Source organism: Lytechinus pictus, chromosome 17, assembly GCF_037042905.1.
Source record: "Lytechinus pictus isolate F3 Inbred chromosome 17, Lp3.0, whole genome shotgun sequence".
Classification (NCBI taxonomy): Eukaryota; Metazoa; Echinodermata; class Echinoidea; order Temnopleuroida; family Toxopneustidae; genus Lytechinus; species Lytechinus pictus.
The window spans coordinates 16,756,574-17,044,931 of record NC_087261.1 but is presented as its reverse complement, the minus strand read 5'-3'; the positions used below and the strand labels follow the sequence as shown (position 1 = coordinate 17,044,931).

At 36.8% G+C, this 288,358-nt stretch overlaps 7 protein-coding genes, 1 non-coding gene and 1 pseudogene across 9 annotated transcripts; 6 read left to right on the top strand and 3 right to left on the bottom strand.

Annotated features, from left to right (window-relative positions):
- The first annotated feature begins 10,886 nt into the window (after positions 1–10,886).
- On the top strand, positions 10,887–25,584 carry LOC129280197 (ankyrin repeat domain-containing protein 29-like). The gene is made up of 9 exons (XM_064112575.1): positions 10,887–10,892; positions 11,705–11,803; positions 13,499–13,597; positions 14,587–14,685; positions 15,090–15,188; positions 15,851–15,949; positions 20,525–20,620; positions 21,009–21,107; positions 22,459–25,584. The coding sequence occupies exons 1-9, from the start codon at positions 10,887–10,889 to the stop codon at positions 22,546–22,548; spliced, it is 786 nt and encodes a 261-aa protein (XP_063968645.1). The 3' UTR covers positions 22,549–25,584.
- A 1,910-nt stretch (positions 25,585–27,494) lies between these two features.
- On the bottom strand, positions 27,495–30,459 carry LOC129279783 (uncharacterized; annotated as a pseudogene).
- Positions 30,460–57,645: 27,186 nt separating this feature from the next.
- On the top strand, positions 57,646–70,179 carry LOC135157274 (monocarboxylate transporter 12-B-like). Its single transcript, XM_064112322.1, has 5 exons — positions 57,646–58,472; positions 62,004–62,147; positions 62,877–63,236; positions 63,696–64,211; positions 64,730–70,179. Exons 2-5 carry the CDS (start codon positions 62,123–62,125, stop codon positions 64,891–64,893), a joined length of 1,065 nt encoding a protein of 354 aa, XP_063968392.1. The 5' UTR covers positions 57,646–58,472; positions 62,004–62,122; the 3' UTR covers positions 64,894–70,179.
- Positions 70,180–77,982: 7,803 nt separating this feature from the next.
- On the top strand, positions 77,983–91,498 carry LOC129279999 (monocarboxylate transporter 2-like). The gene is made up of 5 exons (XM_054916059.2): positions 77,983–78,268; positions 82,321–82,464; positions 86,435–86,794; positions 87,667–88,182; positions 89,012–91,498. The coding sequence occupies exons 1-5, from the start codon at positions 78,073–78,075 to the stop codon at positions 89,173–89,175; spliced, it is 1,380 nt and encodes a 459-aa protein (XP_054772034.2). The 5' UTR covers positions 77,983–78,072; the 3' UTR covers positions 89,176–91,498.
- Positions 91,499–107,657: 16,159 nt separating this feature from the next.
- Positions 107,658–121,245, bottom strand: LOC129280200 (macrophage mannose receptor 1-like). 2 transcript variants are annotated; one of them, XM_064112470.1, is made up of 8 exons: positions 121,148–121,245; positions 120,532–120,595; positions 115,859–115,943; positions 114,310–114,376; positions 112,686–113,060; positions 111,368–111,769; positions 110,779–110,943; positions 107,658–110,118 (listed from the first exon to the last, which is right to left on the bottom strand). In XM_064112470.1, exons 3-8 carry the CDS (start codon positions 115,895–115,897, stop codon positions 109,877–109,879), a joined length of 1,290 nt encoding a protein of 429 aa, XP_063968540.1. In that variant the 5' UTR covers positions 115,898–115,943; positions 120,532–120,595; positions 121,148–121,245; the 3' UTR covers positions 107,658–109,876. The 2 variants fall into 2 exon arrangements, with proteins under 2 accessions (XP_063968540.1, XP_063968539.1); XM_064112469.1 differs by lacking the exons at positions 120,532–120,595; positions 121,148–121,245 and having other exon boundaries at positions 115,859–116,002.
- On the top strand, positions 118,566–118,638 carry TRNAM-CAU (transfer RNA methionine (anticodon CAU)). Its single transcript has one exon. It is a non-coding gene; the product is annotated as a tRNA-Met (tRNA).
- A 9,671-nt stretch (positions 121,246–130,916) lies between the features above and the next one.
- LOC129280202 (uncharacterized) lies at positions 130,917–144,535 on the top strand. Its single transcript, XM_064112574.1, has 8 exons — positions 130,917–130,989; positions 132,980–133,063; positions 136,072–136,322; positions 137,343–137,424; positions 138,566–138,631; positions 139,059–139,127; positions 139,375–139,465; positions 143,893–144,535. Exons 1-8 carry the CDS (start codon positions 130,917–130,919, stop codon positions 144,164–144,166), a joined length of 990 nt encoding a protein of 329 aa, XP_063968644.1. The 3' UTR covers positions 144,167–144,535.
- A 20,049-nt stretch (positions 144,536–164,584) lies between these two features.
- Positions 164,585–180,441, top strand: LOC129281082 (uncharacterized). The gene is made up of 5 exons (XM_054917071.2): positions 164,585–164,819; positions 167,158–167,245; positions 170,236–170,349; positions 176,287–176,398; positions 177,772–180,441. The coding sequence occupies exons 2-5, from the start codon at positions 167,170–167,172 to the stop codon at positions 178,883–178,885; spliced, it is 1,416 nt and encodes a 471-aa protein (XP_054773046.2). The 5' UTR covers positions 164,585–164,819; positions 167,158–167,169; the 3' UTR covers positions 178,886–180,441.
- Positions 180,442–192,410: 11,969 nt separating this feature from the next.
- Positions 192,411–284,477, bottom strand: LOC129280208 (probable ATP-dependent RNA helicase DDX60). The gene is made up of 41 exons (XM_064111880.1): positions 282,782–284,477; positions 281,562–281,677; positions 280,700–280,764; positions 278,548–278,701; positions 277,097–277,504; positions 276,321–276,410; positions 274,298–274,438; positions 271,386–271,535; positions 270,583–270,751; positions 270,012–270,185; positions 268,410–268,515; positions 263,243–263,358; positions 256,084–256,371; positions 255,367–255,557; positions 248,959–249,010; positions 247,945–248,136; positions 246,198–246,445; positions 241,510–241,677; positions 239,717–239,866; positions 239,233–239,352; positions 238,381–238,476; positions 237,061–237,176; positions 235,798–235,931; positions 232,016–232,170; positions 231,607–231,711; positions 230,752–230,877; positions 227,411–227,598; positions 226,005–226,175; positions 224,736–224,816; positions 220,763–220,856; positions 215,292–215,444; positions 214,194–214,298; positions 212,306–212,506; positions 210,420–210,524; positions 208,447–208,585; positions 200,460–200,581; positions 198,980–199,151; positions 198,122–198,294; positions 196,533–196,690; positions 194,720–194,782; positions 192,411–193,156 (listed from the first exon to the last, which is right to left on the bottom strand). Exons 1-41 carry the CDS (start codon positions 282,921–282,923, stop codon positions 193,042–193,044), a joined length of 6,012 nt encoding a protein of 2,003 aa, XP_063967950.1. The 5' UTR covers positions 282,924–284,477; the 3' UTR covers positions 192,411–193,041.
- Between the last annotated feature and the right edge of the window lie 3,881 nt (positions 284,478–288,358).

Here is a 288,358-nt window from a genome sequence, read left to right as displayed (position 1 = left end):
TTTTTATTGGATTAGCAGTATTATAATGCTTATTCATATTTCGCTCTTATGATAGACTGGGATAGATGTTTTGCATTGTCGTTATTGATGTCATGATTTATTGCAATCTCTGCCCCCCCCCCTCCCTTCACTTCTGACTTCCCTCCTTCCCTTCACTTCTGACTTCCCTCCTTCCCGATCTTTAGCCCGCTCCATCTGCTTCTTTCCTCTGTTCTGTCTCAGCGTTATCGTTACTTGGCATCTTCTCCTGGCGTAGACAGGAAGATATTCCCGTTCGAGACGGCAGTAGGCCATATTTCCGATTCCCTCACTGCTGGATACCCATTCTACGATGACAAATCATGACGTCAGGCGAGTAGACGCAGATCAGTATGACAGTAGCACATTACCTTGTAAGCTACTCCTGCAGGGCAGCTCCCGCGTGTAGTTTAGTCCGCGGGGGTGGGGGTATGGTGCCAACTCTACGTATTTTTGACATAATGACACCTTTATGGAAACACTCTGCGATGGATAGAGCTTGACCCTGATAGCGTACCCATATTATAGCTTGATTCTGGAGAGTCAGCATGGTTTGATTGTGCCTGTGAAAAAAATACAAAAAAAACGGGAACTAATGAAGGCACATGTCTCGGTTATTTACCTAATATTTCTTTTTTTTCTGTTCTTGCTTGCACTGTCCCTGTCGTACTCAAGATGAAATAGGGAAATCAAATCTTGCATTTTAAACACGTTGGTTGGTTGGTTGGTTGATTTTGATACTTGCATGATGTGTAGAATACCTTGTTGTTAATCATCAATAACAACATCTGATTTTTGTTTCATCTGTACATTTGAAAGTAATAAAAATCATTACTCTTGCCACTAAGCCTTTATCAGTTTTCATGTGTATTCGCATGGCTATAAAAAACACGAAAATTATATATTTATATATTGCACGCCGGGTTGGCACTGCAAGTTTCTAAGAGACACTTAGGTTTCAAAACAGGCAGATGAATATCAATCAAGTTGCCATATTGCGTTTCATGGGAAGGATGTGACCGTATGTTTAAACCCTATCAGAGTAATGGTTTCTACAGATCACCCCTAGATCAGACCATTCTCCCTTGACGCTTGGCTCCCCACGCTGCACGCGTTTCAGCTATCCACTGAGCTTTCGTTATATTCATTAACCGTCTTTAGTAGATAGTGACCGATTATACCCGCAAGCTTACAGGTAATTTGCAGCAGCCGCAGTGCATGTAATGATATGACCGATAATCGCTGCAGGCTAGATGCTCATTAATTTAGCGATACATTTCGTAAAGTGATAGTTTCTCAAGATATAAAATGAGTTATGCCGTTGGTGTAGCCCCAAGTACTATGGACAAATTAAAATCTAGAATATGGAAGGGTTTATTTTACATCTATTGAAACTACAATACCACGTTCTTATTAGGATGGGAGTTTTAGAATCCTGATCAAATACTTTACAATTTGGCGTCCCCGTTGTAATATCAAGGAGCTTTCACTTTCCACGAAGGATGCTTCTGAAAACCTTTGTCTACTAAAGACGCCCTAAATTATTGGCAAAGACACTTTATTTACAATAATTACTGTGGGGTGGAATGGGGGCGAGCCCGGGGAGGTGAGGCTTGAAAGCAGTCTAAAGTATGACTTAATATATATGAATAAATAAAATTCAGCATAATAGGCTAAAATTCAAGAGCAAAAGATGAATTACTTGTGAATGTACCTGTATGTGTACACTGCGATCGACTCATCCTACAGGCCAACACCCCTTTCTTCCAACTATTGCAGACGAATTGTCACCTTTTTTATTATGGACCCCTTTTTTAAGGAGAATATTCTCCATATTTCTCCCTTATGTGGACAAGAGGTCTATGAATACAACTTTTTGTTGTTCAATTGCGTAAAATAGGAGCAAAGTTTTAAACTTGGTCAAGACTCTTAAACTAGTGCTATAATAATACAAATGAGGCACTATTGTAAGTAGGAGAGGGTGGACTGGAAAGGGTGGGGGTAACTGTTCGAATGCCAATAAGTTTGTTTTCCCGGTGCAGATTCTCGCTGCCAGCGGTTGTTTAATTTTCTTGGATTCTGCTTCGACCTACCCATTCTCGTTTGTTTAATTCCATCCTACTCCCGTGGGCATTACATTTCGCTCACGCGGTCAAGTATCTATGCAAATACGACTGATCGGACTGAACAAATACTATGATGATTGCACACCGGTGACACGAGATCGAAGGTATGTGGACAGCTTCTTGGTACGGATCTTTTGGTACTTACAGTCGTGTGAATCTCAATTCCGGTCCTTCAGCTTATTTTATTCTTTTCGTTAACTGCCTCGGAGTGTTTCCCTCTTCCTGTCCTTCAGTTCGACTAATTTACGCATCAACCTTTCCCCACACACAAACACGTGCATTGTAATACCTACCCCTCAAACAAAACCCACACATGCGCGCCCACATACACATCGCATCATGTGATATTAGGCCTACGTTAACCTACACGCGGTTTAAAATGGTAATCCAATAGGGAAGCAGTGCTAAAGTCGTGTTCCTTCTCTTCGTTTTATCTATGTGTGTTTGTATGTATCTAAGTATGACTATGTATGTTTTTCAGTAAGTCTTGGAAATGAAATAAAAATGTCGTTGGAGATATCTCATTTTACATGATTTTGGCAAAGGGATATTGACCTGGACATTCGTGTTTCCATGTGTGATGTATTCATTTTTTTTTTTCAAATTTATCATTTATCTGAAGAAATTAAACAATAATTTATTGATACTGCCGTGCTTATTTGTGAAAAGGGAGGGGCTATACCTAGATCAACATCGACAATGGCAATTACCATTACGATGAGTTTATTTATTGGACGGCCGCTCCTGGGGCATGGAAAAATACGTTTGTCTTGTCATTTGCTAATTACTCTTCCTTCATCACCTCCATGGATGGCAAAGAACAACCTTTATTGATTGAACAAGAGGAGCACGAAACGCAGTCCCATAGGCAGTCTGCTATTTGACAGGTCCTTTCCTGTAATTTCATAATGATTTTATCTGATTGGAATGAATGTCGTCGTGGCCTTCCTCATGAAATGAATAGTGCTGGATTGCACTGAATGGGGTTTCGTTCACAACACACTGGACATCAGCTCAAGTACACCCAGCCTTTGTGTAGAGTGAACTGCTACATGTACAGTATGTTCCCAAGAGCCATCCGTATTTGGAATACTCTCTCAAATGCTGCTGTAACTTCAGCCTCTATAGCTGGCTTCCGGGGAGCAACATTGCATATCATTCAGCAAATTTTGCCTCCCCCTCCCCTTAATATGCTGCAAGAGGGACACACACGCACCACCCGCACACTGCACCTAGCACACTATATATAGTGCACCAAGAATACCATCACAGGATCACCATATCACCTGAAGCACTGGCAGCACCAGACCCAGCACAACCCTCTCCAGGACAGCGTGTACGCTTTTGGGGAGAGTACTTCTTCAAGGTTCAAGGAGTGTACTAATGGAAGTAGAGAATAATAGTACATGTTCCATGGTGAAAGTCAGCAAGTTGCAGAAATCATAGTTCCCTGTCCTTATGTTTTATAAGCATGAAACAAAATACCAAGATAAGAAGACAGAGTGAGATGTGGGGTAGAGATAGTTTTTGCCTTTGCTCCATGTGAAGTTCAAGATTAAATAGATATTAATTTAGGTCAATTTGGAAATGGGTGGAAAAAGAACACAGAACACTAATTTGTGCAAGTCTTCCCTGACACCCAATGTATACCATCCTATAGATAGAGTATTTTCCCAGCCTGAAGTCTAAAATCTTCAGGGATGTCACCAAGGCAAAGTCAGGTAATCGGCATTGCTTATTCTTTTAAATCGTTTTATGTGGAATTGGCATGGATGATAGAAGAGTCTATAGTCTTCTGAATGGGGACAGGTTTTTATCTCTCTCTCTCTCTTCCTCCACATCACATTTCTCTCCACACCTTCACTTCATTTTACTCTCTCTTTTTTATATATTATATCTCTCTCCCTTTTTTATGCCACTTTATCTATCATGCCCATTCACCTTTCTTTATCTCTCTTGTTTTATGTTCATCCTTAATACATCTCAGGTTTTATTTCGCTTTTCACCTAATCCAATATTCCACCCACTTATTATTGTATCCTTTAACTTCTTGTCTATTTTGCTTTCTATACTACTTTCACTTCCAAAATGATCAACTTGAACAATTCATACATGTACCCCCAATTTATTTATAATTTTACGTAGTGTTGAAACTATTTCGAATGTTCGAGCAGTAAAGTGAGAGAATCGACAGAACGTATTCATCATGAACGAGAAGACTTGGTTCAATTTATGTCTGTGTTACAGTCATACTGAATGTTTAAAATGGGGGAAAGGGTAGTGATTATTGGTTTGCTTGGGGAGCGACCAGAAAGAGGTAAAGTTGTCTCCCCTGGTAAAGGAAACACCATTCACTTTATTATCATTGTTTTCATCATTAACATACGAAGTGATGTACCTGTAAATCACAAGATTTGGTTAAATCATCAAGAAGGTCAGGAAAGCAGTTTTTGCTTCTCAAATGTAATTCTCAAATTCATCTGTTTGCTATTATATATGGGAAAACGGTCAATCAAGAAAAGCAGTGAACAAAAAAGAAAATGACAGGAGTCATGTGCGACACCCTGCCATCACGTATTAGGTGTAACGTAGCGAAAATAATCGCTAATATCAACAATCATTACTCGTAGACTTCCGTTTACGGCAATAGTAGCAAGGCGTGAAGGTAGACAGCATTTTGTCACGGCCGGAAATAAGATCTAGAGTAGATGTGAAATACTCGCATGTTGGGGAAAGTAATGCTGCGTGACAAAATGTGGTTGATAAAAAAAATCTGGTAATATTCGAATCACTTTTAACGTTCTACTAAATAGTTTTATGAACATGAATTAATTTTGTTATGAAGTCAGGTTAATAAAACTCTTGATGCCATTGTCAGTGGCGCCTGGCAGCAATTTAGTGATAGCAGTCCAATTACCGATAAAGTGTTTCTGGGCCATTCCGTTCGATTCCATCCAATAACTCAAGATTTATCAAAGCCGGCAAAACGGGAAATGAAATGAGAGCTAAAAAGACAATGGATAAATTGGAGGAGGGGAAAGATAATGGTCGAAGAACATACCCTTTATAAGAGCGTATTGATAATCATTGAACACAATTTATCTTCCAAGTAATTCAAATCATGGATATGAAATATTTAACTCTGAGGGAAGAAGGGGAATAGATATCAGAGCGTGGAATGAAGGGGAAAGGGGACAGGTACTAAGAGCGACAGAGAGGGAGATACACGTAAACCCCACCCTCCCACACACACCCCACTTTTACATACACACATTGAGGTCAGGAAGGGGAAAAGAGAACGATATCGGACATATGACATGGCGGAGTGAAAATGAAGCATTGTGGAATATTAATAGATAGATAGATTAGATAGATACTGTAGATAGATAGATAGATAGACAGATATAAAAAAAAACTAGATAGAAAGAAAGAAATATAGATGGCAGAATGATACAGCAATGTGAAAAGGAAGTTCGTGGTATGATTTTAAAACAGAGACGTTAAGATGCTTAAAAGGGAAATGATCATATTCAACAGAGAAACAGAATGATGCATGACCCTCCCTGTGTCTAAATGCCAGATTCCTTCAAGCAATGGATGTGTCTGGAAAATGATGCTGACTTCCCAGACAAAATAATATCATTATTGACTCCGTGTCAAGTAAACGTTAGGAGGAAGGGAGGGTAAAACGGGAAGGGAGATGGGTAACAATACATGGCCGCCCAACGTTGTTGATAGTCAAATAGAGTTGTACGTTGGTGTGGAAGGTAGACTAGGAGAGTAACAGTGGACGTTTGATTGGGAAGGAATCCAAACGAAACAGAGGAAAGACGACACAAAGATAGAGAAATAGAGAGAGCGGGAGAGAGAGACAGAGAAATATACATTCTATACAGCATGAGAGAGGGGTGGATAGAACGCGGGTTGTGATGAAAACGAATAAAGTGGAGCTTGTACTGCCACTACTCTTTTATCCTCTCCTGGTTCATATCACTTGACGATCCGCAATCAATCTGTTCTGCTTATTTTTAGCAAAGGTCTTGCTCACACGTTTTAAATGTACATTTTGTTGTTTTTATTTCGAATTCGAGTTGGTTGAATTGGTTTATATTGGGACACACTCGATATATTCTCTCCTATACATCAATGCTTTATTGCACGCGTTAAGAATCACTCCTAAGTGCTTCTTTTTTATTCAAATTCTAAAGGCAGTGTTGTTGTTATTGCACCTACATGGTCATTCCATATCAGAGTTATCATAAATACAATGAATTATTAGAAACATTCAAATACTGTAATGCTACAATGATAATTTGTTTAGAACATTACAGTAGCATGCTACATTATATTTTTTTGCGATGTTATTGCTGTCTTATTTTTGTGTGCTAAGTAATTGCTCCATGGATGACAATTGCAAATGTTATTTTGAAATGTTAATTTATGATATCGATCTCACTTCTCCACCGTTTGCACAGACAAATTCTACGTGCATATGATTACCGTATCGCGATGAAACATTAATATATATGATAGTTGAATTCGACGAATGTGAAAAAATGCATCATTGTTTTGCGAAGATCTGATATCTGCCAAACAGGCTATATACATGTAATAAAGAAGAGACATGGCACGTTGAAGAAAGGAAATGAAAATACGTTGGGGGTCGTTGAAGTGGGTCACGCGTCACAATGTGGGCCGATAGTAGAGGGTAATTGGCCCCCAGTGTTCTGATTAGTGATGCCTCATTGATGTCTGATTATATAGAGAAAGTATCTAGAGACAGAGGCATACAGGTCGTACTAGCATATAATTTCCAGGTAAAATGTGTAACTATTACATGTATTAGGTCAGTACTAAGTACATTTTGTCATTTTGATATTATTTATTGTTGTATTCTTGTTGTATTATTCTTGTATCAATTATCTTTATTCTCCTATTTGTGGTTCATTTCATGTTATCATATTTTGATTCATTTTGTTTTTTTTTTTCTTCAATTTATTCATTTATGTACAATGTAGTTTGAAAGAATAATAATCTCCTTCTTTGACATATTGCACGTCACTTTTTATAAATGTTTTAATTTGTTTTCATATCAGCTTATCATTATTATCGTTATTATTACTATTATTATGAATAGCATTATTATTAATATTATCATCATCATCATCATCATTTTCATTATCATTGTTATTGTTGTTGTGATTGTTTGAGTGTCTAGGAAGAAAAAAGAGGAGAAATAAGTACAAAATATTAGTTATGCAATTGAAGGAGGTGAAGTAAAGTAAATTGGATGTACTTTATGAGTTTTCAAGTGATGCTGACGAGATATGAGAACATGAATTATATTAGATTCTTCCATCGCCCACTTTTCTCTAGGGGAAAATCTTAAACCGGGACATTCCCTACCGATGAAATAATGCAGAAGAAAATCGTGTATTTCAAAGGGCGTTAATGTTTTTTTCTAAAATGATATGAAGTAGGCTATTGGCCAGGTCACAATACGAATTAACATGTATTTCCACCAGCACCTGCAATATAATTAAATCAATAATGAACTGGCAATTAACATCCATCCCCGTAGACAAGTCTCTTAATTGAAATGGCCAGATATGTATTCCTACTCACGCCTAGGACATTTGAGACATGAGCAATTCGCTGTGTGCCTTGCGGTGAAATGTATAAGGTGTGTTGGGGGGGGGGGCTTTGCAAAATTGACATGTTGAAAAGGGGCCAAATATCTAAACCCAATTGCTGAATAAGATGTTTCTACCAATATAAAATGTAATATTTTAAATTGGTTGTAGTGGTGTTCGTCGTAAAAGTACATCGAATGCGAAGAAGACGTAAGTGAATATCCAGATATCAGTAGCATTAGTAAAATAATAAGAAAATTGATAAAAGATAGTAGTCAAGTAGAAATTGTCTAACAGTGTACATACAATACTGGTATTAAGTTATTTCTCATGATATTTCATTATTAAAGTAGATCAAGAGGAAGATAATTGTTTGTCATTCTCTATATCAATTAATAACAACAAACCCAGGGGACTCGTAAGATGGCGATGCGATCTTCATTTCCATCAACCTCAAAGGTCATCTCCATCATCTTCCCACTCACTAAGCTTATTTTCTGATTAGGGTCAAACTTGGCGTCGCTGATGAAGTAATTATCTCCGCAGATTACGCCATTAAAAATACAGCCGAGTGGGTATCTTCTTATCATACTCAACAGATACAAACATATTTGTTGCCTTGAAATGAAGAGACACGTGGGAGGGGAGATAGGATGTAAGCGGACGGATAGTACTCATTATACTGGTTACAAATAGATTGTTTTCTGGTGTCATATGTTATGTCTTAATAAAACAATGTCGCATTCCATTTGTGTGCCGTACCACACCATTTTTAAGGTGTCTTAAAGCGTTATACAACTGACATCCCTCCAGTACAGCACCTTCAGTAAAGGGGTTGGACAACTATGAACAATTCGAAATCGAACGCTATGAATACAATGAAGGCCATGTTTAGCTCCATCACAAACAATCATAATCCTATATTTTTACTCCCCCCGTATCTCTTTCTGTCTGTTTCTTTTACGTCTACTTCTCTCTCCCCCTATATTTCTTCCACCTAATTTTTATCCTAACTTATCCTAATTCTCAACCTTGTTTCATGGGTAGAAATTCTATAAAGGTCCGATGCGTTACGAGAAGCATGGAAAGATCATACCTGTGTCGTATTGAAGCATATGTTAAGAAACGACGTTGGGTGTATTGATCATCTCGTATTCAAATAGGAGTGAGTCACCGTACTCGAGTTATTTGACTAGCTTTCTGATCGTGACAGATATATGGTCAGTAACCTATGATATACGCAGTGGGCAGGTGCTATCTCACCCAGATATGAAACTATTTGTCTGCGCTAATAGGGGATATTTTCATGATGGAACCCAGAATTCGGCAGAATTGTAGTCTATTCTTCTTTTGAATGCCAAATTATTTTTGTTTCATTCTGGGTATATATTTTTCTGATTAAATTGTATATATTCTGAGACATGTTTTATTACATGATACAACGAAAATTCGATTGCCCGACTGCATTGGTCGTATCCATATCAGAGTTAGGCGTTTCTGTGTTTGTGTAAATGCATTGTGTGTGTGGGTTTGTGGGTGTGTGTTTATGAAATGGGATGCAATTGTGCCAGGGTGCAATTTATGTTTTGGCATTAAGAATAATAGCAGCAGCGATAATGGTAATAGTAGTAGTAGTAGTAGTAGTAGGAGTATGAGTAGTAGTAGTACGAGTAGTAGTAGTACGAGTAGTAGTAGTTGTAGTAGTAGTAGTAGTAGTAGTTGTAGTAGTATAGTAGTAGTAGTAGTAGTAATGGTAGTAGAAGTAGTAGTGGTAGTAGTAGGAGTAGTAGTAGTAGTAGTAGTAGTAGTAGTAATAGTAGGAGTAGTAGTAAGAGTAGTAGTAGTAGTAGTAGTAGTAGTAGAAGTATAGTAGTAATAGTAGTATTAGTAGTAGTAGTAGTAGTAGTAGTAGTATAGTAGTAATAGTAGGAGTAGTAGGAGTAGTAGGAGTAGTAGGAGTAGTAGGAGTAGTAGTAGTAGTAGTAGTAGTAGTGGTAGTAGTAGTAGTAGTAATAGTACGAGAAGTAGTACGAGTAGTAGTAGTTGTAGTAGTAGTAGTAGTAGTAATAGTAGTAGTAGTAGTAGTAGTAATGTAGTAGTAGTAGTAGTAGTAGTATAGTAGTAATAGTAGTAGTAGTAGGAGTAGTAGGAGTAGTAGTAGTAGGAGTAGTAGGAGTAGTAGGAGTAGTAGAAGTGGTGTTTCTACTAATGCAATTATCAATATTATTGTTCATAATTACATCTTGTTTCCTCTGACCAGAATAGTGGGTAGGTTTTCCTTGATATAATTTCCTGTACTAAAAAATTAGGCCTACCAGTTATTCTGAGTTCAACTAATAGCGTTTTATTGCCTCATGCCGCGAATTCTTTACTTTATTTAGATGACTGTCTTTGAAATACCATAGAAGTGAATGCGATGGCAAATCTTACTAAAGTACTGCCCCCAAAACGCTATATAAATCAGGTTTTTGTTTTGCTATTATTAAAGTCTTTACAGACACACAACGCGTGCAAGGGCAAAATTCTAGCAATCTGAAGTAATATTATTTCGCGAAGTGCGATTTTTTTTCACAGAACTAACTCTCGCTTTATTCCTTCATGTTTTATCAACTGGATGTGCAAATGTTTTTACTGGGCTCCGTCTCTGGCTATACATGTTTTGTTGACTGAATAACGGTACGGTGAATGCCGCTATCTAACCAGCACCATGCGTGTTGCGTCGTGTAACCCGTTGACCCCTCGTACCACCTCTTCCAGGCCCCACTCTCTGGAGGCAATAATGTCTTCCCAACATGCACAATGTGTGTGTGTCCTATACTATAGATAGTAGAGGAAGCGACGAGCGTGTTGGAATGTTCGCCAATGATATTTAATATGTGGGAACGTTGCTGATGAGTTTGTCATCATCACCTGCACACATAGACAGGAATGGTTATTACACGATCACGTGATGATAACGATGATCATTCGAGTGCCACCCTGTCATGGTTATGTGTCATTCGCTTGACTGTATTCGATGCTTCATTTTGTCGAAGACATTGCATGTATATTCAATTGGTACACTAAAAAGCGTAAGAAGACATGTACATGTATCTGGAATGATGGGATAATGGGGGTATGATGGATGCTGACAATAATGTAGGCTTACAAAACAAATCCGTTGACTGTTGGAGTGTGCGATAATATTAACCAATTCTTTTTGCGAGGATTGTAGATAAGATAATGATATGCAAAAGCAAGCATTGAAACCAAGTCTCCATTCTTTCTATGAGTAATATAAAGAAGGGAAATGGTGAATAATAATGGCAGTACTTACTGAATCCAGATGTCACGTCTACAGGTCTTCAGACAATCTCCGGTTTATGTTGAAAAAAAAAGAGGAGTGAGGCTACTCTATCATTACCACTCACTATTATGTTGATATGCAAAGGTGATAGTATATACGACATATTTTTCCCCACGCTAAAGTCATTTTCATATTTTTGGGGTTTACTAACAACCATAATAACCCGTTGGAATGATGATGTCACTGTTAATATTTTGTTGTTGTACCCTGTTATAGGCCTAATGCGTCGTCTTTACTCTTACCTCTCAAAGTAATTTTCTTCCCATTTTTATTCAAACTATTAGCACGACTGTTGTCCTTGTTTGATAAAATATGGTTTGGGAACCTATTAAATTATTCATGTATTTCAATTTGTAATCGTTCCAGAATCTCAATAATTCAAATACCACATCAATGCCAACTTGGTTGTGATGTCATAAATTTCCATAATGCTTAATGGCTCCGGAACGGCAACTTTTGCATTAAATTCCGGGTAATATTTTTTTCAAATATGTAAATATATTGAGTAATCTTTATCTGAAAATGTAAAACCACGATGATAAATGTCACCTCTTTTCTATTATCTCTCTCTCTCTCTTTAGGATGGGACTACTCCTTTGATCTTGGCGGCTGCCAATGACCACCTGGAGTGTGTGAATGAGCTTATAAATGAGGGTGCTGACCCTAACGAAAGGAGAACAGTACGTATCCCCAACAATTATATTAATTTGATGTGTTAATAATACCAGTATGAGAAAAACTGAATGGTATACATTGACAAAAATTACATTAAAAATGAACATTCAAATGCTTTTAAAGAAATATCAGACAACGAAACTATGTGAACACGGTGGCGGCGGAGCCGGGGGGCACTTATAAAACATAATATATTTTAGGTTAGAAAAGCACAAATTTGTTGGCTCGCGTTTCGCGCTCGCATCAATTACTGTTTAGTAAGGTTCTCATTCTGTCCTTGGTTACAAAAATGCTTAGAATGTCCAGTTTTCAGGTTAGAATGTCATAATTTTTGGCTCGCATTTTTCATTCACATCAATTATTGTTTAATAAGGTACTCATTTGTTTTTGGTTGCAAAAAGTGCTTAGAACGTCCAGGTTTCAGGTTGAAATGTCACAAATTTTCAGCTCGCGCTGAAATTAATCAGTCACTAAATGCAGTCCTTATCAGGTCCATTTTCTGGTCAGTATGTTAAAAATCTTTGCTCTTTTAGTTAGATACACAACTTTTTCATGATTACAAAAACTGCTTGGAATTTTTTTTCTTACATTGCTTATTAAATGAAATGTACAAAAGTTTGAGCTTGCGATTCGCGCTCACAACATCTCGCAAGGATGCCCTTTTAAAATTACAGCGCCGTAACTGACCAAGAAGCGAGTTTCACAACTTCAGATTTGAAAATCTTTCCACACCACTCGCTCGCTACGCTCGCTCGCGAAATATATTTTTCATCAATCAGAAATCACTTCAAAAAGGCTTTGCTCAACTTAATTACTTCAAAACACACAACTACTTCACGCAGATGATAATCTCATGGTGAAAATATCCGTTTGCACCAAAATGCCAATTTTGACATATAAGTGCCCTTTTTGGCTTTGTCCCCCCCCCCCCCCCCCGGACGAAAATGTGTTCCGCCGCTCCTGTGTGAACATTCAAAAGGGGACTTCAATAAACTGTGACACGTGGTAAGGATGTCCAGTTCTTCAGGAATCTGTAATTTCTAATTGTCTTCTTTTCCCTTCGGTTGGTATTCAAAATTTCGAAGGTACTCTCATTACAAATAAATATTGTTGTTCTGTGTTAATTGAAGAAAATAGAGAAGTTGCACGTACTCAACAACTATTTAGTACGTATATAGATGTAACTTTTTTCTGAAACATAAATATTAATTCACTATTTTGTCCGGTTGATTTACACCTCTACCCTATTTTTATTTATTTGGTTAGATTTATACAGAATACAGATGAGAGAAGATATAAATATGCATTTTAATGGGGATCATCAGACCATGTCTCTCTTTCATGTCTTTTGATGCCGGGCATTTTTTTCACCTATTTTTATACTCCCAATTTAGTTTTCGTTCTTTCCAAATTAATCATTATAATATGTACACTTGTCCAAGTACGTGAATGTCACCAGTGTACTGCGATGCAACAAATTGCCAATAAGATGAACACCTACCATAAAGCAGGGATTTTAATTAGTTATCTGAACAGGTTATATTTATCTTGAAGGCCCTATTGTAATACGTTGGTTAAAATGTTACATTGATTTAGTTTTTCAGTGATGACAGTAGATGAAATATACTAAGGATGATTTCTTTATTATTATCACCTGATTATGGTAAACCATCTGTGTATTTGTTTTTCGTACCTTCCAGACCGGGACCACAGCTCTCTTCTTCGCGGCACAGGGAGGTTTCTTGGAGATTGTCAAAGAACTCATAGAGCAGGGAACACAGATCGACTTACCAAGCGAGGTACATATCAATGACATCAAAACATGTATGACGGTCTGCCTTGGAGAACTAAATTACTATTTTGGCTATTTATTGAGAACGTTCCCTGGCTACTTAATGTTGTTTTGGAGATGGAAGATCACAACAATAGTACAGAATAGTTTCAATTTGATCTTCTTAGCCGTGATAAGGGCAGATGCAAATCCAGCATGAAAGGATGGTGTATAATGATGAGAGCAAGACAGAGCAATATGATTTTGCAATTTTACACACCTGTATCATACTCCCTCAAATGCCCTAACCTCAATGGGGAATGCAGACAAAGCTACGTAATTACTCAATATGATAATAATATGTCCATTTATATAGCACAGTTACTATGTGCATTATACTCAACAGCGCTTTGATACTTGGTATCCTATTATTACCCCGGCTGTAGCTAAGCCGCCATATTAATAGACGCTTAAGCGTTTAAGGAATAAATCCCACTGGGTACCCATTCACCTCACCTGGGTCGAGTGAAGCACAATGTGGATAAATTTATTGCCAAATGAAATTACGCCATGGCTGGGATTCGAACCCACGGCCCTCTGTTTCAAAGTCCAGAGACTAATCCACTGGACCACGACGCTCCACATGGTTATGGTTAAACAGCCACCAAGAATCAAGAATCATTGAATACCACATTATCTCTTCAATGGTTCTATTTAATGGCCTTGGATATTATGGAACCATTTCTACATCCATCGTTCCTCCTGTTGCCACCGGGTTTATTTATCACCTGTGTATCTTGATAGCAGGTTTAAAGACAAACTTCGGTGAAATAATTTGTATAACTGAAAAACAGGATTCTCATCTATTCTCATCAATTTTTTTGTATTTCAATATTATTTTTCTAAATCCGATCACTGTACTGAAATCATAAGAGGTGACGGTCACTCATCTTGTCATCTTCGGCTGTCACTCACGAACCATGTTTTTAATGCTGTTTTAAATATGTTCTGTTCCAGGATGGTGGAACACCGTTGTTTGTCGCATGCCAGTGTAATCATCTCGATGTCGTCAAGGAACTCGTATCACGGGGAGCTGAAATACATAGAACGATGACGGTATGGTGAATTAAAGTTTTGGACTTGAAAGTGGCAATGTGCAGGATTCTTTCCCTAGATTTTGCGTTTTGTTAGGGTCAGACTCCGTTTATTACCTCCCCCCCCCCCCCCCCCCATTTACCTGTATATATTCATTCATGTATTATTTTTTTTCCTTTGTTTGGGGCACAGATTGGTTTTGATAGATGTTCCCAAATGAAAAAAAAAATGAAGTATTTTATAGTATCTCAATTCAAACCAGTGAGATATGTCCCCAGAATGCCTCAATTACGGGCTCACTGTAACATCTTTTGAGACAAAAAATACGTATGTTTTTTATTTAATTGGATGTATATTTTTCTGCTGTTATTATAATGATCAAGACCACGTTGTTATGGTTGTTATTGTTGTGATCTTGTCTATAGGACGGAGCTACCCCTCTTTTCATCGCAGCTCAGAACGGTCATTATAATATGCTGAAATACTTAATAGCACAAGGAGCAAAGGTCGATCAAACGAGAAAGGTAAGATTGAAAGTTTACGGGTCACCCAAGGTCAAGTGAGAACTCGTTGATTGCTAGAAGGGCTGGAGGCATTCCGCTCGAAAACTTTCTTGTAACGAATATAGTGGTATAAAGGATGGATTCCTTTCTCAATCTTTATGTTCTCATTCGAATGATACGAGAACAGGTGAGGGGAGCAAGTACAAATAAAGTGAAAAGAAGAAAAACTGCATCCAACTACATCAGCTACTTATTTTTTTATCTAAACCCAATCTCATTTATCGAACTGCCAAAACTACCCCATCTACGGCGAGTCAGCCAGTCTGAGGAAGCCTGTAGAAACGAGGCGAAAGCTATAAACAAGGTAAAACCAGCATTTAATGTGAAAAGATGAAAACTTATTTTATCATATTTGACTCCCATTTGTCTTTTCCTTGAGCATAAGTGTCTGACGCTGACCGATTACTTGTATCACTTAGACAAGGGTTCCTTTATTTGAAATATTCTTATCAAGATCATGTTCCTGAACTAGGCAATTGTTATCATCATCATTGTTATTTTCTTTCTTTCTAATCCAATTGATTATCGATCAGACTCTGTGATTCTCTAAAATGTAACTCACCTTGCCAAGTCCCTGGATATAAATATGACAAGTTTCACATCCTTTCAATTTCATTTTGCAGGACAAAGCATCGCCGTTATGGATAGCAGCTCAGATGGGACATAGTGAAATCATCAAGGAGCTTCTCTTATCGGGAGCAAAGGTGGATGAAGCAAGGGAGGTAAGACAGGAGTTCGGTGGCCCTTTGGCGCCTCCTGTTGGAGTGATCTCTGTAAATATGAGGAATATCAGGGAATTCGTGGAAACCAAGTTTGGTTTACTCTTAACCACGGTTTATTGATTTTCGATGTCCTTGAATGCCGCAGCCTCTCGTCATTTTGTTGTGTTTACTATCTAAATCGTACATATCACAAGAACCAATTTTCACGTTATTTATTTCTCATTATTAAATGTGTAGATAACAAATTTCTACAGAATGGCAAGGTAAAAAAGGTATCGGTCAAAGTTAATGGAGGAATTAATCCGATCTATGTCTGTACTCATCTTATATGCTGAATTGCCGTAATCTAGTTGGCTTAAATTTTGGTTTGGTGTCCTTTATTTGTCATTCTGTAATTCGATTCAATTTATTTTATGTTTCTAAAGTAACACTATTTTCGCACATTATTTTGTCATTTGTTTGATTTAAGTTTCTTTTTGGTTGTCCCTGTTTTTTGTAATACAAGCGATTGCGAATGAATCATATTAATTGATGGCACGAATTTGTTTTAGTGTGTGTTATAATAAGTTCTTAAAGGGTAGTCAGTGTTTTGGAAGTTTCTTTTTTTTTTTCATTTAAAGTTCATCGTAAACATTCTTATTGAATAGATGACTATTCACTATCAATATCATATTGCATATCCAGATAATTAACATTAATATCATCCTATAATGCAACAACTTGAAATGTTTAACATCAACCTGAATATGGCACAATCAACAAACGTCATAATCATAACGATACCCCTCTTTTCCTCATAATGTCATTGTAAATGTGAATTTCCCCCTTATAAAACAAAACAAAACAAAATAATCATTTTCAATTTGTTCCCAATTTCAATATTTGTGTAATAAAGAAATTCATAAGAGATCCATAAACGATCTCTGAAAAAATATAAAAGGGCAATTACATAGCAAGCTATGAAATTCTAATTGATTTTTTATGTTAATATTTTTTTACTTAACCATGATAACCATGTTTACCATATTTGCTCATCCAATGTGCTTAAGTGTGTAGAATATTGATTCGATAATTCATGCACCATTCCCAATTTGTAACACCAGTCGTAATCCTTAAGGACCTGCTTTTACTGTCCGCTCACATCCATCATGTCCTACTGTTTTTGCTAGTCGTGGTAGTATTTCAGTTCTAATAGGCAAACACATCTTTGTTCTAAGACTAATTTAAACGCTTTGGCCCGTATTCTGATAGCGTGGTTTAACTTAACCCTGGTCTAAGTGTGGTAATAAACTGCCATATTTAAACCTAGGTTTAAGTTTCGTATTCCGATAGCAAGGTTTAAGTTAACCCTGGTCTAAGTGTGGTAATAAATCCTCAAAAAGTTAAACTCGCGCAGGGGGTAGTTTAAGCCTGGTTTAAATCCAACAAATCATGGCCAACAATTTTTTAGAATTTATGCCTATTTTGCATTTCGAGCTACTTCCTCAGTTTTTAACCGATTCTCATGAAATTTGGAACACACATTGGTCTCAAGGTAAGGAGGTGTAAGAATTTTTTTCCCTTTTTAGGAAATTGTGTTGCCATGGTAACAGTATATTATGGTTCAAAATTTTGCCGTTTAAAATACTTCATCAGTTTTCTACCAATTCTCAAGAAAGTTGGCTAAGACATTGGTTTTGAGGTAAAGATATGCAAGACACTTTTTTGCATGTGTCGGAAATTGTGTTGCCATGGTAACGGTATATTATGGCAAAAACTGTATAAATCTTGCTGTTCCAACTACTTCCTCAGTTTTTAATCAATTCTCATGAAATTTGGCACATACATTAGTCTTGATGTGAGGATGTGCAAAACATTTGTTATGTCTTTATTTAAAAAAAATCATGTTGCCATGGTAACAAATCAAATATCAAAAATTAGATGAAAATCTTGTGATTTGAACTACTTAATTTATCAGTTTCCCACTGGTCAATTCTCTTAAAAATTTGGCACATACATTAATGTTGAGGTGAAGATGTCTAAGGCATATTTTTGCCTGTATCAGAAATCGTGTTGCCATGGTAACAACATATTATATAACGAAAATAAGGTGAAAATTTTGTAGTTCGAACTCCTTCATCTTTTTTTCAACTAATAATGCTCATGAAATTTGGCACACACATTTGTCTTGAGTTGAAGATGTGCAAGACATATTTTTGTATGTATCAGAAATCGTGTTGCCATGGTAACAACATATTACGTAATGAAATTAGGTGAAAATCTTGCGGATTGAACTCCTTCATTAGTTTTCAACCGATTCTTATAAAAGTTGGCTCACACATTGGTTTTGAGGTATAGATCTGCAAGACATATATTTGTGTGTGTTGGAAACTTTGTTGCCATGGTAACATCATATTAAATCAATAAATGTGTAAACACATCTCGTGGATTGAACTTCCTCATTTTATGACATAGGCCTATGCTCATGAAATTTAGAACACATAGGTTTTGAGGTAAAATAATCTGCAAGACACATTTTCTCATTCATCAAAATATGTGTTTGTATGGTAACTACACACACCAAAATAAGATTAAGACAATGGTCAATGCTAACTGTTGTTTGGCTACATGGAGAACTACATGTATGATATAGCTGTAGGCTTAGTTCTAGCTTTAAGGGGGTGCTAGACCTTTAGATCTCGAACTACAGTCCCTAGCTTTAGATCTAGGCCTAGATCTAGTAATAATCCAACGTTAGATCTCTAGCCTACTTCCTTTTTCAGGCCTAACGTTAGATGAGTAGATCTACTGTAGACTAGCCTACATTTACTATTTTTCGATTTAGAATCTAAATTGAGAGTCTACAAATCTCTAGATCTAGACCTAGTACATGTAGACCAAGACTGATATAGATCTAGTTCTAGATCTAGATAGGGTCTAACTTTTAGTCTAAGTTATTTAGTCTAGAACTAGGCCAGCGTTAGAGATTCTAGATCATACAGTAAGTCAGTAGACTAGATAGCACAGACTAACGTTAGGCCTAGATCTAAATTCTTACATAAATCTAGGCCTAGTCTAGTCAAGACTAAGCTGTTGTTGGTCTAGGTTTAGGCCTAAACAAGTCCCCAAAAATATTTAATAAATAAAATAAAAACTCTTCAAAGAAACAGATATGGACCTAAAAAAACAGGAGTAGGCCCTAGGAGATGTCAAGGAGTACTATCACTACTAATTCTAGATTTAGCCAGGCCTAGGCCCTAGTTACTTGGCAAGCAATGCATAGCGATAGTCAGATCTAACACTGTGGACAGGAATAACCGTCGTTTCTGTGGATTTATTGAAAAAATTCTGACATTTTACTGTCATATCACATTGCCTTGGTGAGAGAGGCCAACGTAGTCGTAACTGTTAGACTGTCATACTCATCATAGTTCAGCGGAACAATAGTAATAGTATACAGAGACTGAACTTTTTGTCTAAGTCTACAAATCAGATCTATTCTACTAGATTCTAACTAAGACTAAGGTTAGAATATAGATCTATATCTATCCCTGTCCCAAGGCTAAGCCAGCCTAAGTCCTGAATGATGTTCTAGGCCTAGACCAATACTATAAATATGTAGCTTCAGTCTCGGTTGCTCCACTAGACTACGGTTTGCTTCAAGAAAGTAAAAAAAGTCAAAACAGTGTTCAATTCTCCTCCAAACAATTGGGCCTAAGCTCGATCTAACTATAGCCTAGGCCTAATGTTAGACCCAAGACTACTCTCAAAAGTTACAAAAAATTTCCCTTAAAGTTACAATAAAGATGTCGACCTCTTAACTTATTGTTTTAGATCTAGGACTAGAGTAGAGTCTAGACTCTAGTCTAGAGTGGGTGAGGTGAATCTATTCAATTTAGATTTTGACAAACATGAAAAGCAATCAATGGGACTGATACACAAAAAACTATGCAGGTCACTCGGTTTGGGATTGAAATGTTTTAGTAATTAACCAATATAAAGATAATCTTAATGAAAATTTCTTACCATATTTGGGTGATGAATGATTTTCTTTCACTACAATAGTTGTAATTAGTTTCCATAAAATCCAATTTTTTTAGAAAAAACAACTTTAGTGACATTTTTTCAACTTTGTTGCAGTCATCCCTGCAGCAGTAATTTACCAAAAAGGTGCTAGTCTTGGTTAAAAGAGGATTATTATTTCCAAAAAGAATTTTAAACCCGGGTTTAACCCAGGTTTAGTTAAACCTGGCTATCAGAATACCAAAATAATTAAACTACACTTAGACCAGAGGTGAGGTTTAGAGGAGGTTTAGTTAAACCAGGGTTAACTTTAGACTAGGGTTAAGTTAAACCTGCTATCAGAATACGGGCCTTTGGGTTTTTTTCTGATTTTACACGAATGATTTGAACTTATTTTGCCATTTTGCCACGAATGCGCACTTTCACGTTGGCCCTCATGGACACTGCGGGATCGTTAGATCACCACACGATTTGCATACGATATATTTTCACCGAGTTTGCAGTGCTGCACGTATTATGCATGCATTTTGGTTTCACCTGTTCACCATTTTTGCCTCCCAATTATCCAAGCAGGATGGGGCGACCCCGCTTTTCAAGGCAGCGCACAAAGGCTACACAGACTGCGTTAATGACCTGATAATGAAGGGTGCTTCGCTCGGACTACTACAGGTAGGTGTAGAATTCAGATTCCCATGGATATTGTAGAAAGCGTTTTCAATCCAATAAATCTAATATTCCAAACCATAAAGAAATCAACAACAAATCTTTAATGGACACTCGTCACTTCATTTCCTGCTTTTTATTGAACAAGCATATCGGCAGGAAGAACTTCCCCTCTAAAACCCAACGCCTTCCGGTTTTTTGGAATGTTTTCGAGCTGTTTGTTACTTCAACATGTTTGTTTATTTTGTGGTATTTTTTCTCTGTCATTTTTTATTTGGAGTTCTTCATAATTACCTTGTCCTAAATGACACTTGGAACAGAATACCTGATCAATAGACAATGTTTGAACGACTGACTTGATCATACTGTTTCCTTGCCTTGTCTCTGAAAACAGAATGGTGAGACAGCTCTCCACGCAGCGGCACTGTTCGGTCATCTGAAAGTGGTAAAACAACTAATTGAATCCGGGTCAGATGTCACACTAAAGAACAAGGTGAGAACATGAGAGAAATGATCTGTTTATTTCCAATTTGTATATAAATGCCAATTCGTCCAATTGTCAATTCGTCAACTATCATTTGGTTTACCATCAGTTCGTCCACCATCCACGTAGTCTAATTGTAAATTCGTACACTCATCCATTTGTCTATTAACCAGTTCGTCCAATAGCCATTTAGTGCAATTTGAATACAAGTAAGTGTTAATTGTGCAAAATGAATGAAAATAAAATGGATATTAGACAAACTGGTTATGAGACGAAATGGTCATAGATGAAATGCTGATTAGACGTAGTGATGATTGGACCAAATGGTTTTGGACCAAGTAGACGAAATGTTGATGGGCAGAATGGCTTTAGACTAGATTAAAGTAGACCGTGTGGTGAGTGGACGGGTTGCCAATTTACCAAACGATCTCGAAAGCTATGTACTTGAGGTAGACATGATACATGCAAATTAAACTTCAAAATTTCAGTTCAGCTCAGTTTTATCTGAAAGTATAGAAAAATGAGAATGAATTCAAAATACTAAAAGAAATTTGTAACCCATATACATTCAAGTACGGCGACGCAAGTGATACTGTTACAAGATGTTTAATAAGGAAAAAATATCAATGCATGAAGATTACTCATATGCATACCAATTACACATTCAGATTCAGATTTAGATTTATTTCCAGCAGAAATGACATAAATATTGATACAAATAATTTTTCATACATTATAACAAATGATGCAATAACACATGACACATGATGCAATAAGTAGTAACACAACAAATTAATATTCAAAGTTGCTAGCAATATGATTCTAAATGACGTTAATACTGACCTATTTGACTTTCATCCATGAATTGACTTCCATCCATGCCATCCTTATTAATATTATATCTGAAGCTATTTACTGAGTCTTCTGATCTGTCAGGCAGTGACAATTTATATAAGATAATCTATACTTTCATTTCATTTTATCCGTTTCATTTCATTTTTTCTTTCATTCATATCTTTCACACTCATCCATATTATATTTATATTGATCAGTGTAATGATATACCGCCCATCGATTGCTCTGCTAAATATTTCTGTCCACCAAAAACAAAATCATTTTAACTTTCTTTTTTTTAATGGTTTAAACGCACTGTAAGGAGAAATTAGATTGATTTTTTTATTGTTGCAAGTCGCTTGATGGAGTATATTATCATTGAGCAGTTGATCTTACAAGATTCATTTTGAAAAAGAAAATCAATATTTTACACATGCATATCACAAATCACATTGCAGAAACCGATATTCGAGTTTATTTTTGTATTCATTGTCCTTCATTTCTGCCTGCCACTTTGTACTTTCAGGATAACGTCACAGCAGCTGAAATGGCCAAGGACGCTGGATTTGACGTCATCGCTGAGTTCCTCATTAAAAGCGCGGCTTCAAAGTCATAAAAATACGACAAAAGTACCAGTTCGCTCTCTGTGGACTGGAAAGCGGTTCGTGTGCTATAAGCTAGCGTCGAACTCCGATAGTACTAAAAACAGAGACAAAAATGCTGAAGGAACTTGTACTAAGCGTGGGCTGACTGTAGGTCCATGTTTTGATACAGATCTGTGGCTATCTTTCTGAACGCTTTGAATTGACCTTTAGCAACAGACTGCCGTCCACGTGGTTGGTGTTGAAAGATATCTACTAGGATTATGATTGCCTCTGGAACAATGCAAAGGTTGGCTCCTTGATAGTTGCTGGTGCTTATGGAAAATGTGCTTTGTTGTCATTTCAATAATCCAAATGTTTCACGTCGTGACAAGCACGTCCATCGTGAGATATTTTTTGAAGCACGTTGTAGCACCGTCGGAAGTTTTCTCAGTATTATCTCTTTTGATCCACACTGTGTGGCAAACTGCTGTGCTGTTAATTCAAAAATACCTGTAGAAATTTATGACATAATTGTTTGCAAAGGTTTTTCAGAACTGTTGGACAATGATGATTGTTTCTTCTTGGCGTCTAAATATTATGTTCTTTCGTGCAGCCAAGGTCCAATTTTGATGTGATCATGAGTAAATCTTGGTCATCGTGGAGTGAGATATATTGTAGGAGCGACCGAACTCGGTCGCCTGGAGAGGAACAAAATGTGGACATATTTTAAAAGATTGTTCGCTACTTGACAAGATTGACAAATGTGGCGTGAAAGTCATTACACATTATCACGTGTAGTTTATTTAGTTATCCAGTACATCACGTAGAACATGGTTGGCTTGTGCAGTGACTTGAATATCATTCTATCGAGGCTGTTCGAAATTCGTTCATCTAGAAACAAACTTACAATAATTTTCCTTCAGACAATATTCTGAGTATAATGATCGGAGAGGTAATTCAAAATCAAAACGCCATATTGCAGCCAAAGTATCTTTATAGGCCAACGGGTGACAGGCTTAAGCCAAATAGCTGGATACAACGATATAAGTTTTTTTGCACTTTCACTACTTACCAAATGGCTTTACTTATGCTGATTTCGAAACAGTATAGGCTGTTCTCATCGACCAGAATTATCCGAGTCATGCTATGGGAGATATGTTGTGTAATTGCATGCATTTCTACTGTAAACAAAAGAATGTTTTTGCTTTTTCTTTTTATCCCAAGATAAAAAGAGAGTTTCAAAAGTCTTTCAAATAAAACTAATATGCTACATGTATTAATTACTAAAAATAGGGGAATCTAATACTTTTGGAGATAGAGCCTTTGGGAAAATGACGCCAAAATTGTGGAAGAACCAACGTCATGATATAAGATCAATGAGCGCTTGGCCTTTCGGTCAGTACTTTTAAGTCTTTTTGGTGGCCTAAAAAAAAAGGCTCTATTCTTTTTCTTTCAATCGATGGTATTTACCCACTTGCATTAGTTCAAATTAGTTATTTACTAATGCGAACATTATTTTCAAGATTTTAATTTCACCCCACAAACATTAACAAGTGCTACACAGTTTCTAGTTTCTGGAGACCTATTATTTTCACATAATTTCATTTTGCAATCATTTGTGGTGCTATTTCACTTATAGTAACCACGATTTGTAAATACATCTCATCTGGTAATTTCTTTACAAAAAGGCAGAAAGTACTATGTTTGTGGAGTTATGCAACAATACGTTTATTTTCTTTCTTACCTGAAATCATCTCGATGTTGGATTAAAATGTATATAGTATTTATATGATCAATTTTGCGCTCCTTTCAACAAATATAATTGTGTGAGACGTTATGTGGATAAAAAAAGGTTGTTAAGGAAAAGAGTTATGTAAAAAAATATTGAGAACTAAATTTCGATACAGTATATCAAAACGTTATTTGCCTTCGTATGATGTTATCATAACATGTTAAATAACGATATTATGTTTAAAAAACTGATGCTGAATATTTGATTTTGATTTTTTTCATTCTTGAATATAATTTGCAATAATTGTACTCCAAAAATCTTGTTAAGCCTTTCTTGCCCGAAATCTTTTTCTTTTTTTTCCATGTATAGATTTTAGTGAAATCATTGATTATGTACAGCCATGCATTTACTCTCACTTACCAGAAAACATTTACTTGATTTACTTGATAAAAATGTATTCTAATTTATGTGATTTTTCGTTGTTTAAATTGGCCTATTTTTAGATGGATTTTCCTGGTCCTTGAATAAAACGTAGGTTTGATCGTATGTATCTGGTATGTAGGTATATATTGATATATCGAAGCACAATTAATTTGAAAAAGCAATGAAATAGCATTGCATATATTGACGGATTTACGAAATTGTAATAAAGCGTTACATGCCTTTTGTATTTCACCACATTTGTTTGATTCCTGAAGAAATAACTTTATGTGATATTCTGATTCTTTATTTAATCTTGTTTCGGTAACAAGTGTGGATTGTTAGATATGAAAAATGAGGAACATTTTCTTCAAAAGTAGAAGCAAAATTTTGTTTCTATATCTAAAATTAAATGAAATCACTGAAATGTATTGTTGCATATGCGTATGCTATAAAGGTAATTGTGAGCTGCGAGGCTTGCATAATGAGCCTCGATTTGGGGAAAAAGAGTAAACAAAATAAACGTTCTGATTATTAGGTAATTGATAAACTTTCGTCATAGCTAGATGATAAAATACTGAAAGAAATAAAGATAACAATGGCTATAATGATAATGAATATAATAATCACATACAAACTGATGAATTATTCATTCAGAATGTCTTTAGGAATTCCGCTGTTGGTATACGAAATCTTCCAACCATTCTTCTTTTTTTACGTTTAGTTATAAATTAAAATTAAAAAATTGTTTTGTATGTTTACGTATATGTAAAGTTGTATTTGTCTGTTGTAAAATGAAAACGAATCATTTTGCACCGACAACAATAATCACATTTATCATATTTATTATAGTAATGATAATTGTAATTTGGAAATTAAAATGCATCAAAAAAATATTGTTGCGAAAAGCAATTGGATGCTTGTTACATCGTATCATTATTCATTGTGTGTGTATTACGGGATGGAACATTATGGATTACTAAAGCTGATTTCAAAGTTTGGTAAGACTTGAATTTTATATTTAAAAAAATGTTATAGTCATCATTTAGAGATATATAAAAGTAGTTGCAATAAACACTAATTTCATCAGAAAGTCTGTGAACCAGGGTAAATTTTTGCCATATCACCCTAGATCTATATTTGGTACAGTAGCATAAACTGAACTTTGTGAAATCCTGAAATTTAAAGCTGAAAACAATCACACTGAAGATCACCAACACAGATAAGCACATGTGGGACAGTGTATTATTAATAGTATTGCTTGGAAAAAGACCCGACGTTTGGTGACATGTCATGCTAATTTTGCCCATTTATCAGCCTTTTTTTCACCACTCGGGTAGTCGTTTTAGGATTTTGTATGAACTAATTTTGAAATCTTTCCAAAACTGGCATTTATCTTTGAAATTTATGGTTAGTTTTCATGAACCCCAAAAATGTGCATTTGCCATACTAGTATCACCCTAGATCTATATTTGGTAGAGTAGCGTCAACTGAACTTTGTGAATATATCATCGATTTCACATCACAATTTATTTTGATCGGGTGCGCGATATCTGCATATTTTTTTTCGTTTATAAAACCCCTCAAATTTGAGCCCATGAACCAGCAAAGAGAACGATTTTCAGCCTAAGGTGTACCTTATTTCTGATCATTCTGCCAATTCAAATAAGATTAAGAAAATAATGCCCTTATAGCATATCAAGATATATACATCGTTTCCATCTCTAATTAAAAAAAACACCACGTTGCACCTATGAAGAAATACTTAAAAAACATTTACAGTATTTTGAGAGAAGTAAATCCTTCATATTCTTCTAGGATGATAAAATATTGTTACAAATTCGTATATTTAAAGGTAGTGATTTCCAAATGTTAGATCCCACATATTTAATTGATTTATGAGTTAGCACTTCTTAGAGTGAATAAATGGATATCAAACAAACAGATAAATGTCTAATTGGTAGCTATGAATTACAATATTTCAATAGCTATGAATGTCTCAATTGTCAATTCAAAGTAAAATCATTCCAAAATTATAACGGTATAAAGACATTTTTCATTTACTCATTTTCATATAAAAAACTACAACCAAAATATAATGAATAACAGTGTTTTTCAATGTTTTAACAATTCGCCGCAATATGTACATAACACCAATGTATTAATTCATGGCGATACTGGTCAAACTTAAATGTGCCACGCTAGCTTATAACCCCCATGACGCAAAACCAACGGTAACTCTCCCGATATGAATGTTAAGATTTTTATTTTGAAAGGGGACATTCTAAGCTCTAAAACGATTCAAAATGTATCAACAACTTTTCTATTGAATGTTGAACAATGAGACCTTTACCAAATATCAAGGAGAACACAGATTTCAAAGTTCATGTTTCTTTCAAGCATGGCATGTACATGCGCGATCTCACTAAAACTTCCGAGCAGACTCGAAATGATATCTCCTGTATTTCGTTTTTTATTCAACTTTACAGCGTCAAATTTTGACAGTATGAAAAAGAGTGGGTTTTTTCAGATAAGTTTATTATCAAAGTTCTAGTTTTGGAAGACCAAATTTTTGTGTTAGCTATATCCAGAGAATCTACCCTGGCGATGTGATGTTGGTTTTGGGTATCTAGTGAAATATTCATTGACGTGCGAGTGAGACTACTAAGCTACATGTACATAATGGCATAACCATAACCACAACATTAAGCTCTTGAGTCAGAATTCCTTGAAATAAAACGGAAATATTGATAATGAAAACCATGTGATTGCATATCTCGTCAGGTTGATGACGCTTAAAAAGCTTTCGTAAAATGATTGTGCATGTTTGGCGAATGATACTGTTATATTTACCGTTCTCGGTTCCCTATCAGTATCTTAAGCTACATTTACTATTTTTCTAAATGGACTTTGATGTGTTAACGTCGAAATTACTTTTCTTCGGGTTACATCTCATTACCAATATAAGAATAAGAACAACGGCGTCGATGATTGGTAGCATTGTGAATGTAGCGTCGAACGACGAGAAACGGTCTGCAACTAAACCTGTAGGATAATAAACAATAATAGATATATATTTGTTGAATAAAATCAAAGCAACGACTCCTAGTGAGAGAATTTTGGGATTGATTGTGTCCCGAGTGTAGCCTATTTACTAATGTTTTACCTTAGTGTCAATATTCCTGTCCCTTAACATAACTGCCTTTAATTTACTCTGCAGTTTTACACCTTGCCAAATGCTAACGAGTCCTCCCACAATACCTGTTTGGGTACTCGTCAGGTTTGTAGTAGTTTGACCGCTTTATCATTAATATGCTGAAACTGCACCATTGCATTTAGGATGTAGAACTGAAGCATTCCTACCGTTCAATCTTGATGTCCTATCACTTGCCTATCAAGTTTCTATTTTCATGGGGATCGCTCAATATCTTAAAGTCTTCAAAGGCTCACCAGTAAGAAAGAAGTTACGTGAATATGTTGTGAAAAGACGTCAATAGAAGGGGTTTTTGCACAGCGACGCAGAACAAATCCAAGAACAAAAGAAATGTATTTAAAATGTTAGCAAAATAACATTGACTAGCTAGAGGGAGGTCTCTGTCGAAAGTTGGTGAACCGGAACAGCAGTCTCGTCCTAAAGTTTCAGAGCTGACGAAAAACTGCAAAGAGGTTGTTTGTCCAGAATCCAGGACGAAGCTGCTGTTTTGATGCACCAATGTTCGACAAAGACTTCTTGGTTGCTCTTTGTCATGAATGGCATTTGACAATACATTTCCATATTCTTAAAAAACATTCTGCGTGACGGTGCGAAAACTCAGTAATGTCTGATTATGCCACTGTTACCTACCTCTAATATAGCCACCGAGGAACATCCCAACTCCAGAAATGCACCGGCCACCTGAAAAGGCGACGTCAAACCATGGACCTAGTAGGTCCATGGTCAAACTGGCCAGGAGACGCTCTATCCCTCACAATGAGCGTTGTCACCACCACCCTCGCTCCAATGGACATTGCAGAGAAGCATGACGTCACCAAAATGACGTAATAGTTGGCGACAAACACGTCAACGAGGAGAGCGCCGATGTTGAGGATGACAGCAAAGATGTAAACATCGATCGGCTTGAAGAGATGATTAATTGGTAAGGACACCCACACCAAGTCTACTGAAGGTATTCCCAGATGCCGCTGAGAAGGTTAGGATGATTGTATTTACTGACAGAGATTCCTCTTTGCACTACGTGCGGTACGAGAAATTAGTGCCATCCACAGTACACCATATCTAATGCAAACTGCACAGCGAATATCACATTGAATATTGGATCCTTGTAAAAATCAGTTTGTCGCAGCCTGTTGGTGATTCTATGAAGAGCTCCGAGTTTGATATCTTCTGTTTCGGGAAAAGCAGATTGTGATAAACGGGCGGCAATTATTACGACAATTAAAGAACCCTGATAAAAATCCGTTGGGTTTGGAGGCGGCTCCGACGCCGGCTTTGAGGCCGTACCCTAATCGTATGCAATTTGAAGTCGCCTCGAAATCATTACCCCCATGATAAACATGGTTTCAAGCCTGCAATTGTGGGTCTACACATAAGCCAGCTTCGTGCATGCCGTGTTGCCTATTCACGTGACACCAGTCACCTGACTTTTCGTGTAAACAATTTCATCGTTCTTAATTCGGTTTGTTCACTATTTCTTTGTCTACTTGGGGTGGCACACATACCAATTGCAGGAGTAAAGCCTACTTCAGACCACATTGAAAGGTGGGCTCAATCCGAGCCGGCGTTAGTCCGGCTTTCTAAAATGAGGGGGGGGGGGGTGATCCACATAAGTCGAGCCGCCTCCGACGCCTTCATCAGTCCACTTTGAACGTATGTTATCACCACCCTAATTCATGGTATTTAGACATTCAAATAGATTCGCATACTCCGTGGCATGGAGTGGCATACCATCAGCACCTTTAGATGCAGTACACATTCAATACATTTTCCTATATGAAATGCCATTTTCCTTAGCTGCAATCAAGGCAGCCCAAATGCCGTCTTTCAGGTTAGGGTTTGATTCGTTGAGACCAGAATTAAACTGCTTTAGTACAACGGTCAAAATCTGTCTTTGAAAGGAAACCAAAACCTAAGGAGCGAGTCGATATATTGGAGTAAGTGAAATGGGAGGAGCAATTTTAAATTTATTAAATTGATTTGCTAATATGTGTTATCACGGTTTCCTTTAAAATGTTAGACAAGGATTTCAAAAGAAAAAAAAAGCCTGTATAAAATTTTCATTTGTTTTTATTACCATTCAGAACTAATCTGAATTTTTTTTCTAGTTTCATACTTTTTGGTTCTCATGATATTGATTTGGGTGGATAGCAACGATCTTTAGAACGAGATGCAGGTGAGGCCTACCCTATTTATTATCATTATTGCTCTCTTTTTCCCCGACACGGAAATAATGAAAATGCTGATTGGCCTCACCTTCTGAGCTATGACTACTACTCGTTCCCCCTTTTCTTCGTCGAAATCTCCTGTAGATAGTCGTTGGACCGTCTGAACGTCATTTACCTTGGTGATCATCTTAGTTGATTCCATCTGAATTCCAACAGCACATGGGATGACGTGTGCTATGACAGCGCTGATGATGAGCAGTCCTCCTCTCCACCCGAAAGGAGCACGTAGGAAACCAGCCAAGAGAGGGAATAGAACCTTGCCGGCGCCATAACCACTCAAGCCGATGCTGAAACATAGGTTGTAATTCTCTTTTGCCAACCGGTGCAACGCCACAATGCTACTAACCATCAAGGCACTGATCCCAATAACTCGTGTATGAAAAGAAAATAATGCTACATTAAAAATAAATAAAACAAAACAGAAAATTGTAAAGGACTTCTTGATGAATAGGAACAAAATTAGCAAAATAAAATTCAGCGAGTGCCTTTCTCAAAAGAGTTAGCCTGGTTTTACGTCTTGACTCTACAAGGATGGAAGTTGACGACTTGTAGTCTTACTATTCGATTTACATGACATAGATAATGGAAATACAGATACTATATTAAAGAGTGCCACTTTCTTACAGCGGGTTTGAAAAAATCTTCATCATGTCCATTGCACAGCTGGGGTGGCGCATGGTTGACTAGATTAATCAGGAGGGGAAGTAGCGCAGAAAGAATTGCTTTGTTGTGAATATACCGTGACAATTCTTCTCATTCAAATTCTGTCAAGATAATGAGGATTTTGCATTTGGACGTGTTAGAGTATGGCCATGATATAGCCATTTGGAGGCGATGTCAAACTTTTTACTTTATCCCATTTCTTGACAATTAGAATTATCTTTTGTCAACGGCACAAATGATTCCTCATAAAGAATTTGAATTTTTATCGGTGTACACGACATGCCACATTAGCGCGTTTGCACTATTAGAGTAAAGAAGTCCAATCATGTTCAGCATGCGTAAGAGTTAACCTAGCCGAAAATATGACAAAAATCTGTGCATGGCAGATAGTGTGAAGTGCATGGACCTGGCTACGGAGGATTATCTATTGTTACTGGGGATGATGTGACAATGCTCAGCACCCCAGTAACAATAGACTTATCATCCGTGGACAGGTCCCTGGAGAAGTGCCTAGTAAACGAACAAAAGTCAGAAGCTTGTGGCTCATGCGGCATTTTGAGGGCGTCAAAAAAAAACCTACAAAGGATAAAAACAGAGAGTAACAAACTTTGAAATACCTTGCGCCACACTTACATGTCACAAAGGGTCGAAGGTGTACTACGTGACATTTATGCTTAAACTTGAGGTCTTTCATATTGGCATGGCTTTTTTATGAAGACAGCCTTACTGTTGTCGTATTAAGACATAAAATGGGAACGAACAGTGAAAATGTGGCATATTGTTGTGTATTACCAGTCACTGATAGGAAGATGGCCTTTTGAATGCTGTTGGTTGCAGTTGAAAAAAGGCTCACTCCGATGGTTTGGAGACACGATCCACAAATAGCCAACGGACGACGGAGATAATTCCGTCGATAGAGGGCGGCCATTATTGGACCTTTATGAAAGAGAAAGATGAGGCAGGCAAACATGTATAGATATGCAAATTTGTCAACCCTAATGAATAAATAATTAGAATAATAATAATCAAAATAAAAATGATAATTATTATAATAATAATGACTACAATAATATGATAATAATAAAGCAATATTGACTGGCCTCGGGGCGATACGACATATATCGCCCAAACTAGATTTATATCGCCCGAGTCGTAGACGAGGGTGATATCAATTTAGTGAGGGCGATATAAGTCCTTTCGCCCCCAGGCCAGTCGATATTGCTATTATAAACCAAATCAGACATCTAGAGCAAAAATTGTTAAAATTTAGATATTTTAAATTTTTAGAATGAGAATCTAGTTTCTCATGTTGAGCAGACTGGACCTCTGAACTTTACCATTGTGACGTAATTGAAATGACGCGTCCCTGGCCTAGAGACGCAGTATCCAGCGTTGTATCAACTTGATTACCATTATGACGTATAGCACTGGGCGGTTCAAGGGCGCGTACAAAAACGCATAGAATACCTGGATGTTAGCGCTGCCTTTTATTGCCCGCTACATTTCCACGCATTTTCTCATTGGCTTTCCTGAGCGGGCAATAAATTGGGCCCGTGGATAAACAATTGGAATTTTATTGACCGGCCATTTTATCCCAGTCTTACGAAGGCAACAATGTTTCAAAGTTGCCCTGCTCAGATGTCTGATACGGTTAATAATATCAATTATTACCTATACAAGGCATTTGGCAGATGAATAAATGTCATATTTTGCTTGCTACTTTCAATCCAAGACCAACGAGGGGAACATTTGCCATGATGCCCTTCCCGGGCTTTGCCCATAGGAGTCCTGTACAAAATAGAGGGCAATATTGGCCATATTTTTGCTAATGCGCTTGCGCAGTAGGAGCCGATTTTTCTTAATATACAGCTATTAAGTGGACGAAATTCCAAATTGATATCATTTTACTTTACAAACTTATAATGTCTCAAACTTGACAATTCAATTTTCAGAAATTTAGCTTTTTTACTGCATATCGCAGGCTTGGATATACTAATGTATATTGTCACATTTTCAACCCATAAAATGGAAATAAGCCTTAATAAAATGCGAAATTATCTATTATTTTGTCTTTAGAATTTACTACAATCCCTTTATTCTTCAATTTAAGGTCGGTTGATATAGTTTCTGAAAGAATTAAGACTTTTTGCCAAAATTTGTATGTTTTTGGAAAAAAAAATTGCACATGTACTGTTATTGATCAGATTTATTATGAATAGCAGTAATAAATGCACAATCTCAACATTCGATAAGAAAGATGATGTATCAACGAGAATATTGGCATGCTTCATGCCACCATAAGTATCTTCATTTGCTTCAGATAGAAGGAAAATCTGCTGAACGTATTAACCGATTTTGCGCTAAAGTGAGGCCAAAAAGCAACCTCAGTGTGGCAGTCACACCCATGAAAACGATTGCAAAGTGATTAATGGTATGTCATTCAAATAATACAATAGCTTTGATCAGCCTCTCGCATCGATTGTGTTGGTATGACTAACACACCGTAATGTACAGTATGTAATGTGCATGGTAATAGAAATGTATATGATTCAGTAGGATGTAAAGACAAAAAAGGCGTTTCTGTTACATCATAAAGAAATTTATTTAATGAAGTTTCTTGTAAACAGTTATAATATACACTAGCATTGCAGGTAATAGAGATGAAGTTCTGACACATCAATACACAACTGAAAGGAACATGCCAAAGCTACCCCCCACCTTATCTGTATTTTTAATCCATGGCCTGTATTCCAAAATCAGGTTTATTTTCGAACACGGTCTCTTTTCTAAATTTATGAAAAGCCAAAATTTAAAAATTATGTTTATATCTGTTATGTTTACTACTCTGTTCCTTTTTCTTTCATAAGGAAAAAACTCAATTATTATTCTCAGACAATTATGAACAATTTGGGGTCAATATTAATGGAATTGGCTCTCCACAGTGAAAGGTCATTGGGCGAAATTCTGTCGTCAATCAAAAAGTTATCATAGTCGAAAACTATATCATAGTTCAGATGACCGAAGATCTGACATGGTATCTGATGATCGTTAACCAAAACAAAATAAATCACGATCAAAATCAAAAGGTCGAAAGAACTAACCGATCAGCGAAATGGACACAGCACACGATACTTTCACATATTATGATAAGTATCAGTCTAAAGGCAGTCCTTCCAACTTTGCATAATTTCACACAATACAGACAAATGGGCCAAACACAGTTGCAAATTCAGAAGGTACAGTAGCGTTCGCTAACATTGACATAATAGTGGGTTTTCGCCCAGCGTCGTACGACGTAGAACGTACGTGTGCAAAAATCGCCAACTTTCATGGAAACAGAGGCCCGAGCGTTCTTGAGCTCAAATCACGGACGGTTCTTCCGCAAATTAGCGGGCGTCCGCATTAGAACGTAGGATTTGTCAACAGCCGTCAACAGCCAATCAGATCGCTTGTAGAGCGAGCAAGCTGAGCCGATCGATGTAAACACATTCGCCCATCGCGTGCATGCACATGTTGTACTCTACTCTGACTACACTGATAGCTGAAAGCTTCAAAACATGGACTCGAATGCGAGTTTTTCGGTGAGTACCATTTCAATTATACTAAAATCAAGCTAAGTATAATTTCAAAATGTTACAGTAGAAGTTTAAACGAGTATGATTATTGAAATATGATTGAAAAGCCGTTGCATGGCTCGGTCGACGACGCGACTGCAAGACACATGGCACTGCCAGTTGTGTGCACATAGTAGGAACATATACAATGCACATGTTGGCGTGTCAACATTACATGCCAACCATGCCAGCCGGTCGATCCGGCCGCGTTCAGCGATTTGCGAAACTGCTTACAAGCGAGAGTTGAGCGCGACGGACGCACGAACAAAGAGATCGTTCTACGTCGTAGATAGCGTCGTACGACGCTGGGCGAAAACCCACTAATATGCCCACAGAGTCGGTCAACATAAGCTCTACCTAAGAGTTGACTCAATTGCAAGTGCTAACACTGTCACAGTACGTGCCGCCAAAGCAATATAAAGTTCAAAGTGGGAATCATTAGTGAAACAAACACCAGTAAAACGTAGCTTATGGTGATATTCCAATTGAATGTTAAGGTACACTAGACATAAAATGTTACAGTCCAAAATGGTCAACACAGACATTCTATGTAGCAGATGTCAAGGTTTCAGCTACATGTATCCTAGGGTTGTTAGGTTGCACTGGCCTTGGAATTATCACAATTCACTCAATGCACAATTATGACACACCTACACCTAACCCTAAACCTAAACATACACCTATCACAAGTGATAAGGATCTCAAACAAGTATTTTCAGAGCAATTCGATGCTACTTGTAGTTTCAAAAGAAAAGCGATGCTTCATTTCAAGGACATCGCTAAACCTACCATAGACGCACCACGCAAGTGCACGACACTTGAAGGACAAGATCAAGGCTGAACTGGACAAGATGGAGCAGTAAGGAGTCACCAGGAAGATCGAGTACCACACCGATTGGTGCATGACCACTGTTGTGAAGAAAGACGGTTCTATCAGAATTTGTCTTGACCCAAGGATTTTAACAACGCCTTGAAAAGATGCCCACACAAGGTATCAACCTTAGAGGAGGTCCAACCTATCTTTGAAGGACCTCAGTACTTCTCCAAGTTAGACACAAAGGCTGCTTACTGGTCAGTTCACCTGACTGAGGAATGCCATGACCTCACCACATTCCGAACACCATCTGGAATGTCCTGCTTCCAAAGATTACCATTTGGTCTATGCAATAGCCAAGACATCTTCCAGCAGCACATGGATAGGATTGTCCAGAATGTGCCAGGCTGCATATGCATTGCAGATGACATAGCTATTGTACGGAGAACGGAAGAGAAACACGACAAGAATCTGTACTTATTCATGGAGACAGCAAAGCAAGAAGGCTTAGTGTTCAACAGCTCCAAGTGCACAATCAAGAAAGAAGCTATCAACTTCTTTGGCTCCAAGTGCACTAGATCAGATATCTCCCCATATCCTAGCAAGGTAGAAGCCAACACAATACCCAAGTACTATTACCCAAGGACAAAGAGGATGTTCTGAAATGCCTTATATTGTTCAAATACCTAGCAGCATACACTCCTAATTTCTCGGAGAAGTCAGCACCATTTCGATGACTTCTTCACAAGGAAGTACCGTTCATCTGGGACGATGATCATGAACATTCCTTGAACAGCCTGAAATGTGCAGTATCATCAAGTGCATGTCTACAATTCTATGACCCAGAGAAAGAGACAACTGTCGATGTAGATGCATCAATGAAAGATCTAGGAGTATGCCTTCTTCAGGAAGGTAACCTGTTGCGTTTGCATCCAAAGTCTTTAAACTGCACAGTCCAACTACTCAAACATAGAGAGGGAAATCTTAGTCCTAGTGTTTGGTATCAAACGCTTCCATACATATCTGTTCTGGAAGGAATTCACAGTCATAACCAATCACAGACCACTGGACATTATATGGAAAAAAAAACTCTTAGAAGTGCACCACCACATGTACAACGATCGCTTATCAAAGTCCAAGGAAATAGTGTCAAGTCAATTACCGACCTGGAAAAGACATGATTCTTTCCGATACGTTGAGTCGACTTCCTAATCCCAAGGAAGCATGTGATGTACCGCTAGATGTCAGAGTTAAATCCATCTGCTCTGAGGTTAGAGATTCGCATACTATGCGATCGACTTATTACTCTTCGAACAACACAAGAGGACAGAACTTCAGAGAGAAATGGCTAATGATCCAATTCTCAGATCTGTATGGTTAATAGTGACTCAGGGTTGGCCTGAAACAATCCAAGAGTTACCGAAATCCCTTAGGCAGTATTGGTCGTACAGAGATAACAGTACTCTTCAAGGGAAGTCAAGTCATCGTACCGAAGTCACTGAGGAATGATATCCTTAGACAGCTTCACCTAGGACACATGGGAATCGAAAGTACCAGACGACTTGCTCGTGAGACAGTGTTCTTGCCAAACATGAACAAGGACATCGACCAGTTGATAAAGCAGTGTGAAACATGCCAGAAACATCAAGCAAGGCACCAGAAGAAGAGAAGTGGAATATCAAGCACATTAATTCTTCTTGAATAGGCAAGACAAGATGAAGGAAATGCATTATCGACATGCAAGTTCTGATCTACCACCTCTGCATGTAGGACAGCCATTGAGAGTTCTACATCCAAGAGACCATACTTGGATACCAGCTAAAGTATCCAAAGTCTGTGAGGAACCCTGGTCTTATGAGGTATCAAAGCCAAACGAAGGAATCTTGAGAAGGAACAGATCACACGTGAAGGAAATTCCATCCACCATCCCCACTCCAAAGCAGGGCTCGAAATTATAATTGTAATAAATTGTAATAAATTCTACCAACAAAATAATAGATAATTTTGCATTTTTAATATTTAAGGCATATTTTCATTTTCTGGGTTAAAAATGGGACAATATACATTAGTATATACAAGTCTGCGATATGCAGTAAAAAAGCTAAATTTCTGAAAATAGAATTTTCAAGTTTGGGACATTATTAGTTTGTAAAGAAAAATTATAACAATTTGGAATTTCGTCCACCTAATAAATGTATATTTAAAAAAATTCTAAAAATTTTCAAGGCAATTTCTTAATTTTCTTTAGATTTATGGTAAATTTTCATTTTTTTGGAAAAAAATATCAAAATTGCACTTTTCTTATTAAAATCTCAGCCGAATTATATTTTCATCAACGATGGATAGTATGAACTTGTAGAAAACTTAATGTTTGTGTCGGAATCTATGTATGAAAATCCAAATTCCATGAATAGGGCGGCCATTTTGGATGCCATCTTGGATTTGAACCCCATGGGAGAATATTTTGTTTTGGGCACATCAGAATCATTCACTAGACATCTTAATGATTACAAACATGTAGGTTAGAAATATATATCAATAGGGTGCATGGGAGCCCTATCTCTCTTCCCTACTAAAAGGAAGTTCTGCGCGATCAGCAAAATCCTTGAATAAATGTGCATTTGCTCCACAAAGTACGTTGATTTCGATATACCCCATTTCATCAATTTTTCAGATACAACTCTCAATATTCCTTCATGGCTCTTGGCTAATATTGCGGTTTACCACGAGATTGTATTGTTATCAGTATTATTGTTATCCTTATTAATATCACCATCATCAACTTCATCATCATTTTTGTTCAAGCGATATTGTTTTGTGTATATCACAACGTCATCTCTTCGTGCTTACATCCCGGGTCTTCAGGAGTCTTTTTCATAATTATGTCAGATTTAAAATATTTATTGTTGAAACAAAACAAAATCATGACAACCTGCTTTTTTAATCATTCAAAATCCAGCCAAAGTTTCCCATAATTGAGCTGCTGTTTTGAGATTGCCTTTATCAACATTTTCCAGGGTATAAGTCTGGTGTTATGTGCCGAAAATATTTAGGGGCACAGAACAGTACTGGCAAATGTAAAAACAAATCTGAAACTGTGCAAGCGAACGAAGAGAGCGAACCAAAATTAACGTTTTGTTTGCGATAATTTTCTGATAGATTTCGGTATGATATTCAGAAAATGGTATGTTTCACTCCTTTTTCTTTTCTTGCCTTTTCTGCTTTTTTTCATGTTCTATGGTTGTAAAAATCAGGAACATAATATTTGTAAGTATGTATATATTTGTTAACTCGCCTCAAATAATAAATCTGCCAAAGATGGTCACATGAATTATGTTACAAAATAAATAAGGTCACAATCAAGGTACGTAGTGAATGATGTCGCAAACATGTCTGATGTTCTAGGTGACGAGATCCGTCTTCATAAGAAATAAAATTCGTAAAACCCCAGTGTCAGGAAAGGTTCTGAATAAAAATAGTTTGTTTTCGAACGAAGCAATAAATAATATAGCGCTGACACATCTAAACACTAAGCAAATGAACTTCCACGATGTTTTAATCCTACTGCATTCAATTTTTACGTATTTCTTTTTATGTCCTTGACCTCTGATCAATGGACTATTTTCGTTCACTTTTTGTTAAGACAAATACAAGGCCTCGTACAAAGCGCATTCAGTGTTGCAATACTTAATTTATGAAGAAAATCTTATATCACGGTGCTTTCGAGTGATCATAATTAGATTTTTCATTGTTGACTGCAATGTGAAAGAAGATAACAAAAACAAAACTCGGTAATACGTCTAAGTTGCCAACAGAGACAATGTTGCAAGGCGAAGTTATATGTCTTTTCTTTCTTCAAAGAGAGAGAGGAGGGGTTCATGTTCGAGGGCTCTAAAGGTGTGAAGTTTGCCATCATTTTAAAACAAGAAAGAAATGTTTTAGTTGTTTGTCTATTTATTTATATTCATTTATGTATTTATTTGTTTATTTATTCTATATTTATTTATTCATTTATATATTTTTTAATATATTCATTAATTTATTTATTTTATCATTTCTTTGTGTATGCATTTATTTAATTTTCTTTATTCATTTATTCATTTATCTATTTATGTCTTATTTATTTTATACTGCGGGATTGGCCTGTTCAGTTTTGAAAATAAAACTAATTTACACAGGCAGTTAAAGAGAAATTCCAGTATTTGCAGTAAACACGGATTTAATGAGAAAGTCTGTAAAACAAGGCTTAATTGTCAGTATATCATCGAGGATCTAGATCTGGTACAGTTACATAAACTGAACTTTGTGAAATCTTGAAATCTACGCTGAAAAATGTTCACACTGAAGATCACCAACACAGATAGGCACACGTGGGACAGTGTATTATTATTGCTAAAATAAAGACCCGACGGAAGTGACCGAATCCGCGCTTATTTTGCTTATTTCTCAGCAATCACACAATTTCTTCCAGAATCCTTTGGCACATATTTTTTATTCATACAAACAGACACTTAGGTGGTCATTATATTAGATTCTGTAAAAAGTCATTTTTAGATCGTTACCAAAACTGGAATTTATCTTTAAACGAACAATTTATTTGGAAATTTCGTTTCCAAATTACTTCGGACCTGTCTGCCAAAAAAAAAGGAGAGACTCGCTGTATTACAAAGTAATTGCATAATATTGTTGCGAATGTATTTTAATTTCATTGTAGTTATCAATAACTTTGTATTCAGTGATTTTGTATCAATATTTCGCCGTGTATTAGCTGTGCGCACCAGAATCGGTAGACTATAGCTTAGCCGGGGTAATATAGGAGCGCCTTGAATACCTAGAAACGTGGATATGTGCGCTTTACAAATCCTATATTATTATTATTTATTCTACCTAAGCACTTTCCTGTATATAAATATCATGACTATGTATGAATTATTTACGTGTTGGTTCACAGCAACCATGCTTTGCTTCTGTGAACGTGATGAAGAGAGAAAAAATCTTATTATTTTGTTATGACTGTATTCCTTTCAACCATAAACATTTGTATTGGCATACCCGACAATATCTCCTAAATATCTTTTGTGTCTACTCAATTCTGGTTGCAATCATAATGTGTTAACTGAATATTCACTGTGTTATGGAGGTGTACTTTTCCTGATTCAAAAGTGCGGTTTCAATTTGTGATCGTAATTCATAATGGTTAGCTGTTATGAAATAATTTCTTCTCCGAGTTTACCTGTGGTAGTATGTATCTTCCTGTCAGCATCTGGACATGTAGGTATAATAAAGGCAATAGGATTCTACATAAGCGACATCAATATTGATCTGAAAACCACTTCAACTGACATGGGAGTTGCACTTGGTCTCCTGAATACCCTTTTCTTCATACCAAGTAAGAAAGTAAAACATTATTGTTTTTTTAATCATTGAACATTATGTTATGAAATAGAGATTGGGAGTTAAAAAGATCAAATTATTGAAAAAGGAGAAAAATAGAAATAAAAAACAATCGATTTTGATCCAATCGGAATTACAATGCCATGACATTTTATTTCAGTGAAACAGTTTTTTTCATGTCTTCATGAATATTTAATGAGCAAACTGATGATGACGTAGTCTAACGTGTTCTTTTGTATTTTAGTATATGAAATTATGTTTATTGAATTTGTTCTTCCATGAATTCATAAATTGGGTTGACATCTGATTTATAAAATAAATCATATAACATAAGGACAATAGAAATTGGGACTTGAAATCATAAACCCACCTAAGAAATATTCATAACGACTTGCGTATAACTGTTTTCACAGAATATGGCTAACCTTAAAAATTAATCAACTTCTATATTAAATCTTGATACAATTTGTATTATTATGCTTCGTGATTTTTGTCTATTTATTTAGATTTAATTGTTTTCAGCCCGGAGTCTTGCATGAGAAGAAGTGTATTTGAAAACACTTTTTATCCCGTTACTCACGTGAATAATAACATGAAAGTGTTTAACGGTTATGGACCTTTGAATGTGTCTACAAGATCTTAAATTACTGAATTAGAATAGCCAGCGGTGTAACCAAATAACTTCTCCCTAAAAAAAAGGGGTTTTCTACAATCAAGTGAAGAATGTTGATGTGTTTATGTGTGTGTGATGAATGTTTCCTCTAAATTCAATTCAATTCAGTTTGAAAGCCAGCAGTTTTGCTTCAAGCACCTCTGTGCTTACAATAGCTGGCTCCTGTATTTTACCGAATTCACTATATCACATGCTTATGTATGATTTAATTATTAGTCTTTTCTGTATTATTTACAATGTATCTCTCGGCCCCTGACTGTGTTTCCCGTGGTTAAATAACTCACTTTTATGATTATGACTGTCCTGTTCATGTAATTTCAAACAACAAAATAACTAATTCCAATATTCAACAAAATGCTATTGTAACTGAACATAATGAAATGGAACATTGCTCTATCAGTCCAAATTTATCTTCTAAAGCCCCAGTCACATATAGACACGGATCCTCACGGATCAACACGGCAATACCGGCATGATCCGGGGACGTCCGGGATCGTTTTGCCCCGGATTGAGCGTTGATGACTGTAAACACGGCATCTACACGGCATCTTCACACGGATCTACACGGACCATGCCGGCAGAGCACGTCGTCAACACGGACCAACACGTCAGCAACACGGACCTACACGTCAGCAACACGGACCAACACGTCAGCTACACGGACCAACACGTTAGCAACACGGACCAACACGTCAGCTACAAGGACCAACACGTCAGCAACACGGACCTACACGTCACCAACACGGACCAACACGTCAGCTACACGGACCAACACGTCCGCTACACGGACCAACACGTCAGCTCAAGGACTAACACGGCAGCTATATTGACCAGCACGGCAAATTTTGCTCATAATAATGAGCTGATATTAATTTTTTTTCTCATCCTTGTCGCAACATTATATTATGTTGCTTTTAAAAAAGATACCAAAACTTAAAACTTCCTTAACCAGTAAAAACGCTGTTTTTTATACAACACAGTTTACTGTTTTAACAGTAGTTGTTAAGTACTTTAAATCTTGAACGACAAATTTAATTTCGATTTGATTAGATATCACTTTATTGAAATCACAATAAAGGAAAGAAAGTTACAAAGTCAATATAAAACATAATACAAATTAAGATAGGCCCAGGTCATGACGCCTAACTGTCGATGCAGGGCAGTAGTATAAAACTTAATGTACAATTTTGATGTGACAGAAGTTGGGGTAAATAATTTTTAAAAAGAGAAAAAAAATTATACATGCACTAAGTTTACAAATATCAGGTAGGGGCCAATCTCCAAAGCGTAAGAAAATATCCCGAATCGTTTAATCATCTATTAATAAATTAAGCATGTTTGTGTCAACTGTTTAACAACTCCTGAAAAGTTCATAAAGTAAAAAGCGTTGTAAAGATTTGATGGGAAAAAAGAACACGGACTGCCAAGGATACTCCAGGCAGCCACACGGACCTACACGGCAGCTACACAGACCTACACGGCAGCCACACGGACCTACACGGCAGCTACACGGACCAACCCGGATGGTTTTGCCAACCCAGCAGTCTACGGATGACGCCGGATGTTTTTGACAGTCAAAAACTGCCGTGTTGGCCTCCCGGACGTTCAAGGACCAACACGGACCACCCCGGATCTCCAAGGATGCCCAAGGCGCCAACACGGATCTCTCCCCGGACCACCCCGGATCAGATCCGGGATGGTCCGGGGTGGTCCGGGGTCTATATGTGACTGGGGCTTTACGCTCATCTTCACAAGACGATTTGATGTCAGAAGTTACAACGGCTACTGACCGAAGGTTTGACATTTCGAATAATATATTTGCTACTAAATTTCCCAAATCATCGTCAAAAAAGTCTGGAATTAGCATTGCCCATCTTAATGTCAGGACTCTATATCGAAACCTAGATCAAGTGAAAATTCTAGTAAATGAACATAATTTCGATGTCTTGGGACTGAATGAGACCCGATTGTGTGACACGATTGATAACAAACAAATACATATTAATGATAACGTGGTATATAGAAAAGACAGAAATAGACAGGGTGGAGGCGTACTTGTATATATAAATGAAAAACGCCTCGAGCATACATTAAGATCTGATTTAATGTCAAAAGACCTTGAAATGATTGCTGTTAAAGTGAGACAACCAAAGTCTGCTGCGATGATTATACTAGTCTGGTATCGCCAACCTGGCTCTAGCATGTATTTGTTTGATATTATTGAAAATGTGTTATCCAAGTTGGATGATGAATCTAAGGATACTATCCTAATAGGAGACTTAAATTGTGATCTATCAGCTTTCTCTCCCAGCTGCTATTCAAAGAGACTAATTGAATTGTCGAATTGTTATTCCTTACGTCAAATAATTGAGAAACCGACCAGAGTTGATCAAAAGTCTCAAACTCTCATTGATGTTATTTATACTTCCAATACTTCTAAAATAGAAGAGCGTGGCGTTATACGCACCGGGATTAGTGACCATTCATTCGTTTTTGCTTTATTTGGTAAAAGGCGGTTTAATAAATGTCATCATGCGTACAAGGTGTACATGAATTATAAAATATTCAATGGCGACGCATTTCGTGAAGAAGTAGGTAATACTAATTACAACGATGTGTACAGTTCTTCAACGGTTAATGAGTCTGCCAATTATTTTATAAATTCTTTTTCGTTATCATGTATTAAATTTGCCCCATTAAGAAAAAAGAATATAAAAAGGGACAGCCTTCCATGGATAGATGCAGATATTCTGGCAATGATTCGTAAAACAGACAGCATGAATAGAAAAGCAGTTAAAGATAATCAGGATGAAGATTTGAAAGCATATGTGATGCGTCACGTCAAAAGCAGACAGAACTCGATTTTTTCAAACATGATTTTTGTTAAGATTATGATTCTCCATCTCTCAAGCTTTGATTTGGTATATAGCACATGCTAAGGGACAAAGTGTTTGCAGAGAAAATAGTCTTTAAAAAGCTACGAGAGTTCATATTAGTATTTTTACGAGAAAATCGCTTCTGAAGTTTCGCCCGCTTTCAAACTTTTCGTAGCCTTTTTCACATGTTCACGCGGAAACTCATCCTTTAGCAGCCGGCTAGATTTACAATGAAATTGGGTTTTCCTGAATCCTTGAGATCTCTTCTCAAGGAAAATAAGCTTTTGTAAGCGTTTCAACCATTGATTATACGTTTTTTAAGAGAGAAACACAAGCTATTTTATTGGACCGTGAGGAATTTTGCGTGGCTTTTGCCTCGTCTGGTATTGTTTTTCTGTCTATTGTCAGATTGTGTATCGCCGGTCTTTCAGGTGCGATTGTGTGTGGCGTGCATGTTGGATGCCGACTGAACCCTTTTTAGTCTATACCAGTCTCGCCTGTATCGGCCCTATACTACCATGAGTCTAATCCGGGAGTTTAATCTGCCATCTCCTCATTTTTTTTCTTCTCCTTCTTCTCTTCCTTCTTTTTTTCTAGGTTATTATCAATTTCCGGGGCATCTTAAGAACTTTCATCACGTTTATGAGAAGAGTTTAAAACGTAAAATGCCGGGGTAAAATGAATAAAGCGAACTGTGTTTATACCACCGTAAAAACCAACACACAGAGACACAAGCCGTCTTTGTTTTTATTCCGCGTTATTTTTTCTTCCATGAAGGATATTTTCACAGACATTTTTCTTAAAATCATGCAAGAAGTCTGACATCCCCCCACCAATAGACCCCACTTTTTGTTAAGAACGTGTTACGTTTAACTTTGAGTGTTCGTTGTTCTCTTTAAAATTGATTTAAGAAACTCACGATCACTGCCGATCAATCTTTTTAAGGATTTGAAAATCTTTCTTTTGAAAATGCTAAAACTCAAATGAAAATATCGCGATCATGATTAAAAGAAACTTTCTTAATTCTGCATATCCTTGATAATTTCAATGAAATTAATTAATCCTCACATGCAACCGGTGTTTTGAATACGTCTTGTCCTTAATTGGTTATTTCGCAACCCACTACTCGAGCTCAGTATCCATCGCCCACGTCCCCGGCCGTCCCTTCTAGGCCTTTAGAATTCGCATCCCGCTTGTAAACTTTTCTTAAAACCCTTGTAAAAAAGTACCATACAGTACCACGGTATTACTATGGTACATTACTATGGTATTACTATGGTATTACTATGGTACATTATGGTACTTCTGTATTTTCAAATAGTACTTTCCGATTCCGTATGGTACTTCTGTGGTAGTACTATAGTACTAATGAATTTACCATGGATACTATGGTAATACTATGGTAATACCATAGTAATACCATGGTACTGTATGATACTTTCTTACAAGGGAAGGCAGGCTTTTGAGAACAGTAAAAGCGATGTTTTTTTATTTTTATCTATCTTGTTGAACCGCAGGCGGGGAGGCGCAGGGGACGCCTCCCTTTCTTTACCCCGATCTAGCTTTCATAATAAGAAGATTAAAAAACCCAAGCCTTTTGAAGCATTGTTAGGATTATGACTCAATCTGCAATGTACTCATTGAGAAAATTGGCAAAAATGTGGAATTACTTGCGTAAAAAGACTACTGAAAAGTTGATTCACGCATTTGTTTCATCTAGAATTGACTTTTGCAGTTCACTTTTATACGGCTTGCCTGAGAAAGATGTAAGAAAACTCAAAATAGTACAAAACAGCGCAGCCAGACTTATCATGCATGCAAAAGGTCAAGATCCCATAACGCCCTCGTTATCACACTTGCATTGGTTGCCTGTACAGAAGAGAATTGTTTTCAAGATTAAAGCATTATGTCATAAAATATTTGTTACTAAGTCCCCTTTATATTTGTTTGATTTAATTACTGAATATGTTCCACAAAGAAATCTTCGCTATTCTAGCCAGAATGTATTAAGTATACCAATTTCTAAAACATGTTCATTTGGGGATCGTGCTTTTCAATCAGCCGCACCTGTACTCTGGAATAAATTACCGAATCAACTTAGGGCTATTACTTGTACATCTACCTTCCTCAAATCGCTAAAAACATACCTGTTCTCATGTTAAATTGTTGTATTTATGAAATTGTATTATGTTGATTTCGTTCTCATTTAATAGTTATGTTAATGTTTTAAGTAGTTAAGTTACTCTTATAAGACAAATTTACTTGTATGTAAAGCGCAGAGATTCTGTTGAATATTATGCGCTATATAAGCATCTATTATTATTCTCAATATGATTATTATTGTACACAAACTTTGCACCTGGCCCAGGCCGGGAGCATCCGGACCCACATCGCTACATCCTGGATTATCTTCATTGTTTACTATCAAATCTTGTTTTTTTTTGTAGGCATATGCTTGCACCATCAAAAGTAATAATAGGAATCTTGACAGATTGGTTTCTTATTTATTTTTGTAATGATTGTGTTGTTTGCATTTCGTCATGAAGGCCTACTAAAGCCAGACACAGATGCTAACTCGAACATAATTGTTTGTTTTTTATTATGATATTCTATCACAATAACTTTTTATTAAACCACAAGCAAGATTCAATATTGATGCCATGTTTTTTATCAACCATCAGAGAACGCAAGTATGCCTATAACAAATTAAGATTAAGCTTATCAGTCATTATTCTTGAATTGATTAGAAGATATTTCATTTTAATAGCCAGTACTATTGAGATATGGATAAAAAATCAAGCTCCTAATATTTTTTTATATTGTATTTTTTAAAATATCATTCATAATCAACATTTTTACCATTATAGGCCTATCATCACATTATCCCTATAATCATCATTATCATTGTTATTTTATATTTATCATTATTGTTATCATCGTTAGTATTACTGTCATTGTTATTTCCATGATTATTATTTTGTTCATTTATCATGATTATCGTTGGTGATGGATTAAGCCATCATTTTCTTTATTCTTGTTTCATCTCTCTAATGGCTGTCTCTCTAGATAAATGCCAGTTGTGGTAAATATCTCAAAATGAGTTATTACATAATCCAATAAAATGACCATCCAAGTCTGTTCATGAATAAAAAAAAAAATATGTACCAATTAAAGGCTTCTGGAAGAAATTGTGTAACTGCTGAGAAATAAGTAAAATAAGCGCGGATTCGGGCAAATTTGTCGGGTCTTTTCACAGCAATAATTCACTGTCCTACGTGTGATTTTGTGTTAGTAATCTTCAGTGTGATCGTTTTTCAGCTTAAATTTCATGATTTCACAAAGTTTAGTTTATGTAATTGTACCAGAGCTAGACCGAGGATGATATAGTGACAATTAATCTTGGTTTTACAGACTTTCTCATGAAATCAGTGTTCACTTCAAATACTTTCATTTAGCTTTCACATTAATTTCGCTATCGATATCGTTCCTTCAAAAAAACATGAGGAAATTTTGACGGCAAAAGGTTTGAATCATAAACTGTTTGATATACTCATGGTTCTAACCCCCAACATGGGCAGCGGAAGGAGTGGGGATGTTTCAGCCCCAATATTTTCCCCAAACCATGTACAAAATCGTAAAAAGTACCCTTTGTGATTTTTTGCATGGTCGCCCTCCCCCTTCCCACTTTGAAAATTGTTCCGCGGCCCCTGTATGATAAGTTTTCCAAAGGTACAAAATAGTAAACATTTCCAGTCCCCGCTTTCCTCATCTTGAATATAAAGTGATCATGAATTATTCCCGCTACAGTTTTAACCCACTGGCCACCCCTACATCTATATTGGTTAAAGTCCCTTTCACAAATGGTTTTTGCAATCGTTTGCGATTATTTTGGTCACAATATGTTGCGTGCAATATGTTGCACACAATCACAACGATTGTAAGCAGTCGCACCACCATTGTGAAAGGGGCTTCACTTGGATAGCGCAAACGTTGACGTTCGATTTAGTTTCTTTATTTATTCTCTTTAAAACTAATAGATTAGCTGACGTTCACGGACTATCAATATTTTCTAAAGATTTGAAAAGCTTTCTTTTGAAAATGCCATCTCGGAAAAAAAAAACGTTTTAAATAATGAAAAGATCCTGATCATGGCCTATGATAGAGATAATACCTCTTATCAGTGTCTCCTTGATAGTATCCTTTGTAATTTCAAGGAAACTAATCCTCATAAGAAACCGTGTTTTGAATACGCCCGGCCCAGTGCCATTATCGCCATACCTACGCCTTTAGAATTCGCATCCTCTTTGTAAACTTTTCTTAAAAACATGCTTTTGAGAACACTAAAAGCATTGTTTTTTATCTATCTATTTGAAGCTTGGGCGGGGAGGCGAGGGGATGCTTCAATTTCTTTATCCAATCTAGTTCTTATAATTAGAAGAAGAAAAAACCCAAGCCTTTTGAAGTATTATACAAAAACTTTGCACCTGGCGCAGGCCGGGAGCATCCCCATCGCTACATTCTGGATTATCTTCATTGTTTACTATCAAATCTGTCTTTTTTCTACGTAAAGGCCGATGCTTTCACCATCAAAAGTAAAAAAATAATATCTTAACAGATTGGTTTTTTTATTTATTTTTGTAATGATTGCGTTGTTAGCATTTCGTCATGAATAGGCCTACCAAAGCCAGACACAGATGCTAACTCGAACATACTGGTTTTGTTTTTTATTATTATTTTCTATCACAATAACATTAAACCACAAGCAAGATTCAGTATTAATACCATGTTTCTTATCACCCATCAGAGAACGTTATTATGCATATAGCCTAGGCCTATAGCAAAAAAACGCCAAGATTAAGCTTATTAGTTTATGATTCTTAAATTGATTAGAATATATATTTCATTTTAATAGCAAGAACTGTTGAGATATGGAAAAGGCAGTACAAGCTCATATTGATTTTTATATTGTAATTATTGATTTTCTTTTAATTATCATAATCATCATGTTTACGATTATCATCACTATCATCCCTATAATTATAATTGTTATTTTGTATTATCATTATTATTACCATCGTTAGTATTATACTATCATTATCATTGTTGTTACCCTGAATACTATTCATTTTTTAATTTATCATGATTATCGTAGGTGATTGTGATCGATTAAGCAATCGATCTCTTTTTTTCTTGTTTCATCTCTCTATTGGATTTGTTGGTCTCTTTGTTAAAATTTCGCTATAAGCCTGTTCACGGTTGTAAACTGCGCACGAGCAGAAAAAGGTCATTGGAGACAACCATGAAGGTGGCTTTCAAATTCACTGACATAGGCATTTGTGATTTGATGATTATTAATGTATTCCTTTCAAAATATTTATCACATCCAAGCTGAAGAGTAATAAATAGAGCCTTGATAATCACTGGTATTTGACAGTAGCCTAAACAATAGTCAAATGTGCCAAAGGCAGACAATAAAACAGATTTCCAAACTTTATCCCTGATGTACTATTCTAGTCACCTGGGGCCCATTTCATAAAGAGTTGCTATCATAGCAAGTTGCTATCATAGCAACTCTGGTAGAATATCAGCTTTTGCTTGCTATGCTAGCAACTCTGGTAGAATAGCAGCTTTTGCTTGCTATGCTAGCAACTTGCTATGCTAGCAACTTTGCATTTCATAAAAGCACATTAGCTGGAAAGTCAGCTTGACTTTCCAGCTATTTATTTGAATAGTCATGTACGAGGCTGATTAGGGGGAAATTCCCTTTCTCTCCAGTTTTTTGTTTTCAATTCAAGTCATAAGTTTAGGTAGAAAGCACTGGCGGATCCAGGGGGGGGGGGCACAGCCGGCCCGTGCCCCCCCCCCCCCCCCACATTTGAGAAGCAAAATTAGAAGAAAAAAAATTGAAAGAGAATATTATTTTTTTTTTTGCTTATTATTTTTTTCGGGAGCGAAATTATTATTTAGCAGCTGCAAACAGGGTCTGCAGCATAAGACTAGCAGTTGAAGCAGAGTGATGGCTCTATGGCGATAGTTTGCAATTCTAGAAGAGAGTAAGAAGAAAATATCAATTTGTCACAGGATGGCATAGCATTGTTTCTCCATTGTGTAAGTTTTCAGAGAATTGATTTAATTTAGCCCTATGCCAGGGAAAAAATTATTTTAAAAAGGGGGAAAATGTATTATTATTGCCGGTCGAAATTTCACCTTCAACAAAGTTTCTACCGTACAATTTTCATCCCAGTCCCACACTTGACTATTTGTGTCGGTAATGCAAGGTTGTATCAACAACAAGGCAGGCGAAAACAAAATGAGGTTCGTGATTCCGAAAACATAATGATTTACAAACCTTATTTCGTTTTCAGACTAACGAACCATTGGCATTGGAACATCGAACCTTATTTCGTTTTCAGATTATCGAGCCTTCGGAATAACGCCACAAATGTTCGGATTAACGAACCCTTCTACGTTTTCGGATTGACGAACCTTCGGAATTACGAAGTGTAACCATTATTAATTATCACAGACATTGCTCTAAATATCCGTTCTCTTGTAAGAGCCCTTTTGGCATGCCTGAGCACAACGTACGCCATTCTTAACAATGAAAAACCCTTTACAGTGTCAACTTGACGCTCCCCTATGACCAGCGTCAAATATTTAACCCTATTTGACGCTCCAGTAACCATACTTGACGCTCCAGTAAAAAGTTGACGCTCCTACTGGAGCGTCAACTTTTTATGAAATGTGCTGCAGCGTCAAATATTAAATTTGACGCTGCAAGTGAAAATTTGACGCTGTTTTGGGACTTGACGCTGACGCTGTACCTTTATGAAATGGGCCCCTGGTCTATACAATGCATTTTGTTCTTACGCAACATCTACATTTGAAAATGATAGTGCTTATCCTATAAAATGAAAAATCACGAAGGTCATTTGAGAAAAGTTGATCATGAGCTAACCGTGAACTGGCTTATTGCTATCGTTCCTTCAAACGACATGAGGAAATTTGACGGCAAGAGGTTTGAATCATAAAGGGTTTGATATAAATGATTTTAATCCCATAAGTTTACAAAATGTACAGTACAGTATACATTTCCAGCCCCCGCTTTCCCTATCTTGAATAAGTGATTATGATTATTCCCGCTACAGTTTTCAGTTCAGTTCAGTTTTTTTTCTCATTTCCAACAAAAATACAAAATTCATACAAGTATCATGACAATAATGCTAAGTAGAATACATGCAATCTATCTTTCAGTTATAAATGTGAAACCAAAATTGATAAAAACTAATTGCAATAAAAAAAAACTATGGTGAATTAATAATATTTCGCTAAAAATGGAGAGGTCCACTTATAAGCTGGATCGTAGACCCTTTGGATAACAATAGTTATTTATAATGAATTACATATAAAATAAATACCTATGACAATGGCCAACAGATAGAACCAGACAAAAGAAACATAAGACATGGGAATACACAGTGAACCAACAGAGAGGGGGAAGAATGATATGATAGATTTTATTTCTTTCGTTGTTCTCTTGAAACTTAATAAATCAACACGCATTCACTGACGATCAATATTTTAAAGGATTTGAGAATCATTCTTTTGAAAATGCCATCTCAAGTTGAACGCTTAACGAAAAAATCCTGATAATGGAGAAAGAAGATTTCTCAATACAGCATATCCTTTGTAATTTCAATGAAATTAATCCTCACTTACAAACCGTGTTTTGAATACGTTTTATCCTTGGCTTTTATTGAGACCCAATACTCGAGCTCAGTATCCATCGCCCACGCCCCCGCCCTTCCCAGTTCTATTATAACCATACTTAGGCCTTTAGAATTCGCATCCCGTTAGTAAACTTTTCTTAACAGGCATGTAATGCTATTGAAAAGCGATGCTTTTGATCTTTTTTAAGCGCGGGCGGGGAGGTGGGGGTTTTATCTGACCTTATAATCCAAATTCAGCACGTTCTCTGTTTTTCCATTTGGAATTTGCCGCCATAATTATAGGTGAACATGCTTATTTTGCTATCCCATCTCTTCAGTTAAAAAAAATAATGGGATATCTGATTTGAGCCAATCAACAATGGCGTACGTTGCTAGGGGCGGAGCTTAGTACAGCGCGAAGATTTGAGCTTGCTGAACGAGCAGAAAAGTTCGAACTGACCGAAAAAAACACTCGCAGAAAAACTGCTTTTTCGACACTTTCCCGTTATCATTTTCGATTGATTTTTTGACAGAGTATACTTGAAACATTAAAGATCAAGTACACTCAAGAAAAATGTTGATTTGAGTAAACAGAGAAAAATCAAACTAGCATAATGCTGAAAATCTCATCCAAATCGGATGTAAAATAAGAAGGTTATGACAATTTAAAGTTTCGCATATTTTTCATAAAACAGTGATTTGTGCATCTCAGTGACATGCAAATGAGACAGTCGATGATGTCCATCAGTCACTATTTCTTTTGTTTTTTATTGTTTGAATTATACAATATTTCATTTTTTTATAGATTTGACAATATAAGGACCAACTTGACTGAACCATATTTTATCAAACAATGCAAATCCCACATGTTCAGGGAGGAATTAATCGTTGTTTCACTTGATAATGACGAGAAATTTAGAATATTTCATATCTCACATAATAAAATACAAAAGAAATAGTGAGTGGATGATGTCATCAGTCTCCTCATTTGCATACCGACCAGGATGTGTGTATAACTGTTTTGTAAAACAAGGCGAAACTTTAAAATGTCATAACTTTCTTATTTTACATCCGATTTTGATGACATTTTCAGTGTTTTGCTTGCTGGATTTTTCTCTTTTTATTCAAGTCAACTTTTTGTTGGGGTGGACTTGTCCTTTAAACATCCCTAAAATGTAAAAATAAAAATTTCGACATTTTTAAAGATTTTTAGCATTTTACCCATTTTCTAAATTTGTTATCGAGCAAGTTCTGTCCGATTTGGACATGACGCGTCACATATAAGAAAATGAGGAAGTTTGTAACAACAAAATTGAAGTACAAGAAAAAGATTTACTTTCAAACAAAACTCGAGACTTCGAAAGACAATGTAGAAGAAACATGGAACAATCTGAATACGCTATTGAATAGAAACAATAAATCAAATGAAATACCGTTTAAAAAATGTGATGATATGGATATTCATGATCCTATTCTGATTGCCGAAAAATTAAATGAACATTTTGTTAATATAGGACCACAGTTACATTCAATTATAGAGCCCACAGTTAATTCCGATCTTACGTATTCTTTCCATTATTTGCCTCAAAATACACGGTTTCATTTCACATTGTACAACGCCTACTTAGCTTGTTGTACGCGAGCAAATGGGAGGCTGAATGTCAAACATTCGTACCGTTGCACAAAAGACGTACCATCCAAAATGTACAGTTGCACGGCTTTAGGAGGTTTTTACATGTTTGCATTCCCTTACCCTCATAGGCGGCTGAAGCAGGGATGACGGGGGGACGTGTCCCCCCTAAATTTTTGGTGGGGGGACGACCCCCCCCCCTTAATTTTTTGTTGATAACCTTTTTTTTGGGGGGGGGCTTGTCAAAAAATTGTGGTCCCCCCTAAGATTTTTGGCTTCCGCCGCCAATGCCCTTCATATTTACATTTTCTCATTCTCTTTCTTAGCCATGCATTTATAGAAATGGTAACGTGAATGCCTTTTCTGGGTGAAATAGCGTTACTCGCTTTGGTTGGGCGATGCACCTAAACCATGTTTAATGCTTTGTTATACGTTTGTCAGAAATGCTCACTGTTTATAGCGTGTTTTTAACCCAGTTTTTAAGTAAACAACTCTCCCAGTACAATTGCAAGACTTAGGAATGTATTTTCTTTACTGCATGCCATTACCTTGTCCATTTTCTCAAATACAATGACGACATTCTCAGGGCACGCATTACAGATAATTATAGTTCAGTTTTGAAAACGTGACTCTGCTTGGTATGGGAATCGTTTGGTATTGGCTGGACGATGCTCATCAATCATGATGCTTTATAATGCTTTATTTATTTATTTATTTGAATTTATTTATACAGGATAAAAACATGATCGGCACAGCTGTTTTACATCATGGTCCTGATACAACAGGTTAAAAAATTGAAAATATGTATATATATAAATTCATCAAATAGATTAAAAATAACAAATACAATTTAACAAAGTAACTAGGGAATTCATAATATAAAACTACAAAATATGATATAGTAATCTAAGAGAATTAAAAGTTAAAACAAAGTATATATCAATAATTCACTAAAAAGAATATGTAGAGATGAGACAAAAATAATATTCAAGAGGTAAGGTAACAATTGATAAAAGAATAAAAATGACATTAGTTAAAAAAGCTAGCTTTATAAACACGTTTAAAAGATTGCAGGGATTGGATATTTTGCGTTGATGTTGGCAAAGAATTCCAGACTTTTATAGCAGCATATTTGGATGAGAGTTTAAAAATGTCCTTATTAGGTTTTGGCAAGACTGCGTTTAGGGAGTTATGATTTCTAGTATTGATACCATGTCTGTCAAAATACATTTCAATTTCATTACACAACCTAGAAGGTGCAAGCCCATAAATGCATTGATATGCTAATATACAAAGAAAATAGTCACGTCTTTTTTCAAAAGGCTGCCACTTTAATTCCTTGAATAGATCGGCGCTACTTACAGAAAAATCGAATTGTTTGGTAATGATCCGGGCTGCTCTTTTTTTAAGTTTATGGATTTAGGTTTCTGTTTTTTTCAGAGCAATTACCCCAAACTGAACAACCATAGTCAACGCATGGTTGTATAGTAGATTTGTACAATGTATTCAACAATTGCTTATTTAGTATAGAACTTAAACGCCTCAGTGCATGTAATTTAAACGATAATAATCTGCAGAGTTGTTTGACATGATTTTCCCACAGAAGATAACAGTCAACTTCAACACCCAAATATCTAACACTGTTTACTTGTTTCAATTCAATTCCATCAAGTTTAACTCTAAGCTCTCCTTTACTTCTTGATTTACGCGAAGAGATTAGCATGACATTAGTCTTTGAAGAATTTATCTGAAGACGGTTTTCAGTATACCAGGCGTTGATACTATTTATACAATTTTGTAAATTTTCTTCAATCTTGTTTAGTGATGGATCAGTACAATAAATAATAACGTCATCAGCAAATATGTTACAAGTCCCCTTAGAAACACTTTGGACTATGTCATTGATAAAAATAAGAAAAAGATCAGGGCCAATGACTCCCCCTTGTGGAATTCCAATATCAAGATCGATCGGTTGAGATTGAAGACCATGACATCGGACAGATTGTCTTCTGTTAGATAAATAACTTTTGAACCATTTGAATTCAACATCAATAATACCATATTTCTTCAATTTAAACAATAATAATTCATGGTTTATACTGTCGAAACATTTTGATATATCAAGGAAACATGCCCCAACCATATCATGATTATTCAATGCATCGTACCAATCATCGATGACGCGATGGAGGCATGTTACCGTAGAATGTGATTTCAAAAACGCAGATTGGTCAATAGAGATAAGTTCATTTGAGATTAAATACTGGTGCAAATTCAATTGGATTATTTTTTCTATTAACTTAGCTATATGACACACGACAGATATTGGTCTGTAATTGGAACACGCATCTTTGGGTCATTTACCTTTTTAGATGGGAGTAACTCTTGAGTATTTCCATTCATCAAAAACGATCCCGTTTCTGAGCGAATAATTAAAGACAGATGTCAAGGATGTTTGTATGAGTGGCGCAGCTATCCGAAGTAATTTCGAATCAAAACCCAGAATATCAAGGTTACTGTTTGTCTCTAAGCCAGATAGTAATTTAAAAACTGTACTGTCTGGTATCGTATCAAAAATACAGTCGAGTACAGTCGGGGTTTCTCCAAATAGGTTTTTTTTTCATGAAAAGAATTTGCAATTTTGCGACCAACATTAGCAAAGTAGTCATTGAATAATTCGGGTGATAGATCATGATGAATAGAGTTACTAAATTTTGAGTTACCGGTTGCCATGTTAATATTCTTCCAGAGCTTACGAGCATTATTCTTAAATTTGTTCGAGATATCATCAAAATAATTTTTTTACTTTCACGGATAGAACTGGTGACTAGATTTCTTGCCTTGCGGTACTCGTCTTTGAAATCATCACTCTTATCAGCTTTACCTTTCAAGTAATCCCTTTGATACATGAGTTCTAAAATATCATTATTTATCCAAGGGTTGAACCTATTTTTTACACGCACCTGTTTCATCGGAGCATGTTTGTCACAAATTGCCAAAAAGGCCTGCTTCCATTCTGACCATACATTTTCATCATGGTCAATCGATTCAGACACACTTCGTTCATTATTATACAATGTGCTACATTTACGAATATCTTCAAGAAATTGGGATTCTTCGAATTTCTTAAAGTCTCTGTACTTGGCCAGTTTATGTAGAGGTTCATCTGGTTTGAGATCAATACATGTAAATATCAAATAATGATCACTAAGGGCAATCTTGGCGACATCGGAAAGTAAATGTTGTTCCGGTATAGTCGTAAAAATTAAGTCAATACATTTTGAGGAGGTTGGAGTGATTCGTGTAGGTTTCGTAACAATTTTGTGACAGAGCAAATAAACTTTCAATAACATATAATGGATTATCAACAAGAGAATCATCGACTTGGTAATCATTGTTAAAATCGCCTAGAATGATAAGTTCTTTATCTTCAGATTCCATATGTTCTAAGAGATTATATAATTCAGAGTAAAATTCAACCGGGTCATCAGGTGGTCTGTAAATACAACAGACAAATAAATCAGTCTTTCTCAAAGACATTTCGACTAACACTGCTTCGATATCAAATTTAGTGACAATATCACTTCTATCTTTGCAATGTAAATGTTCTTTAGCATATAAACAAACTCCACCCCCACGTTTCGATGTTCTATCACGTCTGAAAAGATCGTAATTCTCAGTGAATATTTCCTTGTCGGAAATGTTTTCTTTCAGCCAAGATTCACTAACGCATAGGATATAAACTTTAGCTCAGTAATAAGGTACCTTATTTCATCAATTTTAGGAATCAAGCTTCTGACATTGATGTGTGCGCATTTAAGGCATTTAAAATAATTTAACTGAGAAGCACAATCCTTGTATGCATTTTTACAAGTTATATCATGACACACCGAGTCATTTTTCTAGTTCAAGTTTGTTGACATGACCTTCACGGGTGGTCAAGGACGGTAAATAAGCAGAAGATGGTAGACCCACATTGCATTGCGTCAGACAACGTTCAGTAGGACTTATTATTTGTTCAGTAGTTTTCTTGCCGTATCGAGAGGGTCTTTTTTTGTTGCCCTGAATGAGTCCATCCAATCGCGTGGGAACACCCGATTGTGAGGAGTTCTCTTTGTTATTGTGCGTTGAGTGTAGTGAAAATCCGTTGAACGACCTTCAACTTGTGGCTTGGGTATTTGCTTTCTCAACGAGTTGATGAGATTAGTGGCGAAGATTACAACACCGCGTCTATTTAGGTGAACGCCATCACCGGCGAGATGCATCGAAGGATCAACGTTGTCATTGTCTACGTAGTCAGCCTTCCTCTCATTGGCTAGAAGTTTCAGCTGGCGGTTAGCGCTCTCAACTTTTAAGTAGTCATCTTGTGTCTCATTGTATGATGGAAGATAACGTGATATCCTTCACTGTTGGAGCGATGTTGATGATTTCGTCAATCAATGAGGACATCTTAGCACCTATTTCCAAGGGGTGATCACTCTCAATGTTGTTGGTTCCTACATGGATGATCACGCTATCCGGCATGTTTGATCGAAGAACTGAAGAGGAGTATTCAATAACATCATCAATTTTTGCTCCCGACAAAGTGTGACAATGGATTCTTTGCGTTCGTGACATCTTATGAGGGACAATTTTTTTCAACATCGAATCGCCAATAATTAGGCAGGTTTTTGTCAAGGGCTTATTGACATTGTACCGTTGACTTTGCCTGCGCCTGTATTCATTAATTTGTGATCTTAGTGGTTCCAATGGGCTAGCACAATTCTCAATGGTTTCATGAATGGCAGTATTCGGCAGTTGACTATTGTTTGTAGATTGATCGATCCTCCCTTGTACTGAATGCAACTGGGCTCGGAGGTGGTTTACAGAAGATTCCAAATCCCGGACTCTATTTTCAAGTTGATTAGGTACATCATTGTTATCAGGAGATACCTGTCGAGGTTGACTTAGGACTTCATTGTCCATAGGATTATCGGCTACTTCATGAAGGTGATGTGATTCAGTAATCATGGAGCTAGGTGACACATTAGGGGATTTGTCATTGATATTCAAATTAGAAGTAGCAAGAAGAGGGACATCTTGATCATCAGCCATGTCAGCGCCATTTTGAATCGATATCAAACTATCTTGATCTTCATCATTCAAGTCAGAAATATCATTCTCAGTTGCTACATCTGATCTAATATTCTCACTATTGTTCACTGATGAAATACAATAATGACGGCAAATATTTCTGCTCAAGTTTGGATAGATAGAGTATAACTCATTCACTACATAGTCAATATGATCATCTTTTAGGACTGCTTGATCAAGATGATTTTTCTGAATATGATATAGGGCTGTGCTTATCCCTTGTAAAGTAATGTTTTTGGGCAGTTTGCACCTAAAGTCAGTCGAACCGGAGTTCCATATCCGACATTGGTTTTTGGTTTTGAGAGTTTAGATTTAGCCGTACTCTATAACAGAGTATCATTACAGAGCATAACGGTTATAACCACATATACGAAGGCTTAATGTGGATTGATAACGTACGTTCAAAATCGAGTCAATAATGGTCTTACCAAATATGCAATGTCCAGTTTGCCAATATAGATAGTTAATATCAACATCCAAAATCGCAAATATCCAAGTTTGGCAACATATGACTGATGTAAAGTATAAAAAAAGATGAAATAAACATACATTCACAGAGCAAAGGTAAAAATTCCGTCAACCTCAATCGAAGGGCGCCCTCTAGTAGCTTTAATTGCATGTCTTCGGATTTTTTTTGTTTGTTAAGCAATTTCCCGCGCGTTTAAAAGTATTTTAAGGGCCATCGCCAAACTATACATAAGAATGATCTATTTGAAAGACTTTACATTGTTTTTTATTCAAAACGACAATTACCGCTTCTTCTAAACATGTTTTGAAGGATATAAAAATGTGAACACCTGATCTTGACTGGTATGGTCATTTCTCGGTTTTGGTTGAGCGACAAGTATGTTTTAATTGCATGTTTTTTGGTTGGCACGGGCATTGCTCGGCTTTGGTCCGACAATACTCCTATTATCCAATGCTCAGGCTTTGATGTCCGTTTCAAACTTTTTGAATATATGTTATCTTGTTTGAATGCCATTCACGGTGATTCACCCCGTTCATAATCAAAATAACAACAATACTGAATTATTGAGGAGATTTGTAATGTGAACACTTTACTCTGGTTGGTATTGAGATCGTTCTGTTGGCTTAGTTCTCGTACAGTAATGACCCATGTAGGCTTTTTTTCGGAAATACCGTTAATGCAAATTTCCCACGTGCTTTAAAGAATTTCAACTCTATAGTCTCATTGTCAATCACCAAACTATATTGTCTTGTCTCCATTACTTTACCTTGTTAATATTTTAAATAACATCAATGACTGCTTCTTCTAAGTATATTGAGGGAAACTGTTTTATACGTAAACACCTGACCTTGGTTGGTATGGATATCGTTTGGTTTTGGGTGGCAAAATAATACTCTCAAATATTTTATAATGTCTTTTTTACATGAATTTACTCTGTTCATATTCATAATAACATCATTATCGCTTTTACTAAGCATGAATAGATGTAATATGTTTACACATGACACTGACTGGTATAATTTTGGGCATTGCCTCGATTGGGCGATGCTCCTGTATGAGTGCATGATACTTTGATATATGTTTTCACTTATATGAATTTATTGTTTGCATGCCTTTACCTTGTTCATATTTATAGCAACAATTACGCCTTTTTTATATACACAACAAAAAAAGTAAGTCCCCCCTAAATCAAATTGCTGTAACTTTTGAACGGAATTATTTTGAGATATGATATTTCGTAGGTGATTTTCTACACTCATTAAGCGACCTCTGGAGAAAAATGAGATTGATCGGTTGAGTCATGCATGAGTAATTAAAGATTGAATTAAAAACTACAATTTTTTAAAGTCACAAGAGTCGTTTTTCAGATTGTGCAAATACAAAGCTGGGCAAAAGTTGTTTTTAGGTGAATATTATGGTGTTAATGCTGTTTTACTATCCATCATTTAGCCACTCCACACACAATTTTGATATCATTATGTTCATGGTTGAGTGAGCACAATAATGCAGGGGCCACGGGGGGGGGGGGGCTAAGCCCCCCACTTTTTTCCAAAAGCATGTACAAAAATGTAAAAATGACCATACGATCGTGATTTTTTACAAAGGAGGCTCTAATGAACTTAATAATTTCAGACCGATTTCTATTTTACTGATCTTATCAAAGATCTTAGAAAGAATAGTTTTTAACCAATTGTACAATTACTTTAATTCTAATCATCTCTTGAATGCTTCCCAGTCAGGCTTTAGGGCCCCTTCATTCAACCATGACAACACTGCTTTCAATCACCATGAAATCACGTGAAAACCGATCCGTTCTTTTTCCTTGTACACTCCGTGAGTGGGTGCTCGCGCGCGTGTGTGTGTATGTAGTTGAGATTTTGTTCCCTCTGGTGCCTTTCTTTCACGTCGCCTACTAAAAGACGTATCCCAGCCCCTGAACATCGTATATCGTGGATTCATCACATGGATATAACGCAACGTGTCGACCTAACACCTGTGCGGCCACTGACGGATCAGGACGAAGTTTGCCCCCTTATGAAGAAAATGAAAGTGAACTTTTGGTTAAAACCCTTTTTTTTTGGGGGGGGGGTTGTCAAATTTTTCCTCGGGAAAATGTGCCCCCCTTAAAAAAAAATTATTTTAGATCCGCCCTTGTGTGTATAGTAGAGTAGCAATAAGGTTCATTATTTACACATATTTTCTTTGCTGGGGAACAGCACACTTTTTCGGAAAAAGTCGAAAAAAGGAGCGAAGCAACCGAGCTTTGCATTTTGTAAAGTGAAATAAAAGGACTTTGTGCATACTTTTGATAAGTTTTCATTAGAAAAATGTAACTGCCCACACCCCCTGAGGCCCTGATTATTTAGCAGTTATAAACATGTGGAGCGTTGTGGCCCAGTGGATTAGTCTTCTGACTTTGAAACAGAGGGTCGTGGGTTCGAATCCCAGCCATGGCGTAATATCATTCAGCAAAAAATGTATCCACATTGTGCTGCACTCAACCTTACTGAGGTGAATGGGTACCTGGCAGGAATTTATTCCTTGAAATACCACCGCAATGTAAAAGACTGCGGGGCTAAAGCCAGGTTAATAATATGCAAGTCCTTTGAAAGCGCATAGGGACGTTATTACATAATGTGATATGCGCTATACAAGAACTGCATTATTATTATTATCATTAAACATAATTTTTGGCCCATATTTTTCATCTAGCTTTATGGATCGAAATCTTCTTTGGAGAGGGTTGTTCATAATTTTGTCCTTATTTTCATTCCTGGGAATCTATTTTGTATCATTATCATGAGTAGTAGTATAATAGCAGCAGCAGTATTATCATCATTATTACCATTTTAGTTATTTTTATTCGTTTTTTTTTTCTTTGCTAACCATAACGATCCGTCTTTATCTCTTTTCCAAAGGTCCAATAATTGCCGCCCTCTATCGATATCATTTTCTTCATCGTCCGTTGGTTATATCTGGGGCGTGTCTTCAAACATTAGGAGTGGCGTTCTTGTCATTGGCAACGAGCAAAGCTCAAATGATCATCTTTCTATCAATGACAGGTAATTATCAGAATAGACGTTCCACACTTATTTTAAGACTGCTTCCCATTATCCAACCTCTTACTTTATGTACCACGAATTGCATGGTCCCCATAAGGTTGGTTAAATTGACGGTTGGTCTATTATCACTTGGTCTAATTTTCAGATGGGCTAACAGCATTTGGGCTAACCCCACTTAGTCCAATTTTTATTTGGTCTAACGACCACTTGATCCAATAGCCAAATAGTCTAATGATCCCTCCCAGTGTGAATACTCCTCATGAGACCATATTCAACAGTCTAGTGCGCATGCACGTCAGTGTGAAATATACAACGCGTACAGCAATGAAAGTAAAGCGACGCGCAGCATAGAGCACAAGTTCGCTCAATGACGTCATAATGAACTACACGTAAGTCGCATGTCAACGCCCAATTTGATCTAATGAAGTGATAATAATGCCATAATTTGATATGACTTGTTCAATAAAATGTCTCCCGGTGGAGGGGGATATATGATAATAATTATATTGGATGGCTTTATTTCACGGAATACCAGAAACATGTCTCTCGTTAGGGCCAATATTCCACTCATCTACATGTACGATTCGTGGAATATTTGCCCAAACTCTTCGAATATTTCTGGTATTCCATTCTGAGCCATGCAATATAATATAAATATTAATTTTTTTTTAGAAGTGCCTGTTATGCATATAGAGAATATGTGTTGTTTCAACTTATCATATCAATCAGGTTTTGGAATCTCTACCTTGATGACATGTTGTATTTTGACATTACATCATGTGGCTCAGGAAAACTACAATCTATGTTACGGCCTTGGTTTGAGCGGGTATGGCGCCGGTATGGTCCTTTTGCCAATCGTAGCTGAATTCCTACGTCACCCGTACGGTTGGAGAGGTGGATTGCTCATTATAAGCGCCCTTATAGCGCATACCATCCCATGTGCTGTGGGAATGAGAATGAAATCGGACGAGGGGAGGACGCAGAGAAAAGGTTATAAGCCACTCGAAAGCTCGTCTACAGGACCTTCGGAAATGGACATAAAGGAAGAAGGCGAAGCAACGAAATTTCATGGCTCAGGCCTGTCAGAAGGTGAGGTCGAAGGTCGGAATCTTAAGTAACAGACCCTTGAAGGCTCAGTGAGGCCAGTATTGTTTGATTAAGTTTTGACCCTTCATATTGCACGATTGGTCTTTGTTGAAATGTTATCAAGTTTTTAATTGCAAACATGACAATGGGGCATATTGTGAACGTTAAAGAAAAGGGTGCTACTGATAGGGACTGTAGAGGCCAAACATCGGTTTCCAAAAAGGCTTGACATTTTTAAAATTGGTAACAGGGCTTATACACACACACACACACATCCATATACACCTCCCCCACACACACACATATTTATATATATATATACCAAAGTTTCCAAAGTAGGCAACCTCAATGGCACAGATACCAGCTTGACTGTCTAACCTAAAGCGTGCAGTGTACTTAAACCAATCAGTAAGACGGACGTGTCGTGATTGCTATTTTCCTATCTATCTATATTTTTTTCAGGAGACAGCCGATATCGGCATGGTGATGGCTTTCGTAAGTTCACCAATATCCTTCGTGAATCTGATTTTTACAAGGATCCTGTATTTACCCTAATATTTGGTGTGGATTTCGCATTCTATGTGGTGTACAGTGGTTGGCACTCTTTTCTCGTACCGCATGTTCTGCAAAGAGGAATCTCGGTCCAGAAAACCATAATCTTGACATTCTCAGGAGCAGTAGGGAATACTTTAAGCAGATGTGGTGTAGGTATCATTACAAACCACCAATTCAAGCCGGTTGATGTCTACATCCTCGCTACAATCCTCAACATCGGTGCTTTACTCGTCGATGTGCTTGTAGTCAATTATTACGTCATGTTGGTGACGTCATGTGTCTCTGCCATGTCCGTCGGAGGGAGGGCGGTGGTCACAACGCTTATTGAGAGGGAAAGAGCATCTCCTGACAAATTTGATGTCGTCTTTTCACTCGGAAGATGTATTTCCGGAGGTGGGATGTTTATCGGCGGTTATTTGGGTGGTAAGTTGGAGTTCAAATCTATCAAAGACATTTGACTAAACTATCTATTCATTACTATCAGGTTAGCCCGTTATGTTTAAGTTACAACTATACAATGACCTCCAAAAGAATATTGTGGGTCTAAATTTTTTGATAGGTCTCCAGTTGGTACTATTACCCGTGACTGTGGCGCCATACATTTAAGTTACACGAATCCTGAAATATACCAATGAAATTGATCATGTTGTTTGAATTCTTTGATGCTATCATGTTTACTTTCAAAGAAACAAACCTGTGCACCCTTGATGTTTGGTGGATGAAGGTAGGCCCCTTTAAAAAAAACAGGTTTGATAAATCGATATGATTGTGGTCCAGCTGCCAAAATAAGCACATACGGTAAATGATTAACATACCTGCAAACGTACATTAGGTATGTCATGTCACTCCTTTCATATACGCCCACACTTACAAAACACCCATTAAATTAGCAAAACAACAAATTTAATGTTCATTATTTGTTTTCGTTATTTTATTCCCAGGCTTAGTCGCTGATACTTTTTCTTCATTTAATGCAACGTTCACGATGTTACCGATCATTGACGCTGTTGTTCTCATCCTGATCTTGGCGATGAAATGTAACCCTAAACCTGATGATATTGGCAATTTTAAATTGAGAAATGTGTCCACTCCTGATGACGGATAACAAAGCTTTCCGGAACCTTCAGATTCATCATCGAATCTTTTGTCATGCAACAACGTCTTCATGAACAGGAACACTAATTGAGTTTAATTTGCATTATTCATAAATACTTTTTATTTGCATATAGTCCATTCAGATACATTTTTATTGACATGTTCAGCTATAGTCAGGGATACTTGTTTAAAGATATACATATACTTTTCATGAATTCGTAGACAGGGTTGACTGATTTAAATCATGATTTAAATCGCGATTCAAATCACTATGTTTTTTTTATCACAGATTTAAATCACTTCCATTGAAACGTTCACAAATGATTGGCGTTTTTTTTTTGTGGCAGTTTTATGGGTTTTTTACTCAGAATAGAAAGAATGTATCTGCTTTATATCATTAACTCTTACTCTGCCAGGCCCAATACCCCTCTACTGCCAGGGATATTCGAGGGAATCCTAAATTGACCGAAACGTGAGAAGCAACTGATCTTTACCCGTACGTTGTATAATCAAACCTTCTACAAATGAAATGATGCATGGTTAATTGGCTTTATGGTCGTGTTAATATCTTTCATATTTGCGTTTGGAAAAATGGAGAAAAGATGTAATATTTTACATCGTTTTTTTTTCAATAAGTAAAACCTAGAAAATTATGATTTCATGAACATTTCAAAGAGTAAATACCCTGAGGAATTGTAGAGATACCAAGAAATTAAGAAGATAAAATTAAAGTTCAATGTTTACCCTTTCAAATGACGTATGTATTGATGAAATTGAACAAACAGAAATAACGAAAAATAATGCTCTTTTGAATGAAATACTATTTTGCTATTCAAGTTATTTCCTCTGAAGTACGATAGAGTATGACCTGTTCCAAAAAAGGGCATTGTCGTCGATCAAGTGACCAATCACAGCACAGCTGCGATCCCCACGCAAACACACACAATACTATATTAGAGCCATGTATCTTCAAAGTGCGGCCAACCGTACCCTTTCATTCGTGTAGTCTTCAAAATAAGACTCTGTAATTTGTTTATTCGTAGTGTAACAAACACAGTTATTGCCAGTCAGAAGGAGACAAAATATAAAAGAACTAAAGATGATATTGAAATATAGATAAAGAGGGGTCGGACAGATTCAATAATTACAAGTTTGGGGTATAAAATCCCACAAAATGATATGGGCGTTCATGGCAAAGTGCACAGAAGTAAGAAAAAAAAAGTTTAGTTTTCGTGAATCAAAGAAGAGGGAATGCAGATCAGTTACAAACAAAAAATCAATACAAATTTTCAAAAAGAAAATAGGCCTATTGAATGAATAAATCCTTCATATATATTCAAAATAATGAAAATCATATAAAAAAATCAGGTTGATCTTGCAATGTAGCATATAAGCGGACAACACTTCCCCCTACTCCACTTTCACCATGATCATGATGATTTTTTTATTCATTTATTTAAATCACTTCCATTGAAACATTGTCGTGTTGGGATCGGTAATTATAAGAAGGGAAGCGTAATTAGGAATTTTTGGAGAAAGTTATACAGTTCAAAATCACAAAGTATTTAATCATCAATATTCAGCTACAGTTCGAATTACATAAAGATTCAGATATCATAGGAGACGATGAATATAAAATAATTTAGAAGTATCAAATTGAGATTCGGAGTGAAGTTAAATTAATATTCGATGGACGTCTAAGTCTTGAAATCAGTCAGTCTATATGGATGAGTGTGGGTCTCGTATTCTACTGTATATTCTATATCTCTAATAATCAAGAAGTCTTATGTATATCATTAGTTTTGGGGTGTAAAAATTTAAGGTGGAAGCGATATCTAAACTTGATCTGATTGGTCTACAGGTAACTGTCTATCAAACTTTCTCTGGTATAATGGGTGTGGTGATGCTCTGTGCAAGTGACTGGGGCTGGAAGTGTGAGTCATACTTCTTCCTTGAAGTTAGCTGACGTCACTGAGGGTTGGTCTTTTTGGTCAAGGTTTAGGAGTTAAATGGTATTAAGGGTCTTGGGATTCTTAGATGACATTGGGGGAGTTTGTAAACAAGTGAAGGTAAATGACTGAAAGGATAACAGGTTAATAACAAGTTAAATACATACTACATAACAACATGTCCAAATGCTTGACGTTTTTTGTGTGTGTTTTAGGTTTTTTCTAATTAAAATAGAAGGATTTTCTCAACTTTATATCATCAAAACATAAATAAATCCTCTATATCTACTAAAAAACAATTGACATCATGTCAATAAAATCGGGTTGATCTTGCAATGTAGCCTATAAGCGGCCGGATAAGCGGTTAACAATAGCCCCCTACTCCACTTTTTATCAGTGGACTTACAACATTTTCCCCATGAAATTCTTCTTTGTTGATAGCAAAATAGATTTCCCTTATCTTTATGTCACATTGTTTCTTAGACAGCATTTTTTTTTAATATGAGAGATAAAAATCGTTGTTGGCAGTTCTTCTTTTTTCATCATTCACATTAACTGCTTTTGCCATGTCATACGAAGATGAATATTTTCAATTTGCAAACTGATAAAAGAAAAAATTACACTACATTAAGTAGCAATCACTATCTTAAGCTATGTCAGATTGAAAAAAGGAAGCTTTGCTGTGGCTTTTATTCTTTGGTTGGAAAGTAACCAAACAACTCATATTGTATCACACATAATTTTTGTAAATAAGGTATTGCTAAATTGAAATGATATATATAATTGTACACCCATAGCAATGGTACTCCAGAACTAAAAAAAATTTAAAAAGGAATTTAAAGAATAAACCCTGAAGTCAAACTATTATTGGCCTTAATTCCAACAGATAATTCAGCCAAGAGGGATTTGAACCAAGGCCACATCAGACTTTCTGTTCAGTTGTGCTTCATTTCGCAGGTACACTGAGAAAGGTTCAATGATGCACAGGAAATGCTCCTGCCAATCTTCACTAAATCATGGCAATAACCATACATAATGGGCACTTTGCCAAAAATGAGCATTCATTTTTATACATTTATCATTGAATGTGTTGAATTGAGTGCAATAATACACAAAATCTGCATTGCCCCTGGTTTTATCCCATAGTTTAAAATTGTATTTTTTACATGTATTTAAAGCTGTAGAACAGCCATTCTCAATTACTTTTTTTGAAGCGCCACATTTCATGTTGAGAATCTGTAATGCTCCACTGTCCATTGCGCAAACCAGCAATGTATCAGCAGAGGGGGTTCAGAGGCCCCTGGTGGGGGTCGAGGGGGCAGAGCCCCCAGACGTTTTGGAATATGAGGCCTTTTAAATTGCCCAGAGGGGCTCTAATTAATATCAACAGAAGAAATACAAATGCCAACAAACTACACAATATCAATATTAAAAGAAAAATAACCAGTGACTTTTTCACAACATACCAATGATACCACTAGTTCAGACTGTTCTGCCCCAGATATATTGGCTGAAGCAAGTGGCGTAATGAGTAAAAAAAAAAATGAGGGGGCTAGATATGGCAGCTTTTTTTGAAGCGCCACATTTCATGTTGAGAATCTGTAATGCTCCACTGTCCATTGCGCAAACCAGCAATGTATCAGCAGAGGGGGTTCAGAGGCCCCTGGTGGGGGTCGAGGGGGCAGAGCCCCCAGACGTTTTGGAATATGAGGCCTTTTAAATTGCCCAGAGGGGCTCTAATTAATATCAACAGAAGAAATACAAATGCCAACAAACTACACAATATCAATATTAAAAGAAAAATAACCAGTGACTTTTTCACAACATACCAATGATACCACTAGTTCAGACTGTTCTGCCCCAGATATATTGGCTGAAGCAAGTGGCGTAATGAGTAAAAAAAAAAATGAGGGGGCTAGATATGGCAGCTGAAGCAAAAATATTGAAATTTGCAATACAAATATCTATATTTTGACATAATATTAAGAAAATAATACAATATTCCACTCTTTCCCTTTCCTTTTCTTTCCCTTTCTCCTTTTTTTTTCTTGGCCATGAAATACTTGGGCCCCCCAATCGCCACCCCCATCTGTACGCCAGTGGTTGAAGCTACGTTCCCCGATTTTGCAAGGGCTGAAAATTAGGCGTTGCACTGCACTAACGCCCCAACTGCCCCTCTCTCTCTATAACTCACGTGCAGTATCATTCATTCAGTTCATGTTAAGCAATAGTGCATGCAGGCAATCACGGCAGACAATGCATCTGAGCATACATTTATTTCACTTTTACAACATCGGATTTTAATCGGCTTCAGAAACATAGTTTATGCTTGTTATGTCCCAAATTCATAATCTTTTATGATCAGGATGTTCTTTGAATATCATATCATTTGATGTTTAACTCTTAACCAAAACGTATACTCTGGAAATGCAAAATTTCTCGCCGTTGAAATAGAAATCCTACAAACGGGGTTTTCAAATCACTTGTGCGGCACAAAAACTTTGTACAGCGTATAGTAGAATAAATAAAAAGGAGAACACCATCGGTCCTCCATAATAGGGGTTATCGAGTGCTAAATTGGACAAAATTTGAGGAAATCAATTAGCAATTAAGTGTCAAGTAAAGAGTTTTTGTTTTCTCTTTGTATTAAAATGATCACCAAAACCTTATTGCCAGGTTACTGGTAGATACATTTTTTCTCCCTTATTTTTGCTTTATTTTTTATACCGGCTCCCAAGCGCCACTCCGCAAGGCTCGGTGCGCCACAAGTGGCGCGCGCGCCACCTATTGAGAACCCCTGCTGTAGAACCTGTGTTCTTATTCTTAGCAAAATGCTAAGAACTGCCAAATACTTATTTCGGGTTTACTGTTCTAAAAGAAAAAAACTTCCAACTTTTTTGCCAATAAGTCACTGCTTTGCAAATCAGTGCTTTAAACAGTCAAAAAGCTCCAAACATGGCCCAAGTAACAAAGGAGGCTTAAACAAACAAAAAGAAATTTAGTTTTCTTTAACAGATGATTTTCAGTCCTTGGAGTGAAAATTAAGAATGTTTCTCTTCGGAGAATGTTACTCTCTGAGTCATGTAATTCTTCCAAAGAAACTGATCCTCATTTCATGTTTGAATAGGAACACTAACTTAGCATTGTTATCTGTATCAAGGCGGTACTTTAACTTGGACCAAACCAGTCAGTAGGAGCTAATACCCTACCCGAGAGGATTCGGAAAACAGCATTTTCATCATGACTTACATATTCTACATAAATTATATTTTAAAATGGATTTAATCATGAAATAGAATAGAAGTAAATGATAATTATAGTTGTGAAATATATGATTTTGAAAATGATTAGAGTGTAAGGATTATATTTTTGGTGTTTCCACTTTGTTTTATAAATTATTGTTTAAGAAAAATACCCAACAAAAAATCTGGTTTGAATAAAACAAAATATGATTTAAATTTGCAAAAATCTATTTTAAATCAAATAAATCTGATTTATTTAAAGGGAAAAAATGCCAGCCCTATTCGTAGATATAGTGGAAAATTGTCCTTTTTCAGATCGGATTATCAAGAATTTTCATCTCTCGCTTCGTGCTTGCATGATATATTTTGGAAGATAAACATTTTTTTCATGATGAAAAATGTGCTGAGAATGCCCAGTTTGCAAAAAAATAGGTAAATGAAAAATTGTATCGCGCTTGACGCATGCATTGTATACTAATATATCTAAACACTATAGAAACTGTAATGTTTATTCCAACTTAATTCATTTGACTTGATGTCTTTATGAAGTGAATATGTATATATATTTATATCACTCTAGATAAAGTATAATTTCAATAGGAAAACACATCGCTGCAAATAGCTCCGTATAGTTTTCTTGTAGCACGGTATATTTTTTCGATTTTCTTTCATGGGCAGTACTGCGCATGCTCATGCTTGATATTTTCTCTCAACGTTAGATTTGATCTAGAATGGTTAAAATCAGTAAGGACTAGGTTCACAAGAGGGATAAAAAAAATATATATCAGGCGGTTCTTTCGATAGCACAGTGGGAATTATTGATCATTGGTTGGACTGGCAATGTAACTATTTCCCCGTCGGGGCTACGCCCCTCGGGACAAAAATAGTAATAGTAATTGCTAGTCCAACCTCTGATAATTAATTCCCACTATACTTTCTCAAAACCTAATATAATTGCATGATATATGGATCACAGGAGAAAGGAAACTTTCAAACTCGGAAGTTAGAAGTGCCGAAAATTGTATGGGTAGATTTTATTCAATCTGTATAATCAGAAAAAGAAATGAAAAAAACATCATAAATATCCTGCAAAATACACTTATTTTGTCAAAAAACATTATTTGTTATATGGTTCGATTAACTGAATGTAAATATCGTCAACATCCATGCCTTGATCTTTATGGCAGCTATTTTATGTATTTAAACTGAATAATATTTATATGCAACACATTATCATAAATTCTTTCTTTGCTGTCATTTAAAATAAATTTGTTCAAACTGAAATCAAGCCTCCATTGACTTATTAATTTTGTATACAGAAACTCTCTTAGAGAAATAATTCCTTTTATCTCAATATCAAATGTATTTTTTTAAAGAATTCATTACCTCTGATGACTCATTACCAATGCTTTTTCATGAGTCTGAAAAGCAGTAAAATATGGCTTATTTTATGTAAATTACCGCCTTATATCATTTGCTCTCAAAAATCGTATCTAATCGATTCTCAACAGTCCTAAATTGTTTTGTCTTTATCAAATCCTGTAATATGAGAACTGATTAGCTACAACTAAAATCACCCTCATGCTTTGCACAAATAAAATAAATGCCAGCTACATCAGCACGGTCATAGTTTATGAATTAATGCAAAAATGTCTATATATTCATTCGGTAACTTTAAGCCATATATATATTAGATAGCCAAGGCAGATAGCCAAGCGCGATTGGTCCAAAGCGCGTCACGTGACATGATCAAAATCAACGTATTTTCCCGGCCAGTCCACCATCGATGAATATATTAACCAGCCGGTCCATTAATATATTTTTCTACCTGTATGGCGCCCTCTTGTGGATTAGATGTTACCAATCACACGGAAATAGCACATGTGGGACTGAAGTAGCGATCGTTTGCAATCGATCAACACTCTTCGGACGTACCGAACCGCGGATCGGTGAGCTGAGTCCGACGACGAGCCTACTACGAGTTAGATGTTATTTGTGTAGACAAGAATAACCGTCATTTCTGAAATTCTGAGGCTTTAATCGCTAGAGGGTATTCATTTGTTTCGCAATCTACTATGGTCAACAAGGAAATTCGTGATCACTCTCGCAAAAAATGTTCACTAGCTTTTTAGAAAATTCGTGATCACTCTCGCAAAAAGTGTTCACTAGCTTACAAGTTCACTTGATAAAGAGTTGCAGCGGCACTCGAAAGCTCGTGAACTTGTAAGCTAGTGAAAACTTTTTGCGAGAGTGATCACGAATTTCCTTGTTGACCATAGTAGATTGCGCGACAAATGAATACCCTCTAGCGATTATTTTAGTCCGCAATAATGAACCTATTTAGTATTATGAGGCTTTATTCAATATTGCTGGATACCGTATTGGTGAGTGGAGCCAATGAATTAACAGTTAGTTTAGCAGATAGAGACTTATGCTTAGCTTATGTGTGGTGATGTCCGATTAGCAATGAGGAATGATTAAATCAGCTTTAGGATGATAAAATTGGGTAGGGCTAAGTAGATTTAGATTTAGGCCTAGGCCAAGATCTAAGTTAGGTCTAACTTTTTAACGTGTTAGATATAGATCTAGGCTACAGTCTAAAAGTTAGAGTAGATCTAGACTAGAATCCAACGTTAAATCTTGCTAACCACAACGTAAGTTAGTGTTAGCAAAACATTCGATCCTAGATCTATTTAGATTTGGTCCTGGACCTGGTTCGACAACAGAAAGATCAGGACCACCACCAACAGTAGTCTGACATAGATCTAACGTTAGATCTAAGTTAGTCATGTTTATCTCATCCCCAATTAGATCTAGATCAGAATATGCACCTGACCATGGCTCAACATGCATTTTCGATCTGCCTTGCCCTTGGGTCCTGGACCTGCACTAGATCTAACACGTTAGGCCTAAACAAACTTGATTTTAATTAGAAAATGGGCATGCAGTGCCTTAGACTAACATTTCTTATACCAGTTCCATCAGTCAATGTGATTATCATACACAACTGATCTACTGCACGCACCGTTGACCTAACTTTAAGTTTAGATTTAACGTTAGATCTATCTTCATCATTCAAGGCTTTCTAATACAACAGATATTGACTGATGGGGTGTGTAAAAAACATTCTTTGGACCACCTAAAGGATTTATAATTTCCATCGGGAAAATATAAATCCGGCGGTCCAAAGAATGTTAATATTACACACAGTGGCGTAACTACGGGGGGCATGGGGGGCACGTGCCCCCCCCCCCCCCCCAACCGGCTGACCCCCCCAAAAAAAACGGGGAAAAGGAGAAAAAGAGGGAAAAGGGAAGAGGAACGTAGTGGGAAAGAATAAGTTTTTATTCATTGTAATGGTATATTATATTATAATCATGTTATGTTATATTACATAGGAAACATTTTTATCATAACTTTATGAAACATAATTTGCTCAGGGCCTATGTCTTCATTGTTCCTGGTACTCGCATTTTCTGTTTAACGAGATATATAAACCTGTTGTACGAAAACCTCCTGTTTTCAAGTCAATATACACCAAATATATATGTATTTTTTATATAGTGACAAATGCCTCTTTATTCATAACTACTTAAAGTGATTGCCCCATTTAAGGTCTAACATTTCCTGTCCGTGATTACGTTCGCATCAGTAGATTGGTGAGATATGTCTCCTCTCCATCAATTCCTAAAATCAGTCCTTAAAATGTCCCCTTTTCAGCTCGCGCTTCGCGCTCGCATCATTTGGTTAGTGAAATACGTACGGTTTCGTGAATTCCTACACACAACCTTATAATGACCCTCTTCAGGTCTGAATTTCCTAAACTTTCAACTCGCGCTTCGCACTTGCAATATATGATTAGTGAGATGCGTATGTTATTTATGATTACAATGACTACAAGTGCTTCATATGTGTTTAAATGTAATTCTAACAAAATCAGCAAGCGCTTGGCACTCGCATTGTATCACTGTGGTGACATATGTATACTATTAAGAGATTCCTAAAATATAGTCCTTAAGATCTCCCTGTTTGGGGTCAATATATACACAAATTTCGGCTCGCGCTTCGCGTTCGCATTGTTTAGCGAGACAAGTACGTATTATGATTACAAAAATTCAATTATAATGTCCCTTTTTAGGTCTGAATATCAAAAATTTTCAGCTCGCGTTTCGCGCTCGCATTATTTGATTACTGATATGCGTATGCTATTAATAATACAATGACTACAAGTGCTTCCTTAAGTCTCTATTAGGTCAGTATACCTGACAACTGAGCGCGCTTCGCGCGCTCACTAAGTGACTCAAATTTTTTGCTGGTGCCCCCCCCCCAATGCCGTGACCTACGGTACGCCACTGATTACACACACCATCAGTCAATATCTGTATACTATGTACAGTGCGTCCCACAAAAAACGAAACCGATATTAATCATAAATACAAATAACAAACTTCAAAAAGAAAACCACGTGCCTTAAATGTTCAATATCTGCTATTTTATTTGATACCTTAATCATAGAAAGATTTGAACGCCTATGTTAGCAATCAAACAAAATATAGCTGTAGCGGATTCATGGCTTGACAGAAAATGATTCGATACATTAACAAAATAGCCCTATCATAACCTTGGAGCGTACGTTTGTAAGTGAAAGGTAACAGATGAAAAGAAGTTCAGCGCGATCAGCAAAATCCTTGAATAAATGTGCATTTGCACCACAAAGTACGTTGATTTCGATATGCCTTATTTCTTCCGTTTTTTAGATACCACATTCTATATTGATTTATGGCTATTGACAGATATCGCGGTTTACCACGCGATTGTATTATTATTATTACTGTTATCATCATCACTTTGTTCAAGCGATATGTCTTTGAGTGTATCACACCGTCATCTCTTTCGTGCGTGAGTGAATACATTTGTTCACATCCCGGGTCTTCGGGGGTCATTTTCATATGTCAGATTGAAAATATTCATTGTTTAAAGAATAAAAATGTCACCTTGCAATTGATAATTCAAAATCCGGCCAAAGTTTACCATAATTTGGCTGCTGTTTAGAGATTGCCTCTATCCACATTTTTTAGGGTATGGGTCTGATGCAATGTGCCGAAAATATCTAGGGGCACAGACTTGGCAAATGAACTACAAATCTGAAACTGTGCATGCGAACAAAGAGAGCGAAACAAAATTGTAACGTTTTGTTTTCGATATTTTTAAAATAGATTTTGATATAATATTCAGAAAATGGTACGATTCACTTTTTTTTCTTTTCATGGTTTTTCTGCTTTCTTCATGTTCTTTGGTTGCAAAAGTCATTGACATAATATCTGTAAGTATGTAGATATATGTTAACTCGCCTCAAATAATGTATCTGCCAAGGACGGTGACATAAATTTTGATGTCACAATATGTAAATAAGGTCACAATCAAGGTGCGCAGTGAATGCTGTCGCAAACATAAATGTTGTTCTAGGTGACGAGACCCGTTCTCGTAAGAAATAAAATTCGTAAAATCCCCAGTGCCAGGAAGGGTTCTGCTAATAAATAGTTCGTTTTTAAATGTAGCAATCTAAATAATATGAATGTGCAACGTTGACACATCTGAACGCTAGGCAATGAACTGCCACAACGGTTTAACCACACTACATTCAATTTTTACGTTTTTTTTCGTCCTTGCCCTCTGATCAATGAACCATTCTCATTCCTTTTATTGTTAAGACGTTCTGTGTTGCAATACTTCATTTATGAAAAATACTTTATATCACGGAGCTTTCGCGTGATCACAATTTGATTTTTCATTGATTACTGCAACTTCGAAAAACGCCTACGCTGCCAAAAGAAACACATATTGCCAGGCGAAGTACTAGATCTTTTTTTTTCTGTCAAAGAGGAGGGGTGGTTTTGACATGTTTGAGGGCTTTAAGGGCGTGAAGTTGGACATCATTTCAAAACAAGAAAAAATACGCATTTTATTTATTTATTTATTTACTTATTTATTCATTTTTTTATTTCTTCATTTTTTTTTTCATATATTTGTTTTTCAAATCTGCTATCCCCCCTGGATATTATACATTGATACATTACTAATAATGATAACAATGGATTTAAGTAACATATCCTTCATCTAGATATAGGTACTGTGGGGGTTTTTCGTGGGGGAACTGAGCATTCGCTTCAAATCTACATTTACGTTAATATCTTAGTATAAAGCAGCAACAACATTTGTTGGTTGTTTTCTGGCGTGAAGTAGGCACACATATCTACAATTTTATAATAAAGAATACTTGATAAATGAAATGGTTTCGAGCAGCTTTGAAAAAATCAAGATAATTTCAGCTCGTGCAAAATGTAGATAGGAGATAGTAATACTTGTCGTTGTGGTGTTATTTTGTTTTATATGCAGAATAACAACATTGGAACCGGAATAATCGAACGCCTCCCTAAAATCTCTACATACAACATTAGACACAGATATGCTATTTTCTGTTATAAATATCATGTTACGTCAGCAAAAAAAAATGTGATCTCGATAATTATTTTCTCTTTCAGAACTCATGAGCATGATAACAGTTGCTCAATATCTTCCAATTACCATCGAGCTATCCAGGAGTTAGTTGTTAGTTCCGTTGTGATATCTGCACTAAAAAGAGCCCTCATATTTAATAACATTTGGTTCATTATTTCTGGGAACTTGCAATCAAGATTGATTTAATTTTTTGTCATATCTGCAATTTGCTCCCTAAAAGTTGCTAAACCTTACTTATCAGAATGTACATTTAATATGTATCAAACTTTGTATTGTGTAGTTCTTAATCATGTTTTAATTTGTTCAGTTTAAACTGATAATGCTCTCCAAAAACAGGCATCATTTCTGTTTTGTTACAATTGGTTATCACATATGCAAGGAAAGGTTTGTGCGGATACTTTATCATGATATTTTACAAATTAAAACAATTGTTATTTTAACATCTAATCAGGATAATATTCTCTTCTAGGAAAAGAAGTTATGTGAACTATTTTTTTTTCTTGAATTGTTGAATTTTCTGACTCTATTTGTTTTTCTAAGGTAGCGAAAATTTAATTTCCAAATTAATCCGGACCTGTCTGACAAAAACTCGCTGTTTTATAAAGTGTATAATATTCTATCAAATGTATTTTAAGTTCCTTGTAGTTATCACTGACTTTGTAATCAGTAACTTTGTATCAATCTTTAGCAATGTATTGTGAGCTTCCACAGAAGCACTTTCCTGTATGAACGACCTTTTTATGCGTTGCACTGTAAAAAAATATTTGGTAAAATTTTAACCAGCACGATGATAATTATGTGTCCAACCAATTTAGGGCAGTATTTTACCCAATGCGGGAAGCATATTGTCCAGTAAGGTTGAAGAAATAGGCAGTAAATACTTAGAATGGGCGAAATTTTCATCACACTGGATAAATAAAAATGCCCAAAAGAAATGACAAATGTTGGTTGGACACATAATTACCTCAATGGAGCATTTTTACCCAATATTTTTTTAGAGTGTGGTTCCCACTATCATTAAATTCACAAAAAACATGCTTTGCTGTTGTGAACATGGTGAAGAGAGAAACAAAATTATAATTTTTTTATATGACTGTATGTTTTGTTCTCAATCACTGACTTTGTATTCAGTGACTTTCTTTAGCCATGTATTAGCTTCTACCGAAGCGCCTTCCTGTATATGACTATAATGTGAGAGCATTTACGCGTTGGTTCACACTATCGTTAAATCCACGACAACCATGCTTTGTTGTTGTGAACATGATGAATAGAGAAAGGTCAAGCTAGATTTACATGACTATATTCCTTTCAACCATAAACTTTTGTATTGCCCATACCCATAAATATCTCCTAAATATCTTTTATGTCTACTCAATTCTGGTTGCAATCGTACTGTTACCTCAATATTCAATGTGTTTAATAGGTTATGTGATTGTACTTTTGCTGAAGTGCAGTTTCAATTTGTGATCGTAATTCATAATGGGTAACTGTTATGAAATAATTTCTTCTCCAAGCTTACCTGTAATAGTATGTATCTTCTTGTCAGCATCTGGACATGTAGGTATAATAAAGGCAATAGGATTCTATATAAGCGACATCAATATTGATCTGAAAACCACACCGACCGACATGGGAGTTGCACTTGGACTTCTGAACACCGTTTTCTTCGTACCAAGTAAGAACTTAAGTTAAACAGTCTTGCTTTTTTCAATTGAACATTATGTAATGAGATGGCATTGCTTCGTCTTCTCAAAACGAACTTTCTTGAATTTACTCTGAAAGATCCTGGAATTTTCCATAAAAATCCTGGAATTCTACAAATGTTCTCCAGTCTTCCGTAAGATATTATACTTCACTTCTATACACATAGACCATCATGAAAACATGAAATATCGGGCCCAGTACCGTAATGAACCAGAAAAAATTGAGGGGCAAAATATGACGTATCGGGCAAAAGAATTGCGAGCAAGCAAAATTTTCACATTTTCATTGCAAAGATACAATTTTGAGATAGATTTAGACATAATACTCAAAAAATGATATCATTCCTGGAAATTATAACTTCCTGGAATGTTTCACTTTCCAAAATGATCTTGGAAAATAGCAAAATTTCCCAAAATTTCTTCCTGGTTTTCGGGTAAAGTGGAATCACTGTGAGATGGGGAGTGAAAATGCCAATTTTTTTTTATTTTACTTAAACGGGTACTCCGGGCTGAAAAAAAAAATGATTTGAAAAATAGGAAAAACAATTGATTTTGATCAAAATCGAACAAGGAATAACAATGCCATGACATTTTATTTCGGTGAAACAGTTTGAGTCATGTCATCATGAATATTCAATGAGCAAACTGATGATGACTTAGTCGAACTTGTTCTTTTGTATTTGAGTATATGAAAATATGTTCATTGATTTTTTTCTTCCAGGAATTCAAAAATTGGGTTGACATCTGATTTACGAAATATCTATGATTCAAGTAATAAAATTGGACAATGAACAATTTGGACTTAAATCATAAGCCCTGAGCCCACCTAATTAATGTTCATGACGACTTGCGAATAACTGTTTTCACATAATATACCTAACCTAAAAAATTCAACAACTTCTATATTAAATTTCAGTACAATTTTCATTATTTTGTTTAGTGAATTTAAGTCTATTTATTTAGATTTAATTATTTTCAGCCCGGAGTCTTGCATTACAAAAAATGTATTTGGAAACACTTTTTTAATTCCGTTACCCACGTTAAGAGTTGAAAAAAAATGAATTGAATTGAATTTAATGAAGAAAAACTGGCAAAAAGGTAAAAAAGGTTGCATTTATGAACAACTGCCAATTATTTTAAAAATAATGTATGAAAAGTCAAGTTAGTCATTTTACCAAAAAGAATAATTTTATTAAGTTCACATTAGTATTGATTTTGATATTTTATGCCATAGATTGTGGTTTTTTTATGGAATTAGAGGGACTCCGTTGTTATTATTGGAAAGGTATTTATTGAATCGTAAGCAATATGTGAGCATTGGCAATAATTAATCAGCATATAGCAATAAACAAATGGGCGTACCTCAGGGAGCTAATCTAGGCCCATTATCATTTTTGTCTCACCTGCATAGCAGAGTGAAACTATAGGCGCTGCTTTTCCGACGGCGACGGCGGCGTCAACACAAAATCTTAACCGAAGGTTAAGTTTTTGAAATGACAGCAACTTAAAAAGTATATAACCTAGTTCATGAAACTTGGCCATAAGTTAATCAAGTATTGCAAAAAAATCCTGCCTGAGTTTCAGGTCACATAATTAAGGTCAAAGGTCATTTAGGGTCAATGAACTTAGACCATGTTGGGGGAATCAACATCAAAATCTTAACCTAAGGTTAAGTTTTTGAAATGTCATCATAACTTAAAAAATGTATAGACCTAGGTCATGATATTTAGACATAGGGTTAATCAAGTAATATTGAACATCCTGCTCGAGTTTCACGTCACATGACTAAGGTCAAAGGTCATTTAGGGTCAATGAACTTTGGCCAAATTGTGGGCATCTGTTGAATCACCATCATAATTTTGAAAGTTTATGGATCTGTTTCATAAAACTTGGACATAAGAGTAATCAAGTATCACTACACATCCGTGCGAGTTTCAGGTCAAATGATTAAGGTCAAAGGTCATTTAGGGTCAATGAACTTTGACCAAACTTGAAGGGAATTTGTTGAATTACCATCATAACTTTGAAAGTTTATGGATCTGATTCATGAAACCTGTACATAAGAGTAACCTAGTATCACTCAACATCTTGTGCGAGTTTCAGGTCACATGACCTTTCATAGTTTATAGATATAGTGTACAAAATGTGGATATAGGGGTAATCAAGTATCACTGACAAGTTTTAGGTCACATGATCAAGGTCAAATGTCAATGAACGTAGCATTGTATCATTATATGAATGATGTTTTTGTGAATAATTATTTTATAGTCAGCACTGCTGCTATATTGAATCGCGTGATGCAGGTGAGACTGCCAGAGGCATTCCACTTTTTATTGTATATAAATGACTTGCCAAGTATTAGCAGTATTTTATCATTTATTCTCTTTACTGACGACACAACAATATTTGTATCTGGTAATGATCCTTTTTAATATTAATATTATATTAAATACTGAAAAAGCTAAAATTCAACGATGGTTTCTTGCCAATAAACTTTTTAGTAATTTCGAAAAAACAATAGGCTTAGCTATTTGGTTGACATTGTTAATTTCACCGAGGTCATCCAAGAGTGTTCTAAAATTAGACTACTAGAAATTGGCAGAATGTTCCTCTTGAAGACAATACTAGAAGCTTCCAAAATAGTGAATACTAGAAGCTTACATAATAGTGAATAGTTTGTATATAAGCTGGCAGTTTCTTCAAGGAGATCATCACATCACTTTACATCAGATCAGAACTTAGAGTTTCGCGCCAGACTTTTTGTGAGAGCATATAGTTTATTTCCACCTGGAATATTTATCTTCTGTGGAATTATTTGCACGCCATCAATGAACTATTTGCAGTTATTTTGGGAGGGGAATTCTCAGTTCTCTTCGAGATCAGCAACCTGTTTTAATGAACGCTTTTCAACCCATGGATTGCTGAAATTGAGTGTTAATCATCATCAACATCGTCTTCACGGACATTTTAACTCGTTGCAGTGACTCTTGTTATTCATCGTGCTTCAACATCAGTTTCATCATCGCCATCATTGTGAACTGTAATTTAAGTGAGAGTGTTTAAACAGTTATGGACCTTTGAATATGCCTACGAGATCTGAAATTACTAAATTAGAATAGCAAGCGGTATGCCAAATAATTACCCCCAAAAAAAGTGGGGGGGGGGGTTCTACGATCAAGTGAAGAAGGTGGATGTTTTTCTGTGTGTGATGAATATTTCCTCTAAATTCAAAGCAATTTGACAGCTAGCAGTTTAGAAAATAAATACGACCCCCCCCCACACACACACACATACGCACACACTATAATCACGTGAAAACATAATTTTTTCTTATTCACTCCGTGAGGGTTTGCTCGCACCTCTGTGTGTGTGTGTGTGTGTGAGTGTGTATGTAGTTGAGATTTTATTTCCCTCCGGTGTGGTTCTTTCACGTCGCCTACTAAAAGCCGTGTCCAAGCCCCCGAAAATCGTGGATTTATCTTGAATCACGTGGGCATAACACATCGTGTCGACCTATTTACACTCGTGCGGCTGCAGGTGGAACTATAGTAGAGTAGCGGTAAGTTGTATTTACATGGCCGTCTGCAGAAATGTTTCGCTTAGGGAACAGCACGTGTAAACTTTTTCGAAAAAAAAGTCGAAAGCGAGGGAGTGAAGCGGCCGAGCTTGTCATTGAGGCGCTTTTGCATTGCATCTTGTAAAGATAAATGAAAGAAAATTGTGCAAAATTATGAATTTTCATTTTGAAAAATGTAAAATTTCTGGGGCCGGGGCAACTGCCCTCAAGCTGCATAAGGCCATGATTATTTAGCAATTATAAACAAAAAATTTTGGCCCAAACTTCTCGTCTACCTTTACAGATGGAAATCTTCTTTGGAAAGGGCTGTTCATAATTTTGTCCTCATTCCCATTGCAGAGAATCTAGTAGTAATAATATCAGCAGCAGTATTATTACTACCATCGTTATTATTATTCGGTTTCTTTTTTCTAACCATTACGATCCGTCTATATCTCTTTTCCAAAGGTCCAATAATTGCCGCCCTCTATCGATATCATTTTCTTCGTCGTCCGTTGGTTATATCTGGGGCGTGTCTTCAAACATTAGGAGTGGCGTTCTTGTCATTGGCAACGAGCAAAGCTCAAATGATCATCTTTCTATCAATGACAGGTAATTATCCGAATAGACGTTCCACACGTATTTTACAGACTGCTTTCCATTATCCAATCTCTTACTTTATGTACCACGAATTGCATGGTCCCGTTAAGTTGCTTATTATGACAGTTGGTCTAATATCACTTGGTCTAATTTTCAGATGGGCTAACAGCATTTGGGGTAATCCCACTAAGTCCAATTTTCATTTGGTCTAATGACCACTTGATCTAATAGCCAATTAGTCTAATGATCACTCCCAGGGTGAATACTCCTCATGAGACCATATTCAACAGTCTAGTGCGCATGCGCATGCATGTCAGTGTGAAACAACGAACGTAGAGGGCAGCAACACACAGCAGTGTTGCTATTACGAAGGTCCACCCGATACGCGCATACAATTGAAGCGGCGCGCACAATATGGTAGGCATGCCAACGAAACCACGAACCGACACAATACACTTAGGGATTACTAGCAAAATAAAGATAAACTAAAAGATTCTGACAACGCTAGATTCAAAATAATAATAGAAAAATATAAACATTCCAATAATTGAATAATAATGTACCTTATTTCAAAATAATTGTTAAATGAAATTATTGTCTTAATCTTTTTTAATCTTCAGTAAATAGGATGAATTATGTCATCAAATAAACCAATCTCCTAATTTCACCCCGATTTTGCCAAGCTCATTTTGTGACCGTTCTTAAGCTCCGCCCCTCACTCAGAGAACCATTATAGTAGATTGTAGTAGAGTTGATTTTTTTCATTTCCTCATTTTCAAATTTTTTGGTATAAAAGCTTTTACATCAAATATCATGTATAAAAATAAAAATCATTTATATTGTATTTTTCCTAAAATATAAGGTGGTATTCTGAGGTCATTTTATCTTTAAAATATTTTATTTTATCTCTTAAAATGAAATTGGTATTCTGAGATGACATTTTATCTCTCAGATAAAATTTAAAATTTTATCTTGCTTATAAATTTTACCTTGCGTATCTATGATGATACGCAACAGAGCAGTGGCTGCGTAGACATACCCATCGCGTATCTGGCCATTGCAACGCGGGTAATGTGCTTGCACCCAAGTTACTTTGAAGAAAAAATAAAATAAACTTAAAAGAGGGTATGGGCTATTTCATCTCCGCGACGTTGATTTCGTCAATATTTCTAGGTGAATTAACTCCAACTGTTGGCATGAAATTTAAGAGAAATGATAGATTCATTGAGAACAACACCTTAAAGTTATTCCTGTACAATCAGGAAGCATTTCATAAGACTTTTCTTGACTAATATTGTCTTTGAAATGATGCTTGAAAAGATGCGATATAGACTTCGAAAATAAGAGATGAGAGTAATGCAATTTTAGTTGAAAAGAAATCTCTGTAAAGACGCGCTAGCGTATAGTGCAAGCGTATTGAAGTCAATAAATTGACGCAATCTCACTCCTTTGCCACACCTCCTTGCGGAATGATTTTCCATTGGTTGAGTGATATGAGAGAGCTATAAAAGTGCGTTTCTAATTGGATATTGAATAAAAAATAGGTGTGTCTTACAGAGATAAAATGAAGATAAAATTGTTCTCAGAATACCAATTATCAAAACAAAGATATGTGAGGTTGATACATTTTTCATCTAAATTTCGCTGCACCACATCAATGCGCCTACACAATCCAGCGCAATGGTGGCTTGAGTGTGTGTGTGTGTGTGTGTATTTGAGTTTTGTCAGACGTGTATCAATCAGATATGATTATTTACGTCTGGGACCGACCTTTAACGTCACCATCCGAAAGACGAGCATGAATATGCCCGGCGCGGCTGGCGTCCTGGTAGGTTTGGCCGGTTTACCGGACGGTGGTATCTGAAATTCTGCATGCATGCTTTCATAAATTGGTGTAAAATTATAGCATGAAAATACTACCTTCGACATAGACCTGCACCCCTTGATAGTTCATAAGTCGATACCCCTCAGAATATACATGGCTCGATACTAAACCGGATAATTTCGGTCTAATGTGAGGTCTAACGATGGACTAGGTCTAGGGCTTGCCTTGGCTTTGCTCGTGTAGTGGCCGTATTCGATCTCTGCCTGATGGATTGCAAAGCTGGGTCGGATTTGTGGATATTACATACTGTATACATATTTTTATGCTCCAATCTATACTATAAGTAAAAATTAAGATTCTAACCTTGAATATTTATCGTTGCTCAACTGCCTTAGTGCCACAACAGTGACAGACCAAGTCCATATCGTTCGAGTCCATATCAAGCTTGGTCGATTCACGTCGAGTATGCGGCCAGCACTGTTGTTCGCGCAGTGCGCGCACATACCCATATGTGACCGCAAAACTTTCGGCGCTGTCAGGATAGAAGATCAGAGTCTTGGCTCTGGTGTTGGCTTGTGTAGTTTTGGTAGGGGCAGCAAAATTAAGCAGAAGAACGGTTAATGCAACGTCATCAGACTATGCATTCTTATTGATTTGCAAACTATAAAAATCATGATTTTTGTCTTACTTTTTTAGCAAAATACATTAAAATTATTAGAATAATATTTAACGTTCTTTATTTAAGTTTTCATTATCCATGAAAAATATTGAAGTTGAACAAACGAAAAAAAAACTCAACTCTACAATCTACCCCAATGGTTCTCTGAGTGAGGGGCGGAGCTTAGAGTGGTCACAAAATCTGAGCGGAGTGGACCTTCCTAAAAACAATACTGATGTGTGTTGCTGCCCTCTACGTTCGTTGGTGTGAAATATACAGCAATGAAAGTAAAAGCGACGCGCAGTGTAGAGCACAAGTACGCTCAATGACGTCATAATGAACTACACGTAAAGGCCACCGCACACCTTACGACCCGACCGGTCGCCGACTGGCTTGCGACTCAGTGAGGGGAGATGAATCGCAAGGCAGTCATAAGCCTCGACACCGCACACCTTGCGATCCGATCTGCGACTCACGCATGCGCTTTTTGCTTTTTGGCATAACAACAAAGAGAATGCGTTTACTACTGCGTATGCGCGTTGTTTATCATATACGCGTCGTGCAACTCTGCTGTCTGATTGGCTGGAATTTGGATTGAGCTTGCGATCCAGTCATAAGGATTCGACATGTCAAATCCTTCCGATTTTCCTTGCGACTTGTCTCTGACCGGTCTGCGACTCTGAAGCTGACATGCGCTGTGACGTCACATCTCCCCTCACTCAGTCGCAAGCCAGTCGGCGACTGGTCGGGTCGTAAGGTGTGCGGTGGCCTTTAGTCGCATGTCAACGCCCAATTTGATCTAATGAAGTGATGATGCCATAATGTGATATTATACAAATAATGCATGCACATGAGTTCATTAGGCGATCTATCCTCACGCGAGTTGAGGCTTTGTTCAATCCATTGCACGAAGCTGAGTGCAATGTGTTGCACACAGTCTCAACGAGAGTGGATAGGTCACATAATGGACGAATGAAGTCATGCATCATTTGGTTTATATCCGCTGTCGTGATTATTGTCATAATTTCAATAGATGAACCTACTTCAAAAGACCGTTGGCCCGTCCGATGGGGAATCTTTTGTACTACAGTGTATTAAAGTGCGTGTATACAGTAACTACCGTCCCGACTTCTTTCTTTCACCATCATCGAGTAGCGATTAGCATGTAAAATCGCATAAATTATCTCACAAAACGGATCTAATGTTGTGCCATGATGTGATAAGTGATATGACTTGTTCAATAAAATGTCTCCTTTGGGGGGTGGGATAGATGAATTATATTGCATGGATTTATTTCACGGAATACCAGTAACACCTATAGTTAGGGCCAATATTCCACTCATCTACATGTACGATTCGTGGAATATTTGCCCAAACTCTTGGAATATTTCTGGTATTCCATTCTGTGCCATGCAATATAATATAAATATTCAATTTTTTAGGAGTGCATGTTATGCATGTAAAGAATATGTGTTGTTTCAACTTTTCATATCAAACAGGTTTTGGAATCGCTACCTTGATTACGTGTTGTATTTTGACATTACATCATGTGGCTCAGGAAAACTACAATCTATGTTACGGCCTTGGTTTGAGCGGGTATGGCGCCGGTATGGTCCTTTTGCCTATTGTAGCTGAATTCCTACGTCACCCGTACGGTTGGAGAGGTGGATTGCTCATTATAAGCGCCCTTATAGCGCATACCATCCCATGTGCTGTGGGAATGAGAATGAAATTCGCCGAAGTGAGTACACAGAGAAACGGTTTTAAGCCAATCGAAAGCTCGTCTACAGGACCTTCGGAAATGGACATAAGGGAAGAAGGCGAAGCAACTAAATGTCATGGCTTAGGCCTGTCAGAAGGTGAGTTCTAAGGTCGGAAGCTTAAGTATAAAACAGATCCGTTGAAGGCTCAGTGGGGCCAGTATTTTTTTATACCGCTCGATTGGTCTATGTTGATATTTTTTTTAAAACGGTAACAGGGCTTACACACATACACACACGCGCACACCTTCACCCACATACACACCCCGCAGAGGGGGGGGGGGCACTTCCATTGACGAGTGGATACCATGCGCCACCAAGTATTTTCCATATTCTGAAAATGCACCCTTTAACAAGTATTGGCGTGTGAAACCCAACCCTTAACAAGTATTGACAACAAAAGGCTACTCTTGGCAAGTATTCCCTGAATTGAACCCCTAAACAAATACAGCGATATTTTAATTGTCATGCCACTGCGTCGCCCGTCGGTTTTACTTCTACCTACCTCATTGGTTAAGTACGGGCCCACCTCCACAAATCCTACTCTGAATACATAGTGTTGACTGATGGGGCAAAAGTACATCCTTTAAAAACATTTTATTTTTTATACCCTCGAAAATTTGACCCTAAACACATAGCTTTCCTAGCGAAGTAGACACTCTTTGTTCATTATTTCACTATACGTGGGTTTTTTTGGTCGCGCAAAGTATCGACTCGTCAATGTAAGTGGCCTTTGTCCCCCCCCCCCCTACCCATATATATATATATAGATATATATATATAGATATATATATATATATATATATAGATATATATATATATATATATATATATATATATATATAACAAAGTGTCCATCGTAGGCAACCTCAATGGCACAGATCGCAACTTGACTGTCTAACGTAAACAGTGCAGATCAGTGAGACGGACGTGTCGTGATTGCTATTTTCCCATCTATATTTTTTTTTCAGGAGACAACCAATATCGGCATGTTGATGGCTTTCGTAGGTTCACCAATATCCTTCGTGAATCTGATTTCTACAAGGATCCTGTATTTACCCTGATATTTGGTGTGGATTTCGCATTCTATATGGTGTACAGTGGTTGGCACTCTTTTCTCGTACCGCATGTTCTGCAAAGAGGAATCTCGGTCCAGAAAACCATTATCTTGACATTCTCAGGAGCAGTAGGGAATACTCTAAGCAGATGTGGTGTAGGTGCCATTACAAACCACCAATTCAAGCCGATTGATGTCTACATCCTCGCTACAATCCTCAACATCGGTGCTTTACTCGTCGATGTGCTTGTAGTCAACTATTACGTTATGTTGGTGACATCATGCATCTCTGCCATGTCCGTCGGAGGGAGGGCGGTGGTCACAACGCTTATTGAGAGGGAAAGAGCATCTCCCGACAAATTCGATGTTATCTATTCACTCGCAAGATGTACTTCCGGAGGTGGGATGTTTCTTGGAGGTTATTTAGGTGGTAAGTGGGAGTTTAAATCCATTAAAGACATTGACTAAAATATCTCTTCATTCCTATCAGGCTAGCAAGCAATGTTTCAGTTGCAACCATACAACGACCCCCAAATCGACTTTATGTCATTGGGAATATCGTAGGCCTAGAAGGTTTGATAGGTCTGCAGTTGGGTACTGTTAACGGTGACTGCGGCGCCATAAATTTAAGATACATGAATCCAAAAATATTCAAAATTGAACATTTTTTTTATTTTCTTATATCCTATCATGGTTACTTTCAAAGAAACAAACTTGTACACCCCTGATGTTTGATGGATGAAGGCAGGTCCCTTTTTTAATGAAAAGCAAGTTTGATAATACCTCGGTCATATTTGCTCTACGGCAAACGGGAAGTTTGAGTACAACAGGAATTAAACAGACAATGGGAGCACCGGGAATGGTGAATACATAGGCCCTAAGCAAATTATGTTTCATAAAGTTATGAAAAATATTTCTTATTTGATATAATATGATGTAATGAATATATTATAACATAGTATAATATACAATAATATTTTCATCCCCACTACGTTTTTCTTTCTTTCTCTTCTTTTACCCGTTATTATTTTGGCCAGCCGATTGGGGGGCACGTGCCCCTCATGCCCCCCGTGGTTACGCCAGCGAATATACCTGCAAACGGACATATGCCCCTCCTTTTATATACGCCCACACCTACAAAACAGCTCTTAAATTAAAAAAAAAGCACACACTCATGCCGTGACGCATTCGTTAAAAACAAGTACATGTAACAATCAACTTTAATGTTCGTTATTCTTTTTTCTTTATTTTACTCCCAGGTTTAGTCGCTGACACTTTTTCTTCGTTCAATGCTACATTCACGATGTTACCGATCATTGACGCCGTTGTTCTTATCCTGATCTTGGTGATGAAATGTAACCCTAAACCTGATGATATTGGCAATTTTCAATTGAGAAATGTGTCCACTCCTGATGATGGATAACAAAGCTTTCCGGAACTTTGAGATTCCTCATCGCAACTCTTCTCCACTAACCATCGCCGCCCATCTACTCAGGACTTATTAGGGCCTACTCGATACTTTACTGCTTCAACTGCTCATTTCCCAAATCCTTTTATAATAATTATCATGGATTAAAATTCCCATTCTTACCCTTCCCTATAATCTGTCAACTTTGTGCTTTATTGTGTTGTAATATGGATCTTTTGGTGCAAGTTCATTTGTTTCTAATGTTCACCTCGCTTACCTCGCTCACTTACAGTTCATTTGAACTTTCCCGGGATTGTTGCCGGTCCAGAAAGTCAACAACCGCTGACGTTATTAATTGAACATGTCAATCAAGATGTACCTGAATGGACCATACACATGTATAGCATTACATGCTCGCATTACTTGTTTGATTAGATACCCATGTCAATGATTGCAAAAAGTGTTATCGGATTATTTTTGGACTTCTCCAAGGCCTTCGATACCATTGATCATAGTATTCTTTTTTATAAACTGCATCATTATGGTGTAAGGGGCAAGGCCTTGGAGTGGTTCAAAAGTTATCTTACAAACAGAAAACAATTTGTCTCATTGAATGGAGTAGAATCTAAAAGCCAACCAGTTAATTGCGGTATTCCTCAAGGGAGTATCCTTGGCCCCCTGATTTATATCATATATGTAAATGATTTTCAATATTCATCTCCACTTTTGTTTTTTATTCTATATGCAGATGATTCAAGTATATTTTTCTCGCATAAAAACCCTCAAATGCTTGTAGAGATTTTTAACACCGAGTTGCAAAGTATTTGTGAATGGATATTTGCCAATAGGCTCTCTCTTAATCTTGATAAAACAAATTTTATGTTATTTAGTAACTCTCTTACAAATTTACCTGACAATATTTTATTGAATGATGTCCAGATCAGTAGGGTAAAATCAACTAAGTTCTTGGGACTTTTTATAGATGACAAAATGACCTGGAAAATTCATACAAACCACATTTGCTCAATTTTATCTAGAAATACTGGTATAATGTACAAACTTAAATCAATGTTTCCACTCCATATTATGCAAATGTTATATTCTACTTTATTACTCCCGTATTTAAACTATGGCATTCTTGCCTGGGGAAATTCTAGTAAGCTTCAACTTGATAAAATTTTGGTTATCCAAAAGAGAGCAATTCGTATAATTTCCAATGCCCATACAGGTCCTCTCTTTTTAGAAAAGGGTGTTTTAAGAGTTTCTGATATTTTCTTTCTGCAGTTGGGTTCTTTCATGTTTCAACTGAATAATAATGACTTGCCTCCGGCACTTAATTATATGTTCATAAAAAACAACCAGTTGCACGACTATCCAACACGCCAAGCATTTTCATTTCATCTTCCAAAAACCAGAACAAAATTTGCCCACAATACTATTATTTATTCAGGTCCCAAATATTGGAATTCTCTCAATATCGATATAAAAAGATCTGTTAGCTTAACTGCATTTAAAAGAAAATTGAAAACGTCTCTTTTGAGACAATATTACTTCTCGTAGAACCCAACTGTACGCTTTAAATATACAATATATATTTACCTATTTGAACTCAATTGTGTATTACTTTTAGGACGGTCGGAGGGTGGATTGGGCACCTGGTAGTCAGGGAAACTCTTTTATCAACCACGTGCCTCTTCGAAGTTTGCTTCCTTTAATACTTTTTCTCACCTAGCAACTATCAAGGTTTTTTTTCTTTCTTTTCCTCGTCTGCCAGGTGCTCCATCCCCTCACTATGTCCGTATGTTTGTCATTGTAAATAAATTACATGTATTAATATCTACAGCTGCAGATACCCTTACAAAGGACCCGTCTACTATCTTCTATTTCATTGGCATACGACCAATTCTGTCAAAATATTTCATGTCATACTTACACGTCGTAATCGTGAACAGCAATATAATAGACGGGTCTTCTCTTCTCTTCTTTCCTTCTTTCTTTCTTTTATGTTTTGCTTTGTCTTTCTTGGTCTTGTCTAGTTACCTGTGTGTCCCTGTTCTTTGTAACGTTCTCCGTTTCCGTCCTTGTCTAGTTTCTGTAACTTTCTCCGAGCTCAGCTCTATTTTTTTTACTATAACTATTTTTAGCTATCAATGATTACACATTAATTATTTGTTAAGGGCCTATCCACAACAAGCTTTTGCTTTACTTTAGGTCCATCCACTTAGATTATGCATTTATATTGTAATTATGCATACTATTTCGGAATGAGTTGTATGTTTTTCTTTGTATTTTGATTGATTTGTGGAAAACAAATGAAATTAAATTAAATTAAATTAAAAAAAGTGTTAATGTCCAGTTTTTAGGTTGCAAAATTAAAGGTTTTGTTGCACTTTTGTACCGAAAGTGATTTGTTTGCTCTGGTTTCAGGTCTAAGTCCCCCCAAAATTCAGGTCATGATTCGCGCTCGCAGCATTATATGGTGAAATCCTCATTACAATTTTCCTTCATGTTGGACAGTGCTGATCCTTTTTGGCTCAATAAATCAAAAGTTTCAGCTCGCGCTTCTCGCTCGCAGTATGTTTATTGTGATACGTAGCCTGACCAAGGAGATATCACCTCACTCCTTGGCCTGATCAACCACAGATGCGGATTTCGAGTTAGTTCGTACTTTGAAAATGTGTAAAAAGTAAAAATATCACAATATTTCAGCTCACGTGCGCGCTTGCATCATTCATTGATACCGTTCCTTTTCATGGTTACAAAAACTGCATAGAATGCCTAATTTTGATTAGATATCCATCGTGTTCATGATTGCAAAAAGTGTTTACAATGTCAGGTTTTAACGTCGCGCTTCGTCCACCCTCTTCATGGTTACTCTAGCTCGCTTGTTTGCTGATTTCTTTATCAAAAACGTGCTTAACCGTCCTTGTCACTGCAAAAAGTCTTTAACAGGTGCTTTTTCAGATCACTTAATTATAACTTTCAGCTCGCACTCGCATGTATTGCTTAGTTATCTACGGATATTATTCATAGTTACAAAAGTGTTTACAATGTCTAAATTTCACATCTTACAATATAGAAAATCAACTCGCGCTTTGCGCTGGCACCAATCGCTTAGTTCTGTGCCCATCCTCTCCATGGTTACATTCCTTTGAATGACCAGTATTCAGTTTTAAATATTCAACTCGCTCGCGCTACTGTGTTCTTTTTCAAAGGTATTGCTTAACCAGTCCAGATTTTCCACTCACGCTTCGCGCTCGCTCTAGTTGATTGGTGAGAAATGTATTCTATTCATGAGTCGCTGTAAAGAGTCATTTTTCAGATCATTTAAATAAAAGTTTCAGTTGATTTGAATAAAAAGTTTCATACAAAAAAGTTATTAGAATGTCAAGTTTTCTGGTCGGAAATAAAAAAAAATCAGCTCGCGCTACGTGCTCGCATTTATTGTTTGGTTAAAACATCCATCCTCTTCATGGTAACAATCGAGTGTTCAGGTAGAATAAAAGAAAAAAAATCAGCTCGCGCTCGCATTTTGAAATTGGTAAGATTTATATTCTACTCATGGATCACTCTTGACAGGTATTTTTGCAGGCCAGTACATTGAAACATTTGAACTCGCGCTTCGCGATCGCATCTACTTGATAATTACAAAAGCTCCTCAAAATGTTCACTTTACAGGTCTAATACATACAATATCCAAAAATTTGAGCTCGCGCTTTGCGCTTGCATGGTAATTAATATTCAGGCCACATGAAATACCTTATCTTGTTTCTAAGAATCAAAATTTATTTAGGACTAACCCCTAAAAAATAAAAAAAATACAGATTTTGGCGGCCGCGACAGGGAAAATGTGTATAAAAAAATTAATTATCCGCCCCGTCCTATTCATGTAAGCTTGACCTGCCATTGGGTATGACGAGAGAAAATGTGACTGAGAATAATGAGGAATTCTACCATGACTCATGGTCGTCGGAGGTCGGCAATCGGTACCAATATTTGTCGGTAATCAGGGCCTCCACCTCCCCCCCCCCCCCGTGAAAAAAGCCTCGCGACGCCTCCGACCTTGACCCAAAGAAATATCAAACCATTAAGTTTGCAATACTTCATCCTCTCCGAATCTTCGGTCGATCTGCTTTCCCTGTCAACCAGCTTTCGCCCCAAAACCGCTCAGTTCTTTGTGATTTGACTAAGGAATCTGTGCGTTGTGAAAAGCGTCTGCGTAGTGTTTTTGCAAAGTCCCTAAGCTCCCAATACTAGTTACTCTAACGTCATTATGCATCAGTTCCAGCTTCTGGTTCCCACGAATTGTAGATTTATTTATTTATTTATTATTCAATTTATTTATTCAACCATCATCAGGTACAAACAATTACATAAATACATACAAATATAACAATAGAATGATGGTTTGGTGACCCCGGAGAAAGCAGAGCTTATAAAAAGGGGCCACCGAGTTAAAATGTACACTGAAAATATACCAAAAAAAATGATAATTACACTAAGTACACCGATGCAACAGCCGGGGAAAAAAGGGGGAGGGGGGACTTTCAATGAGATAGAAACAAATAATTGACTGAAGGTTTTTTAAAAACAGGCTTATAATTTTCTAATAAGTCTCTTGAACCTAGAAAGAGTTGAACTGGATTTTATATCAGAGGGGAGGTTATTCCATAACTTAGTAAAACAAGTTTTAAAGGAATTTAAAGATAATTTATAGTTGATCGAGCTAGGGGTAGATGAATTTGATTGCATTGTCGAGTATAATGAGAGTAGAGTTTTGGACAAAAATGTTATTGAAAAGAGGAGGCAAGATTTTAGCATAAAATTTATACATAAATACGAGGGAATTGAAAGATATCAAGTCCTGTAATGGCATTATGTTCAGTTGAGAAAATAGAGGCGTTGTATGAGTGCGGTAGGGAGCGTTTGAAATAATGCGAACTCCTTTTTTTTGTAAAATACATAGTTTATCTAATTTTGATTTGAAAGTGTAGCCCCAGACAACATTGCAATAGTTCAAATGGGGTAGTAAAATGATATATAAAATAATCAAAATTGATTTGGGAACATAATGTCGTAACTTGGACAGAACACGAAAGCTTCTTGATATCTTTGTACTAATAGAAATAATATGAGATTTCCAAGAGAGATGTTCGTTTAAAATCACACCATGGAATTATATATTGTCAACCCGTGTGATAAGATTACCACCAATGTGAACATCAGGAAGATTAGATGGGACATTCCTTCTTTTGTTCGAAAAATCATATATTTTGTCTTCTCAAGATTAAGGAATAATTTGTTGCAAGCAAACCATTTATTTAATTTATCCAATTCAATATTTGCTAACGATACAAGATGATGTATATTTGTGTGTGATATTGAAACCGTGGTATCGTCAGCAAACAGAGAAAAGTTAAGACTTGGAGAACAAATAATAATGTAATTTATGTAAACAAGAAAAAGAAGTGGGCCTAATACAGATCCTTGTGGAATTCCACATGATACATTACTTAAATGGGATCTGACACCACATATTGATTTCTGTGTGATAAATAACCATTGCAATGGGACCCCTCTGATTCCATAAAATTGTAGTTTTTTTTTTACAAAATGTGGTGATCAATGGTGTCAAAGGCCTTAGATAGGTCCATAAAAACACTTAGGCAGTAATTTCCAGTATCTAGTTTGTCAGATATCACATTGAATAAATTCAGTAGACCGAGATCGGTTGAGAAGTTCTTCCGGAATCCAAACTGCTGGGGTATTAAAATGTTATTGATGGAAAGATATTTGTAAAGTCTACTGTGAACTATTTTTTCTAACAATTTGGAGAAAAAAGGCAATAATGTGATTGGTCTGTAGTTAGTAATGTCATGTTTGTCACCCGCTTTGTAAATTGGAATTACCTCAGCTGTTTTAAGTTTGTCGGGAACAATACCCTGAGAAAGTGATTCATTGAAGATGTGACAGAGAGGATTGATAATAGTGTGAATGCATTCCTTGACAACACGAGCTGCTATTGAATCAGAGCCCGGAGCAACTGACGATTTTATGGAAGAAAAAACATTAAGTATTTCGGTATTCGACGTTGGATAAAAAAAATAGTGATTTGGGTACGTGGTTACATAACTAATCACAAAAATGCGATGAAGAAGTTTGAATTTTTTTCTTGAGTTACCTTTCCAATATTGATAAAATAACTATTGAATACCTCAGCAATAGCCGATTTCTTCAAGATCTTTTCCTGATTGAAATACATATAAGACGGTAAAGTGTTTTTTCTTTTACCTAATAAATTGTTTATCTTCGACCAGGTTTTTTTCATATCACCCCTCACTTTATTAATTAAATTTTCGTAGTAAATCCTTTTGCTTCATCGAATAACACATGTTAATAAATTATTGTATTCAACGTATTTTAATCGAGTCCGAGAGTCTCCATTTTTTATATACCGATAGTATAATCTTTTGGTTTTTTTAATGGATTTCAAAATGCCATGTGTAATCCAGGGTTTGTCGTTTCTTTTCTGTTTAGCTTTTATAAGTGGAAAGGAATACAGGGAGCTGAACTTTTGAATAAATAAGTTATATGACATGTTAATATCTTCATTGCTATAAATAGCACTCCAATTAGTTAAACTTAACTTTTGTTTTAATTTTGAAATATTTTCTCTTGTAATTTTCCGGGTTTTGCTACTGATTGTATGGAAAGGCAGGAATATATTATTACTCAGGCAAAATATTGCAAAATGATCCGAGAGATCCGAATAAATAATACCGCAAGTATTGTTCATGTGGATACAATTGGTGAATACATTATCTATCAGGGTAGCAGAATGTCTTGTTACTCGAGTTGGCTTATTTATACAAGGAAATAATCCTCGGGTAAACATTATATCTAAAAAATCATTTGTTTTGCGATCAATATCATGATTGAGTAAATTCATATTATAATCCCCAACTTTGTATAAATCAGTATTAGAGGGATTTATATCTAATAACAGATTCGTAAGTGTTGCATTAAATGCGTTGATATCTGTATTTGGTACCCTATAGATACAACCAACTAATATTGGTTTACATCTATCTTTTAACTGTATTTCAATGAAAATACTATTACAATGATCACTACTGAGGGATAAATTAGAGCATAGATGGTAATCGACATCATCTCTTATATACAAGGCAACTCCACCGCCTTTTTTGTTAAGTCTGTCAACGTGAATAAGTGAATATCTATAAATATTAAACAAATGAACTGAAGTGTTATTTCGAAACCATGTTTCGGAAATTCCAATAACAGTGAAATTGTAATTCAATGAACTAATGAGTAGTTGCATATCATCGTAATTCCGAATGAGACTTCTTAAGTTTATAGTTTAGTTTAGTTTTTATTCTTTTATTAAAAAATCACACCCGTCAAAACCGATGGCCGGCCTAAAAAGGCATATGAGTGATATATCAAAATATATAACAGTCACATACAATTACAGGACAAATGAAATCATAAGGTGTTCACAGAGTAAACTTAACATTTCAGAAATATATATTTTTTTATAAATGGTGGAAGTCAAATACTATTTCTTGAATATATTATTTCTTTACGAACAGTGAGAATTTCATTTGCATATCTGGCTATTGAGCAGCAGAGTGTATCAGAAGACACTCTGAAAGTTTCATATGATGAAAGATTACACAGCTTAGAACTCCCACCATTGTATAACAGACTGGTCTACCTATCTACCGCCTTTGTTGTAAAATTGTTGTAAAATCGTTGTTTAGAACTTACGACATACCTACTCATATCTTACCCAGGCCAAGAACTCGGAACTCTCACAAGTTACTCTTCATCCATGAATTTGCACGATGTAATGCCCTGAAATTTTCTTGTTTCTTTTCTTTCCCCAGATTCTGGGAATCTATCCCTTCAGAGATCAGAGATAGTAGCCTTGGTGTATCTGTCACTCCTTTCCTTAATGCTCTACGTGAACACTTATTCTCCATGCCTCCAATTGAAAATGCGTTTTAATGAGACATGCAGAGTATTGTTTTCGTCTTGTCTCCGTTTAGACCTCTAATTTCTCTCTCTTTCCCCTTCTTCATTCGTCTTACTTTTCTCTGTTTTTCTCACTCTGTGCAGGCTAAAGGGCCATGTATTTAGCCTTATATTCTTAGCTTAAATATTGTGCCCTTTGTTATGCATTTTGTTAATTACCGTACTGTTATGCAGTTATTTGCTCTTGTACTGTTCATAAAGTTTATTCCTGTATGCTAGTTTATCAACTGTATTCATGGTAGTAGAATTTGCATTTTTGTATGTCATGCTTCGTCTCTTCTATTGCCTCTCTCTCTTTCTTTTCATTCTACCCCAGTTCTCTAAACTCTTTGTTCCCCATCCTCCTTCTCCTCCTCCTCTTCTTTCTCTTCTTCTTTTCATTCTTCTTCTTCTTCTCTCTCCCTCCCCACTTCTCTCTCCACCTCTCTCTGAGTATTGTATACATGCATATGACAATTATTTTAATACTTTATTTTACTGTTGTGTTACTTTGTAGCATGATCATTGTTGTCACGTTCGACTACATGTATATTGCTTATTCTCTGCTTATGTAACATTGAAGTTCTCACAATATATGCAACTCCATCTCCATAGGCTTGACTGATAATAACATAAAGTTGTTTATTTAAATACATTAACACTTCATATTGACTGGATATTATAATTGCACATGGAAACAAACACTCTTTATTATTAAGTTCTTTGTTTTAATAAGTAATGCATCTAAACATATATTGCCATTTTATCTTATTTTATTTTTGTATATTTGTAAACCCCGACTAGTGAGGAGAGCTTTATAACAGAAACTAGTTTTTCTTTTAGTCATCCTCAGGCACTAGTCGGTGGTAATTTATTCCTCTTGTATATATTCTTATTGTCTTTTGCCTGGAAAAATGAATTGTTCGTAAGTGGTTAAATCATTGAACTAAGGGTAAATGTGTGAGATAGTATTGAGTAGTGCCAATCTGTAAATTTCATAGGCAGGACAAATCATAAGACAATGGAACTCATCTTCAATATTATCCGAATTACAAATGATACAGAAACGTTCTTCATGGGGTATATTTTGACGACCAGTTTCAATTGCAATAGGAGCACAACCACATCTAAACAATGCAAGTGCACGTCTATTTGATCTATTTTGGCATTAAATAGTATAGTTTGAAGTGGATAATGATTCCTTAAAGTTACGATATGTTCTAAGTTCGTTTTTTGCATTTACTTTTCTCCTTACATCATCAAAAATACACTTTTTCCATCTATCCTCAATATATACTTTACAAGCATCAGAAACTGACTTTACAAAGTTGTCAGTACTTGCAACATGAGCCAAAGGTTCAATATGAGTACATTGTAATAAAGACAGCCTCATTTCTTACGAAACCCATTCTGCTCTTAAGAATACATTCATTTTCCAAGAAAGTTGTCAGCCTATCCCTCAAAATATCACAGTAAATCTTACATATCACTGACATCAAAGTATACCTCTATAGTTTAGGGGTTCACGTTCATCCAAACCAGTTTTCAGGATAGGATGTATTATTCCTTTTTGCCAAGCTCTGGGCGAAATACCAAACTCAAAACAAAAGGAAAACAGAGTATGCAAAAAATGTATTGTAGAACTATTTTTTATCAGTTCAGCAACCATACCATCAATTCCGACAGCTTCTGAAAATTCGATAGGCAGGTTCAATTTATCACCCCGTGAATCAATGATCTGAGACTTTGATTCAAGACTTGATAATTGTTCTAATATCAGACAGGAATTCATCATAAAAACCAGTACCACAATCTTTAAAAAGAGTGGAGAAGTCTTTTTTCCATTTATCCATAACACTATCAAAATCTTCAGTAATTTCTCCCTCTTCATTTACAATTTCCATAGAAATATTTTGGCACTTCATGTTTTCTTCTGAACCTATTCTACCTATCTCCTTCCAGAATGCACCTGAATCCTTGTTAACCATAGCATCAAGTGCATTAACCTTTTTATATTGAAATGACCTTTTGGCTTGTTTTACGGCTTTATCAAAAATTTTGTGTGCAGATTTATATTCAATAAACTTATTGCTCTTGTACAAAGCCTGCTTACAATTTATCCAGGCTTTTGCTTACTTTTAACTTCCTTCCACAGACATTGCAAGTTCTCATTCCACCAAGCATTAGGGGAGTGAGGGAGACCTTTTTACGATTACCAATATTCCTTTTCTGCAATGTCTGTGGACAGAATTTCGAATAAGTTTTTCAAATTCACTGTAAACCTCGTCTAGATGTTCTTGAGATGTGTCACAATTCAATTTAGTAGCAAGGTCATTAAGTGCATTTACACTTTGATCATCAGACATAAAAGTATCATTTATATCACTAAGATAGTAATTTTAGCTAAATTCTGAGACCTCAATTTAGTATGTTCAACGTAATCAGATTTGTTAGATGTATATTCAAGGTTAGGCTTACTTACAGACCAACACAAAATTGAATGATCAGGGATTGAACCTAATGCAGGGATAGAATATTTGTTAAGAACATCAGCTACTAACAGTACTTTGAAGTCAGAGTATTGGCTGAGATCATGGTAAGGTACTAAACAGTAATCTACTACTGATTTTCCTTTGTAAGACACACAAGTATAATTATCATTTGAAAATCTACCATTTAAACAGCAAACTTTAGAAGTTACGCAAAAGTCCACAAAAGAATTGCCTTGCGAGTTTGTTTCAAAGTCTAGAGTTTTCAGAGGCCTGACCGAGTCTATACCTTCAATAAAATCTGGTGTCTCACCAATTCTAGCATTAAAGTCTCCGCAAAGTTGAATTGAACCCATATCTTTGTATCTATAGACTCCTGATAGTAACTTATAAAAAGAACTCTTCTGCATGGCCTCCTCTACTTGAATTTTCAGGCGGAAGATAACAAACACAAATATAGAATGAATCGTGTATTTGTTTATTTTTCAGATGAATCCACATTATACCATCATACGATTTCTCCACACATTTCAAAGAATAATGTCGAAGAACACGCCGATGAATCAAAAATCCAACTCCACCAGAACCTTTCCTTGCTTTTTTGTGTAGATGTAAACGGTTATGGCCAATCCAGAAATAATCAGGAACATAAATTGCTTGACTTTTAACAAGATGAGTTTCCACTAAGCAAATAATATCAAAATCACACTTTACCAGGTAGACGGGTCAATATACAACTAAAAATACCCATACCCCCGGGGGGGGGGGGGCACTCAGTATATAATGCATAGTGGGTATGTGCCGCGGAGGGGACCCCCATTTTCACACTCAAATTTTCGTTCCGAGGCATAGCATTTTTGTCTTATCGAGACAAAAAACAAAGAAAGCCGCTCCAAGGCATAGCACTTTGTTCTTATCGAGAGAAAAAAAGAAAGAAATCCGCTCCAAAGCTTCGCATATTTTTCGTTACGCCGTTCCGGTCGCATTGATCTGCTGCAATTTTGGTGAAAAGCGGCCGCCGAGCGCTGTCCGACCATCGTCTCTGCGCTAGCGCACCCAGCGGAGGCCGCGTATAGCTGCATCATGCACACATGCCCGTTCCATAGGGGTACATACGCACGTACTCGCACGCTGGCGATCCGTTCCAAGGACCCCCGTTTTCACAAAATTGTAGTTTCGAAGCCCGTTCCGAGGACCCTCCTTTTTACAATAAGCCCGCTCCAAGGCCCCCGTTTTTTGTCTCGCCCGCGGCACACCCCTACCACTTTTTTGGTCGAGTGCCCCCCCCCCCCGGGCCCATACCCGGAACAAATTGCAACAAATAATTTTTCAACGGCTTTTTGTACTATTTGACCTCCGGAATAACATACTAAAAATCTACCAAAATCCGCATACGGGAAAGTGGTTATTTTTAAGATGGCGTCCAAGATGGCCGCCATTCACTGAAAATTGATACAACTGACTCATTATCCACCATAGAATCCTATTTCGACATATTCCATGGTCTAGGGGGTAAGAAATTGTTGATACAGGCTAGAGTGAATTATAAGCCCTCCACTGTACCTGGCAAATCCAAATGGCGCCCAAAATGGCTGCCGTAGGCTGAAAATCCACAATTCATCTAAGTGGCTTTAATTTGGTTTTTATTCAATGGTTTTAAGGGTGAAGTAGTACATTGGAACAAGTAACAAGGACAGCCAGTGGTCTGATGTGTCCAAGAATCCAAGATGGTGTCTAAAAATCCAAGATGGCTTCCAAAAATGGAGCTTCAAATGGCTGTTGATAATTAAAATGGACATACTTAATTCATATCCACCTGGGACATAATGATTTTAGTGTCTAGACCATGTTTTCAATGGTCAAATAAGAATGACAAGGACAGACAGTGGTCCAGTGTGTTAAAAAATACAAGATGGCTTCCAAAAATGGAGTCTAAAGTTGTTTGCTTAATATCCAGAAATATGATTTTTGTGTCTATAATACATTTGGGCATGTTACAAGGAAAGTCAGTGGTCTGGTATGGGCAAATGTCCGCGATGGATTCAACAAAATTATTTCTGAAATGGCTACTAAAACTTAAAGCGGACATAGTTCATTTCATTTTGGCCCGGGAGATATGATTTTGATGTCTAAACCACTGGTTTCAAGGGTCAAATAATATATTAGGATAAGTTACTACATGGTCTGGTATGTCCAAAAATCGAAGATGGCTTCCAAAAATTGATATTTAAAATAGGCTGCTGATACTCAAAGCGGACATAGCTCATTTCATATCGGCCTGGGAGATTATTATGGTGTCTAAGCCACTGGTTTCAAGTGTCAATTAATACATTAGGGCAAGTTACAAGGACAGTCAGTGGCCTGGTATTTCAAAAAATCTATGTTGGCTTCCAAAAATTGATTCTAAATTGACTGCTGTTACTTAAAGCGGACATAGTTTATTTCATATCGGCCTTGGAGATGCGATTTGGTGTCTATACCACTGGTTTCAAGGGTCAAAATAATACATTAGGACAAGTTTTAAGGACATTCAGTGGTCTGGTATTACCAAATATCCAATATGGCTTTAAAAAATGATTCTAAAATGGCTGCTTATAATTAAAAGTGGCATAACTCATTTTATATCCGCCTGTGAGATATGATTTTGGTGTCTAAAATATGATTTCAAGGGTCAAATGATATATTAGGAAAAGTTACAATGACAAGTCAGTGGTCTAGTATGTCAAAAATTCCAAGATGGCTTCCAAAAAGGAGTAAAAAATGTCTGATGTTACTTATAAAAGGACATAGTTTGTTCAATATCTGTCTGGGGAATATGAGTTTGGTGTCTAAACCATTGTTTAAAGGGTCAAGTAATATACTAGGGTAAGTTACATGACCAGACAGTTGTCTGCATGTTAAAAAATCCAAGGTGACTTCAAAATAATGGGGTGTAAATTGACTGTTTTTACTTAAAGGTATACATCGTTTATTAGAAATATACCTTGGAGGTATGATGTTGGTGCATACACTAGAGTTTAAAGGGTCAAGTAATATATTGGGTTAAGTTGAAAGGACTGTCAGGTGCCAGGTATGTCCAAAAATTGAAGATGGCTTTAAAAATTGGGGTTTTAAATGACTGTTGTTACTTAGGGATATTATTTTGGTGTCTACACTAGGTTTTCAAGGGTTAAAAAATATTTTGTGACTGGTTACCATGATATGCAGTTATCCATCTTGCCTTAAAATCTAAGTTTACTTCAAAAAATGTGACTGCTGTTACTTAAAAATGGACATAGTTCAAACAATATCCACCTTTGAGAAATAATCTTGGTGCCTACACTTGAATGCATGGGTATAAGTTATCAAATTGTTTTATGAGTTGTTATAGCACCCATTTTGATGAAATTTTAGAATCCACCAAGGATTTTAAAAACCAAATGTAATACTTACCATCCTTGTTACCTGTCCGAATGTATTATTTGACCCTTCGTACCGCATTGTAGACACCAACATTATTTCTTACAGATAGATATCGTAGAACTCTGACCATTATGAGTGATACGAGTCGATTTAGATGCCTTTTTTGAAAACCTTCTTGGATATTTATGCATCATATCAATGATACCAGTCCAAACGTATCATTTTAACCATGAAACCATAGTGTGGACTCATAAATCACATCTTCTTGGTGGATTTTAAATGAACTATGTCAATTTTTAAAGTAACAGCAGTCATTTTAGACTACAATTTTTGGAAGCAATCTTGGATTTTCGACACAATGGACCACTGACTGTCCTTGTTACTAATTTTCTGACTTTTAAAACCGTGGTATAGACATCAAAATCATAATTCCCTTGACGGATATTACATGAACTATGTCCATTTGTAAATATCAACAGCATTTTTTACTCCATTTTTGGAAGCTATCTTGGATTTTTTAACATACCGGACCACTGACTGTCCTTGTAACTTGTCCCAATGTATTATTCGATACCCTATACTTGTGGGTCCTCCGGGGTCACTTTCCCATCTGCTAGGGGGGGTTCTGGGTTCTTCTATTCTGCACCATTAATGAAGAGTTTGCCATTTCGAAATAAAGCTTTCTTGCCAGCTTTGTACGCTTCAGCTGCTATGGGCTTCAGCTGTTGTTTAGCCATGCGATCTGCAGGTGTCTCATCCTGATTGATGTAAAAAGAGGTCTTTGCATCATGTAGTTTCCGCTTGGAGCGTAAGATCCGATCTCTAACCTCAACTGTAGAGACCTTGAAGATGATAGGTCTTATAGCCCCTTCCTTCATTTCAGCAAGCCTGTGCGCAATCTAGACCTCCGAGTCAATACCGAGGAAGTCTTTCAAGACATTGTTCACGATCACTGAAGGGACCTCGTCTTTCTTCTCAGGGCCAAAATTACAAAGTAACAAGTTGCATCTCCGTGAATATCACTCAAGCTTATTGTTGACAGCTTGAAGGTGGCCAATCTTAGCTACACAGGTAGACATGTCCTTGGACAAAGAGTTAACTGTTTTTTTTTTCAATATCAGTTGTTATAGCAGACCCAAACTCAATTGAGCTTTCCAGCTCTGCTTGTTTGGACTTAAGCTCATGAATGCAGGCTTTCATAGATTCCTGACCAGCTAGTATGGACTTCAACGACTGATGTACGAATTGTTCAAAGTCCGGTTCATCTGTTACAACGCTCGCTGACCGAGACTTCACCTTATCTTTGTTTGTCCCGGCGTTCCCGCTAGCACGGTCTCGCAGTTCCATTGTCCCTTCGCTTTACGCTAACTCAAAATACAGTTAATGGGACTACATATAAAAATACATGCGCGACGAAAAGTTCAAACTAGCAGACCACTTACTCACAAAATATGGCACAGATCTGTCAAAAGTTTCCACACCGTTAGTCCACCTGATCCACAAAAATCCGGGCAACAGATATCCCACTGCTTTCCGATAAAAGTGATATTTATGTCACATTAAATAGGTAAAAAGACATCAAAACGAAAATATGGAAATATTATCTGGAGTAGCCTTGTATATTTGTGCGAAATCATCATAAAATAAAAAATTGCACGATTTACTAGTTACATTGTCATCATTGGAGAGTGTATCCAAAATTACCGGAGAATTGTTGAAATCAGTATATTTGATATTTAGATTGAAAGGGTTAACAGACAAGGCCGTGGAATCTATCATCATCGATACATCTGTCTTGATGAAAGAAGGTGAGAATACATAATAAAAAGGAGTCATCATCTACGTAATGGTTGAAAGGAAATATTTCCGAGTTGCATGGAACACAATATGCGTTGTCTTCAAGAGACTGGACTTTAAAAGAATTACGGCAGAGGAATTTATCGCCCCTCATGAGAAAAAGGATGGAAAGGCTGTTGCAAGAGAGTACAAAGTTACAAAAATACTATGAAGATATATTATAAACAAACAAACTAGAAAAAAAAATATAAGAAACTACAAGTTATCCGATAAAACAAAAATAATAATTTAAAAAAATTCAGAATATGGTATAAAAACTGTCTTGGGAGGGAAATCCACTCTACCAAAACCACAACATAAAATAGTATGCGATTTCAAGCCTGGGTAAATGCAGTGTAATAAGGACCCTGATGTCATCTGAAGTAAGTATACATTCATTTGGTACGATGCCATTCAAGGTGGTAGGTAAGGTTTAGTCTATGATTACAAAAATGCATTCAGATAATAGTTATAATGAGAGTGTTACCAAGTAAGTTACAACGATGCTGGGGAAAAACAGTTCAACCCTTTTTTATAATGTAAGACTTGATAGATTGAGTATTCAAGAATAAAAAGTTTGTATCAAATGAATGACAATGATATTCCAGACACGAGTCTGCAATTGGGATAAATCATTGGTATGTGGTTTTAAAAGAGCTCTCGTGATGTGTGATGTAATAGATAAAAAAGCAACAATATACAACATGCTTTTTACAATGTAGCCTTGCGTGAAGTCGACAGTGCATGCATACATGCATTTCTGTACATCAGTTGACCACTATTGACTATCATGAATATTATGTCAAAAGATTTATGAAAAATATAATGTTGGAGAGAAATTACTTTAAATAATAATAAACACAGCTAAGCAGACAAAACTAAGTTGCTGTGAATAATCACGCAGCTCAATATAGTTATTTTAATTTTTCAAGATGAAGATCTTACCATGTACATATCTATTGTTTAAAATGACTTGGTTTCAAGTACTATCCGGTAGTATGTCACGTGTTTTCGCACTGTGTGTAGTGAGCATATTCTGATTCTTGACTTACAAGCTCAGATTGATACTTCCAGTCCACGTCTAAACACAACTGCGTATATTCCTAGGTTTCTTCAAATTATATAACAGTAGTCAAATAAACTTTTGTCAAATACTCAACACTCTTTAGTTACACTGCTGTCATATTTCCATACGGTGTCTGCCAGTAGCGTACCGTGACCCGGAGGAGACAAAGCATTGGGGGGGCAGAGCATTGTTCACGGACAATGCAGTGCCCCCCCCCCCAATGCTTTGTGTCCTGCGGTTCACGGTACGCTACTGGTGTCTGCACGGTGAGTGTAAAACAGCCATGATTTTTTTTTTTTACAAAAACCACATACAGAAAGCCGGTAGCAAGGATGATTTTTTAAAAATAGCTGTTTTCGACTCGCCGTACGGCCATCGTGTGAAAAACTTTGCATTAGTTCATTAATTATATTTGCATCCGTATGATTTCTTTTGTTCTCTTTTTCTTTCCTGTAATACATATATGTACGCATATCAGAATAAGTCTACTATACTTTTTTTTATTTCCAAGGGGGATCCACACTTTACAAGCTTTGCTTTTTAGTGGATCCCCCTCATTTCCATTTATGTTCTATATTATACTGTTTTTTCTTTTTTTTTTTTTACGAAGTAAGAATGCCCTTCTGTAAAATTGTACTTGATTTGTATTACTTTATATTACTTTGTATTATGTTTTGAATGGAAATGAAATAAAAAGAATTGAAATTGAATCGTATGCGAAATGTGACTGAGCCATTAGTTATGGATGGTCGGATTCTGTTGAGTAGGTAACGATTTTTAGGTGTATTATGAATAAGCAGGAGTCGGGTACACTTTTAAAAACCTTTTTTTTGTGTGAAGTTCTCAGTGTAATATTTAGAGGAAACAAGACCAGAAGCATTATCATCCGCCTTTGCGCCCCTCCCCACACACCGAGGCCATCGTGACGAAATCTGCTTTACACGGAGCTGTGATTGACATGAAATGGCTTAGGCTTGAATTTAGTTTTGTTTATCATTTTCTAGCTTGGGAAAAGAATACAGATCTATTCTCGTCATTTACCCTGTTTTTACCTTAAAAAAAGGTTTTTGTATGTCTTTGTTATCAATCATGATTATTCTTGTATATGTGCATATTTCATTGAAACCTTCGAGGGCCTCTTTTTAAAGTAGACTGTTGGAAATATTCGCTCGCATCCATGACTTCGATAAATTCATGACGGTATTTTCTCTTTTACGTGTTGTTCCTATTTCTTTAGGATTTTCAGAAGTCATATCTGAGCTGTTAGATTGAAAGTATGTGAAAGTAACGCCCTAAATAGAAAATATCCTGTGTGTCATGTGTATTGATATAGATTTTGACAATGGTGTCGAAATTATAGAAGTCCGAATCCGTGCCATGAGGTGCTATTAGTTAGATTTACTACGATCACATTTTAGCTTTCGTCGGCTTTTTTGGAGAAAACGAAAACTTATTTTTGAATAGGTTTGTCGATGAATTAACAGGAAAACAATGTTTTCATTTGCACCAATCCCTATATGGCCGCCATCTTGGGTTTTTGAAAATGGCCGCAGTTAAAGGGGTTTTTTTCTTCAATATCTTGGCTTCTAAATAACCTGTAATAATACTTTTGGCACCTAAACCACCATTCATGTTGACAAGAAATCTAGTGGTATAAAACAATAATTAACCTGCGTTGAGAAGAAATATGATTTTAATTGTATTTTCTGTCTTTTTTAACCAATTACCTGACACAAAACTTACATTAATGTCCAATTATGGGTTGCAAATCATGTCACTTTTCAGTAAGATTTACTTTACACCAGGATGTCGTACACGCTTTCATTAACCATTCAGAGTGTTTTCTGTTCATATGATCAAGTTCAAAGGTCAGTCAGGGTCAATGTCATATGACCATGTCGGGGTATTAAATTTTAGCTAGGCTACTATTTCTAACTTCATCTTAACTTCCAAAAACAAATAATAACCCCTGCTTACTCAAGCGTAGGCACATATAACAATGAAGACACTATATAGGATATAATTATACGCATTCATGATTATTGTTCTTTACAGTCAAGTCGACCATTTTAGAGCTACGCGTATATAATTATGGAGCTTGTATTGTCTCAGCAGGTGTATTGATATCATGATATTTACGACATTAAAACCATACATTTTTAGTAAAAAAACATTTATTTTATTGATATTGCTTGGAGACGAAAGAGTAGGTTTTACTCTATAAGCTAAGTTTAAAGAAGTTCGGGCACAGCAAACCCTTCCCACTCATGGGCTGCCCCAAGTCACCCAGCCCCTGTTTTTGTATTTTGCCCATTTCTTGAATAATTCGCCATTTTGGAGCAGCAACATTGAGGAAACGGGGTTTCTACAATGTAGTAAAGCCACTTTTATTGCTTAAACCACTTGGAGGCGAAAACATAGACTTTCTTCTATCTGCTACATATAAAGAAGTTCTGGCACATCGAAGCCTACCCCCTCAGGGGGTTGCTGAAGTCACCCATCCCCCTGACTGATAAAGTGGAAAGCGGCTTGGTCAATAACCATGCAACACAAAAGTGATAAAGCGTGGAAAATGAAGAGATGGTCTTGAACCACAATATGACAAGTTTTTGAAAATATCAGGTAATATATAGCATACATTTAATGAATTACGTACTGCCTGGCTAGCATTAATTTATAAAGAATATTTTCACAGAGATACATACTTATATTTGCATACAATATAATCCTTAAAGAACAATAAACAAACATTATGTTATGAAAGTTATTCAAATCAATATGAATAAAATAATCTGAATGACGTTTGTGTTATACAATGCGTTTCAGAAAAAAGGTAATCCATCTCTAAAGGGGTGATATTCGAAGCATATTTAGTTTTGTGACATTATTGTGCATTTGTGATAACAAAAACTGCTTGCGATGTTCGATTGTCATGTCTTATTGCATGAAATGTCCATAAATTAAGCTCGCGATTCGCGCTTGCAGTATCTCGCAAGAAATGCCCTTTTAACAGTATATTGAGCGCCATAATTTAAAAAAAAGCGAGTTTCACAAGTTCAGATTATAATCAATTAGAAATCATTTAAAATTTGCTTTGCGCAACTTATTTACTACATAACACACAATTACTTCACCCAGATGGTAATCTTATGGCAAAAATATTCGTTTGCACCAAAATGCAGATTTTGACATATAAGTGCCCTTTTGTGCTTTGCCCCCCCCCCCCCCCTTCAACGAAAATACTTTCCGCCGCTCCTGTCTGATCGCGTTATGATTCAAATATTTTGATGTGGCAAAATTGGCGGATAGAACAATAGTTCTAAAAGAATGCGAGCGAGCGAGATGAGATTTGGGGAAACATATTTTGATACAATGATGTTATATGACTTGATAGTCATAATCATTCTATACTTTTTTGTTACTTAAGATTTATATTTATATTTTATTTCTGACAATTGTAAGCGCTGTGATACTTTTTGTGTATAGCGCATATAAATAACCGTTATTATTGTTATTATTATAAAAGTTAACAATATTCACTCTTCCCCTTTCTATTTTCATCTTTATCTCTTGTTTGTTCTTGCTGAAACTTTTTATTTTACTGGAGACGCACCCAAGCACCTGACACCCTCTCCCACAATTTGTATGCGTGAGACATCTCGATAAACCATACAGTGTAAATTAGAATGTCATTTATGGTCATGCTACCTTAAAAACATTATATTCAGTTATGATCCAGGAAATACTTAATCATGTTAGTTGCCTCAATTAATAAGCTGCATAATAATATATGTAGTAAATAATTTAGAGAAAAAGTGTATACTCTTACGTTGATATTTTAATGAAGGTACAAACTCTTTGCAATAAGATTTTCCCCCAAAAAATGTCATATTATAAAGAGATATGATTTTGCACCTTTGTGGTATTCGACAGTACATGCTTTTCCCAATAAGCATTTATTCTTCTCATCTGCTATGATTGTGAAACAATTGCAGTTGGCATTGCCAAGGCACTCCAAACTGCATTCGGACATGTTCAATACATATAGTGTCAGGATGGCATCCGTAAGTGCTCTGTCATCGGTTCCAAATAAGTTGCCATACATGATTGATGTATTGCGAACTAACACTAGAAAAAACACAGAAAAAACAAGAAATCAATATTACTGGGCAATTACATTAAATGTGTACGTCAGATCCCCTACATGTGGGAACTTCATGAATTTTTCTGTCTCTGTTTTTTTGTTCTTTGACAGTCTGTAATGTTATCAAAGGACCATGAGTTGGTCAGTTTATGAAGTGAGGAAAAACTTGAAGTGAGGCAAAACTTGAGAAAAATCAGGTTGGACATATAAAAAAGGTTGATCATTTTATGGAATTGCTCTACTGCGACATGATTACACTAGCAACATTCTTAATTTGTAATTAACGTAAGGGGTGTTTATTGTTTGCATAGAAAATCTACATTAAAAGACATAATCAGATAATCAAATACATTTGTGTCGCCGAAATGAAGAAATATATATATATATAAACTTGGGAAAAATCAGAATTGAATTGCCCATTCTCAAAATTAGCCTTCTCGAAATTGTGTTGCGTTGATCTTGGGACGCTCGGTAAACTCTTAATATCAAAGGAACAAGTCACGCCCACGAAACCGAATCGAAACCAACAAGTATGCAAGTGGAAATTGCATATACATGTAAGATCTTCTCGGTCTGGTGGCGGTTTCGCCGATGAGGCTAGAACATAACGACAGAATACCCTGTTTGACTGATCCGAAACTTACCGCTCTGTATAAAATGTAAAGTTTTAGTTGGAGTTATCGTCTCAGTTATAATCGTTGCTTCTGATGGTGTTGCTGTTGCTGTTTTGGTTGCTGTACTAGTTGTTGAAGAGAAAGTCCTCGTTGTGTGTGTAGTGGATTCCGAATTTGCCTCACCTACCTCCTGTGCTGCGATTGTATCACAATAATGAAAATAATCAAATGTTCGATAAAAGATCTCACTTCATTCTTTAAACCTCCACCGTGCCCCGCTCTCAACTAATTAATATTGACATTAGGCATATGTACAGTATATTACATCAATAAGGTGTAAAAACTTTGAAAAGTAGACAAATGCTGGCGAACCAAATCATGACAATTATCCGTTGAAAATAAACCTAAAAATTGGGGCAACAAACTTGCCAGAGTTTTTTTCTTTTTACAACAGGCCAAAGGTAATCTATAATCGAGCAAATTTGAACAAATCATACGCCATAGGTATCGACATTTGTAGTTATGTGTTCGGAAAGCCCTACACTGATCGCATATGGTATGCAGACCAATTCACCATTACCATTTTATTCTAACCGTTGTAGTGCATTGCAATACTCACTCTCTTCCTTTTCACAAATGAAATGATGTTCACTGTGACAGTCATCGCCGAGCCAGTGGAAAAGAGGAACCGATTCCATACGGTAACAAACCCCATCACCCGCCAAGGAGGGCGACTTGGAGCCGACGTTATGATACGGTGGTTCAGCAGAACCGTCATCTGCTGATCCCGATCGGGTGAGACCTATCCAGTACTCATTGGACATGTTGTACCCTTCGTGGCTGAGGAGTTCAACGACGCCCTCTTGCTCGGTTTGGGATCCAAGGAACACAAGATGCATCCCGATGTCTTCGCAGTTTGACTTAGCCTTTGAGAATGTGGATGCACTAGGAGAGACATGATAGCAAGACCCGTTGGCTTCGTGGAAGCTCAAACCATCAGTCGTCTTGAATGCATCACAAGCTGCAGAAACATATTGATGGAGAGGAGAAAGTACATACCTCATGTGTTTTCTGTCAATATGTATGTATACCAATATATTGTTTACCGACACTATTTATCAAAATATTAAATGATTATGATCTATTGTAATAATAATCTGAGAAAGGGAAGGTTTTGACATAATATCGTCAGTCAACCTATTGCAAATTCACTGCGCAAAGTGTAAACCTTTGTCACAAACTATTGCTAGAGCTTGGAATTCAATAACTTCAATTACCTATTCTCAGATTTTGATGATTTTTGTCAGTGTTTTGTTTGATGAATTTTTCTTTACCATTTTTTTAAGTATAATTATTTTCAATTTGCAGTATCCCTTTAATAATTAAAGTAATTGAGGTTGTATGAGGACAAGCCACAATCAAAATAATAGTCCTATCCATGTCAATTTTAACAACTTAAGATGGGAAAGCCAGTGTACGCATTACAAGCAGGAAATGTGCAAGAGCAAATCAGTACCTCCATGATTATGGTAGCCCCGTAATATGATCCCCCCCCCTCCAACTTCTTATTTCGATAAGTAAACGACACACCTACCACATGTTCCCCGCAGTTGCTGTTATTTCTCCTATAGCTTTGGGCCAATGCCTTTCAAATTGTGTCCTACCCTTTCTAGACACTTTCAAGACCCCATAATTTTAACACTTCTTTCCTACTGCCTTGCGACCCTTTACGAACGCTACGATTGGCATTTCGTAACTAATGGATAACATTTTCAAACCGTAAACAAAATTACGAGCAATACGATTGCTACAAACTGATCTGACACGATCACTGCGATAACTCTACGATCAAGACCACTGTGTCAATCGTGGCACAAAATTCGTGACAGTGTGAACTGAATGCACACATGAATTCAGTTTAAGAAACCCTCACTCACCTTCTTCCGCTTCACAAATATAATGGTTTGCGTCATTACAATCGTCATCGTACCACTCTGAGCTGTATGGAAGAAACATCCTAAAGCATCTCGCATCTTGGTTGAAAGCACCAAGCTTAACCAAACCAAATTTGTCGTAAGTCAGGGGGGTCCCATCGAGCCAGGTCACGGCAGTTAGCCCTATCCAGTAATCTTTTTCAGGGTATCCACTGTGTTGGATCTTCCCGACCAAGAAATCTTGTTCCTCTTGTGATCCTATTTCTACCATGTGCATTCCGAGGTCGTCGCACGATGATTTCGAGGAGTAGAAGTTGGATGTGTTCCGGGAGAAGCTATAGCAGGAACCTCTGAATTCAAAAAGATCTGCCTCACAAGCTGGAAGATAATCATGTGTAGTGAAACCGTAAAAATATCCATCTTATTATGATTTTTTTTGTGCATGGTCACCCTCCCCCTCCCCCCCCCCCCCCCACTTTCAAAAGCGTTCCGTGATATAATTCCTGTAATATAATTTATCGAAAATGACATACTCTTGAAAGAAAAATTTAACTGATTTTATTTGTTCGGGGATATATCGTTAGATACATCAATCAATACACTCTTCTACAAGACATATTTTTTGTCACCATGTTCCATTTAAGAAATCCATATTAGATGATGATTATATGGGAGAACAGTTTGCATATAACGTCACAGATTACAAAAATACACATTCATATCGTTCTTATTCTTTGGTGGATTATTTATGATCAAAATTTCACCAATATTTCTTTTTTAATTTTACTAAAACCAACTTATCGTCAGGGTGATTTCCCCCTTTAAAATTTCTGCATATTTCTTCGTGTAATTTTTTAAAATTCAGTATCTCATTCCAATTTGGTTTATGAAATATCTTTTCAAATCTTGAAACAGAGGGTCGTGGGTTCGAAGCCAAATCATGGGAGGAATTATTGATTCTCAATGTGCTGAACCCAACCTACATGACCTAGTTGAGTCAAATGGGTACCTGGCAAGAACTTCTTCCTTATTTATAAGTTAAATTCTTCAGCTACATCAGTCTAAAACTTGGGTGAAGGGATCCGAGAGGCTGCATTTGAATAAATGTGACCTGCCACCCAACAATAATTGGCCAAAAATATGTATTGCATTTTTTATTTGTTATTTAGCGGGGAAAATGCACATCAGAAACTGTTGCTTTTCTCTTTATGTAGGGCCTCAATTGTAAAAAAAATCATCAATAATAACCTACTGAAATAATTTATTTGAATGAATTGCAGAAGATATCCAGTTAGAGCTTAAAGAAAGATACAACAAGGTTTGAAGTTCGGGTTCACTCGAGTATGATATGTGCTTACTGGGCACTATCACTGAACCTTATAGCCGCCCACAAAAAATGTTGGAGAAATCTCATAAAAATTGTTTTTATTCAACTTTTCAACAACGAATTCTAACAGAATGAAGAAAAAGTACCATTTTAGACGGATTAATTTTTAATTATTTCTTTTCATTTGTTCTTTGTTGAGACCAAATTATTATTTTAAATTTATTTGGGAATGGCTAGGTACAAATATAAAATAATGAAGATAATGACACAATTAGAACCACCACTTTGGAATATACTTACCAGAAACAATATATAAATTTGTTAGGATCCACAATGCTACAAAAGCAACATAACCTGGAATTTTCATCTGCATTTAAACAAAGGGAAAACAGTTGAATGAGCACAAATTAGTATATTAACATTTGAAACAACCTTGTCCATGATGTTAATCAAGAAAAATCAAAATAATTTATTATGTGTCCAATGAAGATTTGGGTCAGAATTTGCACTCATTTTAGGCACTTTTGTATTAGATTTCTGGGATATAAACAAAGAGGGCTCATGTAATTAACAGTATCGCATGTTTAACTCAACTCGGCCAAGCGATGGACTTGAATCGTACATTCATGGAACAACGGTGGTATTTTATGAATAGTGCTGAAATGCGCCATCCTCCATATGATCTGTACGCTATGTTAAATTGAGCATGTATTTTTTTATTTTTAAATGGAAATAAATACAAACAATATAAACAAACAATTCATAAACTCAAATTTTATGACTATAACAAATCAGGCAATGATCATTGTGACTTTGTCTCAGTAGCAATCTTAGCGTTCACTTTCAAATTAATACTAGTGAGATATGTTTTCCCTTGGAAGATTCGATACAACATTCTGTGCAACTTAATATCATTTATATCTTAAACTCATCTTGCGTAAGGTATTTCCAATTCAAAGTTCACTCCAATTTTAATGAAACGCATCGTATGTAAGATAAAGACTACTTAATAAATAGAAATTGCAAAGGATGATAAGTCATTACATTTTATATTTGGTGATTTTACTTCCACTGATACTAAGAAGCCATTGCAATTTTACATAAGCACTCATATGTCTGAACTCTCTCTCACACATACACTTTCTCTCTCTCTCTATCCCCCTCTCTCTCTCTCTCTGTATTTTCTTTTTGTTTTGAATACTCTTTTTATTCTAATTTCATGAACAAATAGTTACATAACATTTCAATTTAACATTTCAAATCACATATAATACTTTACATATACATTTCATATTTTCACCTTTTTTCACTAACTTATTATAATCATGAATCATATATATCTCAAAAGAAAACAATGAAATCAGCTATTATGTATACACACACACACATATATATATATATATATATATATATATATACATATATACATAGATATCTCCTCTGCATGGTTAAACAACTTATTTCACTAGTGATGCAATATTGCAGTTTCGCACATATTATTGTTATTTTATTTCGACACATAATGTATGAATATTAGTACTGTAAAGCATATAGGCCTACAAATATTTTTTTGTGCATCTGTGCATGTATTTGGGAGTGAGGGTGTGCGATCGCGAGGGTGGTTGTGTCAGTGTGTGGGAATTGTATGTGTCAATGTGTGTGCTTGTTAGCTATGTGGCGCTAAATATTAACTTTACACGATAGAAATTAAATATACCCGTAACAGCTGGTCTTTTACAAAACTGTATTGCCCTGGTTTATTGGGAACGAGGGAGAGAATACATAAGCTCGTACTAGAAAAGATTTAACAAAAGTTTGGTGGTATACAAAATGACACATCTTAACCTACCTTTATACCTAGAAGTTGTGTAATAGCGGTGTTCATCATCTCCACAAAAAATTAAATCAGATCCGATGCATACAAAACAGAAACCCTGCGAAATTAAGAGATATGCATATACGTGGATAGCAGTGCATTATCGAAAGACTTTATGATAGCGATGAAATACAACTTCGCGGTGTTTCCATTGAAAGGCAGCGAAGCTGAAAATAGGGTCATTGGTACTGAATATCGAGAATTGTATTTTTTGTTGAATAACAAAATGATAATAGTAATCCGATTCATCATGCGCTCAATCTAAACAGTAGAATGATGAAGTTTAAAAAGGAGTAAGCAATCAAATATTTTAGTAGACTTGCTACATGTAAATCGGGTTTCGATGTCTTGAGGAAGGCTATCCAACAAACTGGGCATGGTGGAGTATGAATCTTTCCTCTCAACTATGTTTTTAACTTTGAGAATTACAGGGGAACCAGATGTTGATCAGCGTAAAGACAGACCTTTTTAGGAATGTAATAATATGTGACCTGCCACCCCAAAACCAACAATAAATCGACCAATTGAATATTGAGATTTGTATTGAGCTTGAAGATTCATTTCCTAAGCTTCAAAATGATATATAATATCTTAAAATTGACCAACAATAACCATGACAAGGACTTGATTGAATGCAGAAGAAAATTAGCAAGAATTAAAAAAAATAAGGAGAAAACAAGGTTTGAAGTTTGATGTTGACTCAAGCATGAAAATGCATACTGTGTAATCTTAGTGAAACTTCCAAGCAGTCCGAGAAAGTAGTATCCAAGAAACTCATGTATCCTTTTTTTATTCGACTTCTTGACTTCAAATTTTCACAGTATGAAGAAGAAGAATTTTTCTTTCAGATAAAAATATTTTTTATTTTTGGTTTTTGGAGACTAAATTACTATTTTGGCTATTTACAGAGAACCATACCTGGCGACTTATCGGTGGTTTTGGGGTGGTAAGTCACATATATTCTTTTAGTTGTACTGGCCGACAGCCTATCCTTTAAATGCAATGAAAAGCAAGCAATGAACATTGCCCTGAGAAGCGGGGGTCCTGAGGGCGCTGAAGCACCCTCAAGATTTGTCTGGTGTACCGTATGTTATACACCATAGGTACCACCCCATGAAAATCAGGTCGGTATGTAAATATGAAGAAATTTGACCCAGTACCCCTTCTTTGTGTATCGATAACCTTTTCTCTGACCAAAACCACCGTACCAGCACCCCCTCTTTAAAATTCGTTCCCAGGCGAGTTTAAAGTAGGAACAATATGGAAGCGCTTATACTCGATATTTGTAAATAATAAGCTATGGTTCTCTGACCATGTCCATTCACAAAAGATATCACTAATAATTATGAGGTTTCACCGAAGTTTCCACTCCGATTTGCCAAAAAAAACTATATTGTTTGGAATTCTATCGGAATATCTTAAACTTATACATTCGTTGGTTTAAAGGGGAAGTTCACCCTTTCAAAAAAGTTTGTTGTAAAAATAGCCATGATAGCAGGAAAATAATTTGACGAAAATGATGAAGGTTTGAGGAAAATACATCAAAGATTAAGAAAGTTATTAGAATATTAGGTTTTCTATTTGTGACGTCATGTACGGGCAGCTGCATAAAATGCATAAATTCCAATTTTTTAATCTTTCATGATGACTAAATATTTCTTCTTTCAGGAGCGGTTGTGAAATAATTTTCTGTTGATATACTAAAGGTACAATAAAATCCATTAATTTTTTTTCGAGAAAATGACATTTAATTGATGTTTTAAATTCACGATACATGTAAAGCTGCTCACGTGTGGCAAATCCAAAAAAATATTAACTTTTCAAATCTTTGATGGATTTTCCTCAAACCTTTACCAATTGTTATTTTTTCTGTTATTTTTACAATAAACGTTTCGTATGAGAGGTAGAAGTAAGGCACCATTTACATTTGGTCTAAGTTCTTCATGGGATGATCACCTTCTAATCATATGATCTCATCAGGGTGGCGTACGACGATCGTACGATTTTTGTACGGTTCCTATATAATGGTATGGTCTAATAATTGGTTTAGCGCGGAGTTACTTTTTTTTCGAAATCGTAGAATCGTGGGCCTGAAATCGTATGATCAACGCAGTGTCATATTTCGATCAGTGCATAGGTGTCGTACAATGTCCGGGGGGTAAAGAAAAGCATCATATGACCACGGAATAGCGAAATGAAATCCTACGATCAGCAAAAGGTTGTAGTAAGATCAGCACAGGGACATCTATGTACGATCTACGTTTTGTCTGTGTATGGCTTTTCATTTCCCACATAAAAATACACAAAAAGTCGCAGGATACCTTGTAAATAATGTAAACGTTAACAATTTTAGCCCGTAGCCACCTGCGATGATACATCGAAATCGTAGACGAGTTCATCGTAAGAGAGACGTAACAAATGTGGAATGCATACAGTATCAAATTGATATACTGTATATGCATCCTTCACATTTGTTACGTCTCTCTTACGATGGACTCGTCTACGATTTCGATGTGTCATCGCAGGTGGCTACAAGCTAAAATTAATAACGTTTACATAATGGGCCATTGGCCCGCTTAATTAAGATTGCCCTTCGGATGAAACCGAAGGTATTCCAGGATGAATAAAGTATTGATTAAGTTATTAACTAAAGATTAAGCGTTGTATGTAATTTTCAGCGGCCTCGTTAGCGCAGTAGACAGCGCGTCAGTCTCATAATCTGAAGGTCGTGAGTTCGATCCTCACACGGGGCAGGCTGCTTCCTTTTTTTAGAAAATGGAGTTCGTTTCAACAAAGCCAACTAGTGTTACAATTTATTGCAGTGTTATTGTATTATTATACAGCGCTTGGTCGCTTCTGGCAAAATGTATGTTTTAGTTATCAATCATTGTTTGCAATGACGTCAAACCTGCTTACGGTTTTACGGTATATGACCCTTTATGGGAACGATTTGCATATCATGTCTTTTACCTCTAATAAAGGACAAGTGACTTTTACCTCTGAACCCCGTTTTTAGTGTTCTTGTTTTTTTTACTTTGTTACCCCTGATTACTTTATTACTTTACCCATTGAGGGATTAATTATATGCATTCAGACAGCGGCGTACCTAGGATTTTCCAAAAGGGGGGCAAAATTTTTTATGATAGTTCGTCTGCGAAAAAATTTCACAAGCAAAAAAAATATATATATATTAATTTTGCTTCTCAAAAGGGGGGGGGGGAGCACGTTCCCTGGATCAGTTGTGGTCATGAGTTGTATGACATATGACATGTAAAAGATCATCATGATTATTACACTTGACGCCATTTAAATCGAAATTTTACCCTGACAACAAGCATATTGTAAAAATAACAATATATTGATGAGCATTTGAGGAGAATCCATTCAAGAATAGAAGAGTTATTACAATTTTGTTTTATATGTGACGTCATATTCGAGCACCTTTCCATGTATCGTGAATTTTAAAAATCAAAGAATTTTTTTTTTAATGTAAATTTTTTTTTATTGAACCTTCAGTATATCAAGAGACAAATCATTTCACATCCGTTCTTGAAACATTCTATTCATCATAAACCATTTAATATTAATATTCATGCAATTTATATCACAAAACATATGACATCTGCTCGTATGTGACGCCACATATCAAAAACTTTATAAAGATCTAAAGCTTTCTTTATCTTTCATGCATTTTTATGAAACCATCAAACGTATTTTTTATTTTTTTACTGGTATTTTTACAGCAAAATTTTCGTCAGGGAGAAATTACTCACTTTAAACTTCATACCCAAGAAATAGAAAAACTGCATTAGAATATGCAAAATGTGGTTTTCAAAAATCGATTGAAAATTAGATACGGGGTAACAGAACTGAATTCCTTAACTCTAAGTAATACTAAATAAACCATGGTAAGTGAGGTTGATGCAAATTGTCTAGTGGCACTGGCTACTGCCATGACTAGTATTGTTTACCCAGAATATCCGGGATGGATTCAGGATTTACCCACAACAACAAAAATAAAAGATGGGCGTTACCCCCCCCCCCCCCCTTACCCAACCCTTGATTCCACACATGTTGGATACTTGGTTACTTCTAAACACACCTCTCTTGTCCTGCAAACTTTGTACGTGCTAAACGAAAACTCCCTATTAACAATTCGATGATTGGGAAGCTATCTGTCACATCCTGTTGGAATGACGAGCGCCCTCTTATATATATATATATATATATATATAAAAGAAGAGGGCCCTTTGCATAACGTGTATTACAGCGCGTCATGTTCTATGTACACTTGTAAATAATTCAGCATCAACGCAAGACGTAGCTTCCATGTATCTCTTTATTACAAGCTTTCGGCCAATGGGGCCTTCATCAGGCCTATAATGCATTGAAACAAACAGAACAAACCATACAAATAAGGTCGAAATAACAAAGTAAATGTGTAACAAAGGGTACAGAACAGAAGGGTTACACTAAGATAACTAAAATAACAGAAATTAACAACAGAGGGGGTTGAGTACAGAACAGAAGGATTATAGTAAGATAACAAAAAAATAACAACAGAGGGGGTAATGACTTGAACGAGATGGTGGAATACAATAGAAACGATTGGGAAACTTAAGTGTGTGAAAGGACAAGGTATTTACCGGCATTGAAATTAACTTGGGATTCTGTTCATCAGGAGGAGTAGTGAGTCTTGTGTAGGTAATACTGTGAAAAAATGAGGATAATGTTTCAAGTAAAATGATAACTCGTTTCAATATTGTATCTTGTATTTGGGTACATAACTATATTGATCCGTTTACATAGTATTCAAGTAACTGGTGATACAAGTTGTAGTTTGAGACATAAAAGGGTACATTGTCATGCGCGGGGAAATACAGTATATACGTGTAATTTATATTGATGTTTGAGCGGTAAGCAACATAATAAACAAAATAACAGATTAAACATACAGCCATCAGGAGCAAAATAAACATACAGCCATGAGGAGCAAAGAAATTGTAATAATCAATCAAATAATCAGATATAATCAAGTGATCAAGATACTAAAAGCATACCAAACTGTATAGGGGTAAAGAGATGTGGCTATTAAACTATATGAAGTGGCCTGTTGGGGCGGGTGAGACTGTAAATTAAACAATGAAATAGGTCGAAAAGGTATGTAACGGGTTTAATAATTACCAAACATTATTATGCATATATATATGAATATGTATATATTACACAAGATCAGATAAATTCAAATACAAAAGTAGTTACCTATAATTCCAGTGTCAGTGAGAGTGTGTCGACTGGGTGTGCAGGTATGAGGTAAAGTGAGGTGAAGTGAATGCGTGTAAGTATGTGCGTGTGTGTGCGTGTGTGGGGCATGCAATGGGTCATTGGTTCTAATTATCAACATTGATTCCGTTTGGGGTGAGGGTGCGTAGAGTGGTGATCCAGTATGATTCTCGGTGTAAGATGATTGAGCGGTATTTATTGTTAATCTGTTCTATTGCCATGATTGAAACATCGTTTATAGAATGATCAGGGAGGTTAAAGTGGAGGACATAGGGGATGATTTTATTGTTGTGATTGGTGGTGCGGTTGTAGTTGCGGATTTCTGATCTGGTGTTACTGAATCTGGTGTAGAGTGTGTTTTCTGTTTTACCAACGTATTGTTTATGACATTTTTTGCATGTGATGAGGTATATGATCCATTCAGATTTGCAATTGAGTTGTGAATTGATAGGGTATGTTTGGCCGGTGATCGTGCTGGTATATGTTTGATTTTCTGTTGTGTAATTGTGTAACATGCATCTTTTTGATTGGCAGTTGCGGAAGCCGTTGATGCTGTTATTGTTGTCGTTGTCTTTGTGTCTGTTGTGTTTTGGTGTGGGCTGATGGCCTGATGAAGGCCCCATTGGCCGAAAGCTTGTAATAAAGAGATACATGGAAGCTACGTCTTGTGTTGATGCTGAATTATTTACAAGTATATATATATATATATATATATATATATATATATATATGTATAATGAGATGAGGCGAGGCCAACTCCAAATAATGGTGTCCTGCGTCATCTGTTGAGTTGGCCTCGCCTCATCTCATTATGTTTAATATTCACAACTCAACAGCGATTGGTAGAAGTAAACTTATCATCGCACTATATATATATGTATATCTATATTGAGCATGACAACATTACTTGATATTGTCCCGGTCATATCCCAAATTTACATGTTTTTTAAATGAGATGTGGAAGGGGAGAATCTATAAATAGGCCTAATGATCAAACTGATCATCATTATCTCTTATATTCATAAGACATGTAGTCATTTTTTTTTTGGTGGGGGTCCTCCTTTTTTTTATTACTTGAATACCATAGGGGCTAGTCTCACTCTGCTACTCAAATAAAAAAAACTTGTTCAGACTCTACCGTAGTTTGAAAGTTATGATAATAATAATGGTATATTTACCGAGGGTAGCCACTTCAGTTCCGAAAACTGTTCTCCCAGCGGGCCCTGCTAATATTATTACCCGGCTAAGCTAGGCTACGATTCAGGTGCACACAGCTTTTTGAGGAATTATTTCCTACCGGTAGTTATTGCAAGACTTGGCCATTAGTGGAAGAGCCGTGGTGTAGTGGTTCTGACTCTCGCCTTGTAAACAGAGGGTCGTGTGTTCGAATCCCACCGCGGTCTAGCGTCCTTTGGCAAGGCGTTAATCCACACTTTGCCACTCTCGACCCAGGTGCTAAATGGGTACCCGGTAGGATGCGAAAGATATTGTATGTTTGATTTTGCCAGCGCCATAATGAGGCTGCGATGAATGCAAGGAATGCTCCCCAGGGAGTGGATATTGTGCACTTTTCGTGCGGGATTGAAATGAATCCAATGACCGGGGTAATAATATGCTGTAACGCGCTTTGAGCCATTCAGGGAAAAGCGCTTTATAAAAATTGGGTATTATTATTATTATTATTATTATTAATCACCAAAGTGGGTACGTGTGTTATTTAAAGCGGTGATTTACATTAAAGAAAGTTGAATTGAATCCACCAACCAGCCTTATTTTAGAAATAATAATAATACATGAGATTTGTATGGCGCACTTTCCATCTTGATTAGATGCTCAAGGCGCTTCAGAGCAGAACAACAAAAACTATTTACAATACATGTCTGAACGATATGTCAATGTCTATCAAAAAGCACTATTATACAGGTATATTTTCAGGTTGCCCTTGAAGGTGGTCACTGAAGTCTGGGTATCATATATCGCATTATTTTGACCTTTAAGGGGAAATAAATCATACCAATCAATCAACCAATCATTCCGGACATGCATGAACTTCTCTCTCACGCACACACCAGCACAAATGCACAACTTGAGCTTAATTGGCAGGACGAGAACTTTAAAAAGCAATGAAACCGTGTTGAATGAGATGGGAAAATCGGATTGACATGGTTATTTGGACCAGGTCGTCCCCGATTGATGGGTAAAATGCAGAAATGTGTCCCCAGAGGTAGGTCATTGCAAACTTTCTCTCGCAACACATAGTCCAATTTTCTAATGCATGCAAGGGAAGTTATGTGAAAATCCAATTGGTCCCTATACACACTTCCCAAAATTCCAATTATGTAACATATTTGTTTCCTATATGATTTTGTAATTACGGTATCAAAATATTATCTTTATTTACTGTCCATTTCTTTCCATTTACAGAAATCGCATAGTATCACGGTATGCATGGATTCTTATAATAGTAGTTGTCAGGGCATCATATTGGTTTTGAACAAGGTCAATCAAGATTTGATGGAAAAACTTAAAACGTGTTAAAGATTTACAAAGTAATTCACTACGTTTTTGTGACGTCTCAGGTAGATACCTATTTTGTATTGTTGTGTTTATATCAAACATTGTCATTTTAGTCTTGGCTTCCAAAGATTGAGCGTGAATGGCATAATGCGTATCAATATTGAATACACAATCAAATCATTATCTGAGAAAAATTACAATAATATTTACGAAAAAGAAGGAATTTTGTTTTTGTCATTTTGAGCAAAATTCAACAAGCCTACATGTACATGCACCCGGCCTCTTTTTCCGTTCGATTCTTCATTCATTCTGATTTCGTTGACATTATGAATAATGACAGGAATATGCATGTGATTGTAACCTTAAAAAAAATACTGAACCAACGTTTCATTTCAGTGAAACAAAACCGAAATCATCTACCACACTAATAGGATATACTGGGGTATTTCTAATGTTTGCATTTACTAAGGTAAGATAAACAACGCCACTAATATAACAAATGAATGCTGACTTTGAAACCAATAACTCACAAGCTCATGGAAGGAAAATGTGGCATATTAAATAAACACGGAATTAATTTTTTATCATGATATCAGTTCCCAGTTTTCCTTTTCAGCAATTTGTGTGTGGGGGTGTGTTTGTGTGTGCGCGCGATTTTATCAATGAGAATATTATAATACCTATTCTTTATGGGGAACTGGGGTCATTTTTGTATATGTATAATAACCATAAATGAAACTCATTAATGGGACATAGATATTATTAATCCATAAATTCATATCATGAAGTTAACATGTTTCAAAATATGGTTCACTTGAATGATAACCAATGATTCACCGCAGGAATGTATTTGTATATTCCCTTTTCTGCCACAATCCATTTTTTTTTATTTGTAAACCTTCACGCGCCAACGATTTTGACAGTTTTGACTGCAATGGAGCGATCATCCATGTCCCTCAACAACATCAAATTGATACAATGAAAATTATATTACTGACCCCTCAGCCAGAACTCAGTAGTTACTTTATTTAACTATCCACATACTAGTTCGTGTGTTAATATTGTCCAGATAATGAAAATAAGTTAAGCAGTGGCGTCCTTGCATGTGCAAAAAACCCAAATGGTCCAGTGGAATTGCATTGGTCTCTGACCCATCGTTTTGCAGTCACATGTTGTAGGCCCCTAGTGTAATTAAACAGTTTCGCACATCCATGACCTGCCTCGCCCCCCCCCCCCCCCCCTTTCCTTGAAAAAAGAAATCACTGTAGGAAAGTTACTTTTTTAATGGCCAAAGTAATAGTCTGGTCTTTGAAAAAAGTAAAAATTTGAAAATTTTCTTTATCTAAAAGAGTGATCCTTCTTATTCAAACTTAATATTTGTATAGTTGTAAAGCTAAATAGAAGTTGAGAAAATGGTTGTTTTTATGGACTTCCGAAAGTCCCTTCGCGATCGCACAGACAGTCTTCACAATACACATTTTTTTAATGAACTAACAAATTTAATAGTTTCCCGCAATTAGTGACCATCTAGAATAAAATTATTGGAAATGGTTTTTCAACTAATTTGAGTAGGAATGGGTGACAACATTTACCAATAAAAGTTAGGAGGAATACGGGCTGGGAATTTTTTTTTTTTCAAGGTTAAAGGTCAATGACCTTTTAAAATGTACTATAGAATGGTATCTCCCAGATAAAATATTACAGGTTGGTGATCTTGGTGTCAAAATGACCAGATTCTTACAAGAAGATCAAATATATTAAAATCAATTACCTAGAATGCACTTTCACCCATAAAATTCAATGTCAAAGGTCAATGACCTTTTTTACACTATATACTGTATAATGGTATTTCCCAGATGAAATATTACAGGTTGGTGATTTTGGTGTCAAACTGCACAGATTCTTGCAAGAAGAGAAAATATAATAAAATTAAATACATAGAATGCATTTTCACCAATAAGATTCAAGGTCAAAGGTCAATTACCTTTTTGCACTACATATATACTGTATAATGGTATTTCCCAGATGAAATAGTACAAGTTGATGATCTTGGTGTCAAAATGCACAGATTGTTACAAGAACATAAAAAGGCACAAAATAGTCATAGTGAATGATCGAAAACCGTTAAAATCCAAACCCAAAGTTCAAAAGTTAATAAAGATATGTTTATATATACATGCAAAGGCCCCCCCCCTCAAAAAAAATAATAAAACAAAAATTGTCCTTTATGTTCGCATTCATTTGTGAATAACATAAAGAAAGATGGCTATTTGTAATGAAAACCTGAATGTTTGATAATTTCACACTGAAATTAAGATAAATGAAGATGAATGAAGGCCATGCAAAATGTATTTAGGGGTTCGATGTCAATTAACTATTTCAATTACGTCAGGAGAATTTAAGTAATAGGTTAATAATTTGATTGTGGCATGTAGGTATAGTGATTCTGATGTGAAAACTACTGGCTTGTATGGAAAATGAACACACGATTAAAAGTTGAATCCTTGATCAATTATGCTGTCAAAATACAGGTTCAAGTTCGAATTGATATCAAATAACTCTTCTTAATATTGCAATGCGTTGCCAAAAGTTTTTAAAAAATCATGTATACAATTGAAATGGTGAAGTTTACTAAAGTGCATTTAGATATGCATTACATAAATTTAAATCAAGGCACTCATTTTCTTTTCTCTGCAGCAAGAGGTCACTCACATCAAATGTTACAATAAATACTATAAACTACAATTTAATCTGATAATGTATAGGATAGGCCTAACTCTCATGTCACATCAAGCATTGTACGAGAGCATTTTCAAATAGCCAAAGATAATGATGAAGAATCAAAACAGGGCAATCGGCGATGCAGCCTCTGTCTTAGTAAATGACGTTAAGTGTCTAAACTTCAGCAAAGACGAATTCTCGTCCTTGAGAGAAATGAACTCTCATTACAAGCTGCCAGTATCTCGTAAGATGTTGCTGAGATACCTGATACCACATTAATCTGTTAGGAGAAATGCTGCAGGACAAACTATCATATCTGCTCTCCATCCTATATCATCGAAGATGCTATTTCTACTATTACGAGGTACAAGTTTGTACATGGATCATAGATTTACTTCAGAACAAATAAGGCATATGTGAAAGTAACAAGGATAAAACAGCCTACAAGTACACATAGTCGACCTAACTAACTAAACTCCTGCAGCACTACTTTCAGTTCTTGAGAATCAATTTATTGACACAAATCTCACAAGGTACTACTCCAGAAAACCGGTAATATCAGATTTAGATGTCCCTGTTATTGACTGGTACAATATATCCTTTTAGTTAGCAATAAGGAAATCCTGTACTGCTCTAACTAGCTGATGGTAGAGAACCATAGTTTGGCTGTTCTGGATTCTGCAAATCTCTCATGCATGTTTTATGATAACAGGAATTCTATGGGTGATTTCAGTGCTATATAGTTTATGTACTGCTGGTGCATAAAGTCCATAAAGCTTGGTTAGAGAGTTCTCTCTTTGTGACCAGATATTCCGGTCAATAACATATGCAGAAAGTTAATTGTCTTACCGCTACTTTCTCAAGTAAATCATTAGTGACCAATATGTCAAGTAGGGCATTACTCTGCTTGGGCATAAGCACTTGAAAGCCTTCTGACATTTTAAAGTATGGTTACTTTGTTCTGGCCCATTCCATGAAAGCATAACGTTCTGTCAAGGGTTATCAAATGAGGATCTACGTTATCACCGAAATGTTGCTCAGCTTGATTCTAAAGAACTGGAAGTGGTGCTGTAAGAGGATTGTCAGGTCGATGAATGTGTAGGCCTACTTGCAACAACCTGTTGTAGAACAAATTATGATCCATGTACAACTGATACATTTCGGGTGATCAAGGGCGGAGAGCAGATATGATGTTTTGTCCTGCAGCATTAGCTTCTGACAGCTCGTAATTAGAGGTGGTTTCTTTCAAGAAAGGAATTTCATCTTTGATAAAGTTGATATATTCAATGCCAGACACTTACTTCCATTTACTATGACAGAAGCTGCAACTGTAATGATGACCTTCTTTTTATTCTCACCATCATCCCTCTGCTGTTTGGAAATGCTCTCAGATGATGTTAGCTGTGAAATGAGAGTTGGGCCTACCCTATCCATTATCAGACGATTAAGCTGATAGTTTATGGTAGTTATCATAGCATTGGGGTGAGTGACATATTGCCAGAAAGAAAAAGACATGAATACCTTGATTTTATATTCATATGATGCATGAAATGCTGCTACTTAAGATACATGTATACACCCCATTTAGTTTTTTTACTGTTTTTTTTGCAACGCATCACAATGTAAAAAGAAGTTTTATTTGATCTGAATATCGCCATGTCTTTGTATTTTGACAGCATAATTGATCAAGGATTAAACTTTTAATTTTGTGCTCAAATTTCTACGCAGTTTCGTCATTTTTACTCCAGAATCACTATATATCCATGCTACAATCAAGTTATTAACATTTTTACTTGATTTCTACTGATGTCATTGATAGAGTTCATTGACCTCTGACCCCTAAATACATTCTCCATGACCTTCATTAACCTCCATGTTTTCATTACAAATAAGCCATCTTTCTTGGTCTTCCTGTAAGAATATGTGCATTTTGACACCAAGATCACCAACCCGCACCGTTTCACCTCAGAGATACCATTATACAGTATGGTATATACATGTAATGTATAAAAAGGTCATTGACCTTTGACCTTGAACTTTATGGGCGAATGTGCATTCTAGGTACTTAATTTTATTTTAGTTGATCTTCTTGTAAAAATCTGTGCATTTTGACACCAAGATCACCAACCTGCGCCATTTCATCTCAGAGATACCATTATACAGTATGGTATATAATGTAAAAGAAAGGTCATTGACGTTCGAACTTGAATTTTATGGGTGAATGTGCATTCTAGGTACTTAATTTCATTTTAGTTGATCTTCTTGTTAAAAGCTGTGCACGCTGGCACCAAGTTCACTGACCTAAAATATTTCATCTGGGAGATACCATTATACAGTACATTATAAAAAGGTTATTGAACTTTGACCTTGAAAAAAAAACACTTCCCCCACCCCATATTCTCCCTAACTTTTTTTTGGTTAACGTTGACACCCATATTACCTACTCAAATCAATTGGAAAACAATTTCCAATAATTTTATTCCAGATTGGCTAAAATAGGGTCTAATTTTGGGTTACTATAATTATTTTTTTTTCGGTGTTTGAATTTTTGTTGAGTGAAATGATTGGTGTACATGTATATAGATCTGTAAGGTCCGTAGTTGATGCGTGGAGCTATTACTTTTGGATTATGGGTGATGAAGAATGGGAAAAAGATAGTGAAAATGCAGCATACCTTTCTATTGCCAAGCCCACTTTTACACCTGCGCCTATAGCCCACTCTAAGTCACAACAAACAACTATATCAAAGAATTTAATGTTGTGGTCAGTTAATGCTGACGAATCATAATATCACACCGTGGTCCATGATCACGCTATTCGTTTTGTTTGTCAATTAGCGAACTTGTTTGTGTAATACATGTAACTACATGCACAGTCGTATAAAAAGCGGTCATTCAAAGGACAAGTCCACCCCAACAAAAAGTTTATTTAAATAAAAAGAGAAAAATACAACAAACAAAACACAGAAAATTTCATCAAAATCGGATGTAAAATAAGAAAGTTATGACATTTTAAAGTTTCGCTTAATTTCACAAAACAATTATATGCACATCCTGGTCAGTATGCAATTGAGGAGACCGATGACATCATCCACTCACTATTTATTTTGTATTTTATTATATGAAATATGAAATATTCTAATTTTCTCCTCATTGTCAAGTGAAACAACAATAATTCCTCCCTGAACATATGGAATTAGCATTGCTTAATACTATATGGTTCAGTCATGTTGGTCCATATTTTCAAATTTGTAAAAAATGAAATATTGTATAATTCAAACAATAAAAAAAAAATAGTGAGGGACATCATCGACTGTCTCATGTGCATGTCACAGAATTGTGCATATCACTGTTTTTTGAAAAATAAGCGAAACTTTAAAATGTCATAATTTTCTTATTTTACATCTGATTTTGATGAAATTTTTAGCGTTATGCTAGTTTGATTTTCCTCTATTTATTCAAATCAACATTTTCCTGTGGTGGACTTGACCTTTAAGAGGAAACGCTCTTATATTTTGTTTAATCAAGTGCTGGCATATCCTTACTTTTAGTGTACACTTTGTGTGCTTACACTATCGAGAAGCAATAATTCAAAGGAAAATTATGAAAGAACGATTGCAAAATTGCTCCAAAACAAGTACATGATAGTTTTAAAAAATTGCTGGAAAAGGAACACTAGTCCTTAAAAGCCTATGTCCAGCATGATGATCAATGAACAAATTATCTTGGATTAATCTTATAATTTGCAATAACGAAAGAAAGAAAGCTAGAGGGGAGACGGGTGAAGAGCTAAGTACAGGGGGAAAGACGATGAGTAAGGGAAGAAGAAAAAAGAGAAGAATAATTAGAAGAAGAAAAAGAAGAAGAGGAAGAAGACGAAGAAGAAGGGAAAAAGAAGAAGAAGGAGAAGATGAAGAAATACAAGAAGAAGAGGAGGAGGAAGAAGAAAAGCAGAAGCCGTACTAGTAGTAGTAGTAGTTGTAGTAGTAGTAGTAGTAGTAGTAGTAGAAGTAGTAGTAGTAGTACTAAAAGTAAAAGTAGTAGTAAAAATAGAAGAAGAAGAAGGAGATGAAAAATGAAAAAAGAGGACAAAACAAATAGGATAGGGGCAAAATGATTCAAATACGAACAAAACTGAGAAGAAATTAAAGAGAACAACAATTCGAGAAAGATAACCTTTAAGCTTGTTTATTGCTGTGACAGCAGCCTATTCACTGAATTTTGATTGTTTCCTTTTTTCAAACACAATAAAGTATTTATGGAATGCGGGGTAAATAAAATATCCGAAACAAACATTTTCCGCTCGATTGGGGATGTTTTATACGAAAACTTAAAAAATCAAATATTTACAATTAATCGTTTAGTTAATTCACTTTATAAAAATGCGTAAATACGGAAATATTCTACTGCCCCTCTTAAATTGGTAGAATCTACCACATTTTTAGTACAAACTTGGATTTACTTGGACATAATTACTCTAGGTACTACTGATTCGGTATTCCCTATTGAAAATGGAGTTGCTGAATTGGAGGATAGTTGTTTTCGTTTTAGGTTTCTTCAGACTTTCCGCGGCTTCTGGACCTGGTAAATTTATTATATTCTCCATCATATCGCGAGTAATAATTTTAGTTCAAGTAGTTTGATTTTTTTTCAAGGTAATTTGGTTCATGAACAGTACTTCTAAGCGTGCACTCTAAAATATTTTTTTTTTAATGACTAATCTGTTGGTAAGTATGTGTCCGACCGACAAAAATGGTTTTAAAAAATGAATACCACGGTCACATTTGCTCTACGGCGGCCGTACGGCGAGTCGAAAACAGCCGTTTTAACATTTTTGTACCAGCTACATGTAGGTGGTTTGAATTAAAATGAATAAAACGGCTGTTTTCGACTCGCCGTACGGCCGCCGTAGAGCAAATGTGACCAAGGTATTAGTAGTTAGAATGTACCATAATTTAAGTTGTTATTGACCATTTTCATCGGTCAGACACATATCCACCAAGAGACTAGTTAATTTGACTAATCCTTTTTAAGCGTCTATAGACTGACAGTACACCAAATATCTTGTATACGCAATATAATTAGCCCAACTGGAAACTAGGTAAAGAGGTTAATGAACTAGAAGTTTGTAGACGAAAAAGCACAATATGGGAATCGAGTGGGTTTAGACAAAGTGATAAATTTACACTGGCTTAATTGAAATTCAAGCTTTTGATATTTAGATCTAAGTTTAAATCATGAACCAATTAAATATTGTTCACTATAAACCTACAGACGACGAGGATTTTGTTGTTGTTGTTGTCTTTTGTAAACCATTGTAATCATGGAAAAATTGTATTCATTCAAATGTCATTATTGTATCCTTTGACCGATATAGTTTTAGCTTTCATTTATCTCCTTGTCTACCATTTATTTTTCCTCTAAAAACAACTTTTTACAAATTTGGTAAGATTCCACTTAACGGCAGAATACAGATATAGGGTACTTTACACAGTGGATGCCTTTATGTATTTATATACATGTACATATTCGGGGGGGGGGGATGGTTTAATATTATCGACTTAACATGCTTCATCAAGTGTTGCTAAAAAAAAAACAATAAAAAAATGCACGAAGGAAATTAAAATTTATGAACGTGTTAACCAATACCAGAAAAGGTCATGTAGTATCAATTAAGAATAACATGATTGGACAGTTGAATCCCATTGATAGTTTTAGTAAATCTTCCAAAAAGTGCATGTTTCTACCCAAATTCATGAAGGCTATATAACACTAAAAATACGATTTATTTATTGGATGAATTTTCTGATTTTGCATCAATTTTTTTTCGATCCGGTGCCCGATCAAAATAGCATATCTGGGTGTTTTGGGTTCGTCTTTTGAAACCACTTTTTATTTATGGAATGGACTGATAATTCAGGATATGATCTTTGATAATTATTAGCTTACTTACTAATATCCGATAACTGATTTTGTGAAGCAATTGCTCAAAGGCTATTTTAGATATAAAGTGAATCTTTAAAATACCGAGAGTGGGCTTAATATACCGCATTCAAAATTTCAAAAAAGGGGTCAAAACATCAAATTTAAATTCCAATGACTGAAAAACACATTAATTATTCTACTACTGTTAGATGATACTGGAGCATAATTCATTACTGACCCTTTACAAAAACGTAATAGATGGCATTTAAAATGAGAGGTTCGAGGGTCTAGGTGTCATGGATACAACATTAATTGTTCGTATTTTTTATACGTTCCTTTACTTTGCACCCAGTCCAGTGAAAAGGCTATATAAAGTAGAATATTTCTGCATGATTATCCATATGATTTTTGATAGAGAACATTCCCGACAGCAAGAACTTATAAAGCCATACATTACCATTTGGCAACAGCAACATATGTATTTACTTGTATACAGTAAATTTTTGTTTTATTTAATTTCATTTCATTTAAAATAAACATTTATTTTTCACATTTCCTTCATTTTTGTTAACAAGAATTCATATGAAATTAATTACCATATTGTTTATTCGCCACTGGATAACACAAATTAATTCCCCCACTTTTGCAGATTGGTCATGTGACTTTACAGTAGATGACTGTGGAATCATTCAGCTGCAGGGAAATTGGACAGTTGTTGTGTCAAATGGAAATGGTCAGTAGCTTATTCATATCAATATGTAGGTATACCAGTACCAGCACTGAATTAGATTTACAAAGATATATATAAGAAGTGGTGACATTGATGACTTTTAATAAAGTCAACATGTATACGTGTAAATATTATTTCTTCTGTTATATGTCGCTTGGAGGTGTTTGCAACATTTTTATATATACAGCTCATTCAAAGATTCTTGTCATATTTGTTTTCAATTGCACGGCGATCGTGCATTTTTTTTTTAATTGCATGCTTGAGCTCTCTCCCTCAGCGTGTACCACTGAGCATGTGTGTTTACGTACATGCGGGTGTGTGTGTTTTCTCTTTCCCCCCCCCCCCAAAAAAAAAAAAAAAAAAAAAAAAAAAAAAAAAATCACGACCAAGAAAAAAAAAATATTATTTCAAAAAAATATATATCACAAAATTTGATTTTTGTGATAAAGATGTCAAAATTTGTGCTTGCTTGCTCGCTAGCAAGTTTTTTTAAATAAATTTAAATAAATCTACATGTAGCACTCTCAATTTTTTTGGCTCAATCCGCCACTGGTTAATAGATGGAAGTTGCTACTACCATGTTTGGCGTTTAACAATTCAAGGGATAAGGGTGCCGTCGATCTGGCGCTGCACAGTAGCTACCGGTCGCACGATCAATTGGGCAAAAATAATTTTTTGGAGTATTTCTATTTCAGATTTCATTTTGAACAATGAAATATGAATTTTCAATTTTTCATATGTTTCATTATTAACATGATTAAGACGTTAAGACGGAATATTCGAAGTTAGGTTTTTTTTGTAATCATAACATGATGTGTATCTAACTAAACAATGAATGCGAGCTCTAAGAGCGAGTTGAAAAATATTAATATTCAGACCCGAAAAAGGAACATTTAAAAAGACCCTTTTTATGGATTCATAGAGATGATAGGTATCTCATAAATTAAATCGACATAATACGAGGAGTAAGTGCGGGCCTTTTTTTAATACTAAGATCTTAAGACTGAATATTGTAAGCACTTTTTGTAATCATTAACATCATGCATATGTTAACAATTAATGCGAGCGAGAAGCGCGAGCCGAAAATTATTGATATTCAGACCTGAATTTGATGCGTATCTAACTAAGCAATTAATGCTAGCACGAGGCGTGAACTGAAATTTTTGGAAGAGGAAAATTTTAAGGACTAGTAGGATTTCATAAAAAGGATACGTATGCCATCGGCGTAATGCGAGCGCGAATCACGATCTGATTTTTCCTTTAATATATTCTCACCTACAAAAGACCATTTCAATGATTGTTGAAATTGATACAGAGGATTTGTATATCCCTTATCAAATCAGTGCGTGATGAAAGTGTTTGACAATTAATCAATAATTTATTTCAGAACTGTTTGGAAGAATAAATGAAGAGTAACGTATCAAATACAAACCCGCAGCTAGAGATAAAAAATCATATTTGCGTATGAAAAATAAACATTGTAAGGACGGTTAGACTTCTTGAAGAGGAAAAGTATATCACTTGTCACGAATTTTCATCTCCGGGTAGAGATATGAAACATTCATATTCTAAATGTGTTGGAACTGCATTGAATTTACAATAGTAATGGCTTAGGACGGAGGTATTAACCACCTTCAGTGGTATTCCTCTTCTGTCTGCGTCTTTATTCCTTTGCCTTTTCTCTTCATTTTTGTTGTCCTTTTCATTTGGACCCCTTTTTGCCTTTTTTCGCGCCCCCCCCCCCTGAAAGTCGCACTCGAGGCACGTGCCCTCTTGCCCCCCCCCCCCGTAGATACGCAACTGTGTGTGAACCAGTCCCATACACAACAGATACGCAACACCTACGTCACACAATGATTACTATTTTGTGTGTGTTAAAGGTAAATACGAATCCAAATATCTGATTTACGTTCACAATGATTATTTGTTATAAAACCACGACCCGAATAAAGATCTTTGCAAGTCTATTGTGTTTGTTTACTAATTTATATTTTTTGAGGGTGCTGAAAAAAGAGCCTCGACAGTAACTTGTGATTGCAATATGATGCAAATGATTTTTTTTAAAGAGATCAGTCGGAAAAGCGTCTGCCTGTTTAACCAAACAATCAGTCTGAGTTCGAGTCCTCCCGGGCCGGGTGGATGATGAAGCCTGCATGCTGCGTGTTAACGTGCCCATACCCTGTTTCGTAGATGTAGGCTATTTTAGTATGTAACCACAGTGGAAAACACTCATCCCTCAGATAGGACGTTAAATAGAGGTCCCCTGTAGAAGAGAGTCGCCACCCCTGCGCGTGTAATTATTCGCAAAGGTGTAGTGCTCCAAAAGCACACCCCAAATCAGCCTGGTCACATGGATTTAATTAGCTTTCTTGTCTACCGGGCGCAGGCAAAAACTCAAAAAATAAAAATAATAAAATTATCAAAAAAAAGGTTTACCCAATATTGGGTAAAATGGAAACATGCATGTTGGTTGGGTAAAAATATATTTTTTTAAATTTGCAATGTTGCGTTGAAAAAAAAATACCCAGCAAACATGCATGTTCCCTTTCTTTTCAATATTGGGTAAAACTTTACTCAGTGTTTTTAGAGTGCAGTGATAATAATGATGATGATAATAATAATGATAATAATTATGACAATGATAATAATAACATCAACAATAGTAACAATGATAATGTTAATACCAATAATGGTAATAATAATCATAATAAGATCTGGGTGTCTGTGTTTGCGCGTGTTCCTGGTGGGTGCGTATTTGTTAGAGTGTGGGTCAGTGTGAGAAGGTACGTGAGGATGTGTGTGTGTGAGGGTGTGTGTGTGTGAAAGAGAGAGAGAGAGAGAGAAGGTACATTCATGCATGTATGATTGGGTTGTCAAAACCAAACGAATGGTGACCGTAACAACTAGACAACGGTGTGTGTATCATCCAAGTGATGATGATGATGATGGGATGCAGATTGATGTCTCGTAACAATTTTTTTCTTGTATTTTTTCTTCTTCTTTTTTTTCAGATATGATAGACGTAGATGTATCCTCAAGCATGCCTGGTGACGTATTCGCTTTCTCCATACCTTACAACTTCACCTCACCGGTTGGGAATATATCGTTTGATTATTTAATTGCCGGTGTTGATACGGTATTGCTGGTTATGGCCTGCAGGGGTAGGAGTGGGGCTGTAAAAGAAATTCCGGTAAATGGATCAGTGCCCTTGATGGGCTCGATGCTGATCCCTTATTCATGTGCAAGTGTTCAGGATGTACAGGTTTGTATAAAATGCGCGCAAAAGGGCAGGGATGGTTTCGAGACCGGCGGTTTCAAGTTTGATTACAGAATCATAATTAATCTATCCGTTTCATCTTTGCTAAAATTATTATTATAAGCAGTAGTAGTGGTAGTAGTAGTAGTAGTAGTAGTAGTAGTAGTAGTGGTAGTAGTAGTAGTAATAGTAGTAGTAATAGTAGTAGTAGTAGTAGTAGTAGTAGTAGTAGTAGTAGTAGTAGTACTAGTAGTAGTAGTAGTAGTAGTAGTAGTAGTAGTAGTAGTAGTAGTAGTAGTAGTAGTAGTAGTAGTAGTAGTTGTTGTAGTAGTAGTAGTAGTGTAGTAGTAGTAGTAGAAGTAGTATTTTACTCAACTTACTACATCACATGCTTTTTGTATAATTTAATTATTAGATTTTGAAATGTATTCATTTACACCTTTATTATACCTTTATCATTTATATCTCTATTATCATCTTGTTATCATTAGCAGTAGTAGTAGTAGTAGTAGTAGTAGTAGTAGTAGTATTTTACTCAACTTACTACACCACATGCGTTATGTATAATTTGATTATCAGTCTTTAAAATATATTCATTTATATCTTTGTTATAATGTGAACATGTTAATTTGTTTTATAAAAACGAATATGTAGAAATTCCCGCAAAAAATCATCATCATATGAGAAAATTTGAAGAGCAATTTTTTGCATTTGACAATTTTCCATGATATTTTTATCACATAAAGAATATTGTATATTATATTCATTGGGGGCTGGAGGCTATGAACCCCCAGAATTTTCATCGACATTAAAAAAGGGAGACATGAAAGAACAAGAATGGACAGGTTTAAATATTAAATAGTTATCTAAATATTATGTTAAAATACATCACAAAATGACATATGTTTGCATTAATAGGATTTTAAAAAGACAAAATGCTGCTAGATCGCTTCGCCCCCTCGCAGCATTCTTCAAAATTCTTCGACACAAATGCTAGGCAAACCCTTTTTCATTACATTTTTTTAGATAATCTTTAATGCAACACAACAGGATGTCCCACCACTCATCAGACTAGACAACATTGAGATTTATGAATCAACATATACAGGTAAGTCGAGTAGGCGTATTTTACTTGCAATAATATAGAGTACCGGAGCGATGACGTCAGTTGCCATGGTGTCATGGCGGCCTTGGTTCTATACAAATATACCTGCCGAATGTAAGCGTGTGTTTCTAATAGGGAAAAATGGCTGTTATCGGAGTTTGTTCGCTTGTAGCCTATTTTTCAGACGGGCCAAAGTCATTTGCAAATACTAATGTGTACAGACGATCGTCAGCTGCGACTCTGTTTAGAACCAGCCCGCCACGACACCATGGCAACTGACGTTACACTCCGGTACTCTAACCCTAGGTGTTACTGCCTGCTTAAAGCTTCGATAAATGTTCAGTAAAATAAAGGAATAATAAGCAAGATAGTGGCAACAGGGCCCCCTACAGCGTTACTCTTGTCCGTTACGACTGCAAAGAAAGCCTTGTTAATTGGGACGGATAATATTCAAGAAATAGCCAATATTTCCATTCTGCAACGTATATGGTTAATATGTTGTGTTATGAAAAGGTGACTTTTTTTCCTGTTCCAATTGAACCAGGGAGCTTCAGCTCGCGAAGCGGGCCGGAGCCCAGGACTCGTCCGTGTAATAAGAGGCAGACATAATTATACTCTCCAAAATGGGGTCGAATGGGGTCGCAATAGCACTCCAAATAAAAGGGGGAAAACTAAATTATGCACTTACCTCGATTATATGGATGAAGGTCTATCGGGACACAGAATCCTGACTTCGAGGCACAAACTGGACCCTCAAAAAAAGAAAAAATTTTGTCTTGTTCGTTCTCCTTCTGTCAAAATTGAAAACAAAATGGCCGATCGATATTGAGAACGAACGCGACATAGAGGTCTAAGTTTTCCTTTTTTGAAGGTCCAGTTTGTACCTCGAAGTCAGAATTCTGTTTCCCGATAGACCTTCATCCATATAATCGAGGTAAGTGCATAATTTATTTTACCCTTTTATTTGGACTGTTATTGTGACCCCATTCGCCCCCATTTTGGAGAGTATAATTATGTCTGGGCTCCGACTCCGGCCCGCTTCGCAGGCCAGAACTCCCTTGCTGTAGTTCCAATAGCGAAATTGTACTTGCGGAATACGTTAGAAATCTTATCAATAAACATGGTAAATGTTGATATTTCACAGAAATTCCGACAACACCAACAACAACAACAGTTATCGTGACAACGGAATCTACGACTACTGTAACAGGTAAGCGATGAGTGTGGTCACTGGCGGGCGTACATACGGGGGATCGGTGGGCATGGAGTCCCCGAAATTGAAAGAAAAGGGACGATGAAGGTGTCAAATCTGATAATATTTTATGAGTATAACATGAAAACCAATTACAAATATATAACCTTGCAATATAAAAATCTGCTTTCTTAGGAATTAAGGATTTTTTTTTTGCACCATTCCACTTGTCTATAGCCCCCCTCTTTTTTGGGGGACGCATTACGCTACTGAGTGTGGTTCATTTGATCTTGTATGGCGCTGACACGGGTGGACGTTGTTTTTAGCAGTCGTACACATTAAAACGCTGTTTATATTTCTTATACATCGCTGTTTACTATAACTAGCATGGCAGAGAACGATGAAAAAAGTAACCATGACAACGGCATAATTTCTCATTTTCAAGGTACTACCGAGACACCAGTAGTTGAAACGGTCACCGCCCCTACAGGAGAAACAATATCAGCTGATGATGGTTAGTATACAATATAATGTTGCAGATCGGAATTCATCCACTAATTGAATTGAATATGAAAAGAAGTCCAATTTCCTTTTGAGAAAAGCAGAAAGTGAGAGAAATAAACTAAGGGTTTTTTTTTATAGGAATAGAACAAGGTATTATTCCCATGTATTACCATGTAATAGAAGCGACAACGAAGAGTATTGTGTCGGTGGTAGAAAAAAAATAACGTTTTTATTCTTTGCATATATATTTTTTTTAGATTCCTGGCTTATTCCTGTCGTAGCAACTGTTTCTGCATTGTTGGTTATAATCGTCGTAATCTTGATAGTGGTTTTCGCCTATCGCAGAAGGTAGGAAAAAGTCATGCTTCAATGTCGTTTACAGTATCTATATTTGGCAGGTACATAGTGTAGCCCTAATAGTCCAGTCATTTTAACTTTTCACTTGGAACAAATTGCAACAGAATGTATTCCAATGCAGAACATTTCTTTGAGGTCCATAGAAGACCATACTAAAAGTCCCAGAAAATCCGAATAGGGGAAAGTGTTCTAATTTGCATAAACATAATGGTTAGTTTGGGTCATATTCGCTCATTTAGTTTAAGTAGCAGACGACGCCAGTGTATATTATGTACTCAGACCCGATTGCAAATTATATCAATTCCGGACTCGATACTACTATAAACATTGGCCTTCTCAAACTATAGCTATATCATAAATATCAGTAAGCAAAGAATTATACTACAAGAACACTGTTACTATTAACATTAAATGCATAAATTCGATTATGTTTGGACTGTATTAATTGTTTAACATGAAAGGGTCTAGGTACGGAAACTATCATATGCTAGTCACATTAACGTTGTACACCAAATAATGACATTTTCTGCCTGCTCGATTTCTGAGTTCAAAAGAAAAATGAAATGTAGCTATTAGACCTGCCAAATCCTATTATACTAATATTATTTTACCGAAGTCACTCACCCCTTTTCCGTATTTTGCCAATTAATGGGAAAATCTGTCAATTTGGAGCCCCTGAAGAGGAAAGGGGTCGATGCGCTGATAGACGAAACTTCTTTAAGTGGTTTCAAATAATAAAAGTGACTTCACCATATAGCAGATATGCATTTTGCCTTAATGAAGGAGGGGTTCAAAAACTGCGATTTTGTTTTAATAAAGAGGGAAAACAGGCAAAAAGGTGGGGAGACTTCGGGAACCCATGAGGGGATAGGCTTTGCTGAGCCAGCAGTTCTTCATAATATATGTAGCTGATAGAGGAAAATCTACTTTTTTATATCCAAGTGGTTAAGAAACAATGAAAGAGGTTTGCTATAGAGCAGAAACAACATTTTGCCTCAACAGGGGCTCCAATTTGGCAGATTTTTTTCCCTTAAATTATAAATTGATAAGGAGGGGAAATAGGCAAAAAGGGTGGGGAGACTTCGGGAACCCCTGAGGGGGTAGGATTTGCTGAGCCAGCACTTCTTATTATGTAGCTGATAGAGGAAAATCCATTTTTTTTCTTCAAGTGGTTACGAAACAATGAAAGTGGTTTGCTATCAGAAAATATTTTTGCATCAATGAGGGCTCCGAATTAGGAGATTTTTCCATAAATACACTGTTAGAAAATTTATCCTTAAAATAAAAAAAGTTCATGCAGCAGAGTCTCGAGAACACCTGTAATCTTACCAGATTGCGTAATATTACATTATATCATGTAAAATTACAGGAAATTGGTATTTGATGTATGGAACCTTACAAATGTCCTTTGATAAAACGCCCTTTTCCCGTTTTTAAACAGACATGTTCTGTTAAATTGCAGAAAATTCCTCTTGAATTTACAGAATGATTCCGTTATTGCTTTCTGCAAAATCTTCTCTTTTTCTGTAAAATCAGGGTTTTTTTACAGTGAAGGCAAAATATGGAAAAGGGGTGGGTGACTTCGGCAAACCCCTTAGAGGTAGGGTTTGCTGTGCCAGCACTTCTTTGTATGTAGCTGATAGAGGAAAATCTAATTTTGTTATCTCTGAGTGATTAAAAACAATAAAAGTGGTCTACTGCAAAGGGGGAAACGCCTTTTACCTCAATTGGGCTCCAAAATGACGATTTTTTCCAAGAAATGGGCAAAATACGCAAAAGGGGTGGGGTGATTTCGGCAGCCCCCTGAAGGATGTAGGCTTTAATATGCCAGCACTTCTTTATACGAAGCAGATGGAGGAAAGGCTACTTTTTCGTTTCCAAGTGGTTTTAAAACAATGAAAATGGCTTACACTATAGCAAAAACATCTTTTTGCCTCAATGAGGGCTCTGGATTTATAGATTTTTCCATAAATTGGCAAAATATGGAAAAAGGGATGAGTGAGTTTGGCAAACCCGAAGAGGATAGGCTTTGCTGTGCCAGCACTTCTTTATATTTAGCTGGTAGAGGAAAATCTATTTTTTCATCCCCAAGTGCTTACAAAACAATGAAAGTGGTTTATTGCAAAGGGGAAACGCCTTTTGCCTCAATGGGGCTAAAAATGGCGAATTTTCAAAGAAATGGGCAAAATACAAAAAGGGGTTGGTGACTTCGGCAGACCGCTGAGGGGGTAGGATTTGCTGTGCCATCACTTCTGTATATGTAACTGATAGAAAAGAGCCTTCTCTTTTGCCTCCAAGTGATTTCAAGACAATAAAAGTTGTTTTTTCTGTAGCAAAACACCACTTTGACACATTGGGGGCTCCAAAAAGCACGATATCTTAAGTTATCTACGGATAAGGTGGTACATTCGACAGGCTATTGCGGGACTATGTTTTAATGTTATTGAACGTAATTGCATGCAGCATGCAGAGCAATGCATCCTCTAACTTTTCCAGGAGATTTCATTAACATAAAAGTTGCTTTGATATGTAGAAAAAAGCCATTTGCCCACATATCAATTTAAGTAATATACACCTTTCTATCGCTATACACACACTTGTATTAATTTTATGCGAGTTAGTCACACCAACAAAGGCGAGGCAAGACCGATTTAATATATTGTTATCTCTTAAAGGCATGCCAGCGATCGCGTTGTAAAGGTTGTAGTCGATATCAAAAGTGTGACTAAGACACCGATGTTGGTATTGGTGTCACTTATTTGCAATATCGAGTAATACATTCGGATGTATTTGCCCTTAATCTCAGCAAGTTAAGACATTAATACTGTTATGAAGCATATCAATTTTCTCGTTGATATATCCCCTTTCGTATCGAATGCTGATATTTTGCATTAATTGTTTATGCTAATGGTAAAACAGAAAGATATCAACGCAAATGCAAATTTTTGACAGAAAACATGGAAATTTTGGCATAAATTCTCACATTTTTCGAAAAATATCAACCGGACAGTCCCAAAAACGATTGTAGTCGATATATAATATCTTAATCATCGTGAATTGCGTATTCATTTCAAGATTTTCACATTATCTGTGCAAAAAAATATTAAGGATAAGGCATATCAATTAATTTTGGCAGCCATCTTGGATTTATGTAAATTAGATGCTTTTCCCCTATTCGGATAGTTTGGGACTTTTAGTATGTTGTACTAGGGACCTTACATAAATGCATTGTGGTGAAAAAAATTATGTTGCAATTTGTTTCAAGTTTGGTCAAAATTTGGGCTAAAATGACTGGACTATAAATCGGCGATCTGATAACGCTAGGAGAGATTCATGGATCCAGCAAGATGCCTTTGTAGCTTGTTGACCTTCATGTTTTCATTAGTAGCTTGTATCTTCTCGTTGCTTTTATGTTATGTGGCCTGGTCGTATTAGAACATAAGATATCAGGTGGGCCATCGACGAAATCCCTCCTGATATATCACTTCAGAAGCGATTGTTATACAGTGCGTCCCACAGAAAAGGAGACCCGTTTTCAGAGATGATGTCACAATTATTAAAAATGTTTTCACTATAAATTTGATACTCATGGTAAGATTGGAATGTCTTCTCTAATCTGAAACCAACAGTTTAGCAAATCGTTCACGCTTGGCAGATAACGAACAATTAATATTGAGACATATCAGAACTCACGTGTGAATCTGAATCCACTCTCATTTTGAGGGATCAGTGAGAGAATCTTAACAAAGAATACAATCGTCGAATAAGCACGATCGTCGAATCACGAATCAATCTTGTCCAATTTGTCTGCGCAACCTGGTTTTGACATCAAAATATCAAACTCGTCTTGCTCATTAATGGGTGAGGTATTTATCTCATATTACATGTAGGTACCACAGAGGAATAATTGACTTTAACGATTGTGATAATGGAATATCATAATTCATTTGCATTAGAAGAATAAAAACATGGGAATCCCGATTTACTTTTCTCTTCGACGAACTGTGTAGGCTCTTCCGATTTGACTCGATCCCACAGAGAAAAAAGGAAACTGGCGTCATAAGAGAGGAGGGAGAACACGGGGAACAAATCACCTCATAGTGCTTTGTTTTAAGAAATCAGCAGCTACATGAAATTGTGAGATTTTCGTTTCGACGTCGATCTCTTGAAGAATCAATTTAAATGATTCAGAGGACATCTAAAGTTCGAAAAAAAATAAAGTAGAAGAAATAAGAAGACCTTAGAAAATTTAAAGTTCATGCTATCCAGAGAGTTTAGGCTAGATAATTAGTCCAAATCCACACCGGTATACCAACAGCATGTCCTTCATTTCAAGGTCGTATACAAAAAATGTATGTTTTTTTCTGGTTAATCATTCCAGAACATCTCATGTTAATTTTGTCATTGTCACTTCATAGGACGCCCTCTGCGTCTGCTGCAGATGCGTTCAAGGTTCAGAACGGGAATGTGAGCGCTGATTTCGTCGGGAATCCCGTTTATCAGAGTGGTAACGTGACCCCACGAGAGGATGAGGGAGCAAACGAGTCGCTCATCGGGAGCCCGCTCTATGAAAGTTCGATCCATGAAAATAATGACAGCAGAGATACCCTACCAGCGGACCAAGTCCAAAATGATGCTGTTCACTATCAGCAGATTCGGGGCAATGCGCTATATGCTGCTGTAAATAAGTGAGATTCGGGGGCGAATGTACGATCTTGATTGGGAAGCTGCATCGGGGTTCGCGAGGGATCCTCTTCCTATTTCTGTCGCGCTAGATTACAATGTATGAAGGCATTTAACACTCATCAACAGAAGGAGAGTCTTCCAGGACACACCTCAAATGCGCCTGGCCTTGGCCATTATAACCCAACATAAATCTTCTAGATATCTCATGTTTGAAAAGGGCAAACCCACTATTTTATTTTTATAATGCCTTTCTTGGTAGTTTCTGAGGTCAAAATTTCACTTCTTGACATTACACAAATTTTCGTTAAATACACAGGTCTTGTATACATTTCTTTTTCCTTATTTTAACGTTGTTCAATTTTTTGTTGATTGTTCTATTGATCTACGATGTTCAGTTTTTGGTTCTTTGGAACTTTGAATCATTTATCTATGTTTGTGAACCGAATACATATTGAAAAAATTCGTTGAGAAAGTGACCCGGCAAGGCTACAGCTGGATCCTCATGCCTCGCTTCTTCTCCCATCCCCCTTTTTTTGTCTTTGATAGCCAATGCGTAATGATAATCCCTTTTATTGAGATCTGATTGCTAACTCTGGAAAGGTTTTTTTCCGTCTCTGAACTTTTATGAACCAGGAAACGAGCAATTACAAAGTAAATGGATGGAAGTCTAGAAAAAAATAATAACACTGAGAAAACAGACGGCCTAAAAAGGGAAATAGCCTACAGAAGTTGCAATATACCGCATGCATGAAATTCTTAGAATGTCATTTCCGTATTTTACCCAAGTGATATACCAGTGAGTGTTACTACCTGCAAAAGCATAAGGATAGTTTGAGTATTTACATTCAAGTTCGTTTACATACGTGACCAACATCAACAACAAATTGCCGAAAATGAATTTTTAGATTTTATTAAGCATGGAAAGGGAAAGGGCAAATCCTCGCCTTCCTCTATAAACCTAACATGTACATAAGTCATGATAAACTGATTTTTGCATGGATTTGTGTTTATGAAAAATGTAGAGATTTGTGCAATCTAGTTGAAACTTTCAAGCAGTCCGCAAAAATGGTGTAAAAGAAAATCTTGTATCTTGTTTTTATTCTAATTTATAACTTCAAATTTTGCCACTGTAAAGAAGAGGTATTACTCTTTTTACTTTTAGAAGACCAAATTACTATTTGGCTATTTACAGAGAACCTTCCCCATGTTCCCTGGTGACTTTTCGTTGGTTGTGGCTAGTCACATATTTGGCATTGATGTTTGTATTGTAATATAATTTTAGCATAAGTATAGTTTGTGTAAATATTTATCTTATTCATGATATACATGTTTGTTTATAAACGTATTATAGTTGATTTAAATCAAATATTCTCGTTAAAAAAATCATGGGCATTATTTTGGATGAAGAATCAAAGCAAGTAGAGCGTACTTATTTAATAACGAAGGATGATTACTTGTTTAATGGCAACTATTTTGAAAGTCCAAATACGAGCAAGGTGCCCCCCCCCCCCAATTTATACCATGCATTCCTGCATACTGCACTATAATAGAACGCTTAGTGATTGTTGATAAAGTAAGAATGAACTAAGAGTAAGTGTGTTATTACCATTATAAAGGTTGAGGAAATATTAAAGCTTTTCCCAGTTTCTTATATTTCTGTTTTATATTTCTATTTTGTTTTAAGCATACAGTGTAGATAATTATTTGTAAACTCTGCGCTACAGTGGATTTTCCTGGATTTACTAGCTATCGTTCGTTTCACTTATGCCAGTTCGTGCTAGTAAACACATACTGGTAATATTTATATTATTTCGTTCATTGTTTATCATTACTGGCGAATGATTCTTGTATACATTATTAATGGCGGCTCTTCATATTTCATAACTTGTGGCTCTTCTTTGTTTGCACTAGCTTTGACCTCAAAATTGCATTTCCCATTTTGATTGGGGGGGGGCATTTGAAACATTTGTTGAACTATTAAGTGTACTTTTTTCGGAATATTTGTGTGCGTGTTTTCAATATTTCTCTTACGTAGTAAATCAATTCTCTTTAGCATGAGTTATTTATAACAAAGGAGATCTTCATTTTATAAGAAATGTATGACTGATTTTTTATAATGTATATAAATAATATCAAAGTATAAGTATTTCGTCGATTTATTTTGCATGTACATAATTAAGTAATGGAGGTCTAAAGTGTGGTTTTGTGAACGTCACCTGCGACCACATCCCCCACTGGTCATTAGTGATTACAATGACAATAAAATAAAATGCATTTTCAGAAAGTTTACTCTTTCAGTAAAATCAAACGAATCATTCCGTACTCTTCATACGCTGATATGAGAATATTGATTTTACACATCCTGGCGGTATACAAATGAGGGGACTGATGACATCACCCATTCACTATTTAATTTGTATATTATTATATGAAATATGGAATGTTCTACTTTAAATTTGTAATCATCGCCACGTGAAAACAAAGTTTATTCTTCCCTGAAATACCAGTACTTAAACATTGTATGGTTCAGTCAAGTTGATCCTTGCTGCTAAATCTGAAATAAAATGAAATACTGTATAATTTACAAAAAGAAAACAGAAATCGTGACGGGCATCGTGGACTTTCTCATTTGCATACCACCGAGTTATGCATACATCTGTTCTTTGAAAAATAAGCGAAAATTGTAAATGTCATAATTTTCTTGTGTTACATCCGATTTTCAGGAAATTTTCAGCGTCATTTTTGTTTGATTTTCTCTATTGATTCGAATAAAAAAAAATATTGGTGGACTCGACCTTGAAATCGATGGTGTTCAGCACCTATGGGTGTTCATACAACACCTTGTTTGTTAATTATAAACTCTTTGGAGTTATATGTCATTTCTTGGGTGTATTTTTTAAGGTGCCAGGTAAAAATGGCAGAGGTAATAATGGCAGAGGTAAAAATGGCAGAGGTAATAATGGCAGAGGTAAAAATGGCAGAGGTAAAAATGGCAGAGGTAATAATGGCAGACTATGTAAAAATGGCAGAGGTAAAAATAATCATAGGTGTTTCTTTGGTACCATTCTATCGACCTGTTTTAAAGGAGAAGTTCACCCTGACAAATGGTTTACTGTTAAAATAGCAGAAAATATATTGGTGAAGGTTTAAACCCATTATGAATGTTATTTTTTTGTTATCTGTGACGTCATATACAAGCACCTGCCCCGTATTTTATGCACCAAAATGTATACTTCCCAAATTTTTTAATCAGTGGGTTATGATTGCTAAAAAAATATTTCAGGAGCGGATGTGAAATGATTTGTATGTTGATATACTTCAGGTACAATAAAAACCATTTTCATTTTTTTAATGACATTTCATTGATATTTTTTATTACACCATATATGGGGAAAAACTACTCGCAAATGACGTCACCATTATAATATAAAATTCTGATAGCTTCTTAAATTGTTGATGGATTCGCTAAAACCCTCACCAATATTGTTTTTAATCATTCTCTGCTAGTTTCAGAATAAACTTAAGTTTATGTCAGAGTGAATTTCCCCTTTTGTGAATTAAGTACAATACTTGGGATCCAAAGTGTGCTTCAAATTTGAATATCAGAGGAGCGATTTGACATGAGAAGGCCGTTCATGTAAGTCTAGGAAAAAAAAGAAATACCAACTCAAGTGTTATCAGTTTGGTGCAGAAGATCTACAGTGTGATTTTAAAATGTTACCCTTTCGATTAGTTCAACATTATAATTATAATTTTCTTCTCAGAACATTTCTTATTTAATCTACTGTACATGGAGGGGCTTTTTGATTTTTTTTTTGCATGGGGTTTAAGACTGGTCATTTATACCTCTGTCGTTTTACCGCTGTCATTTATACCTCTGCCAGTTTGATCTCTGCCATTTTTATAGCTGCCATTTTTACCTTTGCCATTTTTACCTCTGCCATTATTACCTCTGCCATTTTTACCTCTGCCATTTTTACCTTTGCCATTTTTACCTCTGCCATTTGTACCTCTGCCATTTTTACCTCTGCCATTATTACTTCTGCCATTTTTACCTCTGCCATTTTACATTTGCCATTTTTACCTCTGCCATTTTTACACCGAGCCATTTTTCAATCATATGTCATTAATGTAATTAATTTTCATTTTAGATTGTGTAATGTACATGCACTTCAGTTTGATAACTATAATAATCACCATTTTTACATCCATCTGTTTACACTGATTCATAAAAAAAATGCATGTGACGAAGCTAATTAGCTAGTGGTACCAGAGTTCTAGAAAACTTTCGACTGTCTTTTTTAGAAACAAGTGGTCAGTCCGGCAAATTTGAGGGTATTCATTAAATTTCCACGTTATTTAACGATTTGTAATGCAGGAAACTATTTGATGCAAGAATGGACCTAAAAATGGCACGTATTACATTACAGGAGGGAAAGTGACTTTGGGAAATGAACAATCACCAAACGGAAGTTTGGACTTGATTACTTAAAGGAGGAGTTCACCATTACGATTGATTTGTTCTAATAATAGCTACCAAAAATAGTGACGGTTCAACAAATAAAATATTAGACAATTGGAAAAAGATTATTTTCAAAGATGCATTTGTGAGGTCATATGCCCGCAGCAGCTTCATCACGTGATATTAAATCCCCAGAACTTCTCATTTCTTCAATGGTTCATAATAACGGAAACAATATTCTCATATCAGCGTATGAAGAGTACGGAATTATTCGTTTGATTTTACTGAAAGAGTAAACTTTCTGAAAATGCATTTTATTTTATTGTCATTGTAATCACTAATGACCAGTGGGGGATGTGGTCGCAGGTGACGTTCACAAAAGCACACTTTATACCTCCATTACTTTGTTAACCTTTGATGAATTTCGCGAAATCTTCTCAGATAATTATGTCTCTCTTTAAGTCAGGGTGAACTTCCCCTTTTAAGTGATAGAGAATTAGTGACGAGTTTTATGGCTGTCTCATTATTATCAACACCGTAGTCATACCGGCCAAACCGCTATGTTTATCGGTAAATTGCCAATTCGTCTACTGCCACCTCGTCCACTCACCACATTGTCTACTTTAATGCTATTCCGTCTATTTACATTTTTCGTCTAACAAACATTTGGTCCAATCATCACTTCGTCTAATCACCATTTCGTCTATGACCATTTCGTCTCATAACCAGTTAGTTTAATATCCATTTCATTTCCATTCATTTTGCACAATTTAACACCAAGTCCAATTAGACCAAATGGTATATGGACTAAATGGCCACTGGACCAACTGGTTATTAGACAGAATGGCATTAAGACTAAATGAAAGTAGACCATGTGGTGAGTGGACGAACTGATGGTAGACCAAATGATAGTAGACGAGTTGGCAATTGGACGAATTGGCACTAGACCTATTAGAAATAAACCTGTATATCGACCAAATCATAAAGTATATCACATATTCACTATCGGTTTGGAGTCGGTTTCGTTGGTGTGACTGTTGCGTTAATAGATTTCAATGGAAGGATATACGTCACAGGCCCAACTATCATAATTATTCTATTCTTAAACGCAAATTGTTTACTCTATAGACTCGCATGACATACTTCACTAATAAACTGCTGTCAAAATGAAACACTGCATGAAGAGACAAACATTGACACGTATTTATTTGGTGTATTCATTTGTAAATGGCATATTTACTTCGGATTCATAAAAAAATGGAAAGAAAGAGTAATTGTTTTATTTAGAAATCTTAATATTTGCCGCCTCTCCAGTCTCTCTCTCTCTCTCTCTCTCTCTCCCTCCCTCTCTCCCAATATCGTCCTTTCTCTCCCACTCGACCAAATAAATGATAAAAAGTCAAAGGTGAAGCAGATAATTGAGAGGAAAGAAAAACATTGGTGAGATTTTGAGGAGATCGAGGGGGCAGATAGAGTTGGAAATGAAATCGATGATGATGATGATGACGATGATGATACTAATACCAGGTAACTGAGCAGTGGTGGCATGGGGGAGAGGGTTAGAGGCCATTTGCCCCCCCCCCCGATAGTTTTAATTATGTAAGAGTAAACGCCTTTGCCCCCTTAACATTTTATTTTACCCTCTACCCCCCCCCCCCCCTTTAAAAATCAAACTACCGCCACAAAAATGTTATGATATGGAAAATTTATCCAGGGGGACATGTATGTCTAAGGGATGCCACAAGAAAGAGAAGAGGGGCAACCGTCGAAGATAGAGATTCAAATATAGAAATAATAAATTTCTAGAGTTGAACGTAGAGCCGATGGGCAATGCCAATAGACCTTGTCTGATATGAATATCGAAATTACTTCCCTATAAATACTTGACCTCTAAAAGTGCATTCGTGTTAATTGGGTATTCTATAGTCTGTAAAAAAACGGGAAGTTTCAGTATCACATGTCAATAAACAATACAGAATCACTCTCCAGTTGGTTGAATGCATGTATTTATATTTTGAATGCTCTCTGTTCCAAAGACAACACACTCATAGAGCTCGTGCGATCCCATGCACTATGACGTAGACTTTCAACCAGGAACAGACGGGAATTCGACGGAAAATAAAGCTATCTAGAATTTCCTCTTTTAGTACAATCAAAAACACGTATTTCGTGTACCTAATCATTTTCATGATTCTGGAGGTCCTGAATTCTTAAACGAGAGCAGAATAATTATTAGGTACGTTGATTGTGAGTAATCTGCAGTGGGAGATCCGTCATTGGCGCCTGGTCAGACTATACAGATTGAAATGGAACATTTTACATTGAAATCCATCTTGGTAATAATCGTCACAGGACTTTGCTCAGCACTGGAGCCAGGTATTTTACTTGATAATAACAATCGATTGCTTTAATAGATTCAATGTCCTCTTTCAATAATCATCCACTAATGTCAATCCATAAAATTGTAGTAATTATTGTTTGGAAGGTTAATTAATTAATTAAAATTATAATTTGGTATCACTTCTCTAATTAAGATGAAAGGTCTTTCGGCATTCAAAGTAGCACTATCCATTACTCAGTATGTTGTCATGAAAATGAAGTCACACAAACATTGAGCCATACTGCGAGTCATACAACAAATTTTACACCATACAAATTTAAGAAAAGGATATGCCATGAACATTCAGTTATTATATATGGTCTGAAAGAGTATTTTATACAAAATAATATTATGTACATGTATCATGTGGTATATTTACCCATTTACCTATAAACCCGATGTAGAGTGCTTAGAAACCTCTGGTAACGTACGTAATAAGAGCTATATAAACAAGTTTCATTATTATTATTTTTATATGTTTACGCTGGGATAACCAGGAGGTATTTTTACTACGATGTAAAATTCGATTTGCCCAAAAGTAAGGCATGGCTGCAAAACACAGATGCAAATGATGTATCATAATCCTCAATGAGTTGCCGACAAACGTTATTACTAGTCCCTTTCAGAATTGAACAAAAAAGTGTATATTAAACACTTTTAATTTAAATTATTGAAAGGGTGTTTTGCAATGGATTTTATATAAAATTCTTGTAGGATTATGATTTCGTTGACATATGGATTCATTAAATTGCAGTCTACTTTTCTTTGGCGCAGGTCAATTGAAATTAACAACAAAGACTGTCGACTGATTATTCATGCGTAACCCTATAATACATCAATATGCTATTAAATTATTTCGAAGAAAATACTGTTTGAGGTCATGTGTTTATGGCATATTAATTCTTCCTTAAAACGGTGATTTGAGAGGTGTCTTTTTATTGTTGCTTTAGGGTGGCTGGTTTCATATGAGGTATAAATGATTTGAGTAAAAGCAACCTTGTCGAATACTATACGTTCGTTATCATAGTAACTGTAATTGGCAAATTTCACACCATCTACAACATTATAAGGATAATGTCAGGTTATTTTTTTCTTGTCGCATGAAATCAAATAACGCGTTTTATTACAAATAAGGCATCATAAAATGAAATATCGCATTTTCCTCTTTAATATGAATCTAAAGAAGTATTTTATTGTATCTATTATACATAGATAAGTGATACAACGGTCCAAACAACAAACGGAACATGTTTACAATGATTACAACATAATCATAGCTGAAATTAATATTAAGAACCAAAATAGACTATTGAACATCTAACAAAGAAAGTATAAATGCATTCAGCGAATATATATATATATATTATTAACCATATTAACGAGAACCAATATGACTGTGGAATTATGATCACAGAAGTCATTGTTGTTAGCCTATAAAGAGCTGTGTATTAAAAAAGACAAAGCTATTTGAGGCTGATTTTATGACCCACTGATCTTTACACTTATGAAATTACATAACAGGTTTACTTCAGAATTTTGATCTGGATTTGAAATAGAGCTAATATTAGATTATGGAAAACGTTTTCTTTTACTTTTACTTTTTCCTTAAAAAAATTATTTTATGGATGAACCTTGTAATAACTGCTTATCTATTAGAACCATCTCTTTGTTTGCTGTGTATTTCCTATATCTTATCTTATAGTCTTTCGGATATAGATTTTTTTTGTCTGCTAAAGTAAAAAGCAGTAATCCGAACCATACAAACAGGAATATACGACTACATATATAACTTATTTTCAATTTAACAAAGAAAAATATTATTGGTTTTTAAGCATTTTTAGTTCGATAATCTGAAAGTCATTATTTTTGGTCACTACAGAAAATATCCAAACATAAGTTGTCGGAAGGCTAGAAAAATGTCAAATTTGTGTTACATGAAAAGGTGTAATACAAGTGACCGTAATGTGATTGCTCAGAGTTGTTCCACCTACAAAAAAAAGGAATTGATCACAAAATTCAAATGTCTTATTTAACACTTCGTCATGATTTGCAGGTAATACAAGTGGTAAAGTGATATGATATGATTTGAAATTATTATCAAAAGTAATCGCTCACCTTTTTCATGTCCTTTTTTATTGCTGCTGTCCGATTTTTAGGATGTCATGACAATCACAATATACAGCTTGCAGCATTTCCGTGTGTATTGTTTTAAAGCTTTGGTTATCAAGTTAAAACTTTTTTTTCTGTTTTTATTGGTTTTCATAAAATATTAGTTGCAAACAATATAGGCTGACAATAAGTTCAAGACAATTTAAACACATTGACATTAACAAGCTAAATTATCTCAAATCAACTTAATAATCAGCCACAAACATCCATCCTCACACCATACCACTCACACATACACACACACACACACACGCACGTCTTCCCAATGTTAAAAGCTTGCATAAAGTTTAACTTTCTTCATACTTTCCTACGTTTAAAAAGAGGACCCTCATTACTGCATAACATGTACAAAATAAGTAAAATAATTGAACCAGGATAAATTTCCTTAAAACTGTATGCTCCATTTCTTGAAATGAGCACTCAACTTATTCTTTCTTTTTTATCAAGTTAAAACTTGGCAGAAAGACTCACCCCTGTAAAACTCATAGCATCAAGTCATAAAAGGGGGGCACACAAAACGTAATGCAATTGACCATGCGTTGAATCCAAAGGTTGAATCGCATATCCATGCAGTGATGGAAATTCACAAATGAAAACATGACCTCTAGTCACCTAACCCCAGGTGTCCTAAATTATTTAAATTGAGGTGATATTTTCGTAATTAATACATATTAAAGTTTGAAAGAAAATATCTCCTAAAGTTATTGGTTAGGTGACTTGATATTTACGTACGTTTGAGGTGTATTCTGCAGGCACGGACACTGATTGAAACTGAGATCAACAAGTGGGTCTCCACACCCCTCCCCCCCCCCCCCCCCACAAAGGGCCTTCAGTACACGAGGCATAGGCTCAGGCTTATTAACTCGAGTGAAGGGTTAGCACAGCAGACTGTTTCCAGAAGTGCGTTTCAATTGCTGCATGTGAGGGGGGGGGGTATATAGGAGTGGTTTATTAATCAACTTGCTCCATAAAGGTTTTGGGGGTAAATTCGCAAGGTGGTAACAATGAAAAAAATAATGGACAATAAAGAACAACATAAATTTGGTTTCTATGCAGGCTATTATTCTTTAGCATAATGTGAAAAATTAGCTGCAATGCTCGAACCATCTAATTTTCAGTTAAATCTAGAATTGTGTATTATTATTGAGTGTTGAGACTTATAAGTATATTCTACCTGTTTTCTGTTTGTTTGGCACCCCTCTCTCCCCCTTCCTCTCTCACTCTCTCTCTCTCTCTCTTTCTCTCTTGCTACATAGACTGGTCTTGCTACTTTGGAGATACAAACTGTGGAATTATAGAAGATAGTGGAACCTGGGTCACCAATAGTAGTCAATATCCCGGTAGGTTAAAGATCTTAAATTTATACATGTACCATCTTTTTAGACCCCCTCCTTCATTTTGTTAATCTGCGAAACGGAGTTATTTCTTTCTTTCTCCCTTGACAAATGGCGTTTGTGGAAACACAATTATAATAATAATAATAGTCAGTTCTTGTATAGCGCATAACACAATATGAATAACGTCTCTATATGCGCTTCCAAAGGACTTGGATATTATTACCCTGGCTGTAGCTCAAGCAGCTTTTACGCGCTCGGCATTTCAAGAAATAAATTCCTGCCTCACCAATAAAGAATAATGGCCCATTATACCATGGTTACTGGCACTAAAATAAAAAGAACCATGATGATGTAGATGCGCTTTATGTTACTGTAGACCTATGATGAGCATGTTATCAATTAGTCATATTGTCGCAGGAGCTAATGTCCCGGAACCAATATTTGACATAGAAATGATTTTCCCCAAAATTTCATAACAAGATATATCAAACATAGCAAGACCTAACGGTCATAATAATTATACATCTTGAGATAATCGATGCACGTTTACCATATTTCATATGCATCTCTTTTAACTCTGTGATATTTCGAGGAAAATCCCTATCATGAAAATATAAAGGGTTAAGTGTCACAGTCTATTTAAGATTTAGGATATATCTTGGGTGGAAATTATTCCATATAACATATTTTGCAATATTAACAGGTAAAAAATGCCCTCAATTCGCTTTACATGTATGACACTTTAACTCACATATAGCTTATGAATTTGGGTGTTGACGTTATTGTTTTTGATAGAAGGTAAAAAAGATAAATTAATTTTTGTTGGAATTCTATTTTATATTGGTTTTAATATTGCATGATTTGCCTGTTAAGCTTGGCTCTGTAACAATATATGGGGCCCATAGCGATAATCGTGAACGGCATATGGTACCCATCCAAGTCATATGGCCTCATATTGACGAATATGTGTACCGTATGGGCGTCATATTAATATACCACGTGGGGCATGCACAGCCTACGGGATCTACATTCCCATAAACCAACAATGAGTCGCCCGAAGTGAATGTTTTTCAGATTTTTAGTAAATTTTATACCAGTAAACTTTGCTAATTTGCATAATTCCAAATGGCCGCCATATACCATCTTAAAAAAAATTAACCTTTTAATCTCTTGCCGCAGAATGATGAGGAATGCCTCTTTTTAGGGTGCGTAGAATCAATTTCTACTATCATTTTTGCCATATAAGGTGATCTTTAGGCTAAATACAAGACGGCCGCCAGACGCCCTCTTGAAAAATTAAATCTAAACCCATTACCTCTTTATAGTGGTTTTGGGGTGTGATGATCTATTTCTGTAATTTTTTTGCAATATAAGGTCATCTTTAGGTTAAATGGCGTAATTTCCTTCAGCAAGAAATTTATCCACACTGTGCTGCACTCGACCCAGGTGAGGTGAATGGGTAGCCGGCAGGATTAATTCCTTGAATGCATGAGCGCTGAGAGGCAGCTCGAGCTAAAGCCGGGGTAATAATAATAATAATAACAACGCGCCTCGGAATAGAATATTTCTAGATAGATGGCGCTATATAACTGCCTATCATTATTATTATTAAATTCAAGATGGCCGCCAGGTCGACGCCACCTTGAGAAATTAACTTTTTAACTCTTTGCCCCAGAATGATGATCAATACCTCTTTTGGGGGTTTTGTGGTGTGAAGAATCCATTTCTACAATCATTTTTGCCACATAAGGTGATCTTCAGGCTAAATACAAGATGGCCGCCAGACGCCTTCTTGAAAAATTAAATATATACCCATTACCTCTTTTTAGGGGCTTTGGGGTGTGATGAATTCATTTCTGTATTTTTTTTTTTTGCAATATAAGTTCATCCTCAGGTTAAATCCAAAATTTAGGTCGACGCCATCTTGAGAAATTAACTTTTAAACCCTTTGCCCAGAATGATGATCAATACCTCTTTTTAGGGGTTTTGGGTGTGTAGAATTCATTTATGTTATCAATTTTAGAATATAGGATTATCTTCAGGTCTAATTCAAGATGGCCACCAGATGTCATCTTGGAAACTTGAGCTTTTGAATCACTAATTCCAGAATACTATATAACAGCTCATAATAAGGGGTTTAGGTGGTTTGTAAAATTTATTTCTGTAAGTTTTTTTTTTCTTTTTCAATAGATGGTCTGATGCAGAGTAAATGACCTATAATGTATATTACGATGGCTGACAGGCTCAAGCTCAAAAAATAATTTCTTAAACCACTTTTTGAAGACTGATAAGACCTCTTTGGAAGGGTTTAAGCCACTGGCGTAAATCCGTGTTGATGGGTGGGGGGGATGACTGAAATATTTTGGCATTTTTTTGCAATATGTTTTTAGATATGCAAGGAATTGTCATTGATATGTCCACAGTGGCGTACCGTGGGTCACGGCATTGGGGGGGGGGGGGGCACCAGCAAAATTTTTGAATGACTGAGTGAGTGACCTAATAGAGACATTTTAAGGACAATGTCATTAAACGGATATGTATCTCACTCATCAAATAATGCGAGCGCGAAGCGCGAGCTGAATTTTTTTTATATTCACACCTAAAAAGGGACATTATAATCAAATTTGTGTAATCATGATAGGTACCTGTCTCGCTTAACAATGCGAGCGCGAGTTGAAAACTTAGATAATTCAGACCTGAAGTGGGGCATTCTAAGTTTTATTTGTAGGAATTAACCAGGACCATACGTATTTCATTAACCAAATGATGCGAGCGCGAAGCGCGAGCTGAAAATTTTTGATATTCAGATCAGAAGAAGGGACATTTTAAGGACTGATTTTGGGAATTCATGAAGAGTAGACATATCTCACCAATCCATGAAAAATGCGAACGTAATCACGGACAGGAAATGTTTCATATATACGAAGACCTTAACATGGGGCAATCACTTTTGAGTCATGAAAAAAAAGCATATGTCACTACATAAAACAATGATAACTCAAGTGCTAGGAAATATATTTGGTTTATATTGACTTGAAAACGGGATGTTTTGGTACAACAGGATTATATATTTCGTTAAACAGACAATGCGAGCACCAGGAACAATTGAGACGTAGGCCCTGGGCAAATTATGTTTCATAAAGTTATGATAAAAATGTTTCTTATGTAATGTAACTCAACATAATTATAATATAATATAACATTATAATGAATAATATTTTCTTCTTTCCCACTACGTTTCTCTTCCTTTCTCCCTCTTTTCTCCTTTTCCACCTTTCCCCGTTTTTTTTTTTTTGGTCAGCCGATGGGGGGGGGGGATGTGCCCCCCCCCCCATGTCCCCCGTAGTTACGCCACTGTATTTCCATATGGCAAATACCCCTCCAATATTATTATCTTTTTTACCCCATGATGGTTTAATGGTTTATTAGAGATTACATTCAATTTTTTTTGACATTCCATCTTAATCCCTTCCCAAAGACCCCAACATTGATGAATTGGAAGTATTTCGTTTGGAAATGGTGAACTGGCTCTTTATTTGCATTTTATGATTCAATAATATTATTTTATTTGTTAAGCGGTATTTTTGGAAGATTTTTCACCAATAAAACAATTATCTCTTGTGATTTTTTTTTTCATTTCTTTCGTAAAAAGTGGCCATCCCCCCCTCCTCGAAAAGTGGGGGGGATATATCCCCCCCATCCCCCCCTCCCCCGGGATTTACGCCAGTGGTTTAAGCAGCGGTAAACACGACCCCTTCACTTGTTATTTTTTGGTGTCTCACAATTTGTCGAACATCTGTCGCAAAGTTGTATATTTGAACAGCCTTTGAGCAAAAACATAACATATTTCTAATTTGAACAAGTTCGGGAAGCTAAGTTGATCATTCTTAATCCAACTCGCCCGGGTCCGGGCTGAAAATATTTAAATATTAATACATAGAGTAGAATTCACTGAGCAAAATGCCGAAAATTCATCAAAATCGGATAACAAAAAATTCAGTTATTGAAGTTTAAAGTTTACCAATATTTTGTGAAAACAGTCGTTATCACTATTCATTAGGTGGGCTGATGATGTCACATCTCCACTTTCCGTTTTCTGAATGTTATTACATAAAATCATAATTTTTCATTATTTCATACTTGTGTGAATAATATGTCTCCCTTATAATGAAATATGTTGCAGCAATAAATATCTAATGCACTAAATTAGTTCTCAATCCATTTTTTTTCTAGTTTCGCGGAGGAAGAAATTTAGATAAACCTAATTTCATATAATAAAATACAAAAGAACAAATGGGGATGTGCCATCATCAGCCCACCTAATGCATGTTCATGACGACTGTTTAAAAAAAATATTGCTCAACTTAAAAATTCAATAACTTTGTTAGTTGTTGTCCGATTTTGATGAAATTTTTAACATTTTGCTCAGTGAATTCTACTCTATTTATTAAACTACAAATATTTTTAGCCTGGACCATCCCTAAGGTATTCAGGGACATCCTCATCATCGCGGTCTTCACCATCCTGATCTAAACAAGGCTCCAAACCTCTTCCTCGACATCCTCCATCTCGACACTTTCGTCATTTCGAACTTTGACATTGTGACTGACAGTCTTTGTATTGCAGCATTCCACTTCACCAGAACTGTAGAATGTCGTTCGGGTCAAATGCTCTTTGTGGCATCCACGTATCTCAGTGCTGCATTTCTTACCCTGTGACGTACACTGACAGCGAATTACATTGCTCGGGCGGAGTACCGTCACATTGAGCATGGTTATCCCCTGTCATGCCTGGTGAAATTGTGGAGAAATAAGCTTGAAATGTAAACCTCTTTTAAAATGAAAAAAAAAACTTAGTAAAGAAATAAGGTTGGAGATATCTGAAATGAACTTTTGGTTACAATGGTTTGTTTCATTTTATATCTTTCCATTTGGTTATCAAAGTGCGGTAAAGACACAAACTATCCTTTAGAGATGATAAAATATGAATGGGTTACTCATTGTGACAGCCATTCTCAATTTGAGGGAATTCACAACTCCTCTCTTTCGCTGTATTTGTCTGTAGGTGATTTTGATGGTTAGATTTATGTTGTCTGAAAATATTCAGCCTGTATTTATTTTTATAAACGGAAAAACAAGTATCGAAGACAGGCGCGTATCAAGGATGAAATCATAATTTCGATTTCTTCCTGGGATCCAGGCCTGATTTTGGCACCCCTGTGTACTTTTCGAAAAATGGCGCCCCCACCCCCCTCCCGCCATGAAAACACGGTGCAGGTTCCTTAATTGCATGTTGAAAATTATCTTATTTCATAATCACATGATCCAAAGGTAATTGAATGCTACTTATTTTTCAATGAAATGTTCATGAAAAAAATGTCCATCAAAATAATTTAATACCCCTATTTAAAAATAATAGATGCGAGCGCGAAGCGCGAGCTGAAAAGTTTTGATCTATAATGAATTTTAAAAGGGGCATTTCAAGGATCATTTGAATCTATGAACAGAATAAGTATATCACTGAACAAATAATGCGATGATCTACTGATATAAAAAGTGGAATATATTTGAAGCTCCGTTTAAATTTAGGAACAGGATATCATTGAATCAATCATTAAATGTTGCCCCCCCCCCCCCTCTCCAAGTTTAAGTAAATTTGGCGCCCCCTGTGAAACATGAGTTTGGCACCCCATGGGAGCGTTTTATGAAGTTACTCCAGCAACAGTGCTTCTTTGCCAATCAAGGAAATGTATCAGATCTGACAACTTTTCGGAAACGCTCAGGTCAAATATAACTTTGGCGCCCCCCTAAGTTGAAGGTCAATTTGGTGCCACCGGTCAAACGTCAGTTTGGCGCCCCATTCTCCCTGAGTTAAAGGCAGTTTGGCGCCCCCTTATTTCGGCTCAATATTGCGGCCCCGGTGGAGCATTAATTTGGTGCTACCGGCCCTCCATGTGAAACATGGTTTTGACACCCTACCCCCATGTAAAACACGTCCCCTAAGTTTAAGGTAATTTCGGCGCCCAATCCAACTATTGGCGTTTGTTTATCTTATTACATTATCCATTTAAAAAGAAATAACAGATTATTTTTAAAAAAGGCGGATTGAGGAGCAAAGGGGGAGGGGTAATTTTTTGCGAGACGTGTGAACCTCAGGCGCGGTTTTAGGGGGTAGTGACTGAAGCCCTCCCCCCCCCCCCCAAAAAAAAAAAATAGATATAATCTCCTCAAAAAAAGTTTGAAAATATGACTTTGATCGATAATGCCTCCACGATTTTAGTGAGTATTAATGTCTGATTGATACCAATGAATAGATCATTTAATTTCCTTTAAGATTATACCCTACATTATATGATCTTGGTACACATGGCGGTGCAGTGCCTTGAAATGTCGGGCAATGTCAAAATTCTAAAGTTACAAAATTACACAATATTGAAAGTCACAGTTTTCCTTTTCCGTGGTGTGAGGAGTGAGTTTCTCAGCGGATTCTTTTGTTTTCATGCACCTTAACATCAACATTGACATGGAATCAAACACACCTCTGCAAAAGCGAACACATAACAAATAACAAAGCATGGGTATTTCAAACACGACTCAAACCATGATATCTCACAGAACCATCACTACATAAACCACAACAAAACATCAAAAATGAAGAAGCAGGGGCTTGATTTGAATGGATTTTCATTTCTATTGACACAGACAAAAGAATCATGTTCTCTTAATGACCCTTCATGACTATTTCTGCTCGACTTGCAGCTTTTCAATTCAGACATCATCCAACACTTTTGAATCCTGCTCTTTTCTTGTTGGCATGATCATAACAAGCATGGTATCATTTTAAAGAAAATTGAATGATCTTTCGGAGAATATCAAATATGCATTATGGAAATTTGGGAGTTGGGAGAAATTAATGGCCAAACTCAGATTTCCAAATTTGTCTGAGGGGTTTATATGTAGGTCCTATATGCGTATCTATTTATTTATTCATTATTCATTTATTCATTTATTTATTTATTCATTTATTTATTTATTTATTTATTCATCAAAACATCTTCATACAGGATAACATATTCAGATAAAATACACTGTTCTTAATACAATCCTGCTACATTACAAATATCAAACAACAGTAAAAATGCATATATGTATAGATTTTTTCAGTATTCCATTCATGTTGCCTAGTGCTCTAAAATCAAAGTTTTTACTACTCAAATTCGAAAATTTTCTCGCCCGGTCGCTAAACGCGCCCTCGCAAGAAAGCATCTAAATGCAGAATATATTAATGCTCTCTTGAAGTGCGAGTATAAGACGTCTATGATCCTGCAATAGAGTAGATGCCTTGCATTTTTTCAGACCCTATATACTTTATCCACCACGAATATAACAAAACCAACGCCACAAAATTGAAGTTTTAACTCGAAACATATCCGTGTTTTGTCAAAAGCGCTCCGAGTTTTTGTAATTCTTTAGGATATATATATTTTTGGAAATGGCTCTGTCGCTACATTCTCACCGATTGAGGCTAAACTAATAAAACATATAGTTTAGAGTCAGGAATGTCTCTCCATGGTTTGGGTTGGCGCGAGAGGGGGTAAAGACAATACCCCAACATTTTCGCGCGCCAAATTATATTGCAGAATTTTGCACGTGAAGCACACACAAAAAAAATACAATTATATATTTTTAATGATATTTTTATGTCAAGTTTTATGGTTTAATAGCGCTTTCAGATGTTTTTCAAACATAAAGTTCATAAAGTGCTCCACATGAAAGGTTTTTACTTCAAACATCTCGATGGTCAACGCATTCCCCGTAATACTTTTAAGGGGTCTCATTGGTATTAAAACCCGCTCTCTTGCCATGTTCTATTATACATTTTACGTTCAAAATCTCTAAATTTTGAGAATATACGCCTAGAGAGTAACAACACAAACCCATTTCCTGATAATCAGTCCTACCCCCCCAATGCCCTCATCTACATACACCGATCAGATCCCGAAGCATGTTATAGATGTAAAATTCTCAAGCATTTTGAAATGTGATTTTTTTTTTCGCTCGGTCGCTACGCTCCCTCGCATGATATAAAAAATATTTTTATAAAGAGGAGTGGGATAGCTGCTTGGTCAGTATAAGGATACCCACAATAGGCCATTTTCATTGTATTAGAATAAACCAACCTCGAAAATTTATCAAGCCCACAGAAGCCCCCCCCCCAAAAAAAAAAAAATAATAATAATAATAATAAATAAATGAATAAATAAAATAAAATAAAATAAAAAAATATAGTATAGAACCGCGCCTGGTGTACGTGTGAAGCTACGGATTATGATTGAAATCCCCCCCCCCCCAGGGTGTGGACCATACACGTATGCTTGTTCCTGATTCTAAGAAATGCCCCCTATTGGTAGGGGAAGCCGTGTGAAAATTAATTTTGGAAGGGAAGCTTTCACAGGCTATTCGGGACACTACTTCGATATTTAGCCCGCAAAAAAGTAAAAACTATCCCCTAATTAAAAAAAAAAGTCGGGGAAAAATGCTCCAATACCCCCATTTTCCCTAAAATTTTAACCCCTTTTCCGGAGAAATAGGGAACGAGCATACGTGTATAAATGGGGGGAGGGGGCGGGGACTGAATATGTGCGTGAATTACAGTTCTGTGTTAACTGACTATGCGTTTATCGGCCCCGTGAACTATAAAAAGCGTTCCTTTGGGTTTTTTTAGGGTCGATTGCCCAGGGCTATTTATTCTAGAAGGTCGCATCATTTCACCTAGACTCCGCGGACTATCGGACCAGCGGACCAACGGACCGGCGGACTTACGGACCCGCGGACCATCGGATCTGCGGAACCGTGGACTATCCATGCTATCGGGATGTCCCTGTTTTCTTAAGGGGGTAGTAATTATTATAAACTAACGGATTTATTAACATCTTCGCTTTGTTCCTACAACCAAGCTAGGAAAAATGAATATTAAGAGGCAGAATAAAATAATGTAAGAGCAAAGCGCGAGCTATTTTTTTAATGTATTTTGTATATTCAAATATGAAAACTGAACATTCTCAGCAGTTTTTTTGCAAGGATGAGCAGGATGGTTTTCTAACCAAACAATTTATGAGAGTGCGAAGTGCGAGCTGAATATTTGTAATATTCCTATAAAAAACTTGGACATTCTAAGCAAGTTTGGTAATCATGAACAAAGTGGGTATCTAGCTTAAGATTTGATGGAGCTCGAAGCGCGTCCTGAAAAGTTGTTGATATTCCGACCTAACTTTTGCTCATTCTAAGCACTGCTTGTACTGACAATACTATCTAACCGAACAATTCATTCGATTTTGCAAACAATTAAAGCGGGAGCTAAAAATAGGGGATTATTTATTGGAATTCATTAAGAGGATAGGCCTATATACGTTTCCCACTATTCACAAAATGCGAGCGCGTAGCGCGAGCTGAATTTGTTAAACATATAACGTTTGTAACCATGAACAGGATGTACACACTAGCGTACCTACGGGGGGGGCAGGGGGGGCACTCTGCCCCCCCTGACGAGATTTTGAAGACCTTTTTTTTTTTTTTTTTTTTTTTTTTTGCTTGTCCAATTTTTTCTGGTACGAAAATCTTTATTTTGTATTGATGACCCCTTTTTTTTTTTTTTTTTTTTTTTTTTTTTTTTTTTTTTGCTTGTCCAATTTTTTCTGGTACGAAAATCTTTATTTTGTATTGATGACCCTTTTTTTTTTTTTTTTTTTTTGCTTGTCAAATTTTTGGGCGGCCAATTTTGCCCCCCCTGTGAAAAATCTTAGGTACGCCACTGGATGTACATGTATATCTCGCTTTAACACAAATAATGAAAACTCGAATTCCAAGCAGAAGAATTAGTGGCCTTTCGCCTCCTGCATCCGCCTATGATGGGGATGGTCCAATTTATAAAGTACAGAGTAGGAGCACCACTTAAATAGACTCCAGTGTATGCTTTTTTTTGTTTTCACACACACCGATACTAATAGTTTAACTAGATGTTGATATTTGTTTGTTCCTCCCCCCCCCCCCCCTTCCTTTCACTTTTTATATAGGACAATTAACGTCAACATTCTTCAATGACAGTGTAACGCTTAAATTCTCTCTTCCATTGAATGTTACATCCCCGAATGGGAACATTTCGTTCGTGTACCAAGTTAATGCTCATAGCGTTAGTTGTTTCAGCGTTTCAACCTGCCGAACACAAAGCAAGACAACGGTACATTGTGGAACTATTAACGAGATTACCTTGAAGAAACTTTCTTATTCATGTGACAGAATCATTGATGTAAAGGTTTGTGTTTTCTTTTCTTTTGTTTTGTTTTCAAGAAGATACTATTATTTTTTCTTTATTAAATAATATTAAGGCCATGGTGTGCAACGGCTGCGATGGATAGCCTACATATTTCGAATATGATAAATGAAGCCTGAAAAGTCTATCAATGGAATATATGTAAATGTTCATTCGAGAATGCAGTATTCCCAGATCAAAAAATAGTTTCATATGTAAGCTGTTATATATCCATCCATTTCCTCATTCGACAACGATTTTATACAAATAAACATATGCCAATTAATATGCTGCATGTGTAAACACGTTTTCACATAAATATTAGATAAAGAGGGCAAAACCTTTTTTTGCATGGCAAAACACAAATGGGAGGGTGACAAAAAGTGAATGCAAAGGCAAAAAGAAGGGCATAGAGGCCGCTTATAGGGCATCGAAAAGATGTCCCTTCCTAGTCATGAACTCTGACCGTTAAATAGTAAATGAACAAGAGAAATGATTGACATTTAAACTTCACAGAGTCACTATACTCTTGGTATACCTTATTGTATTGCGCAATGCAGGCGAGAACGTCAGCGGCGTTCTTGACGTTAAAGGGTACTCCAAGCTGAAAATAATATGATTTGAACAGATATTACAGAAATATCAGACAAACAAAACACTGAAAATTTGATCAGGAAATAACAAAGTTTTGAATATTTGCATTATTCCGGTAAAACAGTTCAAGGCTGATATTTAATGATTAATCTGATAATGTCGTATCCCCACTTGTTCTTTTATATTTATAATATGAAATATTTGTTTCTTTTATTTTTCTTCAAGAACCAACAAGATTGGAATGACAACTAATTTAATGCAATATATATTTATTGCTGCAACTTATTTCATTACAAGGGGACATATCAATTACACAGGTATGAAAAATGAAGCAAATTTAATTTCATGTAATATCCAACGAACGTAGAGGGCAGCAACACACAACAGGGTTGCTAGGAAGCTTAGGTCCACTCGATACGCACACAATTTGGTAGGCATGCCAATGAAACCATGAATCGACACAATACACTTAATAGCAAAATAGAGGTAAACTAACAGATTCAGTGGCGTACCGTGGGTCACGGCATTGGGGGGCACCAGCAAAAATTTTGAGTCACTTAGTGAGCGCGCGAAGCACGCTCAGTTGCCAGGTATACTGACCTAATAGAGACATTTTAAGGAAGCTATTGTAGTCATTGTAATCATGAATAACATACGCATCTCGCTAATCAAATAATGCGAGCACGAAGCGAAAGCTTATATTGTTTGATATTCAGACCTAAAATGGGACATTATAATCAAATTTGTGTAATAATGATACGTACCTGTCTCGCTAAACAATGCGAGCGCAAAGCGCGAGCTGAAATTTTTGTATATATTGACCCCAAACGGAGATTTTAGGGACTATATTTTAGGAATCCATTAATATCATACATATCTTACCACAGTCATCTAATGCGAGTGCTAAGCACTTGCTGATTTTGTTAGAATTACATCTGAAAACATGAAGCACTTTTGTAGTCATTGTAATCATGATTATCATACGCATCTCACTAATCAAATATTTCGAAGCGCGAGCTGAAAATTTAGGAAATTCAGACCTGAAGATGGGCATTTTAAGACTTGTTTGTAGGAATTCATGAAGCCATACGTATTTCACTAAATAAATGATGCGAGCGCGAAGCGCGAGTTGAAAATTTTTGATATTCAGATTAGCGAAAGGGATATTTTAAGGACTGATTTAAGGAATTCATGAAGAACAGACGTATATCACCAATTCACTAATGCGATTGTAAGCACGGACAGAAAAATATTAAGACCTTAAAATTGGGCAATAAATTTAAGGAGTCATGAAAAAAGAAGCCTATGTAACTACATAAAACAATAATAACTCGAAGTGCGAGGAAATATATTTGGTGTATATTGACTTGAAAACTGGAGGTTTTAGTACAAGAGGATTAAACAGACAATGCGAGCACCAGGAACAATGAAGACATAGGCCCTGAGCAAATTATGTTTCATAAAGTTATGAAAAAAACGTTTCTTACGGAATGTAACATAATCATAATCATAACTATGATTTACAATAGTTTCTTCATTCCTACTACGTTTCTCTTCCTTTCTCCCTCTTTTTCTCCTTTTCCCCGTTTTTTTTTGCCAGACGATGGGGGGAGGGGGGCACGTGCCCCCCGCCCCCCCCCCCCGCCCCCCGTAGATACGCCAATGCATGGATCTGTTCGAGAATGGTGCTAAAATATGCTGAATATCATATTTTATTATTTTATGCGTTCCCCTTGTTTTTGTGTAGATTCAATTCATCATGGAAAATGGCAGGTCGCCATTCACGCCAGTGGTATCAGTGGACAATATCACAGTATATCAAACACCTTATACAGGTAAGTTACATGTAGTTTTACATCCATTTCTTTAAATGGGTGTGTACTGAAAATATTCATATCTAAATAAATATAGTGAAATTTACCAATAAAAACGCTTAAATCTGAGTCAAATTTTGACATTAACGAAGTTATATGTAAAGTTAATGAATATCAAATTAGTTGCAAATGTCAATCAGTTTTTTTAATTCTTTGAGAAAAACTAATTGAAACATATTTTCATAATGATACAAAACCCCGGGGAGACTCAAATTATAACATGATGCCTATATATGCCCCGCTAAATTAGGGGGTCAGGTGCTCTGGACTAATCTTGGTCTTAAAACGGGCAGGGCCCTGGGAATTATTTTTTGACTGGGGTGCTGATGTCAATTTGACAAGCTCCCCCCCCCAAAAAAAAAAAAAAAAAATCAGAAATTGAGGTCAATTTGTCCCGAGATAATTTGACAAGCAAGCAAAAAAGGGGGTTTCTGTAAAAAAAAAATGAATGTCATTTTGTTTACGTTTCTTCATTTTGTTATACCGTCCACGATTCCTGGGGGTGCTGCCCATGAAAAAAAATACACGCAGCATCCCCATGGAAAATCTTGGGGGTGCTTAAGCACAGGCGCGGATCCATGGAGGGGGGCCGAGGGGCCTTGCCCTCTCCCCCTCGCTAAAAAAATAGGTAAAAAAGGGGAAAGAAAGAGAGAGGAAAAGGGGAAAGAAGAGAAGATAGAGGAAGAGGGAAAAGGAAGAGAAGAAAAAAGAAAGAGGAAGAGTGGGATGGAAGAGAAGAAAAAAGTAAAGATAAAGTTGTCAGCTTGCGCTTCTCTACCGACAGTGATTCGAATGTCCCGCTTTAGGGTCAAAATTCAAGAAATTTCAGCTCGCGCTTCGTGCTCGCATTATAATTGTGAAGATACACAGCTTGTTCAAGAACATATGCAGTATCTGAGTTTCTTCTTTCTATAAAAACGTGTGAAAATGAAAGTTTTTTTAACTCAAGATATCAAAAGTTATCAGTTCCATGCAGTTTTTGTAATTATGAAAAGGAATGGCATTAATTAATGATGCGAGCGCGAAGCGTGGGTTGAACATTTTTGACATTTTTACTTTTTTACGCGTTTTTATATTTGGAACAAACCCAGATTCCGAATTTGTAATTGGACAGGTTGTGTATCTTAATAAACACAATGTGCGCGCAAAGCGCGCGCTAAATTTTTTGATTTACTGCCCCAAAAGGGACCATTTGGAGCCCTGTCCAACATGACAGTAAATCTAAAGATGTGTCCACTTGCGCTTCGCGCTCGGTTTATTTGGTTGGTGAGAAATGTATTATATTCATGAGTTACTGTCAACAGTCTTCAATATGTCCTTTTTCAGATCATTTAATTAACAGTTTAAGTTGATTTGAAAAGGAGTTTCATACAAAGAAACTTTTTAGAATGTTGAGTTTTCTGGTCGGATATCATTTTTTTAAAGCGCTTACATCAGTTGTCTGGTTAATGCATCCATCCCCTTCATGGTTACAATCGATTGTTCACGTCGAATTATATATATATATATATATATATATATATATATATATATATATATATATATATATATATATATATAAATCAGCTTGCACTTGGCGCTCCCATTTTTTAGTTTGTAAGATATGTGTTCTATTCATGGATCACTCTTAACAGGTCTTTTTACAGGCCACTATATTAAAAATTTAATTTCAGCTCGCGCTTCGCACTCGCCTGGATCGTTTAGTTAGATATGCAACTAGATGATGATTACAAAAGCTGTTCAAAATGTTCTCTTTCCAGATCTAAATGTATAAAATATATAAAATTTGAGCTCGCGCTTGCATAGTATTTTCTTTGATATTCAGGCCACATGAAATACCTTATCTTGTTTCAAAGAATTACTGAAATTTAGTTAGGACTAACCCCTAAATAAAATATATATATAAATAAATAAATAAAATTGGACAGCGACGATTGGGAAAATGTGAATGAAAATATTTGTCATCCCATCCTTTTCATGAAAGAAAATGTGACTGAGGATAATGAGGAACTCTACCATGAATCATGGCCGTTGAACGTCGGTAATCAGGCCCCCCCCCCGGGAAAAAGCCTCGCGACGCCCTTGCTTCCTCCAACCCCCCCCCCCCCCTACTGGAAAGTCCTAGCGACGCCCCTGCATGGTTAAGGCACATCCTTTATATATACCATTTAAGTCTTTTTATACCATCGCGAATTGAATCGTAAACACAGATTTCCTACCGAAATATATACAAATTTTTCAGTTTTTTTTTACACCCTTATTATACGTTAATTAAAGAGCGCGCCCAATCTTGAAAAGGAGCAATTTTTTCATGTTTCTTTGGACCCGCATAGTAACCAGTCGCCAGTCGTCAATGGAAGTTCCCCCCCCCCCCGGGCCTTTGAACTTGGTCATGTGACATGGAACTCAGGCAGGTTTGCGCCTAACAGGCTGCTTGAAATGCCATTAATCCAGTGACCGGGTAATAACAATTGTGAAGCACTTTGAACAGTCGTAGATTGATAAAGCGCTATATAAATGCCAATTATTATTATTATTATTATCATGAAACGGTTTTTTTAATGATAATTTATTAGGCATATATTTGTTATTTTGTTTTGGTAAAGTGGAACAAGTTCAGTTCAGTGAATAGTGCTGAACTATGTCAACACTGTATACTTTTTTACTCTTCTGATTGCATGTTCAACTCATTCATGGGCTAATTTCTACAAATTTCCCCCCAGTGAACAATATAAATCATAATATTATTCATTGAACCTTTTTAAGAGGTTATTATGTAAATCGTCAAAAGCTATTTCAGTAGCAACATCATGCATCCCTTGTTTTTTTAATGTTTGTTTAAGAATACTCTAAACTAAAGTGAAGTCTTTTGGTTTATATTTTTAAAAACAGAAAAAGAAATTTTGCTATCCCTCTCCTTTTCTTGTCTTTTTTTCTTGTTTCATGTATAGCTCCATCCGTAACCGCACAATCATCAACTGACCCGTTCACAACTAATACCCATTCCGAAACGCAAGCCATTATAAAGGAAGGGGATACAACAATTATTATACATAATGTAGAAGGTAAAGAACGCGGCCTTCTACACTTCAATAGTTTAAAGGGATGCTCCAGGCTGGAAATATGTATTGCTCAATAAATAAAGTAAAATTCATAGATCAAAATGCTGAAATCTTAATCGGATAACAAATAACTAAGTTATTGAATTTCAAATATTTACATTATTTCGGTGAAACAGTTCTAGGCATGTCTTTATTAATATTCATTGGGTGGGCTGATGATGTCACATCCGCAATTTCCCTTTTCTTATATTATTACATGATATCATAATTATTTCATTTTTTCATAAATGTGTATATGTGTCTCTATTATCATGAAATAAGTTGCAGCAAGAAATAACTAATGCACTTAATCAGTTGTCGGTCCAATTGTTTTAGTTCTTGATAGGAAAATTTTGAATATGCCTAATTTCATGTAATAAAATACAAATAACAAGTGGGGATATGACATCATCAGCCCACCTAGTGAATATTCACGAAGACATGCCTAGAAGTGTTTCATCGGAATAATTCAAACCTTTGAAATTCAATAACTTGCTCTGTGAATTTTACTCTATTTATTGAAATATAATTATCTTCAGCCCGGAGTATCCCGTTAATGGTCATCCCAATCATTTACAAGTACAACTTCAAGATATCCATTCTATGCCTAGGCTGTGTGAGGTTGCGTGTGTATGGTTTTGGATGTGAATATGACATGTAAGTGTGCGTTTGTGTGTGTGTGTGTGTACTTTTTTATATATCTTATTACATTGTTTCACTTTCATATATACCTTCAAAGGTCCACCCGCAAAAGTATCGCCTCTCCATATGGGGAATATTTGAGTTAGAGAAGCATTTTGAGGTTAAAGTTGGAAACCAGTTTATTTCACACAATTTTAATGTGCTGAATCCGATGAGACCGGTTCCCAAGCCGATTTATCATGTTTTGACCTCCTAAATTTCATAAACAACATGGCTACCAAATTAATTGCACGACCATTCAGAATCTTTGTTTTTCCTACAATATTCCTTTAGCATAGGCCTATTCGCTTTCACAGACATGGATACTGCAAAATTCTGCTTACATAATGCGCACCATTCTGGAAATTTATAATTTCTGTTTGTAGCTAATTACTGAAAATTATGCTATAATTTGATAATTTCACCTCAAATGTTTGTTATTTTTTATACAAATAGCATTTGCCTCATTATGAACAATATGGCCCTTAAATATAATATCACAGTAGAATTTTATGTATTTTATTGTTCTTTGAATATTTCCATGCAGTATTTTCTACCATTTGTTTTGTACACGTTTGTTACGAAATATTTACTTATCAATTGCAGACAAATATTAAGCTTCAAAATTTTGTTCAAATAGATTTGTGGATAAATTTTTTTACCACAATTGTAAATGTACTCACACCCACATCTGCATACAAAGTAATATGGTTGCAAGGTGCAGTAGGCATGCTCAATATAAAAGCATGTTGATGCTGATCCTATACTCATTACAATAATCAACTTAAGTCAACCCGTAATAAAAGAGGAGTTTACAACAATTGATAAACTTATATATATTTTTAGATAACAGATAGTAGTAATAATCAAGTAAATCAGAAGTATCAATACATTGTTAACATCCTTGTAGCAAGATTATATTTGATTCAGCTCCATCAGAACTGCAATCATAACATTTAACCAAAGAACAATGTGTAATAAAGGTAAAAAGGTCTTGTATTACCGTACCACTAACTCATTTCTTGGTCAATACTGATTTATTTATTTATTCATTTATTTATTTGACGACGATGTATTTTGCCAGAGTCAACCAGGAAAATGATAACTGAAGACTACTGCTTCTAGCCATTCCTTGGAAGATACTTTGCCAAATGATACTGAATGTACACGTAGAATAGGGAATGATAAAAACATGGAACTTGAAACAGATTAGCTCCATGAAAAAAACATTGGCAAGAACAAGCAGGTTTCTAGCTTAGTCTATGCAGAGCAAATGTTCACACTGCATCATATGATTGAAAAGTGATAGGGATGCCAGATTCCCATTGCAATTGACTTTTTAGATGCGCATTCCATGGCATTAACAGTCTGTCACTGCTGAAGGTGCTCACTTTTTTACGGTCTCCGGTTCGTATACCATGCTCCCTACCATCAATGCAATTTTGAGAATTCATGGTGTTTTGTAATGACAGAAGATGGTTTTAGTGACCCCCCCCCCCCCCCCCCCCCCCATTGGAGTGGCAAAAGAAAAAGGGGAAAAAGAAGGGGAAAAAAGAGAGGGGGAAGAGGAAAATAAGAGGAAGACGATTGAATAAAATAAGGTCAGGGAAAGACTTGGAAGATAAGATTTTTTTTCATGTCACTAATAAAGTTTCCCTCGCGCTTGCGGTAAATATCTAGTTACATACATGTACGCATCTTGTTTAGGATCACAACCATTGGCATTGCCCAGAATGTTCAATTTTCAGGACAAAAGACATGAAATTCCAAAAATTGTAGCTTGCGCATCGCGCTCGCACTATTTAAATAGGATTTATGAGATTATCACAGTTATGTTGTTTTATAAGAATAGAGCTAAGAAGTGACAGTTTAGACTACCCCTTCAAAGAAACATAGACAAACACAAATCAACTTTGAGCGGCCGATCGGGGAAAATATGGGTGAAAAAAATCGCCCCCCCCCCCATTGGCGGAAGCTGGATCCGCCCCTGTAATAGAAGTGCGTCAAGGTTGCACACTTTCGCCAATTTGTTTTGTCATGAGCAATCAGTTTGGTTGTGAAGACGGTAACTGAAAAAAGATCACCCGGCTCTACATTCGAAGAAATTCCCAAACTAGACTTTGATGATGATATCTCAGACTCGCATGTGGCTTATGAGAGCTAAGAAAGCTATCGGATGCTGTTTGGGTGAATGCTGGACAAAAGAATTGGATTGATAGTCACCCCCAGGAACACCAATCATGTCAGGAACCCATCATCTTCTGAAAGATCTCTTCGTTATCTAATAGAAAAAGTTATCCTATGTAGACGTCAACTACATGTTTGAATATTAGAAGTTCGATAAATAGGCAAGGGGACATTACACATGAAACTCACAGCAGTATTGGAAAGGTGCACTCTGGGCATTTAACACCTACGCTCTTAAAAATGTTAGGCTACATACTGTCCACACAAAAACTTTATATGATTCTGGGTAGTTCTAAACCAATAATGTGTGCTTTCGGTGAAAACTATACAGTATTGCTTGAAAACTACCCAGAGTTGAATAAATTTTTATCAGTTGTTGTGTGGACAGTATCTTGCCCATAATTTTAAGAGTGTACACAAAATCCTGTCAAACAGAATGATTCTCTCTTAAGTCTAAAACTTAGGTTTTCTCTACGGATCTGTGACATGAGAATTAGACACATCTCAAGAACAAAAACAAGATGACTTCGATACAACTGCCTTCGCAGAATACTTTATACTAAATGTAATGGCTTAAAACAATTAAAGATGACTTTCATCTATCTGCCCTACCAAACAAGCCATCTAGAGGAGCCCCCAATCGATGAGAACTGACATTGATCACTCAGGACCCCGAAGGGTAAAAGTATACCAAGCTGGAGGAAGCTGGCTGCCTGTAAGTGTTATGAAGCGGCAGTCCTCGAGAAAACAGGTGCAGTGCTGCATTGGTAAAGATTTTTTTGCCTCTATTAGAGGATTTATTCACATCCAAATCATGGGTTACACAGTAAATCACATTCAAATCAAAGGTTACACAATTAATCATAAATCATGAAACATATAAGTATTATTACAGTAATTACAAAATCATATTTAAGTTACATAGATTGTTCTTACACGAATCGTAGCAAGTCCTTGGGCGGTTCATCTTTTTCTTTGGTCTTTGTACTAGCAATGTTGTACATTTCTATCCGTTTTTTTATTTCTTTTATAAATACGTGTTTTTTATTTTTTCCTATCCAAAATAACTTTATATATTGACCAAAATGCAATAGTTACAAAGAGATTTGTTTTACTATCACTTTCAACTTTAAGTAATTGTTTCATGTTTACTTCCACTTTTACATCGTAAACTTCTCGCAAAATAATTTTGATGTATTTAAAAAAGGATTTGTTTAGTTCACAGTCAATAAAAGTATGTATAATATCTTCTTTAACCTTGCATGTTGGACACAAATCGTCTGTTGCAAAATTCCATTTAAACAGGTGACTTCGTACTGGTAAGAGATTATATAATAACTTAAGATTGAACTCTCGTAATTTATTTTCTCTAACTTGAATAAGATTATTTGCAAAATACATTTGCCCAATTTACATCAATATCAAGTTTGTTCTCCCAATGTAAACAGCATTTATTGGTGAAAGTATTTTTGAGGGGAACAGTTCATATATAGTATTACTACTCAGATCACTGATGCATTTCAAACTTTTTCCAATCATTACCTGGGGAACAATAAAACCATGAGGTCAGATAGTGATACCCCTATTATCGCTCAAACTTTTTATCCATATTGCTGGTATTGCCTTTTTTAGTATTGTGTAGTCGAAAATAACAGTATTCTTACTTCTTTTTATATCGATCTTTCTCTGAAAATTATGCATTGGTATGTAACCATTTCTCCCAATAATATCTGTTAAGTAAACTATACCATTGGTAAAGATACTATGTGGAGATAAACATGCAATCCGTTAATGAAGTCCAATGATCAAAATTCGTTGTTAGGGGTACATAGAGTAATTTGTTCGTTGTGGAACTTCATAACACCACAGTCTGGCTTTTTGAAGGTCTACTTTATAGACAAAATGAGACATCATATGGTTTCTATGTGGGTTTATTTAAGTTTTGACAAATTGGGAAAGTTTGACCAGCATAATATAGAAAAACACAGGACTTTTCATTTTCAGCAGGATGTTTTCACTTCATATTGCAAAAGAAAACACATAACTAATCAGATTGCGTTGGGCGGGGAACATTACTACACGAAAGGATATTATATGCAACTGATTGAGGAAAACAATAAAGGATCGGAGAATGACACAGTGTTGTCTTGATTAAGATTTAAGTATTAATAATCTATGAATTGATTTATCTCATTTGTAATTGAAATTGAAGCAATCAATAAACGCCTTCGCTTTTAATACAGACAAGCACATTGCTAAATCACTACCAGTGTGTAGGAAAATGGGAAGGTCTACCTAGCAAACATTTTACTTCGTATCCAGACGCGGGTATGGGTGTGGGTGCATGTTTATATGCCCATGGATATATAGAAATTAAAAGTTGTTTTAGAAAGCGTGATTCAATGATTAAATCATTGATGCTAATTATATTTCTGTGTTTGACAATCAAAACTTTGACGGATCCCTTAACAAAACATGTACAAAACAAATGGTAGAAAATACAAAGAAATACATAAGAAATTCAAAGAACAAAATAAATAAACATCGATTGTGATATAATATCTTAAGGGCCGTGCAATTATTTATATTGATGCAAATGACATTTGTACCAAAAATTATAAACGTCTAAGCTAAAATTTTGAAATTATAGCATAATATTGCAAAATATAATATATTTGCATAATTAATTAACCGCAAACAAAAATAACAAATTTTGCCGAATGGTAAACGTTATGTACATGTTTATGCAGGATTGTGCAGTATTCATGTGTCTGTGAAAGCGAATATTATAAAAGAATACTGTAGAATTGAATCGGCAATTGGCAGCCATTTTGTTTATGCAAATTAGGTGGTCCAACATGAGAAATCGGCTTGGAAACCTGTCTTATCAGATTCAGCACATTAAAATTGTGTGAAACAAGTCCGTTTCCCAAATTTTACCCCAAAATGCCTCTCGAAGTTTATAGAGCCCTCTTTTACCCGAATGGCTCTAGTCTAATATCAAGTGAAAGTCTGAATATCAATCAATTACAGCTCCTTCATCAAATAATAGGCCGATGTGGATTATACCTGTAGCAGCCGGTCTCGGTTCTTGTGTAGCAGTCATTGCAGTTCTGGTTCCTGTCCTATGTTACTGTCGGCAAAGGTAGGCCAATATTTGCACATGTATAAAGAAAATGATGAGTACATGCACATTGATATCACTTCCTTACAGATCATGGATATCTTTGCAGAAAAAAGGCATTATATGAAAACATCAGGACCCCGTCGGAAGTTTTTTTTAGAAGCAATGCTTGCAGGGTAATGCAATTAACATCAATTAAATTATGAAAATATATTTATCAAGACAATAAACAACTCGGTTGCCTCCATGATGGCACATGTTTATGAACTTCAGCACCAAATCTTTCCGACGGAAATAAAATGAATATATAAACATGATTTAACAATAGTGATCAAGACAAGTAACTCTGAATGAGAAAGGAAACGAATATTTAACTTGAGTCTGCACTTCATGTTGTAGCTCAAGTTTGAAGATGGGAATCGAATAGTGCAGTATCATTGGTTACGTTCGTTGCTGTCTCAAGTAGTTTGAATTATTCGATGTACATGTATATAAGAGCTCGGTTGCAAAAGGGGTTAGATCCATTTTTCATCATATTTGATTTTGTCTCAATGTATAGATTTTTAGTTGCTCTATAAGATGATAGCAACAAAAAAGTTCAAATTCCCATTAAAAATTGCACATAAATGGCAAAGGAAAATCACTTTTTTTTCAAAAGGGGTTAGGTCCAATTCAGTTTGGTTGCAAAAGGGGTTAAGGGGTTAGGTCCATATTTTTTTTTAAAGAATATTTTTAAAAAATATGAAGACAGGTAGATTTCTTTTATAACCAATTTTATGTTCACATGGTAGGGATAATGAAAATTTAGTTTCGCATAGGAATATTAAAAAGGGTAATAAAAGCATGATTTTCTTGGAGTGGACCTAACCCCTTTTGCAACCAAACACTTTTAAAGAGCTCGTCAAAAGGGGTTAGGTCTTTCATAAATTGTATTGTTTTCTGTCTCAAAATCTAGATTTTAGTCGCTCTGATGATACCAAAGAAAATTGGAATTCACATTAAAACGTGAATAAAAGTGGCAAAAGAGATTGGATTAATTTCAGTGTGCTTGCAAAAGGGGTTAGGTCCACAATGATTATTTTTGAAAACATAATTATGTAGAAAAACATTGAAGACATGTAGATTTCTATTATACCCAATTTTATGTTCATATGATAGGGTAGTACATCATGACAATTTTGTTTATCATATCTGCATATTGCAATAAGTGAGAATAAAATACATGATTTTTTTTTCTCGGAATGGTCCAAAGTGGACCTAACCCCTATTGCAACCAAACTCTTCATATCTAAAATGAATTCAGTTTTTGTTTTGTCCTTTTTTATCTTAAAGTATACAGTAGTATTTTTATGTATATTTTTTATTTACATTTGAATTACTATTTTCTTATAAAGAAACCGAGCAACCAAAACGAAAGGTAAATTGGTCAACATAAATGGAACCACTCCCCAAGCTGATCCCGAAGTTCGCTATTCATATCCAAATCAACCTTCAGATGTAGTCTATTACGCTGACATTAGAGACGACCTTGATCCAGACGGCCACCAACTTCCAAAATCGACAGCAGCTGCAGATTTTAAAGTTAACAACCCGAACAGCGCCATTAGTTCCAACTTGGTAAAGAACCCTGTATATGACTGTAGTGACCAAATTGCTAAGGTATCTGATCCTTTGATTGCTGAGATCAACGATCCTGTCTATGAGGAAGCTCCTGACAATCCGACACAACGGTCTCTCCAGCTGAATGATCTCGTGGAAAACCCTTTGTACGGAGGACAGGAACATAGATCTGCAGCGGAGCAGCAATCCTTGAAACAACCAGAATCAGCAGACTCGCAAGGTCTCGTAGACAATCCTTTGTATGGGGGACAGGATCAAGGATCCAGAGTGCAGGACTTCTCAGAGCAAGCAGGCTCGGCTGACTCGGATGGAATGGTAGACAACCCTTTGTATGGCGGACAGAGCGACAGATCTGCTAGCCACGCGTCCAACATGCCTAACGTGTTGTCACGATTACCGTCTCCAGATGACCTCAGATCCAATAATTCAGATGCAGAATCCAGTCGCTTTTCTCCAGAACAGGGACTCAGCACTAAGCCGGAATATGCAGCAGTAGACGATCTGATAGGCAACCCTCTATACGGAAGTCAGAATGACAAACCCACCAAAGACGGGGTGACTCTTCAGAACGAATCGCGCGCTGATGAACTCATCGACAATCCTTTGTATGGCGCTCAAAGTAACAAGCCGGATGGCCTGGCGTCAAATATACAAGATTTAGCCCAAACTGAAGAACTCGTAGATAACCCTCTGTACGGCGATGGTTGTGACAGACCTGGCAGACAGGGAGTCACCAGTCAGACAGAAATTGAACCAACAGACGAGCTGATCGACAACCCTCTCTATGGAAGTCAAAATGAAAGTTCCGCCATTGGAATAAGCCGGCAAGAAGGATCTGGTCCATCCGACGAAATGATAGACAATCCTTTGTATGGAGCCAATAGTTAAAGCCATACAATTTTTGTTCAAGGTCACTGAGAATATGAGACTTTGTGGACATCCACGGATATCGCTTTCAAGATATGGTGTTATATCGGTTTGCTTGTAAACAAAATCTACATATTCACCATTGACCTTTATTTATTTTATTTTGAGAGGAAAAAATGACATATACGACTATGTCCATGTTTGCCAATGAAAAACGTGCTGTAATATATAGTTACACATCGAGACCTCTTCAACATTACATAACATTATTTCTTCGATCTCCATTTTGTATATTTTGTTTCTTTAAACAATTCAATCAAGATTCGCTAAAAAAATTATTGAGGGTTTTCCATCCGTCTTCTTTAAAAAACTAACCACTGGTGCATTTTCAACATGCGCGTAACTTAGTTACTAGGACAACTAAAACATTAAACACTTGTAGTTTTATGTATAAGAAGTGTATACTATTCTTTTGATACTTATTACATTTTGCCATGGGCGGAAATCAGTCCCCAAAGGAAGGGGGACCAGGGCCTGGAAAATTTGATAAGCAAAAAAAAGTTTATCACCCAAAATGTAAGGTAACTTTTGTCATTTAGTCCAAAATGCATGTATTATTTCGATTGTGAAGTGATGTATTTTGATCCATCATAAAATACCAAAAATAGTAGGGGGACATTTGATACTATGCCCCCCCCCCCTACTATTTTGGGTATTGATGTTGCTTTGTATTTGAATTGCAAACGTTCCCCCAGGGATTTCCGCCCATGCATTTTGCCTTATCTGTGTATAACGATGTCAATTATATCATTTGCTATCCTGTTAAAACAATCATTTTATTTATTTAAGTGTTGCTATGTATGATAATATTCACTCTGAAAAATACTTTAAAACAATGTGACCACACTCGGGAGAACTGTAGAAAATGACCCCGATGCTGACATTCCGGTACTGCACGGTGGAATGATTTCAAGGCTGAAATTGCATACCTCGCTCTCTAAATGCAAATGTAGATAATGACACACCTGAATGACAAATCAAAATGTATATTTTAAAATAATTATAATTTCTGAATTACTCACAATTTGTTAAAATGAGAGCTTCCCTCTGAGGTCAATCGCACGACTCCTGTACTGTAGGATTAGAACATACTGTAAAATGTAATAAACATTGAAAGTCTTGTGAAGTCCATTTGATCTTTGCAAGCAATTTGTGATAGTTACCTGTACTTGCTTGGTGCTGTTATGTCGCATGAAGCCTGTACAAAAGAATGGCTTTTGTTGATTTCGTATTCGCTTGTAAATACTAGTATAACCGTTTCTGAACAAATTCCTGCATTCTAGGGAAGGAACCATGAAGGGTTTCTTTCACTAGTCTGGCACTATAAAAAAAACTAATCGTATTAAAATCATATATCACTACCTTTATCTTGTGTACCATTATTTTCCTTAAAAAAACTTATTCATGGTCTGAGCGTTATAAAAAAAGGGCCAGTCTTAAAATGTGTCAGCTAGGTGATCAATATTTTCTTACATTACCCCGGTTAAGCTATAGTCTATTGATTCCGGTGCTCACAGCTTCTTGAGGATTTACTTCCTGTCGGTACCCATGTACAGATTAGGGCAACAAGTTGGCAAAATGAAGTAAAGTAAGCCTATAGTATTATGGCTGATCCATAGATTTTGCTTAAAACTTAATTGGTTTTACTTGAAGGAAGTGATTGTCAAGCATGTTTATTTTATACATTCAGCCAATGGGTCAGATGCATTAAAAAGTCGCAATTTCTAGCAAGCCAGTGCTCAAGCAATTACTAAATAAGCAAAGTATCAAACCTAGGCAATTGTCTTATTTCGTAAGCATAAACCATCTGCTCGTGCTTCCGTTTTCTTGCCTTCAACGTGTTCAAGGTAAGAAAAATAGCGACGTCGCGCTGGTGCGAACACGACTCACAGAACAAGGCGGGACTCCGAAGCAAAGGGATTCTTGACATGGCAGTGCGAAATATATACCGCGTCTTTTGTGTAACATTTTCCCCTGTAATGTCGAGATGTCAAACTGTTCCTATAACATGTATAACTTGTTTCTAATGAGTTAATTTACATAGTTGGCATTCATTTAGCACTTACAAGGAGGAAAACATTCCTATTTCAAATGAATAAATATATGATGATGAAACATGAACGTCATGATCAAGCAAGTGTGTGTGTGTGTGTGTGTGTGTATTTGAGTTTTGTCAGACGTGTATCAATCAGATATGATTATTTACGTCTGGGACCGACCTTTAACGTCACCATCCGAAAGACGTGACCGGGGCTCGAACCTTGAACCTCTGCATCAATTTGTAACTTCCCGACAGCTTGGATTACAGGCGCACGCCACAAACGCTCAAGCTTCTGTAACGAACTATGTTTCCGTTTTAATGTCATAGAGAGCTTATAGGGTCTGTAAACGTAGACTATACGGAAATCGTAAGTGTAGACGTTCTGAAATTAGCCAAAATCGCGCATTTTGTGAACATGTTGGAGTTGTCATGAAACCTTTTGATTAATTAATTGTTAGCAAAGCTGCCTAAGCATTATCCAGTTGCTTTATTTGAGAAAGCTGGTTGATTAGCAAAGTTAACTAGGTTATTGTAGTTGTGGTAGTTATTTTTAGTAACTATTTCATCGAAGTGTTAAAAAAGGCATAAATATGAGGAGTCAACTGCAGGAAGTAAGCGTATGTGTTACGGCCCCAACCATAGCGCAAATGCTGCCCTTCATCTCTTGCATCTCATTTTGTTCTGTACACTAATTTATCTTTGAGAAATTAAATTAAAGTTAAAGATCAAACTTTGAACATACACTCTGGACTACGTTCTTGTGAGTACTATAAAGGGACAAATGATTGGTGTATGGAACGAATGCTGGTAATTGAATGGTCGATGGATGTCCGATTGATTGAAATGGGACGAGAGAGGTGACCGATTGCAGTCGACGGATGATCTGACTGGAGGAACCAGAGTCGACGGTTGGTGATGGTTGTTAATCAGTCTTTTCTATAAACCATCAGCAACGGTCATATACTTTGATCAAACGAACGCAACTGACGGTCAGGCACGGTGGCATCCTGACAAGAAAACCGTGTCAGCTGGAAGTTGGATTCGAGGCCGTCACACTACTCTTAAGGAAGTTGAAAAATACCCGAGACGCACAAGCAAAATGTTCACTTTGTGCACACGGTTTTTTTTTTAATTGCTTGGGGGCCAAAGAAGGAGCGTTCACTTCGCAGTCATCGTCAGGAATTCATCCTGCGAATCCTTTTACCTCACTAAAACACTTCTACTACTAGTAATGAATTACGACTCTACCAAGACATCATGGCTACCAATGACCAATCTTTTGAACATCAGCGTCATAAACATAGACCTCATCAGGACCGGACCTGAATATACCTTCTCATTTAAAATTGAAGGTCTCACAGGCACCAAGCAAGATCTTCTGGCTGACCTGTGTGTAAAGAACAATTGTGATATCCTTTCTTTGAAGGAGACGCATGGTGGGCCTACACGTTCCCGTCCACACATCACTGGTTATGACCCTCATCGTGAAATACCCCCATGATCAGTAAGGCTTGTTTGTATGCAATGGGCCGATTTTCCATTAGTCTTCTTCAGATTCAGATAACATTGATTTTATAACCATTGAGCTTATGGGAATTTCCCTCTTCACTCCACTTTTCATCAAGACGTAGATTCCTTCACTCGACTGAATCCCTGGATGGCTCTGCTTATCATCAAAAGATCTCCCTACGGTCTAAACACTTCCAGACTGTGACATGAAAGCTCTCCTATGGACCTATCGCATCACTTCCTCCAGGCAAACCTGACTAGTATGTCTTAATCGCCCCCCTCCTACCAGAGCCATGCACTGCCAAAGATATGGAGTCTTTTAACCCCAAAGCCAGATCTTGTAACCTCCACTGGACAGGTCTTGTCTAATGACCCGAGAAGAAGATTAAGCACTCGCTCAATTATTGTCAAGCAAATGCAAGCAGGCAGTTAGCAATTATTTAATATTAGTAGCCAAAGCATTTGCTCGCAATCGATTGTCCATTATATGCGGATTCAAGCATAAGCCAAGCAAAAGTAATTGCTACTTGTTATGCATCTGACCCAGTGTCTCAGATGGGATTTTTTTTTTGGGGGGAACCAGTGTTCGCTTTCCAGTCCCAGTAGTTACCATTGACATCCTGAAGAAAATGTGCACAACTGACAAGGAAGTTTAATTGGTTGATTTATATGTCACATATAAAGATATAGTAGATAAGAGCAAAATATAAAATATCAAAATACCTTAACAGGATAGCCCATGGAAGCTAAGATGGATTATATACATGTATATAGTGAAATTCTAATGGGGACATTAGTAAGAAACTTATGAGAAAGCACACTTAAACAAAGAAAAAAAAACCCTAATAAACATCTACAAACTACATCAAACTGAGTATAGATAAATTGTAAAACTTTAATAATACACATGGGCGGATCCAGCCTCCGTCAATAGGGGGGGGGGGGGGGCCGAAATTTTTTGTATCCATATTTTCCCAGATCGGCCGCTCAAAGTTGATTTTTGTTTGTGTCTTTGAAGGGGTTGTCCCGGTGGCGTAATAAGCCCAAAAAAATTGAGGGGGCTCGATATGGCGTATCGCGTAAAATTAATAAGTTACGAGTGAGCAAAGCAAGCGAGCAAAATTCGTGATAGATTTTGACATATTTGGAAAATAATATCATATTTCACCCTTATCCCTTTCCTTTTGTCTTTTTTCTTTCTTGATCCTGATTTTTTTTAGGGGGGGGGGGTGCAAAACGCCCATGTCCTAACAATAATTTCTTAGATTTATTCTTATAAACATAAATGTGTAATAATTTAATAAGCCCTATTTAAAAGGTGTGAGCGCGAAGTGCGAGCTAAACAATTTTTGAAATTTCATGTATTTTGTCCTGAAAATTGAACATTCTGGACAATGTTTGTGAACCTAAATAAGATGCGTATGTAACTAGATAATTACTGCGAGCGCGAAGCACGAGCAGAAATTTTTATAATGCGATCTGGTCTTGTCGAAAAGCGACTTGTTAAGGACGTTTTGCAGTTAGCCATTAAGACGATACATATTTCAATGATTAGATAATGCGAGCGCGAAGCGCGACCTGAAAATTTGTTGACGTTCCGGCCTAAAAAACAAACGTTCTATGCACTTGTTGTAATCATGAACGGTATAAGTATATAACCAAACAATTGATGCGAGCGCGAAGCGCGAGCAGAAAAAAATTAGATTTCAAACCTAAAAACGGGACATTCTCTTCGTGTTTTGTAAATCATTAAAATATTTGGGTATAATTTGTTATCTTCCTACATTAATAATGCGAGCGCAAAGCGTGAGCAGAAAATTTTTGATATTCTGATCTGAAACTGGATATACATGTATAAAGGCTCATGATTTAAATAGAGAACAAGCTACGAATCTGAATAAACATGCGTGTGCGTGTTTCAGATTTTGACCTAGAATCTGGGCATTCTGAATACCTCTTTTCATCATGAAAATCAATAAAGCGAGCGCGAAGGGCAAGCTTAAAATATTTGATATTCCGATCTGAAAAAAGGGAAAATTTAAGCTCTTTATTTCAAGCACTTTGTAGGAAAATTGTGAGGTGGATATGAATCACAGTTGAAAAAAGATCTGATGTTTCATTATTATTACTTTGAGTTTTGACATAGGACAGGGACATTCTAAGAACATTATGTCACCATATGAAAATGATGACTATCTTCCTATTTCTCTTCCTAAGCGGGAGATGAAACTTTTTTCGATTTTCCATTCTGAAAAAGGGTCAATTTGATTAATAAATCAATATCTTATTTATTAATCTAATAAGCCTAATGAGAGCGAGGAATCTGTTTATTTACAATGGCCTGAAAACTGGACATTTAAAGCACTTTTGTAATTACGAATAAGATGCATGAGTTAATATATTTTCAACAATCAATGCGAGCGCAAATCGCGAGCCGAATATTGGGATATACATATCAAATCACCGATCAAAATGCGAGCGTGCAGCGCTAGCTCTTACGTTTTGACAATTTGACCTGAATAGGGATATTTGAGAACTTTACGGAATGATACAGGAAAATAATAGGTACCTAACAAGTCAAATTTTGCGAGCGCGCAGCGCGAGCAGAAAATGTTTATATTCAGAAGATATAACAAATTTTTACAGAGCACTTTTTAAAAATCAATTTGTAAATCTAACAAAATAATGAAAGTTCGATTTCCGAGCTGAAATATGTTTTAGATATTGTCTTCAAAATTTGATATTTAAGCTCCTTGTTGAGCAAGATATATAAATCACCTGAAAGGCAATGCGAGCGCGAAGCCCGAGTGAAAATTTTATACTGTATATTGACATGAATTTTTTTTTTTTTAATCATTTTCCAAGTCTTCACCTCATCTTATTTCATTCACTCGTCTTCCTCCTCTAATTTTTGCACTTCTTTTTTCTCCTCTCTTTCCCCTTCTTTTTCTCTTTTTTCTCTCTTTCCCCCTTTTTTCTTTTTTTCCTCCGCCAATAGGGGGGGGGGGGCGGGCCCCTCGGGCCCCCCTGGATCCGCCTATGATACATAAGTACAAACTTTCACGCAATCAGCAAAAGATGAAGAAAATAATTGTAGAACATGTTGATTATATAGATCATACCTCCATATGATACAAGTTCTAATAAAATTAGAAAGAATGGCATTTAAGTTAAGACTTAAGGAGTGGGAACATTTTTTGTTACTGCAATATCTACTAAACATCATTTCTCACACATAAATCATAGGCTTTCTCTTAGAATTTTGTATGTTAATTTCAAACATTACAGACATAGATATCTTAGCAACTGAAAGGTTTATCTCTCACAGATTTAGGTTTATTGTTAATATGCATCATATAACAAACCATATCAACTTTCTTTAAATTGTTTTTCATAAATGTTGCTGATTAATAAATAAAACATCAAACAGAATTTCAGCTGATTGGAAGATATTGCTTAAGTACAGTATATTTTCAAGAGAAAAAATGATGACGATGATGAAAATCCATATTTTGTTTGAAATGAAATCTGAAACAGAAATACTCTGAAAATTCATTTTGTCCAATTAATCTTGGGCCCGGCAGCCACTGTGCAGTGCCAGATTGACGTAGTCTTATCCCTTGAATCATTGAACGCCAACAGGGTAGCAGCAACTCCCATCTTTTGACGTATTTTGGTCTGGCACGGCCAGGGCTTAAACTCCCAACCTCCCGGTTGTGAGACAGACGCTCTTCAAACTGAGCCAACACACCCGTTATTATTATGATAATAATAATATTATTGATGATGATAATAATTGATGACGAAGATGATGATAATGATAAACTATTATTAACCATATCAGACATCTGAGCAGAGCAGCTTCACTACATTATTGCCTGCTTATGACTGTGATCAAATGGTGGGTCAATAAATTTCCAATTGTTTATCCAAGGACCCAAATTATTGCCAGCTCTAGAAAGTCGATGTGAAATTGCATGGAAATATAACGGGCAATAAGGCATGCAGAGCTAACATCAGGGTTTTCAAGTGAACACTACTACTACTACGTCTCCTATTGAACCACGCAGCAACAATATACGTCAAGATGAGACAACGGTGTATACTGCGTCCCCAGGCCAGGATGTGACATTTCAATTACCTCACATTGGTAATGTTCAGAGGCACAGTCTGCTAAACATGACAAAACGGATTCCCGTTCATAGAGGGAGAAACATAAACATTTTCAGGAATTATGCTCCAGATGTCTGATTTGGATAATAATAAAAATGTTGACTTGCAATTTTTCAGGGAACATGAAATATATAGCCCTTGTGTAAAGACTCGGACCAATATGATGCTATTGCGAGCAATAAACTTGACGTTCCCCTCAAGTCAATCAATATTATAGAATTATTATTGATAATGATAATAAATAATTACAAAAACAATATTAATAATGATACTAATACAAAACTTGAAAACAATAATAAAATACATTTATAAAGCAGCCCTTGAGCGCTTTGCAAACAAAGTATTTAAATATTTGTATATTATCCTTCAAGTAGAATTTGTACTACATTTACATGTAAGTGTAAAATACATCTGACACATGATAAAGATTGAAATAAACGAAATGCAACAATCACATAATAGCAGAAACAAATGTATTAGATGCCTATAATACTAAATTACTGATAATTTTTTGAACATTTAACAAATCAAATGTTGAACATTTGTTTCACTTTTGAGAGCTACGCTCCTTTTAAAATCTAAGATTTTATTTCTCTGGCATTTACTAAACCATTGTGATTATGTCATTCCATATGCCGAAGCACTTTTTTTTTCTATTTTACTATATATATATATATATATATATATATATATATATATATATATATATACATACAACGGTCCCCCCCCAAAAAAAAAAAAACCGAGAATTATAGATGATTTATCATGCCTTAATCGCAAATACAATAGACAGATGCCCTATCATTGTAAAGCTTTGGGTCTCCTCTTTCATTTAAAACTTAGATTATTCCTCATTCATGCATGATTGAGCAAAAACAATTTGAAGAAAGGAAACCTAAAGTCACTTGGCGGGCGGTATCTTAGTTTAAAAAAAAAAAAAAAAAAAAATCAAATTTTTGATCTTTAATTTAATGGTCAAGAAATAACAAAGTTCTGGTTATTTGAAAAAAGGCTTGAATTCCAATAATTTCATGATGTGTAGAGGTTTTACAGGATAGCTTTTAGACTTACTCGACACTCCGTTTTGTTGACGATCGGCCATGCAGAAAGTCTTTTGTTAACTTTGGGATAGCTTCGGTGGGAAACCGGTGAAAGCACATATGTTTCATGAAATTATGGAAATACAATCATTGTTTCGAAGAAACATAACTTTCTTATTTCTCAACCATTTTCTGTGATTTTGCTATCAAATTAAAGAGCGCAGATATTGATTTTTTTCGGCATGTGATTTTCTATTTGAAATTTTGATGCCCCCGCGAAACGACTATATGCTATCCTTTCTTGTAATGGTTTTACTCACTCATGCGTGGATGAAATATCTTGTATGTTATACCGGCTGAAAGAAGACATTCTAAGCTTTACAATGATAGGTCATTTGTCTATTGTATTTGTGATTAAGTTATGATAAATCATCGCTAAACCTCGGTTATGTTTGTGGGACGCACTGTATATATATATATATATATAGACCAGTTTTAATTGCACTGTATATATACATGTATATAAGACCAGTTTTAATTTCAAAATTAATACTACTAAAATCCAACAAAAATAACAATCATTTGTTCATGCATGAATTATGAGCAGGTGGTTGTGAGAAATGGTATACAGGTAATGCAGTGGTTCAAGTAGATAAATGAGGTAATAATATGCAATAAAACAGGATTAAATTCATTATCATACATTATCAAATTCATCATTTCATGATGGAATGATAATTCAAAATACATGTACTTGGTGAATGAGATTGCAGCTAGCACTCCCTGAATTAAAGTGTGATCTAGGTGATATTGCCCAAATTGCAAGTTAATATCCTCAAACCTCAATCCTCAAATTTTGGGTGACCATTTCCTTATAAAATTGCACCAAATCTGCCTCAAGATAATTTCAATTTGATACATGTTCATAATGCTGGTGTGTTATATAATAAAGTATCAACCAGTAGCACAGTTCAAAGGGCCCTATTCTGCATTACAGTGTGACAAATATTTTGTTACAGCTCTGATGACAAAGTCTTATAAACATTTCTCTACTCCCAGATGTGTATAATGTATGCATTACTCAATTCATGCATTTTATAATGCCTGCACCAATGTCAGGGGACATTTGGGTTGACCAATTTTTTTTGTAAGATGTTAGTTGACCCATCAGGCTGCTTAGATTCTTGTACCTGTCTTGAGATTACTAACGACCCGCGATGAATGGTCATTAGTCATAATGATTGCTCATAGATTTGCGATGAGGATGGTTTATCACATACATGTACAAAAGATCCATGGGTGGTATTCTGAAACTTACACTGTCATAACTATTGTCATTAATTTTGTCATTTCTCTCCAAGATGTGACACTGCTATGATTGTCACAAATCGGTATTCTGAACATTGTCTTTTCCCTGTCATATCTCTCTAAGTTCCTGCCCATCTTTTCAGAAGCAAACCAATAAAAATCATTGTTAGTTCCCTGTGGGAGCCCTTCTAGCCAATAGGAAGTCCCTGTGGCAGGTATGGGGTATTCCCAATAGAGTAGCTGGCATCGCGCAACTACGCGTATATTGATGTGCTTAATTACAAAGAGAGAGAGACAAGGAGCTATGAAGGATTTTCGAAGGAAAATAGAAAAAGAAGGAAAACAGAGGAAATGGGAAGATTTAATATGTAGGGCCTAACCAATTGTAGCAGGAAAAAAGATGTCATGGATGATGAGTGAAACTAATATCACAATCTAATCTTAATGATATCATTATATCATTGACATTTAGTCGGCAGGGTATCTGAATATTTGGTACTAAAAGATATGACAAAATTTATGACTGCTATCCCCCTGTCATAAATTTTGTCATATCTTTTGCTTGTATAAAAGGATTACGCATATTTTTGCGCGCTAAAGAGAAGAGATAGTTTTTGTGACAAAAGTTATGACATCCACCAGAATACCAATTTTGTCATACACTGTATCTCTGAGAAAAGATAAAATATAGAGAAAAGACAAAGCTCAGAATACTGCCCCAGATCACTATCTTATAAAACAAATGATACTTATCAGTTTGTTCTGGAATTAAAATTTTTACCCTCACTAGTTACCTTTGTCCAAATGCCCTCGGATATGCCTCAGGCGATTTTGAACTGTTCCAAAGGTACCTCTTGAATGTAATTCTTCCCAATATCCTTGATGATAAGTATTATTTGTGTAATAAATATATACAAAGAAAAATAAACAACATAGGCAAGTCAATACTATTGCTGAATTGACGTATTACACAAAACGGATTAAATGATTTGAATTGCACACATAAGTTGCATAAATTATATAATATTCTTAAAAATTGTACGAAAAAATGGGATAAGGTCCCAATATAATAATTAACACAAGCATTACACAGTGGGCCTGAATGTTATCTATATGACCTCACCTTTAATAGGGCAGTTCTATGAAATATAAAAATGAGACCGTCAAGGAATGATTTAACCATTTTCTAGTTTATATGGATGTCCAGATCCATTCATAAAGTGTAACAAGAATGGATAAAAACTGGAGTCTAAGCCCGGGACTTTCGGGTATTTTGGTCTTCGGGTACCCGCCTGAAAAAGACTGGTGGAACAACCCCCATAACACAGTGGCATACATGTAGATAATGTCATCCACTGCCGCAAGCCAATTTATGAATGAAAATATAGTAAGCATGCGCAGAGCAAACCTCCCTTGCCCCATGCAGTATTCCATCAAAACAAGTCTGCAATACTCTTATCACCTCGTACCTACATGTAAATCAACCAATAATTCCACTTTCCTATTTTTTATATGAATTATGAAACGTTTTGGCATTATCCTGGTTTAAGTCACCACTCCATTCACTGCCGTTTATGTCGTCAGTCACAACTTGAGAAACTTGTTGATTTATAGATATTCCGAAGGTAATTGGTGAGATTCAAAATGAGACTTGTGTACTTTTGTGATGAGTTATAATCATGTCTTACACTACGCAATACAAATCATATACATTCACGTTATATTGGTAAGCAATTTCGGGTATCGGGTATTGATTTTTCTACCCAGGTACCCGAGGCTTCCGGGCGGGACCAGAGTACCTGGGTTTTAGTCCCAGCCCTACTGGGGTCGGACTTTAATAAAAAAAAAAAAAAAAAGTTGAATTATTTTACAGCGTTGCTACATACATGTACAGTAGCTATGACAACCATCTGACCTCTCAAAATTATTCCTTTCCAGATAAGTCCTGTACCCAGTAACACAAATGATTGAGACTGATTGCAAATATAAACAAGTGGAATGCCTCTGGCGGTCTCACCTGCATCACGCGATTCAATATAGCAGCAGTGCTGACTTTGAAAAATACTACACAATAATTATTCACAAAAAACACCATTGATATATAATGATACAATACTACGTTCATTGACATTTGACCTTGATCATGTGACCTAAAACTTGTCAGTGATACTTGATTACCCCTATATCCACATTTTATACACTATATCTATAAACTTTGAAAGGTCATGTGACCTAAAACTCGCACAAGATGTTCAGTGATACTTGGTTACTCTTATGTCCAAGTTTCATGAATCAGATCCATAAACTTTCAAAGTTATGATGGTATATCAACAGATACATGTACCCCCCCCCCACATGGCCAAAGTTCATTGACCTTTGATGTTGGTCATGTGACCTGAAATTTGCACAGGATGTTCAGTGATACTTGATTACTCTTATGTCCCAGTTTTATGAACTAGACCAATAAACTTTCTGTAATTCAACAAATACCCCCAACTTGGCCAAAGTTCATTGACCTTACATGACCTTTGACCTTGATCATATTACCTGAAATTCGCACAGGATGTGTAGTGGTACTTGATTACTCTTATGTCCAAGTTTCACGAATCAGATCCATAAACTTTTAAAGTTATGATGGTAACTCAACAAATACCCCCAATTTGGCCAAAGTTCATTGACCCTAAATGACCTTTGACCGTGGTCATGTGACTCAAAACTCAGGCAGGATGTTCAGCAATACTTGAATAACCTTATGTCCAAGTTTCATAAACTAGGTCCATATATTTTCTAAGTTATGATGACATTTCAAAAACTTAACCTTAGGTTAAGATTTTGATGTTGATTCCCCACCATGTTCTAAGTTCATTGACCCTAAATGACCTTTGACCTTGGTCATGTGACTCAAAACTCAGGCAGGATGTTCAGTAATACTTGATTAACCTTATGGCCAAGTTTCATGAACTAGGTCCATATACTTTCTAAGTTATGCTGTCATTTCAAAAACTTAACCTTCGGTTAAGATTTGGTGTTGACGCCGCCGCCATCGGAAAAGCGGCACCTATAGTCTCACTCTGCTTCGCAGGTGAGACAAAAACACTTCTGATTGATGCATTGTCTTATGTCTGAATAAAAAGTAGATGCAACAGTTATTTTGATTGGCTAGTAGTATTGCAAACCTTTATGTTGCAGAGCCAAGGGTAGATTTGGCCTTCAGATTTTAGTGTATGAGGAAGAAATGAGGTCCAAGCTGGGGCCCTTGTGGCACTCCCAACAGCTTTCCTCTCTTCTTTCTTTAAACCCTAAATAGCTTATTAATCAAACTTCTGAAATACTAAGAGTAGAACTTTCCAATATAAAATAAACGCATGAAAAGCTCTGAAAATGAAAATTGCAGAATCTGAAATTTGTATTTTTTACAAACTGGAAGAAGAACCAGAGCATTATATTTACACGTTAACATGCATTTAATTTTTGGGAAGAGTTTTGGAAATAGTGGTTACAAAATTTTACATTAACCTGCAATTAAGATATTTTGTTTGGTATATTAGTTCACAGGTCACACATTAAGTTTCTTTTGAGTCAATGTTTGGTTTTGGGTAAACAAGTGGTATATACATGTAAATGCAAACATTTAAATATCTTACCATCTTTTGATTTGTTCTGGGTTAAGTTCAAACAAATTCATTTTCACCAATAATCAATTGGGTAATACGAATATGCAAATAAGTAAATTTGAAAAGAAATTAAAAACTCTGCATACTTCACTTTTATAATTAATCGGCAACAATTCAAAATTCAAAAAAAATTTAGAAGTTACGTCATTCAGTTATTGAATGATTTTTTTTCCTAGGAAAAGATATCTAGATATGTGCACTTGGCACTTGCTATTTATTTTTTTTCTCTCTCTCTTGCTTTGTCTTTTGGAATGTACATATACTATTTATCGGTTATGTTCTGTTGAAAAAAAGAAATTCACCTCATATGTATATTTTTGCACTTGCAAAAGGCCGTTATAGATGGAGAGGAGGGAGGGTGCCTTGGGACCCTCAAAAGTTACTGGAATCGTACTGATTCCTAAATTTTGCAGTGTATTCTTTCTTAAGCTGTTTGAAAGCAAGCACGACATCATCCTGATGTGGCCCTAGCTCCTCCAAAGCAACACTGGACAGAGACCAAAAAAGAGAGAGAAAAAAAATTAAAAGGGGTACTGACAGTACAATTTTTTAACAAATAAAAGTTAAACCAGACAAAAAAAACCTCACAAAATTTCCAGAAAATTGGACAAGGAATAACAAAGTGATGACATTGTCTTGTGGGCATCATTCCAGTAAAAAAAACAGTTTTATACAAGCCTTTCTTAATACATGTATTGTGGCCGTCACATGGCACAATGAAGTATCTGAATATTTTGACTTTTTCAGGATTTGACATTTGGTGGGGTTTTTCAGTGAGCTCTTTTCATTTATCTTACTCTCATAATTTTTTCAAATTTGCCAACTCATTTGAAGGTAAAAGGATGTATCTTACAGATACACTCAAAAAGTGCTGCAGGAGAGTGCAATGTTCTTTGGTAAAAAAGATGTATCTGTTACATGTAGTTACAGTTTTCTTCCATCAAATGAGTGAGCGCGCCCAGCTTCGTGAAATATGGCAAAAGGATGTATCTGCAACATACATACTTTTACCATAATCGGTGAGCCACGAACTTCATAGACTAGTTGATGGCAAAAAAATGTATCTACAACACTCACTGACTCAATTAATCAACCAACTGTTTCTCATTTATATGTGAATAATTTTTTTAAGTGTATATACAATCTTCAAATGTAAATAATAATCAATGTAAACATCGCACAATTAGTCTTCGGACTACAGCATTGCATTCTGTTTTATATCTAATAAACCGAATTGAATTGAATTGAACATACAAATTGTATGCCACGATATTCAGAGCCCAGTTTATGGCAAAACAGTGTATCTGCAACATACATCCTTTTCTACAAATTGTGCCAACAAAAGTCAGAGACTAGTTTATGGTAAGTGTGTATGTGCAAATTACACCCTTTTACCAGTTTTCATGTCTTTTAAAGTTTTAAAGGCTTGTTTCATGGCTAAATTGAATTTGACCTTAAACACAAAATGATCTGCAGGTACATCCTTTTTCCATAATTCATCCATAGAAACTAATCGATGTATCTGCAGATACACCTTTTTGCCATGATATCGCCATCGTTTTCCATAAACCTAGGACCATCATGGCTAATTCAGTGGATTCATAACATGGTGCGCAACCTATCAATTGTAGCAGACAGGCCAGACTCTAACTCCGGCATCGATTTCCCAGGCACAGGTAGCACACAGTGCTAGTGTACTATAATGTGACTGTGTGTTTACCATCCATTGCAATGAAAGAAACGCATTCACCGAAAACGGTCTAAATTTCGCAAAGAAATGTGCGGCAAATTTCTCCCCCACCTCCTGGACCCCGGTCGACAGCATATGCAAGCCGGCCGAGCCACGTCAAGCCGGTCAGAGCAACATATATAAATGCAGCGCGCGCCACAGACATTAATTGTGATGTTGACTTTTACCCATGAGGCACTGCAAATTTCGGCTTGTCTGGTGCAATTGATAGGTGGTGCAATATATTGTGGAGCCACGAAATTTCATCTCTTTTGTAAAAAGCATATAGTCTCAAACGGAATACAAGTGACATATTCTTACCTGATCGATGCTATGACAAGACCAAAATCTTTCAGCTTATCAAATGTTTCACCAGATTGCAGTCTGAAATATACAAATTCAAGACACAAAAAATATCAAAGGGCTCTGCCAATTGTGAAATGTGCATGGGCTGCCAATTGCAAGCTTTGGTGTTGCTCAAAAACGTGAGAACGTGTACTTAACAAAGTCAATGCAAATTGAATTTTTCAACCAAAAATCATAAATGTATGATTATTTCAACTTTTGTTGGTTTAGATGGATTTTTAATTTTATGTTATTTCTGATTGCAAAAGGGCACCCGATCAAAAACAATAAAAACAAAGGTTTGAAAAAACAAAGAAATACATAAGAATTTAAAAAACAATAGGATACATAGGAAATTAATTATTTTGGGGCAATTATTTGTAGATTTTTGTTAGAAATGTAAAAATCTATATATTCGCCAAAAATGTGCATTCTACTAGCTATATAAATTGAGTTAAAGGCAAAAACATACACAAAAAACAAAATTAGGGCAAATTTCATACGCTTATTTGCATAATTTATTAATAAAAAAATATAAGCAATTAATTTTTTGAAAATTTTATTATACAGTCTTCCAGTTTACATCCAGCTCAACACGTGTGCAATTTTTTGCGGCGATCGCGCAATCAACAGCCAAGATCTGAGGGGGGGGGGGTGTCAAATTGATACCTGTCATCAACAGGCATGAGAATGACTTTCTGGAAAAATATCTGAAAGGAAATTAAACCTACCTACGGACGGGGTTCCAGGCAGCGCCCCCTGAAGCTCCTGGGTTTTAGCATTTAAAGGGGGTATAGGAAGCCATTCTATAGTACCAATTTGATAGAAAAAGGAACCCATTGTGGAGTACCAATTTGACAGAAAAAGGAAATAAAAATTTTACAAACTATACAATGCAATTTGGACTTTATGAACACTGTTTGTGTATAGACCTATACACCACACCTATAGTAAAGTAAACCATATGCTGCTGACATTGAGAGACAATTACTGACGCAGTGTTTTAGACCTCCGTTGCCATACCTTATGCTGTCATTGCACCATAAGCATCAAGCTTCACCGGGATTGTACAGCTTACGAAAACAATCCCCGGCCAAATGTTGATCAAAAGTGCCTTCCAAAATTATATGGTCACACCACGACCAGTTCCATCTATTTTTGACGGATTTATCTATCTATTTCGGGTCCGCTTCTCCCCCAACGCGATCAACGAACTTCGGTGTGGATGCCGCCATTTTGATACTAGAGACTGAATTAAAGCCACCGCACGATTTTTGCTCGCATCGTTCATGTCAGTGGTGCGACCGAAGTAGTGCGCGGTGCAGTCTCGTGCTCCGTGCGTGTTGCTGCTTGAGCTAGCGTAGCTAGCAACGGATCGATCAGTGCGTTCCCCCCGGCGCGGCCCGGTAAGGATTCAGCCTCGCAGTGACTCGCTACCCCCCAGACCCTACCCCCCAAATATTATATCAAATTCACATCGAACTCGGCGACCACAGATTTTGATGTAAAAAATCGGAATTCCGATAAAAATCGGACAATTCTCATGCCTGCATCAAGAACTCTTTCTAGTCAAAAGAAAGCTGCTGGCCATATTATCATTCTATAAGCAAGCTTATTCTGAGCTGTCAATAAAATATTTTAGTTTTGACAGCCCAGAGACAATGCATGTTCTGCATTGCGTGTATGCTGGTCTGGAATAATACTTCAAGTTAGGTGATTATTCAACCTATGGAAGGTCGACTTATCCAGAGTCTACCACATGTCAAAGCATGTTAGAAAATTATCATACCCGTTTTCTCGTTCAATCAGCTTCTTTGAGCCATGTTTGAAGAAGTCATATGTGTATGCATTCAGGTAGAGCTTCTTTCCGCGGTTGTCAGCAAGGTCTTCTGCTGGTATCAGTGTTGGTATTTTGGATTGTTCTATATGAACTCCTTGACGAATAGCCTATTAGGGAAAATGCATGAAGGCTAAAATTCACAGAGGTGGTTTAGAAACCATAGTTTAACACAGATTTATATTAATCATGCTTCATAATAACATAAAACAATTTTTTAAAACGTTATGAAAGAGAAAGAAATGAGAAAGTCTTAAATCAGGGGTTTTCATCATACATGTATCTTTAGATCTATAACTGGTTCACTTGCATAAACTCAAATTTGTGAAAAGAAAAACATCTAAACTGACTCTGACCACACTGAAGATCTCCAACACATAGAAGTACATGTGGGGCAGTATATTATTCTAGCTTGGAAAAATACACACAAATCTGGCAGGAATACCATGTATGTTTTGACCACTTCTCTCCAATTACACATTTTGTACCAGACTCATTTGGAATTTTTTTTTTTTTTCACACAGACATATACTGTAAAATTTTGTTGGATTATATTCAACTATTTTTAAAAACAGTGTTACCATGACTAGCAGTTAATGTATAACCGATAACATTTGTGCCCAGCCACCCCAAAACCAACAATAAATTGCCAGAGAGGGTTCACTGTAAAAAGCTTAAACAATACTTTGGTCTACAAAAAGTCAAAATTAGAAAATGAGCTTATCTGAAATGGTAATACTTTCTTCTTCCTACTGTCAGAATTTGAAGTTGTAAAGTTAAAGGAGAATGAAACCTTTGGAACAAGATAGCTTGTATAAAACAGAAAACTCAAAGAAACAGATCAACGAAAGTTTGAGAAAAATAGGACAAATAATGAGAAAGTTATGAGCATTTGAATAATGCGATCACTAATGCTATGGAGATCCTCAAATTGGCAATGCGACAAATATGTGTGATGTCACTTGTGAACAACTCTCCCCATTACTTTAGTATATATTTCACTTAAATTGTCTCTTTCATCACATCTATCAGTAGCTCATGTGTTCTTTCTATAGGAGGGCATGTAATACAGATTTTTAAAGAATAAATCATGGATAAAGAGTTTGCATCACCACAAGAAAAAGCAGAAAGAGACATTTTGAGGGTATTTTATAGTCCACATGTGACATCACACATCCTTGTCGCATTGCCAATGGGAGGATCTCCATAGCATTAGTGATTGTAATATTCAAATGCTAAAATCTTTCTCATTATTTGTCCAATTTTTCTCAAACTTTCTTTGTTCTTATTATTTGATTTTTCTGTTTCGACATAAGCCTACGTATTCCAAAGGTTTCATTCCCCTTTAAATAAAACAGGCCGTGCGCTACTGTCTGGCTCCACTCGGGAGTGAGCCACGCTGTGATTGGCCGATGCTGCAGGAATCATGTTCTAGCTTAGAATGTTCTCTATCAAGCTCAATAAAAATCTCAAAATTTATTTTTGGCAAGTTATTGTTGGTTTGGGTGTGGCAGGTCACATTTGATACCATCAATTAATACCTGAGATATGTCTGCATCAAACTTCTCAAGATCCTTGTCCTTGTTACCAGATGTCATCACAAATGGAGACAAGGTTGTGCCCTTGTTGGATGAGGCTGTAAGCTTGGTAATTAGGTTGCCTTCTTCTCCAGAAGCATTCAATGAAGGCGGTGATAAGACCGGTGGCTGTATTGCTGTGAATTAAAGCATTGATTGACTTTGATTTGGCTACAAAGTAAGAGCTGCAAAGGTCCCATTAGTCACTCGTGTCTGTGATGTGTTGGAACAATGAAGCCATGGGAATTTTGACCCCAAAATCATCATTTAGCATTTTAAAAAAAGTGAAAGAAAAAAATGGAAACATCATCCAAATTGCATTCCATATACTAACTAGCACTATTCTTTATAAAACTAAAAGGATCGTGGTTTTTTTTTTTTTTAGAACTGCCAAGCCACTTTGAGTAAGTCTGAATGCACAGATCCTACTTTTAAATCTTGATAAACTTTAGGACTTGAAAGTGGTCTAGAAATGTAACAGACCATCTGTGTCAATATTTGAACTTTGATTTTTTAGTAGCTACACTTCATAATCACATTTCTTCTCTTTCTGACTAACACACACTACTACTGGCAATTAAACTGGGATCTGTACTGCAGATTACTGCAACAACAAAAAAAATCATACTTTTATGCTCTTAAAGTAGGAGTGTATCCAGGAATTATAAGATGGGGGCATATCTCTAACAAACAATAGACAAGACTAGACATTGCCCCCCCCCCATCAGATGGTTATTTGGTTTTGCCAGTTATGGACGTATACATATTCCCCCTTTTGACCCCTTCCCCTCGATCTACCACTGTATAGAAACCCCAACTTACCAATTTTTGAGAGAGGTAGCACATTTTGCTTGACTCCATCGTCGTCTCTTTTGACAGCATGATCACACACAGTGTGGACGTAGCTTCTGAACACCTCCAAGACATCCTTGTTGTGCTTCTTGAGGATGTCAGAAAATTCCTTTGGCATCACAACTGACTCCCCAAACACAACCTAATGAGGAAAGAAAAAAATAATTAATTTTACAAAATCCAACATAATATTTGTTCTTAAAGTATAATTTACAAATATGGAGTCTTTCTTCTTTACTTTTTTTTTTTTGGGGGGGGTGTCAAAATGACATCAAAATGACAGGGACTTCTGTTTCCTGATAGTAAATATAAACCAAGAGGTGTGAAAAAATGGAATGTAAGGGGAAACCTGGGTTATGGTGAAATTGCAAATGCAGATATGCGTGTGTGGGCATATGTAAAATCTATTACTTGGAAAAATTCCTTTGGACATTACAGAATGCCATGCTTACATGTAGTCTTGTTATTTACTCAGTTAAAGTGCGATATTACTCATGCTTTCACAAGAATCAAACTTTTCAGTCATTCATACGGTAAATCCCTTGAGTGGTCATTTCATTAGATTCTGTATGACCTCATATTGTGATCATTATTTGGATTCAGGCTTTAACCCAAAAAGCAAAATTGTATGACTTTTTTTTTAAAGTCTCCCGCAACTTTTGAGACCAAATTTGCGATATATGGGTATAGTATCGCGATGCCATGTGACTTTTTAGGAGACAATGTCATGCCGAAAATGACTCATTTTTATACTTTGTGTACAAAGTCTATGGGAGGTGAAATTCATAAGGTGATTATTTTTCATACTAAGTGGTCTGTTTAATTGATTTAGGGTTTAATTTGTTGTTAAATGGTCTGTAATAATTTCCATTGAAAAAAACAATGAAAAAACAGAGAAATACATAAGAAATTCTAAAAAACAAAGAAATACATGAGAAAAAAATTGGCTTTTGCAATTTTCTTTGTGGAAACCTTTAAATTAGATTACAAAGATGACATCTGTAAAAAAGAAGAAAATTTGAAGTGAAATTGGGTGTTGAATTTGCAAATAATGTTTTTCATGAATAAATATGCATATTTTAATATTCATAATAAATCAAAAGTAATTAATTTCAGAAATTTTGAGATCAGAAGGGGGGGGCATCATGCCCCCCCTCCCCCCTCACTCCTCAATACATCTCAAATAGCCCACTCCTTTTGGGTTAAGAGATTTAACGATCATAGTACATTCCTCAGTGGTCGTGTGCCCACCTCATAATAAGAATTTTGTAGGTTCGATCCCTCGCCAAGTCATAGCAAGAACTTCTACCTTCTATCAAGGCAAACCACTGATTAGCCATTAAGATTAGTGAAAGATAACATATCATGCTAAGCAGGGCATGCTGATAGAGCAATTTTAGAACTGAAGTGGTTATACCCAAGGTAAATATTTATCATAGATATACCGTACCTTGGAATGAACGCCCTCGCTTTTTATCCTCTGCACCACAGATCCAGGCATCGTTATACGACCAAACATGTTTCCAAGAACACACACTAGTTTCTCCATCACAGATTGGGAGAAAGAACCATCTACAGGAAAGTATAAAGAAATAATGAAAATAAATTCCATCTGAACGTTAAAAAGGAACTGAAGTCCATCGCAACAAAGAGTTTGAGTTGAATTAAAAGAGAAAAATATCAAACAGGCAAAGTAGTAACAATTTCATATGAACATGTAAAATAAGAAAGTTTTCACCTATAAGCTCATAATGTACATCCTGTTTAATATGTGAATGAGGGAGCCTACGCCAATGCCAACCAGCTGCTTAGTCTCACATGTAAAAAAAAAGAAACATTTTAAAAGAAATATATAAACAAGTGGAGTGCATCTAGCAGCCTTGCCTGCATTACGCGATTCTATAAAGAAGCAGTGCTGACTTTGAAAATGACTATGGAATAATTATTCACAAAAAACACTATTCATATAATAATAAATTATGAAAATACTTACCATGATTTTCTTATTTACGAGATAACTGGATATACTCATTTGATTTGCTAGTTCATTACGATTAACTTGCACGCCGAATAAAAGTACACAATTTTTCCTGCGCGCGCGCAGCATCTCCCTACACACGCACTATCCCAAGATCATCACGCAAAAAGGCGTCCATTTCCTCTCATGAGCCTGAACGCAAGACATGTTGCCACGCAAGGCGAGGGGTCGGTGGGAGGGTTCAAATGAGTATATCCAGTTATCTCGTAAATAAGAAAATCATGGTAAGTATTTTCATAATTTACATCAATAACTGGGATATACTCATTTGATTTGCTAGACCAACACGGATTCAACGTGAAGGGAGGCATGTCTAGACTAAGAAAGTGCGTACAAAAATAGGGAGATGAAGACACGAAAGGCCGCTGCCTTAAGGACAGAGGAGGTAAATAAGGCCTCATGTGAAGAAAGGTCCTTAAGAACAAGGAATTAGAAGAGCGCCAAAAAGGCGGTCCTCAAGATGTCGTATACGACGATTCCATAGAAAGAGCCCAAGAAGAATGATACTATAATTCTAGACTAAGAAAGTGCGTACAAAAATAGGGAGATGAAGACACGAAAGGCCGCTGCCTTAAGGACAGAGGAGGTAAATAAGGCCTCATGTGAAGAAAGGTCCTTAAGAACAAGGAATTAGAAGAGCGCCAAAAAGGCGGTCCTCAAGATGTCGTATACGACGATTCCATAGAAAGAGCCCAAGAAGAATGATACTATAATATCATGGGCCCTCGGTCTAGTGTCAGAAGGAGAACATCATCACCAACTGACCTTGTTTCAACAATCCAGCGTGAAAAGATGTCTCGAGAAGCTGCCGCAAACGGCTCGCGCGACAAAATAACCAACTGCACAGAGTTGGGAATTGTCTGAAGAATGGCAAACAAAGACGAGGGTTAGAAGTAACACCTAATCTAAGCCAATCCCGGCAACGGTCCGGGAGCAATGTATAAGTATGCAAAGCTTTGTACTGTAAATGGTTATATATAAACAGATACAGGAGGGATCTCGACTGATGGACAGACAAAAGATACCCTGAAAACCGACCCAAGAGGGAGTTAGTCAAGCGTCAAGAACGACCAACAGGTGCCATGACGGACTAAGCCATACAAGCTCAAAGTTTGAGAAAAACTTAAGAGGTTGTAAGATTCGGATTGAAGGTATTAATCATCCGTAACCGGAGGGATGATAATTGCCGATGATCAAAAAACGATCCGATTTTGTTGAAAATTTCGACAAGAATCGTGATCGGAAGACTGAAACTTGTACGGTTCAGTAAGTGATCCATCAATCAATCTGAGAAGGCGACAGCGGGGCTAATAAAAGCCACGGTCAAGTCACCGGCTTAATAATTTAAGCCAAGCCGCAACCATGCAAACGTAAGGAATGCGAGATATCTCAGAAGCCCCCGCGTGGGAGAAGGCGCCCAGAATTCGATATCTGTCTCAAATGCGTGAGGGCAGAACATCTGCAGAATTCTGATAGAGAGCTGTGGCAGGACGTTTCCAGCGGTCCGAAAAGGACATGGAACGACAGAGAGTAAGGTTGAAGTAAACGACTCGTAAGGCAGTCAATGTGTCGAGAAAAGCGACTGAGTGCCATTCTGTTAATAAGAAAATGCCACGGACCTGCTGTCTATGTAGAATAGAACAGTCTGGTCAAAGCAGCTCAAACGGGCGTGTCGGAGAAAAACGCGGCACGCATCACGACATAATAAGTGTGATAGACAGCGGATCCCTTTTGTCCCGTACTAAATAAAACACCCGCCCGAGGGTGCAGTGCCCGCGGCGGGAGAGGTGGGCGGTGGTTTGGCTGAAGCCACCATCGCCGAGAGGGTCCGTAAGACTAGGCTACGATGGATGTCCGCTGAGCGGAGTAATCCCTAGTCGCAGCAAGCGTACGCCAGAGATGAGCTGGCGAACAATGTCTCTGTCATGATATTACGTGTAAACGATGATCAAGAGATGTCGGTCAAGATGTTCTGAACCAACAGACAACGCCAGACATGATACCTCAACAGTTACGTTCCCGACGGAATCGAGTGAGGTAACAACGGCCCTGTCCTATCAAGGTTAGGGACGGAAACTGGCTAAGAGTGTCTAAGTCCTCGCTTGACGAAACAAGCGGAGGAGAAGGCGACTTGAGGAAAATAATCACCAATATTTCCCTCAGTCTGCGATGAGAACCAGTTGTTTACGAAAACAGCCACAAGGCCTGGTTTCTCTGGTGATCGCAAGGGCAAGCACCGCCGGCACCGGTTGCAACAGCATGGAACAGTCCGATATCGGTAAGATAAGGAGTTCCGAGAAACTGCGGGGGGCGGCAAAAATGACGCCCTAAGCAGCGGGGGATGAGAATCTATGCTTCTAAAAAGAAGAACTCCAGTGAAGTAAATCACTTTCATGGAGGGACTCATCCACAGTCGGCCCGAGAGAAAGCGGGTCGTGGTGATCGTGGTTAGACAGGCATAAGTATGCATACACACACGTATACATTTTATACATAAATGTATATCCACCACGATTACATCATCCTCGGTCACGCAGTGACCATGGTCACATACATAGCATGGAAGGAGGATGAAAGCAGCCTGCGAGGCGACTCAAGTGTGCCGATTGAAAAAGCTTCTAAAAGGAAGACAACTCGACACACGGGCACGGTAAATGCATCAACCGTAGCCCACTCCACACGAGGAAGCGGCGAAGACGCCCGCAAGCTTGACCTACATAGAGGGCAGTCTATCGGATAGACTGTTTGAGCTCGACCAATGGCCTGGTGGCGGACAGTTTGGTGTGAACTCGCCGACCCGGCACGGTGGGTGCGTCCAGGAAGTAGGCATAGAAATGTCGACAGAAAAAACCTGGGGCTTGAAACAAGCCTGAACGCACGCACACAGCCGACAATCTAAAGAGATATATGGCTGTTTCTTTCCACCGAGATGATGCTTACCCGACCGGGAAAGACTCGGGGAACAAGTTGTGAATGTCAACAGGAGGGGTATCTGGCATATAAATAGCCGATTCCCTCCGGGCGTTCGGTGCGGGTGCTGCCAGCGGGCTCCGGGGGGACGACCGATGATGGCAGCTCGGGCAGGGCTCGCACGAGCCGCCCGAATACGAGACAAATAGGTTACAAAATAACCATAATGCACCGGGTGGTGAAGGCATAGCGATTATTAAGTATAGGAGAACTATTAATCGCCGTGACATTCAGATCCGATATTTATGCTCATAAGCTCGGCAGAGCTACGAGATAGTGAGACATACCGCTGAGCGGTGATGGTGCTAATATCGGAGTAGCCCTCACTACAGCGGCGATCGCTGGAGGACGGGTGTCTGTACTAGCCCTGACTCTAACCTTACAAGGAAGAGAAGGTGTTAAAAGTAAAGACAGGGCACCCTTACTTTCGTATAGAAAGTGAGGTTCAGGCCAAAAGCTGACGGTCCCGTCGCCTGGGCGGACGGTCCGCGGGCGTGATAGGTTGCCCTCTCAAAAACAGCCAAACATTCTCATGAGAGAAGGAAGGCATGCGGTATGTGAGAAAATCTTACCTCCAATCTACAGGCCCGCCTAGGGGGTAGAATGGAAAGAGTTACCGCTGAAAGAGTCGTTGCCGACCGATGCCCGGTCAAACTGTGAGGCTTGACGTAGAGGGCGAATTCGGGAGTACCTGCATATTAATGGGCGATACCCATGCAGGTGAACTCGCCGACGGCTCCCCGGAGTGCGGGCTGGCGGGAGAAACTCAATCCGCTCAATGCCCGTCACCGGCAATAAGACCGACAGAAAACAGCCAAGCGGCTGCAGCGACCAACCAGCGACATACGGGGGCTTGCCGACTTGCTGGGTGAGACCCATACGTCAGCAGCACCTGTGCATATCATGAAAACACCCGTGCGGGTGAAAAGGGCCGGTGGCTGGTGCGAGGCTGTTGATAAGCCCAGCCGTCGCGTAGCGGCGGTCTGTAATGACGGAGAACACGAGGGTAAGAACCCGTAATGCTCGGGACGTGTTGATGCAACCTGTAAGGATGCAACGTCCAGCCGTCGGTCATCGAGAGCTTGCCGACATGTTGGCTTGAAAGCCGTATGTTGGAAGCACCTGCATGGAGACGGGGTCACCGTGTAGGTGAACAGCGTTTCAATAAAAGCCCGGCGTGAGAGGGCAGGTGACTGCTTGAACCGCACGGTGCTTAGCACGGCGGCTAAAGCTGACATGAAGCGGGAGTCTGGTGACATAATGGGGGCGATGCCCGTATGTCGATAACACCTGTGTATTAGTGGGAATTTCCCTTGCAGGTGCGTGAGCCGGCGAATCATGAAATTGCCGGTGACTCTCCGAGGTATGAGATGGCGAATGTCTGCTTGGCCTGCCCGGTGCTTGACACGGCGGCTGAAGCTGACATGAAGCGTGGGGGAATTTACCCGCACTGCTCGTGGGCGTGTGAAGCAACATGAGAGTTGCGACGCGTGACCCACAATTATCGGGAGTCTGGTGACATAATGGGGGGCGATGCCCGTATGTCGATAACACCTGTGTATTAGCGGGAATTTCCCTTGCAGGTGCGTCCGCCGGCGAATCATGAAATTGCCGGTGACTCTCCGAGGTGTGAGATGGTGAATGTCTGCTTGACCTGCCTGGTGTTTGACACGGCGGTTTTAGCTGACAGAGAGCATGAGGATAAAAATCTGTGATGCTCGAGGGCGTTCTGTTGTAACATGAAGTTACGACGCCTGACCATCGGCACAAGAATTAGAAAGAAAGGGTCTGCCCGCGAAGCGGGGTTAGCAACCTAGAATTTCTTCTTCTTCCTCTTCTATGCGGCCCCCGCCGGGGGGCAGAATAGGGCACAAGAGACAGGGGGGACGTGATATCTCGCATGAGAAAAATCACCCAAATCTGATCAAGCCGTTTAGGCACATGAACGCTAATTCCACGGTTCCACCTTAAAGGGCACGTGGACGCGATTCCACAGTTCCACCCTGATCAGATACTCGTGAGATTGACGGAGTCGAGCTCACGTGTCTCTAGCGACTAGGGGCTGGTAGCCCTTTGCTAATGCTCCCTGAAGGAGACTGACAAAGCATCGAGCCTAGTCTGTGCCGGGAAAAGAGTCCCATGCTCTTAACCCGGACTTGTTGGACCCGATAGCCGGTGGGTAAAGCAGCCCTGGAGGAGTGAAGTTTTCTATACTAGTACCACACTCCCCAAAATAGGTTCAGGTCCCGTCGAGGGAGCCTTGGCTATCACCTTTCAGGCACGTGGCCGCTGTGCCACGGTTCCACCCTAAAACGCTCGGGTACGTGGGCGCGGTTCCACCCTCTTGGGCACGTGGACGCAACTCCACGGTTCCACCCTCCTTTTTCCAAGGCACGTGGACGCAACTCCACGGTTCCACCCTTTATAGAGCCCATCGCAAAGGGTCTCACTCTCTTGCCCTCATACTCACCGCCGCTGATCACGGGAACAATAATACCATGTCTGGTTCTCTCCCAGCGGCAGGTTTGGAGTCATCAGGAGATGAGTCAAAAAAGCTCATCTACCTGGTAAGTTCTTAGCTGAAAGAACAAAAGGAGGGTCGAAAACAGAGAGGGGGCGGAGGGGTGGGTGGACAAGAAAGGTGACAAAGCAAGATCCTTATCAGAAATATTAATAATAAAATTAATAACTTCGGAAGAACAGGACCGACTTCTTAAACATGACATCAAACAAAGTTAAGAAGCTGAAGTTTTTTTTTTTTTTTTTTTTTTTTAATCAATTACACGTAAACATGACGTTTATTAATTAAAAACAGAAACGTCTAAGTCCAAGGACGAAGAGCAGGATCAGCTAAGAAAAAAAAACACAAGTTTTTTTTTTTTTTTTTTTTTTTGACAAGGGTCAAAAGAAATAAGTAAAGGAGCTGATCTGAAAGGAAGAAGTAAAAACTTACTTCCCTTAAACTGGAAAGCCGAAAACTCATTAGCGAAAACTTTTTTAAAGGACGCTAATAGAAAACAGGGGGGCCTCCCAAAAAAATTTTAAGAGAAAATTTTTTTAAGACAATAAGTCTAACAAAAAATTTCAATACAAAAATAATTATTAAAATTAATTAATAATTAAAAAATTAACCAATTGGTTAATTAACAATTAATTAATTCATTAATTAATCAATCAATCAATTAATCAAACAAAAACAAAAGATTGATTGAGACAATCAACCAACTCACAAAGGAACAAGTTGAAAACAAGTTTGAGAACAAACAAGGACGACGCTCCTATCTGTCCCATAGCCTAAGCTGTGGGGAGGAAATAAAATCAATTCAATTCAAGACGAGGCAAAGGTGCAAGTCAAGAATAATAAAGAATTAAAAAGATTTGGCGTCGTATCAATGCCTGCGGCACGCAGGAATAGTGCGCGGAGCTACGGGTAAGGGAAGCGGAAGCAACCCGTCTGTGAGAAAACGAAACTGACGTTCGGAACTCACAAGTTTATTTAAAGAAAAACGTGAATAATAACACGAATGCTCCATGCACTATGATATAAATGAAATCAATCTAAAGCCGAAAGGCAAAGGATTGAAATAGGCTGTAAATACATAGATAAATATGTAAACAATGGACACTTTTTATAGTAAAGTGGGAGTGTACTTAGCTAACGTCTGATCACGGCGGCAGGCGAAAGTAAAAGAGGAAATGGACGCCTTTTTGCGTGATGATCTTGGGATAGTGCGTGCGTAGGGAGATGCTGCGCGCGCGCAGGAAAAATTGTGTACTTTTATTCGGCGTGCAAGTTAATCGTAATGAACTAGCAAATCAAATGAGTATATCCCAGTTATTGATGTAAATTACTATATTCATTGACCCTAAATGACATTTGACCTTGATCAAGTGACTTAAGACTTGTGCAATATGAGCAATGATACTTCATTACTCCTATGTTCATCTAGAAACTTTCAAAGTTATGAAGGCAATTAAACAATTACCCCCAACAAGGCCAAAGTTCATTGACCTTAAATTACTTTTGACCTTGGTCATGAGACCTGAAACTTGTACAGGATGTTCATGATACTTGATTACTCTTATGTCCAAGCTTTGTGAAATAGCTCCATAAGCTTTCAGAGTTACAATGGTAATTCAATAAATACTTTCAACATGGCAAAAGTTCATTGACCCTAAATGACCCTTGACCTTGGTCATGTGAACTGAAACTCAGGCAGGATGTTCAGTTATACATCATTAGACTTATGTCTAAGTTTCATGAACTAAGTCTATATTCTTTCTAAATTATGTCATTTCAAAAACTTAACCTTTGGTTATAATGCTGAGGCTGCTGCAGCCGCCATCAGAGAAGCGGCGTCTATCGACTCACTGTGCTAAGCATGTATGGGTTAAACTGACAAATAAAGCAATCAAATAATCCACTCACCCAAGTTTGGTTTGCACAGCTTATGAAAAGCGCCCTCTTGGAGCATGGTGACGAAGGTCAAGTTTGCTGGTTCATGGTAGTGAAGATGAGTAGCAAGTCCTGAAAGACCTATCGGTGTACCGCTCATGTCAAGAAGACCCTGAAAACAATTCAGTTTAAAAACAAATTAATACCAGAATACTTGTTGTCAGCCACTGAGTTCACAGTAAGGTCGATAAAGGTCAAAGTGAATCAACTTGGTCACCTTGAATCAACCATTTTTTTTTCAAAAGTAGCGTATTACAGGTATACGGTGGCGAACCAGCAAAAAAATCAGAGTAGCGACAAATGATTCGCTCACATTTGCTATGGGATCACTCTCGCAAATGCCAAAAACTGCCAAGTAACCAGCGACTCCCATCCCAACATGAAAATCGCTCCCATCCACACCTGCCCAGTCTCCCATCTGCACCTGCATAGTACTATATGTCAGGCAGCCAGTGCAACCATGCAGCTGCATTTTTTAATTCCATGGCTTGTTGCTTTCTCACGTGTAAATGAGTGGTCTTTTTAGAATCTGGGCTGGCACACCAGAAAATTGCGTATCGAGTTTCAAACTCTGATAATCAAACGCTACTATTTTTCAAAATACTGCACGACAGCAGATTCAATCAATAAATTATGCTAATTAATGCAACTTGGCAGTAAATCTTTAAATATAGCCCCCCAAAATGCTAGATTTTGGTCTGGACACTCTTGTTAGGATCATTATCAAAAGCATATTTAACAAGTGGAATGCCTCTAGAAGTCTCACCTGCGTTACGCGATTCAATATAGTAGCAGTGCTGACTTTGAAAACTATCAAATAACTATATGTATTCCCCAAAACACAATTCATATAACAATAAACTACGTTCATTGACCCTAAGTAACATGTGACCTTGATCATGTGACCTACGACTTGTGCAAGGTGATCAGTAATAGTTGATTACCCCTTTGTCCACATTTCATTAACTATATATCCATAAATTTTCAAAGTTATGATGGCAATTCAATGATTACCCCCAACATGGCCAAAGTTCATTGACCTTAAATGACCTATGACCTTGGTCATGTGACTTGAAACTCGCACGGGATGTTCAGTGATACAGTATTTGATTAATCCTATATTCAAGTTTTATAAACTAGATCCATTAATCTTCAAAGTTGCGATGGTAATTCAACAAATACCCCCAAAATGGCCAGAGTTCATTGACCCTAAATGACATTTGACCTTGGTCATGAGTTTTGAAACTCGCATGAGATGTTAGTCTTATCTTATGTCCAAGTTTTATGAGCTAAATCCATAAACTTTCAAACTTACGATCATGGTATTCAACAAATACCCCCCAACATGACCAAAGTTCATAGACCCTAAATGACCTTTGACTTTGGTCCTGTGATAATTCATTACCCTTATGTACAAGTTTCATGAACTAGGTCCACATACTTTTTAAGTTATGATTACATTTCAAAAACTGAACCTTTGATTTAGATTTTGATTTTGATTCCCCCAACATGGTCTAAGTTCATTGATCCTTAATGACCTTTGACCTTTGTCATATGACTTGAAACTCAGGCAGGATGTTCAGTAATACTTCTTTACCCTTAAGTGTACATTTCATGAACTAGGTCCATATACATGTACTTGTTTAAGTTATGTAGTCATTTAAAAAACTTCACCTTAACATTTGATGTTGACCCCGCCGCCGTCCCAAAAGCGGCGCTTATATCTCTCTCTGCTATGCAGGTGAGACAAAAATGGCTCTCAAATTATTTTTTTTTACCCTGTGGTGAACATTCTTTTCTTTTAGATGGTGGTTAATTCCATCCAATAGTAGTAATTTAAAGCTGAGAATCTTCTCTTCTTAGAGGAATTTTTTACTGAGAATTCATTTCAAGTGACTTTTGTGGGTTTTGCCAATCTCTGTTCTTCCGTGGGAGGGTAGACTTACTGCATGTATGAGATAATCCACACTGAACAGGAAGAAATGCTTCACTACTTCCTCCATGTCTGCTGCCTTGTGACACACAAAAGGATGCTTCAGTAGAGATAAAACCTACAATGTACACAATACAACAAAGAAGTAATGTATGTTTTGATTCATCCTGGAAGAAAGACAAATAACGATTAGAAATAAATCTGGACTAACTTTTTTAAATAGAGAGTACGTCCGATCCTGGACTCTTCTTCAGCTCGTCTGAACTCGTCTCAAAGACAATAACATCTATTGATTTCCCGCCAGTTCAGACAAGCTGAAGAAGCCTCCCAGATCGGATGTCAAACTGTACTCTCCATTTCAAACAGTAAGTCAAAATGATCATATTTCTTTCTAATTGTTAAAGAAAAAAGAAAACTTGTTTTCTCCAAGGCCCTTGTCAAATGTCACAGCCCTGTCTTTCCCTCGGGAATCTTGCAAGCAGCCTAATTTCCTTACAAATCATAACAGTCATAATAGACAAAACAATGGGGACTGCAGGAAAGCTGCTATGAAAAAGCTTAGCATCCTTACAATAGTCATCACCTAATACACAGTGGCCCGCATTCTAAAGTCAGGTTTAACTTAATAGACCATGGTCTTACTCTGTGTTAAAATTATGGAAAGCCAAAAGTTTAAAAAAATTTATTGAGTTGTATGTTTATATCTACTGTGCTCTTTCCCGATTCATCGATGGTGAAGACAATCATCTATTTATACTTCCTAGACAATTATGAATGATTTGAGAGGCAAATGAGCTGAAATATGATATCTCTACTGTTATTTATTTACGTAGCAATTGGCTATCCATACTTAAACCACAACTTTAACCCTATCTAGACCGGGTATTTAGGGAGTTCAAATGGCCGGGGGGAGGGGGGGGGGGGGGGGGGGGCGCGCGATCGCGCCGAAAATTGGCACGCGGGTTGCCTGGGACATAATCTACACAATTGTATAGCCATTTTTTTCATGCGAATTGCTATTAAATAATTATGCTAAATTTATGCGTAATTAGTATGCGAAATCATACTTTTTCCTCTAACTCCCTAAATAAAGCTCCAAATGTTCTAATTTTTGGTAAAGAAACTCTTTGTGGTATTCTTAGCAAGTGTACTTGAACAAAATGTATTATATGTATTACATTGTTTTTTGCAATTTCTTATGTATTTCTCTGTTTTTTTAACCTTTTGTTTTTCATTGTTTTTTCAATGAAATTTGTTGGGGACTCTTCTGAGATCATAAAAAGCTTAAAATAAATACATTTAGACCAGCAAAACTAGAAATAATCATACATCTATGATTTTTGGTTGAAAACACAATTTGCATTGACTTTGTACACAAAGTCACGTTTTTGAGCAATTTTTTGTCTGACATGCACTTACATAATGTTGTGTAATTTCGAACCACATACCTGGGTGACGCAAAATTGGTCTCAAAAGTTGTGCAAGACTTAAAAGTAAAAAGTCAGCGAGCGGCGCGGTCAAAAAATTTCGCGCGGCGAAAATATTGCGCGAATCGTTGAGGGGGGCCTCCGAGGCAGCCCCCCCCCCCCCCCCCCCCCCCGGCCTGGATAGGGTTAAACCTGACCTCAGAATACTGGCCAAAATGTATAATATCAAGTAAATAGTATCTACATGTCCTCTTTTGTTTATAACCACAATAAATCATCCTGTGAAGTGCCTTCAACCCAAAGCCGTGCATGGAACTGCTTCACTGAAATTATGCAAAGCTTTTAATACATAAATCTTTTATTCCTTGTCCGAGTTTGATCAAATTTTAGTGTTTTCCTTGTCTGATTTTCCTTCATCTGTTCAAAACATTTCATTTTTAGCCTGGTGTACCCCTTTCTATATGAGACATACCTTCTCATGAGCATCTCTCTTGTCTTCTGAATTGTGTGTTAGCACCATGAGTCTCAGCACAAGACTGACGCTGAAAGGAAAGTGACCCCTCAGGTTTGGAAGACCAGATGTGATCAAGTGCCGGATCTTTTGCGGAGGAACGCAGTAGAAAATGACATTGCCAACGAGATCAAAACCTCTGCGACCTGAACGGCCAGCCATCTGGGAGGGATTTTAAACAAAACAACACACAATGAATTGTGTAAATTCTAAAAAAAGATATGAATTAATATCACACAGCCATTCATATGAACTGTACTGGACCAAGGGGGTGTTTCACAAAGATAAATAGAGCCATGTTTAAACGCCAATGCGTAATCTAATTTTAGATTAGGCAATAATGTGGGTCCCGTGCGCATGATCTGACTGTGGTGATACTGTATACCACACTGAACTGAAATTAAGCGCAAGAAGAGGACAACAGTCAAGCCTAGATAACATACATGTAGCACAGAAAGGCATCACCAACCATAAATATTCTAAACCAGAAAAGATTGCGAATCTGCAAGTTGAAAGAGGAGTCATACATATACATGTAGCTATAGACTAATTGACAATAACACCCAAGCTCTGAACAGGATTGAACGAACATTGAAGTGAAATATATTACCTTACAGGGTATTAATATAAATGGGTCTGACTCTGTTATTTAGGGCTCCTTGTATTATCAATGCAGTTGCCCACGAGTAGAACGAATGAAGTCAAGAGTCAAGTCAATGACATGGTACAAATCTTTCAGGTTAAAGATTTATCACAAAATGTTGAGGATGACTGAGCCATTATCATCACCCCCCCTAAATACAGTGTTTACATGTGATCGGCTTTTGGTTCAGAACCGCAAGCCGATGCAAAATCGGCTTTTAGGTTTATCTTACACCGCGTTTACATGCTGTTACAGCTCGCGGTGCAGAATCGGCTCGCGTGTCAAAAACCTGAAATGACACGCACACCAACAATATACGTCATAATAAAGACAACGCTGGATCCGTGCGCTTACAATTACGTCACAATGGTAAAGTAAATGAAATGTGCACCAATTGCCGATGCAGAATCGGCTTTCTGTTTACACGTATTAAAAAAAGCCAATTCTGCATCGGCTCGCGGTTCTGAAACCTACTACTTTGGTGGTGCAAAATTGCCGATTCTGAACCGAGAGCCGATGCAAGTAAATCGCGTTTACACGCTATGAAAAAGCCGATGCAAAAGCCGATCACATGTAAACACAGTATAAAGGGGAATAAAACCTTTGGAACAAATAGGCTTTGGTCGAAACAGAAAAAGCAAAGAATAAGAACAAAGAAAGTTTGAGAAAAATCAGACAAATAATAAGGCTTATGGAGATCTTCCCATTGGCAATGCAAGAAGGATGTGTGATGTCACATGTGAACAACTTTCCCTCTGATGGACTATAAAATACCCCAAAAATGTCTCTTTTTGCTATTTCTTAAGGTGAAAAAAACTCTTTATCCATGATGTATTTTTTTTTCCTGTATTACATACCCTCCTGTAGAAAAAACACATGATCTACTGATGTGATAAGAGGCAGTTTAAGTGAAATATATACTAAAGTAATGGGGAGAATTGTTCACTAGTGACATCACACATCTTTGTCGCATTGCCAATATGAGGATCTCCATGGCATTAGTGATCACAATATTCAAATGTTCATAACTTTCTCATTATTTGTCCAATTTCTCTCAAACTTTCGTTGATGTGTTTCTTTGATTTTTCTGTTTTCACACAAGCTATCTTGTTCCAAATCTTTCATTCCCCTTTAACATTAAAATTTGGGTTACATATATTTTCTTGGGGAAGGAGGGGAGGGGATGGGTTTACTGAATACACTAACCTGTCTATAAGCCAGTGGTTTAAGCCAGAGATCCTCGCAAGCAAAGATGACTGTCTTACAAGGCACATGAATTCCTAGGGCCAGCGTAGCAGTAGCCGTTAGAACCTGTGAAAGAATCACCACGAGATCAGGTTATATGTTATAAGCTACTGAAATCCTTGCATCTGATTGGCTCATAATAACAAAATCAATCAGGAGGAAATCACTGAGAAGAAGATGCTCCATTAAACACTCCTTACATATTTTAAAGGGCCTAACTTTTTTAGGACAACTGCTTTGTCGAATATCTGACATAAATCATGGGTGTTATCATAATGCAGGTGTAGGAGGCTTTTACTCTCTCTGTTCCTTACTCAATTTCCCAAAGTAAAATCTTTTTGATACCTGGGCCTCATCTTACAAAGAGTTACAAAGGAGCAAATTAACCACTACAACTGGGGAAAGCCAGCAATGTCACCATCTAAAATGCATGTTTGTTAAAAATGATTTTTCTATACAGATAAAGATATTCATGCATTCATCATTGTTATACATGTGTAATTCTGTGTGCTCCTCTTTTTGTTACAAATTTTCACATACTCAATACCATGATGAATAATATTGTTCTAGTCTTTACAACTTTCATAACCAAATATTGACTATGAGATAAAATGCTGTTAGTCATGCTTCAAATCATTTTTGTTTTGCAATAGAGATCAGAGGACCATCACATTTTCTTCAACCAAACTTGACAATAAATTTATCATTGTTTGATGAAAGGGTTTATTTATCAAGACTATTCTAATGCACATAGGCTTAATGTTGGAGATTTGATGAGATCCGAGGCCAGTGCCCCTTTAAGAGAAGAAAGTTAGAGGTGGGTGTTTCATAAAGCTTTTCATATCAAGTCAGGAGCGTCTTTACTATTAAACGACTGGTGAACCTTTCTTAAACTAAATCAGTGCCAAAGAAAATGTATTTGTGTCACTAAGGACAAGAAAGGACTACTAGACGTTCGTAAAGTCGCTCATAACTTTAACAGCTTTATGAAACACTATGAGAAATGTGTACCATACTGAAATAAAATTGTGTTAAATGGGTCAATAAGTTTGAACTGACCTTGAGGTGCTTCCTTCGGAATAGGGTTTCCACAGCAACCCTCTGTTTGTTGTTTAGTCCAGCATGATGGTAGGCTATACCTCTGGATATCAACCCACGAAGAAAGCCTGATGTTCCAAGTCTGGGGAGGCGACTAAGTGTCTCTTCTACTTCCTGAGTGAAATCAAATGTTAGGAATAATAATGATCATATAATATAATAATAATCATAATAATAACAGTAATAATTATTAATCATACATGTATCAGACAACTGAGCAGGGCAGCTTTAATTCATAATTGCCTGCTCATGAGAGTGATAATAATAATAACAAGGCAAAAGCGATTTTGTGTCTCGCCCACTTATGAAAATAACCAGAAATATTGTGATTTGTGAGGACACGCAACAGAATTGTATCGAAACTCCATTGTGAAATGACTGGGATGGAATAACACTTGTCATAAGAGTCTAGCACGTAAAATTTAATGTTGACCTCAAAATGAACTTTGACCATACCATGTGACCTCCCTACGCAATAGCATGCAGGTTCCCTAAGTAAATCTACATGTACCCTCCAGGTTTGGTTGAAAGGTGATTTACAGTTGTAGAGTTACAGTATGTGTCTTAAGAGAGTCTTGCACAGAAACTCTAAAGTTCACCTGAAAATGACCTTTGACCTTACCATGTGACCTCCGACTGCAGCATGACTTGCGGGTCTCATAACTACATCAACAATCCGAGTTAGGGTGAAAAGTGATTTGCGGTTGCGGAGTTACTGTAGGTGTCATAAGAGTCTTGCATGTAAACTTTAAATGTTGACCTGAAAATGACCTTTGACCTTACCGTGTGACCTCTGACTGCAGCATTACATGCAGGTCCCCTAAGTTTATCTACCATCCAAGTTTGGTTAAAAAGTGACTTACAGTTGCCGAGTTAGGTGTCATAAGAGAGTCTTGCATGTAAACTTTAACGTTGACCTTAAAATGACCTTTGATCTTATCATGTGACCTCCGACTGCAGCATGACATGCAGGTCCCCTAAGTACATCTACTATCTAAGTTTGGTTGAAAAGTGACTTACGGTTGTGCAGTTAGGTGTCATTAGAGAGTCTTGCATGTAAACTTTAACATTGACCTGAAAATGACCTTTGACCTTACCATGTGACCTTCAACTGCAGCATAACATGCACGTCCCCCATATCCGTCTACCATCCAAGTTTGGTTGAAAAGCGACATGCGTTTGGGGAGTTACATGTAGGTGTCATACATGTAAGAGAGCCTAGCATGTAAACTTTAACGTTGACCTGAAAATGACCTGTGACCTTACCATGTGACCTCCGACTGCAGCATAACATGCAGGTCTCCCGAGTCCATCTACTATCCAAGTTTGGTTGAAAAGTGACTTACGGTTGCGGAGTTAAGTGTCATAAGAGAGTCTCGCATGTAAACTTTAACGTTGACCTGAAAATGACCTTTGACCATACCATGTGACCTCCCTTCGCAATAGCATGCAGGTTCCCTAAGTAAATCTACATGTACCCTCCAAGTTTGGTTGAAAGGTGATTTACAGTTGTAGAGTTACAGTATGTGTCTTAAGAGAGTCTTGCACAGAAACTCTAAAGTTGACCTGAAAATGACCTTTGACCTTACCATGTGACCTCCGACTGCAGCATGACTTGCGGGTCTCATAACTACATCAACAATCCAAGTTAGGGTGAAAAGTGATTTGCGGTTGCGGAGTTACTGTAGGTGTCATAAGAGTCTTGCATGTAAACTTTAATGTTGACCTGAAATTGACCTGTGACCTTACCATGTGACCTCCGACTGCAGCATAACATGCAGGTCTCCCAAGTCCATCTACTATCCAAGTTTGGTTGAAAAGTGACTTACGGTTGCGGAGTTAGGTGTCATAAGAGTTTCGCATGTAAACTTTAACGTTGACCTGAAAATGACCTTTGACCTTACCATGTGACCTTCGACTGCAGCTCAACATGCAGGTTGCCCATGTCCATCTACCATCCAAGTTTGGTTGAAAAGGGACACATGGTTGTGGAGTTATGTGTCATAAGGTTTGTGACGGACGGACGGACGACGGACAACATTTGGATCCCTAAGTCTCGCCTTCACCTCTGGTGGGCGAGACAATAATAACGGTATATTTATCCAGGGTAGCCACTTCAGTTCCGAAAACTGTTCTCCCAGCAGGCCCTGCTATTATTACTACCCCGGCTACCTATTCAGTTGCACACAGCTTTTTGAGGAATTACTTCCTGCTGGTATGCATTTACCTCATCTGGGTCGAGTGCAGCTCACTGGATGAATTCCTTACCGAAGGAAACTGCGCCATGGCTGGGATCCAAACTCACAACCCTCTGTTTCAAAGTCCGGAGACTAATCCACTGGCCCACGACGCTCCACGACAAGTGATCAAATGGTGGGTCAATAAGTTTCTAATTGTTTATTCATGGACCCTAATTATTGCCTGCTCAAGAAAGTCAATGACAAAATGCGTGGAAATGTAACGGGCAATAAGGGAGAACATCCGGGTATTCTATGTGTCCTTATACAATACGCGTCCTATTGAACCAGGTAGCTACAATAGACGTCATAGTGTTAATAATAATAATAATAGGCATTTATATACCGCCATCTATCTAGAAATATTCTATTCAGAGGTGCACAAGAAAAGAAAATAATGAGAAAGTTTGGATGAGTGTCAAAGTGCCAATAATTAATAAGATAAGACTTCAGTTTAGATTTGAAGGTCTCCAAGTGACGGTATAATTCTTAAATTCAACAGCAAATTATTCTAGAGAGGTGCTGAGGCGGAGAAAGCTCACGCAACATCTGCTACACGTGTCTTGGGAGTCACAAGAGAAGACGCTGGATACTGCATCCCCAGGCCAGGGACGCAACATTTCAATTACGTCACAACGGTAAAGTTCAAAGGCCCAGGCTGCTAAACATGACAAAATAGATTTGCGTTCTTAACCCTAAATAGACTGGGCTATTTCGATGCCTAAGAAGACGGGGGGGGGGGGGGGGGGGGGGGTGCTGATTCAGCCCCCCCTTATAATCTCGGCCGTTGATCACGCGATCGCGACGAAAATTGACACGCGCATTACCCATGGCATTATCTACAAAACTATAATCTCATTTCTCATTAATTACATGTATGCTAATTTATGCGTAAAATCAGAAGTTTGCTCTAATTAACAAAATAATGCCCCTAAAATGCTAATTTTTGTATCATTTACTCTTTATAGGCATCTGATCAAATTTATTTTTTTTAAATGTCAATATCACATTCATTTTCTTATGCATTTTATTGTTTTCTTAATTTCTTTGTTTTCGACTTTTTGGTTTTAATTGTTTTTCCAATGGAAATTGTTGGGGACTTTATTTTGACCATAAACAAGATAGAATCAATTGATTTTAAGCAGTAAAAGGAAAATAATGATACATTTTATGAACTTTGGCTAAAAACACTATTTGCATTGGATTTGTACACAAATTCACGTTTTTGAGCAATTTTTGATCAAACATGCACTTACATAATGTTGCGTAATTTCGGAACCCCGTACCCGGGTGACGCAAAACTGGTCTCAAAAGTTGCGCAAGACTTAAAAGTAAAAAGTCGGTGAGCAGCGCGGTCAAAATATTTTGCGCGGCGAAAATATTGCGCGAATCGTCGAGGTGGGCCTCCGAGGCCCCCCCTCCCCCGGCCTGGATAGGGATAAAGAACCACATTTCCCACTTTTCGCCTGTGCAACGCAACTGGACTTTACGATGATATGTTGATTTTGGAAGAGACTTTTGGGCCCGTCGTCATGGTCGTAAAACTCTGTCCTGCAATGCAAATTGTGTGACATGAGATTTTTTCTTTTCGTATCTGCAAACGAAACATTCAATCTGCGTTTCATGTGCAAAATTCTGTTTGCTACTATGGTAACAGGGATATATCCGATTTAGGACGACTTTCCAGAGCCACAGTTGGTTCCTCCCAGAGCTTCAATCAATCTTAAAAATCAAGTGTACGATTAATCGTTAACTTTTGTGTTACGGGACCCTAATGATGCGTCCCCGAGGTTTGCGAAAACTCTGTAATGCCTCGTCTGAAGACTCAATATGATTCTATTGCGGGCAATATTTTATGTTCCCCTCAAGGCCAGTCAATAAGAGAAGGAGGAGAAGAAGAAGGAGGAGGAGACGGAGAAGAAGGACAACAACAACAACAAGTGGAATGCCTCTGGCCGTCTCACCTGCATCACGCGATTCAATATAGCAGCAGTGCTGATTTTGAAAACTACTATAACTCGCACAAGATGTTCAGTGATACTTGGTTACTCTTATTTCCACGTTTTATGAACTAGACCAATACACTTATAGAGATATGATGGCAATTCAACAAATACCCCCAACGTGGCCAAAGTTCTTTGACCTTACATGACCTTTGACCTTGATCATGTGACTTGAAACTCGCACAGGATGTTCAGTGATACTTGATTACTATTATGTCCAAGTTTTATGAAATAGACCAACACACTTTCAAATTTATGGCTGTAATTCAACAAATACCCCAATTTGGCCAAAGTTCATTGACCCTAAATGACCTTTGACCTTGATCATGTGACCTGAAACTTGCACAGGATGTTCAGTAATACTTGATTACTATTATGTCCAAGTTTCATGAATCAGATCCATAAACTTTCAAAGTTATGATGGTAATTCAACAGATACCCCCAATTCGGCCAAAGTTCATTGACCCTAAATGACCTTTGACCTTGGTCATGTGATGTGAAACTCATGCAGGATGTTCAGTGATACTTGATTAACCTTATGTATAAGTTTCATGAACTAGGTCCATATATTTTCTAAGTTATGATGACATTTCAAAAACTTAACCTTAGGTTAAGATTTTGATGTTGATTCCCCCAACATGGTCTAAGTTCATTGACCCTAAATGACCTTTGACCTTGGTCATGTGACATGAAACTCAGGCAGGATGTTCAGTAATACTTGATTAACCTTATGGCCAAGTTTCATGAACTAGGTCCATATACTTTCTAAGTTATGCTGTCATTTCAAAAACTTAACCTCAGGTTAAGATTTGGTGTTGACGCCGCCGCCGCCGTCGCCGTCGCCGCCGCCGCCGCCGTCGGAAAAGCGGCGCCTATAGTCTCACTCTGCTATGCAGGTGAGACAATAAAAGCAACAGCAACAACAATAACAATTATGATAATAATGATAACAATAATAATAAGGAAAAAGAGGGTGTGAGGTGAGGGTAAATACTCCGGACACAAAAGTGAAATTGATAAACGTACCAATCGAAAGCTGACCAACTACTAAACACACGGTCTTTATGCATTTTCTATGCTTACTAGCCAAGTATTTTGCTACAGAATAGCTCCAATTATCTGGCTTCAAAAACAGGATTTCTTGTGCTTTTTACCAGAAAATACATCTTGTATAGGTAAAAATATGGTATACCTTTTTTGTCATGTTGCCTTCGCCCTGGAGAGTACAATTTGGCAGTGGATCTTTCGACAAGAACTGCTTCGCTGCCAGCAAAGCTCTTCTCTCACTATTGAAATTGAATTGAATTGAAACTTTATTTACCACAATCTTCATAAAAAAACATACAAATCAAGAAGTATAAATATTTCAATAAAATGCATTTTAACACAAGTGAGTACATGTATATTTAAGATTAGTGGAAGGATCACTGAAAAGTTACAAAGAACTTATGAATTAGTGATCCTGAAATTAACACGAACATAATAAAAAAACAAATGCAGTCAGGAAATACAGAACAAACAGACATAACATGTATTTATACAATTGTATCTTTATCAGTATTACTATTAGTATTAGACTTTCTGCATTATTCATTTGCTTCCTTCAGGCAAGCAGCAAAACTGCAAAAAATTACAAAATTAAGGCAATGATAAACACAAATTTTACTTTAACAAGTTGAACACCTCTAGCAGATTTGACTTTACTATGCAATTTAATACACTAGTAGCAGGTGGGTGCTTCATGAAAGCTGTTTGTAAAGTTCGCATAACTTTAAGGCCTGGTCCCACCGGCCGACACACAAAAATCATATTCATAACAGATACAGCGGACAAGCAAAATTTCGCTCCATCTGTTTACATCCGCTCCAGACAATGGACAGAATGGGCAAACAATGAAATCACATTGGACGGATGCCCGATGGATATAGAGCATATGAAACATGTATGCAAAGAGTACACAACGGATACATAACGTTTTGCAAAGGATGGCAAGATTCTATTACGTTCAACATTCTCTCTGCATCCGTAAGTGCAGTGGCAGGAATATGTCATGCAGCACAAGAAAGGATCACCAGTCGTTCTTAAAGTAGCTTGATATGAAACAACCACCAGAACTGTTTGCCTTTGCGATATTAAAGCATTTACTCTTTTCCATTTTTATCATCTGAATACACAATCTCATCATCCACAGCCATGAGGGAAAATGAATACAAACATGTATAAAAAAAATTTAAACTACGAAAAATTATCAATTTTCATCCAACAAGTTTTTGACCTTTGAGTTTGATCTCATAATTTAAATACAAATGTCATTTCAGATCACTTTATTTACTAAATTGTGTTCCTTAAATGATTATGTTATATAAATATACATCATATTTTGTCTTGTAGTATTTTCGACCTTGTTATGTTATGTTTATCATTATTATGTACAATTGTGAAACGGAAATAAATAAATCAAATCAAATCAAATCATAAACCTGATATTTTCCTCACATGATTGGTGATACATGCACTTGATATTCTTTGCTGAAGTACAGACACAAATGTGGATTAATTTTTCATTACAAGAAAAAAAGATATTTAAAAGTGGAGGCACCGTGGTGTAGCGTCTGTGACTCTCGCCTTGTAATCAGAGGGTCGTGTGTTTGATTCCCACCAAAGTCTAGCGTACTTTGGCAGGGAGTCAATCAACACTTTGCCATTCTCACCCAGGTGATAATTTGGGTACCGGTGGGAAACAATGGTCATTGTGGTTGGTTTAGCAAGTGTGTGTCCAACAAGAGTGTTGCTTAGGCGAGCACATAATACGCCCGCCTGTAACGCGGAAAATGGAGTTATTGGTCAAGCAAGAAAAGTGGAAGGTGGCAACTTCACCTTTGACTGTCTGACCTCAACATCAATAGAATTCCTGGGATCTATGCTAATATCATACACACCAAATTATATGAGCCTATAGGATAAGTTAAACTAAAGTTATCGCATTAACAAGGACTTCGGAAGGGTAAGATGTCATGTCACTGTGATCTTTCTAGGATCCATTCTAGTATCATACACACAAAATTATATGAGCCTAGGTTAAGTTAAACTAAAGTTATCGCGTTTACAAGGACTTCAGAAGGGTAAGATAAAAACAGGTCACTGTAACCTTGACCTTTTGATCTAAAAATAAATAGGCTTCCTATGATCCAAGCTAGTGTAACATGACCGTTTGTACACTCCAAAATCATAAACTCTTGCACTTCAGTCTCCTACATGTATGCTCTCCTGTAAATTCAATCTCCAGAGCTCTCCTTACTTTAATTAAACTAAAATGATTAAACTGAAGATAGGGTTAACACAGAATAAATCAGAACTTAACAGGATGAAGTCCAGATCAGCACTGACTGGCGGATGTAGTCCGTCTGAAGAGTTTTGGGGTAGATCGTCGGGATGGAGAAGACCATTAGGGAGGTTTGCCTGGCCTCCACTCCAAGATGGTGGGAGGGAGCCAGACAAAGGTCTGAAGGAAGGACTAGAGGTCATATTGTGAGTATGACCACTAGGCATGAAGAAAGGATGATAGGTCATATTGTGAGTATGACCACTAGGCATGAAGTAAGGATGAGGGGTCATATTGGGAGTACGACCATCAGGGAGACTTTGACTGAAGTCAATTTCGATGGCGTGGGTTCTAATCCCACCGCTGCCACCGGTTGTAACATGACCGTTTGTACACTCCAAAATCATAAACTCTTGCACTTCAGTCTCCTATGCTCTCCTGTAAATTCAATTTCCAAAGCTCTCCTTACTTTAATTTAACTAAAATTATTAAACTGAAGATAGGGTGAACACAGAATAAATCAGAACTTAACAGGATGAAGTCCAGATCAGCACTGACTTTACTTTCCAATCTTATCTTCTGGGAAGTTCAGCCAATGTACCCACATTGGATAATCATAGAAATCAACCAATCAAATACAAGGCAAATGGTATGAACTATAAAATGAACTAACCCTATTTAAAAATAAGAACCAATCAGAGAATAGAGAAGGGTGATCATGAGTTAAACTGAATCCTAATGAGAATTAAACAATAAGACCATATGGAGTGGAAAGCTAATGGAACACCAGGAAGCATGACTGAGGGGAAACTGAATGAAAGAATGAAATGCAATGAACCTGTGTTGCTATGTGAGATGTATTGTGGAGATGGAATGAAAGATGAGATCATGACAATGTATGTTGATTGTGAGGATGGAAAGAAGGATAGATGAGTTAGAGTGGAAATAAACAAGTTGAATGTAAACAATAAAGTATGGAAAGCCAAATTTAAGAGTACAGATTAAATAAATAAACCCAGCAAAATTTACTGTTACACTAGTATCATACACACCAAATTATATGAGCCTAGGTTAAGTTAAACTGAAGTTATCGTGTTTACAAGGACTGTGGAAGGATAAGATGAAAACATGTCACTGTGACCTTGACTTTTGACCTTTTGACCTCAAAATCAATAGGCTTCCTGGGATCCATGCTAGTATCATACACACCAAATCATGTGAGCCTAGGTTTAGTGAAATTGAAGTTATCGCGTTTACAAGGAAAAGTTAACGGACAGATGGACAAACACCGAGCGTGTTAATACGTCTCGTCTAGACGGGCGTATAAAAAGGTATGAATCCAATTTAATTGTGAAGTGCTTTGAGCAGTTGTAGATTAATATCATGCTATATAAAAACCAATTATTAATATTACAAATGAAACCGAAAGTTCATTGACCTAGACCTTGACCATGACTTGAAAAACATGTTCCTTTTTTTATATGCAATATCCATCTCACACAAGAATCATTTTATTTGATTGAACACATTTCTAATTATAAAATAATGAACAAAATATCCATCTTCGTTAAAGTTGACTTATCTTAATAACCAACCTTTGAACTTGACCAAGTGACGTAATATTCATGCACATGTACTGTTTTAAGGTAGGCATACAAATTAAAAGAATACATATGCAGTTTCAACTAACTCATCCCCACCCCTCTCCTCTACCAACCCTGCCAGACAAGTGTTAACAGGGCTACTGAGCAAGGAACTGAACAAAATTTTGAGCATCGTTATCACAATTACAGCAAATGATAAAATTCCTTCCTCAACTTGTGAATCTAATTTTGCAACTCACCTCTCTGCCTCTTGGTTCCCAGAGTTGGTTTCTGGCAATCGGCGATGAGTATGTGATCCTGATTTAACTTGTGATGTCTCACTTAAAAAAATAAATAAAACAAAAACAAAACAAAGACTAGAAATTTGATGTGTGCAAAGGACACAGATGCCCCCCCTTAACGCGATCAGAAATTCATTCAATATGTTTGAACTTAATATCGTGCAGAAACCAATATGCATATACACTGTATATATAAAGAACAAATTTAGAACTTTGAACCAACTCGCATATATAACGAGCTGTGACCTTTGACATGCGGACTCCGAATTCAAACTTAGTCTGTATTTTGGTGTCATCTACCTACAAACAAACAAAATTTAAAATCCATTAAATATTTTTCGAGTTATTGCGCGGAAACCAACTTGCATATTTAATGAGCTGTGACCTTTGACTTGCGGACTCCAAATTCGAAATAAACCTGTATTTTAGTGTCATCTTCCTACAAAAAAAAAATAATTAAAATCCATTCAATATTTTTCGAGTTATTGCACGGAAACCAAGTAGGGGACGGACAGGGGCAACGCTTAATGCCCCCTCCGGACTTCGTCTGCAGGGGCATAAAAAACAAATAAGTGGTGAACTAGTGTACCTTAAAATAAGCATTGTTTATTCTAAAATTATGGCAATACTGACAACCTCATATTGTCTGAAAATAGTCTCCTCATTGGAATGCAGAAGAAACTTGACGAGAACTTCAAAAAATAAGCAGAAAAACAATGTGTTAATAAAGTTAATGATTCCCCCAAGCATAAGCTGTAAAAACTCTGCAATTATGGTGAAATTCCAAGCAGTCTACAAAAGACTTGAGTTAAAGATACTTTTGTATCTTGTTTTCTATTCAGCTTTAATCTTGAAATTTGGACAGTATCACGAAGGAATATTAGTCTTTCAGTAAAGCTAATGTTCAATTTTCCACTTTTTGAACACTAAATTACTATTTTGGCTATTAACATCAAACCTTCCTTCACGATTTATTGTTGGTTTTGGGGTGTCTGCATGGTCACAGATATCAAGACTAATGTACATACATATGTACATGTACATGTATGCCTATAGCATGAGAATCAATGTGTTCTGAGTTTAGTGTCCCTATAAAGTCTTAATCATAAAGCCCCTTGCACAATTGGTGGTGCAACTGCTTAGAAGGGTTGCAATTCTGTGCAACATAATTGTGACCAAATGATCGCAAACGATCGCACGAGCAATTGTGAAAGCCCCTTAACATACTCAGATTCCTTGTCCTTTGTTCTCCTTGCCACTTTCTCCAGTCTTGTCACTGCCTTCTGGGCAGCCTTCCACTGCTCAGTCTTTTTAAACTCTTCTCTTAGTTTGGTTTCTGTCTCTCCCAATGAAGTCGCAACCGCCTCGGCTAAAGCTTCACAGAGTCCACGATTTTGACTGAAATAAGAAAAACAAATTTCCCTTTACTATAAACTGGAGGTACAGGAGTTACATGTACGCGTTAATACAAAAAAGTGGATGAACAAATATGAGGGGTATGAACACAATATGTATAATTTGCACCCCCCCAAAAAAAAAAAAAAAAAATCTCTGATGCCAATTTCCCGGGCACTGTTAAAAATTCCCATAATGGTAGTTTGCAATGAAATATAAAAGGCAAAAAGAATATTTTTTCTGAAATTAAAGGATTCTATGATGATGGGTTCTTGTATAGCGTCGGTATCCAACTCAGCTGGGCACTCATGGCGCTTGCTCAAAAATAGGAAATACATGTATCTCACAAATTTCAATTCTATATCTATCATTGCAATTTACGCATTAATCATACTTTTTGTTTTAATTTTCTACATAAAGCTCAAAGAATATTAATACTTTGTGAAAATATTATTTGTAGTACTTCACAAATTTGTCTAGAAAAAAATAATTTGGTGTGAAATTACTTTTCTGTGTAATCAATCGTTTTAAGAATTTCCTACATATTTCTTTGTTGCAGGGATTTTTTTGGGGGGGTGGTTACTCCCACAATTTAAACAACCTTTTTGAAGCATAACTATGCTAAAATCAACTGATTAATATAATCATTTCTTTATAAAGAAGATGAGAACACTATCTTTATATATTGACTTTGCAGTTTATATTTTTTGGCAGTTTGGGTCTGACAAGCAGCTACAAATTGTTGGGTAATCTCAGTACCCATGCACCGAGGGCATTGCAAAATTTGGTCTAAAAAGATGTGCAAGATTTGAAATAAAAGTAAAGAGTCAGTGAAGGTCTAAAAATTTCGGGCAAAGGAATGGCAGCGGAAAATGTTAAGGAAAGGGTACGATGATTCAACAACTCTCTTCCCTCTCACTTGGCCGCTGATTAAAAGAATGAGCCTGCAAATTTGAATGATTTCAAAAGAAGTAGGGCTGCTTAATGATAATTCTGTGGATCATCATCTACACTTAAAAAGGCATTAAAAATGCTTTTGCAGCTGGATTACATGATTGTTTGCGAGTGCTTTGGTCCTGATCAAGTCAATTATAATCCATACGACTGTGTGCATGAGTGGAAATGCAATGTACGCGAGATTTCAAATACACTGAATATCATGTGATGCATTTTTATCGAACATTATCGGACATTTGATTTGAAACGATACACCTATTTTATGATAATGAATAATGTACCTGAAAACGAGAGCTGGTAGTTTATTCTGCTCATTGAGTTGAAGGATCAGCTTATCAAAATGGAGGTATGCTGCATTGTCAGAGTGCAGGCCACCTTTGGGCCTCCCCGTTTCTTTCTTCCATTCCTCAGACCATTTGCTTGTGTCATCTAGCAGAGGTTGGCGTATTTTGTGGATAACTCCTATCACCTATTACAGATTATGTGATCAAATAAAAAAGAACAGTAACAAGCCAAATACGATTATTTATAAGACTGTTTGTTATTCTCAATGAAAAGTATTGTCATGCACTGGTTTAATAACAAGGGGGTTCACGAACCAAGAGTCTCGCCTGATTTCGGAATCAATAAAATATGCAATATGATCTTTAGACCCATAGATGACCTTTGACCTTATCATCCTCAAGAACCCAAATGTGATATTACCAAAGGATTATTTGTACTGTACCAAGTGTGAAGATAACTGATGCAGAAATAAGAGCAATTTGAAGAAAAACTTGACCTTTTGACATCTAGATGACCTATGACCCCATCTTCAACACACATGTGGTATTACCCTAGGATCATTTTAGCCTAGTGTAACAAAAATTGATGAATAAATAAAGAAATGAGAAAAAGGTGAACAAAAATTTCTAAAATGGATCAAAAGTTTCACCTATGTTACAAAATCTTTTTTAAAATCCAGACTCATGACCTAAAAGAATGATATTTCTTCTTTATGTAACCAAAAACGTGAAATTTGGTCATGAGAGCAGCAATGGCCGAATAGAAAGAGGTGCTTTCATCTGCACCAAGCTCATTAACAATGGAAAAACCCTCTAGTCATGAATATCACTTGGATAAAAGAAGCTATTTTTACAGGGCTTGCCGACTGACTGTATAATGTCACACTTAGTAATATTTCAGAGAAACATGCTCCTGCTGTTTAACAGGTAGCTCTATGCCCTCAAGTACCATGGTATACCAATGGTGTGAGGATAGAAAAAGCGAAAGGGAGAAAAGCTGAAAAGCGTTGGCTAAGGACTAGGGCTGCTAATGATTGGGGATAATATAAGTCACTTCGAAATGCGACACTGCAACTTCTGAACAAAACTCGTACACAATACCACAGAGAACTCATCCTGGAAAACAAGGATAATCAAAAGAAGTTTTTTAGTGTTGTCAAGTCCATGTTGAACTTGTCAAATAAGCAACCTTCGATACCATGTACTATTGATAAACATGAATTTGTCAATCACCTAGGTAATCACTTTTAAACAAAGTCTTGGAAATCCATAAAAATATTGAAACGCATCTACATGTAATTTGTGAACTCATGAATTATCCTCCTTCTGACTCTTTGAACGAAGTACATGTAGATATTTTAAGCAATTTTAAATCTCTTTCCCAGTACGAAGTTGAAAAACTCATTGCCAGCCTCAGCAAAAAGTCATGCTCATTAGACCCTATACTCACAAAACTCCTCCTCCAATGTGTCAATGTACTCATTCCTGCGTTCACATCATTGATCAATCTCTCTCGACTGGTCACTTTCCAATAAAGTGGAAAAATGCTCTTATTTACTCCGTTATTGAAAAAACCTGGTCTTGATGCAGACTTTAAGAACTTACAACCTGTAAGCAATCTGAGATACATATCAAAGTTGGTCGAGAGTGCAGCTACCCAACAGATTATGAAAGATCTGTACTCAATCTGCATATCGACAATTCTACAGCACTGAAACTGCATGCTAAGAATAAAAAGTGATCTGTTAATTGCTATGGACTCTCATTAAGTCACCCTTTTACTTTTATTGGATCTAAGCAGTGCATTTGACACCATACACCATTCTCGCTTGCCAGAAACATTAAAGACCCATTTCGGTCTACAGGTGTAGATGGTCTTGTCTGTATGTTGATAGAGTCATACCTGGCGAATAGACATCAAAAGATAAAAATATATGTTTGCTCTTGATGATTTCCCAGTGCCCTTTGGTGTCCCACAAGGATCACGATTGGGTCCCGTGTTATTTACAGCGTACACCGTCAATCTCATTTCAAATGTTCAAACATGCTTTCCTCAGATATCATGTCACTGCTATGCTGATGACACACAGCTTTATGTATCATTCAGCCCTACGGAGCATGCTCAAGAACAAGCTGTATCACTTCTAGAATCATGTATTGACTACATGTACATGTATGTACGTGGATGGATGCTCAAGAATACATGTAGTCTCATGCTAAATGATGGTAAAACTGAATTGATGATAGTTGGCACAGCGAAGCAAACATCCAAACTTGTCTTAAATGGTGTTTCTGTTGAAGACTCTGTGATACAACCATCTGTTATTGCTAGGAATCTTGGTGTACAGATTGATAGAGTTGAATATGAAAGATCATATAAACTACTGTTTGTAGATCGGCATATTACATACATGGTCTATAACATTTGTTGTATTCGAAAATATTTAGATAAGGATGTTACAAAAGAGATTGTTCATGCATGCATCATTAGCAATTTGGAATACTGTAATAGACTACTGTATGGGATCCCTGACTCTCAATTATTGAAATTGCAGAGGGTGCAAAACTCCAGTGCAAGTCTTATATTTGGTTGTACGAAATATACACGCATCACACCAATACTAAGAAACCTACATTGGTTGCCAATACAGCAGAGAATAGCATTCAAAATCTTACTAATTGTATACAAAGCACTTCTTGTTCAAGCTCCTGGCTACATTACAGAATTATTGTGGTATAAAAGCAGTAGTCATGGTCGCAATTTACGCAGTTAAACGCATCCTCTGCTTTTACAGATTCCATCCTTCAAAACAAAAGTAACGCTAGGTTATCAAATGTCATGTGTTTTGTGATTGCGGCCTCAGTCAAGTACGGCTATACTCTATAAAGAGGACTGTACTCAACGGAAGAAGCAGAAGAAAATTAAAATCTCCAAAGATGAATAATTTCCCTGTGAAGAGAGAGTATCTGTCTAACAGTGCCGGCAGTTCCTGGAAAAAAAATCAGTCAGGGTAGCACTGTTGTTCTTTGAAAGCGGTGGCTGTTAAACAGTAACAACTTTGATCATAGCAGCACCTTGGGTAAGATCAGTTTCAAGGAACTCAAAAGAGTTTGTTGCAAAGTGGTTTTGCAGACTTTCACACAGGCAAGATTTGTAGAGAATGCCTACACCTCCAACCCTGCGATGCTTTCTGGGGACATGTAGCAGTCTGTAACCAGGAGTTATTCTAGAAGCACTCGCAGGCTCATTATGCTTAAACCAGGTTTCAGTTAGGGCTAATATATCAATATCATGATCTTTAATGTGATTATGAACTACATGAATGCATTTCACATACCTTCTCATCCTGTTCTTGCTTTTTAGTCCATCGCATGAACTCAGCCAAAAGTTTTCTCTCGTATTTACGAGCATCTTGCTTCTCCAAGACAGGAATGTCTTGGAAATATACATCTGGATCCAGTGCCTAATTAGGAAACGAGGAGTATGATGCTTGGTATTCAATTTCAAAATTTCAACATTTATGCCTCAACCAATGCCAGCCCAGAGTCCGATCAGATGATCATCTCTCTAATTTGCAAACATAAACCAAGTTGATCCCACAGAAAGCTCTTTGGTTGTCAGGAGGTCAAGTATGGAACAAACCATCTGACCGACAACCGCCTTTCCCCCTCAAAAAAAAAATGCAATCGCTTACAGTGGGCAGAAGTATATTAGAATTGGAATAAACACATACAAATCTAGTTTTTAACACAAAGTCATCATGCAGAATCTATTAACAATTTGTGCAATCAACCACACTGTCAGCAGGCTACAATAGTGGAGGTCATGCATGTATATTTTGTTTCATTTCAAATTGATTACATATTAAGTAACATTTGAAGAGTATGATCTATACGAACAATTTTCATCAAAATGGCCGTCATGTTTTTTTTTTTTAAGTCATGAGATGTTATGCAAAAAAAAAGGATCTCAAACTTGCGGCCATCATGTTTTTTATATGTTTTATCCTCGTGCTTCACACTCGAACCAATTTCTTTCCTATAGACCCTTACCTTCAATTTAGTACATGTACCAATATCAACATTTTTGCATTAATTTGAATGGCTGGGAGCCTTAACACCAAACTATCATGTCTTCTATACATGAACATGTACTGTACATTGAAATCCCTCAGATATGATTGTTTCTGTACCTTGAGTTGTTGACATTCCGGGTATACCTCAAGCATGGCATCGTAGAGGATAACAGTCTCTCTGGGTGACAGACTCAAGTCTGCTGGTAGTCCATGAGATTTCAGCTGTATCAACAAATAAGGTTGGTGTTTCATAAAGTTGTTGGTAAGTTAAGAGCAACTTCACGAATAACTTTATGAGCGACTTTACGAATGACTGCAATCTTCACACAAAATAATGCATTGCACGTAATCAAATGGGAATCTCAGCAATCTACAAGGTGGCAATGGGCAGGTCTCTCAATACATGTACCTTTTGCCATTGTTAACAACCATATCGACCTTATTGACCAATCAGGGGACTTTATTCTTGAATAGAGGTTTATAAAATGTTATATTCAACGTCTATTCATAAATGTTACATTCTTACCTTTTTCAGATCCAGAACACCCACTGGATGCATTGCTACAAATTGTGATGTGTCCAAGAGAGTGTGATCTTTTGGCATAATCACATCATCTGGTTTACGAGGGTAAGGCAAGTAGACATATTTCTCCAGATCAGAATGGCGTTCCTTCCATACAACTGTCAAAAAATAAAAAATTCCTTTTGAGCTCAAATTACAAGGGTACATGTATGCCCTTGATATGATTTTTTAAGTGGTGCATGCTAAACTGGGCCCCGTCTTACAAAAAGTTACGATTTATCCAATCAATCAAAGCAGTATGGACAGCCAGCAAAATGTCAACATATGCACGTTTGTTAATAATATATTCTAACCACGATGCATATTCATGCATTTATTGTTTTCTTGAAAATTCACTGTGCTTCTCTTTGTTTACAAAGGACATTGTGCCAATTTCCTATAGAAACAATTATGACAGTGATGGATTTCCATAGATTTACGATTCATTGGATCAATCGTAACATTTTGTGAGACGGGGCCCTGGTTTTCAAATGAAACTAATCAAACTTTACAAGTGCACTGCACAAATTCCACTCAGTCAAAATGAACAGTATTTACACAGGCTAGCTTCAATAATCTTAATTAAGCGCATGTCAATAATTAAGAGATTGGTTCAATCACAGAAAGGCTACATGTATAGCCCCTCTCATCAATTTGTTTCAGAATCTGAAGTCACAAAATGGCAAAAGGACCAATGAAAATGAGATGGATTAATCATACATGTACTTCCCAGTTTATTACACATGTCTTTCACGGGCATGTTTTAGTGATTGGCTTAATCATAAAGAAGCTACAGGAAATTAACATCAAAATTTCAAATGACTTGAATATCACACAGCCACACAAAAACCCCCAAGAGGATGTCACAGTAAGTTTGGAATAATCTGAACATGGTGTTTGTCCGTTTGTACCTCACTCAGCCACACATAGATAAACGTCCCGTTAAGATAATCCCCCACTTACCGTAACATCCTCCAGCGATCTGTGGAAGGATATGTGTTAGTCCAGGTCATGTACAATATTTATTTTACCTTATTGTAGCTTTTTTTATCAGGCCAATTACTAAAAAATGCCTGTGAAGTTTATACATATTTATTTATAAACAAAAATATAATGAGAAAATGCTGGTCTTCAAACACTTTAAAAATGACATTATTTTTTTTAGAAAAAGTAGAGCGAGCAATCGCAGTAAAACAAGGCAAACTTTCAGTTCACTTTGATAAATGGAATTTATTAAACAAGTATAAAGATATTCTTGCTGAATTGTTTCACAATTTTTGTTTTTTTTTACTCATTTATTAGTATATTGCTGCTATTATTTATGTATATTGTGATTTGATTTTGAAGCAATAAAATCTATAATAATAAAAAAATGCCTGTGAAGGACATACATGTACATGTGAAAAACTTGGAAGTTTGTTTATTCCCATCTCATTTTCATTGGTCTTTCTTTTGCCATTTTGTGACTTTGGATTCTGAAACCGATTGATGTGATGGGCTATATAGCCTCTCTGTGACTGAACCAATCTCTCAATTATTGACACATGCTTTAGTTAAGATTATACATGTAAGTGTTACAGCCCTTTCAGTAAGATCTCAGGAGGGCAAGGCAATTTTTTGAGGGCACTCTAAAAATTGCCTTTGATTGCTTTTTTTAAATGAAGGGCATCAAGGCAACTTTGCAAATTCTTAAGGGCACCAAGGCAGTTTTTAAAATTCAGAAGGGCACTATAAAGGCAATTTACTGATTGTATACTGACATGTGACTTTTTATGTTCAAAAGAAGATAATAAAGTAGTTTATCTTATAATGATAACAAATGTACATAAAAATACAAAGATACATTTATCATTAACCTGTCAGCATGATTAATAAGAAGGAAAAAAATAAGAAAAATCAACATGGATCTAATATAGATTATGGATCATTGTACACAACTAGAATGTTACTGAAGCCCACTTTTCATTTTTTGAAAATAAATCTGTTTTTATCATTACAAAGATGAATTTGTTAGAAAAAATCAATTAAAATATTTTGAAATAAAATTTAATAATTTTAACAACCTCTTGTTTATTTGGAAGCTTTAATTTGATTTTTTTAAATTCCATCAATAATACAGTGTCGAGATCGAGCCTAGACATTGGATGGTTATCGTACAGTACATGTACATGTGCGATACTTGGGCTTGGGGTTCAACTCAAAACATTACAATGTCATCTCCGTTAATGTGCACACCTCGATCGAAAGTTATTAACGTGGCTTGATTTCCAAAATGATCCACGTGTGCATGCTATTTGCGCTAGTGAATCTTACCCCGGCCGAGTTTCCATGGCGATTTATGTGGATTATGGATATATACGGAAATCCAATTTAGGATTCGATAGCGCGACCAATGGATTTTCATATTTTTAACAGAGCCGCCTGCACGAACCAGCGCGGATGGGCAGTGGGGAGTGTTTACGTCTGCTACATGTAAGTATCAAATCGTATGGTAATTTGGTCATGTCATGACTTCAGTTCGATTTAGTTAGATCTATTTGCAATTGTGAGAATTCAGTTTTGGAGTTTTGGAGAGCTTGAGAATGAGAGGGCACCGACGGGGATTTGATAAAAGGGCACAGCAATGGACCGCCGTCAGTGAAGGGGACAATTTAAGGGCAGTGCGGCAACTGCTAGGGGCACCAACGGCAATCGCCGTCGGTGACTGCGAGGGATGAAGGGTTATACATGTACATGTACTGTTTCTTTTAGACTGAGTGGAATTTGTACAGTGCCCTTGTTTTTTAATTTGGCATTAGAATGTTTACTCTGATAGGGCTCTCCAGTATTCAAGAGATTCCTTGCTATCGATTACCCTTTGCTCAACCAGGGTGGAGAGAGGCAAATTTAAAGGTAAATGCTAGTTTTGGTAACGATATCAAAATGAGTTCGTACAGAATCCAATGAAATGACCACCAAAGTGTCTGTTTGTATAAATAAAACGCATGTGCCAAAGGATTCTGGAAGAAATTGTGTAATTTCTGAGAAATCAGCAAATAAGCACAGGATTCGGGTAGAGCGTCGGGCCTGACGCTCAAAGCAATAATTATACACTGTCCCACGTGCGCTTATCTGTGTTGGGGAAGTTCAGTCTGAACATTATTCAGCGTAGATTTCAAGATTTCACAAAGTTCAGTTTATGTAACTGTACCAGATCTAGATCCTCGATGACAATTAAGCCTGGTTTTACAGACTTTCTCATGAAATCAGTGTTTACTGCAACTACTGGAATTTCTCTTTAAATAAACGACTTGCTAGAGGATGCAAGGGCTCATTCACATTATTCAGCAAATTCCCAGATAAGACTGTTTTAGCTTCTTACACTGTACATGTAGCAAGAGAAGTCATGGCCTACAACTGTAATGGCTATGGCCTGCAAAATTGTGAAGGACATGCAAAAGAGAATCGACACTAAATGTATATGCAAATGATAGTACTATATGTACCTACATGTACAGCTTAACCCTAATATCTGAAACTTAAAAAAAAAACATTTCTCAATTCTTCTTAATTTTTTTTCAAAATTTTGAACTTTACAAAGAGGATTTGGTACAGTACAAGCTATTATTATCATTATTATTGTTATCACTATTATTATATTATCATTATTATTATATTATATTATTATTACCATTATCATAATTATTATTTTCAGAACTTTCAAAATTTCTACATATATTCTGGAGGCACTCTTTCCTGATACTAACCCAGTTCAACCTTGTATTTGTTGTCTACCTTCAGACCTGGTTGTTTCTTGTTTTTCTTCTTTGAACCTTGCTGCTGTTGTTTCAGTATTTCTTCTGCCTGAAGACGCTTGAAGTCTTGACTAGCTTGCAACCAGCTGATGAGGCAAAATTCAGTACAGCATTTATTGGGTAAAAAAGAAAATACTTTCTTCTGTAAGGTCAAATTTGTCAATTAATGATCTTGTACACTGTTGAATTATCATAGTTCAGGGCATTTAAAATTATTGGAATTGGCAGCATTTAAAATATAGCACTTAATAAGTAGTGTTTCTAAAAGCATTGCATACTAGCTACATGCACATGTATTACTCAGCTTTAGAATGGCTTCCCTGATCAAGTGCTCAAACATTCAAGGAATTCCTTCCTTTTATGAAGCCATCTATTACACCAGGGCTCCGTAACACAAAGGTTTGCAATCAATCGCTAAACACCAAAGACCAATCAAGATCATCGTTGCATGTGCACTCTGTTTAAAATACTGACCGGGAACCAATCAGTGTGGTTCTTTCATATTTGCAATTCATCGCAAGCCATTGTGTTACGGAGTCCTAGATAGATAGTGAAAAACAAACAATAAAAGTGGTCCGGTTAAATTTACACACCAGACCTTGTGGTTACAGCTGCTCCTCTGTCGTATCTTCCTTTGTACTCAGTCTGTGCCATTTTGCTGCATTCACTCACAAGATGAGTTACCGTTTCATCTTTGTCATGACACATTCTACATGAGGGAGATGTCTGCTCCTTTTCAACTTTGGCTCTTCGGTAATTTGTTCTAATTGCTTGGTCCTGAGCAGCAACTAGCATACTTTCTGTCTCCTTCTTTAAACTTCCTTGTTTCAGCCACTGCCAACTCTCTGGTCCAGCAAACTCATTATCATTATTATTATTAGTAGTAGTAGTAGTAGTAGTAGTAGTAGTATTGTTGTCATTATTACTAATGTTATAACTATTATGAGTATAACTACATGTATTAGTAGTAGGTAGCAGTAGTAGTATTATAAACTATAATGAGCAAAGAGCTTTATATTTTTGTTTCATAGGAATGTGCGGATGTTGTGCTTCAACTTTTAACAATATCAAATTGTTAATATATGTTGGTACACAATTTCCTCCATAATATTTCATGGTTTTTGTACAAAAAAAATATGGCCCTTGGAACAGTTTATACATCAAACCCAACTAGATCAGGCACACAATAGCCTAATACATGCAAAGAATTCTTACCCTCGTATGTCTTCCGGGCTGCGGATAGTGGCAGAGAGGGCCAGAAATGGGCATTTAATAGTGACAAGTAAATGCTCCCACACCTCTGCTCCTATTTCACCTCCAAGGCAGTGAACCTAGTAGCAAGGGTGTAGAAATACATCGAATGGTGAGGATCATAAATGGCAGCTTACCTTGTTGTAAACATACACAGAACATGAAGATTACAAGACAAAAGAATTTAGGGCACAATATCATACCTGCCAATTTTGGCAAGCCCATCAACAGGGACAAAGGGTTACATAAAAAAATATGGACATTGCTAACTGTCCTTCACAACCCTATGGATTAATTTTCAATATCAATGGGTAAAAATTGTTTGTTTTTGATTCCCTGAAATAGGGGCCATGGCAATGAAATACATGTAGAGAAAGTTGGCAAGCAAGAATTTTAAAGTATGATATAAATGAAGCTAAATGTACTCATCATTTTTATGACCAACATAGATGAATGACAGGGAGGCATCTTTTTTACATTCATCAGAAGGATTCAGTTCTGTACTGATCCTGCAATTCCAGAATTCATGAGAGGTTCAGGAGAAACCACGAAAACGTTCTTTCACCACTAATCTCCATGTTTGATGATACACAAGACAATGGTATTACAAATAAACTAAGACTTGGTTGACACTAAATGCACGCTTCGCGCATGGGCACGCACTCACATGTGGGCCAATGCGCAAACTATGCATGCCAGCTTGCGGATGGGTGCGTGGCAGTAGTGCCTGCCAAAATTTTCAACATGTTGAAAACTTTGGCACGTATTACAAACTTGTGAACTATGCGCAACCTAGTCGCGGCACTGTGTACCACGGCATGGCATCGAAATGAAAATTTTGTGGCGCAAAAAATAATAGGCACATCCCCCGGGGTAGTGGCACGCAGTTCACGACAGGCATAATTTGCAAATAGGCTAAGCATAATTCATGCATACATGTAGTTCACAAATATGTGCAAAATTGTGAGTGCAGACCACGTGATCAGTGTAAGTCGTCCTAATCATTAAAAATAGAGGGTGTCAACACCAGAACGTTGGAATATTCATATTTGCGCTAGATACATGTACGTCACAGAATAGGGTTTTGAGAATATTTGCTGAAAGCATGTCGGGACAGTGTGTGAACTATGCGCAAACTATGAGCAAACATGTCGTCATCAATGCGGGGCAATGCATGAACTGATATAGCCAAGTCGTGCCACAAAGTGTCCCGCACTGGAACACATCAATGCGGGGCAATGCGGGCACCACAATGCGTGCAAGTGTCAACCGGGCAATACTTACCTCGTCAAAGATGACATACTTGATCTTCTTTGACCATTCTTGACGACAGGGAGAAAGCAGTAAAATTTCCAAACACTGTGGGACAGTCACCAAGATCTACAAAAAAAGAAATTTATAGCACATTTAGTATTCAATTACAATCTGTTGGGCGAGGGCTGCACGATATGACAATAGCTCGCAGTTACTTCATGGACAATTCTGGTCAAATGACCTTTCATTTCTTTCATCATGATAGGCGGATTTCAAAGCAAGATATTACATAAGCATGCCTTACATAGCAGGATAAAGAAATTGAATAAACCTGGTGAGTAGAATGGCACATCAGTGAGCACTCTATGAAGGTATTTGTTGAATTTCCGCTTTAAATGCATATTATAGCATGTTGTACAATATACTTGGCAAAATGTGAAATACCAGTCATTCGTGGACGCATTGTTGTTTTTTGTAAATGTGAATGAAAAACAAAATTCAAAAGAATGTGGGAATAATCAAGACATCAAAGTTGGTGCTCATCTCATTAAATTCTAAAGCACCATATCACTTTAGTACCAATGACCTTCCTCTGATCATGCACAGAATCTTCTGATCATGCGTAGAGTGGAACTACGAACTGGCTTATAATATTGAAATATTAGAACATTGAAACTCTGATGTCTGTCGATGTTTTAATGTGTTCACGACTAGAAATACAATGTATGCAAATAAAGTAAAACATTCCCTTGACCCAAATCTGACACCAAAATCTAAAGAAAAAATAGCTAGTGCAACATTTAATTACCATCTTTTGGACAGGGATATTTTCTTCTAAAAGAAAATGTACCAGCTCAGATTATGAGTTATAATTGCATGTACCTGACAAGTGATAGCGTTACGTCGGAAGTCCCTTGAAAACACTCCACTAACGTGCATCCCAGGAGGCAGGTTTTTTTGGAAGCGTGCATACACTGTCGCAACCACTTGATTCATTAGAGCCTGTCGGTCATAAAAAGAATAATTATTACATATACAAGCCACTGTCTCAATAGAAATAATGTATCGATAACCCTTCCAAAACTTTGCATCATGTCATATTGTAAAGTATGTTACCTGTCCTGTGTACCTTTACACTGCTCATATCAATGGTGAAAACAGGAGAGCCATTTTGCTACAACATCAATATAAATATCTGTATATTATTCAGACATACATTCTAGCATTTCCCTGTACGTCCCTGTGCACCTGTGTGCATCTTAAGTACTCAACCCCATCTTGAAGTTTTTCCCAGTATTTCCAAACTGAATTTCCCCGGCAAATTGCCAACCCTGGACAAAACGATTCATTACCACTTCCCGATTACCTTGGTGGGAGAGACGTAGACGACGATTCCATCATCACTTTGACTCAGTACCTTCTCCATACAGTAATATGATGCATAGGTCTTTCCTGATGAGGTTGGCGCTACGATCAGAGCAGATGCGTTCCTGTCTACGACGTCAAGAAGTTCACGCTAAAACATAAAGGGGAAAGAGCATCCATCTTTATGAATTAAAGGAGAATGAAACCCTTGAAACCAGCTGAATCCATACCAAAGAGAAAAATCAAAGAAACATATTGCTGAAAGTTTGAGGAAGATTGAATGAATAATAAGAAAGTTATGAGCATTTGAATATTGAGATCACTAATGCCATGTAGATCCTCCCATTGGCAATGAGACCAAGATCTGTGATGTCACACACGTACAACTCCCTCATTACTTTAGTACTTATTTCACTTATATTCTCACTTTTATAGAGTCTATCACAAGGTGAGGTGTTCACTTTATATATGGGAGGACAATTACAGAGGTTTCACAACATTATATCATTGATGAATCGTTTGTCATATGATTAGAATGAGCAAAAGGAGATGTTTTGGGGAATATTTTCAGTGTCCAAAAGGGGAGAGTTGTTCATCTGTGACATCATAGATCTTGGTCGCATTGCCAATGGGAGGATCTCCATAGCATTAGTGATCTCGACATTCAAATGCTCATAACTCTTCTATTGCTAGTCCTATTTTACTCAAACTTTTGTTGATCTTATTCTTTGATTTTTCTGCTTTCACAAAAGCTAACTTGCTCCAAGAGTTTCATTCTCCTTTAAAAAAAAAGAGCATTTTATAGGAAGCATCTTTGGTTGATAGTTCAAGCATTGTATTGTAACCTTACATTTGTCAACCAAATCTGTGGTCAAATTGGATGGTGCAAACCACTGATGGTACAGTACCGATGGATCAAAATGGCCTGGGAGGGGGGGGGAATCCGCCCCCCTTTACACTTTTCACAATAAATCAGCCATGCGAAATTTTTCAACTGCTCCGCTCGCTGACTTTTTACTTTCAAATCTCGCGCAACTTCTGAGACCAAATTTGCGATGCACAGGTATGCGGTTACGAAATTATGCAACATTATGTAAGTGCATGTCACACCCAAAACTGCTCAAAAATGTTAATTCATGTACAAATCCAATGAAAATTTTGTATTTAGCCAAAATTCATAATTTTCATATATTTCATTATTATGACTTGTACTGATAAAACTTCGTTAATTTTGTCTTGTTTATGATCAGAATTGAGTCTGCAACAATTTCCATCAAAAAAACATTTAAAAAAATGAAAGTTGAAAAACTATGAAATACATAATTTAAAAAACAATAAAATACATGAGAAAAGCCATCCAATATAATTATTATCATCTATCCCACCCCTAGCAATCGAAAAGAGGGAGAAATTTGGTTAGACAAGTCATACATGTATCACTTATCACATAATGGCATCATCACTTCACAAGATCAAATTTGGTCGTTGGCATGTGACTTGCATACAGTTCATTATGACGTCACTGTCGTGCTCTTCTGCTGCTCACCGCATTGCTTTCATTGTTGTTCATGTTGTGTATTTCACGCATTCGCGCATGCACACTATACTGTTGAATATATGCTCTCATATTCAATAGCAAATTTTGTACAGGAGCCTATGGTATATTCGTCGGATTTCAATCCTTTATAGGGATATGCTCTGATACTGCACGGGCAATTGATGTAGACCAAAATACGCGTTTTTAATGCATCGCTAAAACACTTTACATAAATGATAATAAATTTAATTTCATACCTGCCAGGTGTCTGGGATGAAGTGTGGAACTCTTAGATCCTTATCAGTGCGTTCATCTCGTTTCATCCACTGACCCACAAACTGGAGTTGAAATCGTGTGCACGTCATCCCTATCGCACATTCATCTTGGCCTGGTAGTTTCTTACCACACACTGTTTTAGTCGGTTTCTGTTGTGAAATAAGGATCAATCGCTAATTCAAGCATTTCTTTATACATGCGCCACCATGCTCAATGTTGTGTGAGGCTCTTGGGTCAACTACATGTACTTTTTCAGTACAAGCATGAGCCAACAAACGTAGAGGGCAGCACCACTTTGGTTTTAGGAAGGTCCTCTCGACACACTCATTTAAAATTTTCTGACTTCGGTGTACACTGGACATTAAGATATGGGTTTAAACCTCAAACATTTATCATGGTCCAACTGCCCTGAAGCATTTTCACAGATACATGTAATATGGCCAGTTATTCTATGTCGTTCAGGCCCACATGTGGTATAGGGCTACATGCAAGTCACGCCGAGTCAAGATATATTAATCCACACATTTGTGCAGTATTCAAACCGACGTGAACGAGAAAGTTTTGGCAGAGCAATGCAAGATCACAATCTAGGCTCTGTTGTTGGGTTACATGTATGTAGATTTGCTTGGGGCAGCGACATTTAGCAGAACAATATCCCAATCTCATCAATCCATATTAATTTTCAATATGCATACTCATGAAATTTATGATAATCATTGACTTGAAATTTCCTAACAAGTGGAATGCCTCTGGCAGTCTCACCTGCATTACGCAGAACTGACTTTGAAAACAGCTACATGTATTGAATAATTATTCACAAAAGAAAACACTCATTTGATAATAAAATACTATGTCCATTGACCCGACATGACCCTTTGACCATGATCATGTGACCTAAGATGTGTGCAAAACATACTTGATTAATACTTATGTCTAGATGTATCATGAACTACATGTGGAGATCCATAAACTTTATGATGCCAATTCCACAAATACCCCCAACATTATCAAAGTTCAATGACCCTATATAGAAAGACCTTTGACCTTGGTAATGTGACCTGAAACTTGCACAGGATGTTCAGGGATACTTAATTGCTCTTACATGTATGTCTAAGTTTCATGAACTAGATCCATAAAATTTAAAAGTTATGACAATTCCACAAATATCCCAACATGATAAAAGTTTGTTGACCCTAAGTGACCTTTGACCTTGGTCACATGACCAGAAACGCAGGCAGGATCTTATGTCTAAGTTTCATGAACTAGGTCCATATACTTTCTAAGTTATGACGACATTTCAAAAACTTAACCTTGGTTAAGATTTCGGTTACACTTCGTAATTCCGAAGGTTCTTTATTCCGAAGGTTCGTAATTCCGAAACACGCAAATTGCCTATACCTCGATGTTCGTTAATCCGAAAACGTAAAAGGGTTCGTTAATCCGAACATTTGTGGCGTTATTCCGAAGGTTCGATAATCCGAAAACGAAATAAGATTCGATGTTCCGAAGGAATTACGAACCTCATTTCGTTTTCGGACTAACGAACCTTTGGAATTACGAACCTTCGGAAATACGAACCTTCGGAATATCCGAACCTTCAGAATAACGAAGCTTCGGAAATACGAATGTATGCAAAGATATCAATATTGATTCCCCCAACATGGTCTAAGTTCATTGACCCTAAATGACCTTTAACCTTCATCATGTGACCTGAAACCACGGCGAGATGTTCAGTAATACTTGATTACCCTTAAACCCAAGTTTCATGAAGTAGGTCCATATACTTTCTAAGTTATGATGACATTTCAAAAACTTAACCTTGGTTAAGATTTCAATGTTGACGACGCTGCCATCGGAAAAGCGGCGCCTATAGTCTCGCTCTACTATGCAGGCGAGACAGAAATAAAGAAATACAGTGTACTTTGAAATAATTAATAAACATATTTTCATTGAAGTAATATCATTGATGAAAAATTATGAAATTGAACAAAAAAATAAAATATCAGCTCTGCAATCTACCAAAAAAGTAATCTGAGAGAGAAGGTGGTCACAAAATCTGAGTAAAGTGGACCTTCCTAAAAAGTGCTGCTGCCCTCTACGTTCGTTGGCATGGGCCGTGAGAGAGAAGCAAAGAATTAAAGAAATATTTAACAGAACAAGCAATCCCACAGACAGGGAAGGAGAATGTGGATTAACCAGTCATACATGTACATGTAATTGAGATTCCAAGAGTAATGTGGTATTTAAATGAGGTTCGTAACCACGTTGAAAGAGAAACACAACTCAAAAACAACAGAATCACTGCAATCTGGCAGCCTTTAACCCTATCTAGGCTGGGGTATTTTGGGAGTTCATATGGCCGGGGGGGGGGGGGGGGCCTCACAGGCCCCCCCTTGAGATCTCGGCCGTCGACTGCGCCAAAAATTGGCATGCGGGTTGTCTGGGACATAATCTACAAAATTGTATAGTAATATATTTCATGCGAATTGCTATTAAGTGATTATGCTAATTTATGCGTAATTAGTATGCGAAATCATACTTTTTCCTCTAATTCCCTAAATAAAGCTCCAAATTTTCTAATTTTTGGTATAGAAACTCTTTGTGGTGTTCTTAGCAAGTGTACATAAACAAAATTGCGATATCAAATAATTTTCTTATGTATTATATTGTTTTTGCAATTCCTTTTTTTTTTTACCTTTTGTTTTTCATTGTTTTTTCAATGAAATTTATTGGGGACTCTTCTGAGATCATAAAAAGCATGAAATAAATTAATTTAGACCAGCAAAACTAAAAATAATCATACATTTATGATTTTTGGTTGAAAATTTGCATTGACTTTGTACACAAAATCACGTTTTTGAGCAATTTTTGGTCTGACATGCACTTACATAATGTTGCTTAATTTCGGAACCACGTACCCCGGTGACGCAAAATTGGTCTCAAAAGTTGCCCAAGACTTGCAAGTAAAAAGTAAGCGAGCGGCACGGTCAAAAAAATTCGCACGGCGAAAATATTGCGCGGATCGTTGAGGGGGGCCTCCGAGGCCCCCCCCCCCCCCCCCCCCGGCCTAGATAGGGTTAAGTTGTATTTTGCTATCATCATTCATTTTGCCTCATACTATAGACCTATAGATATCAATATTCCTTGTATTTTACATAACAAGTGGAATGCCTTTGGCGGTCTCACCTGCATCACGCAATAACAAGTGGAATGCCTCTGGTGGTCTCACCTGCATCACGCAATTCAATATAGCACCAGTGCTGACTTTGAAAACTACTTTCAAATAATAACATGTATTCACAAAAAAGACCATTCATATACATGTAATGATACAATACTAGTTTCACTGATGACATTTGACCTTGATCATGTGACCTAAAACTTGTCAGTGAAACTTGATTACCCCTAAATCCACATTTTGTACACTATATCTATAAACTTTGAAAGTTATGACAGCAAACTAATAATTACCTCTAAAATGGCCAAAGTTCAATGACCTTTGACTTTGGTCATGTGACCTGAAACTCGGACGAAATGTTCAAAGATACTTGATTACTCTTATGTCCAAGTTTCATGAATCAGATCCATAATCTTTCAAAGTTATGATGGTAATTCAACAAATACCCCCCCACATGGCCAAAGTTCATTGACCTTTGACCTTGATCATGTGACCTGAAACTTACACAGGATGTTCAGTGATACTTGATTACTCATATGTCCAAGTTTCATGAATCAGATCCATAAACTTTCAATGTTGTATAATGGTAATTCAACAGATAACCCCAATTTTTTTTTTTCATTGACCCTAAATGACCTTTGACCTTGGTCATGTGACATAAAACTCAAGCAGGATGTTCAGTAATACTTGATTAACCTTATGTCCAAGTTTCATAACCTAGGTCCACATATTTTTTAAGTTATGATGACATTTCAAAAACTTAACCTTAGGTTAAGATTTTGATGTTGATTCCACCAACAAGGTCTAAGTTCATTGACCCTAAATGACCTTTGACCTTGGTTGTGTGACCTGAAACTCAGGCAGGATGTTTAGTAATACTTGATTAACCTTATGGCCAAGTTTCATGAACTAGGTCCATATACTTTTTAAGTTATGCTGTCATTTCAAAAACTTAACCTTAGGTTAAGATTTGGTGTTGACGCCGCCGCCGCCGTCGTCGGAAAAGCGGCGCCTATAGTCTCACTCTGCTATGCAGGTGAGACAAAAATGAATTGGAAAATGAAAACTAAGAATCTTTGGTTATTTCACGAGTAAATAGTAATGTTCATGAGATATGTGGTCAAAGCCTACATGCTTTGCTCTTGTCAGATCTACGGGACAGACACCAGACTGGCTGATGATATGTTATTGGTAATAACATATTGCTTTAGTCTCTTATTTGGTTTATCTGGTGGTACATGTAATGTACATGTAGTAGGGATCCCTTTGTAGGAGCTATACGCTTTCTGTCATTCCCCAATGCCCTTGAAAAAAATAATCCCTTTTGCAGCTCATACTGGAAGCTTGATGAGAATGAATATAGATTGTTGCCATTTGGAGGAGTAAATGCAGATTTTTTTTTCACCTTATGAAAACTGTGTACTGTACCTGTATGAGTTATTAAGATGTAGTCAAGTAGTGTCTTAGGAATACCAAAGAAACCGTCCTTACCTTGTAAGCAGCAGCTTTGCTTTCTGCTGTCCCCTGTAAGCCCTCAATGTACTCAGCAAAGGGTGTGAACCCGAGGCCTCTCATGTACGCTCCTATCAGATGGAAATGTTTCTTGCTCAACTTTTCCTTTAGCTTCAAGATTTCCTGACAGCAGATGAAGAGCATTATGGGATAGTACATGGGATCTTTCTCCGACACTTCACTGAACGTAGAGGATTGGATGTCCGTGGTGTTCCTTGCAGTTTTCACTGTTGAAACAACAGAAATTAATTGAATATCAAAGCCATGATATAAAAACTATCTTTGGTTGTGAGCACTTTTCATACAATATATAAGCAGTGAGAATGGGTCCATGAAAATTCAATATGAGGCAGTACACATGGAACAGGATGTACTTGGCCCACTTTAAATCAGTGTAAATTGGCCTGATTAAAGGCAAAAACATACATGCAATTTGCATAATCAATTATTTCAAGATATACTCAAATTTTTTTTTTTTCAAATATTCCTATGCAGTCTTGTAGTTCAAATCCAAGCTCTACGTGCGCGCAATTTTTTGCGGCTACTGCACGATCAGCGGCCGAGATCTGAAGGGGTTAAAAAAAGACCGGGGCTCCGTAACACAAAGATTAGCGATCAATCGCTAAATGGACTGGCCAGCAAAGATCAATGTTACACACGCATTTGGTTTAAAATAATGACCAGGAATCAATCAGTGTGGTGCTTTCATATTTGCAATTCATCGCAAACCTTTATGTTACGTAGCCCTGGTCTGAACAACATGTATACATGTATGTAGCCTAGTTAATTATCAGGGTTCAAGCGATACAGAACTGACCCAAAGCGCATGTGGCCTCTTACATGTATCAACTGAGAGTTATGAAAACTAATCTTATGAATAAACATTATATTGCTACAGAAAATATAGTGCACCACTACCAGTTTACATGTATATAAATGAGCCTATGCATATAATTGTATTCACATAGGAAAACTCATATGTTTTGAGGAGAAAGGTACTTGTTTTGCCACTTGGTAACATAACCACTGCAATATGAATTTACTGAGAAGAAAATGAGTGTATTATTATTCAATTGGGCCTAAGTGTTTATTATAAGACTGCACTGCAAAGAATGTTGCATTATGGGATAGGAATCAGGCCAGAGTGAGATGTTGTAGACTTGAGGTGGTAGGTACATGTACATTAATAAAATGCTACACTAAAGGCTGTATGTTTAAGCAAACTTGTAAGCTTTGATTAAATGCAACTGTGGTTTTGCAGAAACAACTTTCAAAAGATCATTCAGATCATTCTAGGGTAAACAAGAGTGTTGCTAGGGCAAGCACATAATACACCGCATGTAACACAGAAAATTGAGTTATTGGTCAAGCAAAAATAAGTGAAAGGTGGCGATTTGAACTTTTGACCTCAAAATCAATAGGCTTTCTAGGATTCATGCTAGTATAATACACACCAAATTATATGAGCCTAAGTGAAGTTAAACTGAAGTTATCGGGTTTAAAAGGACTGCAGAAGGGTACGATGAAAACATGTCACTGTGACCTTGACCTTTGGACCTCAAAATCAATAGGCTTCCTGGGATTCATGCTAGTATCTACATACCAAATTATTTGAGCCTACATGTGTCAAACTGAAGTTATCGCGTTTAAAAGGAAAGTTAACGGACGGACGGACACCAAGCATGATAAAGAAGTAAATAAATGCACCCCAAAACAGAAAACTTACCAGCTTTTAATGCAATCCAATAGCAGTCCATCTTTGCCAACAGAGCCTCTATGGTCCACTTGTCTGATGCACAGTGACTCACAAAGTCATGTATTATTTTCAGAACAGATGTAAACTTCTCCTTCAATATTTCTGACTTGATGTTTGTTAGGATATTTGACCACCTTTCAGCAGCTTCAGATTCTGATTTCTCTGCATGGATTAAATATTGGATTCAAAATCAGAAGGGTCCCCGTTGGTTGATGTAAATAAAGATGTGGGTGTTGACTCCATCTTTATGGTAGTTGTGACATTGAAGCATGTCAATCAATATTCAGTCTGTTCAGAGCTTGGAAAGATGTTTGTATCACAAAGATATTTTTTTTAATCAAGCACATTTTGATCAGGTAACTTTTCATTGAGTAACTTTCTGATTGGGCAGCTTTTGATCAGTTACACCTTTAGATTGGGTAGCCCGTGATCGGGTACCTTTTGATCAGACACTGTTTGATTGGGTACATGTACCTTTTAATTAGGAACGTTTTCATCAGGTACCTTTTGATTGTGTGGCTTTTGATTGGGTACCTTTTGATCAGACACCTTTCGATCAGGTACCTATTGATCAGGTACCTTTTGATTGGGTACTACTAGATTGGGTATCATTTGATCAGGTACCTTTTGATCTGGTATCTTTAAATCGAGCACCTTTTGATCAGTACCTTTAGATCATTTACCTTTTGATTAGGTATTTTTTACTTGGGTACCGCTTGATCGGGTAGCTTTTGAGTACCGCTTGATTGGGTATCTTTTGATCGGGTAGCTGTTAATTTGGTACCTTTTGGTACCTTTCGATCGGGTACCTTTTGATCAGGTACCTTTTGACTGTGTACATTTTGATCAGGCACTTACGACCTTGCACTTTTCGATTGCACACCTCTGATGGGATATCTTTTGATCAGGTACCCGCTCGAAAAAGATTTTCAAATACAATCACAACATTTCTGAAAAGCTCCCCTGATGACATGTTTCTCTCACCTCGATCCTTTTGATCTTTTTCTTGAAGTATCTTCTCTTTCTTTGTCACATTCTGAAAATGGAAAAAAAAATGCACGTAATAAACTGTCTCTAATAATGTTTCATAGGTGTAATTGTTCCTCACCAACAAGTTTCGGATCAGGCTAATAGTAAATTTTGTTGGTGTAAAATATTCCATTGCTGTTTGCAGTTACTTGGCAGATTTCAGTATGCTTATTAAAAGTAACATTAATGTTGACAGAAATCACAAAATTTCTGAGGAAAGCTCATCACAGCAGCATTGGTATTAAAATTCTTCTTTTGCTGTTTGCCGCCCGGGTTCATGCTGTGGTTTGGTGCCCCTGTCTGCAGGGAATCCACTTATTCATCCCTTTTTTAAAAAGGGAACCTACTCAAAAGTCTGTGCCATGTCTTTAGTTGGAATCATAGGCGGCGGAAGCAGGGGGGGGGGGACAGAGGGGACACGTCCCCCCTAAATTTCAGGAGGGGGCGGTCCCCCCTAAAAAAAGAAAGAGAGAAACAAAAAGGGAAGGAAGAAAAGAAGTAGTAAGAAAGGAATAAAAAAGAAAGAAAAAAAAAAAAAAAAAAGATGAAAGGAAAAGGAAAAAGATAACAAGTAAACTTAACAACTGAAACAAAGAAATATTAAAACCTATATAGAATAGTGAAAAATGGCCGATATTACTATGGAAAATACAAAAATTTTAAACTCGGTCCTGTATCTTTAAAGAAACAATGTTCTAATGGGATTAACTTGGCAATTTTAGGATGTTGATTTCATATAAATATATATTTTTTTTACAAAATGCCCTCTGGAGATATCACAATTCTGAAGCTGCCAGGGGCTTTGCTTCCTGGACCCCACCCACTACACGAAGACTATGTAAAAAAAAAAAGAGCAAGATAAGAACAAAAAGAAATGTGAATAAAATAAGGGGAGGGGATAATTGGAAAATATCGGGTCATTACATAAAAATGAAATTTTTGCTCACACTTCGCACTCGCATTCCCTGTTAAGTGAGATAATCTGCTCACTAGGATACCATCGAGCTTCGAATATCCAATTTTAATATCCAATTTTAAAGTCAATATGCACAAATTACTTTTGTGATTCGAGTTTCCATTGCATTTTGTTCATGCTTACAAAAAGTACTGAACATCAAAAAATTCAGCTAGCGCTACGTGCTAGCATTATTTGACAGGCAAATTTAGTGGGATACGTATTCTCTCCATGTATTACAGAAAACAGTAATTCAAGTGTTACCGTCTCAAGTCATTATATCACTTATTTTCATCTCACTCGTTGCATCCATTGTCTAGTAACATGACCATCCTGTTCATCGTTTCAAAAAGTGCTTAGAATCCAAAGTTTAGGGTCAGAATATCATTTTTTTTTAGCTCGCGCTTCGCGCTCGCATCAATTGTTCAGATACTGTAGATACCCATCCTGTTTATGGTCACAATAAGTGTATTAGAATTGTAAGGTTTGGGTAGTGATTAGAATGTCAAAATTTTAGGTCAGGTTATCAAAAATTTTCAGATCGCGCTTTCCGCTCGCATAAAAGGTTTATTTATTGGTATTGGTGGTGATTTTTTACCTGATTGCTAAGAAAGCATGAATGCTTGTAAGCAAGCAACCAGAGGACCGACGGCTTAAGGTCCTCTCCGAAGGACCTGGTACTGAGGATTAATGCCTTACCAAAGGGCACTAGCGCACTAAGTGAGAATCGAACCCGGGTCACCGGAATACGAGTCCCCCGCTCTACCGACTGAGCTATCGCGCCTCCAAATTTAGACCAAATTTAGACTAAATCCAAATTTAGACCAGGGCTTCTCAACCTTTTTTTACTAGAGGACCACTTTGACTCTCAAATTTTTTTCGAGGCCCACCTACCAAAATTTTAAGAAAGCAATATGACTACTTGTCTCGACTCGATGATAGACAATGATTATAATGGGCATATTAGTGCGTATAACTTTCAGTAGCCCGGCCTTTGAGCCCCTCCTCCAAACGTATACAACCATGACAACATAACAACTTAATAACAAGAATGCTGAATATATACCTTCAACATTCGACACACATTGCTTATGATTTTGCATCACTGCCAGTCATGATGAATCCAAATTAAATGTATTCAGGGTCATATTTTCTTACAGTTACATTCAGAGACTTTACAATTTGTTTCCTCCATCGCCCTTTTTAAATCGCTTAAAAAAAGGGTCCATTTTGATGAAAGTATGTTTTCAGGAAATTTGAACACAAAGCCCTGAAGCACGTTCGAAACAAACAGTTCAAGAACTAACTGCATTCGCAAAGGTCCGGTAAATGGGCGACAATTAACTAAATTCTACACAACGTGCATACATGATGAGGTTCACATCAAAGTTAGATCGAAACCATCATAATCTGTATGCATATTGCAACATGCATAAAGCATGCTTTACCTTTGTTTGACCCACGTAGACCGATCAAACAACATATTTGGGCTGTCGGACAGGTCCTGGTGGGTGTTTCACAAAGATTTAAGTATGACCTAGAGTCGCACTTAAATACCAAGTTGCGTACGGTATGAAAGGCTTGACCGCATTGGTCAGATCATGTCATGAGGACGCGCACTAATGCTTATTTCTCAATAGGATCGCGCGTTGCATATCATGTACATGTACATTGTACGCTCGGCATTTAAGTGCGACTTAAGTCATACTTAAATCTTTGTGAAACACCCCCCAGGTCTGTGAAATATACTATAGTTTTCCCCCATTTTTTTTTCTTCCTCTGAAGCTTCTCGCGGCCCACCGTTTGAGATGCGCCGATTTAGACAATATCCTGTTCATCATTCATGTTCATGGGGGCACCGTTTTCGAAAAAGTACACAATGGTACCAAAATCAGGTAGGGCACACGGGGTGCAAAATCCTGTAAATGCGCCTGCCTTGTTAGATATCTCATTCTGTTTGTAAGAAAAACTAAGATGTACTTAATACTACAGACTTTAGTGTAGACTACCCTTAAAAAAACAGCTTTTATTATTTTTACTTTCATTGACGACGGTCATTTAGTTAGATGCTTTTCATGGCTGGAATGTCACACACAAATTTTAATGAAAAACAATAAAAAAATAAACAAGTGGAACGCCTCTGGCAGTCTCGCCTGCATTACGCCATTCAATATACATGTAGAAGCATTGCTGACTTTGAAAAACAACTATTGAATAGTTATTTACAAAAAATAACCCACAATTCATATGATAATAAAATGCTATGTTCATTTACCCTAAATGACCTTTGAACTTGGTCATGTTCAATGATACTTGATTACTCTAATGTCTAAGTTTCATGAACTAGATGTACATGTAGGTCTTCAACTTTCGAAGTTACATGTACATGTATGATGGCAATTCAGCAAATACCTCCAACATGGCCAAAGTTCGCTGACCCCAAATGACCTTTGACCTCGGTCATGTGACCTTGAACTTGCACAGGATGTTTGCTGATACATGATTGCTCTTATATCCAAGTTTCATTAACTACATGTAGATCTATAAACTCTCAAAGTTATGATGGCAATTCAACTAATTCCCCCAACATAATCTACATGTAAGTTCATGGACCCTATTACAACCTTTGACCTTGGTCATGTGACCTAAAATTCAAAAAGGATGTTCAGTGATACTTGATTACTCTTCTGTCCAAGTTTCATGAACCAGATCCATAAACTTTAAAAGTTATGATGGAAATCAAACAAATACCCCCAACATGACCAAAGTTCATTGACCCTAAATGACCTTTGACCTTGGTCATGTGACCTGAAACTCAGGCATGGAGTTCAATAATATTTGATTACCCTTATGGCCCATATGCTTTCTAAGTTATGATGACGTTTCAAAAACTTAACCTTCGGATAAGATTTGATGTTGACGACGACGCCGTCGGAAAAGTATCGCCTATAGTCTCACTCTGCTATGCAAGCAAGACAAAAACAAACAAATAAATTAAAATTTAAAAAATATATATACTGTACATAAAAAATTGGTTTTGGTTCCAAAATTCATTTTCAAGGACAATAATAATAATAATAATAACGCAGTTCTTGTATAGCGCATATCACATTATGTCATAACGTCCCTATGCGCTTCCAATGGACTTGGATATTATTACCCTGGCACCACAGCCTTTTACAGCGCGGTGGCATTTCAAGGAATAAATTCATGCCAGGTACCCATTCACCTCACCTGGGTTGAGTGCAGCACAATGTGGATGAATTTCTTGCTGAAGGAAATTACGCCATGGCTGGGATTCAAACCCACGACCCTCTGCTTCAAAGTCAGAAGACTAATCCACTGGGCCACAACGCTCCACATAATTTTTAGGAATGCTAAAAAAATCGTAAGGAATGCTACAAAAAATATTTTCACCCAAAATAAGCTTTCTACGAGTATTAATTAGGTGAATTAGAGCAAAATTTATGATTTCATGCAAAAGTTACCACCCCAAACCATCAATAAGTCACCAGGGAAGGTTCTCTTAGACTGATGATAGCAAAAATAGTAAATTGGTCTTCAAAAAGCCAAAATTAAAAACTAAGCTTGTCTGAAGGAGTATTTCTTCATCTTTATACTGTAAGAAAGTTGTAAAGTTGAATAAACTAGCACATCAATGATGTGGAGCTCATCTGGCATCTCGCAACGAAATTTAACACAATTTTTAATTTCAGCCCAGTTGACACTGTAGTGAATTATATTGGTGACATAAATTAAGGATATAGAATTGAAATTGATGAAGAAATGACATAAAAGCATTTTTTTTTTCTATTAATTAATATATTTCATATAAATTAAGCATAAATCATTTTCTAGTCAAACTTTCTAAACTCTGTGTAGAACCTTGGTGAACCTCATGTACTGTAGCTCTCAGATGGAACAAAAATAATCAAAATCAATCAACAAATAAATAAGTATTTTTGTGAGTTTTGAAAATATATGAATAAATTAGCATATTTAATGAGTTTCAAAATTCTGTGTTGAAATTTTGTATCACCACCTAGAGCTATCATATAAAGCAAACAAAATTGAAATTGATCGACAAATGAAGGAGAAAAAACATTTTTTGTGATTTATGAATAAATTTTGCATAAATTAGCATAAATAATTTTCTAGACAAAATTTCAAATTGTGTGTACAAGTTTGGTGAACCTCATGCAGCTCTACCAGATGGAAGAAAAAATGAATAAAAATCGGTCAACAAATAATGAAGAAAAGGCATTTTCTGTGATTTATGAACAAATTTTGCATAAATTAGCATAAATAATTTTCTACTCCAAATTTCAAAATTCTGTGTAGAAGTTTGGTGAAACTCACGAAGTTCTACCAGATGGAAGAAAAAAAATCAAAATCGGTCAACTAATAAAGAAGAAGCATTTTATGTGAATTTTTAAAAATATGCATGAATTAATTTTGCATAAATTAGCATAAAAATTGTTCTAGTCAAAATTTCAAAATTCTGTGTAGAAGTTTGGTGGACCTCATGAAGCTCTACCAGATGTTAGCAAAAAAATCCAAATCGGTCAACAAATAAAGAAGCATTTTTTGTGAATTTTGAAAAATGTGCATAAATTAGCATATTTAATGAGTTTCAATATTCTGTGTAGAAGTTTTTAATCCCCCACCTAGTGCTATCATATAAAGCAAACAGAATTGAAATCGGACTTGAAATGGCGAAGAAGAAGCATTTTGAAATTGTGGACGGACGACATACGACGGACGCTACGCCACAGCATAAGCTCATCTGGCCCTTCAAGCCGGATGAGCTAAAAACAAGATACAAAATTATCTTTGACACAAGTTTTTTCAAACTTTTTGGAAGTTGCATTGAAATTGCAAAGTGTGCACATCTCATGCTTGAGTGAACACAAAATTAAAATGTTGTATTCTCCTTATTTTCTGAAGCTCTCACTTTGTTTCTTCTTCATTTAATCAAGTACACTTGAGTGAGTCATTATCGATCCAAGTTTGACAAATGACATCAGCTTAAGATGTGCTTGTTCAAACTCAATAAAAATCTCAAAATTCATTTGGGGAGACTCATTGTTGGTTTTGTAGGTCACATATACAAATTTCAATAGTGCAATTTAGCTATACAGAGCTTACATGTATGTCAATGTCTAACTTCATGGAAATTTTTGTTGCAATCATGCAACAAAAAATGAGAGGGAGGTGAAGAGCCCCCTCCCCCAATGCCCCGCCTTCAAGCTCGCAAATAAGTACAGGTAAGTTGGGTTAAAGTTAGGGTTTAATTAATCAACTTTCCATGCACTGAATTTTCCCAATGTGTGAAAAGGCTATTAGAGACTTCTGATACATAAACATGATATGATTAGTATAATTTATTATGAAAAGCTTAGGTATACCTGTTTGTTCTTCTGTCCCTGGTGGGCACCTCCACCACCTTTACTCCCGGAGACGTTACCCTTGTCAACGATGATCATCTTCTGGCTTAGACCAACCTTGCCTTCAACAGACTCTCCATAGTTCTGCATGTAGCGGGCAAATTTTTGTCTGTCCTGTTCTCGTCGTTTCTTTTCGTAGTCTGTAAGCTGGGCTGGTTTCAAGATTAAGCATAATAATGATAATAATAATAATAATAGCGGTATATTTACCCAGGGTAGCCGCTTCAGTTCCGAAAACTGTTCTCCCAGCGGGCCCTGCTATTATTACCCCGGCTTTAGCTGGGCTGCCTAGGCGCTCAAGCATTCAAGCCTATAATTGTTCCCAGGGTTTCATTGTCCCTCAATATTATGATTTTTAAGTCACTTCATCAAAATTCAGATTTATTCGGTGCTTCAAAATGGACAAATGACAAAAAGACAATCACAATTCAATTTCATCTTAGTAAATGTTCCTCTTATTACTTGTTCCTCTCAGCAGAGTAATTAAATGATGATTTTTCAGTCACAGTTATTTTGAATTTCTCGACATCAATTTCATATATCTTTCAAGATGTTTCTTTTTATCCATATGAACAATATGAAATACAACATACATCAAATTCAGGATTTCTTGTAACAAGATCTCTTTAATATCAGCTACGTAATGCATGTCTTCAAGGTCAATGTTATTTTACATACTTGGTCTACTCCACTTTGCCAGTAGGATATTCTTAGCCTCTATGTACTGGCATTCCTCCAATGCCTCCAAAAGGGCGTCCACTGAAGCATTGTAACCTTCCTTCCTCCGCCAAGCTCTCAAGACATTTTGATTCTTATCATCATCACTCCAAGCATCGCGCGCAGTTCTGAAGGCGTTGTTGATTTCCACAGTTGTAAGACCAAGCATGGCGAATACTTCACGTAGGTCACTTGCAGAAAGAGCCTTAACAGCATCCGATATCTGCTCATTTGAAATGGATGAAAGACCTGTGAAAAGAAGAAGAGATTTACTCAAAGAATATTTTCTATTGGCATCCTGATCTAGCTCTGCACCACATCCCTGCACACACAAATATCATGGAAAGTCATAAATATATTTAGTTAGTTCTGGGGCCCGTTGCAGAAAGAGTTGCAATCAAACGCAACTCTAAAAATCATGCGCAACCTCATTTTCAACCAATCAACAGCGCGTATTTTGGACTTGCGATTGATTTTTTTACTTGCGTTTAAACGCAACTCTTTCTGCAACGGGCCCCTGATCAGTTCAGTTCAATCAGTGATGTGTTGGTTTGAGAGCAGTGGCGTAATCAATCAAATAATTCCCGCAGAAAATCGTGTTGTACATGTATGCCATTCTCTAAAGTGCAACCGAAATGCTTGATTAATATCAATTCTAAAATCTAACTCTGTGATAGATTCTGAAATAATATTCAGACACCGTTTTTTAATTTCTTTTTCTCCTTTTTTTTTGGTAGTAACACTTAGAGGTCCATAGCCCAACACCGAATGATTCAGAACAATACCAATTATGTTTAATACTGATAGCTCATCATGTCACAGATCTTCCAATATTTTGACAATGAACGTGAAATTTAACAGGTTATTGCAGTAAAATCTTGTTGTATTGAATGCAAAATGTAAAAACACTTCAAGGAAACAAGAGAGTTAATTCAATTAAAATGCATGAAGGTGTCATGATTTCCAACAATCTTTAGTGCGAAGGCTTATTTTGCGATGATGTTTCAACCATTTTGAGCCTGAGATTTCCAACACCTACATTTACATGTATATTAGCACCAAACAAAACAACTGGGGCTCATAAAGAAAACATGCTTACAAGGGCAATTCCATAAAATGATCAAACTTTTTGTACGTCCGACCCCCATTTTTCTCAATTCTTACTTCACTTCATAAGCTGACCAAGTCATGGTTCTTTGAGAACATTATAGACTGCCAAAAAGAACAAGAAATCAGAGACAGAAAATTTAATGAAGGTACATGTATAGGGGGTCAGGTATACATATTTTATGGTATTGCCAACAAGTAAAATTATGAGATATTCTAATATGTATAACACAAGCTAAGCTATGGTATTTTGCACTTTCTTTAATCTTTAGTTGATTTCGAGAATTGTTTATGCTCACTGTGAAAAATAAAACCCTAAGATAAGGTTGCAGAGTGTCTTTATTAAGGTGCCAATTGTACTAGCACAAATGTATCAAATCTCATGGCGCAGCACAATGTATCCAGAATATGTACATACATTACATACCCCTTTCCCTGGTTTAAAAGACAGTGTTACAATGAATTATCAGAAATTATTAGGAAAGCAATTATAAGCACAAGAACAGTCAATGTAAAATTTACTTTGTTTGTTAATAGTCAACATAGACAATAATACGGTATTACACTTCATAATTTATAATTTGACAACATGACAAAATCGTTTCATTATGAAGTCAGATTCATTGACCTGATTACCCATTACTTTATGGTACTCTGAATTTGCTTAATGTACTCATTTATTCACATATTTATTTATTGGAAAACACAGCTCTGTCAGTTGCTGCAGTCAAATGTAATTATTTTGAATAGTATAAGACATAAGGAAATTTAACGTTAAAGTGTAACAGCACTGACACTATCTCGTAACACTAACTGTTAAGCAAGCTACATGTACATGAACACAAAATATCAAACATACATGTATATACATTAGGCGGGTTCCGCAAGGAGAGAGGAAGAGAGAGAGACTGAGCGTGTGTGTGTGTGTGTGTGAAGAGAGAAATTGAGATGAGTCATAAAAGGAAATTGATCGTACTAATATAGCCAGTGTTCAAGATTATTACAGAAAGGGAAACAAACGGCATTAATTTGCCTTATATAGAAACAGTAATAGTAGGCATTGAATGTAATACCTAACTTCATCAAGTAAATACTGTCCAACTCACATTATCCACATGTACATTTTATTTACATACAGTGTAGAACTTTAAGCAATCGGGGGGCCTAGATATCTGGCCACTCTTAGTAGTGTAAGGCTCGGTATGGATGTGTGTTCGATTTGGGTGTAAAGCTTCACTTGGTATTTGAAGTGGTTTTTAGACAGAAGGGACATCCGGGATCAGCCGTGTTAGTCGCTCCATGCTTTCGCGCTCTTTTGAGATTCTAATTTCTCTTTTGTTCCTCCGAAACTCGCCACGTGGTGAGTTCATGAGGTAGCTCCTAGGTGATTCATGAGCATTGATAACTCGACCCTGGATCCACTCGCTTGGGCATGCCTTGAACCGCACTGGCTGGTCTGGCTCGAGATGTAGGAGGTCTTTCAATAGTTTCTAAAACTGGTATCATGATACATCGCTTGTTTACGCTGTCTTTCGGACAACAGCTGTCCTGCCAGAGGGACAGTGTGTGGCTCTAGCAGCTCGATGGGACATTGGAGCTTGCTCTGCGATAGCCGACTGTTTAACAGCTGTGCAGGAGCATGACCATTAGTCCCATCGATGGGCATGTTCCTATACTCAAGTATGGAGTAGAACGGGTATTGTTTGCCTAGCTTTGCCTTTTTTATGAGGTTCTTGATCGTCTGAACGGTTCTATCCGCTTGGCCGTTGCTTTGCAGGTACATAGGACTGGATGTTATATGGGTAAATTCCCACTGGCATTCAAACTCTCTGAATTCAGAGCATTTGAATTGCCGCGCATTTTCGGTCATCAAGATGTTGGGAATACCGTTTCTGGAGAATATTGCCTTCATTTCCTGTATAACTGTATGCACTGTTAGATCCTGAATTGGTTGCACTTCCGAAAACTTTTGGTAATAGTCAACCACCAGTAAAAAAATTTCCCGTCCTTAAAAATACATGTACGAGAAAGTTATGTAATCTAACTACCATTTAGTACGTACGAGATGACAAAAAAGTCAAGGGTTTGCAATGCGTAGTAGCACCTCGATCGAACTTGTTTTGAAATGCGCATTCCCTGCTCTGCAATTTCCTTTCATACAAAAAGCTGGAGCCTATAACACAAAGCTTAGCAATGATCATAGAACAAATTTTCATGATTGATTGCATTGACTACAGTAGTAAGGAAAAACTTTGTTTATCTGGTGAATACTGAAGAAAAGACGAACAAATTAACCTTTAAACAATTCCTGTCATATATTAGGTTATTGAAAAAAAAAATTGATTTATTAAATTTTTTTTTTTTTTTTTTAAACCCTTCCACAGGGGTCCTTTATTGAAATCACTATAATACATATTTTTTGACAATACATGATTAAATAATTAACACAGTATATGACACACAAGTTGAATATGTACAATACAATATTCCATGAAATTGTCGTAACATTTGTATACAAAAAGCAAAATCAAAGTGCAAAGGAAAGAAAAAATCCATACAAAATATATATATATATATATATATATATATATATATGTGTGTATTTTAGAATGATATCTGATATACTTAATGTAATAAAGTAAAAGATGACCACCTTTTTATGAATTTCTTCTCTTTCAGATTTGTTTTATATATATACTTTTCCATACCATAATAAGATTTTATTTCAGACAAAATATGGTCGAAAACTGGAAGACAGTGTTTGCATTTTGCTGCAAAAATTTCTTTTCTAACGATTATAAAAATATAATTAAGAGCACCATTGTTGTTTCCGTAAAAACCGAATAGTTTATTCTGGTTTGAAATTTTGATATTCAAATTGTTACGAGAAAACCAAATTTCGAGTTGAGACCATATTTCGTTTGTGTGGGCACAAGAACAAAAAATATGCATAATAGTTTCTTCATAATTATAACAAAAGGTACATAAGTTATCTGTAACAAATTTAAATCGTAACAAAGCATCTTTCATATAAATAATTCTATTCACTATTTTGAACTGAAACCATCTCATGTTGACATCTGCAGTTGAATAAAAAGGTATTTGATAGTAGAACCTCCATATCGTGTTGTCAAAGTCAAACGTCTGTTTCCATTTGATGAGACTTTTACAATCTTTCAACTTATACTTCAAAAAAATATTGTAAATGTGAGCACAACCTTTTTTTACTTTAATTATCAAAAATAATGCTTCTGGAATAATAGGTTCCATAGCTTTTGGTATTACATGTTTATTGAAACCATATCGAATGGCGCTGCACAGGCCATGATATTGAAGAAAATTGACATGTACATTGTATTTGCGTTGAAAATCAAAATATGAGAGAAATTTTCCATCTGTTCCCAAAATATCATTAACAAAACGCACCCCATTAGCACACCAAGACCTGAAAAATATTACATTATTATTCATTTTAATTTTTGGATTATTCCAAAGGGCTTGACATGCAACGTTATCAACAATAAGGCGGGAAAGATCTGAAAAGGCCAACAATACCTGTGCCCAAAATGGGTTATTCATTGATATAGCAAGTGATTTATAATGCTCAGCCCCCATGAATAATTGAAAAGATGTATATGCTGCAGGCAAAAATGATTGAAACATGTGAAAAGTAAAATTTTCAGAACAAGAAAGGAACCTTCTTATCCATGAAATTTTTAATGATTTGGAATGGATAAAAATATCAGTCATCCTAACACTTTTAACATTTATTAAATGTTAAGATCCATGTTTGCTTGATTTAAGTTTCTTACTTTACGTATTGTACTTTATACAACTCATACAAAGATTCTTGTAATTTGATTGGTTTAAAGCCATTCAATGTTTGATCCATTTTGTGCTGCATGCAAATTTTATTTTCCATTGCACGGCGACCGTGCATTTTTTATTTTTCCATTGCACGGTTGAGCTCTCTCCTTCAGTGTGTACCACTAAGCATGTGTGTGTACATACATTTTGAATGTGTGTGTGTTTGTGCGCATTGAAGTAAGCGCATCAACAAGGTTGACTGTGCGCACTCAGATTTATGAATCAAAGTGCGTCACAATAGAACAAAAACAATTAATTGCTTCCATACATGAGGAAAATAATATTTTCAGAGAAAATGAATTGTCGGACAAAGGCAAAATATGTCTTAATTCCATCTGCTTTTGTTTTTTTTTTCTTCTCTATTGTCAAATAACAAATTCTAGAAAATTAGTTGTGTAAACCAAATGATGCATGTCTTCATTCATCCATTATGTGACCAATCCACTCTCGTTGAGGCTGCGTTCACCCCATAGCACTCAGCCTATTAACGGCTTCGTGCAATGGATTGAACAGAGCCTCACCCGCGTGAGGATAGATAACCTCATGAACTCATGTGCATGCATCATTTGTATAATATACAATATTTTACAAAATACCAATTAACAACAGTTTCATTTATATATTTATTTAGTATATGCCTTGTGTTTGACCCCGACCCAATCTCTCATACATATAGCAGTGTGTCCAGTACTGTAGCTGTCAACAAAGTAGAATACATGTATTTAAAACAAATTATCTTTTGTTCACAATGTGTAGCAGTAGGAAAAAAGCGCATACATTCGTAATTCCGAAGCTTCGTTATTCCGAAGGTTCGGTTATTCCAAAGGTTCGTTATTCCGAAGGTTCGTATTTCCGAAGGTTCGTAATTCCGAAGGTTCATTAGTCCGAAAACGAAATGAGGTTCGTAATTCCGAAGGTTCGTTAGTCCGAAAAAGGAGTGAGGTTCGTAATTCCGAAGGTTCGTAAGTCCGAAAACGAAATGATTAACGAACCTTATTTCGTTTTCGGACTAACGAACCTTTGGAACAACGAACCTTATTTCGTTTTTGGATTAACGAGCCTTCGGAACATCGAACCTTATTTCGTTTTCGCATTATCGAACCTTCGGAATAACGCAACAAATGTTCGGATTAACGAACCTTTTTACATTTTCGGATTAAGGAACATCGAGGTATAGGCAATTTACGTGTTTCGGAATTACGAACCTTCGGAATAAAGAACCTTCGGAATTACGAACCTTCGGAATTACGAAGTGTAACCGGGAAAAAGTTTGTTAATCTACTGAAGAAAAGCCGACCAGATGAACCTTTAAATAATTCCCGTCATTTATTGGGTTATTGATAAAAAATATATATGGATTTATTAAATGTTTATATTTATCTCGGTCTGATTTAAGTGTCCTATTGTATTTATTGTACTATACTATGCAATATTTTACACAATACCAAAACAGTTTCATTTATTTATTTACTATATCCTTGGTGTATGACCCCGCTCCAATCTCTCAAAGTGGTGTGTCCAGTCCATGTCAACAAGGTAGAGAGACTTCTCAGAAGGAATATTAAAAGGACATTCAAGCAAAGAATCAGTGTTCTGTGTTAATATATAAAGTATCCCCTACCATTAACGAGCCACATTAGATCTACAATTAATATGAAACTACAATCCATTCCATTTTAAACATAATTGACTCAAATTAAAATGAGCAAGATATAAACAGTGTATATGTTCAGATATTACATATTTTTTAGTGTATTGCTGAAAATATCCAAATTAACAAATAAAGTGTGTTATTGGTCATCAAAAGGTCAAACTTCCATATTCTGGAAAATAATAATGAATAATGAAATTGGTTCCTCATTATGAGCTGGAAAAAATGTAATGGGAAACTCCTCACCTTTCATTGGCCTTTAGAGTGTGACTTACAGTTGCACTTCAATTTTTTGATGCATGCAGTATATAATGCATCAACGCATTGGTCAGATCATGCGTACAGGACGCGCACTACCACGTATACATCAATCAAACTACGTGTTAAATAAACATGTGAGGGTTGGCATTTAAGCATGACCCTAGTCACACCTGTACCTCATTGTGAACCCCCCCCCCCCCAGTTAGCCATCATTCTAGAAACCTGGTAACCTACCAAATTTCTCTTCCCGTGTGGTCTCGAAGTGATCTTTGATAGGTCTTCCAGTATGCCAGTGGTAGTTCTCCACAAATGCCCTGGGTCTTGCAGTAACTGATTGCAGGTTGACTTCACTGTCAAAAACAAATTAAAGATTCATAAATGACTTATTGTCAGTAAACACACACAGAAATTTGGCCTCCATTGGTTAAATAACACAAGCATTACAGATAATATAACATATACTAAATAAAAGGTACATAAATGTATAATGGTGTCAATGTATATGTACATGTAAGACTGCAGCAAAAGGTATATTTTTATTTACGTGTAGAAATCAGCGTCACCTTCCTATGACGTTTTATTTACGCACTGTGCATGTGTCAGTACAGACGAAGAGTTGCCAACATTTGAAATGCAGAAAACTGAACAAATTTTTGCAAGGGAGCGGAGCAACCGAGGAGGGGGATGTGGGTGTGGAAGGGGGGTGTCCCCCCTCCCACGGTAGGGAAATTTTGCATTTTTGGACTTATAATTGTGCAATCTAGTGCACACCTTGACAGAAAATTCAGCCTCAAGAATTACAGTACCTACATGTAGGTATGTTACAATAATGATAGTCCAGTCCAAATGCACCTAAATCCAGCCTGTTTTGTATTCACTCAGTCATACACAAACACAGTTCCAACAGGGCAATTGTTCCTCATATTCCTGTCTGAATGAAATACTGTGTTTGTCTAGCTGACACTTTTTCACTCATGGTTCATTATTTTTTCACATATTTCTTCAGGCAAACAATTCAGAAGTCACGAACCAACTCCGTGAAATATTCGGTGACCAATGTGCAACTTGATGCATTCGCCTATGCAGCACAGCTACATAGTACATGTACATATATGCTACACATGTGCGCACGCAGTGTTAACGGAGAACACAATATTCCACTCACTACACGTATCGCTATACGCAGGAATCCACAAACAACGAAGGTACAAAAGTTATCTGAGTTCGGACTGAAATTGTTATTACAATAATAATAGCACTCATCCAGGAGTATGAAAATGAATATCAATATCTGAATAACAGAGAAACCTCCACCGCTAATTCATCAAAACTTTTGAAAAGATTTTACGGAGTTCTTACCAACAGTAATAAGTGTAGGACTATGGATAAATGGCGTTCAAGCGAAAGCTGGTTCGCGCAGGAAACGGGTCCTGAAATGCCAATATGGCACCGTCCATGAAGCCGACGTTAACGTACGGCGGGATACGCATAGTGCAATGCAACATGCATGGTCATTATCGTACGCTGCACACATATCCAAGACCGGCACACACCAGTTATGGCTCAACGGCTGTTACAAGCACCTTGCACAAAATAATCAATTCAGCGCGACTCACACAAATGCGAGTATGAAAAGCCAAATGTCCCAAAATCCCCATATCGGAACGTTCCGTCTTTTAGGGAAATAAAACTTAACATGAGTGACGCTAAGGCGAGCACATAAAACGCCCGCCTGTAATGCGGTAAATGGAGTTATTGGTCAAGCAAGAAAAGTGGGAAGGTGGCGACTTCACCTTTGACCTTTTGACCTCAAAATCAATAGAATTCCCGAGATCTTTGCTAGTATCATACACACCAAATATTATGAGCCCAGGTTAAGCTAAACTAAAGTTATTGTATAACAAGTACTGCAGAAGGGTAAAATGATAACATGTCACTGTGACCTTGAGCTTTAACCTTTTGACCTCAAAATCAATAAACTTTCTGGGATTTATGCTAGTATTATACAGACCAAATTATATGAGCCCAGGTTCAGTTAAACTGGATTTATCGCGTTTACAAAGACTTCAGAAGGGTAAGATGAAAACATGTCAGTGTGACCTTGCCCTTTGACCTTTTGACCTCAAAATCAATAGGCTTCCTGGGATCTATGCTACTTGTAGTATCATACACATGAAATCATATGAGCTTAGGTTTAGTTAAACTTAAGTTATCACATTTACAAGGAAAGGTTAACAGACAAGACGGTCGGACAGACAGACGGAAGGACGCACACCGAGCATGATACCATAATACGTCCCGTAGGACGTATTATTCAGTTAAAAACTGAATGGTTGGCAATCCTGCAGACACCTTACTTTTTTCACCAAAATTCACCCGCACCTACATGTATCATTGTAGCGTACAAGCCAAAGAGTGCCCAATATCATCATGCTGGCAAAACATAACATGGGAAGCTAACATGTTGATATACATGTACACATGCCATCAGCATCACCATCATCTCATTCACCATATCAAAAGGTCCCTCACATCAATTGCCACTGCTCTGGCAATATTCATAAAATACCCTTTCAGAGTAATATCTACATCTACCTCAAATTTAACGTTTAAGTTATCACAGGCCTAAAACATTTCAAATAGACTGGTGTGTTGAAATGGCACTTTTAACAAATGTACCCGGTATCTAAAATAAGGATGAAATTCGGGGGTCGAACGTTTACGACCAGTGGATAGGATAAATATCTGACAATCCATATCTGACCAGAAAAGGGTCCCTTGACAGGCTCATTTTAAAAATAAATCGGCATTTAAAAAGGAATCTCCTGAGGGATCAAATTCATCACCTGAAACAGTAAAATACATGTAGCCTTTATCCTTCCGCCAGTCAAAATATGGTTCCAAAGTTGGTGATATTTCTTCCCAATTTGGGAAAAGGAAGTTCAGTAATTTAACCCTAAACAGGCCGGGGGGGTTGAATCAACCCCCCCTCAACATTTTCTGCAATCATTCCGCCACACGAAATTTTTTGACCGCGCCACTAGCACACGTTATACTTTTAAGTCTCGCGCATCTTTTGAGACCAAATTTACGACGCCCGGGTACGCAGTTCCGAAATAACGCAACATTTTGTAAGTGCATGTCAGACCAAAAATTGTTCCAAAACGTGATTTTGAGTACAAAGTCAATGCAAATTGAGTTTTCTCATCTTACATGTATTCATAAGGATATGATTATTTTTACTTTAAACAGCTGAAATCAATTGATTTTAGCATAATTATGCTTCAAAAAGGTTGTGCAATAAATCTGGTGAAAAAAACAAAGAAAAACAAAAGGTTGAAAAACAAAGAAATACATAAGAATTTCAGAAAACAATAAAATACAGAAGGAATTGATTTCCAAACCGAAGTTTTTTTCAATTGTCATTGTTAAGAATGCTACAAAGAATATTTTTACAAAAAATTAGCATTCTAGGAGCTTTATTTTGTGAATTACAGCAAAAAGTATGATTTATGCATAAATTAGCATAATTAATTCATATAAAATAAATCTCATTATTTTGGAAAATTTTACCATACAGCGTTGTAGATTACATCGCACACTACCAGCGTGCAAATTTTTGCAGCGCTCGCGTGATCGACGGCCGAGATCTCAGGGGGGATTGAATCAACCGCCCCCCCCCGGCCACAGAACAGCCAAAAAAGCCTAGCCTTGTTAGGGTTAATACCACAAAGTCATGAAGAATCAGTGTGAGATGGACAATCATATTCATATATTTTGTCAATCAGCCATATCAAAATAAAAACAAGGCAAAAGCTCGCCCACTTATGAAAATAACCAGAAATATCGTTATTTGCGAGGGCACGCAACAGAATTGTATGGAAACCTTATTGTGAAATGACTGGGATGGAATAACACTTGTCATAAGAGCCTTGCACGTAAACTTTAATGATGACCTGAAAATGACCTTTGACCTAACCATGTGACCTCCGACTGCAGCATCACATGCAGGTCCCCCAAGTCCATCTACCATCCATGTTTGGTTGAAAAGTGACTTACGGTTGCGGAGTTAGGTGTCATATGAGTCTTGCATGTAAACTTTAACCCTAACTAGGCCGGGCTTTTTTGGCTGTTCTGTGGCTGGGGGGGGGTTGATTCAACCCCCCCCCTGAGATCTCGGCCGCCGATCGCGCAAGCGCCGCAAAAATTTGCACGCTGGTAGTGTGCGATGTAATCTACAAGGCTGTATGGTAAAATTTTCCAAAATAATGAGATTTTATTTTATATGAATTAATTATGCTAATTTATGCATAAATCATACATTGTGCTCTAATTCACTAAATAAAGCTCCTAGAATGCTAATTTTTGGTAAAAATATTCTTTGTAGCATTCTTAACAATGGAAAATGAAAAAAACTTCGGTTTGGAAATCAATTTCTTATGTATTTTATTGTTTTATGAATTTCTTATGTATTTCTTTGTTTTTCAACCTTTTGTTTTTCTTTGTTTTTTTCACCAGATTTATTGCACAACCTTTTTGAAGCATAATTATGCTAAAATCAATTGCTTTCAGCTGTTTAAAGTAAAAATAATCATATCTTTATGAATAAGATGAGAAAACTCAATTTGCATTGACTTTGTACACAAAATCACGTTTTGGAACAATTTTTGGTCTGACATGCACTTACAAAATGTTGCGTAATTTTGGAACCGCGTACCCGGGCATCGTAAATTTGATCTCAAAAGATGCGCGAGACTTAAAAGTATAAACTCTGCGAGTGGCACGGTCAAAAAATTTCGCGCGGCGGAATGATCGCAGAAAATGTTGAGGGGGGGGTTGATTCAACCCCCCCCCCGGCCATTTTAGGGTTAATGTTGACCTAAAAATGACCTTTGACCTTATCATGTGACCTCCCACTGCAGCATAACATGCAGGTCCCCCAAGTCCATCTTCCATCCAAGTTTGGTTGAAAAGTGACTTACGGTTGCGGAGTTAGGTGTCATAAGAGAGTCTTGCATGTAAACTTTAACGTTGACCTGAAAATGACCTTTGACCTTACCATATGACCTCCGACTGCAGTATAACAACTTTAAGTTGACCTGCATGTAAACTTTAACGTTGACCTGAAAATGACCTTTGACCTTACCATGTGACCTCCGACTGCAGCATAACATGCAGGTCCCCCAAGTCCATCTACCATCCAAGTTTGGTTGAAAAGCGACTTACGGTTGTGGAGTTATGTCATTAGGTTTGTGACGGACGGACGACATTTGGATCCCTAAGTCTCGCCTTCACCTCTGGTGGGCGAGACAAAAATGAGAATGGGTTGGGTCAAATAAATATCTGTTGCCTTCCCGTTTTTAATAGGCCCATGCAACTTGAAGAGCATATTCTTGCTTACTTTTTACATTGCAGTTCTTTGAGGAGATCTCCTGCATAATCTGTGATTATCTGGGATGAGACTGCAACGAGACCCTTCTTGTTGTTGGTCGAGTTATCATCACTCTCTGCAATCAAAAATAATTATGAGCTTGTAAAGTAGTGACAAAACACTTCTTAGCATGTATGAAGTAAGGCAGGGATGAAATTATATTCATTTGTTAATGTCAGGGCACTGGGAGATCAATCATTTGCATTGGACCAAGGACCCGTTTCATAAAAACTTTTTATAATAACAAGTTACTGAAATCATTCAAACTGATTGACAAACTTGTTTTAGAAATTTAGAATTTGTCATTCAGACAAGTCTACTTGAAACTGGATTGAGTTTCTCATGATTTTCTTTGTAAATATCATAAAAATGAATTTGGCACATGTAGCTGACAACGATTTATTTCCAACTGAACCAGAGCAGGTGAACTCTGTGATTTATAATGGTGGCATAGATAACGTGGAAAGGGTTTCAGGGTTCCCTAAGTGGTTTTACTCCAGGTGGGTGTTTCATAAAGCTGTTCGTAAAGTTACACACGACTGGAACATGTTTTTATTAAAGTCATAAATCAATTACATAGGGATATCACAAAAGCACAAGAAAGGATCACCAGTCATGCGTAAAGTCATTCGTATCTTACGAACAGCTTTATGAAACATCCACCTGATAAGGACTACTGGATGGTGGACTCACCAAGATTAAAATAAAAGGCAAGAAAAAGAAAGATGAGAGTGAGAATTCAAAGTATCTTTTATGATATACATGTACATGTATGTGACATCCTTAAAAAGACAAAACTTTTTTTCAGCTTAACCCTATCTTAACTGGGCTATTTCGGACCAGTATATACTGGGGGGTCACGACCCCCCCTCAGATGTCAGCCGCTGATTGCGCGATCGCCGCGAAAATTTGCACACGCGTAGAGCCGGATGTAAACTACAAGACGGTATAGAAAAAATTTCAAAATATCAATTGTTTATATTTCTTTATTAATTAATTATGCAAATAAGCGTATGAAATTTGCCCTAAATTTGCATTTTTGTGTATGTTTTTGCCTTTAACTCAACTTATATAGCTAGAAGAATGCTAATTTATTACATTTCAAACAAATATCTACCAAAAAATTGCAAAAATATGATTAATTTCTCATGTATTTTATTGTTTTTTAAATTCTTATGTATTTCTTTGTTTTTTCAAACCTTTGTTTTTTAATATTTTTTCCGATGAACTTTGTCAGGGACCCTTTTGCGATCATAAATAGCATAAAATAAATCATTAAAACTAACAAAAGTGAAAATAATTTTTGGTTGAAAAACACAATTTGCATTGACTTTGTACACGGAATTACGTTTTTGAGCAATTTCGGGTCTGACATGCACTTACAAAATGTTGCGTAATTTCAGAACCATGTACCCGGGCGTCGCAAATTTGGTCTCAAAAGATGCGCAAGACTTGAAAGTAAAAAGTCAGCAAGCGGTGCGGTAAAAAAATTTGGCGCGACAGCGTAGTGACGAAATTTTTCAAGGGGGGTCAAATTGACCCCCCAGTTTAATAAGGGTTAGACAACATTACCAAGTTCCTTTGATGTGCTTTGAAAGATATTAACCGGTGAAGTCAGGAGAATACAGTCTTCCGAGCATAATCCTCCAGCAAGACTTGCGCCATCTGTTTCAGTTGACCCTGCTAGGGAGCAGGTTAACGTCCATAAATACTTGAACTTTGCAAGAACATCAGGCGGAAAAGTAACTGAAAGTAATAATTCAGAAAGACAGGATCTAAATTGATTTGAATTTTGAAAGAACATCAGGCGCGGAAAAGTAACTAAAAGTATAATAATATGAAAGATAGGATCTACGTTGATTTGTTAATGCGATAAAGAATGTATGATACAGTACATTGTTTTATTCTTAATTGATCACACTGCAGACCAAAAGGGGTGTTGCATGTAACTTGCAATTGATCGTAAGTCAAGTTTAGGTCCTAAAATCAAATGAATATCATGCATTTCATTGCAAATTTGTATCAACAAGTATTAAATGATTTGCTTTTAATTCTTGATCTACCACTTGTAAATTTGCATCTCAAATTTGCCATTGATTGCTAATATTTTCTTCCAAAGGCCACTAAGTCTATGAAATTCTACCTTTGATGGCGTTTTCAGAGTACTTCTGAAGCTGGTACAGGATAACATAGAGAAGTCTGCCATCTATCAGGTCTGCTAGACTCTCGGTTTCCTTGATCCCCTTCAGTTCGGCAAGTTCTTCTCGTAGCTTGCCATATGAAGCCACCAATCGGGCCATGGCATAATGCATCTACATGAAAAACATTTATACACGGAAGGTCTAAAAAATTTTCCCCTTAAATAAATAATAAAGAAACAATCAAACGCTGAATTTGTCATCAAATTCGGATGAAAATTTTGGTTTTAATTATTAAAGGTGTTGCTTCTTTTCACAAAACATTGATATGGAACACATGGGGGCTTTGCAAATCAGGGAAACAATGACATCACGCAATCACTAATTTTTTGGCACTATACATTTGATGAGACTGAGTCATTTCCCGAGAGTTTGTTTAAATCTATTTCACATCTTTAAATCTACAGAATTACAAGTACATCAAATTGGCACAACGCAATACAACATCAATAAACGTATGAACACTAGACTATAGACAATGTACTCTCTTGACTGTCAGGGTCAAATAAAGTTAACTCAATAACTGTAGTCAATAAAGACCATTTAACCCAATCCAGTGCATGTTCACGTAAAAAGATAAAACTTGTTATCCCTCTTTGGTCATACATATTATGATACACATATACATATGCAATATTTTATTACATGCTTTATTTATACTATATCTTTTCATATCAAATAAAAATCAAATTCTTTATGTTTTAAGAAGCTATGTTTTGGCTACCCATTAACAATAATTTGGACAAACCTTCTGAAGGAAATCTTTCATGAGTCCTGTCATGCTTGGTGAAATCAGATTGTCATCTGGTGCATTTTGAGCTCTGGCCTCAAGAGGGAGGTATTGCAATAAGACCACATGTAAAAGAAAAGCTTGAGCAACACCTTCCAAAAAGGTTTTCTACATGTGAGAAATAAAAGCAGTTGTACCCAGTGAGACAAAAAAAAACCCTTACATTTCAAAATTCAGGAACACATTGGGGGATTTCAAGTTCGGTGTTGGTGTTGAGAGCGTAAAAAGGCAGCTGAACCAAGCTCCAACATCGAGCTGGGTTCAGAGGAACGATACCGATTGCATTATCAATAGCACATGACATCACGCCTCTGCGTTGCGCTGCTGAATCATCTCAACTTCACGCTAGAAGTCTGGACGACGAAAATGAAATCGGAAAGAAATGCATTAAATTCTCATCGTACAGATTACCAATGCTTTAATCAATTCAAGAATTCAAAAGAGTGAACATTATTCTTCATCAAAAAAAATATATAAAGTTCACATAATTTGTACTTATCTTAACTGATATATTTCATCGTGTTTGCCGCCTGTTCACGAGCTTGAGATTGCCAACACCAACACCGAACTTGAAATCATGATTTTCCCAATCCCTGGGGGATGGTGTTGGTGAATGGGGAAATTGCACGTAGATCGTCAACACCAGCCGCAGTGCTGGGTTCAGCAGACAACATTCAACACCAGCTTTCAACACAAACAGCCGTAAATACGTCATATTTTCCGAGGTCAATTCCAACACCAGCCTGATTTCAAGTACGGTGTTGTGGCTGGTATTGGTGTTGTCACAACACCAACACCAGATTTCAACACCGTACTAGAAATCACCTATTGAACTAGAGATGCTCGGCGGGTCGCGCGGCCGAGCACATATATCCCCCGAACCCACCGCGTCATCCATCATTGCGGTATATAGAGCTCACACAGAAATTTGACAAATAAATACAATTATCATGGCGACAATGACCCTGCCCACATTTTGCCTGTGGGTACCAAATTTGATGACGATAATATGACGTAGCAGCGTGACTCTGTATAACCTCAAGTATTGTCCAGTATCACCTGTTGGGGAATACAATTATAGAGTAATCTGGATATATGTTGTAAACCTAACCCTAAGACCTCCCACCAAAATGATAGGCATCTTCGCTTCACCTTCTAATATTGCTTCTCTGTGCCACCAAAATGATAGGCATCTTCGCTTCACCTTCTAATATTGCCTCTGTGTGTTATGACAAACTGGAAAAATAGCAGAAGTTACAGGTTTTACCAAATTTTCCAAAATATGGTTACCATGGCAACGATGTCTCCGCCAACACCAAAATCAATAAGCGGCTTTGCTTTACCATAATGAACCTTCATGCCACATTTGAAGATGATCGGAGAAGTAATGTAGCTGGTAGAGCGCTCACAAGGACATCTCTGCTATTTCCTCAAAAACTCTTGGTACCATGGCAACAATGTCTCCCCCACACCAAAATCAATAGGTGGCTTTGCTTTACCATAATGGACCTTCATGCCACATTTGAAGATGATCGGAGAAGAAATGCAGCTAGTAGAGCGCTCACAAGGACATCTCTGCTATTCCACAAAAACTCTTGTTACCGTGGCAACGATGTCTCCGCATACACCAAAATCAATAGTCGGCTTTGATTTACCATAAAGGCCACCGCACACCTTACGACCCAACTGGTCTGCGACTGGCTTGCGACTGAGTGAGTAGAGATGAATCGCAAGGTAGTCATAAGTCTCGACACCGCACACCTTGCTATCCGACTACCATGCTGTCTGCGACTCACGCATGCGCTTTTTGCTTTTTGCCATAGCAACTGAGAAAATGCACTTACTACTGCATATGCGTGTTGTTTATCATTATACGCGTCGTGCAACTTGCTGTCTGATAGGCTGGAAGTTGGATTGAGCTTGCGATTCAGTCATTGGATTCGACATGTCAAATCCTTACGATTTTCCTTGCGACTGTCTCTGACCGGTCTGCGACTCTCAAGCTAACAAGAGCTGTGACATCACATCTCCCCTCACCCAGTCGTAAGGTGTGCCGTGGCCTTAATGGACCTTCATGCTACATTCAAAGATGATCGGAGAAGAAATGCAGCTGGTAGAGCGCTCACAAGGAAATCTCTGTGGTGGACTGGTGTGACTAGGCCAAATCCATAGTATCCTCCGAACTCTGTTCGGGGATACAATTACTTATATATTTAACTATACATGCATATGTCCTGAAACGGTATCGTCTCCCAACTAATTTAGATTCCATAAGGTGTTTACGCTTGGATAACCATGATGTATCATTTACTGCAATAAAAAAAGTTTTTTTGTGCTAAAGTAAGGCATGGGTGCAATGGGCATGTATAATCGAGAGGTCCATGGGTTCAAAATCCTACACGAGTTGAAGTGAACTTCATTGCAAAATACATTTCCAATTACACTCTTTTGTATACAATACTACAGTATAAAACTCAGCGAATACAAAGATCAATAGCAACACTTGTGCGGTTTGATAGCAAAAGAATAAGAGCAATCTCATTGCTGAGATTGTTGAAAAATTCTTCACATGAGGATAACTGAACAAAATGCAAAATCAAATTTTGATCAAAACCAGCCAAACATTTCAAGCCAGGGGTCCAATTGACTACTCCCTGATTCAGGCCGCCACTACATTTTCCGAAATTGATAATCATCATTGAATTTTAAATAAACTTTTCCTGTTGAAATTTGCACAAACAGACTTCTGAATCAAATCAATAAAAATCATCTATTTTACAAATATAACAGTTATAATCTTGGTGCATCCATCAAGGTAGAATATTAACCAAATGAAAACAAAAACAAAGTAATACAAAATAGAATCTCACGTCAGTGCTTTCATGTTCTTTGTCTGATGTTCCCTTGATGATCTCCGCACAAGCCATGACCACAATGAGGTCACGACTAGTAGACATCAAGTTTGGATCTCCTTTGTTGTTCTCAACACTAGAAAGCAGCTGCTTGCATAGCTGTAAAAAGGACAAGTTTCACAAAGATTTAAGTGTGACAAGAAAATCAAACTTTGATTCCAAGTTTCATGCAATACATGTTTATAATGTATCTTCCCATCTGTCAGATCGATTCCATGCCATTTGCTCCAGCGACAATATGAAAAAATCTGCACGTTATTAACCTAAAGCCCAACCTCCAAAACTAAATAATCCCTAATCCTAATCTTTACATTATTATGAACCAAAGACTCTATTACAATCCTAATTCTAACCTTAGTGTAGTAGGTTTCACGGTACACCATGTACAGTGTATCTTTCTTGGGCAAGTGTTGGTCCTGAAAAGGACCACCCAATCTCGACGTTTCGACAAGTGTGTTCTTGTCGTCCTCAGGAGAATGAGCAAAGTTTGTAAAAGCAGGCCTTATATACTCTGTCGAAGTGCCGTATGCACGGCACCTCGCAGGGTACATGTCTCTGATTGGCTAGATAAGTCACATGACATCCACATATGCGGACGTGGGTGACAACACACAAAATTGGGCACGCAAAACCAGCGACGACCGGAAATGCAGTCAGTTATCAATCCCGCTAGGATTAGCATCAATGACAAAAGCCACCACTTCCGCCCGTACACGGCAGTGCTCACACGTGTGTGGAACGTTCCGGTAGGCTAATTAGGCAAATTAGTCTCTTTGTCTAGAACGGTAAGCCAGAGATTGCTTGAGGAACAGTGTTATGTTCCTCAATCTCCAACGCTTCTCTGACTCTCCGCCGATGCCAGTAGGGGACACGGGTGACCAGTCTACTTTCATCCCAGAGGATCCGGTGATCATGCGTATAAGCTTCAATAAGCAAATAAGCTTCAATCTGCCCTCACTACCCATAAGGACAAGCGCAACTCCAAGGACCTCCCTGGAGTTTACTGAATGCGGTAAGGTTTACATCGGAGAGAGGGGTCGTTCCTTTAACACTCGGATTAAGGAACACAAGGCCCATGGTACCAGGTAGGAGAGACGAGAGGGACAAGTCTGCAATCATCGATCATGCTCATACGCATGATCACCGGATCCTCTGGGATGAAAGTAGACTGGTCACCCGTGTCCCCTACTGGCACCAGCGGACAGTCAGAGAAGCGTTGGAGATTTGAACGTTCCACACACGTGTGAGCACTGCAGTGTACGGGCGGAAGTGGTGGCTTTTGTCATTCATGCTAATCCTAGCGGGAATGATAACTGACGGCATTTCCAGTCGTCGCTGGTTTTGCACGCCCAATTTTGTGTGTTGTCACCCACGTCCGCATATGTGGATGTCATGTGACTTATCTAGCCAATCAGAGACATGTACCCTGCGAGGTGCTGTGCATATGGCACTTCGACAGAGTATATAAGGCCTGCTTTTACAAACTTTACTCATTCTCCTGAGGACGACAAGAACACACTTGTCGAAACGTCGAGATTGGGTGGTCCTTTTCAGGACCAACACTTGACCAAGAAAGATACATGGTGTACCGTGAAACCTACTACACTATTCTTCTTCGCCATGGAAACCTTCAGAAGTTACATAATTCTAACCTTATGCCCTATTTACCAGAGCAAATGTCACCGGAGCATATGTCATGTCATCGTCAGACCATGTTTGGAGGGCGAGCACTCCAGACTGCTTTGTCATAAATGAGGTAATGCATTACAAACCATGTTCGTGTTGTGATTCACATTCTCAATAAGTATCGCAAATATGGTCTTGAGAGTTGTGCGAGAATTGAAAGAAAAATAAACGAAATGTTGCAAATCGTTTGGGGCGGCTTGGATCTATTCCGAGCCCTCACACCCGGCCGCCCGCTCCCCCCCCCCCCCAGCCTAGTTCAGTTTGAATAATATTGTAAACTTGCAATGCAACTCACCATGGACAATTCTGTGTCAATGTAGCCCTGGGCATTTTTCCTCTTCAAACGCTGAGTTGCTCGTCTATAGGCAATGGCAATATCATCATTCTGAAAAAATGTAAAGGTAAAGATGGGCGTGGTGTATTGCAAAACAAAATAAAGTGAATCCAAAACCATATTGGTATTCATTGTGAAAGACTTTGACTTCTGGAAAAAGCAGCAAATTGAAGCTCGCTGCTTTTTGAAAATGCAATATCGGTACCTACAATTTTCAACAAACCACACAGAGAAATATACTCTAAATATTCATGTACTTATCCTAAAGATATTTAGATCTTTATCCTAAATAGTTATCCACTGAGCCAAAACACCTCATTATAAATGTTCTTGGAGAATTATTGTGTAAAAATTGATATTTTTCTTGGAATTCCTACAGCATGATTTCTAAATGAAGTTAAGCAGCAGGAAAACATAAAAGGGGGCAGACTATTTTGCCCTAATATGATCAACAATATTGACCCTTAAGAATTTGTGATTTTGAATGCTTTGGGGTGACAATCTTTTATAAAGTAGCCCAAATATCTGCTACAAACAATATTTAATTAGTAGGCCATATTTTACATACAGAATGAGATATTCTTTTTTTCCAATAAAATAGCTCATCTATCAAAAGGGTAGCCCTCATAATGAAAGGAAACGCCCCAAAAATTCAGCAATTGCCCCAGTGTGGCAAAAAATAGCCCCATAAAAAAAAAAAATATTCTTCCTAACCTGGACTAAAATTTTCTTCTTACCTTGCAGATAACTAGACTCTTGAAACCAGGGTGCACTTTCCTTGCCTCAACGTAGAATGTATCAATGCTTCTCAGTGACCGGCTCAGATTAGAGGACAAAGCACAATCCACGCCGTTCCTGACTGCTGACAGCATTAGAGAACGTATCAAGAGCTGGCGCATCCTGTGGGTTGCGACCGACTCACCGTCACTAAGCATGACAAACGCTGGATGATGACGGCTGATGTATTCACTCCACTCTTTGCTGTAAGGGTTGGGTATTTGGGTTATCACAGTGCACCTTGTATTATATTTAAGGTGTTGTATGATGCTACGTCGAGTAAGTAGTTCAAGTGGATGACTGTGCCACAGAGTCTCGGCTTCTGAGAAGAAAATGACATGGAATTGACCCTCACGCTCCTGGAAATCCTGTAGAATCAAAGAAAAGTTCAAAAATTAGCTTATGCCATTGGGCTTTCCGAAAGGACTAAAATGAAAGCATGGCACAGCTTTATTTCAGAGTGAAAAATATCGCTACATGTATAATCACTGATTTGGGGTCATTTTGAATCATACAAAGTTTAATTTGGATCTTCATCTGACACATGAATGATTTATAGACATATCTTTAAAATATTTCTTACTTCCATTTCAGGTTTATATTATATTTTATTGAAATAAATCAATATAATTACATATTCATAAAATTGGAACGATTCAAAATAATAGGTACAAAATGCAAAAATAAGGCAAGGCATATAATATATAAATAATCAACAACTCGAAAATTGAGGCAGGATGAATATCTGACATACATGTATACCACATATCTACAAAAAAGAGAGGGAGGGGATACCCCAACTAGATAGATCGTAAATTCAACTTTATTGCTCCTTTAAATGGGTACCTCAGTCTGAAAATAATGATTAATATATATAGAAAACAAAAACAAAAAACATAGCATTAAAATTTAATCAAAATCAAAAAAGGATTAACAAAGTTATGATTTTTTTAATATTTGCATTATTACAGTGAAACAGTGATATGCAAGTGTTTATAAATATTCGATATAAAGCAAACTGATGATGTCATATCCCCACTTCTTTCTTATTATTATTATATGAAAATATGTTTATTCAAATTTTATCCTTCAAGAATTCAAAATATAGGATATACAACTGTTTTAATGCATCAGATATTCATTGCTTCAACTTATTTTATCATAAATGGGACATATAATACACAAATGTTTCAAAATATGAAAAAAAATACATGTACATGTATGACTCCATGTACATAATAAAAATTTAAAAAAGGAAAGTGGGGACATGACATCATCAGCCCATCTGATATTCATGATGATGTGCTTATAGCTGTTTTCACAAATCATTATTAGAATTCAAGTGGAAGTTTACCCAATTCGTTTAGATATAATCATTTTCAGCCTGGAGTACCCCTTTTATGTAACTAACCTGCAGGAAGAATTCCACAAGATAGACCAAGTGAAGCAGTTGTCCACCATGTGAGAAGTCTAACCCAGGTTGAGCAAAGATGTCGGCTAGAATAGAATCACCGTCTATTACAAACAAATCTGACTCGGTAAAGTCATGCATAAGGTTCAGATTTCTGTATAGAAAATATATTGAGAACAACAATTTAGCGAAGAGTCATACAGTGTCAAAATAATGTTTCGGAGGGGCAGTGCAGGGGTGGGAAATAGGGGGCAAGTCCTTGCTCATGCAGGGGACTTGAGATTTTGTTGAAAAACTGACATTGGGAGGAAGTGGGAGGGGGGCAAAGATGGGCACATGTTCTATAATCCAATTACAAAACTGCTTTACAAATACCTGGGACCGTACCTGCTCCCAAAATTACAGAGATGCTACGATATTTAAAGGGGAATGAAACATTTGGAACAAGTAGGCTTGTGTCGAAACAGAAAAATCATAGAATAAAAACAAAGAAAGTTTGAGAAAAATCGGTCAAATAATGAGAAAGTTATGAGCATTTGAATATTGCTTTATTGCAATCACTAATGCTATGGAGATCCTCCCATTGGCATTGCGACAAGGATGTGTGATGTCACATGTGAACAACTTTCCCTTTGATGGACTATAAAATATCCTCAAATATCTCTTTTTGCTTTTTCTTATGGTGATACAAACTCTTTATCCATGATGTATTCTTTAAAAATCTGTATTACATGCCCTCCTAAAGAAAGAACACATGATCTACTGATAGATGTGATAAAATAGGCAATTCAAGTGAAATATATACTAAAGTAATGGGAAGAGTTGTTCACAAGTGACATCACACATCTTTGTTGCATTGCCAATTTGAGGATCTCCATAGCATTAGTGATCGCAATATTCAAATGCTCATAACTTTCTCATTATTTGTCCGATTTTTCTCAAACTTTCGTTGATCTGTTTCTTTTATTTTTCTGTTTTCACACAAGCTACACTGTATCTCGTTCCAAAGGTTTCTCCTTTAAATGACAGAAAAAATAATTATCACGCCTTTGCCTTAGAGTTTCATGGAAGCAGATAAAATGAAGTCATACATGTAACACAAACAAATCTCCTTTCAGAATTGCTGAATCTTGAACGTACATATACATGTAACACAGAAAGACCTATTTTGTCCTTTTCTTTGTAATTGACAAGTTAGGAATTGACCTTTGTTCAATTAACTTTTTTCCGTACATATGAAGAGGACAGCCTCTCAATATTTTGTTCTCCTTTTTTATCCCTTATTCCTTTTCTTCTCTTCATTTTGTGTTAGTTGTTATTGTTTTGCATAAAATTAAGTGATACAAATGGCATGTCAGTCAAGCTTTAAGCACATGCAGGTGTATGTAGCAGAACCTTAACATGTTCATTAAAGTACTTTGACTTTGAACTATATACAGTTGCAGCCAGAAGTTTACATACACACAGGAAATTAAAAGAAAAGTTTACACTTGCCAAAACATCATAAAATTTAATGTATCTTATACAATATTTGTGCTATCATGACAAATTTGATATCAAACAAATGAGTATGTCATACCCCTTCATCACATTGCTTTGTTATCAGGAGCTGAAAAATATTTAGGTGTAATATTTCCCCAAAAATCTTTATATTTTAGACAAATGAGAAATAAAAACTTGACAAAAATAATTCATATTTGTGCTAGTTACTTCTTAAGACATTTCTGATTATACTTTTTTGTTCAGTGGTGAAATATTATGATAGAAACTGTGATATAAATCATAGATTTTGCATTCATACAGTATATTTCTATGAAACGATGTTTGAAAATATAATAACAAACAATAGAATACATTTGGCACAAATATTTCTTTGTTTTCTTCAAAGAAAATTTCCACCTGAAATACACTTTAATCCAAACGGCATCCCAATCATGAGAAAGAGCTTAATACGTTCTTTCATCTGATACCAAAGTCGTCATGGTAGTATCCATATTTCTGAAGATACAATAAATTTTACAATGTTTGGCAAGCGAACAAATTTCACTGAATTCCATGGGTGTATGTAAACTTTTGGCCTCAACTGTACATTCACTTACATGTATTCTGTGTATCTCTAATCTACTACATAGTATTTTTTCAAGGTACTCACATTCTGGGTGCATAGATGTACAGTCTTTTGCATAACTTGTAGACAGAGTGGAGTAATTTCAAATCCTGGACATAAGAAAAAGAAAAAAAAACTGCATTATACAGTTATAATGATAATAGTAATAGTAATAATAATAATTATACTTGCTTGTATAAAGCGTAGCACTTTTTTTCAAAAGTATCATGTCGCTATGGCTTTAGAAGAGCAGCTGTTACATGTACACGGACTGTGTTTCAAGGAATAAATTCCTACCAGGTACTCATCCACCTAGTCACCTGGGTTGAGTGCAGCGCAATGTGGATCAATATCTGTTGTGGCTAGGAATCGAACCCAGTAACCTGTTTCAAAGTCTGGAAAGCAATCCACAAGGCCACGACACCCCATCAGATCTTTATACTTGTAGTTTTTATACTGATCATATTTTTGTGTCAGATCATGAATAATTCCTGATAGTCTTCAGGCCATGTGGAAATATGTCCTGTATATTTGAATGTGACAGAGTTGTCTAATTCGCTATCTACAAAGCAGTGCTTGGCGCTCACACAAGCATACCAACACATCGTACTAGTGCACCACAGGCCATCCACAGATACTATGTATTTAATAGGACTGTTTAGTTTGGACTTTATGCTGCTAGGATCTATCCGATGCTTGAATTCAAATTGCTTCCAATGTTCTGGGTACTTATTTTTTAAAGAAAATTAAGAATGTTAATACAAAGCCAAGGTAATAACTTTCTTTTAACACGTTCAATAGAAAATATTTTTTTCATTTCTGCATTAAGCTTCAGGGAGGTTTCCCAAACTTAGCAAATGTTTTTTTTTTCCTTCTTTAATGCGCAACAATTATAGAATTATCTTACCCTTTTCTTCTTTTCATCACCTTCCTTTTCAGCATCTCCTTGATCTGGGGATTCATCATCATTCTCCTCATCATTGTCACTTCCCTCATCATCACTCGACTCAAGGTCGCTCAAATCTACATGGATTATACAATATCAACAATCATTTCTGCCAATTACTATACTTGAAAGGGGCGAGGGGAGTAGTTCAGTATACATTATGTGCATGTCACTTGACCTGTTTATTATCATATTGATACTCTATATATCCCTTACTGAAAATTTATTGCCATTTGATTGGTCGAGAGCCTTTCACATGACTAATCATAATTTCACCAGAAAAATTCATCGGAGATGAAAATAGTTTGTGAGGTCAGAGTAGAATAGTTTTTTTTTACTATTTTGCGTCCGACTGAAAACCATGTCATCACTGGGACATAGCGCACCGGGTTTTTCTTTCAAAAGTAGAGTAAAAGTATTCATCTTTCGTTGGTCCGGCAAGGTTACTATTTTCCATCGGGGCAAAGTAATTGCCGAATCAACCTCGGATAAGATATCTTGACTAAACTTTCTTAACCCGGTATATTGGTATAAAATATCCCTTGTTTGGAGCCCAACAGTAATAATAATAATCATCATCATACTTAAAGCATCACCTACAGAGCTATAATCTATTCTGGGTTGCAATATTGTTGTCACCTGGCTCTAGCTCGAGCAGCCTCTTCAAGAGTTCAGTGCATTCAACTAGATTAATCCGGCATAAAACCCATTTATCTCACCTGGGTCAAGCGCGGCACATTGCTGCAGCTGAAGTTGTCGCAATCCAGCACCCATGCGATAACTAAGCCTTACAATGACCTCTCTTTAATTGTCATCTACTGCCTCATGACATGGACCATAAGCAAATACTTTGATCATGTATCCTCTAAATTTTCAAATTGGCAGCTCGATCTTCCTCATAGCAGTATACGCAATCAATCACCCCTCCCACTTCAAAACTGAATGACCCTCCCCCTACAGGATTTCACACACAAAGACTTCAAGTACCTTTTATCACCAAAAACATCCAGAATGGTTACACACCGTGATGTAATTTCCAGTGGAATCACCTAACGTAGGCCTGCTGGTGATAATTCTTATTCTACTCTTGGTGATTCATATCCAAATGCATTCCCAATAAAAATGCACAATAATCTCCCTGAAATAAGCAATGAATGAATGTAGCTGCCACCATTTTATACCTATTTCTTCATCCGACCCATCCGATGAGTCCTGTGCCATTGGGGCATCTCCTTCTTCCTCCTCATCACCAAACTCATCATCGGTATCACCATCATCCTTGGCAACACCAGTCAGATGTTGGGTCTGTCCGCCCTCAGCCATTCCCTACAAAAAAACAAGATACAAAACTCAAGAGGGGTATGCAATACAAATATGTAACTTGTCATATAGCCTGTGCTGCAATAGCAGGAATCTGGAGCTCTGCAGGTGCTATATGCATATTTGTCTTCAACTCTTCATGTATGATGAAAATTGAGGATTGGTGTATACTCCTGCAGGATTCTAGCCATCGGCTGCTAGGGGGTCATATCAGCCACTACTTGACGAGGAACAAAAGTGGCGAGGCATTGTCAAAAGGCTAGCAGGATTCATGCCAGATTTCTACGGGCAATGCGCGGTTCTGACATACATGACAAGGTGAACCCTTGTCAATGTCAGTGCCACAATGCATCTTTTCATGGCGGCTTTAGCACTACCCATTGCTCTGTCTACAATAAAAAGGTTCCCTCTTTGGACAAGGTGCCTTTTGTGACTGAATGTGGGGCTGATATTATGATCGATTGAATGCATTTAATAAATTTTTTAAAATATTACTCACAACCCATTATAAACTTTGAGTTATAGAATACAGGCCCAGGGTTATAAAGTCTGAGATGTACCTTGAAAATGATCATGTGTGAAATGGGGGACGACTGAATGTTTGTTAAATGTCAAGTCCACCCAGAAAAATGTTGATCTGGGGCCCGTAACACAAAACTTAGCAATGATCGTAGAACATTTTTCTATGATAATAATAATAATAATAATATATGTGATTTGTAATGCGCCAAATGATTGATTCCATTGACTCCGGGCATTGACTACAATGTACAATCCATCGTGAAAATAAAACTTACGATCAATCACCAACCTTTGTGTTATGGGATCCTAAATATAGAAAAATCAAACTAGCATATCACTGAAAATTTCATCACAATGGGATGTAAAAAAAACAAGGCAAAAGCGATTTTGTGTCTCGCCCACTTATGAAAATAACCAGAAATATCGTGATTTGCGAGGGCACGTAACATAATTGTATGGAAACTTCATTGTGAAATGACTGGGTTGGTATAACACTTGTTATAAGAGCCTTGCACGTAAACTTTATTGTTGACCTTTGACCTTACCATGTGACCTCCGACTGCAGCATAACATGCAGGTCCCCAAAGTCCATCTACCATCCAAGTTTTGTTGAAAAGTGACTTACGGTTGCGGAGTTAGTTGTCATATTAAGAGAGTCTTGCATGTAAACTTTAACATTGACCTGAAAATGACCTTTGACCTAATCATGTGACCTCTGACTGCAGCATCACATGCAGGTCCCCCAAGTCCATCTACCTTCCAAGTTTGGTTGAAAAGTGACTTCGGTTAAGGAGTTAGGTGTCATAAGAGAGTCTTGCATGTAAACTTTAACGTTGACCTAAAAATGACCTATGACCTTATCATGTGACCTCCGAATGCAGCATAACATGCAGGTCCCCCAAGTCCGTCTACCATCCAAGTTTGGTTGGAAAGCGACTTACGGTTGCGAAGATAAGTGTCATAAGAGTCTTGCATGTAAACTTAACGTTGACCTGAAAATGACCATTGCAGGTCGCCTAAGTACATCTACCATCCAAGTTTTGTTGAAAAGTTACTTACGGTTGCAGAGTTAGGTGTCATAAGAGAGTCTTGCATGTAAACTTTAACGTTGACCTAAAAATGACCTATGACCTTATCATGTGACCTCCGACTGCAGCATCACATGCAGGTCCCCCAAGTCCATCTACCATCCAAGTTTGGTTGAAAAGTGACTTACGGTTAAGGAGTTAGGTGTCATATGAGAGTCTTGCATGTAAACTTTAACGTTGACCTAAAAATGACCTATGACCTTATCATGTGACCTCCGAATGCAGCATAACATGCAGGTCCCCCAAGTCCGTCTACCATCCAAGTTTGGTTGGAAAGCGACTTACGGTTGCAGAGTTAAGTATCATAAGAGAGTCTTGCATGTAAACTTTAATGTTGACCTGAAAATGACCTTTGACCTTACCATGTGACCTCCGATGGCAGCATAACATGCAGGTCCCCCAAGTCCATCTACCATCCAAGTTTGGTTGAAAAGTGACTTACGGTTGCGAAGATATGTGTCATAAGAGTCTTGCATGTTAACTTTAACGTTGACCTGAAAATGACCTTTGACCTTTAATACCATGTGACCTTCGACTACAGCCTAACATGAAGGTCCCCCAAGTTGATTCAATAAAAATGGTTTAAAAGCGACTTACGGTTGCAGAGTTAGGTGTCATAAGAGTCTTGCATGTAAACTTTAACGTTGACCTGAAAATGAATTTTGACCTTACCATGTAACCCCCGACTGCAGCATAACATGCAGGTCCCCCAAGTCCATCTACCATCCAAGTTTGGTTGAAAACTGACTTATGGTTGCGAAGATAAGTGTCATAAGAGTCTTGCATGTAAACTTAACGTTGACCTGAAAATGACCATTGCAGGTCGCCTAAGTACATCTACCATCCAAGTTTTGTTGAAAAGTTACTTACGGTTGCAGAGTTAGGTGTCATAAGAGAGTCTTGCATGTAAACTTTAACGTTGACCTAAAAATGACCTTTGACCTAACCGTATGACCTCCGACTGCAGCATCACATGCAGGTCCCCCAAGTCCATCTACCATCCAAGTTTGGTTGAAAAGCGACTTACGGTTGCAGAGTTAGGTGTCATAAGAGTCTTGCATGTAAACTTTAACGTTGACCTGAAAATGACTTTTGACCTTACCATGTAACCCCCGACTGCAGCATAACATGCAGGTCCCCCAAGTCCATCTACCATCCAAGTTTGGTTGAAAACTGACTTATGGTTGCGAAGATAAGTGTCATAAGAGTCTTGCATGTAAACTTAACGTTGACCTGAAAATGACCATTGCAGGTCGCCTAAGTACATCTACCATCCAAGTTTTGTTGAAAAGTTACTTACGGTTGCAGAGTTAGGTGTCATAAGAGAGTCTTGCATGTAAACTTTAACGTTGACCTAAAAATGACCTTTGACCTAACCATATGACCTCCGACTGCAGCATCACATGCAGGTCCCCCAAGTCCATCTACCATCCATGTTTGGTTGAAAAGTGACTTCAGTTGCGGAGTTAGGTGTCATAAGAGAGTCTTGCATGTAAACTTTAACGTTGACCTAAAAATGACCTATGACCTTATCATGTGACCTCCGACTGCAGCCTAACATGCAGGTCCCCCAAGTCCATCTACCATCAAAGTTTGTTTGAAAAGTGACTTACGGTTGCGAAGATAGGCGTCATAAGAGTCTTGCATGTAAACTTTAACGTTGACCTGAAAATGACCTTTGACCTTACCATGTGGCCTCCGACTGCAGCCTAAAATGAAGGTCCCCTAAGTCCATCTACCATCCACGTTTGGTTGAAAAGTGACTTAGGGTTGCGAAGATATGTGTCATAAGAGTCTTGCATGTTAACTTTAACGTTGACCTGAAAATGACCTTTGACCTTTAATACCATGTGACCTTCGACTACAGCCTAACATGAAGGTCCCCCAAGTTGATTCAATAAAAATGGTTTAAAAGCGACTTACGGTTGCAGAGTTAGGTGTCATAAGAGTCTTGCATGTAAACTTTAACGTTGACCTGAAAATGAATTTTGACCTTACCATGTAACCCCCGACTGCAGCATAACATGCAGGTCCCCCAAGTCCATCTACCATCCAAGTTTGGTTGAAAACTGACTTATGGTTGCGAAGATAAGTGTCATAAGAGTCTTGCATGTAAACTTAACGTTGACCTGAAAATGACCATTGCAGGTCGCCTAAGTACATCTACCATCCAAGTTTTGTTTCTTACGGTTGCAGAGTTAGGTGTCATAAGAGAGTCTTGCATGTAAACTTTAACGTTGACCTAAAAATGACCTTTGACCTAACCATATGACCTCCGACTGCAGCATCACATGCAGGTCCCCCAAGTCCATCTACCATCCAAGTTTGGTTGAAAAGTGACTTCAGTTGCGGAGTTAGGTGTCATAAGAGAGTCTTGCATGTAAACTTTAACGTTGACCTAAAAATGACCTATGACCTTATCATGTGACCTCCGACTGCAGCCTAACATGCAGGTCCCCCAAGTCCATCTACCATCCACGTTTGGTTGAAAAGTGACTTAGGGTTGCGAAGATAGGTGTCATAAGAGTCTTGCATGTAAACTTTAACGTTGACCTGAAAATGACCTTTGACCTTACCATGTGACCTCCGACTGCACCATAACATGCAGGTCGCCTAAGTACATCTACCATCCAAGTTTTGTTGAAAAGTGACTTACGGTTGTGGAGTTAGTTGTCATATTAAAAGAGAGTCTTGCATGTAAACTTTAACTTTGACCTGAAAATGACCTTTGACCTTACCATGTGACCTCCGACTGCAGCATATCATGCAGGTCCCCCAAGTCCATCTACCATCCAAGTTTGGTTGAAAAGTGACTTATGGTTGCGGAGTTAGGTGTCATAAGAGAGTCTTGCATGTAAACTTTAACGTTGACCTGCGTGTAAACTTTAACGTTGACCTGAAAATGAACTTTGACCTTACCATGTGACCTCCGACTGCAGCGTAACATGCAGGTCTCCCAAGTCCATTTACCATCCAAGTTTGGTTGAAAAGTGACTTACGGTTGTGGAGTTATGTGTCATTAGGTTTGTGACGGACGGACGATGGACGACATTTGGATCCCTACATGTAAGTCTCGCCTTCACCTCTGGTGGGCGAGACAAAAAGTATATATGTCATTTTAAAGTTTCGCTTATTTTTAACAAAACAGTGGTATGCACGACTCAATGACATGCAAATTAGACAGTTGATGATGTCCCTCACTCACCTTTTTTTTTATTGTTTAAATTATAAAAAATACAATATTTCATTTTTTACAGATTTGACAATAAAGACCAACTTGACTGAACCATATAGTATAAAACAGTGCTAATTCCACATGAACAGAGAGGAATTAATCATTGTTTCACTTGGCAATGAGGAGAAAATTTGAATATTTCATATTTCATAATAAAATAAAAAAGAAATAGTGAGTGGATGACATCACCAGTCTCCTCATTTGCATACCGACCAGGATGTGCATACATATAACAATTTTTCAAATTAAGCGAAACTTTAAGATGTCATATAACTTTCTTATTTTACATCAGATTTAAGTTCTCAGTTGTACCTCAAATCAATCAATCATCAAACCAAATTGGAAATAAGTGAAACTATATGAGACGCAAAATGAACTGACAGAAACCGAAGAAGTCTTCTAGTGCACTGATTTAATATCTGGGCTTTGCCTCAGCTAAACTTGGGATCACATAATAATTTACATATATTCAAATCAAGTACAGTCAACCTATCAAAATAAAATGAATCATGGAAGGATCAAACTAAAATGTAAGAACCCAATTCATAAGATAAACCAGTAAGGAATGAGATGAAGATGATAAAGATGTCTGG

What these genes read in the sequence shown, in the direction of transcription:
- LOC129280197 (XM_064112575.1), top strand. An exon ending in ACCCTAACGAAAGGAGAACA is followed by an intron (nt 11,804 to 13,498) that starts GTACGTATCCCC and finishes CGTACCTTCCAG; the next exon opens with ACCGGGACCACAGCTCTCTT. An exon ending in ATGTCACACTAAAGAACAAG is followed by an intron (nt 21,108 to 22,458) that starts GTGAGAACATGA and finishes TTGTACTTTCAG; the next exon opens with GATAACGTCACAGCAGCTGA.
- LOC129280202 (XM_064112574.1), top strand. Translation starts at nt 130,917, where the DNA reads ATGGAGTTGCTGAATTGGAGGATAGTTGTTTTCGTTTTAGGTTTCTTC. An exon ending in TGTTGTGTCAAATGGAAATG is followed by an intron (nt 133,064 to 136,071) that starts GTCAGTAGCTTA and finishes CTTTTTTTTCAG; the next exon opens with ATATGATAGACGTAGATGTA. An exon ending in TTATGAATCAACATATACAG is followed by an intron (nt 137,425 to 138,565) that starts GTAAGTCGAGTA and finishes GATATTTCACAG; the next exon opens with AAATTCCGACAACACCAACA.
- LOC129280200 (XM_064112470.1), bottom strand. Translation starts at nt 115,897, where the DNA reads ATGATGAACACCGCTATTACACAACTTCTAGGTATAAAG. An exon ending in TATTTGTGAAGCGGAAGAAG is followed by an intron (nt 111,770 to 112,685) that starts GTGAGTGAGGGT and finishes ATGTTTCTGCAG; the next exon opens with CTTGTGATGCATTCAAGACG. An exon ending in CATTTGTGAAAAGGAAGAGA is followed by an intron (nt 110,944 to 111,367) that starts GTGAGTATTGCA and finishes ATACAATCGCAG; the next exon opens with CACAGGAGGTAGGTGAGGCA.
- LOC129281082 (XM_054917071.2), top strand. Translation starts at nt 167,170, where the DNA reads ATGGAAAATGGCAGGTCGCCATTCACGCCAGTGGTATCAGTGGACAAT. An exon ending in ATATCAAACACCTTATACAG is followed by an intron (nt 167,246 to 170,235) that starts GTAAGTTACATG and finishes TTTCATGTATAG; the next exon opens with CTCCATCCGTAACCGCACAA. An exon ending in CTATGTTACTGTCGGCAAAG is followed by an intron (nt 176,399 to 177,771) that starts GTAGGCCAATAT and finishes TTTCTTATAAAG; the next exon opens with AAACCGAGCAACCAAAACGA.
- LOC129280208 (XM_064111880.1), bottom strand. Translation starts at nt 282,923, where the DNA reads ATGGCTGAGGGCGGACAGACCCAACATCTGACTGGTGTTGCCAAGGAT. An exon ending in AAGCACATCAAAGGAACTTG is followed by an intron (nt 268,516 to 270,011) that starts GTAATGTTGTCT and finishes TTTTGATTGCAG; the next exon opens with AGAGTGATGATAACTCGACC. An exon ending in GGGAACCAAGAGGCAGAGAG is followed by an intron (nt 220,857 to 224,735) that starts GTGAGTTGCAAA and finishes CAATTTCAATAG; the next exon opens with TGAGAGAAGAGCTTTGCTGG.
- LOC129279999 (XM_054916059.2), top strand. Translation starts at nt 78,073, where the DNA reads ATGGGTAACTGTTATGAAATAATTTCTTCTCCAAGCTTACCTGTAATA. An exon ending in CACCGTTTTCTTCGTACCAA is followed by an intron (nt 78,269 to 82,320) that starts GTAAGAACTTAA and finishes TCTTTTCCAAAG; the next exon opens with GTCCAATAATTGCCGCCCTC. An exon ending in TCTTGGAGGTTATTTAGGTG is followed by an intron (nt 88,183 to 89,011) that starts GTAAGTGGGAGT and finishes TTTTACTCCCAG; the next exon opens with GTTTAGTCGCTGACACTTTT.
- LOC135157274 (XM_064112322.1), top strand. Translation starts at nt 62,123, where the DNA reads ATGATCATCTTTCTATCAATGACAG. An exon ending in CATCTTTCTATCAATGACAG is followed by an intron (nt 62,148 to 62,876) that starts GTAATTATCAGA and finishes CATATCAATCAG; the next exon opens with GTTTTGGAATCTCTACCTTG. An exon ending in TATCGGCGGTTATTTGGGTG is followed by an intron (nt 64,212 to 64,729) that starts GTAAGTTGGAGT and finishes TTTTATTCCCAG; the next exon opens with GCTTAGTCGCTGATACTTTT.